The sequence below is a fragment of the Colius striatus genome, chromosome 23, assembly GCF_028858725.1.
Source record: "Colius striatus isolate bColStr4 chromosome 23, bColStr4.1.hap1, whole genome shotgun sequence".
Taxonomy (NCBI): domain Eukaryota; kingdom Metazoa; phylum Chordata; class Aves; order Coliiformes; family Coliidae; genus Colius; species Colius striatus.
Window position 1 is genome coordinate 5,312,656 of NC_084781.1, and position 243,793 is coordinate 5,556,448.

The 243,793-nt window shown below is 45.3% G+C and overlaps 13 protein-coding genes and 1 long non-coding RNA gene across 20 annotated transcripts; 8 read left to right on the top strand and 6 right to left on the bottom strand.

Annotated features, from left to right (window-relative positions):
- Positions 1 to 9,225: 9,225 nt before the first annotated feature.
- SIK2 (salt inducible kinase 2) lies at positions 9,226 to 45,895 on the bottom strand. Of its 2 annotated transcripts, XM_062014162.1 has the most exons (15): positions 45,690 to 45,895; positions 39,450 to 39,566; positions 36,463 to 36,526; positions 32,296 to 32,457; positions 23,219 to 23,343; positions 21,104 to 21,227; positions 20,339 to 20,559; positions 20,062 to 20,214; positions 17,540 to 17,704; positions 16,589 to 16,817; positions 15,569 to 15,853; positions 15,247 to 15,410; positions 14,075 to 14,191; positions 13,314 to 13,405; positions 9,226 to 12,832 (listed from the first exon to the last, which is right to left on the bottom strand). In XM_062014162.1, the coding sequence occupies exons 1-15, from the start codon at positions 45,837 to 45,839 to the stop codon at positions 12,253 to 12,255; spliced, it is 2,748 nt and encodes a 915-aa protein (XP_061870146.1). In that variant the 5' UTR covers positions 45,840 to 45,895; the 3' UTR covers positions 9,226 to 12,252. The 2 variants fall into 2 exon arrangements, with proteins under 2 accessions (XP_061870146.1, XP_061870148.1); XM_062014164.1 differs by lacking the exons at positions 36,463 to 36,526; positions 39,450 to 39,566; positions 45,690 to 45,895 and adding an exon at positions 34,866 to 34,935.
- A 1,828-nt stretch (positions 45,896 to 47,723) lies between these two features.
- On the bottom strand, positions 47,724 to 54,075 carry LAYN (layilin). 2 transcript variants are annotated; one of them, XM_062014032.1, is made up of 7 exons: positions 53,964 to 54,075; positions 51,765 to 52,062; positions 50,904 to 51,061; positions 50,534 to 50,572; positions 50,101 to 50,184; positions 49,309 to 49,411; positions 47,724 to 48,604 (listed from the first exon to the last, which is right to left on the bottom strand). In XM_062014032.1, exons 1-7 carry the CDS (start codon positions 54,028 to 54,030, stop codon positions 48,247 to 48,249), a joined length of 1,107 nt encoding a protein of 368 aa, XP_061870016.1. In that variant the 5' UTR covers positions 54,031 to 54,075; the 3' UTR covers positions 47,724 to 48,246. The 2 variants fall into 2 exon arrangements, with proteins under 2 accessions (XP_061870016.1, XP_061870017.1); XM_062014033.1 differs by lacking the exon at positions 53,964 to 54,075 and adding an exon at positions 53,195 to 53,442.
- Positions 54,076 to 63,780: 9,705 nt separating this feature from the next.
- BTG4 (BTG anti-proliferation factor 4) lies at positions 63,781 to 65,355 on the top strand. Its single transcript, XM_010200148.2, has 4 exons — positions 63,781 to 63,953; positions 64,510 to 64,647; positions 64,824 to 65,019; positions 65,179 to 65,355. Exons 1-4 carry the CDS (start codon positions 63,781 to 63,783, stop codon positions 65,353 to 65,355), a joined length of 684 nt encoding a protein of 227 aa, XP_010198450.2.
- Positions 65,356 to 94,052: 28,697 nt separating this feature from the next.
- On the bottom strand, positions 94,053 to 95,837 carry LOC133627610 (uncharacterized). Its single transcript, XR_009820312.1, has 3 exons — positions 95,779 to 95,837; positions 94,589 to 94,700; positions 94,053 to 94,287 (listed from the first exon to the last, which is right to left on the bottom strand). It is a non-coding gene; the product is annotated as an uncharacterized LOC133627610 (long non-coding RNA).
- A 33,076-nt stretch (positions 95,838 to 128,913) lies between these two features.
- On the top strand, positions 128,914 to 141,050 carry POU2AF1 (POU class 2 homeobox associating factor 1). Its single transcript, XM_062014203.1, has 5 exons — positions 128,914 to 128,979; positions 138,776 to 138,903; positions 139,599 to 139,641; positions 139,732 to 140,003; positions 140,704 to 141,050. Exons 1-5 carry the CDS (start codon positions 128,964 to 128,966, stop codon positions 141,013 to 141,015), a joined length of 771 nt encoding a protein of 256 aa, XP_061870187.1. The 5' UTR covers positions 128,914 to 128,963; the 3' UTR covers positions 141,016 to 141,050.
- A 2,578-nt stretch (positions 141,051 to 143,628) lies between these two features.
- On the top strand, positions 143,629 to 151,193 carry LOC104556019 (NF-kappa-B inhibitor delta). Its single transcript, XM_010199691.2, has 7 exons — positions 143,629 to 143,706; positions 144,315 to 144,461; positions 145,915 to 145,966; positions 146,366 to 146,532; positions 146,863 to 146,979; positions 150,284 to 150,448; positions 150,853 to 151,193. Exons 1-7 carry the CDS (start codon positions 143,629 to 143,631, stop codon positions 150,922 to 150,924), a joined length of 798 nt encoding a protein of 265 aa, XP_010197993.2. The 3' UTR covers positions 150,925 to 151,193.
- A 3,219-nt stretch (positions 151,194 to 154,412) lies between these two features.
- On the bottom strand, positions 154,413 to 164,425 carry POU2AF3 (POU class 2 homeobox associating factor 3). Its single transcript, XM_062013912.1, has 6 exons — positions 164,293 to 164,425; positions 161,412 to 161,484; positions 159,310 to 159,427; positions 157,015 to 157,072; positions 155,259 to 155,485; positions 154,413 to 154,751 (listed from the first exon to the last, which is right to left on the bottom strand). Exons 1-6 carry the CDS (start codon positions 164,423 to 164,425, stop codon positions 154,413 to 154,415), a joined length of 948 nt encoding a protein of 315 aa, XP_061869896.1.
- Positions 164,426 to 164,602: 177 nt separating this feature from the next.
- Positions 164,603 to 172,010, bottom strand: POU2AF2 (POU class 2 homeobox associating factor 2). The gene is made up of 5 exons (XM_062014261.1): positions 171,928 to 172,010; positions 169,784 to 169,893; positions 166,303 to 166,345; positions 165,257 to 165,559; positions 164,603 to 164,677 (listed from the first exon to the last, which is right to left on the bottom strand). The coding sequence occupies exons 1-5, from the start codon at positions 171,935 to 171,937 to the stop codon at positions 164,649 to 164,651; spliced, it is 495 nt and encodes a 164-aa protein (XP_061870245.1). The 5' UTR covers positions 171,938 to 172,010; the 3' UTR covers positions 164,603 to 164,648.
- Positions 172,011 to 174,641: 2,631 nt separating this feature from the next.
- Positions 174,642 to 180,513, top strand: HINFP (histone H4 transcription factor). Of its 4 annotated transcripts, XR_009820316.1 has the most exons (11): positions 174,642 to 175,012; positions 175,236 to 175,462; positions 175,654 to 175,765; positions 176,207 to 176,359; positions 176,563 to 176,640; positions 176,736 to 176,856; positions 176,972 to 177,110; positions 177,413 to 177,537; positions 178,171 to 178,682; positions 179,944 to 180,109; positions 180,234 to 180,418. XR_009820316.1 is itself a non-coding variant. In XM_062013982.1 (10 exons), exons 1-9 carry the CDS (start codon positions 174,850 to 174,852, stop codon positions 178,679 to 178,681), a joined length of 1,629 nt encoding a protein of 542 aa, XP_061869966.1. In that variant the 5' UTR covers positions 174,642 to 174,849; the 3' UTR covers position 178,682; positions 180,426 to 180,513. The 4 variants fall into 4 exon arrangements, 3 of the variants coding, with proteins under 3 accessions (XP_061869966.1, XP_061869968.1, XP_061869967.1); XM_062013982.1 differs by lacking the exons at positions 179,944 to 180,109; positions 180,234 to 180,418 and adding an exon at positions 180,426 to 180,513; XM_062013984.1 differs by lacking the exon at positions 179,944 to 180,109.
- Positions 180,514 to 181,570: 1,057 nt separating this feature from the next.
- Positions 181,571 to 193,785, top strand: ABCG4 (ATP binding cassette subfamily G member 4). The gene is made up of 15 exons (XM_062013981.1): positions 181,571 to 181,654; positions 184,501 to 184,738; positions 186,923 to 187,040; positions 187,123 to 187,255; positions 187,498 to 187,548; positions 187,704 to 187,849; positions 188,118 to 188,241; positions 188,493 to 188,607; positions 188,863 to 189,002; positions 189,312 to 189,410; positions 189,569 to 189,737; positions 190,286 to 190,386; positions 190,582 to 190,740; positions 190,907 to 191,025; positions 191,135 to 193,785. Exons 2-15 carry the CDS (start codon positions 184,510 to 184,512, stop codon positions 191,358 to 191,360), a joined length of 1,929 nt encoding a protein of 642 aa, XP_061869965.1. The 5' UTR covers positions 181,571 to 181,654; positions 184,501 to 184,509; the 3' UTR covers positions 191,361 to 193,785.
- Positions 193,786 to 195,071: 1,286 nt separating this feature from the next.
- On the top strand, positions 195,072 to 201,610 carry NLRX1 (NLR family member X1). Of its 2 annotated transcripts, none has more exons than XM_062014257.1 (9): positions 195,072 to 195,222; positions 195,974 to 196,101; positions 196,298 to 196,358; positions 196,744 to 196,841; positions 197,049 to 197,665; positions 198,146 to 199,560; positions 200,372 to 200,458; positions 200,563 to 200,814; positions 200,970 to 201,610. In XM_062014257.1, the coding sequence occupies exons 1-9, from the start codon at positions 195,161 to 195,163 to the stop codon at positions 201,286 to 201,288; spliced, it is 3,039 nt and encodes a 1,012-aa protein (XP_061870241.1). In that variant the 5' UTR covers positions 195,072 to 195,160; the 3' UTR covers positions 201,289 to 201,610. The 2 variants fall into 2 exon arrangements, with proteins under 2 accessions (XP_061870241.1, XP_010205670.2); XM_010207368.2 differs by lacking the exon at positions 195,072 to 195,222 and adding an exon at positions 195,613 to 195,823.
- A 458-nt stretch (positions 201,611 to 202,068) lies between these two features.
- Positions 202,069 to 205,961, top strand: NHERF4 (NHERF family PDZ scaffold protein 4). Its single transcript, XM_062014198.1, has 10 exons — positions 202,069 to 202,084; positions 202,737 to 202,764; positions 203,068 to 203,132; positions 203,327 to 203,538; positions 203,686 to 203,872; positions 203,949 to 204,085; positions 204,166 to 204,370; positions 204,531 to 204,727; positions 204,895 to 205,065; positions 205,319 to 205,961. Exons 1-10 carry the CDS (start codon positions 202,069 to 202,071, stop codon positions 205,361 to 205,363), a joined length of 1,263 nt encoding a protein of 420 aa, XP_061870182.1. The 3' UTR covers positions 205,364 to 205,961.
- Positions 205,962 to 206,168: 207 nt separating this feature from the next.
- On the bottom strand, positions 206,169 to 210,405 carry DRC12 (dynein regulatory complex subunit 12 homolog). The gene is given in 5 exon segments (XM_062013913.1): positions 206,169 to 206,297; positions 206,374 to 206,504; positions 206,855 to 206,947; positions 207,503 to 207,596; positions 210,265 to 210,405. Coding segments are annotated over 5 exon segments (588 nt in total).
- Positions 210,406 to 210,787: 382 nt separating this feature from the next.
- On the top strand, positions 210,788 to 242,909 carry CBL (Cbl proto-oncogene). Its single transcript, XM_062013987.1, has 16 exons — positions 210,788 to 211,036; positions 217,226 to 217,473; positions 225,306 to 225,452; positions 226,763 to 226,919; positions 228,417 to 228,538; positions 229,372 to 229,509; positions 230,277 to 230,364; positions 230,886 to 231,017; positions 231,842 to 232,042; positions 233,512 to 233,643; positions 233,930 to 234,307; positions 235,245 to 235,339; positions 235,838 to 235,993; positions 236,470 to 236,573; positions 237,052 to 237,234; positions 238,431 to 242,909. Exons 1-16 carry the CDS (start codon positions 210,890 to 210,892, stop codon positions 238,709 to 238,711), a joined length of 2,709 nt encoding a protein of 902 aa, XP_061869971.1. The 5' UTR covers positions 210,788 to 210,889; the 3' UTR covers positions 238,712 to 242,909.
- Positions 242,910 to 243,793: the final 884 nt, after the last annotated feature.

The window sequence follows — 243,793 nt, forward strand, 5'->3', positions numbered from 1 at the left end:
AGCTATCTCGTAACGAGTTTCCTTCAGCCGCTTCTGCAGGTTCCCAGGAGAGGGCGTCATGCTCCACGAGAACTGAGGAGAGGTCTTCAAGGCTGCCTGCTGGGCTCTAAGTCTTGAGGATGGGGTTAGGGAATTAGGCTGTTTGCTACAGGTGAGACCTTCGGTTTCAGGACTGCAGCGCTGCAGCAGTGTGGTAAGGCTGACTTTGCTGGGATGCTACTGGGAAGGGAGGAGGATGCCTGTGTGTTTTTAAGAGGGGCAAATGATAAATAGAACTCCCTGCCCCTGTGCTCTTAGGGCTCGTTCCCAGTCTCCAGCACCTTTGTGTTGTGGCCTGAGGAAACACCATGGAAGGGTGCAAGATGCTTGTGGAGGGACTGAGCTGGCAGCTGGGCCCTGGTGCTCTGTGGATACAGGACCTGGAGTGCCTTTCCTATCCAGAGGGGCGGGCTTGCCATTGCACCCTCCTCTCTGCTTCAGTGGGGATGTGATGCTGACTGTCGCTCTCCCTCTCTGCAACCACATTGCTGTTGCTATGATAGAACTAGAGTTTTAGTTTAATTGGTTCAAGTGGTTTTGTGGCAGTGAGACTTGAGTGAAGAGGAAGCAGCAGGCCCTCTGTGGGGCTTTGCAATAGTGCTCATAGCTGGAGAGGGAGAACATCCCTCTCTTTTCATCCCTGAGGTGGCAAGTGCTTTAGCTTTCCAGAATATGTTCTTGGTCCTCATTGTGTCAGTAGCTTCTGTGAAGTCCTTTGCTTGTGATGGCCTGTGAGGCCCTCAGTTTGCAATACAGGTAGCTTGTGTGTTTATATGTGTGTCTGTGTCCAGCATCCCACCAGACTCAGGTCTCCTGATCTATTGCAGGAATGCAACTCTGGCCTTAGTCAGTCAAAGTAGGTAAGCACTGTGCTGCCTGTTGTGTGAAGCAGTCTGAACCCAGCCAGCACCTCTCCTGAAGCTAGAGGACTGCAGACTTTTCACTTGAGGCCACCCCACCATGCTGAGAGATTCCCTTCTTTAGGGACTGCTAATGGTCCCTTCCCTGCTGTGCACAAGAAATGAGAAACTGAACTAAGGCCTTCTGGCAAAGCAAGTCCCCTCCCATTCTTAAAACTACCCAGAAAACTTCCCTGCCTAATTGGTATTATTTCTGGATCTCATTTTCTCTAGGGAGTTGACAATTACTGAGAGATAATCCATGTCTGTAAGGAAAACTAATGATTAATTGCTTCCTTTCAATTAGGTTCCCTGTCCTCTATCTTGCAGAATTTGCTAGCAAATACATTGTCTTCATGGCAGTCCAAAATACATAGTTATCCTCATGTGGGAGCTGGTTCAGAATCCAAGGCTGTGCTTGCCTTTCCCAGCAATAGCAGGCCTGGAGATAGGAGTTGATGTGAAGGGACAGATGCAATCCTCATTCCCTTTTTCTTGGCCTCAGACAGGTGAGGGGTAATTCAGGCAGGGAAAAGGGTGGTATGATTTCTACATTCTGTGAGAATGTGAAGAACAAGGCAGAACTGCTAGTTGTAGGACCTTTTTCTTTTGATGATGTAAAAACCCCCAGGAATTTTGGCCACAGTATATATTCCATGGTATTCAGACAGGGAGGTAGTTACTCCTAAACACACAGAAAGAGAAGATTACCAGGTGCTCAGCAACAGGTTAATGGGGCTGTCCCTTGAATGGCTCTTAGGGTCTAACATGTGTGGTGCATTAATAATTTATAGGCATTGCAGTGTGTGTATGTTTGAGCTTTCATTGTGAGAATGGCTGTGATGTCTGTGAGAGTCAGATGACTCTAGAACTGTGTTGCAACCTCAGATTGCCTCTTTTTACTTTGGCTGTCTGGCAGCCACCACGTCAGGCACTCTAATTACACAAGTAAAGGACTGTGCATGAGGAGGACTGTGAATTTTAGCTTTACTTCTATTATTGGTGAGCTCCCAGATGTATTTTTGTGGACTTTGCACCTAACAGTGGGGTGATGAAAATTGTTGATGTGCTTTTGTGCCTGGTCTTCGTGCCCTAAATAGCTTTGGCCAGTTCTCCATCAGCTGACTGAAATGCTGATGGTGCATGGACAGAAAATACTGTGAAGGAAAGCTGGTGCAGGAAAAAGCTGAGTTGTTAAACCTCTGGAAAGGACTCTTTAACAAAAGAGGACAGACCAGTGTCCAACATCTCCCCAAGAGGAGCTGGGTTTAAGTTTCCTGCTCTGCTGCATCACTTGCTGTTTCTGACAATCTGTTCTAGCTCCATGGCTGTTCTCCTCTGCTGGGACAGGGAGGTGTGCAGAGAACTCAGTCCTGCTTAACCTTAGTGTCATGTGAATGCCTTGTATGTCTTCACTTACTCTTTAGAGGCTGCAGACAGGCTCTGGGATTTCTTTGTTCATGAACAGTGCCATTGTGCATATCAGTCCCCACTTCTAGAAATATTTGATAAGAAACTTCCCTGTAGTGTTCTGTAAGCCCAGTGCACTTGCTGACTTGTTAGGGCTCCTCCTCTGTGCCAGACCTGCCCTCACCAAAAAGGAGGATGAGCTGGCTTTTCCCAGTTAACCAGTCAATATTTATTCTTCCAGGCAAGCTGTTAAAATGCTATTGCTCTCTTGTTTTGGTATTTGTCTCTCCTGTCTTGCTGGAATATTGCCCCAAAGTCTCCCACACTGGCAGCTCTTGTTTGTGTAGCAGTGACATGTGGGCGTTCATAAAAGACAAGGTTGTGGGAGCCTTCCCGTGACTGCCAGGTCGTGTTTTCATTTTCTCTTCTGAGTGAGGAGTGTGTTTCAGCCCATCTGCTCCAAGAAAGGCTGGAGTTTGGTAAGAGAAAGCCACAGGATCATTTATTCAATATCAAGATGAACCTGCAGTCAGTAAGTTAAGTACCACTGGGGGAAGATGGACTGTATTTAGGTGGTTGCTGTGGCGATGGAAGCAGGGCTGCAGGAAAGATTCCCAGCTGCTCTAGAATGCTGCTCCCTGCTTTCTTTGGGTTGCTGGGTCCCCATATGAGGCTCTAGTTTCCTCCATGTTTTCCTGTTGCTGACTGTCTCTGAAAGTTGGTGTCTCTGGCCTTTTTGGGAGGAGACAATCCTAGATGCTGCAAACAATTTCCTAGATGGAAATGTATTTAAGGAAGATGCACGTATTTGCCTCTGTGCCAGCATCAATTATTTGTGGTTGACAGACACTTCCTGAAGGGACAGGAGCTGCAGGAAAACTGAGCTCCTGTGCCATTTTAGTGAGGACACCCCTGTAATGTGTTTTTTGCACAGCACCTGGCAGAGCAGAGGCTTTGGTGGAGCAAAGAAATGTTAAGCTGCTCCCTGCCCATGAGAAGAGCAGGCAGAGCCCTTCCTTTCCAGAGCTGGAAAACCTGCTTTATGTGGCTTAGCCTTTTGGATTGCTCTTCCCTGCTCGAACTGGTGCTTTGTTCCTGTTTCTATTTTTTAAGGAACAGTCTTTCAGGCATAACTATATTGACTCCAACAGCTCTCCTGCAGTCAAGTCGATGCTTTCAGACCACTGCAGAGAAGAACGGTTTGTACAGCAAGCTCAAGGTATCTCCTGTACGCTGATGAAAAGTTTGAGTTGCAGGATAATTTGCAAGTGAGCCGCTCAGCACTGGGTACTGCAGCTTTCCAGAAATCCCCAGAAATCCTTCCTTCAGCTAGCAGCAGTTCATCTCTGCTGAGAACTGGAAAGTTCATCCCCCAAGTCCTCAGCTGCAGGCCTACAAACCTGCATCATCGATTCAGAGCCAGTACAGCAAAGCATGTGGGCCCTGCATTCACCCTGCTTTGTGAATAAATGGGGAGATTGGTGAACCTTCTTCAGGGAAACTCTCAGAAACATGCAGCTAAACAAGATTAAAGTGCTGTGCAGCAGTGGGGAATATGTGCCTGTCTGCTAAATTTGCCCACAGTCTCACTCGTCGGGTATTTTTATATGACCTTGGGAATACCCTTGCTGCCTGGAGCTAAGCTCGTCACTAATGACTAAGGCCTTATCCTCACAGGCTGCTTAGAAAAGTCATATTGTTCCCAGTTATATTTTTAAAACCACTCAGAGCTGGTGTTGAGGCTTTGGATATTTTCTTTTGTTCTAAAATCAGGAGTGTTACTCTTTGTTTAAAATTAAAAAATGACATTGCTTTACTGAGTAAAGTCCTTTGGAACTGCAGACTTTGGGGTACTCTCTCCAGAATCCCCTCTGACAGAAAAATCCCTCCCAGCAACCTTTCAGCCTTACCTGCCTTGTGGCTGACACCCCTTTAAAAAAACAGGGAGAAGGGCACTAATGAAAACAAAACACAGCAGCTGATCCTGGCTCCACACAGCCTAGGTGTTTGAACACACCTTAGGCAGGAGGAGATGAGGTTCTACACAGCTGCCCCTACTCTTAGGAAGTTTTGGCCATTTTTTTTAATGTGTAGGTACAGCCTGAACTGATGTGCTGGTCCATTAACCCCTCACATGCCATCTTCACCCCAGGAAAAAGAAAAATGCCATGTTTCTAGAGAGCTAGAGAAGCATATCAGAGTCTCTGCCCTGAGAGGCTTCTAATGTTTCCTAGGAGGTGGTTCCTGGAAAGCTACAGTCAGATACCAATAGTGGCTGCTCTCTGTTCAGGGAAAATAGAATGCCTTTGTTTATGTAGCTGACTTGATTGGGTTGCTGTGGAAAAGTGGCTACTAAATACAGGTCCTTCTGATTACCACACTGACTGTGTAGCTGTCTCCCTTTGTGGCTTTGTAAGTGAATATCTCTGAGCTGCTCAATGACTACAGGAGGTCTCTTGGCCTATAAAGTAGGTTTCCCCCATCCCCCAGTGACCTAGCAAGGAACAATGGAGGCCACCCAGTACAAAGAGTGCTGTAATAAAGCTGCCAGAAGTTGGTTGTGGCTTTCCCTTCTGAGTTTTTTCCAGGCTTATTTTTAGGCAGTTTACAATTAATTCTTTTGGAAAAAGAAACCCCTAAAATTGCCATTGTGGCTTCTAAGAACTGTTGATTTAAAAATCAGCTCTTTTAAAGACTGGTATCCTGGGATTAATGCCTCAGGGAAAGAGAAAAGTCTGGCTATGTCATGCCAGGGCTCTAGGCAACGTGTTCAAAATGAAATGCATGGATATTTCTTGCATTTTTATACTTTTTACTCAGCTTCCCCTTTAGAGTCAAGGGTAATCCACGTATGAGCTGCTTATGGACCTTGTCTTTGCTGTTGCTTTATGTTTATCTTGATCAAATCACATCATCTGAGCAGGTCAGAAAGGAATTATCAGAGCTTCTTGGAGCTCAGGATGTGCTTGCTTGGGGAGCAGCCTGTCTTCACAGGCTCTTTGAAGCAGGTTATGTGAGCTTTCCTGATGATGATTTTGGAAAGCCTTCCCCAGAATTCTTGTAACTGCTGCTGAAATGAAGTGAAGGGCACTCAGAGTGTTTGCTTTCCAAGTCCATCTTGCTCTATGCAGTATTACCTGCATCAGTTAATTGTCGTTCATCAATATTTAGGCTAAATTGTTCTGGACAACTGAAAAACATTGGATTTTTTTTAGACTGGCAGAATTCTTTCTTCAAATATATGATTAAATAAACATGAACAAAATCAGGTGAAGTGCTTGGGGCCTCAAGAGTGTCTTTGGAGATAGTGCTTCAGGTTAAACCAGAAAGGCTAAAGGTTAAAGCTCTGTGGTTCCAGGAGGAGGTCAGGGCCTTGCTTATTTAACTGGATACATCAGTGATATGTGGCAACTGGAAGTATTAAGGGGGAAAAATAGCCTTTTGGTTGCATGATACCTTAGTTGGGTTTTGCTTGCTCTCGCTCTTGTTAGAGGCTTCCTGAGGAATATGTGTTTTGACTTTTTTCAAAGACAATGCTGTAAACATAGAGGGTTAATTTCTGTCCTGTTCAGCTTCACAGCAGCCTCAACACTTGTGCATGTATGGAGTGCCTCTCTGGGAACCTGCCTTTATGCTGAGTGGGAACCAGCTGATGCTGGGTGAGGACTCCAAGGGTAGAGCTGTTGGGTTTTTTGGGGTTTGTGTTGGGGGTTTTGTATCTTTTTTACCTTACTGCATGAAGAGGAGTTGGTGGATCCCTTGACAGAGGAAATTTGGCAGCTATTTCTATTTCCAGCAGCAGCTCTGCAAATCCTCTTTGACTTGATGCTGCTCCAGCCGTCTTCCTAAGGGAGAGCTCAGTACACAAAAAGGGTTAAATCACTTCAGAACCTTCCTTGGCTTTCTGTGCTAAATTACCTAAAAGTTTTGACAAGCAGGATGGCCTAGACAGATGTGTTGACATGGCAACCGCTCCAAGGAAAGCTTGTCAAGAAAGGAGAGCAGCTGGCCTCCAGTCACGACAAGGTACAGCAAGCAGCCACTGCCCTGGCTGTGCCCCCAGATCTTGCTGTTGGTGCCTTGATTAGAGTGAATAATTCATAAGTCTCTCTATCTGCCTTTAATGCAGCTGCAGTGACGTGAGCAGTGCTAACAAGACTCAACCACTAATTTGCTGCATTAATAATGTCTTCCTGCTTTTGCTCATAGCAAGTCTGTGCAGGGAAGGCGGTTAAAGCCAGGCTTTCTGTGTGGAGGTTGTTCCTCTCGGAGCTTACAGTCTGCAGGGCTGGGAACTTGGGGTGGAAGTGCATGCCTAAACTGTTGACAGGCAGGACCACTGGCTTTAGCTCTTTTTCTGCCTGCTCTGAAGCCAGCAGCACTGGCTTGCTGAAGAAAGTGTGACCTGGTGGCTAGGGTGTGGGCTGGGGTTTGGGAAATGCTGCGTGCTCCCTTTCCAGCTTTGGCACTGTTTTTCTAGGTAGAGGTGAGGGGGGTTCTGCTTTTGTAGGTATTTAGTTGCTTGTCTGCAATATCTGCCATTATTCTACCTACCATTTTCTGGGTGCTGTGGTCTCAGGCAGAGCAGACTCTGTGGGCTGGCTTGTTGAAGGAGAGGACCCCAGGTTTTGCAGAGCCATGAAAAGGAGCTCTGATGTCTTTGTGAACACGTAAACTCCTGTTTTCCCACACCAGCAGTGAAGTGGCCTCATGGAGTGACTGAGATGTAAGCAGTTACTTGCAAACAGAACAGCCTATATGAAGCAGGGAAAGGTTGCCTTTGCTGTCTTCTGAGAGGTTTTGGCTTCTGTGTATCATGTTAACTGTCCTTGGTATATGAACTGTGCAGTGGTGCTGCACAACTGAGCTTTCAAAGAGAGAACCCCGAGAAGCTCAATGTATTCATTTTGTGGGGCAGTGGTGGTCCTGACCAGTATGTACCTGATCTCATGTAGCATTTGCTATTCAAGAAGACACGTAGCCTTCCCAGACTGCTTTGCAGCACAGTGAGTTCAGCAGCAGGCTGTGTGGAAAGGGTAATGCATACCCAGGTGACTTCAGTGCACGGTATTATTTACCCTATTGACGTCAGCAGCTGTATGTTCTCAGCTTGCCTCCACTATAGCAGCCTGCAGGAGACGAGCTGCAGAGAGCTTATGAACTCTGTAAATGTGCCTAACCTTTCCAGAACTCAGCATACAATTCTCAGCTAAGTAAATGTCTGTTTCTGAGTATTTTGGGGAAAAAAACCTCCTATTAGCTTTCCCTGTGCAACTCATTTTGCTCCTGTTCTGCAAACCAATGCCACATGGATTCTTACCTAAACACTGTAGCCTTTATTTGCTGATAAATCAGTTCATGTGCCAAACTCAGATGCAGTTTTAAAGCCGCACTCAGGTTGTAAATGCCTCATCAGTGAAAGAGATGTGTATGCATTCTGCTTCCACCCCATACATAAACTGTTCTGATAGTCAGCTGTTACCTCGTGTGTATTGTGTTCCCCTGACAGCCTTGCTGCTGATCCATCTGCTGGGGGCTTAAATGAGCAGTGGCAGCCAGATAACACTGAAAAGGAAAGCTCAGCTGGCCTGAGGCCCAGCAGAGAAACGCTGTGCTCTGTAACACTGTGAGGGCTCTGACCTAGTCTGTAAGTCAGAACTTATCCCAGTGAGGGGGAGGGCTTTCTCCTGTCTCCAATGGGATAAGGAGGACTTAGTTTTTGCAGACTCTGTCTGTATAGGAAAACGTCTTTGCTTTTTTCCCCTGGCCTTTACGTAGCCTGGTTGTGGTGCTGTTGGGGAAGGAGTGACTCACGGTCCCCCTCTGTGCAGCTTGAGTCATCTTGTGATCTCTGGCTGATATCTCTGGTTAAGCAGGGCATGCAAGCAGATATGGTGCTTCAGCCTTCTCCCTGGGAATCAGCAGAGGAGCGCAGGGTATGTGGGAAAGCGGCCATCAGAGGTGTGTTGGATGCTCTGAGTGTGGTGTGGAGTTAAGGCACAGCATTACTAGTATTTTGTCTGGGTGCGTAGTCTGAAGTCTTCTTGGCACTTCTGATTCATGGGAACGTGGAAGATGATCAGGCAGTTGGTCAGTAATGTTACAAGCCAAGCTACTAATTCTGTTGCAAAGTGTTTTGTGTCCCCATGCGTCACCCCAACGGCTCAGCTGCAGCTGTTCAGGGGCTGCTGTAGCTGAGGTTGCTGTGCCCATGCAATAGGGACAGCACTTTGGGTGCAGGAGGATACATGAATCTGCTGCATGCTACAGAAATTTTTGCTTGACCTCTCTGAGCATCACACTTTTTATTGGAAGGGTTTCCTCAATCGCCCTGAGCATACCTAGGGTGTTGCTAGTGATGCTGAGAAAAGAGCTATTGAGTCTTTTTCACCTTTTGTGTCATGTAACTCTTGTTGCAGTCCTAGGGCTCTGTAATGTTTTCTCTGTTGTCTTTTAGTCTCTTATGCCCCCTCTGTGAATAGTAGTGTTTTGCCTTTCCACCATCTTTTCCTGAGTTGCCCCCTTTCTGCCTAAATTGCCAGAGAACAGAGATGGTGCCCTTTCAGTTTTCACCCTCAGCAAGGCAGCGATGTAATGCTTCCACCAAGAGGGTAAGACAAATTTGAGACTCTTGGGCTAAGTTACATTATGCCTACTGCACCTCAGATCACAGTAAAACGTTTTAAGGAAAGTAATTAATTCATTAACATATGTCAAAATGAGAGGAAGCAAAATCCAGTCTAGAAAATCCAGCCTTTGCAGAAGACATTCCATTTCTTTTTTTGTCATTGGTGCCTCAGAGAGAAAATAACCTCAATGTGATAGAGAGAGGCTGCTAAGAACACAAGAGTGACAGGGGCTGCTTGAGTTCCCTAGATATTTAAAAGTGAAATGCACATATTTATTTTGTATTAATACACTGTCATTGCTTTACAGAGTCCAGCATATCAGTTGCATGTAAATACTACAGATGAAGTTGCCCAACTGGAGCTCACAAAACTAGTGCATTTATCCCAAAGCAGAGACTAAACCCTTTAACTTCTTAAAAAAATACATTAAAGAACGTACCACACACACACATATTGCACTTTTCTCCATGTGAAATTTTTACCCCATGTACATCACACCAAAGTCTCTTCAAAGGAGTCTGTCATACAAGATAATAAAGCTACTCATTACTCTAACAGTAGTGTACACAGTTCTCTTGTTAGACGTAACACAGTTGAAGGAAAAAGACGCTTCCAAGTAGTACGAAGTGGTGCCCAATGGATATTCGGCCACATTAGAAGGCACGAGGAGCCTTTTATACTAATTGGCTTAAAGGAAATAACATGAAATGTTAAATAGGCTTTTGGTTGAGGGGAAGAGTCAGTTTAAACTGCACTAAGAAACACCGTAGCTTCCCCTTTACCAGCACTGCAAAGCTCAAAGGAGCTTACAGTAGTTGGCACATCCTGATGAATGAATTGTGGAACTCAGGAGCAGAATTATTCCTGGCTTTGAGTCCTAAAGTGTACAGTAACCTGGAGTTGGCTGGGGAAGGAAGTGGTTACAGTTATGGCAGTAGCCCAGCTCCTAGAGCAGAACGGGGTTGGTCTCCATAGGTGCTGTGTGTCCCGTCAGCAGTTTTTCACTGCATAGTTCCTCGAGCGCTTAGTCTGATAATAAAGTTTCATGTGTTTATTATGCTGTGGGGTAGGGAAGAAGGAATGAAAGGATGGAACTCTTCTTTGCCTCTTTTCCTTTTCTGCAGGGCTGAAATGCCTGGCCTGTTACGCTGCAGTATTTGTCAAGCTGTTTCCCTGGCCTTGTTTGACAGTGAAGGTGTCGGGGGTTTCTGTGTTCCACAGCTGTTTACTGTGTCAGATGTGTTTTCCTTTTGAAGGGAAACCACACACTAGAAACGTTTTCCATCTCAGCTATTTAAAGTAGAGCTTTCTAGCCCTCTTTATCTTGCATCCCCTAAGTAGTTTGTGGATGTGCTCCCCATTCTCTAAGCTCCCCTTAGCTGATGCCTTGAGAAATCGCTGTGAGATCAGAGGTAGAAGCTGAGCAGTTAGGGACTGAGTCTAGCTGCACAACTGGACCGTAATCAGAGCAGGCTACAGAGCAACAACCAGGAGTTGCCTCTCTAATTGTAGCATACAGGAAGCAAGGTGTATTCTGTCACTTGTTAAAGCCTTCCCTTCTTCATAGAGGAATGCAGTGGCAGAAGTCCTACTTTTCCACATTTAAATATGGTCTTATTGCTGTAAATGTTGGCTTTTTCCACCTTTCTACACCCTCATTGTTTTTAGTATCAAAGACCTCAGCTCACCCAAGTTTCCAGCAAACAGTGGTGTTTTTCTACATATGCAATCAGCACAGTTTCTCTGCCATTCCTTGTGCTTTAATTAAGATGTGATTGTGCTTAATGTTTCCTCAGAAGACAGCTGAACTGTCTAGCTGGGAGCCTCATTTGTCTGTCATCCTGTAATGTCCCACAGTACTTCAAGGCTAGAGCCAAAACCCAAACTAGAGATCTAAACTTCTGCAGATTCCTAAGCAATCCTCCTATGACTTGCATTTGGTGACCAAAAGGTCTGGAGATGCAACTGCTTGTTGAGTTTGGTGTTTCTTGAAATGGTTGATACATCAACAGCTCGTGATGCTAAGTATTGCTGTAATACTTCCAATGTTATATACACACAGGTAATCAAAACACTAAGAAAGTTCAACATTATATTCCACATGGTGGAACGTGTGCTCTGAAGGGACTTTGGCTATAGCAAAGATATAAATGGGGTATTGTCTACTTTCTTCAGAAAAAAGCATATAGGCTGATAAAGAACTGAAAAAGGCACAGCACTATCACTTCACAGGGGTTGTTTTAAGCTCATTGTTTTTATCCTTAAGTTCTAAACCCTAAATAAGTGTCCAAATATACAAAGCTCAATAAACCACCAGCAACACATACTGAAAGTTCAAAACATGGTTTGTTTGCTTTTTCGAATGCCATGGAAGGACAGATGGACCCTACCCAGTGATCGGATCCACACAGGCCTGCCTGCAAAAGGGGGTGATTTCAAAAGCCACCCAGGTGGACTTTTTTTCTGTTTAAATGCTGATCTTTATTTTTCTCATGGTGCTTCTCACCTCTGTATCTCTGTTAGCTAATCCTTTATCCTTTAGTATTCTCTACAAACCACGGTGGTGCTCTGTGTCACTTCCAGGTATCTTTTGACAAAGTCAAGACATCACTTAGAGATCCAGAAGTTTCCCTTAGTGGACGATTAAGAGTTCCTTGGCAGGTTTGGGAAATACTGTTTACTTGCTAGCAGGAGGAAGTGAAGGCTGCCTGAGATGCCTGGTGATCTCAGAGGTTTACCCTAGAGTAGTTCCAGATCAGTAGCTTAACCAGCAATTGGATGCCAAAGTGCAACTTTCCTTTAATTCTACCTTACGCTACTGTTTCAAGGGTACTCGAGGCGCCGTCAGCGCAGACCAAAATCTACCCTGAATTTCAATGAAAACTATTGCTTTTATTGCCAATGAGTATGATGCAATGTGCACTTAAACTTGTTTCTCCCAGTGAACGCTAGAGGAATGCTGACAAACTCCCTGATTTATTTTTTCAGAAGGGGCTACTTCCTTCCTCTAAAATTCACTCTTTTTGCCGCCTCCTACGCAAACTAGTTCTTTGTGGGATGAAACTGCACTATCCATTCTCTAGCCCCTGCCACCAGCAAGAGGAGCCAGTAACCAAACATTTCTTGCCACCTCCTCCTTTTTTTTTCTGGTCAGGTGGATTTTTAGTGCCCCTGTTAATTCAAGGGCTGAAAAATGACCATGAAGTTTGGGGTGGGAATAAAAACCAAAAATTCACATGCTTCTCTTCCACTCTCAGCTTAGTCACCCCATGGTATTAATTCACCAGGACATAGCCACTGTGCTGGGGATCTACAGTCTCCATCATTTCACAATCAAAGAGTCCAGGCAATTCCGAGAGGGTTAATGCATCATAGTTTGACTGGGACTCGTGAGATGCTGAGCTGCTCTGGCTGTCAGGCAATGCTACACTGCTCTGTTGTGCTGGGTCCATGGAATACTGGCACTGGTCTGGATAGTCTGGCTCAGAAGAGGTGACAACAGGCAATTCAGAAGTCTGATATGAGTATTGTAAGGACTTGGCTGGCTGCTGCACCTGAACTGGTGATGACAAGCGCGATGAGCTGGTGATCTGGGAGGATGGCAACGTATCCAGCTGTACCTTCTGATATTGACCGAGGAAGGGGTCGTATTGCATTTGTTCTGAGGAAGGCTCCATCAGAGGGCTCAGAGGCTGCTGCAAGCCGAACTGGGTTGCTTGCTGCTGCTGCTCCTCCTCCTGGCATGAAAGTGGCAGTTGACTTGACCTTGGGTATGAGCTCTCAGCTATTTGCATCTGGTTAAAATAGGCCTGCAGCTGGGACTGCTTCTGGAGAAAGAGTCTCTTCTGATGCAGCCTGAATCAAGGACATAAACAGCAATTATTTTCTGAAGCATTAAGGTGCTAGTGTGAACCCTGCATGCTACTCACTCAGACAGTTCCAGCAGGTAGTGAAGTACAGAATTGGAAAATTCCCAGGTCATCTTGTTTATTACATTTTACAGCAGGTTAGGATCTTCGCCTTTTGGCAAATATGCAGAGGCTCCTCTTGCAGGTAACCTGTAAAGGCTGCTCCTTTTGGTAACCTTTTTAATTGCCTAGAGATTTGGCCTGTCCAATGAAGTTAACACTGGATTGTTTAATTGTTTTTTTTTCTGCAAATAAGATGCAGTGTATTTGTATTTGAAGCCATTCACTGAGATGTGGAACTCGGGAGCTGAAGACTTGAGTATCCTTGGCTACTAATGGAAATGAACAGTCTCCTTCCTCCCTTATTCTTTTGTTATTCCTGAAAGTAAGAATGAATAACTTCTCTGCATAGTTTGAAAGTTTCTTACCTGTGCTCCTGTAACTGCTGTTCCAGACTCCGGGGCAATTCTTTGCAGTATAGCTGGCAAGTATTCTGAGCTTTTGATAGTAGAGTGGGTTTCTCCAAGAAAAAACAAGATGGTTTAAATGGCATTTGATTTAGTGCATTAGTCCAGAAAGCAAGTCAAAGACTGTCTACCCTTATGACAGTGTAATTGCTCTGTTCCACTTTCAGGAGCTGTCAATAGAGGTACTATCTATAAGCACAGCCACTATCATCTGTTGATTTCTAACCTGTAAACAAAGAATATCTTTGTGTGACAGGTTATACTGTGCAGTTCCACAGAGAGATTTCTTCAAGGGAAAGAGAAGGTGCAACCTGGAAACATTTTTACAAATAAACTTAATGCTACATGCAAATGGCTTTTAACAAATTTAGAGGTGGAGAGGCAGGGCACAGAGAAGCACTAAGCCCCAGGGGTCAGCTCCTCAGATGCTGATGCACAACCCTTCTGTGGTGCGACATGGCTAATAGGTATTTACTGGCAGTTACTTCAAATTGCTTTAATAACACTATATAGTAACAGTAGGAAACCAGTAGTGATATGGTAGACATTTTGCATAATTAGGGTCAGCATCTGACAAAGGATGAACACTGCACAGTCTCAAATTCAGCTGTTCTCTGCTAATTTAGCCTCTGACTGATTTTCCTAAGTAAGAAGATCTAAAAGGCCAGTCTTCTGTGTAGCAGCTGTAGCTGGTTTAAAGCAGTGGAGGGGAGGTGTAGTACCTGGAGCCTATGTTGTAAGTACTGTGTTTCTAAGCTCTGCCGTCTGGATAATAACGGAGGATGTGCACCATTAGGGAAAGCAGATGCAGCTTCTTGCTGCTGGTGAGATGCTTCCTCCTGCAGAGAGAAGAGGAACAAGTTTTATCCTCACAAAAGGCTCTTCTGCCTCCACCCCTTCTTCAGGGATTTCCCCTGACAGGTTTCATCCTTGCCCTATGGACTGGTCTCTGACACCTCCCTCCTTCACTGCATGTTGAAGAGCCTAAGTGATAGTTCAAAGCTCTTATCTGTGCTGCAAAATCACAAAGGCCTAGATCTGTAACCAAAACAGTATTACATATAATATATTTTCTGACTTGCCTTCTGAAATAGCAAAAGGTACAGGGTTAGAAAACCCTCCACACTCTGACAGTACTTTTGTGCAGCTCTTGTTTCCCAGCTTCAAAAAAGGAGGAGAAAAGCTTTCAATAGTGGTAAGGAGGATAGACAAGGAGTAGGCACCTCTAGCAAGCTGGAGGGTGCTGACATGTTAGGGGAGTGAATCATTGTCATGAGAATATCATGAGCACTGTAACATGTTTATATCAAATGAGGAGAATCCTCGTGAAAACATTACAGCTTTGTGGCTGTTGGAACTGAAGTTTTCCAGTAACAGCTGGAGCTTCAATAGCAGGCTTCATCTAGAACATTAGATGCTTATGGTGCCTCTGTACTTAACTGTTTTATTCCTGGGGTTTAACAGAAATGCATTATTCTTGTTTGCTGTGACCTGTTTAATGGGAAAGAAGTAACTCGGAAGCTGGTACACTGTATTGCTCTAGGCAAAACAGGCTAACATCACTTAGTTTTGGTACTTAGAATTATACTAGACTAGCTCCAACAGGGAAAGATGTTATTGAGCTCTGTTAAATCTAAAACATCCTTCAGATTAAAAACAGTAATCAAATGTTTGCTTCCTAAAGCTAACAAGGCTATTTCACTGACAGCAGGATGGAGAAGAAGGGTGAAAAGGCAAGTCTGCAAATGCCCATTCTGTAGTTTGCAGAGGACAGAAAGAAGAAGGTATCTTTATCTGTGAGTTATTCTCAGATCTCCAGAACACTTTATCCTTTCATTATCTGTCTCAAAGCCTTACCACTGGACAGATGGAGCTTGATTTCTGGTTGAAGTACCTGGGGAGGACTATTAATGAGGTCCTGCAACTGGGTGGCAGTTGATGCCAGAGAAGGTTCTTCTTCTGGTCCCATCTGTTCATACAGCAACTGGACTTTGTTCAGCTCCAGGATTCCTTTGGTTCGTGCCAGGTTCTGGAGGTGCTGTCTGAATGCTACAATTCCTGGAGAACATTTGAGCAAAACCCTGGTCAGAAAATCTGTTAATTTGTATCTAGTTAGCACAGTACATGTAAAATAAGCTGAGTAGTAAGAGTCTGTGTATGGAGTACCTTTACTACCGTGTCTAGCTGCAGTGTGTCATGACAATGGTTACAATTACCTTGTGTGAGGGAGGTGTCAGAAGCTCTGCGCCCCTCTCGGAAACTGACAGGAGAGCGGTTGTGGGTCTCTCGCTTCTGGGAGGTGAGTGCCTGCATGGCTGGATTGGCAGGTCTCAGACCTATGAAAGGTGGGGTCATTCTGGCTGTTTGTTGGCTGGTTAGCACCATTTCTTTCAAGGAAGGGGTGTCCTCCAGGAATTTAATATCTCTGTGAATGGATCCCATGTCATACTCTGATTCAATACTGCCCAGAGATGAGTTTTCATCCAATGAATACACTTTTCCTGTGACAAAAACCAAAAGCCAGAATGAAAGTGCATCAGTAATTTTGCAAAGCAAAGGAAGTGCCACGGGCTTAAGCTATTCCTGCCAACACTGAGAGTCTTGGAGGAAATGAAACAAAACAAACCAATCAAGTTCCATAAAGTAGTTATTTAACACTTGCAGTACTAGAATGGGGATTTGCTGCTGGTTTTTACTTTCTCGTGGCACTAAGATGCTACAGAGATGATGTTCACTGGCTTGTCTGGAGAGTGTCGAGTGGTTTGTTTTGTTGTTTGTTTCTTTCCCCCGTGGATATTCCTGACAAGACTGTAGCTTGAGCTGAAAGGCTTGGTCATCTTGCAAGTTTTGGGACACCTGAGAATCCAGAGGTTTTGCTTCCCCACTGTTGTCTGCCTGTGTATCTTCAGGAGAAATGATTTGGGGATATTTTGTAACGTGAAAAAGAACAAGCAGACTTGACAGGCTTTACCAGTTGCTACTGGGGTTGTATGATGACTGTAGCCAGCTGTATATTTGCTGCTTTGGTTTCATACTGCCTGTATAGCAGGTTTTGGGGTGCTTTGTTATGGTCTTTTTTTCGCTTTGGCCTTTATAGCAAATATTAAGTAACAAACCCAAAAAACTCTGTCTTGTGCTTGTCAGTCCTAAGACCTCGTGGTTTTCATCCTGGGCTTAATAGATTGAGTGCTGAAAGCAGGATACAAGCTTTGTAATGTCTGTGCTAACGTTTGTACCTGTGCCTGGCATCATCACCAGCTGGTTGGTAACTTCTGCCAGGGTGTGACGTCGCTTCCCACAGCGAGCTGCTCGAAGGGCTGCAAATGCCTGTGCAGGGTCATCTTCTGATTCTCCTTCTGTCTCTATTCCTTCATCAATAGAAGTTTCCATCATGCTGGTAGGCAATGATTGGCACCCTTTCCTAATCACCACAGGAGGCACGGGATCGAGCAGGCAGCCATTTACCTAAATGGCACAAGGAAAGGATGGACAACTTTCACTTATGTGCACAGAGCATCACCCCAAAGTGCAAGAAGTCTCTGCCTGTAATGTAGGAATGTCAGCAAAGCACACAAGAGGCAGATTAGTGATCAATAAAAGATACAGCTGTTGAAAGTTAGGTACAAGAGATCAGTAGAAAAAGAATCTGTAATACACTCAGAGAATACTTAAATTTAGGGGAACAGGCTCAATGTGTTGTCCAGCTAGTACGAGAAACACACAAATCAAGAGTTTAGATACTAAAAGTTTCTGTGTTTGACTTGCTGTCTATCTTGAGAAGTTACCCAAGAATGAGAACTCGCCAGAGTTTTGGACACAGCATATGCTTAAGAGTAAGTGCCTGGGAGCAGGTTGGGACACTGGGTCTTTGAGGAAAAGGCTACTGAAAGCAGAGAGAAGCAGCAGGGTTCTCTAGTTCAGCTACCTGCAAGCATGAAGACACAGGAGGCATACTAAGGTCAATGAAGGGTCATTGGTTTGGATTAGCAAGTGCTCTGGCCCTGACTCCACAGTTCTTTGTGCTAGGATGACGAACTCTACCTTGTCAGTAGGAACTGATCTTCAATTAATAGTGAAGAGCTACAGGTATGGCTAGCTGTGCTTTCACTGGGCACTCATCTAAAAGGCAACAATCCTTTTTAGCCTAATGATTTTCAACAAAACAGTAGGGTGACATTAAGCTGTACCTTTGGAGTCTCAACTCTTTCTTCCTCCATAAATGCCGTCTCTCCCTGGCAGCTGGATGGAGGGAATGAAAAGGCTTCTGTTCCTGAAGCTGAAGTAAGACCTGGAGACTGCAACAGCCTTGCACTTTGTGAATGCAAGTTAACTGAGGGTACCACAGCTTGTGCCTAAAAAAGATTTTAACAGCTCTAAAACTGGAACGATTTTAGGTAGAAAACAACGTGTAATGTCACAACCCAACACATCTAGATCTTAGACTTCAAAAAAAGCAACACATCCCCCAAAACAGACAAACATGAAACCTCAAATATCATTAAGCTTACTACTTCTTGAAGCCAAGCACTTAGCAGGAGTAGCGACAATGTTTGAGACCTTCCAACTTCTGACATGCTAGAATTCCTTCAGTAAATAATCCCTTAATATTACCAAGAGGCATAGGGCTAGTTTCAGGGACTTTTCCAACATGCACTGATGCCTGTAGGCAAAAGCATGAGAAAGAATAGCACAAGCTGGATCTGAAAGAAGATATTTTAACAGAGGGAGGACTGTTGAAGGGAGAAGTGTGCCTCAGGGAAGGCAAGCAAGGCGCAATTAGGGAAACCATGCTCTTCACTGTTCCTTAACCTTAAGTTCCTGAAGTGCAGTATCCACATAAAAGGAAACAAGCAGCCTCATACAGGAGCCTGTGGTGCCACCATGTGTGAAAACAAATTATCTTGTTACCCAGGATAACTGCAAGATTGCTTGTAGTCCTAAGGAAAAAGTGGTAATGTGCCTATAAAGTACAGAAATCTAGTACAATAAGGAACTGCCTCCTAGAAGGATTTTTCTTCCTCCCTGTTCATCTGTTTCCACCTGTTTTCAATAACTCTTTTGCTTAATAATCTGCTTTTGAATACTGTGTCTTTATCATTACAACTATCTAAGAAAATAGATGGCTTTAATCTGTCAGCAACGTTGTTCCTGGACCTGTGTTTTCATAGCTGAAGAGATTTATCTTTCATTTTGACAGATTCCAAAGCCAAATCACATCTTGCTGCCTCAAGGAAAAAGAGAGCAGCACAGTTATGATTTCTTCTGGAAGTGGAGTCTGGGCTTCTACATAGCAGCAATACAGCATCTAGGAGGCTGTGAACTTGGGAGAATATTTACTTGAGAGCACAATAAATCCGAGTCATCTTAGGCCAAGTCTTTCATGTTTCCAGTTAGGCACTCATAGAAATCAAAAGCTGTACAATGTCTGTGTATCTTAATGAAACAAAAGAACACATTAAAACCCCCTGAGAATTATTGGAATAAGACACGATAAACTGTACATGACCTTTCATTCTGAAGGAAATGACTAGGGAAGAAACAGACTGAATAGCCTTAGAGCCTGTGCTGAATCAGTCAGTATAATTAGAGAGGATACTAAGTGGCCAGCCTTCCGCAGTGGAAGGGCTGGCACCAGATGTAAGGAGCACCCAGAATTGCTCTTGATAAAATACACGTGACATCCTTAAGACTTAAATCAATTAGTCAGTCGTCACATTGGCTCTGTGCACATAGAGGCTTTGCAGCTGTGCTGCGGTCTCCCATGAAATTGGACTCCTGCTGGGTCACAGAAGGGAAAAATGGTGCAAAGCTTAAAAGAAATGACATTATTTAGGAACAAGTCTCTGAGTCCTGAGCCATTAAGAGTCTCACGACGATATTTTTATCAGGTACTTAAGATATCACAGGGAACCAGCATCTTAATGTAAGAGGTTGAGAGTAGTATTTTCTTTTGGGTACCTCTTTATTATTCCTTGCCATGCTTCATTTTCTGGGAGACAGAATGCATATCTAGGGAACAGCAGGGGAGAAAGTAGTTTTGTTTTCAACGAGTCCCTTTAGAGTGCCTGTGTCTGTACACTAAGTAGAGCCTGCATGCTTTTACCCTCATGCTAGCACAGCTCTCCATAAATTCAACAGCTCGTTTGTCAATCACATTAAAGATACTCCAAGTGTTGCACAGTCTCCAGAAATGGCATTTCTCTAACATTTTAACCCTTGACTTCCCAGCAAAAAAGTCTGAAATTCTCAAAAGTGGAAGTGTGCCAATTAGAAGCACAAGCACAGTGCTTTCCCTTTAACTGGGAAATAAACTGGGAGTTAAAAGCTAAATCACAGATACCCATTGAAGCCAAAACCATTGTTTGCATTTTGGGCTTCAGAATGCAGTCAACTTCCCTTTCTCATTTACAACTTATCCAGTCCCCTCCAAACTTCCCTTTTCTCTTTTTTTTTCACCCTTTTTCTCTGGGGGTGGGGAGAAAGCAGCAGGAGCAGTTGTAGGAGGCATGCCAGACAACTGATTTGTCATCATACACTTCTGACTGGAGGCAAATCCAAAACTGTCTTTCCAAAATGATACTGCAAGTCTACATACTACAGCAATCAGAAAACATCACTGGATTCTAAGTGAATCTGTGTAAAAACACCATTTTGAAAGAGAAGGTCTTGCAGAGCCTTAAGCTCACCTCTTAAAGGAATGAAAACCTACCTTGGCTACTGCCTGCTCAGCGATGGTGCTTGGCCGCCGCTGGCGAGCATCAAGTCTCTGTTCCACGGGGAAGCTACTCCGATGTGATTTGAGTCTTTCCACTAACAAGTAATAGATAGCAGCAAAGTGGTTATAGCTCTTGTTCTGCAGAGACTGAAAAGGAAAAGCACAGAAGTGCCAAATATTCATTATCTTTTATGTTCTAGAAGACCAGGAAGAAGAAAAAGTTGCCACCTGGGGTGGAGGGCGGGGGGAAGATATTTTGAGTTTCTTTTACCTCAACAGTTTTCTGTTGGTCTATTCCAAGGCTGTGCATTAGCCGTAAGACCTGCTCATTATACTCTCCAATGGAAGGCTCATTCTCCTCTCCTGGTGGATAAAGAATGGGTCTCTGTGCAGGAACTTCTATAAGCATCCACTTGTGCTCCTTAATCTGAGCAATAGTTAACCGTTTGGATGGGTCTAGGACCAACATTCTCCTAATCAGATGTTCACATTCTGTTGGGAAAAAAAGTGATTACCAATCTGGTACGTGGAGCTCGCATCAGCATCTCACATCTCACATCAGCATCAGCCACAAAATGTGCACTTTTTTGCTTTTATTTAGCAGATACTGTCAAAACCAGAAGACACCCAGTCTGTGACTTAAACTTGACAGTGATATTGCTCTCAGCATATTTCTACAATAGGATGAAAGTTAACTGCTACAGAGATGTCCCCCTCTCTCCCCCAGTGCATCCCCATATTTCTGTTCAGAGTAGGATGGCAGACCCTTCAGCTTCCATTTCCACACTCTCCCTGCCCGTGGGCACAGCCACACTGTCATCTCCACACACAGTGCTGGGATATCTGCATTGGTGAGCCTAGCAGCATCCTGACTGCCAAAGTGTACAGCTTAGCTAAACCTTTTTTGTATTTCTTCACAAAATAAGTACTCTGTCCAGTGTGCAGACACATCACCCTTTGCTATGTTACAACAGAGATCATTCTAGAAGCTACCCAAGGTTTACCCTACTGAAAGCCTAAGAGGACACACTGTTACCTTCTGACATAAAGTAAGGGATCCTGAACCTTCCTTCAAGAACTCGTTGCCTCAGTATGGGGAGCGTTGGTCCATCAAAAGGCAATGCTCCACAGACCAAAACATAAAGCACTACACCCATGCTCTGTAAGAAAGAGAACACTCATTTCATTTTTCAAGCTCCAAGCAAAGCCTCTGAGGTTGCCTAGCCAAATCCTGTCTCACAGAAAAATCAAACTCGTGCTCTGCAAACACAGGAACTTTATGCAAAAAGGAGTTAGACTTGTGAAGATTCCCTAAACATTAAAAACACTCAGCTAACCCAAAATGGCTAGGCTTGCAGTACCTTGTGCTGATAAGCAGGTAAGCTGAAGTGTAATGGGTTAGAGACTCTGGCTGCTAGCAGGAAGCTCCACACAGATGACTGAATGATACCTGAAAAGTGAGTCCCAGCTTCAGGTGAGAATTAGAAATACTTTATCAATCTCAATGTTGTTCAAACAAAAAACAAGCCTCAGACAGCAGCTGCTCAGAATAAGAAACTGTAACCTTTTGTATTTACCAATCTGCAAAGACCTGGATAAGAGACATACTAGTAACTTCAGTTACAGTCAGCTTCAGGGGAACACCAGCTAATAATTCTGCACTGCTCTGTGCAGTGCTGAGCATGAGGGAGTATTTAATAGAAGCAAGAGGAGACAATCTGGGCACGAGCTCCTCTGCAACTGCTAGACTAATTTTTGGAAGTATGGAAGCTAACTGGCACTGCAAGTGGAAACTGTCTTGCAGTATATGCCAAAAAAAACCCAGCACCACGCTAGATGAAATAACTACAGCAGAACTGAACTTCCAGCCACTCCGTTGGTGCAGAGAGCCACAGCTCTGTTCAAAAAGCAGATATTCAACATTCACTTGAAACCTTTGTAAGTGTGCAGAGATTTTAAAATTAAATATATATTACAGTAAGTCCCTTCCTTCCTCAACCTGCCAAAAACTGAACTGCCCAGAGCTGCGTTCCTCCTGCACGCTTAGCGCTTCCAGCAAACCTGTTAGGTGACTGGATGTTGCAAAGAGAAAACAGAAACCTTAACTCATCTCAGAAGATAAGTGAAGATGATGATGATTTTAGCTTAAATACAAACACACATGTGCTTCTCTTTGTAGACAGGCAGGCAGATTCTGGTAACGACTGAGGATCTTATATATTTAAAGAATGTTTGCCAAAGTTCAGAGACTCACTTCTGACGTTCAACTAGGGTCTGTTTGAAACAGTTTTTATTTGGTAATGCAAGTAGATTAATTTAAATAAGATTAGCAGCTGAAAGGTGGCTTTCCATGAACTGCCCTGTTTGTGTAACAGGCTCTGACCAAAATGTCAGCGCTCGTGTTGTTATGCTACATGCAATATTATCACTGCAAACCTGATGCCAGACCAGAGACTGCCAAATTGTACTGTCTCTGGTTTCTTTAGGATATGACTCCACCACTGTAAGTACTAGAATACTAAAAGAAACAAACAATCCCAAACAAAACCAAATTAGGAATGAGAAGCAGCCTCTGACAGCACACGGAGGGTGCACAGAACCTCTTCAGTTCATTTTAGTCTCTGCTGCGTAAGAATGTGGGTTGCACTCTCTACTCTCTTCCATTAGAGTAGCTCGTGTGAACCCATACAGATTCAAAAACGTGCAACTGCTTGCAGAGTAAGTGCCTGTGGCACAAATGGGCTTGAATCCAGCTCACAGACCAAAGCAGTTGTCATCTCTCCTGTGTTTCAGTGGCTCAGAATCTCTTTAACCTCATCAAGACCTTACACCCTTACAAGCTCAGTTCCCACTTAAGACAGACCATACTAAATGCACTGAAAAACACCAAGTTCATGCATTCAGTCAGGACTTGGAGGAGCTACAGTTTTTTCCCCTAAGGGGCTAACATACACCTGAAGTATACATCTAATAGCCACCTGAATAGGTAACTTCAATTCCATGCAATGTTGAGGCATTTTATGACACTCGGGGAAGTAAAGTCAAAGAGGAACAACTTGTCTGCAGCTTATGAAAAATCAAAGATGATTCCTTTGTTTCAGCTTCCTGAAATTGTACTTGAATCTCATTTAATAAAAAAGAATAACAATACCCAGATATCCAGCTGGGGTCCCTCGTACTGCTGTCCTTCAAAGACTTCTGGGGCTGCATACGGTGGGCTTCCACACCACGTTGTCAGAGGCTCACCGCTGCTATAGAAATTGCCAAATCCAAAATCTGTTGAGAAATTAAGGGGAAAGTCACTCCAAACTCAAGTTCAATGACAAGAATAATTACATGCAGGGACGATGCATGAAAACACAACTTCTTTTATCAGCAGACCCACTGAAAATATTTCTTGGGAAGCTGAATGTCCCATGCTGCTATTTGCATGACAACTACTTAGTTACTAAAACACTCTGCAAAACTTCACAACCTGTAGGAGTTTTGAGTAAACTTCTACCAGTTTGCTAAACCCAAGTTTATAAACACCCAGCACTGAAGTTCAACAAACTGACAATCATGCATACATAGGAGCTTATTTACTTGCCAAGAGCTATTTGAGATTCGGTACTGGATCTGAGATTTCCTGAGTTTTCTTTAGGTGCTCTTGAGCCTTGAATACACAACAAATTTTGACAGCAGCGTTTATATTGAGGAAGCTGGCTTAACCATTGAACTGAAACTGATTATTTTCAAAGTACAGGATTTCAGCAGGCTGTAGCACTCTTGCCTTTCACTCTTACCAGTGTCTTTGGAGCTCTTCACAGTGCAGATCCTCCGGTTCTCTGTTACATCCTGTCACCACTTTCGCTCCCTTTACTTCCTACATCATCTGCTTTAGCATTCTTTACTCTTCCTGACAGGATCCCAATAGTCCCTCCTACATTCACTGCAGATACCAATTCTGAATATGCTCCTCCCGTGACACACCTCAGATGCAAGGGTCTTAATTCATCAGGATTTTACTAAAAGCCACTGGAGCACAGTGTTTGGACACACCTGGTAAAACCAGGAATCAAAATATTTGCTCCACTGAAGTTTAGTAGAATTTTCTTGTGGAATTCAATGAAGTCAGCATTTCTCCCTTTTGCTCTGTTCTGCTTAGCTCTCTATTGCACTCACGTACAGACCACCCTGTATGTTCTCTGTGACAACAAATGCTGTTAATACTAAAGAACAAAGAGGTTCTCGAGGAGAAAAACCTGATAACAGGGACAATTATTCTTTGGATTTGAGGCTTTCTGGCAAACTGGCTTCAATTCATTAATTGGTCAGCTGTATCTCTGAAGGAAACAGTGGAGCACTGGCAAGTGACATGCAAAGATTGTCAAGCACAGCAACATTGCTTTATGTTCATCACTGGTCTAGCCCTGTGTGAACAATGATTTAACTGATCCCTGCCACTTTTTCCACACTGGAACAAACTATGCTGTAGAAGGTTACAGGAGGTGTCTTGTTGTTCAAGTGGTAATACTTTTACCCTTGCAACTAATCAGGCTCCTACAGCATTAGCTGCAGGCTGGTGTGACTCGAGGAATCCTGTGAAAGTCAACAGTGTTGATAAAGAGTAATCAGGGTACTGAGTTAGTACTATCAAGCCCTGAATACCTCAGAGGTATGTTAATGCTATGCAGCGCTGATCAGCAGATACGAAACTGATAAAACACTGGGGTTAGCAGACACAGTACAAGCACTACTGGCACCACTTCATTTACTTCTATTTGCATAGCTTATGTTACTCAGAGGAAAGAGCCTGGCTCTCTTGTCCTACCTCATGAGCTATGAAACCATGACAGAACCCTCGGAACCAAACAGAGAGATATTAACGAAAACTTGCCAGGCTTAGTTGAAGTTAAACTAGGGTTGCTTTAGGGAAGCAGTAGGGAAGTTGAATCAGACTACTTACACTGAGCTTAACAGCAAAGGTATTTGGTTGCTTTCCTAACAAAAGGACATAATTGCTCCAGTAGTTCTTTTAATAGAACTCTTCCTGCAACATATATCAAAAAGGAACATAGGCAGAAGCAGCAGTTTTGGCGACACCAGAACTGAAGAAGAGGCTTTTAGAGCATTTTTTTTTCCTTCTATCTTCCAAGATTGTCCTTTGCATGTAATAAGGTACAGAATCATAAAATAGTTTGGGTTGGAGCTAGCTGCAAACTACCCATCCCCATTATCTGCATTCACACAAAGCAGGAACAGATACATACACCTCACATCCTTGCAGTTTTACCTTTTTGCCTTCCTCCTCAAAATGCTTTTGTTCTGAATGAGAAAATCTCTGTTCTAGGAAAGCTGGTTCTGTCACTAGATAGCCTTGTCATCCTCCTTTCAAGACTAGGACTACAGGGCTTATCTGACATCAAATCTGCTCAAGTCATCCTAGTGACAAGTAAGGAGCTGCAACCCATGGCTTCAGTTTGGAAGAAACAATTCATGAGAGTCTACTGAAGAAAGATAATGACCAGAGCCCTTGGACTTAAGCAAGCTGCTTGGTAAAGGGGCTCTGTGGCATAAATAACTTCAAAACTGTTGCATTTCATTATTTATCTTAATAGGTTCGATTTAGAGTCATCTTCTCGGTCAGCACAGCAGCACTTAGTGGACTGATGACTTAAACAAAAATCTGACTAGAAAATGGAGGACTTTAAAAATGACAAAGTCTAGTTCAAATACGAATGACTGAGTTTGCTGGAAGCAGTGAGTGCTTAAATCAGATCTGCAGTCACTCCAGCACCTGAGAGATTTATATATCTGTGTGGCGAATGCTAATGATGAGCTGTCGTTTTTATGACGACATGTGCTCATCTATTTTTGCACTGTTAACAATCAGACTGGAAACTTAAGAGACAAATATTTAAGCTTCATTCTGCCCTTTTAATCAAATGTCTCCAAATGAACATTGTATTGCAGATAATCAGCATACTTTGTTACAAAAAAAACCTTATTCTACCGTAAATATCTGGTCCAGATAGAACCTTCAAGAGCTTAAATCCCCAACATTAGTCCAAGGTCACTGTATTAGTCAGAAAAATCAGATACCTAACCTCACATCAATGAACTTTGTGACTTGTCCATAATCAAAGAAGAGCTCCACTGCCTATCAGTAAGAAGGCTACAGTGCCAGAAAGGCTATTTGAAGGTCAGGCTACACGCGAGATCCGTACCAGCGTCACGCTCTGCAAGCACTCAGAATGCTCGGCGGTTGCATGAACAGTTATGCAATGGCATCCTGGCAGGTCACCATCCTCTGGAGGTGCAAATGGCCAAGGTCAGCTCCAATTCCAAAATCCACAGAGGAAACACTAAATATCCAGTGTTCATGCTATCCTGCCTTTGACATCCTCCGTTTCTGAAACAGCTGCAACTTCAGCTGTAATAAGAGAGGGGGGAAACAACACCTTCTACCAAAAAAGCCTCCCAGCCAGCTGTGTGACACTTGCCTTCTTGCTATCACAGCTAGATTTTTGTTGTGATTTTTTGATTTATTAATTCTCTTTGAGGAGACTTTTCTTCACAGATAATTGGCTTGGCAACCTTGACAATACTTCAGGAGGCACGAAGCAATTTCTTCTCTCAGAGGCATTTTGCCAGCTGTGTAGGTGTCATTGAATCTGATCTCTCCCTTCACTTATCTTGAATTTGTCAGATTTTCAACGTTCCTCTCAGTGCTGCAGACAAATATCAATCTTGATCTCTGCACCCTCATAAATCCTCCTGTCAGATTCACAAGCACATGTACATATATGTGTAAGCACAGCTATAGAAAGCATGACCTGCTTGGAAATACATAACATTTCAATTCCTTGGAAAATGAAACTCTTTTCCTATACAGACTGGATTTCTAGTTAGCTATGTGGTCAATGTGAACACATGGGAGCCACTTCAAAAAAGAAACATGAAGAAATCTGAACAGCAAAAGAAGGAACACAGTCTTTTAAGTATGACTGACCATAAGAGATAAGAGAAGCTTCAGGTTTATGTCACAATTAAGATTTTGTGGGCCTTTTTGCTACTATTTTCACATGCTTACTTTTGTAACACGTAAGAGCTTTGTTTATGGTTACCAAGATTTGCTCAAGAGCAAGGACATCTTAGAACTGAATGTCATGATCCTTGCAAGGCTGTTACCTTTGCTCCCTATTTGAGCAATGGAATTACAGAGCTGTCAAGACAGTGCTTGACTGAGCGAAACAGAAGCAATTGACTTGCATCTGATGGTCTTGTGACAGCACACACAACTAAGTTTTATTAAGCAAATCCATGAATGAAAGATCTATAAATTGATACTAGGAGGAGTAGCCAAGGATGCAGTCTGTATAAGCACTAAGACAACAATTCAGGCTGCCAGGGTTTGAGGGTAGGGCTGAGCACAATGGGAACAGGCTACAGAAAACAGCTGGCCTGGTATACTCTCCCTGTCACTGCTAGATGGATCTGACCTAGTACAGAATTCCCCATGAGTCTGTGTGCTTTGTCTATGAGATATGTCTTATAAACCTGGAAAACTGTTCCTTCACTCTGTCATTGATCTGCAGTTGTAAAACTTGATTTTGTTTCCCTTTTGCACAGGTGAGAAAAAACAGTTTCTTCTGTTATGAATTTCTGCTGAAAAAAAGAGCATGCATTGACAATCCAATGCACAATAAGAGCCAGAGATATAATAATTCACACTTGTTCATAGGACTTAAAACCAGTCTTGTGTATTTCATCAATCTGCTCTTATCTTTAGAAATACAATTATATCCTATTGTTGGGCAAAGACTTACCTGTGCAGGGAGATCAGCATTACTTGTTAGGGTACATAAATTGTTATGATCTCCTCTTTTTGTTGCCATTATGTCTTCAAATTATGTCTTCAAATTATGTTAAACTATTTCTTAAGAATTCCAGAATTAATAGCCTCCATGAAAACCATTTCAAACAAAAAGTTCAGGATGTAGATAGGATACAGGATGCTTCCTCAGCTTTTAATTATTGCACTGTCAGTTTAGTTGTCCCACTTTTTGGAGTGTTAGAATGGCCAGGATTCAATTAAGGACAAAACAAACACTAGACTCTCCTTCTCTCTCTCTTCCACCTTGCTTCTACTTTGCAATTGCTGACCTACCATAATCATTCTAGATCAAAGGTAATCATTTTTAACCCAGGAACACAGTTAAAGATTTCTTATACCAGAGAAACAAATTTTAACAAAATTACCAATGTTTAAGGGAAAAATGTGCCAGACCTCAAAAAAAAACTACCCATATGCCAGCCACAGACTTCTAAATGGACTGAAATTGGACTCATTACCAGAGGACTGAGATTACATAATGGAGTGATCTTCCTAACTTCTGCTTGAATCTGCACGTTAAAATCCCCACCATCGTTCGCAGCGTTGTGTTCGGTTGAATAAACTTTGTGTTTGTGCAATCTGCAAATATTGGCTCTCAACATTTGTGGTATTTTGTTTCTCAATCTCATTACCCCCTTTAGAATAATCTTGTATTTAGAAGGTATAATTTTTTTGAACATGCATCATTTAAATGGAATCTGTTTTCCTTTTAAAAATGGAAACAGAGTAAGATTTCAGACTCGTGTGCAATTTGAGCAATGGAAGCTCTCTGCCAGAGCCACTGCAACTTCTGCTGTGCATCTAGCAATGTGAGGTAGTCTCTAATTTAATCCTTTAGAAGGGATACTAGCTTCAGAGCTATAATTAATCCATTTTCCTAAAATCACCAACAGAATTCAACCTGCCTGGCTTCATAGAGCCATACGGACCTTTTGTTATAATAGTAATATGAGCAAAGGAGAAAATCAATAGAGGTGCTGATAAAGGAAAGGTATGAGTGAGTTAGAAACAAACCTGACCCACTTCATGAACTGAATGCTGATCAGCTAGTTCTGACGTCAATGCATATTTTACTGTCCACCAGCAAGACAAACCAGCACTACAACCTACTTCAAAATAACAGTCTCTCCTACCTGATCTGGTTCAAGCACAGTAGCTTTACCAGCAAGATGGTATGTTTTCTGCAGACATCTATAAGGCATCTTAATCTGGCAGTTTTGTGGGGCTGGAAGTATACAGAGAGAAGCTGGATTTCATTTTCACAAATGCACAGATGTTTCACTGTACAGACAATGCACATGTTTTATTTGATGCCAAATCAAATGGATCAGTGATCAGTGACTGGCATCTGGTCTCCATGATCCTTTCAAAAACCACTGGAAGAAAGTGTTTACAGGGATCTGCACAGCACCAGATGAGCTCCAAAAAAAGAGAAGTCACAGATAAGCACAAATCACTGCAAAGTTTGTAGCAGTGATAACTTTCCTCCAGCTACTTTATCACCAAAACTAGACATGGGGATTACTATCAATCTGATATATCTTAATAAAGATACATGAAAGAATCAGACTAAATGAATTACTGCCAGCTATGTGATCAATTACATACAGACATGTAAGTAGAACACAAGAGCAGCTAAAAGGAGGAAAGAAACGGCAGCAGTTGATGGAATCTAGGAACTACTGTTTATTAATGATTTTATTTGAGTCCCTGGAAAACCTATGCATTGAAACCTCCTGTGACAGAACAATTCCTGTGTCTAACCTGTCTTTGGTTAATGGGTCTCCTGAGATGCCTTTGAAGTAATATTTTTGTGAGCCTGTGTCATGCTTGCAGTGTTCAGGGAGGCAGGGAACTTCCATCCCTGTAGTGCTAAGGACATCCACAAAAGTAATACCTCTGAATACAGCCCTACTCCAGCACAGTTGAGGTCTGAAAAACTATGCCAGGCTGAATGTGACAAGCAGCAACACTCAGGTGGAGGAAGATAAATTAGAAAGGATAGAGTATGGTGGTGAAAATGGGGAGAAGACTGGCAGATCAGATGGCAAGGAAAGAAAGTGTAGATGAACAACAGCGCAAATGTTCCCTTATACTTAGTTCAGTTCCTCATACTAGGTGGGCTCCATGTGACTTGCAGCCCTTCAACACAGTATTTACTGAAGCCATACATTGTATTGGTACATACAACTGTAAGTCAGCCATAAATCTCCAGGTGCTATGATTGTCAGCAGCAGCCAGAAGTAAATGCAAGTTTGAAATCAGAAATGAGAAAAGCAGAAGTACTTTACAAATGGTAGTGCTGATGAACCTGCTAGATTAAAGCTCAACAAAGTACCAAAACCCCTTTACTGTCAAATTCACAGCCTTATTACCAACAATTGTGAGCAACCAGTGCACGCAGACCTGTTCTAAGAATTTTCAGTCATCACCACCAAGTCAATCTCAGTGCTACTATTGAGCCACTTCATTATAAAATCCAGGCATCACCTCCACCCTGAGCTGCTGCTTCAGGTGTCAAATGCCCTAAAGAAGAACTTACACCAGAACTGCATCTTCCTGCTTCAACAGCTGTAAAACCCTTTTGCTTCACCTGATATCAGCTTCTAATACTTTTACAGTTTAAGATTAATACAAAAGCCCACAATGGGGTATAGAGAAAAGTAAAACAAAACCATAAACAGCTTCATATCAAATTAAGTGCAAAAAAAGGCTATTGCCAAGACTCTGCTATTCATTTATAGAAAGCATTAAATAACAATTTCTACAGCTTTTATGAACCTGTGGTAAAATTCCCACTCTGAGATGCTAAAGAGACATTAAATACAGAGAACATGCCAAAAAGCAGATTAATTGCTTCCCTCTCTTGCTTCAGAGAATCTGTTTTCCACACTCTTCCTTCTGCCAAAAAACCCCGCCTAACACTCAGATTTGGTTACAAACAAGCCTAATTCTCTATGAAAATCATGACTCTGGAACTCATATAGCTGTTTTTTCTTCTTCCACAATTCTAGTTTATCCCTTACTTAGTCTTTCTTTAAACTCTTCAAACACGTGAAAACAATGCTAGAGGTGGAACGGTGGTGGTAAAGGAATGAAGAAGTGAATGTTTTAAAAGTACAGACAAAAATCAAAGGCCAATACAAAAGCAACAAAGCTACTCATTATTACATTCATGGATAAGAAATCCTTCTTAATCCATTGTAAAAGCCCATTTTGTAGTCAAAGATGACCTGTGTTGATTTTGGCTTTGTTTGTTAGAGGATTTTTCTTTTGGAGAGCAATGACTGGGTTCCTTTTCTCCAAGTTTAAAGAGGATGAAATTTTTCACAAGAAATAGTTTTCATCTCAAATGTGAGAGCTCATTTTAAAAGCCTGTGTATATTTACTGCTCTGATAATGATGACTTGAAAGGATTTAAAAGATTTTTCCTGAGGATGAAGTTAACACACAGAATTAATTGCCTCATCTTCCCTATGTTTGCTGTAGCATTGCAGAGAAATGGGTGAATCTTTGCAACACATATGCTAAGCAGTTAAATGGGTGTTCAATTTTTCTTTAAAATCTTTAAGGACACTGCAGATTTATGCTTACAGAAAGCATTAGAGATCAAGACACCTTTCTATCCATTTCAGAAATGCCAGAGAGGAAATTCAAGAGTAAAATAATCCAGCAGTGATCAACAATTCAGAAATATTTTATGACTTTCCCTCTCTGTTTGACTTGCTATCTACTCACACTTCCTTATCAGAACTATCAACCTTACTCCTATACAAACCAGCTTCTTACTGCAGTTAGCCTTCCTTTCCTGCACCCAAATTATTGCTGGCTGAAGTTCAACAGTCCCCAAATCAGGATGTTACCTAACCTTCCTATTTCAAAAGTCGGTATGGAAGGACTGGTGGAATTGCAATGAGTTGACAAATGCCAAAATTATATCCATTGCTAGCAACATCTGCTGTGACTAAATTTATAATTAAAATGAAATCATGCATGCAAAAAAGAAAAAAGTCAATAAGCTTCCATTTTGAGGTTTTCTAATGTTGAAAGAAGTTATTTGATTAACTCTGTTTTAACCTGAACATCTGGCTGCGTTATGGGCATGTCATGACACCCACAACAAATGACTGCAACTATAAAATTAAGTCTTTTTTTTTCCCTGAAAGTATAATGCAGCTAAAGTAAGAATTATTTTCACTACATGTACTGTGATATCTACAATGCATGTATTACCACTCTGATTTTCTGTACCTGAAGCACAGCACGGTATCTTGGCCAGCAGCAACTGAATCGTGAGAATGGCCTTCGTAAAAAGAAAGGTCACTGAATATCATCTATGTTTTGAGTACCTGCGATTTTGATGTTCATGTTGTTGTCAAGCAGAAGATTTTCAGCCTTCAGGTCACGGTGAACAATCTTTCGACCATGGCAATACTCCACTGCTGACAGGATCTGCCAGAATTTGCGCCTGGCCTCAGACTCACTCAGACGGCCATGGCTAGCGAGGTAATCTGTTAAAATAAAGGAGGTTTAAATGGGTTAGACAGCAAGTAACAACCCTGAAACTAAATGACTTCTCTGAAATAGTTACCACTAAGAAACTCAAAATTATTTGAGCCAATCCCAGTTTACAGCCCATTATTCTTGCACTCTCCCTTCCAAAAAGATGGAAAACAGCGTAAGGAAAAGCTGCTGTGTAATGACACTCTACCCTTTCTTCCTTCTTTTATAGTCACCTGACTATTGTTACATAGATTTTTGTATAACACAACTACTGTAGAATGGGGAATACTTGGAATAACTGGCTTCACCATCATAAGGTTCTCTGAAGATCTAGTCTCTTAGCAGTTTGCACAAGCCTCACACCACGTTCTCCCTCTGAAGCCTGAACACAGTATGTGTGGTGGCTAAAAGTGTTTTTTCTCTGGAGATAAAACAAGTACCCGTAAGGTACTCATCCTGACCTCTCTCTTCTCCATTGCATCACAGGCAGAAAGAACATTTTGTTTTTGTATTTGATTATGTTGTAAAAACTAACATTAACCCTGAAACAAATGATAGCTCTGAAACCGAAGACTTCATTTATCCTCAGGAACAAAAACAAGTGAAGCGGCAGCTGCGTGAGTCTTGACAGAAACAGCTTGTATAGCCAGTTCTATTCTTTCTCTTAGGAGGCAGAAAATCAAAGAATCAACTGTTAGGATGGCTTCAGAATTGCCTTCAATATCCTACAAAGAATGCAGCTAATGGCTAAGGTGCGACAAATACCTATAGGCTACATATAAGCAAGGTCTGTGCATGTATGTACACACGTTGCCATCTCCAACCCCTTGCTGCATCACAACTAGTACTTAAGTTAAACAGGAGTGGCCACCAGCTTCTCCCAACTTGAATGTATTGAGAGAGTCTCATGAACAGGAATCATCGTTTACAGAGCAGCTGAAGCAAACATTTCTATCTGAATTCAGTCAGCAGGTTAAAACAGCTGCTTCTGCGAGTTGAAAAGTGAACTCGATGTAATGGAGGTTTGGGGCCTACTTTTGTTTATTTGTAAGAATATCTGACAAAATCCATAAGGAAAATGATTAATGCAATTAATCTTCTAAGCTAGTTATGTAATCTCAGTGTCCCAAAAGGGATCATCTTGCCCCACAGAATGCCAAAACACAATACCTGGCTTTGTTAGGTCGTGGGTTTCTTTAAAAAATAAAGATATTGTTTAGGGGCTTAATGGGCACATCCTTTCAAAAACATCATTTTTTTTAAAGCTAAGCACTTCAGATCTGATCATTGGAACCTGTAGATCTGAAAATTCTCCTCTGAGCTTCTAACCTACCAAAGTCTTAATACACTTCTGTATGGTTTAACTTGGCAAAGCACAAGAACAAACAAAAGCCTGGCAGTAAGGGGAGATCATAATATTTGCAAGCTAAATATCATTCAGTCACAAAGTGACTGACAAATCATATGATATCAAGGTGAAGTCAGATATCAAAGACACAAACTAAATTACACTCAAGGCAAGCCAGCTCTTTAAGCTGTTAATCCATCATTTGTTAGCAATGCAGCAAACCAGTTAATGATTCCAAGCTGTCATTTGTTTTCATGGCTCTGGCCTGACAGGACTTAAAGATTCTGAACCACCTTGGCTTTAGTATTCCACCAAGTCTAGTAGTCTGCACAGAATAGGTCATTTGTTCTGAAGCACAACAATTTCTTTCCTAGAGAAGCAGAACTTACCACAGTGTATTTGAATAGGTGATGATAAGTGCAAGGATACTGTTTGTGCATTAACTCGCTTGCAAATAGGAAAGGCTGGGATACAGGCAGCGTGCCAGCCCCTGGGTTACAGCAATCACTTTAGGGCAGCTGAAACTTGCTAGAGAAATTCTGGTATAATAACTAGAATCTGGCCAGTGTTTGAATACATGTTTCTATACCTCTGGAGCTAAGAACCACAACTCTTTAGTTTTACTGCAGATACCCAAAGCAAATCACCCTGCTGTACCTTGCAAAGATTGAAATAGCAGAGCTACCTATGCTCTCATAAACATACCCTTTGACAAAGCTTACCCTCATGTCATACCCTCTGGCTACATGTTTCTATGGTAGGCTTTTCATTTCTCTATAATAAACTAGAAACCAGGGGCCATTTTGGTTTCAGGTAGCTCCACAGCAGGACTTTTATCACAAGGCAGCTTCATGTCCAGCCTTTTCAATAGTCCAAAGTACATTAGTTTACTGGACAATAGAAAGATTAAGATGATATTTACTTCAAAATGTATGACTCAAGAGACATTGTCTGGCAAACCCGGTGGTTAGTACTTCTCATTTAAAATATGGTCCTTCATTTTGGTGGACAATTGTACATGTGTTATATTTGATATGTTAAAGCTCTGTTAAAGAGGCGCTTACATACCAAAGTGAGTACAGGGAAGGATAATGAAGATGATTAAGGGACTGGAGCGCTTGTCCTACAAGGGGAGGCTGAGTGTGCTGCGGGTGTTCAGCCTGGGGAAGACAAGGACTAGTTATGAAGGGAATCTTGTTCTCAGTAAAATTTGGTTTGAGGACAGAAGAACACTATTTTGGCTTCCCTAATGGATAGAACAAAATCCAGTACGGAACTTAGATCACTTTGGCTAAAGCGTGCATCAGTTACTACTTGTTTTGAAGAGAAACACTCAGCAAGACATCAATAAAACTGTAATAGCACTGTTACTTTTTCATTTGCACAGCCACAGCACAATTTGCATGACTAGTTACTGTACATATTTCATGTAGGAGTGTTTTCATATCTAGCTGCTATTTTGTGTGGGAAATGTTGTTTCCGAATATTTACTCATCTCTTTGCTAGCTCAGTGCTTTGCTATTCCAAAAATCAGATTTACTCTGAGATCTACTTCTCAGAGATGTTTGACTCTGCGCGTGTGGAAGATGAGACACACACCAGGCTGCCTGGGCTGATCTATTTCCCCATGCAAACACTGAGCACACACTGTGAATGTACAAGAGCCTCTTGCAAAAACAAGCTCAAGTCCCAAGACACCCTTTGGGGACAAGAGACAAACAGGACTGACTAAAGGAGCTTATTTTGCATATCTGTGCATTATTATCATTCCACAAAAGTAGCTGTTGTAAATGGGGTGGTGGATGCCCTGGCTGACATCTGTCAAGAGTAAGAAAGAAACACTGTTTCCATTGTGATCACTCTTCAAAGTAAAGCAGAGAGTAGGAGTATTAATTAGCACAATAATATAACCTGACAGTGTCTTCTTATTTCCTGTAGGTTGTCTAAAAGGAAGCAAAGTCCTCCCAATCTACTGTCCAATTGCAAAACAGACTGAAGGTTGTAACACACACCTCAATGATCAGGAAAGCCAACTGAGACACAAGATGATAGACTGAGTAAGAAAATGCAGTTAAACTGTTCTTCTCAGGCACCACGTCTGGCAGTTGAAAAGCTTGTCTCTTAACTATTACTTAGTCTTTCTCTCCTTCCCTTTTCTTGCATGAAGTGAAAAACAAAGAAAGTACCAGAAAAGTACATGAATAGGTGCAGTCACCTTGTTGTGTCAAATGCTGTAGTGGAGCTCTAGACAAAGTTGTGCTATTATCATTTGTTTGATAGTTTCATGCTAAAACCCAGTGTGAGACCACAAGAGGAAACTGAAGAACAAGATGAAAATAACAGCTCCTGAACTTCAGCCCAAAGCAGCACATAGTTACTATTGTTAAGCTAGATGTAAATCACACAAGCTGGTTGAAGCTATGAAGACTGAAGAATGTTAGTACAAGGGTGCTAAAGGAACACCAGTAATTGTGAACTCTGTCCCTCCTACTAGTGTACACTGTAAGTTTTCACTACAGTTATTAGTTCTAAAATAAGAAACAGCAACAGTTATGACACATTTCTTGACAAAAAGGGAAAGTGGACCCTTGTGTGTGATAATGCAGTTGACAAACTTCAGAGGTTAACATTAAAATGAAGAATGTGAAAATGTTATCTTGCTTACCAAAGATTTCTCCATTTTTGGCAAATTCTGTCACAAGGTACAACATGCTTTTGGTCTCCATTACCTGTTGGTGGAGAAATCACACATGAGACTGTTTGCAGGAAGAGCAAAAAGCAAACACACACCTAACAGATACCTAGTTTCATTTTTCTCTTCTGGTAAAGACTTGAAGTCTTTGCCTTACACGTACAGTTATCACAATCTTTCATTTTGTTTTACCTCAACAATTTCAGGGGGAGCATGTGTGTGCTAAATATAAGGATTATTTAATAATAATTTTCCTTTAATCAACTGGCCTAAAGTAATTCCTTTGCTCCACTTTTCTAACATGCTGATGGCTGGGGCTTGGGAGAGCAGACTGGGGACAATACTGACCTCTGTTACCAACAGTTCTCTAGTTCTAGAAAGAAAGAAGATCCCATAGATGAGAATCAGTCTCAAAACCTTGCAAAATCCAGGTAAAAGCACCACCTCACAGGACCCCATTGTACATTTGGACAGCAGAGCTACAGAACTATCACATCCTCAATATATCCTCTGGTGTAGGGAGGGGAGAAAACCTACCAAGCTTTAAGCATCTTCTACTTTCTCTTCTGGTAAGTTCCAACCTTCCTATTACTAGAGGCTACTTAGTTCAAAAACGTGGGAGGCTGGAAGGGATAGAAACAGATTAACAGGAAACAAAAGACAGTGAGGGAAAGACTTCAGAACTTTTCCATGTTCATGGCCTTGAACAGGAAGATTTCACCCAACAATTAAAAATTCTTTAGTTCTATAAGTCAGGGAAAGGCAGCTCAGTTATCTTGTAGTTTTCTTTCTGATGGTCTACTCAGTTGCTTAAACATCTCCTCAGGAAAGCACTGTACTAAAAGCATAGTCAAGAAATATCCTGCAAGTGAAAAATTCTCCACTTCAACATAACAATGTCATTTAGGACTTCCCTTCAGTACAATGCAACAACCTCAATAATCACAGTAAAAATAGTTAGTTCAGGCTGAGCTGTCTGTGGACAAAAATAATCTTGAGTTTGATTTTTGCATTGTATTTATGTGCAAGCTGAAAGTACTAGAAAAATGCTCACAAATAAACTCCTGTTAGAGGAATGCTTTCAAAAAGGCAAATCCTGGAAGATATAGTCATAAAATCAGCAGAATTACCAAAAAAACTGACAAGCAGACAGAACAAGATGCCAGTTCTTCAGGCTCTCCTGTACCCTTGTTTAATTCTGCAACAGCTGAGCATATTGTGACTGAAATGTCTGTATCTGGAAGGCAAAACAGTTTGGGGAAAAAAACTGTTTTAAACCAACATTTGGAGACAGGAAGCTGCAACAGCCTGTGGATTACATATATAGGGAACCATTCTTCATCAAGCCAAGATTGCCAGCTTCATTACCTAACTTTGACAAACCTCATGACACGAGATGATTCAAAAAGCTCGCAACGTGGACACAGTGTAGTGATGTGCACCTTATACAAGAGAACTAGTGAGACAACTTGATTGAAGGCTATTTTAAACACAATCTCACCTATCTGCCAAATGCATTCTAACAAGCTAATACCTTAGCAGTAAAGCACTAGGTACAATTATCCTCCTCTTCAAGTGATCTTGCTGATGTCCGGACATAATTTAACTGTTCTCAGACTCTCCTCAACCATTTTTGTGTTTCATTATTCACTCAGAAGGAACTGTTGATAGCTATTATTCAAGATAGTTAGGAATTTAACTCCCTATGGTCCGTTTCTACTCAGGGAATTGATATTTTGTAGAAGTGCCAGTCTCTTTCCCATAAGATGAAATGAAAGCTGAACGAGTGTAAACCAAGATCTTCGTCTTTATTCTTTAGAACAACCACACCATCACAGGTCCAAATCTTTGTGCTCACATTATCTCAAATTCTGAGTTTGGTTTTGCCACACATGATCTTTGTTTGCTTGTTGAGCTAGGTTTATTTGAAACATACAAGACAGTATCTCAGAAGCACCAAACAGAATACTACGAAACAGATTCCAAAGGGAATATCCTCAGAAAAGCCTTAAAAGCAAGAGTTAACTGAAGGAGAAATGCCAACAGACTCAGACATTTTACCATATGTTAGCAGGAACAGAAAATGAAACAGAAGAGAAACAATATAAAACAAACCTGTATTTTACTCCACAAACTATGCAGAGAGTCATAAGTCAAAACCTGCAAAACTTTTCACTGTGTTGTCCAAGTGCAGGTTTATCTCTTGTGTAAATACACATCATTGTACCATAATTATTCATCCTTTATGTTATGAAGTGATGCCTTCCATTCCACAACACACATCATTCACTTTAGGATAAATATAAAATTGGTCATATCCACAGTAGAAAGAACTAGTTATTCATCTCCCGGTAACTGTACTTCAAGATGAAATGTTTGGAAAGCTCTTGCTTGGTGTGTGCATTTACATCACAGACACGTCTCCAGAATCTGGGTTTACATATCTTCATGTCTTATCATCTTTAGATAAGAAAAATAAGGCTGCAAACACTCCTCAATATGCATCCTGAGCCAAGACTCCAGTAAAGAAAACCACTCTATTGACGCAGATCCCCTCAGCTAGTACTCACTGTAGATAAATTATGCTGAGTATGCCTACCCTGCTCTGACTTACATAGTACCTTGTCTACTAACAGACAACAAAGTCTCATCACAGGCTATTTCCAACTCAGCTCTCCACTAAGTTAAAATTTCCAGCCTTCTCCAGATTTCAGGTACACTTGAGTATCTAACATGGCCAAACTAACTGGTACCACAGAATGGAAAAAGCCCACAACTATGTAACTATGTACTTTCAAAAAAGTTAAGCACTTATCCAAAGCAAATCAATTCCAGAAAAGCTGATTTTGACACAGACTGGTGGTTTGCCACAAGTCACTGATGTAGAGAAAATTCTTCATACAGGAGCAAAAAAAAAAGGAGGAGGAGAAGGGGAAAGAAAAAGATACTACTAACCATACCTGGTAGAGCTTTATAATGTGTGGGTGATCAAGCATTTTCATTATCTGCACTTCTCGGTAGATCTTCTCCAGATTCACAGCATCCAGCTGAGATTTGTCGATGATTTTTATTGCCACCTGCAGACAAATAGCAAAAGCAGGATTTAAACTCCCTAATGTCCTCATTGGTCATCCTTGTAATAAAGGGAATAATCCAGCTCTAAACATGTGGATGACCTGCTTCTGCTCCTATTTGTTACCCCCTTATCCTACTCCTATTCCTTCCAGCTACAAGTCATTTGCTGTCTTATATTTGGTATATGTATAGAACTTGATAATAAAGGCCTGGGGCTTCACACATGCATGGAGTACAGGAAAGACAAAAAAAGAATAGTAACATGCGTGGGCCTGAGCTATCCAAATGCACACTTCCCACTTGGTCTTGCCAGATTTGCACTCCCTTTGACTATTCCCTACTGCAATTGCTCATTCTCTCAGCAGCTCCCCTTTGGCTCACTTCTAAAGACAGAACAGCGAGCTGCTTCCTTATTTGGTCTGATTATATGCCATGTGGCAGCAGAGGATGCAAACAATCATTCATGAAGCTTAAGAAAAACACCACACAAACTCCCTACCTTTAAGTCTCCCTGGCTTAAGAGCACATCTAATAAAATGACTTCTGATTATTGTTTTGGATTTTTTTTGCAGGCACAATTTATTACGATGAAATCACTTCACTACAAAGTTAGTGTCAAAGTCACCAAACAACAAAAACCAGACACAATTCTCATACATAATTTATGAACTCACTGGTCCTTCCTCAGTTTTAGAGATTAAATGATTCCATTTCTACTTTAATTTCCAACCACAATCAGTGCCTACTGTAGTTTTATGTTTCCCAAGGTTCATAACAACATGCACCTATATAATAGTGTCAGGTAGTAAAAAAGTCATTTTATATAAAATAAAAATATGAAGGTGACATTTTTACATGCTTAAAGTACTTAAAGAGATCTTATTTCCTGAGCAACCACCAGGAAAATTTAATTAGAAGAAAGAAACATTTAGAAAAAGAATAACAACAACAAAAGAAGAGTGGGTCATACACATCTAGGAAGCACGGCTACAAATCCTGCTGTAACCTTCACTGCACTTGCTGGCCAAGAACAGTGGCTCATGTTCCAATGTTTCCTGCTTTCTTCTTAAACTCTCTCATTCAGTTGACAGCTATGTATTCATGAAAGAGTGTGTTGTGTAGCCACGTTAGTTTGGTGTTTAGTATATCTGAAATAATTCAGAGCACAGCTCTCCACTAATTGTCTTATTTGAGATGCAAACTAATGAATCCACCACATGACATCCAGCCATATTTTGTCTTACAATGTGGAGTTATTTGGGATTATTAAGCAGTTGTTTTTGAAAACAGAGTAAAAGTGTGTGCCTGCTTGAAAGAAAACATTTTGCTCTTTGCAATCCTTGTACAGCTCTCAATGTGTGTATTATATGTGTGCACACAGTGACAGGCTTCTATAGGAGAAGCAGCATAGTAGCAGCTGGCACCCCTGCTTCTACACTCAAATGCAGATTAGATATCTCAGTCTATTCTGAACCTTCAGTTTTCATGCATCTTGTCAGGACCATAGTTTTTGAGAAAAACTACTTGAAAATACTTAAAATCCAGGAACTTCTTCACAACAATGCACGATGAAGTAGTGCATTGAACAGCAGCAGCTCACTTTTGTCCACAATCTCAGCTGTGTCATGGTGACAGGAGAAAAAAAAGGAAGTCATTCTTAGAGGTGGAGAAGCTGCTTCAAGATGGAACTGTTGCCTATCTGAAAAGTATGTTTTGTTCCCAAACATACAGCTTGCTAACAACTGCTAGCATATTGCAGATATCTTGGAACATCACTTTAAGACACTGCAGAGACTGACCGCACACAGAAACGAATCCTCATTTCTCTAGCATGGTCAATCCTTGCCAAAGCACAGGCAAGGTAACCCTAGTTTGGCACATGCAAAATTAAGGACACTTACCCAAGTTTTGTGAGTCTAGTTTTAATGATTTTTTTATTTTAAAATCATATTTAGCACTTCTTCTAAGGAAAATAAGACACAACAAGCCAAACATACCTCCATCGAACAACAACATATAGGATTAGCACATACAAAACAAGGGAATCCTCTGCTGTCATCAGGTTGGGATTCTTAAAGACCTATACTCCAAACTATCTTTGCAACTTGAATGGTTTCTTTTCATTTAAAAACATTAAGAATAGCACACATTTCCTTCCTTCCTTCTTTTACAAAAAGCCTAGAGAACTGGAGTTTGCTCAATCCTCATCCGACATCTGGGAATTGAAACTGTCAAGCACTGAAGGCAAAATACTTGTCAATAGAGATGAAAGTTGTTCTTCAGCTAGTCCAGCTTTCAATTTTCACTGGTTTTATGTTATTCATTTAATTCTCCAACTAGTCTTTCCAAAAAACCCGCAAAACTCCAAGAACCTCAACCCCAGAACAGCTCACAACACAGCCTATCAATTTAATATGCAGAAACAGATTTCTCCATGGAAGTGCAAGCTTTAAGGCTTCATGTTGACTACAGGACTTCAGATTTGTTAACCCAGGAAGTCCTAGAAGTGAATTAAAATTAAACACATAATGGGAGCAACTCCAGCTTGCAACAGCATAGTGTTTGGGTATCACAGACTTATAAAAGCAGCAGATTTTCTGATACATAACCTGTAGCAGTGATATCTGTGAGCTCTGATACTCTGCCTCCAGATATGCATGTGTTCCTTCTCTCCCCCCTGCAATGGATCTGGGGAGTCCACAACTGGAAATAAGCACCCTGAGTCTTACTTTTGGCAATAGCGTCATTTTCCACTAACCTGAGCTGCTGCCATATAGCACAGGGAGCTGCTGGCTCCACTTCTATCATTCCCTTTTACCCTTGATCAAGCACTGGCATCTAAACTAGTGTCACATCCTGAATCAGGAGCTGGTAATTTTCAGACAGAAGTGCAAACCACCTGTAACATACCAGACAGCTAAAAGCCTCAGAACCTAAGGATGTACTAGTCAGAAGGGTTTCGTTTGCACCGGAGGAGTGATGGCTACTATTCTTTTGTAGATGACTAATCCTTAGGGGGTATTAGTTACAGAGTGCTGGGGGTGGGTGAAGAACACGACTCTTTCACAGCCTATTCACATAGGCTAGCCTTCATCCTTAGACAGCATCACTTTTTTCCCCCCCAAGTAACATCTTTATCTATTCCGAGATCTTTTCACTGCTGTTTATTATTTCTTACGTCACCATGTTCTGCTAAAGCAAATATCCATCTTCTTTACGCTTCCAATTATTTCCGTTTTCTTTTCTTAGTCTCCTCCTTCAGAGGAAACATTTTGCTTATTTGTGCATGCCTCAGTAACAAAAGTTACCCTGGGATCACAGGACTTCTCGGCAACAGGATAAATTAGTATGTCAGGAAAGCATGTGTCATGAACTTCAATGGCAACAAACACACAAACAAGCAAAGCAAAGGTCACACTCAGCCATGCAGCCCCCTCTGGGGCACTCTGTATGGACTGTCATTGAAGAGGGTCAAGCACTACCTGCATATTGATTGCCCCATTTTTCTTAACTTTCACAATTCTTTCTGACTATTTAGTCAGACTATTTATGCAGTTTCAGCTGTTGCATTACTACAGGGTTCAAGTTATGATTTCTGAGTTTGTTTGCACACACCATCTCCTGTCCTGTTTTATGTGTATCGTCTGCTTCGTATCTGCTTTATTTTCACTTACACTTTGCTAACAGTTTATGGCAACTACATTTACTACTATCAGTGTATTAAATATTAATTTGAACTGAAAAGTAGTTTTCCATACAAAGGTTGGATTCTGTACACAATCCATAAGCACTAACCTTTCAAGGTTAGATCCTACCTTTATTTACTTTTCAATTTGACAGTTATTGGCTTGTCAGAGTTAGCTAAAAACAAACAAATAAGCATTTTTAAAGTCAAAGCCACATAACATCATTGCAATTTACCAATGCTAGAAAAATCTCAACAACAAACAGGACCCAAATTTAAAGGGTTCAAATAGGGAGATTCAGGAGAAACTCAAACAAGCAAATATTCCTTTTTAAAAGAGCCTTCTGAGCAAGTCTCAACATCAACACAGTGCAGAGCTTCCCAGAGCACAGACCTGATGGTACACAGGTACAGCCTCTCCACAACCTAATAAGCTGAATATTGTTCAATGGGAAGTTTAATAAAGGCACACATGAATGTGAGAAGTTTGCAGCTAAAGGAATTTAATCGGTGCTTTAGAAGTAGTTTGAATTGAAGAGCCTTCCATCTGGAAACATTAATAAGCAGGACTTCTACTTTACACACATAGAGAACTAACGCTAAATCAAGTGAGGTGGTCCAAACTTCAAGTGCTTATTTGAAGCAGTATTTGGCTAGAAAGAATTTCCCCTGACATCACTTGAAGTAATCTTAACAGGGTTCCCCTTCCTCAAAGACCACATAAATACTTCCAGCATCTAACTCATCCATTAAGTTCCAGATGAACATTCTTTTACTGCAGAAAGTCAAGGTAGCAATACTGAGAAACGAAAGACCTTGACACAAGTCTCCAACACAGACAAATCTGCTGCAAAAGTCGTGCAGATGATAAAAAGGCTTCAGACTGGACACAAGGCCCCTCAGAAAGTGAAAAATGGTTAAAAAATAATATCAAGACTGTACTACAACACGCTGGAGTGCAGCAATTTCATGGGACACAGATGGAAAAAGGATACCAGAACTGGGGAGCTAACACTAACATGGCAGTGTCTTTGCTTGGCTCCTCAGTAACGGGGAGAAAGGATTTAAGAATAATTAACAGTTTATTATGAAACTTGAGGAATAAGGCAACAAGCAACGTTTCTTTTGCTGCTTGGGATGTAAAGCTCATCCATCACTGCATGGTCAGAACAATGCCAGCAACTGAAGCCCAAACTAAGGGTTTCTGTAAGGAATTCCCATGAGGGACAGTTTGATGACACAAGACCACAGAAACTGAGTAACTGCAGGTTTTTTTCTTTTTTTTTTCCCCCCTTGTACTTTGGACAATATTTTATTTACTTTTGCCTGGTACAGAGCAGCACAGTAAGCTCTTCTTCAGTAAACAATGAAAGCAAGCACAGCAGAGCCTCGCAGAAAGCTTACCTCTAGGTGTAGCGACTAGAACTACCTAAGAAAACACAAGAGCAAGCTGATCTTTCAAAGACTCTCATCAGAGACCTGTTTTTAAAGAGTGAACACGACCACATTTTATCCATACAGACTTACAAACATTTTTGTTTCATGGAAAGTGTTAAGGTATTAACAATCTACAGGCTAATAACCACCGGGTAACACACACTGGGGGGGCGGTTAAACAAAGACATTAAAAATAGGTGAATTTGCTTAACTGGAAGGATGATGTATTGTAGAATTTGGGACACATATACACACACACAAGTTCCCTTGCTGAAACAGATAACTGAGGTAGGACTGTTCATCTGCAAGCATTGGCCAGGTCAGGAAACCGTGAAATACTCAGGATATGAAGAGAGGTACAACACAAGGTTTTAACCTTAACTACACTAAGTCAACAGCTGCCCGCCGGCTGCACCCTCCCAGCCCGAGCATCCTTACTAGGACAGCCACGGGGCACCTCACTACAGCCCAACTAGGAGGCATTATCGCTGCCCTTCGACGGAGGATGAAAGTGAGAAACAAACAAGATCGGCGGCCAAGGGTCGTGCTCCAATGCCTGCTCGCAGCCGACCCCTTCAAGCGAATACTCCAACGTTTCCCTACAGGAGGGGGCTCCAGCGGCGGAAGGGACAAAAGGAGCAATCACCCTGCAAGGGTGCTGCCGCCTGCCCCCGCCGAAGTCCCCAGGCCACCCCCAGCAAAACCCCAGCTCCCGCGCAGCCCAGCCGCTCGCCCCGCTCTCACAACGCGGAACGGAGCCCCGCAACGCGCCCCGCAGCCCGCTGCCCTCAGACCCCGCCGCTGCAGCCTCTCAGAGCTCCACAGCCGCCGCCATCCGCCCTGCGCCCGCCTCCAAAGCCCGGCCGCTGCCGCTCCCGCGGACACCCGAGCCCCGCCGCCCACCGCCCCGGCCGGGCGAGGCCCAGCGGCCGCGGGAGGGGCCCGGCGGCGGCTCTGGGCTAGGCCGGGGGGACGATCGCGGGCCCCTGTCGCCGCGCCTCACCTCGCTGCGCGTGATGCGGTGCCGCGCCAGCTTGACCACGGCGAAGTTGCCTTTGCCCAGCGTGCCCTCGATGTCGTAGAAGCCGACGCGGACGGGCCCGAGCCCGCGGGGCAGCAGCGGGGGGGGCCGCCGGGGCTCGGCCATTACCATGCTGGGCGCGGGGGGCGGCGGCGGCGGCTCCGGCGCGATCGGCGGCGGCGGCTCAGGTCTCGTCTGCGGCGCCCTGGAGCCGCGCCGCGCCGCCCCCTCGGCCCTCCTCCACCAACCGCGCGTCACCGACCGCGTCAGCCCGGGCGGGGCCTCGCCATGGCAACGGCAGCCACCGCGGCGGGGCGGCCGCCCGGGCTTCCCTCGCTCCTTCCCGCCCGCCCCACCGGCCCCGGCGGCGGCTCCGCGTGGAGCCCGCGGCTGCTCTGCCCCACACCCTGCGGCAGGGGAACGCTGCCCCATCGGCCTCTCGGCTTGGGTAGCTGGGAGAGAGATGGTGAGGCCACCGGGAGCTTCTGCTTAGCGGGATGAGGAGCCCTGGACTGGGGTCTCCGTGGCCCCAAGGGTGCAGTAAGACCTTGGGCTGCTGCACATGGGTTACAGATTAGGGGTGCTCTGCCACAGTTTCCTAACAGAAGTGCCTCCTTCCTGGCAGCAAGCAGCAAACCAAGTTACTCCAGATGAGAAAGTACATCAGCGTCCCCAAATCCTCCTCAGCAGGACGATTGTTCTATTCTAGTTTTGATCCTACAGGTTGTTCATTCTGTTCCCTACACACCTGGAAACAGAATGTGCCTACAAAAAGCAAAAAGAAGAGCGCAAGAAACAAACCTCTCTCTTGCTTTCCCTTTGTGTTCACGTCTCGTGTATAAAGCTGCCTCATGCTTGTGGAAAGTTGGTTAAATTTATTACGTGCCAGAAAGCAATTGAAGACCTCTGAAAAGTTAACAACTGTCCTTTGCTGCACTTGCTGTTCATGAGATTCCTCTAAGGAATGACATTTTGAGATGATGCTGCTGCTATGGGTAATAACTGCGCCATTACCGTTCTATTTATCCCCTGAAGAAGTTCTGCTAATGACTAACTGATGAGTTAGTCAGACATCCACCCTTTAAAATGACTGATAGGTGCATGAGCAAGCTTACCATTATCCTACTTGAATAGAAAATGGCATGATCATGAGATGCCACTTGTGAAGTTTCACTCCTGTTTTACCCTATAGGATCCTTCACTTTTTCTCAGAAGCCTGAAACACCGACCAAATAAGAATCAGGATGTGTTACAGCTTGGTGTGTTCAGAGGAACTTGTTCTACATTGTGCAAAATATTCCCTGATGTTTATTCTCAATCACTTTATAATAAATACATTTTTTAGTAATAAAATATTTATTTGTTTGCTGCCTATTTTCATGTCAAATCTCACCAGAACCTGGTGCAGTTGGATCTTATGTTTGCAATGGAAAACCTCTGCAGCAACCGCCTTGTGTTGTACACCGGAATGGCATTTTTGGCTCGAAAGTTCAGGTTACAAAAACATTGCTTAATAACCCTGCTAGAGGACCTGCGGCCACAGAAAGCATTTCTTTGTACAGCAGCCTTTAACGGCTATTGATGGCTTTTGCTGTGGCTCAAGGAAAGCAATTCAAGAGCTTCTCACAAGTTGGCACACAGGAGCGCCTCAGGCCGTTTGCAACGAGCGGCTGGCGACACAAACTGTGGCGCACATGTGCCCTCGTGTGGTCACACACAGTACTGCAGCTGTCAACGCTCCACCAAACCGAGATGGCGAAGGAAAGCAATGATAAAATCACCTTGCCTTCTAATAACTTCCAGAGGTGCTAAGCTGACATGCAGCTGACTGTGCCTGAGCAGCTCAAAAGACCAGGGCACACAGTTGCCAAAATATAGCTTTACAAGTTTATGCACCTAAGCTCCAACATCTGCCTTTTTTTTCCCCCCTTGTTTCCTTTTTTCATTGCCTAAAAGATATTTTAGTGCCTGCCAAAATAAAATACAAGAAAAAAAAGGAATTAAAGCATAGAAAAGTCAAAAACCACACAATTTCTTGATAAAAGAACACTAATTATTGCATTGGAAACCCCAGACATTGCAGTTGCCCAGCAATGACCACTCTCCTCTACCAGGGTTTTGCTTTTCAGGAGCAATCGTTGCTAACTGGGTGTCATTTTCAAACCAGGTAGAAGTTTTTTTTGTTTTGTTTGGGTTTTTTTACTTTTTTCAAGGCTCCATCTTGCACCACTGTCTGGTGGAGGAACCAAGTGGGATTGGCAAACACTGTGATGCTGCAGACATACAGGACAGAGCCACTGTGAACATCAGCCTCACCTACAACATTTAGAAAGTGAGAGAAGCAGTTGTGGGAACTTAACAAAGTATTTTCATGTTTGCAACAGATAGATTCTTTAAAAAGAAAATTATACAGGGACAATGCAAAACCAGGATCAACATCACATGTACTATTATTTTCAAAAGTGCATAGGGAAGGCAAGTAAACTTGTACTGATAGCCACTTTGTCATCCCTATTGCAAGGCTTTTTTGTCCAATTCCTTAATATCCATAAATCTCATTCTCCACCCAAGCTGATTCCTTGCTCGTCCCTACACGATCTCCACACAGCTCATAGATATCATTGGTCACAAAACCACTTTCAGTACTGGCCAGTGTCACAAAGCCACTCGTTGATGTATTCATGGCTGCATCATCATAATCCCTGGAAAGGCTGTCAAGCGCTTTATCTTCCTGTGCACGGAAGGAATAATTCTTAGAGTCAGGCCTGGTTCCAGCCAGATCTGCTTCTGATTGCTTTTTGATTACTTTGTAAATATCCAGATTTGGACTGTTCCTCCTGGGGTTAGCCAGCCACATGTCCTCCTCCTTTGGGCTTGCATCTATTTGCTCTCGTCTCCTTAGGGATGGAGGAAAGAGGATAAGTCATAATGTGCTTTTTTTCAGAGGCAAACACAAAACAATGTCATGTCACTCTCACAGTAATTTAACCATGACCCTTGAGGAAAGCTGACACTAAACCTGGACTTGTGATTGTATTTGTTGCTGCTTGGCATTCCAAGTGTGTGGCAGCAGGCTGCATATCTGAGGTAGTCCCATGGCAGGACCTGCTGAGGTACCCCTTGTACCCTGCTGCCACCTCAGATGCTGAGGCAGCAAAACTCAACACTCAACACTGACACTCTCAAAACCACAGCCAGCATCCCCACCAGAGGTATGATGCACACAGAGAAAGCAAGGGGAGGAAATGGGTTATTGTCAGTTGTTCCAAACATATATCCTTTTATTTCTATTACTGTTTTTCACTTTTGAAGGGGTAATTCAAATCTTTAGTAAGAAAACTTAAGTGCTAACCCTTTAAAATCATCATCTGGTTTTACACTGTTCCCTAACTACTGTATGTCTGTGAACATAATAAAATGTAATAATGTGATTTACTTAAAATTTCAGTTCACAAGTAACTGAGCCTGGAGCACCTATGCCACTTGTTAAATATTTATTTGTGTGAAAGCAGTCCTTTCCAGAGCATATTACAGAATTCTGTAAAATGATTGCCAGGACAAGATATCACAGGCTCACTAATTACCCAAAAATGTCACTTACCTCTTCACAAAGAGCCAAAACCAGAAGATGGCTGTAATGACCATCAGGAGAAGCAGCACAGGGATGCTGGGAATAAGGATGTAGGCAAGACTCTGAAGAGGTTCTAGGGATAAAAATGAGATTCTGGCTTTTATTCACTTCCAGTTGCATTTACATTCACAGAACTTCATAGAAAAACTTAATGGCTGCAAAAAGTAGCACCATCACACCTCAGTGGGCTTCTAGTCCTGTTCATAATCTGGCAGCATCTACTTCTTCTCAAAGAGAGCAAGTGTAACAGAGACTGAACATCTAGTTCAGTAGCTTGGAGTAAAATAAACTCAAATCCTCAAGATGAGGACCAACAAGCCTCCCTTTCTCGCTGTAAGAAGACAGTAGTAGTGCAAGTTAATGCTGTCTTTTAAAAGCTTAGGAACCTTCATCCAAAAGGTTTCACAGAGAAAAGTGTCTTTTATGATGAGTGAATTTGTAGAAGTCAGTGTGGTGAGAAGAAAGGGTTTTTCATAGTTAATAATAGACATGAAAAAAACATTGGCAATTTAAACACTCAAAAGGGATTCGATAAATTTTGCACAGCTTTAGCACATTCTGGGAGCCAAAACAACCAGTTGACTTTTGTACTGGAAAAGATCTGAAGGATTTTTTTCTTCTTCTGATGCAGTTGTCTAAATTCAGCCTTGTACATTCAGGGTCAAACACATCAAACTGAAGTGCTGACTGCTTGCAGCCATGTGTGAGAAAGGTGGGCCTGCACAGTTAGAGAACAGGCCAGCTGCTGAATGCACAACATACCTTTGGTTTCTACAATTGTTATATTAGCACTTTTCTTATGGCGTTCTTCTGGGAATCCTGGGCTCAAGGGTGCTGTTGCAACATCTGAAAAGAAGTGGCTTAATTAATATTGCAGATGTTATTTGAAAGAGTTTGAGAATCATAAGTGAGGGCAAGAAGAGATGGAAGAGTTTGACAGCTGCAAAGATGTGTAAGGTGGACAGATACTCTTTTGCTTAGATTCTGCAGCATGACCAGTGGTACAGGACACTGCAACAACAGCAAGACTGTGTTCCTGCAGAATGAACTATAAAACAGCACAAGGAAAGTGCAAACTGCAGGGAAGCTTCTTGCTCAGTCTGTGAATGTCCTTGACAATCAATGTAACACAGGGCATTTCTACTGAAAGCTAGCCTAGTGTGAAAAAAGCCCCAAACAAATACCTGTAACTTACCTTCTTGAGAATTCTCTGTTGGAGCACTTGTTGGCTTCTCTGAAAGAAAAAAAAGGTATGCATGATTTCCTCATTTACTTGAAGGAGACCAAGTGTACTGAAGAGTCTAATAAAATCAGCACCCTTCTTTAGTGTTCTCTCTTCCTCAGGCCCCATTTTTGATATTACAAATACTTAATAAAAATCCTTTGAGAGTTCATATAAGTCACATGGCAACTAGCTACAGATATTAGATAGAGATTTTTTTCCTTGAGACTTCCATAAATTTAAAGATATCTGTCTCCCACCAGAACTTTTGAGTAAGACAGAACAGGAGACTCTTGGAGACTGGGGAAAGGTTGATTTTTAAAGCTACAGAACAACTCATTACCCAGAGAATATTTGCAAATGAAGTTATTTTTCATGTTGCATCTGTCATCGTTCCATTGAAACATGTAAGGACCTCCAACACCTGGTGGGGCAGATGGCTGGTGGTACATCACAACACAGATTTCACTCCCACAGGATGGCTCATCATCATACCAGTTCCTAAGAAAATACAACAAACATGTCAAGTAAGAGCTTGAGATCACTTTCCCTGGTACTGCAGAAACTCAGATGGGAACACAGCATACAGGGGATCACAGAGGGCAGAAACAAACAGGTTTACACCTCAGCACACCCCACCCTCACCTCCTGCTTCCCCTGTGTGAAAATAGGAATAACAACAATATGATTATGTACAGTGTCTCTTCCCTTTTTGTAAATCTTACTTTCCAGAGAAGAAAACTCACTGAGCCAGGTGTTGAGCAAATATTAGGGAGGGACAGGTTGAGTACTTCAGTGCCTGAAACTCCTCTGCAAGACTGAGTAAAAGCTCAGGAGAACTTTGACTTCTCTACACAGTTTTAGACATTTTAGTATTGTTTTTGGACATGTCTAACCAGGGGTTTTTAAGACCAGACTGCTCATTCTCCCACCTCCTTTAGCATTCAAAAAAAAACCAATCTAGCCTAGAAAATCTAGGTGTCTTATATGGAACAACAAAGAGAGATCAGGGTCTCTACAGGGTAGTTTGTCTACCCCTTGCATCTGGATGGCATGAATAGTTCTCTTCAGTGACCACAGAAGGAGCATAGGTGACAGCTGGGACAAAACTGCTCAGTTCCTTTTAAAGAACTCCTTCTGATTGTTAAAGGCAGGTGACAGTCCCTGACCAGTTTGCTTCCCGGTCTCACTCACGGATACCTACCGGAACTTGGATGAGCTGCCATCTGACCAAGAGTAGAGGTTCTGACACTCTGTACCATTGTCCACCTCCTCCTTTTTCCTCCTAAGCCCTATCCAAAAATCTCCATCAGAAGCTAAGAGACTCTCAATAAATTTTTCCATCAGTCTTTGCTCTGCTTCTGTTTCAATACTGACTAGATGTCCACCATCAGCTCTGCAGGCAAGATGTGCTTCTTCATAGCTGATCCTGCGTGAAGCATCATGAAAATAAACTATTTTGTAGCATGGTTTCTGCGTTCCACCCCGGCAAACTGTCTGCCCTGCAGAAACAGGAAAAAACTTGTTTCAGGAACTGTGCCTGTTAGTACCAAGTATGAATGCTAACACTTTCATTTGGTCAAGTTTTGCACTATGCAAAAGTTTCTATGAAAAACATGACACAAGGAAAAAGTCTCTTGTATTGTCATCCTGGAAAATGGCATCTCCAACCTTTTCTTACTGCATGGAACAGTTTAGGTTGAGCTATGCAACACTGTTCTTTCATGTCTTGCACTTCTCAGCTCATGAATTTTCTGTGATTTGAAGACCCTAAGAGTTCCTTTACAAAGAAGCAGTGCTGTGCCAGAGAGCAAGCTGACGTTCAGTCTCTTAACAAGAATTCCCTTACAAGGGTTCAAGGAGGCTTTTAAAAATGATTATGATTTTTAAAGAGTATAAATGTCTAAAATTAGAGATGCTCTTACACAAGCAGAGATAAGAATAATTTATCTTGTGGTGCACATGTAATAGTTTCGTGGAGTATGTGCTGCAGCGTGTCAAGATGTGTTCAGAGTCCAATTGTAAGCATTGCTCTGCACTGAAACAGTTCCTGACTACTCAGGAAGTAAACAATGTCTGTTTTTCAGACTGTCACAAGCCAAGGACTTTCTCATGCATGAAACAGCAGGGCTTATTTTGATTCCAAGGAAAGTAAAGATCTAAGTGAAAAGATACATAAACTAAAATAATGCAGTTGTAAGTTTCTCAGCAGAAGAGTTGCAATATTTAGGTTGTGCAAACAAATAGTTTTGCTTTTACTCAGTAAATATTTCTTTTCAATCTGCTTTCAATCACAATCTGAATCACATGTAAAAATAGAGAAGAAAAGCATTTAGCAAAAGTTGTAATATATTCAGAACAAATGAGATGTGAGTATAGGTCAGGATAAACCTCTCCATGGGATAGATGTCAGCTTTCTTACAGGTTCCTGCATGGCCGCTTCTGTGAGTTGGAATTTAAAGCTCTTTCATACTGGAATTTTTGAACAGCTAAGTACTCAGAGTGTGTTAACAATTTACACAGAAATTAAAACCAGCTGTACTGCAAAAGCAGTATTTAAAAGTACATCTCCAGGCATAGCCTATGCTTTTCTCAGCAACATAACACTCATGCAAAAAGGCAAAAAGCCCTTACCTCTCCTGAGGGATATGTCCACTGCTATTGTGAAGATATAAGAAAAACACAGATGGCACATTGTTATTAAAAGCTTGCAGCAACTGTCTAGAAATAGTCACAAACTGCACTCATTCGTTTCTGATACTCAACCACAGTGTTCAGGCTCTTTGCTGAATACGCCTACTGGCTACTCTATGCCCTAAAACCAGACTAGACTATGTAGTTTGGGTACTGCCTCCAAAAAGAATCGCTGGTCCAACCTTGAGGTCACATATATTTTTCTGTTCTATGAAAGGCATCTAAATAGGCGACATTCCATTGCACAAAACCAGGAGGACAAGAAACTTTGTAGAGGAAGGCAACCTAGCGCTGGCTGGAAACTCAGCCAGGCTGCTATTTACCATCGAGGGGCGGATGACAAGAGCAGTTCTGTTAGCCAGGGCAGCATTCAGCACTAGAACCAAGACAGAAATGCAGCAGAGAGAGTAGAAGCTTTCGTCATGAGAGGAGAATGAAACCGGACTATCGGCGTACCCCTTCACGACCAGAAAGGCAGAGACGCTTCCAGGCAGGCGGAGCCGAGCTCCCGCTGTGCAGGCAGAGGGCAGAAATGCCCGCACAGGGCAGCGCACACGCCGTCCCGTCCGCGCCTTCCCCGCGCAGCCAAGCCCTCCAGCGCAGGCGAGGAGCAGCCGGAGCGCAGACCAGCCTCGGGCCAGCGGACGACCCTTCACGGGGCCGCGAGTGCGCTCCCCGGCCCTCCCCGGGACCCTGCCCGCAGCCTTACCGCTGAGCAGCCGCGTCCCCGCAGCGCAGCCCAGCGCGGCGGCCACCAGCGCCGCGGCCGCCAGCATCGCCTCCGGCAGCCTCGGGGTGCGCCGGTCGCCGGCTGCCTGCGCCGTCTCGCCCCATCGAGTGGCCCCTGGCCCGGCCGCGGCGAGGGGAGGGCGAGCGGGGAGGAGCCGGCGCCGCCTCCCGCCGCGGGCTCCGGGCCAGCGGGCAGAGCCCGGCACAGCGTCCTATGCGGCGGGGAGGCGGCGGCGAGCAAAGACGGGACCCGCCTCCCTCTGTGAGCATCTCTCCTCCGGAGGCAGCTGCCTCTCCCGCTGCGGGTACGAGCGAAGCCTACAACCCTCCTGCTGCCCCGTTCTCAGCTATCCCCTGTGCCACACTTCAAACGCTCAGCACTTCTGCGTGTTTTCTCAGCGCTCCAGCTTTGCAGCATCCCTGTCCCACAAGGCGTGAGTACACGAGACATCTCCATCCATCCCAACGTATGAGGGATAGAGCCACATCTACAGTCCCTGAAACTAAAGGCTGGTTTTCCCCATAGGGATGTGCAGCTGCTCTCAGAAACGTCTTCAGGGCTGAAAACAAAACACGGGAACTTTGTTTCCGAAGTTAGTCAATGCTGAGCCTGCTTCCTGGTGGTGTGCAGCTGCTTCTGGGAACGCTATCTCTCCAGCTAACATTTGAGCAATAAAGCCAGAACATCTTTCCCCTCAAGATAGGGCCCAACTGTGTAGACTGAGGGGGAAAAAACCCACAAAACAAAACTTATTTTAACTATTTTCTTTACTGCACTGCATCAGTTTTCATCTTCAGTTTATGTGGGCAAGAAATCTGCTCCTTCTAAAAAGACAGAAACATGTTAATTATTACTACTTTGTTCTAAATTTCCTGTTCATACTGGAACCAAAGACTACACTGTCAGCATTGAAGAGTTTTGTTTCAGGCCTAACTTTAGTGCATAGAATTTAGACAAAGCAGACATATTTGGTTAAGCATATTAATAAACTTTGAGAAGAGATAGTACTTAATATGAACCATTTAAAAAGCTTAAATAAGGAGGAAGAAGGCTTTTATGTCTAAAATGAAGACGTCATTTCTGAAAGTATTGTTTGAAATCTTGTTTCGCAAGTTGGTCCTCAAACCACTGCCCTTATCAGCTTTAACATTTCAGTTCCACCCTCTACTGTTGAGTAATGAAATTGTATTAATTAGGAAATATAGTTCTTCAGAAAAGCAGATGTTTAATCTTAGATGAGGTAAAAACTCATCTATCTCTGCTTTGTATCTGGTGAATTACAAGCGAAGGGAAGAAGTGCATTAATACAATACAGACATCTTACTCTTGAGTTTTCTTATCCTGATAAATATCCATCTGGACCAAGCAGAACCCTTATAAATCAGTAAATCTAGAGTTCATTAATGATAATAATAAACCCCCCTAAATGGACTTCTTCCTTTTACTGCTCAAATTGAGTTTATGAGAGGGAGGAAAGCATGTGAAATCTGCAGCTAGTCTGGTAACTTTGTTATAAACCAAGCTTTAGTGTTTTAGTGGAAAAAAAACCCTAGAGAACAATGAAAAAAAATGAAAGCAGTGGATCCACTGTGGATACAACATTCACTTCCCAGATCTACACAACAAAGCTTCTAGGTTTTGCTCTCCCAGGGGATATGCTGCAGGAACGGGATGTCTGAATCAGGTCTGAAATCTGCATTTAGCAGTACGTGACACCTGTGAGTGATAATAATGTGAACACTGTTATATTCAGTTTTCATTTTCTTAGACTTATGTGAGGCTTATAGCATGTTCTTTAGCAGGAAAAAGTAATTTACTCATTGAAATTAATCAGCCAGCTCTAATTCTGCCAAATGCCCAAAGCTGCAGAGCTTTGCTATCATGGATGGTTACTGAATTTTTAAAAATGAACAGAAGATTCAGGGAACTGTTGCTAGCTTCAGCCAGAATTCAGAAGGAAAGCTAATTGATGATAATGAATGAGATGCATTTTGGAATTATTAATTGGAGAAGGAGGACTGCTGACTTGCATGAAAGTCTTGCAGACCTCAGCACCTTTCTGCATCTCTTGCAGATAGCTCTCATCTGGGCTGCTTCCCAAACCCAGGCTAGAGGCTTTTCAGTAAAAATGTGCAATGTTTTATTACAATGAGAAAAAAAAGAGCATAACTACAGAGTCAGGCTGAAATTGTTACTACAAGATTGAATACTATTTGTCTTAGCTTATGTTACTTGTGTGAACTGCATTCATGGTGTATATATATGGAACACTGATTACTTAGATTAAAAGAGACCTCATCAGAAGTTTATCTCAGTGTCTCAATAGCAAGCATGACTGTTGTCTGCATCTTCTTTTCTTGGCAAAGTGGTAGGAGAGACTCTAAATACTTGCTCTTATCCCACTGTTTTGCAGGAGATGAGCCTCAGTGATCTGGATACCGTGTCACTCGCTTTGTTTATTTTTCTGCCCAACTTAATGCTTGAGAGAGAATGAAATGTAATGAAAATGTGGAGCTGTCTCAGATAGGACAAATCAGCAGATGTGCCTGGGGAGCCTGGACCCAGCTTAGGGTACACACTGCTTGTCACAGTAAACATGGAAGACCAAAAGGCTGACCACATTGTGCATCTTATGCAGTCAGAGGTTAGTCTGTCTGCCTTCCTTTGTCAAAACTCTCATGCATCTGATTTCCACTGAGATATCTTCCAAACCTTTTTACCTGGCTGTGTGGCTAGTGATTGTTACTTTTGGCAATCAGCTAACTACACTGCCTAGTAACTAGGCTGATGTAAGAGACGGTTCCCTTTCAACACCTTCTTTGATGAAGACTGGAGTTTTGTTAAAAAGTCCTCTTAGAGTAGGTTCTAGCACTATTGTTTTCTCCATTATTTTCTGAAGGGAAATGGTCAAAGTAAAAAACATTTATAGCATACTCTGAGTTTGACATTTAACCATTGCTCAAAATCCCCTTCATTTAATAGCTTCTTGAATAAGACATGAAAGCTAAATGAAAATTACTTTCCCAATACCTATCAGATAAAGGTACAAGCAAATCAATCTTGGTGCATAAAGAATTAAGTATATAGTAAGTATAATAAGTGGCTAAACAATTTAAACACAACAGACAGCATTCTTGCTCCAGGAAAGTTCCTGAGGATTTTGGCACCAACTTCAAGGGATACGAGATTTTACTTGCTATTGCCAACATATACCATTCATTTCTGTGGGATAGCTAAAAATATGGAAATAAAGCTGTAAATGAATCATTTTTTCAGTAAGGATAAGGATGTCACAAGGAAGCTTTGCAGTAGTTTTCTGTACTGAGGTAACAGGGAATCCTGTGCCTTGTTTTGATGGCAGTGAAGTTAGTGATTGTGAAGCAATGTATACAATCAGCTAACTACACTGCCTACAAACCAAGCACTAGTCTTGTGCCTGAGTAATGGCATTCAATCCTAGGAAGAAAGGAAAGTGCTTACAAAAATGATATCAACATACTCTGTCTTCTCAAACGCTCTTAGAGCAACCAGCAAAGTTGGTCATGTTACCCTTAGTGCTGTTCTACTGAATACTGATTCTTTAGATCACAAATTCTTTGCTCTGAATAGTTAAAAACTGGAGTGAGTGCATCACAAAGATCGTTTCAGTTAATTTTACTAGCTTTCACCCATAAATGTCTTACTGTTAAAATGCACAAAAAGAATCCTGGACTTACCCTCAGGAAGCTTACCTTGCAACAATTCTCAAACAAACTGCATTTAGAATAAAATGTTTCAAAAGATTTAATGAACAGGGAAAAAGGCTTCGCTTCTTCACTCTTCATTTCCTTCCCTTTCCATGGCTAGCTCAGTAACCTATTCGCTGAGCACTCAGCAGTCCTTCACTGGTAGATGTGCCTCTGGGGATGGCTCTTTAGGTGGTCCCTGGGTGCCTCATCTCTTCCCCTGGGACTCCTGGTTTGGAGTGTCCCCAGTCTGGGCCGTGGGTCAGCCCCATGCCTGTAGCCTTTGTGTACACTCTGTTGTCATGGTCACTCAGCTGGGGCTCGGGCATGGAGACCAGACTATTGCTTTGAAATGTGCAGATGGCTCCTGTCATAGGAAGCTTTGTTGCAAAAGAGGTTTCTATGGGCAAAGTCAATACAAAGCACGCATGGTGTTTCTATCCTGCTCCTGTGGACAAATGGCTACAGGTTGGGTCACAGATTCCAAAGGTGGTCCAGGTGTGTCACAGGTAGCAGTTCAGGCACACCTCTCTAGGAAGATGCCCCTGAAAAGACAAACAGCTCCTGGCACTAAACTGCAGTGAGAGGCACATGCTACACATTTCACCCAATGGTGACCACAACACTCTTTCTTGGGGACCTAGCCAGCCATTTCTGTGTGCTTGCTCTTGACCTGTTCAGCTCACTGCAGTCCTCTCACTCCCTTGCATTTCAGATCTTCTTTCTACTTTCTTCCTCACAGTCAGCACTAATGCAGCCCCATCCTGCTGCCACTGAAGTTGGAGTGAGGGGCAGAAAGCAGATAGATAAGTCTGGATTGGTACAATGCTGACTGTCCCACCTTAGGCTGTCCTTTCCTCCATGCTAGTCACACCAGCAACCAAGACAGAGCAAGAGAAAAGACATTTTGTGCTCTCCATCACCCCCAGTGAGAGGAGAAACTACAAGGGAAAGAGAACATGCTCCTTGCTATGTTAACAACAGTGGCAAGATGTGATTCTTGGCTGGTGATTTGTTTTGTCACACCATTGCAGTTTGCCTGCTTACCTGCACAATTATGGATGTCCTCATAGAGCTTGTTTCAAAGACCGTTTACATTGGGCAGTGCTTTCTTTAGGCAGGAGTCTTCTCCTGATCGGTGCAATTAGCATGGTCATGCTGTCATGTGCTTTGTAATTGTGCTTTGCATAATTAAATGCAATACCCATGGTAAAACCACTAACCAGAAAAATTATCTGCAAGCATCTATCAGTTTTTTACAGAACACACACTGAGTGATCAAGTGGAAATAAAAACCTTAATCAGAACACAGCTTATTTCCAAAATACCTTTCTTAAGTTTAATCAAACCCAGAAAGTGTCAAATTTATGAGCAATCAACATATTTAACTTTTAGTTGTGGCTTTGATTGAAATCAGTTCCTGATCTGTTTCATTCAAAAATGATCCTTTGCATAGAGACTGTGTGATTGAAATAAAAGTGTAAGTTTGTAATATCCAGTTATGAGGTTTCTTCTGTGCTCAGACGTAACGGTGAAGTCAGTTGAACTGGTGCTGTGTATGTGCAGCACTGCTATTGTTTGTACTTAGCTGTTACCTCATACTTCTGAAGTGATCAGGCCAGAATACAGCCTGACAAAGCAAATGCAAAGTGCTTTTCTCTGAGAAGGTTGTCACCTAGAACGTTTTCCCACATGGAAATAGCTCAGGCTTACTGATTTTTGTATCAACAGTTACAAACTTCAGCTTCTTACCTGGACAAACTCTCTCTTGAAAAAATGATCCACCATCCACAAAAATCAAATAGCTTGTAGAAGAACGATTGCTACTAGCAGATGCACTTTGCTCTGTTAGTTCCATGTACTCAATCCTTCAAAGCAAGAAAACTGTACAAATTCTGCGAGGGTGGCTCTTGCCAGTAGGGTGTTTAGAGAAACAGTGTTTGCTCTTGGTTTGGCCTGCAGTTACTAGAGAAACTGTGTCCGACTCTTTCCCTTTGTCCTTCATGCCTAGGCTTGCCTGGTGACCCAGGAGACCCATAATTTAATCTGGCTAAGAATGCTTGTGCTGAGTTAGGGGCCTGATCTGAATCCCACTGAAGTCTTTGAAGAGATTGCCATTGATTGCAGCGAGATCTGGGTTGTCCCATGAATGTCCAGGCACTGTAATGCAGTGTTTTTAGTTGTTTGGGTTTTCTCTCTTCTTAATAAGAATTTTAAACCAACAGCACCATTTGACAAAAGGTATAAATCATAGAATGGTGGGGTTGGAAGGGACCTTTAGAGATCATCTAGCCCACCCCTCCTGCAGAAGCAGGGTCACCTAGATCAGGTAGCAAATGTTTACTCATTTTTCTCATGCATCATATCAGTCATTGGCTATTCATCATGTTCTCTGCAAAATGTGCTGGGATGTTAACAGTTTCTGTTTGCATGCAACTGTGAATGAGCAAGAGCATAATTTGTTCACTGTTACTTAAGGGATGTCACATGGGGATGGATTGTTTACATTTTGGTTTTGATGTTTTGGTCCTTACCTGTTTATTATCCAGACACAGTACCCAGAGATACATTTTCTTCAAGTCAGTGACAATTGACAACATTGTGAAGGATTTGAGTTCAGTGAATGTACTTAAGAGACAGCTTTTCTCATCACTCAAATGGGGAGCCAGAAATACCCTCTGCTATTCTGCTTTCTGTGCCATTAACAGTAATACTTCGGAACTCTTGCATGGTATTACAAATATCAAGTTTAAAATTCTGTATCAACAATAACCTTAATAATTAGAGGCAGTTGGATGAATTGCCAAGAACCTTGCTTTAATTTTCCTGCATTTGATGTTGTAGATGTGTGCAGTTTGGCCTGGGTTTTGCCTCTTAACATCCAAGAAATAGCACCTTGTTGCGTGACTGATTGCCCTGCTGTACTCTGGTTTCTCAGGTGAAGTTTGTTTACTGTTGCCTTGCAGTTTATATGTTAACTATGGGAACAAATAGCTCAACAAAAGAAGGTGTTGTAGAGATTCAGACTTCTCTTTGATTGTCCTTTGTGGAATCTGGTCACTTCATTCTTTTGTCAGAGAATTTCCTAACTGGAGGGCCTGCCTGGACAAGTTGAGGAAAGTAGGAAGGCAGAAGTTAGTTCAAATTCCAACAACTGATGTGTCCTACTGATTCAAACCAGGCTGGCATTTACTGATGAAAAGACAGTAACTGGATAATTCCTGAGACTGAACTGTATCATGGTCAGATATTACATGAAAGTTGTGATCAAATCATGGACCTCAGGGAAGGAGATGAACTCCCTATGATACCTGCTGCTGTTTTGCCATGGGAATGTTATTTTTGCCTTGATAGGTCAAGAATAAAAGGAAAAATAAGGTTTAGAGGAAGAAGTCATATTTTTATTAGATTATAATATGATATTGTGAAAAAATTACATGAAGGTAAAGAAACCAGACTAAAAGGCAACTTCCTAACATCTGCAAGACAACATTGTCTCTGGAGGAGTCACCATCTGTATGGCTGTGATTGTGAATGAAACCCTGAGTAGACTAAACTGTAATAGAGAAGAGCTTAAAAAATGATAATTATGTGTCTATTTTAGGTGGCAAATCTTGCTCCCATTTGATATTTTCCTGGACATTGGTTTTGTCAGCAGAGTTATTTTCTTAGAAGTAAAGACACTAGAAAAGGAGTTGGTTCATAACATTTCCCTCATACTTTACATCAGTGTATTCACTCTTCAAATGAGAAACAAAGCCCCATTTTTCATAATGCTCACTTCTTACACAGCTCAGCTGAAATCTGGAATCTAAGTGATTAAAAGTTTCAAATTGAGAACTTTTTTTTGTTGCTGTTGTTCTTTTGTCATCTGACCACACAATGGCTGTTTAAGAGCAAGTTAACATTGCTGTGCCTGAAAACATGGTCTTTGCTGTTTACAAGGGAAAATGTTTAGGTTCAAAAACGACCCATCAGTTCTGCGACATTTTTAAAACAAGTTTCATCTCTAGAATGAAATTCAGGCCTCTGGCATGAAAGTCCAGTTTGTCTGTTGAAGAATGCTTGTCTGTGGCCCAGAGCTAATTTTGGTGTGCTGGATGCAGACAGCCAGCACTGAGCAAAAAATCTTCACAGGCTGAAGAGAAAGAGGCTAACCAACTGCTAACAAATGTCTGGAAATTCTTCCTGGCAAGGCATAACAGTGGTTTCCTCTTGTCCTACATCATTCTCCAACAAGCGTGGAACAGGCTACCGTTGCCCTCTTATGCTATATGGGAAAGGGAAGGAATGACTCATAGCTCATGTATGGAACCAAATCCTCATGTGTCATCACAAGCAGCCAAGTACAGTGCAGAGCACTGGGTAAGGACACTCTTGTGGAGAAAACACTGGTGTACTACACTCCTGGCACTGCTCAATGCTTATTCTGAAGATTCATTATCTCAGTCTATCTCAGACTTTGATTTCTCTTTCATTTGAGTAGTTATTGAAAGGTCTCTGTTTGTCAAGGAAGAATTTTGATGGGTAAGAAAAAGAGAAGGCTCTTTTTTTGGTAATTTATTACTCCTTACTCAAAGCCAGAGTTTCTACTAAATGTCTTAGTACGATTTTGGGGGGTTTTTTAACCATGCAGAATGAAAGTGTAAAGAGACTGACTGTGTAAATGGAGGAGAATGTAAATCCAGAAACAGCCAGACATTTATGGTTTAAGGTACACTTCTGCAAAGATATCCACCTCTGCAAATTTGTGCCTTCATGCTTTATTTTTGTCATCCTCTGTCTTGTACCACAACCTCTTCGTGAGACTGAAATGTAAGCACTTGAATTGCTTGGCTCTAACATCTACAGTCACTTTAAGTGCCAGGTTAATACTCAGCTCTTTTTACCTTAATTTATTCTTTTGTTTTGACAGTTCCTGATTCCTGACACTGGAGGCACAACTCCCTGAGACAGCAAAATTAAAAATGAACACATCAACTATTCTCTGAATGTGCCCCAGCTAAGTGTTAAACAATGCAGCACTCAGATTGGAGAAACAACTCAGGTATTAACTCTTTAACAGTTAGAGACATTCACACTCTGTATGAAATACCTCAAAAATGAAATAAATCTGTAATGAGAAGGTTGAAATGGATGATGATGGAAACTCATGTTATGATGAGTACAGAGTCATCCAACTTTCAAAACAGAGAACACCAAACGTGAGAACTTCACAAGGAGACTAACTGTGTTGTATAAAGTCTGCTAGAATCAGTCAAGTTGAATTTGAACTATTCATTGATAAGCCTGGTTCTATTTTTCTCATGGTGAATATTTCACTTGAACATTTCACAGATGTTTAGAACACAGATTGATGGACATAACAGAATACAATCCTGAGTCAAAGATACCCTAAAAGAAGGGGCTGAAACTGGAATAAAACCAAGTAGATTGGAAATAGCTTTGAAGCCAGCATGCTTGTTACTGTAATGGGGAACACCTGAATGTTGTTAACACTCCTCAGAGCCACATGGGTTTCTGCTCTATATAAACCCTAAGCAAGCTATGCTAGAGGAAGAGTGAAGGGGATTTTGGGTGATGGGGTTTTCACTGCCTTTGTAAGTGATAGAGGTTCTTGTAGTTCTTAGTCTCTCTTGGTTGCTCTTTGAAGCAGTCTATAAAGTACATCTCAGGTATTTTCAACAACTGCAGTCTGCAAAGGTAATGTTTGTAGCCTTCATTTTGTACAAAAGAGTTATGTAACTGTAAGAGCTGCTGATTGATGTCTGTAGTGTGTTAGTGATGTGTAATAAGGAGTGTTATCTTTTAAATGTTTTTCTTCTTAAATATTCTCTTAACTGGCTGTGAGTTCCTTCTAGCAACACATCAAATTGATTTCACTACTCAAAATTTACTGGACTGGCAATTGTGTTTATCTAGGTTCTGTCTGTCATGGCTTGTGCAGGGTTTGTAATATCTGTCCTTGGAGCTTGATAGTACCTTAATGTTATTGATTCTCAGTAATGTAGTGTCTCATCTCTACTGATTATTGCCCAACAGCTAAAGCACCCTGTGCTCTTCAACTTAAAATGAAAGAGGAAATTGCTGCTGCAGTCTTCTTCATCACAAGGCTAGTGAAGAGGGAAGACAAGTTGAGCAAGCGTAAAATAGAGAAATTTGCAGCTAAGCTGACAACAATACTGTTTGAAAAGTATAAGAATCACTGGTACTTGGACAATCCATCCAGAGGACAAGCCTTCAGGTAGCAGGCTACTTTGTAGAAGGGGAGGGCGAAAGGGAGCCTTTGCATGATACTCAAGATGCAATGAATACCTTTTCACTGTCTGGAGCCCTTCAACTGGAAGTGGCACAAAACTGAAAGAACCACTTGTCTCTCTCTTCAAATTCAGGAACAAAGTGTTATTAACTAGTAAAGAGATACCTATTTTGAAAGCAGTGTCACAGTTTGTGCATGTGTATGGCTAGAGAGTTAAGGTGGAAATTGAAGGACAATGTGTGTGATGTCTTGAGCAGCCCTCTGACTTCTTGAATGAAGAATTCAAGTCATCTTTAACTTGTGGAATTCTTGTAATGGCTTAATTCTCTTAATTACTGATAACATGAGTTGTTGCATTATGGGTTTAAAAAATCAGTCTTGTTTGGTGTTATAAATCAGCTTGTCAGGCTAATTTGCTGGTTAGGATTATGAGTGAGAACTTACGAGAGAGTAAATAGTGAGCTGAAGTGTACTTCTGTAAGAGCAGATCTTGTAAAGTTGTAGAGAAATCTTAACCCACCTGCATTTTATCCTTACCTAGGTGTATAAGGATAAACAAACATCAAGCAAGAGATCCACTGCTGGAGCAAGCTTGTGTGGAGAGTAATGTGGACTTCAATAACCTTGGCTTGCCAAAGGAAATGACACTGTGGGTTGATCCATTTGAGGTGTGTTGCAGGTGAGTTGAAACCGTGGCTTCCATGTTAAGTGTCTTGTATCAACTTTATCAACTCCAAGCCCACTGCTAGAGTCTTAGCATCTGAGACTGTACCTCCTTCCTAGTATAGGATGGCTACTAACACATGCCCATAGTGCTAGTGCAGAGCTGCATGATACAAATACAGTCACTTTCAGATATGGTGAAAAGAACCGACCCTTCACAATTGCGCACTTTGAAGGAGAGGAGAACCCAGAGCTTCCTCAGCAGATCAGCTATGCTGTTGACAGGGCAGCACTAGACTATCATTCGGGCATCTCTTCAGATGAGGAGAGCTTCCATAAAGAGCCAAAAGCTATCCCTACTGTCAGCAATCCTAACAGTGTCTACCAGGTAAGGATGTGGTGATTTTATGTGGTTTTCAGTAAGAACCAGCTTCTGCCCTCTAGGTTCCTTCATGAAGGAATGTAATAGCCTTAACAACTGATGACTGGCCTAATCTTCTCTTTTACCCAAGCACTCCTTATCATGGTCTTATTTCTTGCTGTTTAGTTAAGTGACTACTGCAAGGCACCCATACAGCCCTGGTCTCAGTATCTTCATAGGAAGACCTTTATGATTGATGGCTCTTCCTATGCCCAGCACAAGGGTTATAAAGCCTACCGGCCAGCTGCCGCTTTCACAGGACTGCGTGTTGATAGATACCACTGGATCAATACCAAGCGCTAGAGCTGTGCCTGCATGTGTTCTAGGCTGTTGAAACACTGAGCTGTGGTATGAGATGAAGACTGGCACTGCTAAGATCCTTAAAAATTGAAAGCACTGACTATTTCCTCTCTTACTTTGTTTATCTGAAACTTTGGATTTTATTGTATACATTTTAATGTTTTATTGATATTAATATAAGATGGAAAATTAATGTGAGACTCCACTTGTAAGTTAAAAAGGAAATATATATATCAATAAATCTACTCCTATTTTTTTTAAAAGCTGTCTAATCTGCTGTCAATGCCCTGAAGGGGAGTTAAACTTCTCAGAGAAAACACAAGGAAGAAGACAAATATTCTCTGAATGATAATCTGCTTCCTTCGGGCAAAGGCAGCAAGAGTAGCTGTGTTCTGAGGAAAGCACCTCCATGTCACAAGCAGCAGCATCTCTTTGCTTCCCCATGAGTGAAGCTTGGATAGATGCAGCTGTGCAAGACTTCCTTGTAGGCTTTTTCTTGCTGACTCTGGCTTACATCTCAGAAGAACACTATCAGGGCCAGGAGAGGAGCCTAATAGAGGATGATGTAGCTTTCCACAGCTCTCACCTAACACAGCACCTTCTAGAATGATGCAGCTGTTAACTCTAAGGATGTTGAGCTGACAGTACTATGGCTTGCAGGAAATCTTTTCTCTTAGCTTGAAACAACTTGAGCCAAGCTGTCTTCTCCCTAGTCCAGAATTCCAGACAGAGGGAGACTACTCTTTCAGGTTACAGAAGTGATGTCAAGAGCTTCTTTCCTGCTGGTTAAGCTGAAAGTGATAAACTAGCTTTTCAAAACTTCATGGCTCATGTAAAGACATTTCCTTGTCACTTATTGCATCCTTTCTAGTTGCAGTCCAACTATTATTACATAGTAAGTGATGATGAAAAAACCCTTGCAAATAAGCAGCCCTGAAGGGAAAGCATTTTGTCCTGTAACAGCAAACAACCCTAACCCCAAGAAAGAATAAAAATGATAGTACAGTTTTTAGCTGAAGTCTCACAGTAGGTGGGAGAAACTAACAGTTGTTGTGTCAAGCCCTAAGTGCTCAATAAACTGTGTTCTAGCTTACTTATCAAACATGATATGGAGGGGGGAAAAACATCAAAAAGAGGTCAAGGGCTCTAATCAAGTATTCTCAGTTGGGTATCAGTCATGCTTCATGATGAGTTGGTCTATATTTCTTCAGAACAAGCCTGCACCAGTCACATTTACTTTTGCACAACAACTTGATGATAAAATTGGTATTAATAAGGCTTGGTAGATCACTCATGCAAAAAGTGAAAATCCTAATAGAGAGAATTTCCCCTGTAGAAGACCTTATTGTTTAAAGTCTGGGGTTTGTGTGTGACTGTTGTGCTGTGTGGGGGCATTTATTAAACTGAGTAAATAAGAGGAGAGGTTTCTTCATTCCTGTGAGTCAGAAGCAGCGTTTCCAACTAATTGTATAGGGCTGATCCTTTCTGAATGTGAAGTGGGCAGAACAAGTGATGCTATTGAAGCTGAAGCAGTTTCCTGACTTGCTTCAGTCTTTAATGTCTCTGAATGAGCAGCAGATGCTTTCAAAGTGTTCCTTGATGAGTAACCTGTAGAAGAAACATGAGAGACTCTATTTACTCCTGAATTTTTAGAGTTTAGGTGTAGTCAAACCCTACTACACGTGTCTTAGACTTCTTTTTTTTTCCTTAACCCTACTGTATTCAGTAGAAGTCAGTTAAACTAACAGTGTTCCTGGCTGTAGGGAAACTAAATGACCTTTCAAGAAGTCATTTATCAGTCTCTTCTAGTTCTATGTCCACAAAAGAGTGTTTTCTATTTTTTTTTAACAAAAAAGTGTGTTTTATCAAAAGTTCACTGAGAATTGTCTTGATCTGGATATAAGAATTCTGAAAGTCTGTTCATGTTGCTTCTTGAGAAGGGAAACCTGTTTTATACCACTGCTTCCTTTTCAACTGCAAATCAACTTCAACAGCAGATACACTTTAACTCAACAGAATCTTCTTGCTTGTGATTCAGACAGTCACTTCCATTGTAGAATTTGTCTCAAGAATAATTGTGTAGATGGAAACAAACCCTAAGGACATACCAATCAATTAATGTTTTGCTGCAGACTGATAACCTAGGAGGTGCCTGCAGTTGATATAGGAACTCCCCAGAGTATTAATTTGGAGGAAAAGAGATGGAAAATGCACATCTTTCTACTCTGGTTCATTTAATTTTTGTTACTATCTCCAATCCTACTTTACTAGAGTGAAAATAAAACTGATGATTTCCTCCATCTTCTTGAACTGAAAATAAAATGATAATCCTACTCTTAATTATGCTGGAAATAGTCAAGTTGCACAAGCTAAAATATTGTTACTGAAATGAAAATCAATACTGCCTCAAAAAAAAGCCCAAAAGCTTTTTAATTCTGTGTGTCTCAATTATTTTAATGCAGTCTCACTGTATAAATAGCCACTAATAAGTTCTAAAGTGCTGATGAATCTGCAGGCTTTCCAATTCAGCTAAAATCACCAATGTTTTCAAAAGGAATCAGAGGTGACAGAGAAATGGAAAAAGCAGTAGCTGTATTGCAAAACTATTACTTAATTCCTGATGCACTCAAGTACCTGACAGCAATACATGCTCAAAACCAAATCCCCCCATCTCCATTATACATATTTCCTCTGACAGTAAGCATGCTGCATTGGTGTTTATCCACTGTATATTTCCAGCAGCCTCCTGAGTGAGTTAGATCTGATAGTAATGAAGACATCCAGTATGAAAAGATCTTTGAAACATCAATGATTCACACTGCAGCTGTACAGATAGTTGCCCTAGCAGAGATTGTGGCTCTTCAGAATGAAGAAGGAAATGCATTTTTTTTGCAAGTGGTACTTTTGCTGGGACATCATCAGAGGAACTTCCTTAGAAATTCCACCATGCTTTTTGTTTCTAGGCTTTCAGAGAAGCATACTTCACAATAACTGTATGTTTCACACACTAAAACTTCTTCATCAGTTGAACAGCCTCTGTTTTTCCATCTCCATTTGCTCATAGGTGGCAGGCAGACCTATGCATCAGTAAAATCCTGGTCACAATGGCATTTACAATTTTAATATTCTCAAGAGGGGAAGTAAAAGCTTTGCTGTTGATTTCTAGGTTTATACTGTGTTTTTTCTGTTATCAAATTGAGGTTAGATTTTTCCATTCTGCAGGAGCTGCAAGACTAAAAAAGCTAAATTAATTCAGGTGCATAAACTATGCATTTTCACATTTACAAACATTAATTTCACAGGTAAACCAGCTCAATGCTGATACACAGAAAATGCAAGAAATCGAGTTCTGTGCAGCCCTTTTCTCAGTCTTCCCTTTGAGTTTTAACCACCTTTCAGCTTCTAACATATTAGTTTAATGAAGTCGCAGTTGTGGGAGTATTGTAAGTGTAGAGAAAGACATTAATTGTTTTGCAAAGTATATATTAACCTTTGTGAGGCCTGGCAGGAGAAATTTTGAGCCTTACAAATTATTTCAGGGCTGATCCCACTTTGCAGCAAGTTTACACAAATGATAAAGGGTTTGCTCATTAAGTCTCAGGAAATCTTGAATTCTTACAAAGTGAAATGGAAATCTGTTCTCAGCTTCCAGATGGGAGAAGCTCTTTGATGATTTTCAAAGTTGAAAGATCCAAACAACATGTTGTTTAAGGCTAGAATAAAATATGATAACTGATAGAACCTTTATCTTCTCTCTTACCTGATGTCTCATGTGATGTACTACTTTTGCTATTTTTTTCCATCATCTGAACTAAACACTTGAGTAGGATCAGGGTTTTTTGGATGACCTTGTAAGTACCATGTGAGGTCCCACTAATGCCATAAAATCTGGTTGTCTGATAGTTTTCAAAGCACTGTTGTGACCCAGAGAAAAGCACCTGAAACAGCACAAAGCAGACAAAGACCATTTCATGTCTGTCAAAAATAAAACTGGAAAAAAAGTGTATACATTCTTTACCTTCTCATGAAAAATTGTGTTCTAATGATCCTATCTCATTTGGACTAACAAGCTTGAAATTAGATAATAGTGATGGTCTCATGGACAGAGAGTGGTGAACTTTAAAGGAAGGACTCTGAAGAAAGGGGAAGAGGCTTAGGGAAGTGCAATCATCTTTTTATTGTAAGTGATCCAAAATGGAATGTGGAAACCAATTGATGCAAAGAGTAGGGATCAGGTACTGAGACCATGGAATGAATGGAAAGTGTAGGGTCTGCAGTTCTTGAGAAGCTTTGAAATTTGGAAGGTCCCTTTAAGAGAGTGAGACTTGTGGTTCTTTGCACTCAAGCAGTTTTGAAAATCATTTTGCATCCAGAAAAAAATTCACAATAGTTGTGGGATGCCTAATGTCTTGCTTCTTCCCTAGGAAGTGCAGAACCTCAGGTGTCTGTCTGTTTAAAATCTCCCTCCAAAAAGACAAATTGGCAGCTTTGCAGTTGGACTGGATAATTGTTGAAGTTCCCTTCCATGTGAACTACACTATGCTATCGTAGCCTTTTTTCTAACTCTGTGGTTGAAAAACTGCATTTCAAAGTCAAATCTGATTGAATTTGAAAGTCTTTGGTATGTACATTATGAAACAACATTTTCAGTTTTCATTTCAGTGTTTTGTTATTTTATAGGGCTCTGATTTCCTGTAGCAGTGTTCTTGGATGGATATTCCCAGAACATGGCAGCTGCTCTTGCTTTTCTTAGATGTTAATGAACTTGATTGTGTTTTAGTTGCCTTAAGGTGAAGTCAGTACCTTTGCCTGCTGTGTTTGGATATTTGACAAGTCTCTCAAGTATTCCAGTTTGGTGTATGCAGTCTCCACACTAGCTTGATGTTTGAGTATACACTCCTGAGACTCGGAGGCTAGGGCATGTATGACCTAGAAGAAATGAAACAAAATATGAACTTGCTTCAAGTGAATTGCAAATCCTAACTTTTGTTTGTGACCTCACCTTTCTGAGTTTCAGATTTGTTACTGTCTCAGTACTTGAGATGTGGCTCCTTTGCTTTTCTCTCTCTAGCAGCTGCATGTATGTTCGTTCTTCTTCTAGTTGCATCTTTTTAATGAACTCCATCAGCTTCTCCAGTGCCTTTCTGACCTCTGACAGAATGTGTATTTCCTGTTCTTTTTCATCTCCATCAGCTATAAACAGCAAGTAATAGCAGTAGCACCCATGTGATAATCTACTGGAAATTCACATAAAAATGCTCAAGTAATATGCCTTCTCAGTGTGCTGCACAGCATCACATTCTTGATCTTACAGAATAGCCCTATTTTCAGATCCTACCTATGTATTGTCCCGCTTCAAGAGGCCGTAAGTAGTTTGTAAGGCTGAAGCTAACTTGTCAGAGGGAGCAAACATAACAGAAAATTATGTATAGCCCTGTCTCCCTCTGTTCTGTTTGGAGCTGCCCTTTTGTACCTTTGAATAGCAAGGACAACTCGGTGGCCAGCTGGCTACTAAAATATTTTGAGGTTCGTCTCTCAGCTTCGTGCAGGGAGGATCCCTTCAGAAAACGACACATTTCCTCAATGTCTTTCACTTTTTCCTTGTATTTTATCTGTAAGAAATGGAAGAGGAGAGAGAGTTTTCAATAATGTTGCACACTTGTGAGAGAGTGACCTGTTGTGATACTGTTTGATAGATGAGAGCAAGAAGTTGGCTAATCTGGTTATTGCTTTTGCCTCGCCTTTTAATTATTCTGCTTGTGTAGAAAGTAACTGCAAACCTGCTGTTGCTGATACCACTATGAGTTGTGCTGTCCTTGCCACCTGTAGACACATGCTGAATCTGAACAGTTTGTTATTCTGTTGGGACATCTGACACTGTTCTCTTCTGCTGGGAAAGGTTATGCATCTCCATTTACATTTGTGGTTTACACCATACTGGGTAGGGAAGTGACTTGGGTCCAGAACACCACTCTACTGGGTGTAGCACTGGTGATATTTGGATTTGATACCTGTAACCAAGATTTCCTTAAGGAAATTCTGAAGAATTTTCTTAAAGCCAGCTGCAAAAAGAATGCACCATACCTTCTGTGCCTTTCCTTCTTTTGCAGCATCAAGGACATGAAGAAATAGAGAGTTCAGCTCTTTAAGAAGGTCTTCTTCCTGATTTCTTCTGCAATACCAGTATTTATGTCTTGCATTTATTTCCTTTTCCAGAAAGTCCAGCTGTAAAGCAATGACAGACATAATAGTTCAGGTTTGCAGGAAGCTGAAAGAAAATGATAAACTTAATTGAAGCTAGTGATGAAATCTCCATCCAATGTTTTTCACAGGATATACTCAGTTTTGCTGCCACAGGGGATGCATGCTTTGCAGTCCTAAATCTGTGCATGTTATAATTCATGGCCAAATGCAAAATGAATTTTGGAGTAGAGGAAGGATACGAGATAGAAGGTACAAAGATCAGCAGAAGAACATACAAATAGAAGAGAGAGAAACGGCAGGTGATGAAAAGAGGAGAGGTAAGTAAAATGTCATACATATATTCCAGTGTATCTTGTACCATAAGAAAATACTACTTGAGGGGCATAAAAAGAAGGGGAATTTCCTCTCAGTAAAGGAAAAGCACCAGCAAAGTATTTCCCACAGATATCAAAACCTGTAAGTAAAGATAGTTTGCTGGAGTTATTATTACCAGATCTGGATCTGTAGCTCTTCTTGGCAAAGCTCCAAGAGACTGAACAGTAGGAATTACATTGTGAGTCCAGGAATTGATTTGAGCACCTATAACAGGCCCAATTTCACCTGTAATTGGACTTATGGTTCTGGTACCAATGGTGATGGGAACAAGGCCTGTGGATAAAGAAAACCTGAGTTTAGTGCTTAGAATTTAGCACATCGATTCCAGCTTTTATGAACATTCTGAATGAAATAGACACTCACTCTGAAAATAACACATCCTTATATTTTTGTTGTTTACATCATCCAATGCAATTTCATTCTCTACCTTTTCCATTTCTGTCTTCCATGGTTCCTGCAAGTGGAGAAGGCTGCCTAGTATTCCAGTCACAGTCTATTCCCAAAATTGGCACCATCAAACTGGACCCACCAGGATCTGGGATTTTCATTCCAAACACTGCAGGGATCCACATCTCTGTGCCAGGATATTTGATTATGCCTAGTTTATTCAAAAAAAGATGAAAAACACGTGCCATTAAATAGTCTTGTGATGAAAAGAGCTGCTTTCACTTTCAGACGCTTAAAATGCTGTTGTTTCTTCTGCAGCTTCCAAATAATAGCTGCCTGAGTTCTAGAGTAGCTACTTTGACAAAAAAACTTCCTAGAAGTTTGAAGCACTGATGTCTTGGCCAAACCCTGTGGTGGAAATACGTGCATTGCTGTAGCTTTCAGTGTATTGCCACGTGTTTACTCCATAACACAGACTGGTTGTTTTATACCTACCGAGTTTACCACCGTTACTCTTGAGACTTGAAGCTATTTCCTGCTTTTTCTCCAGGGTTTGCAAGCAATGTATTGCATGATAAAACCTAGTGGTGAAAGACTTCTTCATATCTTCTACTGAAGCCTTTAGCTCTGCTAACCTGTCTGCTGCTAGACAGATATCTTCCAAAATTGATGCCTTAAACTGATTTAGAGCATTCACCACATCGGTTTGTGATATCAGCCATTCAGCTTCCAACACTGCTTGGTAACTTCCACTGTGGGGGAGCACCTTATCTTGCTGGAGATGAACTCCATGTACCCGGGCAAATTTCCCACTCAGAGGTTCAGTGAAGGAATCTCCAAGAAGCATTAGGTTTCCAGAAGGACCTGCTAGCCCACCTAGAGGTACAACTTCTCCTGTAGTCAGGGAAGAGGAAATGAGAGTCAAAGCATTACCTGGCAACTCATTATTACAGTCCAGTCCTTCTCATTCAGAAAGAAGCACAATGATCATTTACTTTGATGGAAGCATGATGGGACCCTTGAGGGAGGAATTTGAGGTTGTTTAAAAAAGTAATTTGGCTCATGAACTCTTCTCAAAGAAGTCTCCTAGTTTCCACTTTAGAACAAGATTAAAGCCTCCACATCTTTTTTTTGGGGAGGATCTAGTTTACCTCCTACTGTGAGTCATGAAGGATATGGACATTGAAAATAGGATATAAAGCATTGAAAATGCTTTTTAAAAATCTAGAATTTCAACCTGCCAAGTCCCTGAATAATTTATTTCATCCAACTTGTAATATTTTAACAGGGCAATTAGACTAAGAGTGAAATCAACTTCAGTAGCTTGTGTCAGAGTTAACGAACGATGACCTCAGATGCCTCTCACAGTTTCACTTGATAGCTTTATTGACCCTTAAAACCAGAGCTTTTAAAATAAAACTATAGAAAAATGGAGGTTTAGTGCCTGTAAAAGCTAAGGTGCACAACTGTTCCACAGTTAGGCAAAGGTGTGAGGCGAACATAAAGACTTTTTAGGCTCATTCTGGTCTGTGCCTCAAGTCAATTAGGGGCAGGTTAAATGAATGGTGTGTACCGTACTTACTGTATAATGAAGAATCATTCTGAACACTGAATCATTCACCTACCAGTGTTGCTATCCAGTCCAACTCCGAGTATTGGAACAATTTTGCCTCCCTCTGGCTCAGTCATAGGACCCCCAATCTCCAAAGGAGTCAACATGCCAGTAAGGGGGTTGAGGTATGTTCCACCAACAGTCAGCTTTTGCCCAGTGTGAGGATGGATCGTAACCCCCAGCACTGGAACTTCTATTTCTGTCACTGGATCTAGCATGAGTCCTCCCATACCAAATATTTTTTCAGGACACAGGACTGGAAGTTTTGTCTTCACAGGTAGACCAGTGTTGGGACAAACTGGGTAAGGGATGTAAGGAAATATGGGTACCTCAGGCTTATGACGCTTACCTATGTGTAGAAGCAGAAGAAATTTAACATGGTTATGTGAACTAATGCTGATAGCAAGGAAGTATTAAAGTTCAGAAGGAAGACTATGGAGCTTTCAGAGGATGCTGATAGGGAAAAAAATTTTTGCTTTCTCCATTCCCTTAAAGTTGCAAGATTCTTATCACACAATGGTTTTTATAGTTTAATGAACTATAAGGGACTCAAATCTGTCAGAAATGAGGAATACCTCATTACAAGCCTTGTAACAGCTAATACATCTTATCCACAGCAAGTCTTACATCTATCTGAAGAACAGTATCTTCTAATGCCATATTAATGAAAAGCTTTGTCAGACTTTCTTCAGATTTTGTAAGGCAAAAAGTATGTGCAGACATAACAAGTTGGGGGGTATTTTTGTATGTGTTTTTTTAAGGTTGTGGGTTTGTTTGTTTCACTCTGTTTTAGCCAGTACCCCCACTACAACTGTACTCCACAAAAAGGTGTCAATTGGTTATTGTATTGTGGCACTTACCTGAGGCAGAATCAACAGTGCAGACCAGCCTAGAGCTGATGGGATCATAACCAACATTGCCACCTATGGGAAGTACCTTTCCAGTCTGGGGATGAAGAAAATGACTGCTAGGTACCGGCCCAGGGCATTGACTGGTCAGCATCATGGTGCAATGGGGGTAGGGGGTTAACAATCCAGAGACAGGGTCCACACAGACAACATCAGGTGCCTGGGAAGTGCCATTTGAGTCTGAAAGTTTACAATAGACAGGGAGGGGGGAGAAAAAACAGCCTGTAAGCATTGCAGAGGTGGGGGGGTGGAGTTGTGTGCAAGGGCAGAGACGGGGTGTCAATAGAGAAACTGATTGATGGGTAAACCTTTCTTCTGATAAGCTTTTACAGAAGGTGTTTCTAGGGAAAAGTCTATAGTACCTGGCAATTAGATTATGCATGATATTCACTATACCCAGTCTACATGACTTTCATAACAGTGAAGAGACTGATGTTTCATGGATGTTGTTTCAGGGTTTTAGATTTCAATGTCTCAGCCTGCAACATTCCTTGTCCTTTTAAAACTTCTGTTCCTTTTAGAAGGGTGAAAGAAAGAGGTGTCCTGCTGGTATCAGAATGCCTTTTACATTTTGTCATACCAAAACATGTGACAATATTGGAAAGCTGACAAGCACACAGGAACAAATTCATGGAACTTATTAGACTTGCCTTACAGGATAGTTCCTTTCCCTCTCTGTTGCTAGGGCATACTTAGTAGTACTCAGTCAAAGATTGTGATTAACACAAATCTGACATTTCAATTGAATTTCTAGAGGTTGTAGTTACCCACTAGGTCCTGCTTGGTAAGTGTCCTGCTTTTAGCTTTGTTCAGAAGGTGTGCTCCCATTCCTTCACCCAGCACTCCCCAAGCTTTGAGGCGGTGACTCTCCTTTACTATTATGCTTGACATCTTGCTGCTTGCAGTCTCTAGCTGGGCTAAGAAGCTAGAATTGAAGAGATAAAGGTATGACTACTGGATACCTGAAGATAAGGTCAAACAATTTAAAGGGAGTAGTAAAGGAAGAATTTTGATGGACACACAAACAGTGTCTGCACTTTGGCAGCTGGAGAACTTGATTAGTATTTGTTCTGGCTAATGCAGTAAAAAAAACACTTTCCCCTTTCTCTGTTTTATCACTGATTACACCATCTTGATTCTTCTGATAAGACATATCAGGGCATGGATGGCACACTGATGAGAACTGGTGTGATATCCCAGAGCCAAATCAGTTTGTAGCACAAGGACGGACCCTCAAAATATTCTTGTCTGTGAGATAATGATGGGAGTCTCTTCACAATTTATGTCTCTTAGATTTTCTAAGCTTGCTTTACAGAAGTGTGAAAATTGTGTTCTGCATCAGCTCATCTGGATCAAGAATCAGTTTTCAGCTTCCAGATAGATGTATTGTCAGCCATAAGGCAACCCAATCGCTTCCCACAAATGGTTCCTAGCGAGGAAAAGCAAAGTGCAGCATAACTTGGCAGTATGTTACCTTGCAAGCTCTGGCTGAGACAGCATTGTTTGCTTTCCTTCACAAGCCACCTTATTTGTCAGCATCTCTGCCAGTCTCAGGATCTGTCGCAAGGCAGAATTGAAAGCGACGTGATGCTCTTCCTGACATTTCAGATCATGCTGCAATAAGTGCATCTGTTTCGTCACAATTTCCTCGTATTCAGCAGCCAACTGTTTCCTTAGCTGCATCTCTTCTTCTGCCTAGGTGAGAGAGAAGACTCAAACAGCCTTTTTTTAAATGTTGGTGTGTTTTGTCTAACTGTAAACAGAGATTGCAACTTTTCTGCCCTTTATCAAAATGGCAAAGATTAGAAATTTAAAATACTTTTGATGAGTTCATTTAAATTTGAGCAAACATATGCTGACAACTTTAACATGTGCAATTGCAATTATCTAGCACCTCAGTGACCAGCACATAGCAAGCTAAGAATTTAGGACATCCTTTTAGCAAGTGATGTAAGTCCTTAAGGAAGAATTAGCTTTTGCAACTGTGCAGTATGTGCACTTCTCTAAGTGTAACAATGAGCATATTTCAGTTTTCCAGACATGAAATTGTTTCATTCTTAGAATTTCTGTAACAATGTAAACAAGTACAGTTCTGATGTGGGGAAAAAAGAAGTTGCAATACATGCTCAAGCAGAGGAATTTATGGTGTTTTCAAAGCTCAAATCTCTGCTACCAAAGCAGAGGAGAGCTCCCAGGGAAGAGATGGGATGTATGGCTGTATCAGATCAAGAAAAGAAAAAACATTAGTGCTATTTCAGAGAGACATTTCTGTGTTAGCACAAAGCAACAGCAGCAACTTTAAATGCTTTTAAGACCTAGTAAAGTTTGCTGTTCACATATATTACAATGTAAGCAGTTTTGCAGCCTATGAAAAATGAAGTGTCTACCGTTCCAAAAGTGAGATTTTACATGCCCATGCCTAAAATTATGAAAAGATAATACTGAGAATTTAATTTCTTGTTCTGTATTGTTGAATTGAGCTCTACCTGCTGTTTTGCTTTCAAGTAAGCTTCTGTCACTGCACTGTCATAAACCTCCATCTCTCCTGGGGTGCTCAGTGTCTCTATCCAAAGGTGTTTTAGTGAAGATATTTCACTGGTAAGCTTGTGATACATAGTTTTCACCTGAGGTTCCCCAGTAAAAAAACAAAAAACAAAACAAGAACAGAAAATAAAAGAAAATATTCAGTTAGGACTGTAAGAGGTAATTTGGAGATGGTGAAGTCTCTCTTCAAAACAGACGCCTTTTTATGCAGTTGAAACACATGCTGGTGTCTGAGCTTTTGACAAGACACATGAATGCCAGTTTGTGTCAGATTAGGGTAGGATGATTTCTTCCCACTACTCATTTGTTAACCGCATGCTGTAACGCCAGCTCCCTCTGCTGTCCTTCAAACCACAACTGAGGTTAGCTGAGTCCTGCCGGCAGATTCATTATGAGGACTATGAAATGCTATCCCATTGTTTTAAGACGACAGATTAATATAAAACTCAAATAGCAGAAGGCAACTCCATCTCTGTTCTACTGTATATTAGTTTACTGATGTTTATTTGTCCTCAATTTAATCTGCAGCTCTCAAGCATTTGACTAGGAAATCCTTTTTTTGTTTTGTTTCATAGATGAAAAATTGAAGCTGAAAGATGAAGTTGCTTTCCCAAAGTGATAATAGTTGAGTGCAGAACCATATGAAAACTAAAATGTTCTGCCTTAAGGTGACTACTCTTCCCACTGTATTATGGGGTAAAAAATAACCACTTAAGAATATGGGTATGTATTTGTATTTCATGTTCTAAAAAGACAAAAGTTTAAATAAATCACGTACCTAACAGCCAAAGGCTAAAGAAACTGTTAACAGATAAAATTACACACTTTAGGCTCTTTATACATAAATATGAGTAGCCTCAAAATAGAGTTTACCTCTTCTTTGAATTGGCCCAGTTTGGTTGTGACAGACAGCGACTGTCTCAGCAAAATTTCAAAGAAAATATCGGTATTAAATGACTCAAGGTCTATCTGTTCTTCGGGCTTCCAAACATCATCCCTTTTCGGGAAGCATGCTGAAATATGGATATTATTTATTAGTATTTTTTTCAGTTGAGACTGTTGAACTTGGCAGCCATTGCATGCCACTAAACAAGGGATTCTTACTCCACTTTATACAAGTAGCCAGGCAGCCACAATGTTGTTTAGCCTTTTTGTTATCTGATCTGTTCCATCACTGATGCAAGAGTCATCATGCATGTTACCTTTGTTCTGCAGTGAGGGGTGACATTTTTTAATGGAAAAGACCGTTGATACATTGGAGGAATAAGAGTCCAGATTGTACTTCAGCTGCTGTCTTCGATATGGAGGGCAGGTAATGCCTTTCTGTGACCAGCTAAGTTCCTGACAAAGAAGCTGTAAAACACAAGAAAATTAAACAACTGAATTCCTTTTCCTATTTTAACATATTCCATTAATGTTATTCACATATTATCCACTCAACATGCAGGATGGATCATTGAGTCTGTTTTCTAATTACATCATTAAAGTAATCTGTTCTAAACCAGAAGAATTAGGTATCTCAGCAGATAAGGCTGAAACCAAGGAGAGGGAAGTACAGTTATCTGTTGTTTGCATCTGCTGGATGAATAAATTACGTTTTATATCATTATCTCAGTATCCTGGTTGCAGAAAAAGCCTGTTCATTTCAGAACATGCTAGAAACATAAAGGAATGGCTGTTTAGAGGATTAAGAGCCTGAAGGACCATTTTGGCTTTAAACTGTGAAACAGCACATCTGATCTCAGTTATATTGTGGTCACTGGGACTGTTGCCTGAATAAGGGGTGCAAAACTGAAGGTCACATGAATGACCATTGAAGAATTGTGTTAATGACTGACAGTTCTTCATAACAGCTTTCCAGGACTTAGCTTCTTTGTTTTGAGGCAGATGTTAAAGAAAAAATAATTATCATCTCATTGATGACCTCACTCCTTCCTAAAAAGATGTGAGTTGTGAAGAGCTTTCTTATGGTTTGATGATATTAATCATAACATAGGAATGGAAGCCACCTATACTGCAGTGTCTCTAAGAGACCTGTGTAATAGGTAAATATACTGGGGCTTTGGTGGTGCTGGAGCAATTCACAGGGATGAATTTTACCCCATATATAAATCATCATGCTGAGTTTATTCCAATTTTCAACATTATAGATGATGCTTAAGGGATAGCTTGTGAGTTCAATGGGCAAAATCTTTTATTATCCTCTAAGAAAAATATTGTGTGACTGTTACTTACTGTCAGTACCACAGAGGTGATAAGCAATACAAGAAGTCCTGCAATTACTCCAGTAATTGCTGTCCAGTCAGGTTTCAGTAGGAGATCTTGTTTTTTTGCAATGCCCACCTGTACAGCATATCTGGGTGTTGTGGGGAAGAATGGCCCCTCTTCATAACACTGTCCTCCAGGCGGCATAACCCTGATATACTTAGTGAAGTGAGAATAAATAGAAAGGCCAGTCACTTGTCATTGCATCTCATTTACATATGCATGCATATTTAAATATAAAGTGTTATTTTGTCTCACTGAGCCAAAGCTTTGCAGCAGTTGCACCATTTTGCACTCATATATGCAGCACAGATGTATGCAAACTCACATACTTGGTGCTGTACTCACTTGTACAGTACGATTCACAAAACTGAAACGATGCTTACTATTATTTGAAACCTTTCCTGTGTTTCCAGACATTGATATGAAACATGAAAGGCTTTGCTAGGAGGGACACTGTAAATGCAAAAGTAGGGTTTCTTGATACAAACCATTTTTTTATGCCGATTGCTACTCAGCTGGAGCACATAGGCTCCAGGGTACTGGAACTGGAAAAGGAAGAAGAGGAATTTTTGGGAGGCTTCTCTTACTTCCTCTCTGAGGCTTCGGATGTCTCCCCAGTCAAATTCAGTGTTGGTATTGAACAGATTGTTTCTAAAGAGCAAAAGTACACAAGTTAGCATAAGTCTGTGGGAAGCCAAGTTGCAAAGAGTGTGAGCACAGGTCAGAAACTGCATCAGCAAAACATCAGGAACAGTATGTCTGTATGTATTTCATTGTGCTTATTTTAATGTTATTTTCTTAATGACTAACATTGTTTCCTATTGTCCCACAATGTCTTACCTGTCAAAAAGACATTGAAGTATGTTTAATAATGAGATTTCTACTCCTCCTACTGATGTTTTCTCTTAATTTAATGTAGACAATAGTGAAAACTTCAGCTTTGTTCTTTGTAGCTTATAGGAATGTGCATTAACTAAGTTTTTCTACATTCAGCATTTGTACTTACACATCATAAACTGGGTAATGCTCCTTGGAGACAATGAACATGATGATAACGTTAACATTAATGCACGTGGTAGGATTTAAGATGCCAGTAAATATGATTTTTGATGTGGAGTTTAAAGACCTCAGGCTTTGTTCCTGGAAAGACCTGTTTTCTTCATGGTCAGTTTTAACTGTAAAAGCACAGATCTTGTTAGATTTGGATCAATACTGGTCATTTTCTGTATACAGAACAACTACAGGATATAGCATTTCCTTTTCATATCTATGACTAGGCTTTATACAGGCAAATCTGGTTTCCAGAGTAAGGTTTGCTGTCAAGACAGCATGCAAACACGCCACTGGCATTTTCTTGATGTTGTGTAATTGTGCACCACATTTTCTTGTCTTTTTGCAAAAACTCTGCTGAGGTACCTCTGCTAAAAAAGCAGCATTTCCTACAAAACTGGCAGCCTTCATAAGGGGTCTGTCCCTGGATGTTTATCATATCTGGCTTGCCTACAGATCTGAAGATCTCTCCACAGGCATTAAAGAAAGACTCCCTGTTCTCCAAGAGGAATGCAGGCAGAAGGATTAACAAGGAAGTGATTTGATATGCCAGAACCTAAGAAGAGGGTGGTGTAGATCAGAACCTAAGAATGGAGCTAAACTGGTACAGGTCCACTAAGCTAAAGGAGAGATGTGTGAGGAAATGACAGAGCTCATCTCTAGTAATTGCTCTGGTGTCTCTCCTCCCTGCACACTGTGGGCTTGGTGGTGTGCTAGGCTGTGTGCACACACAGCACGTCACTTGCTCCCTGAGGGAAAGGCCAGCTCTGGTGGGAAGCAGTCTGTGGACCGGTGGATTCGAGCTGTGGCTGCAGAGAAGGTAAAGCTTTTTGTTTGATTTCCTAATACTTAGAGTGAACAGCTGCTCCAGAAATTTTAAGACTGTGAGATCTGTTTGATTTAACTATTGTTATTTCCTGGGGATGATTGATATGACAAAACACAATGAAAGCTTAGAGAAGCTGTATTAAATCCATGCTTTGGAGCTCTAGGAGAACTTACCTGGAGCTGTTGCTGAAGAAGGTCTGTGTTTGAGATGCGATGAAGCCTCATTTAACATGATGAAGTTGTGAATTAGTTCTGGGTCAGGATTATACACACCTAAAAATCCTTTCCCTGAAGTAGTATAAAAAGCATCAGTCATTTCTGGTTTTCTGTATGTTGGACTTTGCTTTTCCTTCTAGTTTATAGAGTATCTGTTCATCAAGTAAGACTTACAAAGTCTTACTCGAGGCCTTTGGGGTTTGCTTGGTGTTGCAACGCCTGTTCCTTAAGTAGCAATTGATTTAACCTGGCTGAAGTCAATGAAACTGCAAAGCTATTATGGGCAAATGTTTCCATCCTATTGTTATTACTAAATGTTCATGTGATTGTGTGAATAGTGCTTTTGGCCTATGGCTTGGTTCTGGAATTGGGGGAAAAAAAATGTTTAGCTGTCTCTAATTCTACTTGGTAAATCACATTAAAATCTGAGAGAAAAATCTGTACAGATAAAGGACCTGATAAGGAAGAGATATGTGCCAGCTCTGTTTATTATAATTTAAGAGATAGGAGAAAATGTCTGTATATCTGTCCTTTCTTGTAATATTGTAAATGTACAGATTTCAGAGGAGTGTTCTGGGATTGAGTGGAATTAATTTTGTATGGAGTGAGGAATTGGCACTGCTGCATGCTATCAGGATATAAGCATCAAGATCTCTTATTGTGTTATATCATGGAAAGGTCTGTTGTGTATAAAAACCAGTTAATACCCAGATAATACTATAGTTATTCTTTCCCTTACCACTCATTTTCACGATGAATGTTGGGTGGATGTGTTTGCTTTGTTCTGAAGTGCATACGTCTTTTAAAGAGAAGTATGGTCGTAGTAGAACTGCTCTTAATTCTTCTAAGAAAACAGCAGTCTGATAGAAGAAGAGTTCAGATTTTTTTTACATGAGTTTGTTATACAGTTGCTATGTAAGACCAGGCACAAAAGTACACTGTGCATATAACAGAATAGTGTCAGGAGGGGTTTTTGGTTGCTTTCTATAATTTTATAAGAAAAAACAAACAAGAATGTTCTTGGTCAAAAGGTTACTAAAAGTCTAGCAAAAACAGATAGACTGTGAAAATAACTGTAGCTTTTACCTTGCTGCCATTTCTGTGAGTGATAAAAAGCTGAGCATTTCTCTCTGTACAAGCAACCTGCAGAGTATCTCTTTGTTGTCTTCTACACTGAAAATTACACACACTTTCCAGACTGTCAGTTTGACAAAGGCAGAGGCCAAGAACCTTGTCATAGCCTTGATAGTCTCTGGGGACAGTACAAACCTGCAGGAGGAAAACAAGTAGCAGCATGAGTAATATCCAGGTGTTTCTTAAGTGAGGAAGGAAATCTGGGCTTCCTATTTCAGGTTGAAGAAGAGGCAAAGCATCCTGTGACAACACTAATAACACTTAGTTGCCATGCTGTCTGTGCCTTCTGAAGAAAGAGCTTGGGAGTTTGCTTTAAGGACAGGTTTTGCAAGGTCTTTGGGTTTAATTAATGCTAAAATTGAAATACCTTCTCTGAGCAATAATGAACCCATCCTTTCTTGGTCAAACACCGTCCTTCTTGATTTCGGGATGCTGAATCTCGACAAATGTCATATGCTTGTCTGACACAGTGTCTTCCATCACCTAAGGACCTCCTGTAACCTGGGGGACAGGTGCAGTGAGCATCACGGGGCTGGAAAAAAACCCAGGTATTTGTTTAGGAACCTGCAATCTCATGCAGATACTGTTCTGTACCTTGCTACATTACGCATTACACCTTATCTGACCAAGGTCAGATGTCCATCCACATCCAGTTTTACCTTACAGTAAAGGAGAAGGATTGATGTAGCCCTGAGGAAACTCAGAACATAGGTAGGTCTGGTGTCCCCATCCCTCTCCCTGTGGTTCTGTGTAATTGGAAATGAGGTGTAAGACTGATGCTTGTCAATACTAAAGAGAGAGGGACTGAATAAGACAGTGCAGGTGAGGTAAAGACAATGAGGAACAACGCATGAAGCAGTGCTAATGTGTGTCAGAACTGAACAGCATTTGCAGGACTGCTCCTGTACCTGAAACACCTGTCCTTTCCCAAGGCAGATGCATTTCTCTTGCCCTTCTGCAGGCTGCACTGCTTCTGAGCCACATGGAAGACATGCTCTTTGGCCAGGCATGGGATTAAAGAAGTCCACTGGACACATCAAGCAGTCATGCAGTGTCAGTGCTGCTCCTTCTGAGCGAAAAGTTCCTGGTGGACACGGAACTGGTGTCGTGCTTCCATCTGGGCAGAAAAAGCCTTTGAACAACATAGAAATTGTCAATATTTCATGCATAAACCCAGCTATACTTTGTAGATAGATGAGTCTTTCCAGTTTAAAAATTGTAGCTTAATTATATCACACCATCAGTTAAATGAATCCTGCTTCAATACAAATATTCCCCCATTTCAATATTGTTTTGCTATGTAGTATAGAAAGGAAGGCTTCTGATATGCAAATCTTATTAGAGTAAAATTGAATGCTCTATACTTGTTGTTTAAGCTTTTCAGCAAGCCAAATGGTTTATCTAAGAGCTCCTGTAGCATTCAGCAAAAGTCAAGTCTGACTGGGTTTTTATAGAGTAGTACATGACTGAGAAGCATTCTAAAGAATCTGCTAATCTCTGATAAATTGTCTATAAATACCTGCTGGACACATTGGTGAATTCTGTTCTTTTCTTTTGCAGTAAATTCCACTCTGGCATTCCTCATCACTTGAAAGTTGTAGGTCCCCATTGTCACAAGGCAACCTTGAAAAAATAGAGAAAATAAAGAGGAAAAGGGCCATTTATCTGTCACACTGAGTAGCTTGAATTGCCAAATGTAGTAGGTAGCAGACACTCATAAGGAGAGCTTTCCTTTTGGCTGATGAATATTTAATAGTTAGTGAAAGTTAAAACATGCTAATGTATGGGTGTGAAATATTCATGGGGGTTATTTGAGCCTATTGTATTCACTCACAGGTCATATCACAGAAATTGTACTCTGTCCAACCTAAAACATTCACATATGAAAAGTGATTGTTGCAGCACTTCAAAGGGATTTATGACTATAGACAATTTGCTGCTGCCCTTTGGAATCTGAAGTTTTCAGGGTCCTTACAGCAGCTGTGATTTTCCAGTCTATGGATCCTCATTTCCCATAAGCTAGCATCAGTTGGCATGGGATATGCTGGGTTTTGCTGCATGGTTTATGATGAGCATAAACAAACTAACAAACTGTTAAGCAATTGGTGTCTTTTCGGTGTTTTCTGTAGGAAATGTAGTTATTGGTGGCGGCTTTGCACTCTTGGTTGGCAATATCCGTGTCAGATCCTAGAATGAAGTTGGGGGACTCGCTTGCGAATGCTCTCCCCTTCTTTCCGTCTTTGTAAGGAGGTTTAAAACCGACAAAGCCAGCAAGCAGTGATCCAGCAAGCCAGGCTTCTGCGCTGCCAGGCGAGCGGGTTCTCTCGGCAGAGGGCAGCCTGGGGCCGGGCAGCGAATGCCGCTCGCCAGCGCCCGGCTTGTGCCAGCGCCCGGCTTGTGCCAGAGCCCGGCTTGTGCCAGCGCTCGGCAAGCGCCAGGAGGCGAACTGCGGTGGTCCCGTCCTCGCTTTGGCGTGAAATGCCTTGTGCCCTTCTCGATGTGCGCAAGGAAGTGATAAACCTCTCTATGTCACATAAAAAACAGAGTGTCCAAGTGTAATGAGATGCAGGTAAAGTGAGTTCGTGTTCAACACTGGTTGGTGTTTGTGGCCAACTTCTGAAACCTTTGCCCTTGTAATTAAAGGACTACCCCAGCCCCTTACCTGCATGTGTCATGAAGGAGGTATCATAAATCCAGCAGAGACTTCGATTTTCTTGTGAAGTATACAATCAAATATTCAAGAGCATTTCTGGATGACATTTCACACTGCTTTCCTCTATTCACACCTTCTGTGTTTAAGATCTTTAATATATCATCTAGTTCAAAGAGCTGTAGTTGGATGAACTTTTCTAGGGACACAATAAATGAGTAGTTTCCCAATATATTTTGAATGGCAGTCATTATTCCACCAGTTAGTCAGCCTAGGAAATAAATAGGAAGCAAGAGAGGGGTGTTCAGAGAGAGGAGATATTTATTGGTTTTCAAAAGTGAGGACTGCATAACTGGCAAATTTTAGGCAAATCTCTGATTTTGCAGTGAAAGCTTAGTTAGTAAACTTTAAAAAAACCCCAAACATAAATGGTTGGAGTCCCCAGCTAAAGGTTGTGCTTTATAGGGAAATGTGCAATAGACTATCCACTGAAACAGTCTGATTCTTAAAGTAGGATTTACTTAGATCTCAGTTGCCTGAACTTTAAATTACAGTCCAAAACTTTCCCACTCTAGTGACTGCCTAATGCTGGAATTGTCTAAACTCACACTGTTTGAGTTTGCATTCCCCAAGCCTAGAGATCTCTGTCTCTGAGCATGCCTGGAATTGCCCCCACTGGAGAAATCCTGTGCATAGGTACTGTCTAAAACAGATCGGAATGCAGGAACTAGCTGTGATTCTGCCTATTCTCCTGTCCCCTGCAGGGCTTTGCTTTGGTGCATAGTCTCAGAACACACCTAGTAAGTTCTGATAATTAAGGGCAACCGTTTTTGTTCTTCTTTGTAGTTTGGGGTTTTTTTCTATAATCACAAATAAAGCCAGAGCCATCTGCCAGCCAACATCCATAGAGCTGGAACACTCAGAAGTGAACTTTCAATTCCTTTCTTTCCCAGAGGTTTCAATCGACGTGTGTTAACCCATAAGCTAATGCCTTGCTCCTAGTCAGTATCTGTAAGCAGAGAGATGAGATCAAATGGTAGATCATAGAGATGAATGCCTAATCCAGTTGCTCTGTTCAGCTGGAGCTGTGCAGCTGCTGGTGCCACAGGCTGGAGAAAGCAGTGAGTAGTTCTATGGCTGTGTTCAGCTCCTTCCCTCCAGCAGTGCATCTGTATTTCAGCCAGCTGCTGCAAGGCTCTGGATTCCACTTCAAGTTTAGAAGTTCTGCTGCTGGATTTTCTTTTTCATTTTTTTTTCCCAGGGAAGATTAGCTTAGGCAGGCCTCTCCCAATCCTGGATCTGATATACTTCAGCCTTTGGCAGTGCAAATGCTTAGCACTGTGGAAATGACCTCAGAGGCTCCCTGAGGCATTAGCTTTACAGGTAGAGAATGCGAGAGGAAGTGAATAGCTTTTCATCGTATAGGAAGTATTCTATAGTCATGTATCTGACTACTATTTGCTACCCAAACCAGTGTCCAGTGGTGATAGATCTAGCATAAAGAAAGAGTTTGAGATAGCCTTTTCCCAGTTCTTATGTTAGCTCTTGCTCACTGCTTTGCGCAGATACACGACTTCCCTTTTCCACAGAACTGGTGCGCAACGTTGTCTGTGTCAAACGGTCATTTTCCTGGCAGTTATTGGAGTTCAATATCCCCATAAAACATGTCATGACTGTAATCAAGACCAAGAATTAGTGCCTGAGTCGGTGACCCTTTAGTCATTACCTGTCTCAACTTGTCAGTCCAGCTAAAGGACAGAAAAAAGAGGGGGAGGTTAAGTACAAGCAGCTCTCGTTTCTCTGTTTAATTTTTAAAGATGGAAAAATTATCAGGCTATTGAATAAATAGTCTCTAAGAGCACTATATTATTGAACACAGAAATTGGAGATTTCACACCTTCTCAAATAGCTCCTGAAGAGAACAAAGCAGTCTCTTGCTGTTCTTCTCTGGTATGGAGCTTGTAAATCCTCCCTGATACACATGCAGTTTTTTAACTCATGTAATTATTTTGATTAGGAGTGTAGGTTTTTCTTCCCCTCACTGAACTTAATCACTGGCCTTTTCAGTCAGTTTCATGTTACAAAACTCACATTATCATTACCTATTTTTCTTACTGGCCACTAGGGTTTGAGAATTAGCTGTTATTTTACTTACATGATATCTGACTAGGTAAATACAATGTGTTTGTAAGGCTCATCATTAGTAAAAGCAGACAAACAAAATTTTGGTCCTATTTCTCTGTAAAATTAAACAAACATTTCTAAACAAAGGGAAGGCTCTGTCCACGTAGCCACAGGTGGTGTATGTTCTTCTGCAAATATTTGATCAACCTACTTCATAGTTATACTATGTCTTTATTTTTTCCACATAAACTTTATTCTCCACATAATGTTTACAGTAGCCTTTGACCCTTCTAAAGAAGCCCAATTACCTTTAGATAATACTTGGTTTACAGTTCCCTGGGTTTTCTGAAGAGAAGCTTATGCAAATGCTGAAATAGCTTTAAAGACTTCCAGGGAAAGGCTGGGCTGTGACATTTGGCTAGAAACCAAGGCAATTTTTATGTTTTTTGGTGACACTACCCATAAGTGACCCTCAGCAGACTAATTACTCTAAAAACATGCCACTTACCTTGAACCCTCCCAGCTCACTCCAGAGTGAGAACATTACCACAGACTTGGAGTACTCATTGTGCTCCCTTTGAGTTTCACAGTTGGTTGAACTGAGAGCAGAGGGTGAAATTAATTTGATGCCCCCAATCTGAGAAAAAAATCAGCCTTTCAACTAGTTCCTGCAGACCTGTTTCCTGTTTAAATAAGTAGTTGCTGCAACATATTTATTTCCCTGTGCTTGTGTTTTCTTTGGTTCATGTTTGCTTTTATTTTTCATTGCGATTTTTTTGTTTGGTGGGTGTGGTTTTTTTGGTCTGCAATGGGCTTAATCCCTGCAAGAGAGGGTGGAATCTTTCTCCACATAAAATACAAGTGTGTGACAGCATAAGCTGGAGCTTTGAAGGTTGTTTGTCATCTTCAGAAAAACAAACACCACTCACTAAATCAAGGCTGTGTAAGCGATACAACATGTGGAAGATTTTATTTCCCAATTTACTTTTCATTATTCTCCACTCTTTACTGCTGCTCTAGGTTTCTTTTCTCTTTGGGGAATCAAATAACCAGAAGGCTTGCTGTGCTGGAAAAGAGAAGACTGGTTCTTCTGACATAATCCTGAAAAGCCACCTAAATCATACTGAAAATTTACACAAATGAGGATATCCACAAATGAGGAAAATCCAAAGAGAGCTTGGATTTTTTCAAGTCCTAGGGACAATGCAGAGGCTGGAAGTTGCAAGGGCTTGCTTTGCTTTGACTTTGTAGTTGCATTTTTACAATAGCAGTGTTTTATAGCAAAGTGGATTAAAACCTTGGAGGATATAAATTAGCATCTCTGTATCTGAGCTTTGCTTCTGGGAAAGGAGGTAATGTGGGGAATATAGTAAGGCATGGCTTTCACTTCCACAGGGAATCAAAACCCAAAGTTTTATGTGATCTGTAAGAAAATGTGTCTGAGGTTTTTGTTTTACAATATACAATTGTTTAGTTGGAAATAGCCCGTTGTGAACATAAAAAACCAAAAATTCAGTATTAAAATTACCTCTATTACATTCATAAATGTCATCAAGGTAGACTTTAATACATTCTTCTCCTTAGCACACACTCTGGCTATGAACTAGAACTGCTGGGTTCTGCAGAAGCTTATCTTTTTGATATATCAGAAAAAGGGATTGCCTTTGTGAGTAATAATTCCAGTGAAATCGAAAGGTCATGTTATCTAGGAGTCAAAGCATGCACACCTGGAAGCATTAGAAAATGCAATCAGAAACTGTTGAAGTGCTTCAAATTCTAGCAGATTTCTGTGCACTGGTATTTCCTAGAGCCTTTACAGCAGGCAGGTATTCCTTGATTCATTGAAATCTGATTTCATCACAGGCTAAGTGGAGTTGTAGATGTGCTTTTTAGTTCTGCTCTCTAATGAAGCTTTATGGAAGGAGCAGAAAGAGATGCATTAGAGCCTGGTGAAGAAAACAAAGACTGAAGTTTTCAGAGGGCTGTGCTTTGTGGGCTCTGAAGTGTTTTGTTAAGTCCCAGGGTTCGTTAGGATGGAAATCTTTTTTGGCTGTTGTGTAGACCTTTGCAGATAGGTTATTGTGTGTTTCTGTGCCTCTAGAGACCCATTAGCTGTGAATAGCCTTCTAGAAGTAAATGTGAAGGATTCAACAACTGGTTACTCATCAGTAGCAAACAGATCCAGAGAGTTTTATTTAAAACAAAGGAAAACCAAACCAATCTTAATATTTCAAATCCACTGCTAGATTTTTGTATTGATTTATGCTGCACCCTTCTCTTTAAATCTGAAATGTGTAAATACACATTCTCTGTTTCATAGTAACCCTCTGGTTACTGTTAGGATTTCTGCATGTGCTTATCACACCACACACATTTCAGTGTTTGTGTTCAGAGATGTTATGTTTGAACCAATGAAACTTCTGTAAACTTATTTGACTACTGATGGTAGAGATAACAAATAGAGATCATTAAGCTCTAGGAGCTACCCAGACGGGCTTCTCATGGGCATAGCAGTGAAATATGGCCAAGCATGGAGCAGAGTGCCTGGAGCCTTCCTGATATCAACTGGTTAACATCATCTTGGGATTTTACTCCTGAGAAGTGATGTTTTATCCACTGGAGCCTAAACACTTGCTGGTAAGCCAAGTGAACCCCAAAACCTGCACCACTGAAGTAAAGATGAAGTGGCTTCAAAGCAGGTGACCAAAAATGTATCTTGGAAACCTAGGGAAGTAGAAATAAGCATTATTTCCTGGGCCTTGCTGAAAGCTCAGAAAGAACCCCCTTCCCTTCACCATCTTTCTTCAGGAAAAACAATTCCTGATAACCTCAGTGTAAACTCCTTCCTCTGCCTAGAAACAACGTGGAATGATGGATGGGGGAGGGTGAAGGGGAAGAGAAGCCAGGAAAATGATGGTGCTTCAGGGCACTGATGCTATGTGACCTCATGTATGTAAGTAACCAGGGCAAGTAAGGATGCCTGAAACTCCAGTCCACCTGGACTGACTTGAGACAAGAGAGGCTTCTTTAGGGCTGATCCTGCAACCTAAGAATGCAAAGCTGCATAGCATGTGAAACTCACAGGCAAACAGAATGATACAGTGTGCAGCAACACTGAACTGCAGCTCCTGGCTTAGCTGCATATGTGGCCAGGGTGATCTGGGGCACAGGGATTGACACAGCTTGAGAGCTCTACTATCCAGGATGACCAGGAACCAATGTCCTGTCCGCTCTCCTTTCCTTGCCTCTCTCCACTCTGATCCCTCTCATTTTTTCAGTTAGTGAGACTTCTTTCTGTAAGTTCATTTCGTCTGTCCTGCCTAGCACAGCTGCAGAAACATGTCTTGTTTGAAATGGAATAATTTGGTTTCCAAGGTTCTCTGGCCACAATGAAAGCAGGAAAAAAAACTTGATGGGTGAGACTGTTCTAAAAGAATCTGAATTGGCCAAGAGCTCAGCCTCTCCCTCTTGCTTGGCTCAGAAACTTGGCTCCTCCAGCTCTGCTTGCAGTTCAGCCTGGTTGTCATCACGGGGAGATGGGGAGTTGTGGGAAACAGGACGTAGAGCGCTGTAGAGGAAACGTCAGTGTTTCTTCTTGAATGGCAGCTCTTCTTCAGTGTCCCCCTGACTCCTGTTCCTCATCTGAAAGATTACATTCTTTTTCCTTGTGTGTTAGAAGGATTTTTATTTAAATTTATTTAAATCCCATGGATGTGTTTTACTTACAATCATGACATTCTTCTCTGATATTGTGTGTTAGTGGGCAACAGTTCAAATGCTTCTCAGCTAAGGTTTTGGGGATCTGGGAATCGATAGCTCATTTAAGCAAAATCCATCAGCTTTAGAGAGCCTTTGCAGCAATAAGTGTGGGTATGCAGCAAAACATGATTTCAAGGGTATATTTTTGAGGATAAAAACGAAACAGGAGGTACGTTTTCAGCTGTGGTCAGATCTGATGTGGTACCAGTCTAGGGTGACAGGATCAGAAAGCAACTGAATCCCTCCAGATCAGGATACACTTCTGCAAAAAAGAACTTGGGTCCTGTTGTACCATTTGGCATAAGTAGTGGGAAAGGAGAATGATGGAGCGTTTCTGCCATCACTAGCTTCTGAAAGCAGCTCCTGGGGAAGATGTTTGCTTAAGACACCTTCCAGAGTCAGTGGTCTGTAACAGGGTCCTTGCTGCCTGCAGAATTTTATGCCACTGAAAATCTGGGTCAGAATATCTCTGCTCCCATAGTTGTGTTTATTGAACACCTAGAAGAGCTTCTATGTGTCTGCCATGCAGTTTCTTGTCAATCCATACACTGTCTTCCCTAATCTGTTAATATTTTATAGTACCACTTGTCACCTCTGCAACTTATTTTGTGTCAGTTTCAGAGGTACAGATGACCTGGTAGGCAGAAACACTTGTTCTTTGTTTTTTTCACAGCATTTTCTAATAGACAAAAAACCCAAAGCCAACAAGAAGAAACTCTTCTGTACTTGCCATCTTTTAGAGTCTGATTTATTTGCTTTTCTTCATGGCAGTCAGTTCTGTTGTGAGAGTAGTATGACTACATCAGTACAAAAAAAATTAATAAGTTACATTAAGTAATATATTTATTGACAGGAAGGAACAATGAAACAATGTAAAGCATGCCTAGCAATGAATGCATAACTGTTGTAGAATATACTTTACAAGCTAGTTCAGTTTGGAGTATATTGAATAAATGATACATACTAATAGCTTAAGGTTCCTTTCCTTTCACCTGAAAGGTTTCTGTGTAACTAAAAGAACTTGATTAGCATTGTATACTGGTAGGATAGTTTTCTAGACTGTTAAGATTTCTTGTAAGCAAATTAATGTTTTCTTCACTGAGTGTTTATTGATGCACTTCTCTGTTTGTTCACCATACTGCTTCATTCCTGCTTCTGTACATGATGCAGAATTTCTTGGTCAGTTTTCACTGAAAATCAGTCTTCCATGTCAATGGGTGTTGTATCTGATCCTTGAATCACGTGACTAGAAGCTGGGTGACCTAGAAGATGCTCATTAATTCTCTTTAAATGAACAAAAAGTTCTGTGAGCATAGATGTGAGTTAAATTGCAAACGTGGAGGAAGAATGAGTGGTGGTGAGGAGACAGAGAAAAATCATCAGAGAACAAAATATTTGTATTTCCAAGTAAAACCTGGGATAAAAAGGAGTAAAGATTTCACATGACTGAAACACGAGAGGGAGATGGATGAATATTCCATAGTATTATACAATACAGCATCTCATTCTGACTAAATACAGAAGAGTGATATTTAGCCATTCAGGACATAAGAAATAGCAGATATGACCCAAATCCCAGTGGAATTCACTAAAACACTGTTATTTTTCAGTGAAAAAATCACGTTGTGCAGTACAGCTCTTGGAGCTTAACAATGAAGAATACCCAGTAAGAGGAAAGTAATCATTTTTTACAAGAAAACATAATGAGTACATTAAAAAAATATTCCCCAAATATGTTGAGTACTTAACACTAGATCCTGCAATGGTTACATGTGAAAAACCTCACATTTACTTCACCAGGAGATGATGCATACATGAGCTGGATCAGTCATTTTGTAGTTTGTGTAAATGTAGATTGCTTCGTATGTAGCAAACAGGGAAGTTTCATAGAAACCAGCTAATTCACAATCAGACATTGAAATCAAATGATACCAGGTCTGGGAAGAGATTTCTTCTTTTTTTTTAAACAGTAATTCTCTAATTTATAGGAATGCTACTGATATCTGGCAGCACAGAATAATTTAAGCTCATTGTTATCCTTGTAACTTGTACAATTGCTTAGTGTAAAAAATTATTTGTAAAGTGCTGTTATGCACTTAAATTTTAGGAGAGTATATTATGCTGTTAGATTTCCCAGAGTGAAAGGACGTGATTCAAAGCACTTTTTGTTCTAGACTTCACCTACAATGCATTATTGATGGCAAACTCTGATTGCATAGATAAAGAGCTCTTATTTTCTCTTTTCAATGCTGTTACTGAGCATATGTTTTCTTTTGGACAGATTTTTTTTCTCAATGGAACTGCCTTAATTTATGACAACTCCAGCTTTCAATAAATTCAGAGCCAGATTGCACAAAGTATTAAATATAGCACATCAGATTTTGAGTTCTCATAGTTCATGTTGAAGCTGCCTGAGATTTTCAGCACAGATGGACATTAAGTTGGACTATGGACACTGATTGTACAGTGCTGCTCTCAACATTAGTCTCTGTATGGTTAAAATTGAAGGGTTTTTCTTTTTTTCTTAAGCTAGACACCTGCATTAAAAAATTCTCAAGGCTTCAGAATGTAGAGCACCTACAACCCAAATGGATTTCAAAAGAGAAGTGTCAATGCTCAGCTCTGAGAAAATTAAGACCTAATCATGTACCGGAGCATCTAAGAGTGAATACCTAATGCTTTTGAAACTTGGCTTGAGGGCTTTCCCCATTTGTTAGTTTGCTCCTTAATTCTTGGTACTGAGAAGATATTTTCAATGGTCAGTTCAAACTATAATACAGTTGAAGACTGTTGCTGGCTGTTCTCTGTCTATTCTTCAGCAACAGTTGCAGCACATGGACAATGAGATGCAGATAATGAGCCTTATCAGCATTTCCCTGGAAGGCAATAAAGCAACAAATATTCAGCTCAGTTTACATGCTAAGTGTTTCTTCTAATGCCACATATTTATTGTTCTGTTTTCTACTTGGTTTTGGATGAGTAAGGAATGTTGCAAGCAAAAGAGATTCTGTGCAGAACTCTGGAGTTAATCTGAAATCTAAATCATCAGGCAACTTTCCTGTCAGGATTAAGTGTTACACAGCAATGTAGGGAAGAGAGTGGAGCTAGCTGCTACATTACAGCTGGGGAATTGCAAAGACCTTGACTAAGTGAAATCAACTTCCTATCACAAAATACCTTTTAGAATGGTGTCAAAGAGACCTGATGATGACGTAGAAAAAAGTTCAGAAAAGTTATCTGCTGGTGAGGGACTGGGCATTCTTCTCAGAGCATCCAGCAAACTGTAACCCTGTAGAGATGAAGAAACCAAACCAGTGAATTTCCAGTATTAAGTAATGCAGGTTTTACATAAAGAACTTGTACTGATTTTGGCATGGCAAGACCAGATTATTCCCCTGGCCATAAGCCTGGAGAGGGTGACACATTTAACAGTTCAGGCAGTAATGAGATGAATTTAAACAATATTTTTCTACTGTGTGTGATCTCCTCCAGAGCATAACTGTTAAGAAGTTCCTAAATGACTTAAAATGTGTCTTCAGGTCTGTATTTCTAATTGAAATTTTATCATGTTATCAATTTATCATATGATTGGAACTCATATCTGATGGAGTCAACAAAAACCCTGGAAAAGGTAAAAGGGCTGTAACTTTTAGGCACTGAGTATTTGCTTGATCTTGACAAGAATACTGGAATTGATAACAGATACTCCATTATTTCAGTAGAGCAGAATTTTACCCAAGAAACTTAATCCTCTGTTAAGCAGCTTCTGCTTTTCAGTGTTTGGTGCTGCACCAAAACTACAGCAATAAATGTTGATACTGACTGGATAATTTGATTGTCTTTTATGCCAGTCATGCAGGTTTGGAGTAGTTTTGGTGTCAAATACATATGGTAAGGGACAGAGAAAAAGAGCTCTTTCTCTTCTAAGAAGCTCCTGAACATCCCTGAGTAGAGTGACAATACTTTGGGTTGTAGCATTGTTTTATCAGCAAAAGAAGAATTGCCCTGGTGTTGCTTCTGTGATACCTCTGTCTGCTGTGCTGTGCTGTAAAATGTGGGAAATGAAGGCAGTATTGCTAGGAGGACTGGGGACAGTGTGGCAGCATGCTGTCAGCATCTGCATGCAACTTTACTCCAAATTCTAGCAAGTACAGCAGGCCCTAAAGCAGAGATGGGACCAAATGTGGTAAAAGCTTGTCTGGTGCTTTTTTTTTCCCCTGAAAAGGGGATTTTCTGCCCTATGCAAGATGAGGTAAAGCTGGGAGCAAAATCTGCTGTGTTTACAAGATGGTACAGCTTATGTTGCTGCATTTAGTTTCTCCAGTATGAATGCTGGAACCTGTGTAAAAGTGGCTTTAGATAGTTACCTCTTGAAGGATGTTCTGCCCGTTAGGTTTGTGAGCCTGAAGCAAGCTCATGAGTTCTGTGTTCTCCTCTATTTTTAAATAGGTAGTGGCAGTTTGACATGAATTTAGTACCTGCAAACAACAGCAAGACCCATGATTGGAAAAGCAGAAGAAAACCTGATGTCATAGTCAACAGCCTGATGCTGGTCCTCACCTGCAATTCAGGCTTTCCTCCCATTTGTAGCAGGCAGTTAATTCCCTCGAGGATTTGATCTCTGCGCAGCCTGAGAAACCTTCCCATGTCAGTATTGATGTCAGTTCTGTGAGATTCTGCTACTAAGACAGTGTGGGCAAGAGCAGCACAGTGTAGTGGTGTTAAACCTGAAAGGAAAAAAAAGATCATGGAAATGTCAAAGAAATCAACTGCTCCAACAGCCCAGAAAAGGTTTGTAGCCTGAAAGTTTGGGCGACTACGCTAAATGGGGGTGGTTAAGCTTTTGCTCTTACCGTAATGGTCAGTCAGGTTCACTTCCACACACACGCCGTTGCTTTTGCAATTCTTCAAAACCTGACATGAAGAAGATTGAGAAGTCCTGGTTTTTGTCAGTGCCAAAATACTTCTCAAGTTCCATCTTTCTTTAACCACACCAGCCCAAAGCTAATGCTCAAGTTTCTAAAGCCCGTGTCTGTTTTAAACAAAAGAACATGCCTTTCGTTGTCTTTGCTCTACCTTTGTTTGTATCTTTGTACAATATAAATGACCAGCTTACCTCCAAAACTCTCAAATATCCATTCTCTGCACACAGATGGAGCGGAGTTTTCCCCAAACTGTCCTGCTCATTAACATTAGCTCCTAGGGATATCAGGTCACTCACCATCAGATGCTGGTTCTTTTCTGCGGCAAGATGTAGTGCAGTCTAAGAAGAGAACGATGGGGGAAACTCACAGTGATGGGCAAAAGTAGTTATAAATCAACATTACCTGTTACAGAGGTTTGCAAGTGATAGGAAATGACCCTATTCTTGACAAGTTAGCATCCTACCCTTTTCTCTGCATCCTTCTCATTGATCTTATTTAGGGATGCGAATCTCTGTGCAAGTGCGTAAGTCAGAGCTCTTCTTCCCTGAGCAACAGCTTTGTGCAACAGCCTGCAATAGAACAGTTTTAAACAATTAGATAAAGCAGTGGGTTAAATACCCAAAAGTAACAATAAGAATGTATTTTAGAGCATGAAATACTAAAGTTTGCAAGCAGTGAAATGTTGGGATATTTAATTGCTTATTTTGACTCTACATTACGTTGCTTATTTTGTCAGCTGGGATTTCTTGGTCCTCCCTTCTTGCTATTATTGTCATTCCTCTCCTTTCAGGAGCTATTCCACAATCCCTTTTTTGCTAATGATGTTTCCTCCTCCTTTTTTAAAGTGTCCTTGAGTACAGGGAAAGGAGTGGAAGATACATAAAAATAAAAAGAAGGGAAACCCTCCTCTTGCATTTAAGAAGCATTTCCAAGCTATAATTCAATCCTGTGGAGGGGGAGAGCTTAATTTCTTCTGTATATTCATCCTCCCTGAACTACTCAAATTACTACAAATGTTCCTCCTGGATTTCATCTTAAAAAGGTTTCTTTTTCTTAAATTTGAGCATGTCTTTCCTTCTGGAGGAAAAAATTCGTGCCATCCATGCATTTATTTATGTCTTTTCCCATTGCCTTGTAACATGATAAGCTTGAAGATGTCTGGGGAACTCTGATACTTATTGCTTTTTCTATTCTTTTATTTTGTTTTGTTCTTTTCTTTCTTTGGCAGGGGATGTTGACACAGTAATTAATATTGTCCACCCTTCAGCATTCAGCAGAGCTCTAGGTTAGCTTCTTTAGTGTTTAGCGCTGTCTTTGTATGTTCTTGTGAGCATGTAATCTGATGTTTAAATACTTCACAGACGTAAGTGGGCTGCTGGGAGTTTTGCATGTGACTTTTATATTAACAAGGTAGGAGAAATGTCTTAATTTCATAACTGTGATTAATGTCATTCAGGTGTGAAAGGCTTTTCTGTATTTAAAAAAACTGTATCCAGGAAATCTGGTAGCTTGTGGGTTTTTATAACTTGGTTACTGTTACATTATTGCCAAAAAGTGAAGTCTAATTTTATTACTGCACTGGAAATAATAGTTATGAATGGAACATGGTACTTTATGGAAGAGGACAGTGCTGTGTTTAGTTTTCCCTGTGTATATTACTCTAAATTGGGTACAGCATTGTCCATTTGAACAGGAATTATCTTTCCCACCAAGACTAGGACAGTTTGTCACATCATGCTTTCTGTCAATCTGATTTGATACCAGCTTCACCAAACCAGCTGAACTGTATAAAACCTAGTATGATATTTCAACTATTTTTTTAATAAATGATTATTTTCTGTATAAACATGACATTGTAGGGGAAATGGAATCCATAAAACCTTTGCTTTCATTTCATTTCTAACAAAACAGCCACTCCCAGTTCTTTGTAACTTTGTGCTCTAGATTATCAGCATATGTATGTTTTGGTGTTATCCTCCCACCCATTTTTATTACCAGCTAATACAAATAATTATCCTGAGTGTGTCTGCAGTATGGAAAACATTTCTTTTACATATCTCTTTTATGTTTTCAGTGGTAATTTCTTTTGCTCAATTTCAATTCTCTTGTGTATACCTAAATGTACAACTCACTCTTTAGTATTATTATCGCTCTGAATTTGTCCTAATGTCAGCTGCAGTTTGGCAATACTAGTGTGAAATATGGAATCATTCTGTTCTTGCTATCTGCCTAAAATTGTATGTACTGGGGCAAGTTTGAGTTTCCAATTGAGCAAGGAAGCTTTTTGGTCTGCCCTAAACTAGCAGTTGAGATTAGAGCCAAGCCCGAGGAAACAGAAATCAGTGTATTTCAATAGAAAAATTGGAGACCTGTTGCCATTTTCATCAGGTGCCAGCAGTTTGTCCACTGGGATATTTCTCAGTAAACTTTCTTCCCTATGTAGCTGGAACTGGAAGAAAGAGATGGCAGAGAGATCCTGCTGTGTGAAAAACATTGGCGTTGACTTTGAATGTCCCTCAGTGTCTGAAGAACCTGTGTCAGCTTCCAGAAGCATCTCTGAACAGCCTCCTGATGGGTTAAAGTGTGGAGATGTGCTCTGTGAAGAATGCCTTGGGAAATCTTTCTGGGTACTTACACAAGCATCCCGTACCCACCAGCTACTCTCTTTCTCACTTGTCCTTGAGAATATTCCTGGCGAGTTGGACTCTTGCACGTTTCTCTGGTCGTCACAAAAAGAAGTCTCTACCTCTCCCCGTGGAACTGAATTGAAGTCTTTAAAACAGCAGTATGAATGCAACTTGGTTAAGCCATGCCATCTTTCCTGCAGGCCACCAGCTGCCTGCTTGCTTCCTCCAGTTTCCCATCGAGAGGCTTGCAGATCCGTGGAGAAGCCCTGCCGAAAGCCATCTGGCACGGAATGCAGAGACTCCTTCTTCACCTGGCTTTTGTTCAAATCTTCCTGCAGCACCTCCACCAGGATATCAAGGTCCTCTAAGCCTTTTAGTGTTTGCCCAATGCTGTGCCTGCTCTGAAACAGCAACAAAAACGGGGAGGGCAGAAGATGGGGGAGGAAAATCAGACATGAAGTATCCTGTTCTCACTCAGTGATATAATATGAAATATGCCCGAGGAGCCTGGCAGCACAAAGTTGAAGGTATTATGCATACCTGTCTAAGCTGTTTCTCTGTATAAGGGTGAACCCTTCTCTTTTCTGTTGGAGAGAAAGGAAGAAATGAGATATTTTGAGTTGGAGAAGGTGTGTGAGACATACAGAAGATATTCTCATCAGAAATATTGTCTCAGCACATTACACGGTGGCGATGCACAGCTGGTCTGCTCCTGTAATTTAAGGGGAGCTAGGAACCAGAATGGGTCACTGGCCAGAGAGGAGTGGTCCAGCTCTTTGAGTACCTAACAGTGATGATCCTACTAGAAAAGGAGGCTCTGTTATCAAGAGAGGAGTTTCCTAACCTGTTTTTCCTGAGGATCCTTTGGTTACCATCTTCATTAATGAGGCTTCCTGAGGAGACAAAACCACTCAACTCAATTTGAGATGCTTGCACATAAGAGAAGATGAAACAGCGGCAGATACTGTAACACGAACAGAGTAAATCGTGTCTTGCACTATGGACTTGCTCAGCAGAGCCTGATGAGGAATAAATTTCCATTAAGGGGTAATTCAGGGCAGCCTTGTAAAGATCTTTACAACAGACCAGGTATCTTGGAGTCTACCAACTTCTTGGACTGCTTTTGCAGTATTTTCAGTAAGCTGGGTTGCAAGAGCAAAATTGTTACTGGTTTTGGGGCCATCTGTGGCTTGATTGCATGACATGTAGTATCTGAGGCATGAATGGGTTCTTGCTGTCACTGTCTTAAAAATGTTCTTAGCAGAGGCCTTCAGCCTGTTGGAAATTTGATATATTCTCCACTTTGAGTGAAAGCATTCATGTGGTGAATGGAAGTGGCATCAACTGTAGGTGTAACCTCCAGAGCACTGGCAGAGCGGAATTGTGATGGGAGTGCACCAGGGTGTTACACCTCTGAGAGCAACCTTTGTAAACCCAGACAGAGTCCTCACCTTGCTGTGAGCTGGCTCCAGGCCTTTGGAAAGACGAATTTTTCTCAGTAATTCCCGTACTGGCATCTTCACTCTCACACCCATGTAGCGTTTCTGAGGGGGATCAGAGCTCAGTCCAGCATCTGGAAAAGTCATAACGTGATGCTTAAAGCAATGTAATTCTCTGAGCTATTGTAGAATAGTGGGAGGATGAGGTGACCCTGAGAGGTAGCCTGTGAGTCTCGTGTTTGTCATCAGTTGTGGGAAATCTCCACATCACTCTACGTGTCCCTGGAGCTTGAGCCTGCTTCCTGCTTAACAGTTACTTTAATGCATTGTTTCTCAGGCTACAACACACGATGGAACCTCACAAAGGGAGTTATTTTCTTAAGAAAGGAAACAAAAAGCCAAACTCCAAAGCTGGCTGTGGGATCTTCAGTCTGAGGGCATAAGCAGAGAGCTGAGTTAACCTGAAATTTACAGGGACAAGTTTCAGTTTTGAGTGAAGCTTCTCTTTAACTGTTTGCATTAGGCTTTCTTGCATCTTGTACTTGAATCCCCAAACTTGAAAGACTTGCCTGGATTAAGGAGCTTAAATGCATTGCTTTTGAAGTACTTATTTAACAGTGTCATGTCATCCATTCCATGTGCTATTTGCTCTCACCCCTTGAGAACGGTCTTCATACAGAATGCACTTAAGAACAGCTACTGTCATTACAAAATAATAGCTGTATTGCATTAGTTCTGGAACTTCCCAACTGGTTAGGATATAAAATACACTCCATAGAAAACCACTGTTCCAAAAAAACCCCCAAACAACTATGTACCAGTATTCCTCCATGACCAAAATATGTGAGTGTACTCTGTAGCAGCTGCTGGAGTCTGGCTGCCTCAGTCCTGGAGAGGAGAACTGGAGGAGCTCAACAGATGGGAATGGCACATCTCCCCAAACTTGGGGTGTCTCAGAGCAGGCAATATTGGCATGGAAACCAGCCACACAAGGTGTAGTCTGTAGCTGTGTGATACTGTTTCTCTTTCCTGCTCCAGGCACAGAGAGACTGACACTCCTTCATCAAGAGTGTGTTGAATCCCAAGTAGCAAATGTGCATTTTGAATATCTAGCAAATTGTTGTTCTGTGCTCAGATTTCTGACATTTCTCACTGAATACCTAAAACTACTGGATGTCTTGAGGTCCCTTCCAACCCTTAAGATTCTGTGATTCTGTGTGTTTCCTTTTTTAGGCTGGTGTTTTGATGGTGCATTATTTACTCTTTGCAGTTTAAAGGCTTCTCTAAAAGGCTTTTCTTTAAAAAAAGCCCCCAAACACAAAAAAAACTTCTCACCAAAATTGCCAAGATATTATTATCTCTCAAGCTATTTCACATTAAAAATGCTATATGATGGATCAGATTGCACACCCAGATGTAACCTTGAAATTGCAGAACTTGGCAACAAGCAATAATTCACTAAACACACTTTCATACAACTTTGCAATGTTAATAACTCAGAAGTTCGTGTCTGTTACCTTGCTGTTGGATTCAGATCCCAATGTGCAATTCAGAATGTAAATGTCTGGCAAAACGCTATAGATAAACAGAAATGATGGAACATCCTTTACAAAACAGAGTCATTTCTGACTTCAGCAGGAGCCCACATCAAAATAAAAACAAGACATGAGTAGGAGAGCGTGCTGAACCTTTTCAATATCATTGCCACAGAAGCTCAATAAGTGCTGCTGTTAGTACAGCTTGCTGCTAGCACCAAAGGAGTTGCAAGTCAGTGCAATTTATCTCTTTGCAAAAGAAGCATAACAGTGTTGCATGAAACCAAAAATGTGAATAAAGGTTTGCCCTTACCCGTGGGAGCAGACATCTCTTGAAGTTTACACAGAGGAGCGCAGATCCTGGGACTTGCAGCATTCAGTTCAGTTAATCCGGAGTCTGGCAATGATGGGCTCTGTTGAAAATAGCTTTTAGGACTGGCAGTTTCTCCAGGCAGTGGAGATCCCTGGCCTGAGTGGTAGCCACAGATTTCATTTTCACCAATGTTTTGATTGACCAGTAGTTCAGGACTCATGCAGACTGTTTGTAACATTACTACTGTATGAGCAGAAAACAACCAAAAAGAAGGCAACAGGGAACACTTTGGTTGTGTAAAAAAAACCAAACCAAAAGCAACAGTCCAGTTTCACATTGAGAAGATGGTAATTATATTTAATTCTCCAATAGAATTGGCCACTATGAGCTGAGTCCAGCTTCCCTCTTCTCTTTTTTAGCAGCAAGTTATAGCAGTTGCAGAGTAAAACCAGCCTTGGAATCCCAGCAGTCACTGGAAACAGCTTTGGAGAGTTTCTTGGCTGCACTTCTCCCTTGCTCTTTATATTCAGGTATGGCTTGAAGGACGTCAGCATGGGAAGGCCCCACCCTCTTTCCTAACAATCTACAGCAGCTTATGAAGAAATTAGTTTTCCCAAGAAGAGATTGAGTATAAGCTGAAAAATATTTTTCCTTCCATACAAACCAAAAATAATTAAACTCTGGACTTAGTTGACAGGTTGTGCAAATAAGCAACTGATCCTGAAGTAAATGTTTTGTCAATTCTTTTCTAGCTTGGCATTTTTTCCAGGGTTGTGTAAGAGGACTTATTGCCCACAGCTTTCATGAAGAAAAGCTAAATAATCTTCCTTTAAACACAAAATTTCAACTGAGGAAAGACATCTCCTGCAATCTGCTTAGCTATCAGTCTGTGAGAGAGAAGTGCTATGTGCAAGGGTAACACGATTTCTATTTGCACGAGTGTTTTGTTTGGGTTTTTTTAGCGAGGAAGGATTCTCACATGTTGTGACAGATGCAACTATTAACTCAATGGGATTAAGAATATATTTGAGTGCTTTCCTTATAGGAGGCCCATTTCCTTGTCATAAAGAAACTTCAGTACCAGATTTTTACTCCATTCTCATGTCCTTGGGAAATATGTTTCATGGCATGATCCTACTTGTGGGCTGTGCCAATTCAGCTCAACAAGCAGATATTTCTCTCAAGTACCTAGTTTGCAAAAAGATGATGGTTCTTATCAAATGCAGCAGCTTCTTTAGCTGTGTCTTCAAAAGCATTCCAACCTTCAAGCAGAATCACCTTATGCAGCAGTTTGAGCAGAAAGCAGCCAGACGTTCTGGAGCAAGTTAAAAGAAGTTGTGTTTTTGTTTAAACTGGGTAATGACTCCTTTCTATAGCCCTGCACAATCCTTTGTCTCCCACTTTCTCTGTTGAAAAAATTATTTAGGTATTGATCAAAGCCAGGAGATTTGATGCTTGTAGAATAAGCATAGAATCAGGAACCAATCTGCATTGCAGTAGTGCTGGGAAGGCTATTACCTGGCTCCTTGCCCCATAGATCTTACTATCTAATATCGTTACTGCATTTGGATCTGAAAAGCATGAATGTGTAGGGGAGAGGCATGGCTGATGCATCTACATCTTTGCATGGCTGCTCATGATTTCAACTGACAAGGGCAAGGCTGTGAAATCCACAGGACTCTGTAGGTCATGTTCAGGTAGCCAGACAATATTCCACTTTCTTCCTTAGTAGATTGTTACTGATTCGCTTAAGAGAAGCGATTTGTTAAAGGATATTCAGAAGTTAAGTGTTATTTACCTTTCTGACATTGAAACAGACACAAAGAGTGTATGTTGTACACTGAGAATGTATTCTGCTCTTGTTTGGTATAGATTTTCCTCTGTTTCTCCTTCGGGATTGTTGTATGCATCTAGGATAAGCCAGCTCCTGGGTCCAGTTCCTTGGCGACATGAAATGTGTTACTCTTCAAATGGTACTGTTCAAATCAGTAGGGTAAGACATCATTTAAGGAACTACTCCACACTTGTACAGGTGGGAGAATTTGGCCTGCTGCAAACAGGAAATTTCTGTGGGTGAATCAGTGCATTTATTGGGCAGTAAATCACATCTGAGATTTCTCATCTTTCTATCCTTTTCTGTACTCCAATCCATGTGTTGAATAGTTTTTTACTGCCTGTTTATAATGTGCTATTACTTTCACAGTGAAAGCAGGACTCAAGCCAGGTTTTGTGATACAAAAGGACCAAAATGCAACCTTGTAACCTTGAGAAGATAAGCAGATTTCCAGAACTAGTGAAAACCCCTTGGAATGTAGCTAAGACAAGAAACAGTCTCCAAGGCTTTGTACTTGTTTATCTGGGAATCGAGTCATTCTCCTGCTTCCAACTTCAATAGGCACCTGATATATTAAGGTAATACACTGTTACTCTAATTTAAAATAGCTCTTATGTGCCTTATTCAATAAACAAGCACCATGGAAATGAGTTGTCCATTTATACCTCCATCTGTGGCTTTCCAATGGCAATTTTGACCTCCTAATAATGCTACATCATGTCCTCCTCTATGCATTGTGGCAAGGCAAGTTTCAGTATGCACAACAAGCAGAGAGTTTGCAAATATGGCTTTCTAGTATCTGTAGATACTGCTTCAATTAATACCTCTTAATTCCCACAGCTATCAACGGAACTATTTAGCTTATTACACAGTGAAACCTGGGCTGGCAAAAGTATTTTGTACCCAGGGACATAGAATATTCTCGTTATCTTCCACACTTTTAGTAATTGTTGCTATTTTAACCTACCCTGTACTATCTGTTCTAAAAAAGTGAGACTAAGTATTGAAGATGTAAGAAATGAGGACGTAAGTATGACTGCTTGGGTAAAGGTCTTCAGTGGCAGTCATCTGGGGAAGGAGAAGAAGTCAAACCCCAGTTTGGGTCATAAGCAAAGCTGTCTGAGCCTTCAGGAAAGGCTTTTGCACTCCTATCTTCTGCTCATGCTCCCCTGGAGGAAAATTGTGTTGGGCTTTGGTTGTTTTCCTTTTTAGGTATACTGGTGTAATTATACTGATCTATGCTGATTACTGGTGTAATATTTTCAATAAGAATGACCATCACCATCTGAAAGTTCCTGGTGGATAACTGTAACCAAAGCAATTCCTTTCCAACTGATTTGTGATGGGCAGCTCTGCAAATTTCTCTCCATGTAAACTTCAAGGTTATGCTGCCAGTGGATAGAGCTCCTTTTATATCTTTGGATGTAGGATGAATGCTCTCTAGCTTCCTTCATCCCTTGTTGATACATGTTTCTTCAGTGCACACACCCACTTAACGGCATTTGTTGGGTTAGATGTTATTCTGTCCTTCCCTTTAGATGCTGCTGTTTTGCTAGCTTGGCTATTAAATCCTTTGTTGCAAAAGTTTTCTTTATTAATGTTGCCTTTCACATATGTAGGGTTCAGTAGATGGTGGGCTTAATTTGCACTAACATAGGAAGAAAGAATAAGACTTTTCTCTGCACGTGTTTTCAATGTCTAATTGGAAGAGAAAATATCAAGTGAATCACTATAATTATCTTTGCAGATGGATGTTTTACTGTGTAAATAGGTCTTGAACTAGTTGGATGACTAGTAATTAATTCCAAATGCAATTGCTGAATAATGATGTGGTATAAAATTCAGAAGTAGTGCAGGAGATGTGTGAATTCTTCCTTCTGAGTATCTCCTGGCAAGCAGCGGTCTGTTGCAGAGGTTCCATTGGCATGCCTTCACTGGGAGCTTAAGTTATGCTGTACTCCAGATGTGCATGCTTCTGACAGTTTTGCAACCATGCTGGCAGTGAAATGGAGTTGTGACATTGCTATCAAGTTTGTCTCACACTTTCATAGTAAATGGGAGTATCATATTACTCTGCTGAGACAGGCCATCGTGCCTGGGATGTCTGCTGACAGTGCTCTGTCTGTGATGCTTCAGAAATAAACTAATGGCAGATATCAGTGCTGAGCAAGGGAATCTGAGACACTCTTAGTTACCTTGTTGACTGTGAAATATGAACTCTACTCACCTCTTGCTTTACAAAACTGTGTTGCAAAACAAAATGAGGTTTTTTCTGACCAATTGCAGTAATTCAGAGCTTTTTGGAATGCCTGTGCTAGTACCTGATGTCCCCCTCTCCTATGGCTTTGAAATGTTTACATTTGTTAGGTGAAATCCAATGTATTTTTGCTTAGCAGTGATTAGTTTCTTTCAGTAACTATTTATGATAGAAACAGAACATAGGACGTGAACAATGTCAGTTTTCCTATGTTATGCCTTCTGAAGGTGTTCTGCCTTTCCTTGGATATGCTGTATGATGTTCCCTCATCTATGCCCTCATAATAACAATCTTTCCTGAGAAGGGAGGGTATCAGAAGGATTCCTGTTTATTCCTTGGTTTGCACAGATAGCTGTTTCCCCACCTGCTTCATGCAGCAATGTATCTGAGAGCTGAAGGCATCAGAGCTTGTGAAATGGTCTGAAGTCTGCAAAACAAACTTTGCTGTAGAAGGTGAAATTACCCAGAGTGGGCTGCAGACAGTATGGAAGTGTAATTGCTATCATTGTCACTTTTTTGCATGGTTTTATTGTACATTTCCAAGAATTGTCTGCTACTGACTCATCTTTAATGATGCTCCATGGTTACTTCTAGATGTTTTCCTTGGATTCAGAGCTCCTTAGTGATGACAGAGATGGCATGTTCAGACTATTTTTACCTGTAACTGTGACGAAGTTTCTTTCACGTCAGACTGCTGGTTTGACTCAGTCTCTCATAGATATGATCCAAGAAATTTTCCATACTCTTTGCACCTCTTCAGATCATGGAAAGTAAAGCTGGTTCTGTGTGGTGTTAGTTTCTGATTCTGTCTATTGATGGTATTCAGTTCTCTTCTAAACTTGAAGTCAGACTCTAAGTCAGAGCTTGAAGAATTACAGGATATATCAAGGGTGAAGAGACTGTTTTGATCTGCTTATGTTCAATGCCTTGAGGCATCTGGAGATGGGATTTGGCTTCCTCTTAATACATCTTTGAGAAGTATCAGTCTCCACTCAAAAGTGTGTATGCTTGCTTTTCAGTGTATTTCTGGAAAAGATAGTAAAGGAGAGACAGGCTGAGCTACTATAGAGAAAGGGGTGTGCTGATATTCCTACTCTGAACTGTACTGTTAACCTACAACTGACACATCTGAGCTGTTCTATGAAGCAACAGTGACCTCCCATGGGCAGAGATGAGCTCTCGATGGTATATGTTTCTGTTTCATTGACTTCATCACCTAATCCCAAACTACATGCATGAATTCTCAGGTTTTCAAGGAACCAGTGAGGCATGGCATTAACCTTGTTTCTTCATCAGTTTTCTGGCATAGATTGTCACCAGCCTATACCCATCACAAACATCCAGAAGAGCTGGAGGTGAAAGTTTAAACTTAAGGGCCTGCTATCCATGTAAAGACAAAAGGGAAAAAACCTTGTAATCTGGGAAATTGCTTTGGGTGCTTCTCACTTGGACCATATTTCATTATGAAAAGTTTTATTCAGACAGTCCTTGGAAAGAAGTTGCAAGAACAATTTTCCAGCTGTTTTGTCTTTTTTTATGTGGGTTTTCAGGTTTTTTTTTACTCTTCTGTTTTCTTTGCCAAAGCAAACCTTTAGGAGCTGTGGAGAATGGATTCACACTCAGAAGCCTGGTTTCAAAGATGGCTTGTCTGTGCTTTCTCAGCTGAAAAGCACTAGCAGATGCTGGTCTGTTAACAGAATATTATTGTTTTCCCAGAGGGTCTAAAATGGGGGCTAGAGAACAAAATGCATCATAGTCTGCTGTTACATGTAGCTGGTGAAGTAAAACATGCTTGTGATCAACAGTAAGTCTGTTGCTGAGCTCTGTAGAGGAGTGATTCAATTTGCATGCTGTTGGAGTGGGCTGATGGAAGTTAGCAAAAATTGGTCTGCATTTGCAGGCACGAGCAGTTTCACAGCCTCATGTCTTAAAGACTGGTTAGATTTACTGTGGTTTTGATGTGTGAGGATTAACCTGGTGTATTGTGGGCCAGGGAATCAGATCATAGTACCCTTCTATTTCCTCTCTATTTTCTTGAGCTGTCTGCATTCTTTCCAAATGAATGAGTCATCATGACTGTAGGTGGGGAAGAGCATTTCCTTATGCTTGAAGAGGTAGGGATGTCTCCAACAATAAAACTGACCTTCCTCCTCCACGACTGTTTGCTGTTACTGTTGGAAATTGCAGCATCAGGCTTTTCATACATGCCTTGTTTCCTCAGTGTTGTTTGGAAATCTGAATATTAAGTGGGCCAAGCAAAACAATTTTTAGAATCTAGGGAAGGGAACAAAGGATTTAAAGATATTTCATTTTACCTCAGTCCCTTGGTCATGTACTTCTTACATTTTGATAGGAGTGTACAGAGTTACAGCTACTGAGACCAGGGCTCTCACATGCTTGTTCTTGGTATTAATTTTAATACCTTCATCGAGCACTGAAGCCTTCAGCAAAAATCCATCCATATACACCTCCATTTGTGTGTACATCAAGTAGCTCTAATGTCAGTTTTAATGCTATATTTGCCAACTGGCCATGCTCTGAAATCCACAGGTACTTCATCAATCAACCTTCAGATTGAGGAGTAACAGCGTCTAACCGTAGCTATGGGGTACTAGTGTGAGGTGATGTGGAAGCAGGGCTCAGCACTTTCTGTTCCTTGTTACATGCAGATTTAGGCTGTTTCTTAAAAATTCTGATTATTAAAAATTCTGTGGAGTTCTTTTTGTTGAAGGAGATTTGAACAGAAAGCACTGGAGATATGCAAGTACTTAGCTCTGACTTTTGAAGGAATATTTTAAAGGGGTTTTTTAGCTGAAAGTGGATTTAAGAACCTATTTTTTAAAATCCACCAAAATCAATAAAGCATTTACACCTCACCCAATGAGCTCTGTGGCTTCAACATTCTTGGTGCCACTAGTGAAGCAACAGTAAGTTGGTCTCAATGGAAACTGTTCCACTTGATCTATTTGTATTTAATGTGGCATTTTCCTTTTAATTTGCGACTATTAGAATCCAAAACCGAGCCAAGAAAGCAATAAAAAATCATGGTCCCGGTATCCCAAGTTCTGTCACTAGATGGTACTGTGACTTAGACCGTGGGAAACCCTCCCCAGCAAACAGACATCAGATACAGACATCAGCAAGGAGCAGCATAAAGGGGACTATAGAACGGGTTTGAAACCTCATGTTGAAACAAACCTGATGTATAAAGATCTCTCTGTGTTCCCCAATGTTGTATTTAAATGTCCATTGGTAAGGAATACGGCAGAAATAGCATTTTCATGGCTTTGCCCTCCCTGCAAAATTGGTGACTGAAAATGGACACATTCTTGTGTTGGTTTCTGAACTGGCTGAGGGTTCCACTGTGAACTGTAACTAGAATTCGGGCTGAAAGAGGCAGCATGCTCTCAGAAATGCAGCTGCTCTGAGGTACTGGATGAAATTGGATGAAATTATTACTCTAAAAGGATTCAAAGAAGCTACCATATAAATGTGGGTGTTGTAGAACAAAGGAGTATATGGTACAGATTCTCTTTTGTGAACTATGGCTTGATTCATGTCCCTGGGCATCTTCTTGTTTCAGACAAGTTGGGTATCCCACAGTGCAGCTCTTCTGAGAGTGCTGTGCCACACCTGCTGATGTTTTGGGTACCCCAAGTCTTCTCAGCATGCAGAAGACACACATGATAAGTCAGATTAAGTATCTTTTTAATGTCTTGCTATAAATACCACAGCCATTCCTCCTTTTTTCTACCTCTCAAAGCTTCTGAATCTCAAAAGTGAACTGTGCTGCTTTCCAGGATTTGTGCCTTTGAAAATGCCCCTTTTTTGTCTTCCTGCAGCTTTATGGGGATTTTTACTGGGTGTGAGTTTAATTTAGACCTGTACATCCACACCAAAACAAAGCTTGAGTTAAACAGGGTCCTTTTGCTGGCTCTGCAGAGGACAGGCTCAATTTAAAGTTGCAGAGTTAGGGTTAATATTTTGTGCCCATAAGCTGGCACCACAAAGACATATACTTTTGGAGACTGAGTACTCCAGCAGCCTTCTCTAGTTACAGTTATTTTTCCTTTTATGCTTTCCTTTTTTTCAAGGCTCATTTATCTGGTTACTTACTGAAATACAATGACATGGCTGGCAGCCAGTCAAAACACTTGCTTTCTCCAACTCTTTCACAATATTGTCTCTCTCACCTTTTAAGTCCTGCTCCTGATAAACACAGGCACATGGGATCTACTGTTCTTCTGTTGGGAGAGTGTTGCTACTAGAACAGTTTTGCTTGCTTGTGTTGAGAAGTGAGTTACTCCACCACATGAATAAAGGTGGGGAAATTGAGCTCCAACCCCCTACATTTTTAGATTAATACAGTTCTTTGATTTGCTGATCCTTTGTCTTCACTCATGACTGAGATGGCTATAAAATGCTTAATAGTCTGTTTTCTTTCTTCTCCTGCTTAATCTCGGACGTGATGCTGATCTACTGGAGAACCTCACTTAAGGTTGCTCTCTGCCATGTTTTATCTTGTAGTTGTCTTTGGTCTGGCTTTTCTGGCAGGGATACAGTAAAGCACTTAAGTGAGGAGGTTAAGTGCTACCCTGACATTAACCATAAATGAGTGCTGTTTGAATTGGGGCCCTTGCACTTCTTTGTTTATGGCAGTTCCAAGAAGTTCCTTGGTGCACCTGTTTTGTCATCAAACCAGGCATGTCTACAAATGTATCAGGTTTGCTCTTCAAAAGCGTCTGATGCCTGAGTAACTGAGTACATCTGGCCTGACACAGACTCAGCTCTGGCAAGCACAATGGAAGTTTGATGATTCTGCACTGCATCACTTACAGGACAGTAATCAATGAGGGGGGAAAACACTGAAATTGTACAGGTAGCTATGAGACTTTTGGGTATATAATACACTGCACCAATCAAAACTCTTTCCGTAGCTACGTGAATACCATGTGTGAGAGGGTGACATGGGGACACTTAATCCTGCAGGTGATTCCTGTTTGTGGGATATCAGAGGATTTGTTTTCAAAAGCATCTCTGTATAAAGAGTAGGAGTTGTTTCATGTCCTGCTTATATTCCTTGTAGAAGGTATGGAACACAACTTCTAACAGTAGACTTTGAGGCAAACACTGTGTTAGCACACAACTCTTCTCTTTTAATCTATTTTAGTCCCTTGATGTTGAATTTCTACTGCCTTTGAAAGGAATTCCAATATTCACTGAAGATATTCACTGTAAATTTTATGCTTCCCCAATCAAACCCCAAGAGAACCTCTCATCTCAAACAAAACAAAACAAACCCAACCCCAAAACATTCCACACAAGCAGTGCTCCTTAATACCTGTATATCTGCATGTCAGAGAGTCTGGAGAGAAGCAGCCTATTAGTCATTCAGCAAGCCAGAGCAGCTGAATGAGGCAGGAATTAAGATGGACCAATTTGCAAATGCTCTCCTATTAACTGCAAGTTAGCTACATAAAAATTTGTTTATTTAGGGTTAATCATTACAGCAATAAGTAAGTAAGGATAAGAAAATAAAAGTCTTAAATCCATTTTTCCCTTCTGAACAAATACATTGAAAGTCACAAACAACAATGGTTTGTAATCTTGGGTCAAATTTCAGAGCCTTTTTCCCATACAGTGAGATTATACATCGCTCCCCGTGGCCGTCATCCAAGTTCTTTCAGCATAAGGGAAATGACTCCCACTGAGGTCAGTGAATGCAGCCCTACCATGGCTATAATAAGGAAAAAGGGATTTCATACAAACCTAAAAATGCTACTTACTCTATATGTGGTTGGGCATGGTCCTGCCTAGATGACATAACAAGGAAAGAGCCACTGCACCTGGAGATTTGCACTATAGGTGGGTCGGGTGGGGGAAAGAACAGGCAAGTGTCCTCAGTCTTGCTGCTGCAGAGATGGGGAGGGTTGGGGTGTCACTTTGCACTCTGACAGTTATTTGAAATGTGATGCAGGATCTTTACTGCTTAATTTAAACCTGTTAAGATCTGTGAGATTGCATCACATTGATGCTGATTGTGTATGCAAATGTATCCGGCTTTTCTGATACACACCGAGAAACTGGATCTTGAGCAAGCGTATAATACTGGGTCTTTACAGCCAACAGCAGGGAAGATCAGGGAGGCTGGAGCTGTTGTCATTGTTTGTATTATTATGACACCTTTGCTGAAACTAGAGTAAAAATACTGTTGTCTCTCAGCCTTGGACTAAAACAGTCACTATGCAAATGGCAGAACAATTTTGATTTTAAAAAACCCAACGAAAACAACAACAAAAAGCATTTCCCAGAGAAATGGTGGGCAGGAATTGAATCACATTCTGCCTGGCCTGAGAGGAGGTAGCAAGCAAAAGCCCTCTAATCAAGTTCATGATATCTAAAGTTAACACCATAAAGATTGATCCAGACATTACCATGCCAATCTCTGGACAAAAACACACTGAATAAGAACAGAACCCTGGAACACAAGTCTGTAAAATTTCTGAGATTAGGGAACAACCTTGTTTGTTCAATGTTGTGTATAGTATTGCTTTTTGGTCTTCTTTAATAATTGTGACATCTGGTATTTATCTAAAAACAAGGAAGTACACTTTATTAATCAACAAGGCTAAAAAATGTGTTTAGCAGCATTCAATTCCTTTGTAGTAGAATAAACTAATCTCTAAGGGGTAGAATAAACTAATCTCTGTTTTGACATAGCTTTAATAACCAAGCCTTGGTGTCCTATTAAACTTAGGCACAAAGTTTAAGGAGAAATATTACAGTAAGATGGGAATGTATGAGGGAACTCAGACAAGCCAAAGACTGTATACTTACACAAAATGGTAAGGGAGGCATTAACCTCTGTTCAGAACTTTGGGAGAACTCTTGCTGATCTTTCTGGGATCTATTCTTGTGATAGCTGAGCATGTGCTTAAACAGTTTACTCAACTGAGATTTAAGCAGTAACAGTTCTGGATGTATTTAGAGAGTACTAATTAGCTACAGTACTTGGCATTGGGGAGAAAATGTGCTAAGCATTTGATGACCTTAAAGGTCTTTTCCAATCTAAACAGGGCTACAATTATTATTTCCCTCTCTTATTTAAGAACTACACTCCCTTGTTCTTGAAGGCAAGGAAAGCCTCAAGGTAGCCAGAAATGGTGACAGTAAGTGCAGTGTAAGAAAAACATAGTGTGCTGAATTTGCATGCAGTTTGTCAAGCATTTGGTAGCTCTGTTTCAAAGGTGGATGTGTTGCTTAAGCAGTTGTATACCTCTGAGCGACTGAATCCTTACAAGTATTGAATGGCTGCACAGCAACAACTTTACAACATCTGGCCCCAGTTGTTAAACAGGTAGAAATGTGCAGTGGCTGTCCAGAACAGCCAAATACAGCAACCCTGTGCTCACTCCTCCAGTCACCTGTGTTCAGACTTTCTCCCTAGAAAATGAAAACCTCTGTGCTGCAGATGTGAGCTCCCAGAGAAATTCTCCATTTCACACCACCAAGATGGCTTTTGCCATCTGCAATTGCTTGTGTCCAATAAGCTTTGTCAAATAAAACATGCCACACATTGCAGATGAGGAAAATGACATGTTATCCCATAGCCCTCCAATAACAGACCATGCAGAAATCTTCATTCTGTGAAACTGATGTCTCCTGGAAATCTAAGAGGAGAAATGCTAAACTTGCTACTCCTCAGTAGCTGTACTTTAGGGAAATATGTTTGTTGGTGATAGGGGAGATTTACTTAGGATTGTTCTTGCCATAGTTCATATAATTTGCTTGAGCCATGAATAAATAAATGATTGTAATGTCAGCTTTTGAGGATCAGACTCTCTGACCAAACCAGTCTAACCTGGCACTTGTTTGGATTGGTTTCTTGCCACGTGTGTCTTTTTTCTTGAGCAGTAGGTTCCCATGAAAGTGACAACACAATCCCCCTTGTTGTAAGTTAATATTTCATTAGCATAAATCATTTCATGTCTTGTGGAGTCTGACCTAATTTCTCCATGAGTAGAAACCTGCATCTGATCCTTTTTTGTCATTTGTATTGCTGGGTAAATTCCAGTACCACTTCCTTATGCTACAGCTACAGCTGCTGTAATTTCTGCTCTTAGAAGACTTCATTCTGTACTCCAAGCTCCAATCTCTGTCAGTAAATCCTTCTTTCACCTAAAGATTACACAGATACAGAAGAAATGGAAACATCAAACAGCTCCACTGTCAAATACTTAGGGGGTTTTAGAACCATACTAGTGCTCCCTTGAAAAACAGCTGACAGAAATGCCCACAAAAAAGCAGTCTTATCAGGAGGGTTAATGTGTCTCACTTCAGACCACAACCTGAGCAACTTTAAATTAGGGGAACTCCACTGATTCCAGCAAGGCTTTGCTAACTGAACCAATGCTCACAACATGAGTACTGTATTCCTACAATAAACTGCTTCACATCCAAAAAAACCCAACAGCTTGTCAAGGATCAGAGGTGAAAGATGACGTAGCTTTCTAGGATCTGTATCTGACTGGGGGTAAGTTTGTGTAGGGAAATGAAAGAATGCAAAAATAGAGGTGTTGCTTGGAATTTGCTCCTCTTTATCCAGGGTTAAGAGGCTAATGGAAGCACAAGTCACACAAAGAGACCTTGCTAAAAAACTAGAGAAAAGAAAAAAGAATTCAATATTTACCCAGTAAAAGAAACACCAATGGACAGATTAAATATGCAGGCTCTTTGTTATCATTCCAGTAATTCCAGAACAAAAAGTCAGAGCTGAAGGAGGAGCAAATATCTGATACAAGCTGTACACCTGTGCAAAGCAAGAAACTTCCCACCTGCAGAACAGTGACCTCCTGAAAACACTGCTTGCTTCTCGGTTCTTCTGCATCCTTGTCCACCTCAGGTGCATTTTTTTACCCTCTTTCCACTTGTATGTGCCACAGGAATTAAGGACAAGAACCAAGCTATGCAATCTGTCAGGGTAACCCCTTCCCTGAAATAAACTAAGACAAGATGGCTAAATTGATTTTGAGGGACCTAGACATATTCATACCCCTGTGATGTGAAGTGCCCCAACCCTGATAAAGTCATTCAGACGTGGTAACCACCCAAGCTATTGTCAGTGACCACCATCAAATTCATTGCAGGATTGAGTTTTAAAGTGGTGTAGAAACAAGACTCATGTTCCCAGTTCTGTATGTAACTTCTGGGTGGAAAATATCTTTCTCCCTTGAAAAAAAAGAATAAACTGAGTCCTAGCCTCATGGGGAATGATTGCTTCTAGATAAAGAGGGTTTCAGTTTGCATGCCTCAAGTCCTCTGTGTTGAGGAAGAATATCGAGGGCTGGCAGTAGTGTGCGTGGCAGCCTTTAAGAGGTAGATGTTTTTCTGCTAAAACTTAAGCTAAGAATGTTGGTTTCAGTGAGGCACTGGAGTAGCACTACAGCCTTCAGTAAGAGTGAGCTTCATCCAATACCTCTGTGGCTTTCTGTCCATACTGCTTCCCCTCAGGACAAATTGGTTTTGTCTCAGCAAGCTGAATGGCAGCTGATACAATCAGTAATACTCAGAGCAATAGTTCTGCAGGGCTGTAACTTTCATTGACTGCTATGTTTGTTCTTCCCAGAGAGAGAAGAGTTTAACAAAGACATGGACAATGCTGTATGTATTGCTCAATAGGATGACTTCTGCTCACATTTTACAGCCATGAAACTACACCTATATGATACCATCAAACTGCTTCATTCCAAAACCTGCTGCTCCTTAAAATGACACATCTCTTGCCTTCAGACACTAGTCTAAGTTTTTGGAAGCTTTGCATTCCTGGTGATGCTGCTAAGCCCAACTGTGCATTAGGGAAGTGGGGTTGCTGTTGTGTTGGTCAGTCGCTCCTGTGGGAGAAACCAGCTGGAGGAACACTGATGTCTGTGTAATGTTTTGGATGCTGCTGAAAACTCTCTCTGTTTGCACTCAGGAAGGGATGTGTATGTGCAGGACTTAAACTAATCCACCCTGCTAAGAAAGCTTGTGCTTGGTGGGAGGCCAATTGAGTCTCTATAGCTCTGACTGGCACAGGACCCAGGAAGGCTTATTTCTATCTGCCTGTGTAGACTCACCTAGGTGTGATCTGGGGAAATGGGTTTGTCTGCTGTCAGATTCTCAGCTCTGATATCAGCAATATGTGAAGTTGAAAAAAGGTCTTTGGTCCCCATGGTTCAATTTCATCTGCTTCAAAGTCAGCATCTGTAAGATAGATGTGTAAATCTTAGTCTAAGTTCCATTTACAGTCAAGGAACAAAGAGGCAACCTGGAAGCTTGTCCTTAACTCAGATGGGTTGCATGAATTACTTGTTGGAAGCTGTCTTTCTATGGACTAGAGATGGGATATGTGTTTTGCTTCACAGTCAGAGTGATGGGTGTGTTAATACTTCTCATCTCAAGATTTTTTCCTCTTTGTGAGCAACTGATGACAGTTGTTTCTATGTTCTGTGCCCAGGGCAGCATGGTTTGAGTCATCTGGCCTCTGCTACAAGAGAAATGATAGTGTTTTGTTAACACTTTCTGCTGGCCCCATGCCTTTTACTTTTTTTGAGCCTTTCTTTGCTATTTAAAAGCATAAACTCCTAAGACATGGCTTGGAATTTGTCTGTGTTCACTGGAATGGTTTCATGAGGGGACCCTGACCATTATCTGAGACAAAGTATGCAGTAAAAGTGGTCTTTTATGATAAAAATCTAAAGCAATGTGTTCTGCAGCTGTGAATTGCTGGAGAACCAGGTGTAGGGTAGGATTCCATGGGTGAGGAAGGGTCAGAAACTTCATGAAGGTCAGAAATGACTATTGAACAATTTCCCTGGGAGCTTTGTCACTGAACCTAAATGGGAAAGAGCTATCACAAATCTGTTCTAGAGACTAAGCTGAGTGTTTGTGCATTTGTGCCTAACTCATGTGACAGCTTTGATTCATGTTCCTCTGGAAACCTCGAAGTAGATGATATCCTCTTGCTTACTCAATGTGTTGTTCTGCTCTCTCATAACCTGTTCTTCATCTCATGTTTCTGTTACTTTTCCAATTTCCAGCTATATCTGACAGACAAGGAGGTGACCTTGTGCATAATGACAATTAGAAAGCATTAGAGGTAAAAAACCGCTATTTTGGGATGAAAAAAATCCCTCTTCTTAATCCTGAGCCCTGCATACTTGTGAGATGGAGTAGGTACATGGCAACTTATGTACAGATATGACATCCTTTTTTTTTTCCTTCCTTTTTTGATACAACCAGTCAAAAAGCTCATTCAGTTTCTGACTATTCAGTGATTTAATGACAGGGAACATTCCACTGTTGTGCTTAGAGCCTTTATGCCTCGGTTAAGGGGCTGATATATTCCTTTTGTTATGGTTGTTTTTACTCAATTGGGTGTTGACAAAGCTTGTGAGGGAAACTGAAAACAACATTTTTCCTTATATGAATGTATTTATCTTCTCAGATCAGTTAATTGGTGTGTTTGTTCCTTTGTTTCAAGCGTTTTATTTATATGTTACGAAGTTAGGAGAAACAAATCAGAATAATTGAGTCATATTTTCACAATACTGAGATGTTTGGCTGGGAAAGTCCAACGTAAAGTCACTATAGCAAGTTACAATTGGAACAGTGTGATCTGATTTGATTTGTTTTTCTGTGATGTTATCAGATAGAACAGAAAGCTTTATGCAAATTCTGAGGAGCCTTAAGCACCACCAGCATCATGCAGATATGTGTGCCCTACCCCTTGACCTTGTGCCTTCCAAAGGTTGGTTTCTGTTGCTGGCTCCCGATAAATTAATTCCTGGTAAAAATACACAAGGTTGCTTCTTCTGTCTGTCAAGCTCCAGTGAATGTTTCCCTTTTCCATGGCACAGGATTAACTGTGATAAACACACAACACCTTTGGGCTGGAGAGCCAAGTGCTCACCTTCCTACCTGTTTCTTTGCAAAGGGCAGCTGGAGGGGAGCTTGTGTGTGTGTTGGATGCGAGTGGGAATGCTGCTATAGTCCATCCACTCAGTTTTGCAGTGGATGAGGTTTTGCAGTGGATGAGAGCAGCAGTGCTGAGGTTGTGATTTTTGCCAAGGCTGGAGTGGAAGAAGGGCATAAAAATAGGTGATCTATAGCCAAGTTTTCAGGTTGGCATTGGCAACTTCCTCCTGAAAGCTATGAATTTATTCACCTGGCCATAGCATGCCTGCATTTGGCACACTTCTGTGTCATGTATTTGAACTCCAACAAACCTAGGCTTTGTGCTCTCACTACCTGAAATTGTAAAAGAATAAATGATTTTAGCATTGTTTGATGTGTAATCTAAACTGTGTGGAGTTCTGTGCAGTATGAAAATTCTGCCCTTCAGTCAACAGAAAAGCGACTCAGAATTCTTTCATTGGAAATCACCTGGCCTTGTCTAATCAGGAAAAAATACCACAACTGACTGTCTTAATCTTTGAGTTTAGGTCTCCCAAATGGTTATAATTGCAGCTGCAACTAGTGCTACTGCACGAGTGGACAGATCACACCATAGTCGGAAGAGGATTAATGAGAGAGAATCTTTATACCAGTTGATATCTAATGTTTTAGTTGGATGTTGGAAATTTTCAGTGACCCAGGTATATGAAGTTGCATACAGAAATGATTTCCACTTTTGATCATATTGCATTGTCATTTCTCCTCATATTCTTGCCATGCTGATATCCCTGATAAATCTGACACAATGCAGAGCATGGAAAGGCAGAAGCAGGGAAATGTGGCATTTTGTGTGTCTCATATGGGATCTTTTTAGGGGGAAAAAATTGAAGTAATTTAAACCAGGTTTGTTTCTCTTGGGTTTTTTGGTTTTGGGGTGTTTTTTTTTGCTTATTCAGCATTTCACATACTGATTATGCAAAGGGAAATCCCCAAATTCTTTCTGCAGAACTTGTGCAATGTATCCTGCTTTGGATTTATGTTGACTGGGGGAAAAGCTGTTCCTCTGAGCCCAGCTCAAATGCATCCCCATTCATTAATCATAAAATATCTTTGCATAGCCCTTTGTCAGGTGGGGATACACAGCAACATGTCACTGAATCCCTTGTGCAGCATCAATTACTGGCAAGTGTACAATAGCTATCAGAGGGGAAATGCAGCTCCCAGGATCCTTGTTATAAGTAGGTTTTGCCAAATGGACTTTGGCTAATATTTCCAAGCTAGTTGTATATTTTCCTGTTGCAGAGGGATCACACTTTGTAACATACTTTCTGGCTGTATATACCTCCATATGTTGATAAAATATTCTTTCATAAAATACAACTAAGTGCAAATGAGTGTGTAACTGTCATAGTCATAACACTTGAGGTGTCTGTATCTTGCATAAAGAGTGTAATCACTGAAGTTTGTCAGGTTTTTATCAGGCTGGAGCTGCTAACGTTGAATGTTCCTCTGTAGAAGCAAAGTAAAAGCTAGATTATGTTGTAGTAACTGTAGTGTCTTACTGAAGAGAGGCTGGGTTGGTTCAGTAACTGGTTGCAGGACTCATGTTACAGCAGAAGAGCACGAATTGAATGAATTCTGATAGCTGAGCCTCACATTACAGGTGAGGATTCCTGGCACCCGAGTTTCTGACGTGGTAAACTTTCAAAATTAGTCTTTCCCTAGCTCAAAATACCTTAGGAGTTGACATTGTGAAGAAAATAAACTGCAGAGTGGAAAATTATTGACATGTAAATAAAACAGAAACAAAGGAGGGGCTTAAACAGGAAAATAAGTGCCTTCATTGGTACTTGCACCAGAACCATCAAGTACAGGAACAGCTGGTTTCTGTACCTGCATTTAATACAGCAGGAGATCACCCAGTGAGAGTTCCAGTCACTGAAAGAAAAGAGCAAGGAGTTTTCACAGTCTAGCTGTACAAAAGGAAAGCCCCTAAATTTCCAGGGAACTGTCAGTGTTAATGAAATGCTTTCTGTGCATCTGGAGTGAAATAGATGAGAGGGATTACTTGAAATATATAGTATAGATGTTTAGGCAGCAGTCAAGACTTTTAAATGAGAATGTCTGGTTTGAGCATTCTTCTCAGATGCATTCTTTGGCTGCTGGTATTACTCACAAGAATTATGCTGATGAAACTTCTAAACATCTGCTATATTTTAAACCTCCATTTTTTTATTGGGGTTAAATAAAAGGTTTACAGACAGAGATTGATATCATAAAATTCACATCTGCAAACAGTGTTTCTGTTTTATAGCAATGTGCCATAAATCTGTCTAGAGATACAGCAGTTTAGCTGTCCTAGCCAAAAGTCAGAACAGAGCACCAAGTGTATTTGCTCAAGAGTGATGCTGCTCTTATACCCAGTTTGGCTATGCCTGTTGCTCTACAGTTTTCTTTTTAAAATGCTGATTCCAAAATTTTAAGATATAAAAAGCACAGGAATGAAGGAAAGCAAAGAGCTGGCCTCTGAATTATTTTTATGGGCTTGTTCTCCGATTTTACCAAGTCCCAGCAACAGGCCTTATTGTCCCTTACAGAAGTGTTGGCAGTGGCCTTGAGACAAACAGGACAACTGATTTTAATTAATGTTCTTTCTGTTACCAACCTAGTGTCAGAAGAACCCAGGAACTTGATTTGGAGCAGGCTTTTGGGTAATGTGATCTTTCTTCTGGGTTGCTATGTCATTCCTGACTGTAGCGAGTGTTAGAGAGCAGACTGGCTAAGGCTGAGCTGGAAGATCTGGCATCTGTGTATTTGCAGATCTCCTCTTTGCTTTGTCAGTCTGGTAACACAAGTGCCCAGCCCCGAACCCACTTGGATTTCCAGAGAGGTACCAGTAGGTGGCAGTTTCACCCAAAGAACACAGATGTGTTAAGGAGCAATTTTGTGTGTAATTACCGCCTTCAAAAGTGGATTTCGTTGGGCTTTACCTAAATGATAGCTTTTTCTTGTGCTTCGTTGCCCTTTTGGATGCTATTGATGACAGAGAACAACTTCCAATAAACGATTGGCATTGCTCTTTCTGGAGTCACTGGTGCAGTGCTGGCTGTGAGGGTTTAGGAGCTGTTTATCTTACGTAAGTGAGCCAGATGATTCAAAAGTTCATACACACCTCTGCATCCAAAGGCTGGCATATGTTTGAGTAACTTTCTGAGCGAAATGACTGCTGAAATTTTCCCAATGACTTGCAGAAACTGCACATCACATCTTACTAAACCCTGAGAGGTGCAACGTTCTTCTCAAAGTGCTTATTATTTAAACCAAAAAAAAAAAAGAGCAGTTTTGCTTCATGATGCAAAGCCCTTGTCTTACTAACTATACCAGGGCATAGAAATTTGTCACTCACACTTGCTGATGTGGCTTTTTTTCACTGCCAACCATTTAGTTTTTTGGTCAAAATGCATTTTTATATTGTCACAGTAACACCAAAAAAGAGTATATACATGCAAGTCAGCAGGGTGGTGTATAAAGCACTGAAAGGAGAATAAGGGTATGAGAATGAGTGAGTCTTTGGCACAACATCATCATTGCTTTTGGATGCTTCCATTGTCATTTGCCTGGATAGTGACACACATAACATCCTGGATGCTGAGTTCCAAGTTCCTAGAGTGAGTCATGAATAACATTCAGCTCTCTCAGCTGCCAGATAAATGTGCCTTCTCACCCCTATGAATATTTCCATCTTCAGAACTTTTCTACTTCTACATATGATGCATTTAAACTAATTAATTTAGTGTAATTGCTAGAGGGGACTAAAATATTAGTGAAACAAGGGTACACTTGGGACAAACTCCCTCCAGGATCCTTTTCTTACAGTGACTAGAAGCACTGTGTTTCAGAAGAAGGTAAAGGAACCCTGCAGAGGCAGCCTGCACATAGCAGAGGCTTGAACTAGTGGTCAGTGAGAACCCACAATCAGTTCCTGCAGACAGTTCAGCGTGAGGATGACGAGAGAGTTCCAGCAATCACTTCTAGAGATTTATTTGACTTTATAACAGACCCAGGTGGTGGCTGTTCCCTTGGCAGTGGGAAAGAAATTGGCATTCTGTCTTCTGTTCCTGCAAAGCACAGCCAACATTCAGAATTCCCCTTCCAGGACATGGCTTTCAGCTCTGCACACTTCTCTAGAGTGGGCAGTAATGCTTCCAGTTTACCAAGCTTTTAATTCTGCATTTTAGTCTAGATGGAGTTTTTTTCCATTCTCTCTTACCAGTTGTCCAATAGGCAAGGACCTTGGTAAGAGTTCTCCCTGAAAGCCCTCTGCTGCAACTTTGCAAACTCAAAGTCAGGTTTTCTCAGTGTAACCTGGCCAGGACCTGGGGCTGGTAAGGTGGGGGTGTAGGGGGTATGTGTGTGTGGGGGGGTATTTAGTTCCCTTTTCTACACCTGAATGTGAAATCAGTTTGAAAATCTTGTGCTCTCTCCTAAGCATGAGAGCCAAATGAACATTTAACAGGTCTTGTTTTCTAAATTGGGATCAATGACTTTAGGAGGGGGAACTGACATTCCCACTAAAGTCCCATTAGTAGCTCTGTGTGCAGCCTCCACAAACCTGTATCCTTGCAAACGATGATGAAAAAGGTGGTGCTTGACAGGACATTCCTCTCAACTTTTGCTATTTCACTCCATCCTCCAACTTCCTAATGGAGTCCTTTCCCCTAGACTAAGCAGAGATTTCATTGAATGAAGAGATGAGCTGAGATCTGCAGGTAGTCCTGCAGGCAGCAGAGAGAATTTTCTGACCTCCCATTCTGTTTGTGTCCTGGGAAAGCCAAAGTCCTGAGTTTTCAGAATCAGCTATACCCTCGAGGGGATTCCCCAGATGTTTGAAGGAGACCACGGAAAAGTAAATGCTAAATGAAGCAATGGGAACTTTTGTGTAGATTCACAGCTCTGTACAGTGATGTTGTTCTCTGTAGCTTTCTGCCCACTCCTCTGCAGCTGTACATGGTACATTTCAAGGTAAGACAGGCACGAGGATGCTGCCAAAGCTGCTGTGGCCTGTTTCTCTATGAAACTCCGGGGGCAAACGTGCTCAGAGAGCACTCTCAGCATGAATATTTTCCAGAAGGGACCAAGCACTGGTGACTTGACTTTCTTTGTGATACAATCAGGGTTCAAGCTTTTGCCTTGGCTCGTGTTCTAAATGAAGCATTCTGCCAGTGTGGTTTCTGGCACAAAATCTGATCTGACAGTGAAGTATCTAGCACCTGCTTAAGGCCCTTAGCTTGAAGAAATGCTGGTTGCTTTGCTTTTGTCAAGCCTGGGCCAATACTCTGCTGAGTTGGATAGCTGGCTTGGCTTTTTCAAGAGTTAATACTTCTGAGGGGGGTGTCTTCCACTGTCTGAATTCAGCCCATGCTATGTGAGCTCTAACTAAAATACCTTTCTAGGACTTGCCTTAGCATACATCCAATCAAAGCAGATATTCTCAGACAGTGAATTTCATCTGAAATTCGTGTCATCAGTGACGTGAATTTTGAATGAAACCCATCTCCAAAACCAGCAAATGTAGGTCGTGAGAAGTATCACTGAATTCAGGCTACACAAAGTCCTCCTTGTTCTTTAGTTTTGCTTCTGTGGGGAGAAAGAGATGGTATGAAAAAATGTGATTATAAGAACTCTTTAAGGAAATGCTTTGCTTTGTCACACTTAACAAAGAGGGACCACATTCTTTAGTGAAACCGTTTACTGGCTTCTAGGCTGAACCACTGCAAAAGAAAGCCCACTTGGGTCTGCAGTAAGAGCATGGAACAAACCTTTATGCTGTATCTCTTTTATCACTGATGAAACACCAAGCGTTCCTGCTGTCTCATATCAACAACTTCCAGAGCCAGTCATGCGATTTACATACGTAACATTCAATGATGTTCTTAATCCTGTTTTCTCTTTGTGAATCATTTGAGGTCTGCTTTTGATTTCTGCCAATTTCAGGTTTATTTTCAGGGTGGTTCTGTGTGTAATTTCTCAACCTATAGCTTGGACTGGTGGTTTTCACTGTGTTGATGCACACAAGCTGTGGAAGCCAGCGAGTCACCAGACCTGGTGTTACTGTAGGCGGGGAAGTTACGAAGATGCCCTGCTCCTTTCACCCCTGAACCCCATCTGCTTCATGTGACATGTGAAATGGGAGAGTCTGTGCAACTGCTCCCAGTGCCAGCTCGTGCAGGATCACTTGTCAGCGTTTCAGTCAGAGGCAACTTGCAAGAAGCACAGCCACAAGCTCTACTGAACTCATAACTGCAGGGTTGAGGGCTTCAGCATGCATTACATACACAGTAGTGTGCCTGTGTTCCCAGACTGCCTTTGTAAGCAAGGACAGCAGCCCAGGTTTGTGGCATCAGCACTGATCCTTGTCCTCTTGCTGGCTCAGACAAGGTTAATTCATGTCTCACTTCCAGCTCTAGAATGGACACAGTGCTATGAGCTATTTTTCCTGTTGCCTGACTCAGTACCGGAAACTTGAACTAATGGTGACTTCTGTTCATTCACAGACAAACACCTGAGTGTTGGAGGAGAACGGGTAGGCTGTAAACAGATTGGGCTGAACATGAATCGTGTGTGAGCAGCAGGAAGGGAGCAGCAAGGACAGGGTAGATTTGAGCATGTGTGTGTTACTGCTACCAGCAGCTTGCATATTTAGCTTCAAGAAGTGGTGCTTTTGGTTTGGATTTGGGTTTTGGAGAAGGGTAAACCTGAGAGCTCAGGAACAAGACCAGTTGATCTCCTAAAGAGAATAAAGTACAAAGAACTTCTGGAAAGGTCTGTTCTACAACTTGATGTGTGATAGAAAACACAAGTGCTTATTCATGGGAAATTCATCTCTAAGTGCAGACACAGTCTTGGTGTCAGAAATATGGTTGGCTTGTCTTTTTTTACTTCCTTTTTACTCTAGATGTCAGAACTCTCTTGAGGAAATAGCTTCACTTGGGCATCTGTGTGCAGGAGTTATGAAGGGCTTCATGCTCTCCTTTGCATCTTCTGTTAGACCTGATTGGCATGGGATGTTTCTTACTGTGAAAAAATATGGGCAGTAACCCTGAAGTGGATGTGAAATGCCTCAAGTTCAGATCCTCACTGCGAGGTCATGAGGCCTGTGGTGATTTATACTGCCCAAGGACTCTAGCACTCAGCATATATGAAAGCTGCACCATTTGTTCTGTATCAAAGCTGAGCTATGAATGAGAATTTGTTTCAAAGAGCAAAGTGAGAGGCTCATGTAAAAATTACTCCCCCCCAAAAAACCTCACCAAGTTTATTGTACCACCCTTGCTTCAACATTTCTTACAGTATTTCAAAAAGAAAGGTGATTCACTCCTCAGGAAGCACATAATTATGAGCAGTCTTGTAGACAAGGCTGTCCCCAAAAGTTTGGCTTCTGTTTCCAGCCCTACTACAGGTTTCTTACATGACCTTGGGCAAAGCACTGGAGCGGCATCAGTCTGTGTTGTGTAATGAGATGTCCACATGGCCTTGCCTTGCAGTGTCTGTCTCTTTAGAGGGGAAGTATTCCCAAGAACAGAACAAAACCACATGAACTACTCAGGACTATTGATTGATGTGGAGTTGCTGCACACTTCTCAGTGTGTAACTTGTAAAGCTGCTGGAATGGGCTGTCTCAGCAGGAGATGCCATCTTCTGTATCTGTACCAGATCCTTTCCTGAACCCATGTGAAATCAGAAAGGTGTCCTTTGGGTTTTTTTCTAGAGCATGTTCAGTGGGCATGAAGTAAATTCCAGCATGACACAGAGTCTTTGAGACTTATTACAGCTCTCATTAAAAGCCTCTCTTGTCCTGCCTGGTAAATCTCTATGAACAGGTTGTTATGATCTCCCTCTTGCTGTGACTCATGGAGTCCTAGTGACCTTCACATCAGCCCCAGCTTCTGATGAAAATGGGAAATGATCTTTCCTTTTTATTTTAATTCACCCTCCACCTTTTTGATTAAAGTGACACTTTTTCTTCAAACGTGCTTTAGAAGTTTGGACATGGGTGACTCATGTCTGGAGATGCCTGTTGTTCTTTTAGTTCTGCCAAAGGACTTCAATGGGGTGTCATGTACTGCTTCCAAGTTAGTTGATGTGATTTACATAAGCTTGCTGGAATTAATCCTAGCCTCATCCTCTATGTGCTTTGGTTCTGGATCATTTCTTGCCATGTTTTCACAAATAATGTCATGCTACAAAATAAAGGGATGGGTTATAGAATTTGTAATCTGAAATAGCAAATCTTTTCCAGTCAGCTGTCAGATCTTAGTGCCTCAAATGAGGCTTAACTTTTCATGTCCTGTATTCTCTCTCTTGATTTATTAGGAAAGAAGTATAAGAGCCTTTTCTAAGCCTTGTCTCTTAAACACTGTATGAGGTAGAGATCCATCTATTAATCTAGTTATTGGACTCTCAAAGGTAAATGTTTGGTTTTGCAGACCACAAAGTTTTCTGAAATATTAAACTATATTCATATATTATGTGGCCTACCTTCAGGTAAACATAAGGCTTGGTGTGTAGAATTCTTGCTGTGCTTCAACTACTCTGCAGAATGCAAATGTACACAGACTGTGCTCTCATAATTATAAATAAGATCTTGCTCCTGGCAGAAGCCTGCCGAAAAGCTTGGTTTAACATGCTGTTTTCCAGCAGCTCTGTGATGTCAGAATTCAGGTATTCCCAGAAGAAAACTGCAGCAGTATACAGTTCTAAACATCCTCTGACATTGTCTTATGAACTGACTCGAGCAAGAGCTCTGCCCAGCATTTCCTGAGATTACCTTGTGCTGTAAGCTTTAAGCAAATCTAGATACACCATTGGGCCCTGAATTCCAAAGAATATAACTTGTTAGGATGAGTTTTTCTGTTGCACTACAAGCATTTATCTTAATTCTACAAATTTAAGAGGTTTTTAAAATGAGGTTCCATTAGTTCAAGGGGAAATGTGGTACTGCTTTCATATTGGAGATACGTGGCTCTTCCTTCTTTAATGTAACTGAAATGCCCCTGAAGCCAGTTTCAATACTCTTCCTTACTTCATCTGGCTATATTAGGCCATGAGTAAGACTTACATTTTCATCTATGAAGTATTAGCTAACAGATTACTTGCTATTGACATGCACTTCAACAGCAAAGAGAATATTATAGTGTGTGGCTGATGATAAGAATTAATGCAGATATGCAAAACATGGCTAAACAATGCCTTAGGGCCTGAGAGCTGAGGAGGTGGGTGCTATTTTGTAGGGCAGCAATGTGGAGGTGCACATTCCTTAGTTCTTTGCACTCTGCTTGCTTTGGGGTTGCCTTTTTTGTGAGTTTTGGATTTTGGGTGGTTTTGGTGTTTTTTACAAGCCTTTGAACTGAAAGGAACACAATTAAGCATGAATCTTCATTTGATTAATCTTGGTTTTTCCATTAAATGCAACACGAAGAGTATGTTGCAAAATGTTTCACAAAATGGACCTACTCCCAAGAGGTGCTTGGCATCCCTAAAAGGATGGAATTCTTTTAATAAGACTTCTGGCCAAAGAACAGACCAGATTCTTCCTTCTTCTTTTTACATGAGGAGAAATTTGTGAGAGCAAGCTTTGAGGCCACGGCAGTTAAGGAATTAAAAACTGAACAAGAATATAGGAATTCCAAAATCCTAAACTCACTGTGCAGCCTTCAACAAACACTTCTCTGCAAATGAAGCTCCTAAGTCAGTGTTACTTGTGAAAATGCATCACCGTGGTCTGATTTTTAGAGGAAAGAACATTAAGAGCTTGAAGAGGTTACATTTGTGCAATTGTGTGAATGGGTAATGGTGCTGTTATTGATGCTAAGAATTTACTTGAACTCCAATGACAAGAATCTCTCGGCCTTCCTCTGGCTTTGCAAGCTCTTTTAGAAGAATCATCTCTTCTTTAGTAGGAAGTGGTGTATTTTGATAAAAGCAAAACAGAAAAAAAAAGGTTTCTTTTTTAAATGAAGGACGTCCTCGTTTAATGAGGCTTGAAGTGTTTACAGGTGTTTCCTCGTGAGTTCAAATTTAGTGGCCCCAGGGAGTTGAGATTCTCATAAGGCAGGAGCAAACATTCAAGTTTTGTATTTTAAAAGTGTTGCACATTTAAAGGGCCAGACAGACGTGGCATGTGAGCTGAAGTGTTTGGAACTAATAGTTAGGCCATTTGGAGCGGCAGAACGGTGTCTTACGTTAAACAAGATCATCTTCAGTGCCGCAGGAGGGCAAAATCTTACTAAAAGACTCGTGTTTTCTACTCTACAACATTTTGACCTAATTTTGGAGGGCCAAAAAGACCCGTGAGTGGCAGGTTCCAGGTTTGATTGTTTGTTCAAAGACATTTTGGTGGTAACGAGTGCCTTTTTGTGCATAATATCTTCCAGAGGTCACTGCTTTTGTAGGAACTGTTTAGCATCATGAAGAACAACATAGAACAAGGGAAAATATAGAAGTGGTTGTGGTTGGAGGATGTGATGACATCACAGGGTTCAGCGGGAACGTGGGGCTTTTAAAAAGCTGAAAGAAACATCCTGACAGTCAGTTATCACATCTCCGTACAGGAGTCAAACACACGTTAGCTATTAAAAAGCCAAGCCTTCTTCATCAAAGAGACAAAAAGACCCGTCCTGACTCAGAATATGCACTGGCAAAAATGTAAGTGAGCTCTGATTTGTTTTTCATGAGTGTGATAAAAGCTGAAGGTTGTAATGAATAAGTAAGCATTAGCATAGCATGGGAGGCAGTGCTTGCAAGAGATGCATGGCTCAAGAGAGGGAAATGATAAGGCATGATGCTAATTTTCCAGCAGGGATATGAAGACAGGGCGGCATTGCCGCTTCGCTGGCATTGATCACTATGAATCAAGTGGAAGACTATGATTCATAAAAACAAAAACAGGATGCAGGTATTATATCAAAGGTTACGGTGGTTACATACCAGAAAATTTTCCCTTTTAAAAGTGAAACCTGTGAGAAATCTTATTTCTGTGCCTTTTTTTGATATGTACTTTTTTTTCAACTAATAAAAAAGATAAGGAACAAAGCAGGTGAGGGCAATACGGTTATGACTCTACAGGAAATCAGTTTTCTTGTTTTCAAGATAATTCCACCCCTCTTGGCCCACCTTTACTGAATAGTTTACTGATCATAATGCAGGTAGGTATCTGCTTGTTGCCAGTTTTCACTCTCACTGTATGGATCTGTAGCTGATGCTCACTTTTGCGACTCCGCTGCCATCCTTTGCATTTCACCACGCTGCTTCATCAGCCTCAAATAATTCCTAAAGGGAAGGAGCTAATTCCTTAAATATTTTCCAGTGACTTCTCTGCTATGGAACTAACATTATAGATATATTTTTTAATGTAATAGCTTGTAGATTATTCAGAGTTTGGTTTAATATGTGTATGCCTTTCTGAGCTTATTGGCAGTTAATTCTATTTTGCACATTTCTCCTGCTTCTTTTTTTCTGTTTGAAGACTTTGGAAGCTCAAATGTATATTTGTGAAATTATGTCGTAGAAGGTAGTAACATCCTGTAGCAAGAATCTCTCACTGCTTGTTCAGTTGTGTTCCAAGTTGTCTGAAAAGTACTAAGCAGCAAAAGTGAGAGCACAATGGCAACACACCTTGTTTCCCTCTTCATCTTGCGCTTCAGAATCAGCAGGTATACGATGCAGAGTGTACTGGAAGATGATTAGATTAAAATCTTTAATCTTCCATCTCAGAAATCCATTGATGGTTTATTTGTGTGGGTTTTTTTCTCTGCAGTGACAAAGCAATACCAATAACCTGATGTTTTAGGTAGGACAGAACTGGTAACTGTTTTTTTTAATTTGTGCTTTTTCTTTGACACAGGTAGTGCTTTCAAAGGTAAGTGGGAATGACAAGTCTGCATGAGAAGAGATCAAAATGTATATCTTTGATGTGAACCATTCCCTGTTGATAGTTTCTAGACAAAACAACTTCTGGCCAATACCTACCTGTCCTTCTTTTCCCCCTGAGCTTTTCATGACTTTAATTTCCTGTTATCACACTGCTTCCTGGCAGTTTTTAAAGCCTACATGAGATGTAGCAATTACCTTGATTTGACTTGTGCTTCTGAGGGAGTCCTTTTCACACTAGTCAGCTGAAGCAGCTGCTGGAATGGACAGACTTCTCTCTGACTCGTGGGCTGGTGCTAGAGCAGCCTGGTGTTATGTTCACTAAGATACAGAAGAAACTGAGGGCAACATTCTGGAAGTGGCTGCTTGGCTGAGCCTGTACTTACTGCTGGCTTTTGCTGCCTTTGTTTGCTGTGTCATTACATGGGTAGAGTTCCTTTTTCTGACACGGAACTGTTATTAACCCCACTTCTTTTCTGTGCCATTATGGTACTGAATTATGTGCTTTGGCCTTGAAGGTAGACAGGAAGAGTATTCTGGTGACTGGGATGCAAGCAGCTTGGGTGCAAATGCCTGCTCTACTGGAAACCCCCTGTGCAACTATGGGTAGTTGCTCAGATCAGTACAAGTATTCAGGTGCCAGGTCCCAAAGGAACTTGGGACTAACAAAGGAACTAACTTCAGGGAGTTAGGCTTCTCCATGCCTTTCCATCTGTTGTCTCTGGTGCACCCATATTTCCCATTAGTGTGACCAGCTGTGGCCTCAAGTTTCCTGCACCCTTTGGTTCAAACCACCTGTGACCACATGGATGTCCTGGTGACCACGTGGCAGCCACTGGCTTTCTCTAAAGGATAAATTGATGCAGAGGCAGTATGGCTGGCCAGGGAACTTGGTGTGTGCTGTCATGGCCCTGGGCTAATATGAGAGCATAAAAGCCCTGCTCTGCTCCCTGCTTAGGAAATAGGAAGAGTTTTGGCCAAAGGGCATCCTGGATAGATAGGCAGTAAGACTGTGGGGACCTTCTGAGGCATGGGTGAAGCTTTACCCCAAGTATGGGACAAAGCAGATCATAGAAACAGATGGCTCCAATCCTGGCAAGAGCAGTTGTTTTGTTTTGCATACCTGTGGTACTGTGCTCCCAGGCATTCCTGCCTTGCTGGTACAGAGCTGGTTCCCTGGTCAGAGCTGCATTTGCAATTCCAGAGAAGCTCAGTGTCAGCTTGAAAGTAAAAAAGCAAGAGGCAGAATTTTCTGTCTATACCTGTGTGAAAGAAGACTACATAGAAGTCCTGGCAACCTCTTCCATCAGGATGCCTTGACCTGGATTAAAATTGGGTTTTAGTAAAATAAGAGGTTCCAGAAGGAATGGTGTAATTTCCATACATTTTCCTCAGCTAGAAAAACCCACAACAACAACCACTAAAGAACAATAAAACTCTTGCAAACTGAAAGCCCAAGAGTGATACAAGAACTCATTTAAATAGGTGTGACCTCACCAGAGGGCATTTCACATGACCGCCTTCCACAGGGCAGTTTCCCACTCCTTCAGGGGAACACCTGTAGAAGGTTTTGCAGGAGCAGAAGGAAAAGCAACGGGCCTTGCCTTCAGCTGCTATGGTCAGAGGCTCTTGTCCTCCAGGGAGTCTCGCACGGCTGGCCCTGTGTGCTGGAAATCGCTCCCTAGGGTCACGGCACAGTGCTCTTCTTTGCAGGAGTGGGGCCCAGAGCTTCCGCTCAGCAAAACCCCAGAGTGTCTCACCCTGAAATCGTCCCCTCCCACGGCAGGAGCGAAGTGACTGGCTGGGGCTTCCCAGCTTTTGGCAGGATTCTGCTGAATGGAAGCAGGGCTGCTCTGCAGCCTGGCAACCCTTCAGGGCTGGCAGGTTTCTAATGGGCAGAAGCAGAGTTTCCTCCTGCGTGTCTGTCTGTGGATGGCTGCCTCACGTTGTATTTTGAACACAAATGACCATGCCTTTTGTGTGAATGGTTTCTGTTATGAGAAGGTGCTCGAGCAGGTTGAAATTCTGCAAGAGCTTCACATTTAGGTGATGTGTTTGGCTAGGTCAGAATGCTTTGGACACTCAACTCCTGCTGCAGTCCATAAGGCAAACATTCAGTCTTGCCAACTGCTTGGATTCCCGTGCAGCTGAGATATGCACCTTTGAAAACCTCTTCCCAAATGCTTTTTAAGTGCATAATGCCTTTTCTGTCCTTAACAGATGTGAAGCTCTATACAGCCTTTCTGAAAGTATCAGATAAGGAGACTGAGAGGTGAAACTGCAATATGCTGCACCTTCTGAGTTTTCATTTTGGTAAAACCCCACTGGGAAAAATGGATAGTATGAAAGTTGAGCCCATCCATGCTTTACAAAGCAGGTGTCAGGCTCTATGAATGACCACATAAGCAATTAAATGGAAAGCTTGCATTACTAAAATGGAAAGAGAATCATGGGCTGGGAGGAATTGGGACGTGCGAATGAGACTTATGGTTGACACTTTCTGTCTACCTCAGCTTCCTCTTTGTAGCAGGGGTTCTCTTGTTCTGAAGCAGATAATTTCAAGTAGCCCTCACTGCTACATGGCCAATGTGTCCAACTCTTATTGGGCACTTGGAAGCTCTAGTTTTTTTATGGTTAGAATAATTAAAGCAGCAGGGATTACTAGCCAGCCTTTCGTGTTGTTTCCCAAGTGTCTTCAGATGTTCCCTTGATTGGTTTTTTTTCCACCTGGATCGAAACAAAAAGTTAACATTTTGTTTGCCAATCTGCAACACATTCCTTATGTTGGAGCAGAATTTAGGTTCTTCACAGTGCTCTCCTGACTTCCACTCCTTCAGATCACCCAGAGGGATCTGCTAGAATCAAAGGCTAATTTGATTCTTGGCATCATCCAACTGCAGATAGACGTCTGAAAAGAAAGATACTGGGCATCGTTCTGAAATAAACTCCTGTCAACTAATATGTTTCACTAACTGGTAGCTACAGTGCTATGTAAGAGAGCAGAAAGAGACCTAGTCAAATGCTGTGCTGAGTTGTTGGTAAGCAGGTGAAATATTCAGTCTGTTGATTTAATTATGCTCAGAATCCTCCTGAGTTCATTTCCTTATGCTGAGCAACGAACCGTCACTGCTCTTTTGCTCGTGCTCTGAGTTCTGCTGTTTATTGTAGAGCAGATTCTCCTGCCCAGATGTTTGCTTAGTTCTTTGTGGTAACTAAATCTTTTTTGAAATACACACCCATGGCGTGACAAACAGTGTAGACAATAATCCACTCCAGTTCAGTGTTCCTTGGCAGACTTGTCTACAAAAATAATGGTCATTTTGGGATGTGTCAGATGCACAAAAAGAGCTGTGTGTTCAGTCCTTCCAATGAGCATTGACATGCAAACCTGGGGCCTTGAGACATATCACTTCATATGGAAAGGCTATGGACAAGATAATGAAGCAACCAATAGCCAAATGGAATGCAGATAAACATTTTCTGCATTGTTTTATGATGTATTTGGCGAGGCTGTACACCTGATTTTGTGTCTGGGCACATTCTCGATGTCAGACAGAGAATTATTCAGGTCTGTGTTAGTTTAGATCAGGTAGCGGGGACCTGGTACTTAACCAGCCACTCAAGTCCATTACCACCAACACAACCTACTAAAATGGATCTTGGTAAAAAAACCCTGGTTTTTGTTTCCAAGGGCATGAGCTCCAGATGGGTCACTTCAGAGTGTTTCATTTTTGACTAATCAGTCGCATCAGTTCAAAAAGGGACACACTCAGGAGGATGCTGACAGCTAAGGATGAGGTTGAAATGAAGAACCTTTTTCCCTGTCATGTTACTAACTGGGATCTTGAACAGTTAAATGAATGCCAGTGCTTTGTTTTTCTGCCCTGGACTAACCACAAAGCAGAGATAAAGGAAGATCACTGTTTTTCACTCTTGCATATAGAGAGAAACTGTAATTAGCCAGCAAATAAGGACAGGGCTCATCATCTCCAGTCATGACCAGGGAACCCTTATTCTGCAAGGCACTTTAAGCCTCCCAGCTGGATGGCTGTCCTTGAGGGAGCACAGAGACCTGAACAAATGTTACATTATATACTGCCTTCCATAAATTGGTGCTGATGGTGTGATTAGTATCAAAGCATCCAAGTGCTAGCCATTGCCATGAGAATTGCTGCAGCTGGATTACCTTTCCAGCACCACCTAAACACCCCTGTGGGGACTGACAGTCAGATGAAAGGAATAATGGCTGGTTTTTCTTCTGATTGTACAGATTTATAAAGTTCTGAGTTTTCAAGGGGAATCTAACTACCCAAGTACTGCAGGTCTTCCCTTGCAGGATTTCTAAAACCATTGAGAATTGCTTTTGACAGTTCTATTAAAGCACTTGTCCTTGGGGAGATTAATAACTTCAGAGATCTACCAGTTAGATCATCCTTCTCTTAACTTTGTCCAGGGATCCTGGCAGAGCTAAGAATTGGACTTAGATCTCCTTGTCTTTCCTTGCTGATCCTCTACTAGGAATTAAATAATTGTCACACAAACCTGGCTGTTAAGAGCTACATCTTAACAAAGTGCTTTTCACAGTCATCATCTATTGTGGAACATTATCAAAATCACAAAACCAGCCATTTCAGTTCTGGTGTCAGCTCTGATCACTTAATTCATTTCCAAAGCAGCAGCAGACCCAGGTAATAGAACTAGCTTTAATACTTTAACAGTATTTTTATTGAGGGTTCTGTATCTAATGTCAAAGCCAAATGCAGACAGGGATGATGAAATACTTAATCTCTTGCTGAATGGGCATTGAGGTCTTATTGTAAAAAGGTTTTGATTAGAGTCTTAAGCATCCAAGTAATGTATGCAGAGCTAAGCCACTTTTTTCTTTTATTAGCTAAAGTTCACTGTATATGAGAGAAATGTCAGCAACTGCCAAATGTAATTTGCTCTTCAGCATTCAAGCCAGAAATTCACTAGTTGGTTAATTGAAATCATTTTTTTCTTGTAAGGGTTGCTCTTTGCTTTTTGGTGTTACTGCAAATAAGAAAAAAAGTTCTCTAATTGTGTTTCTTTCCCATTTATTGTTATACTGGAAGTGAAAGAGGAAAAGAGAAAAATATTTACACTGTTAACGCTGATCAATTGATAAACTTATCACATGTCAGTGTGTGAGCAAAGAAACGGTAAATCTCCTGAAACAGTGACCAGTGTGTCATTTGCTGGTGTAGGCAGACGTGCAAACTCTTAAAGAGCAGCAGTATATTTCAAACTAAAAGTGAGCCTGATGGGAAATTGTTCTGGCTTGTTTGAAGGGACGAAGATTTAAACTGATTTGCAGTTCATGTGTGTGTGAAGGCCAGCGGTGCTAATATGAAGTTTAGTGATCTGAAACTCGTCACACTTCAATACTTGCAGTCTTCCAACAGCTGTTTTGTCATTATCTTCCCTCCAATTTCAGCAATAGTTAAATAAAAATGTAGAGGAAGATGTGTTTTGAAGCTGCTTGGTGTAATTGTTGGGCAATGTTGGTATGCTTTCCCTGTCCTTTTATTCAGAGCAGCATTCCATGGGTGTTATTGAGTATCTTTAAAAAATATTGTATCTACATGTAGATACTGTACTGACAAAAATCTGGGGATGACAAATACCATGCAGAAAAATGGGGTGCTGTTGACTGTTGCACTGGATGCTGTGGACATTGCTCAGTTGGGCTCTCCAAAGCATAAACTGGAGGCCAAGATTCCTAGGATTACCACCCAATATATTAGCGTGCTCAGCATTTTGCTCACCTGGGTCAAAGGGTGTCATGAAGCATGTTCCTGGAGCTCTTGTCAGCCCAAGAGCAGGTTTTGGAGCTGCTCTCTGAAAGCAAACTGTAAGATCCATATTGGCTGTGCCTGCTACTTTCTTAGACTCATACCCAGAAGGAAAAACTATATTGTTTTCCTAGGTGCAAACTAGTTGGTGGAGGGATAGCCAGTGTAGAAATGAGTGTATTGGCCTTAACAGTAATACTGATGAAGTTGTCAAATCTTCATCCAGAGTCCACTGAACCTGGTAACCTTCAGCCTTGTCTGTGCAGTCTGGACACACTCAGGCAGAGTTGCAGAGTGGTCAGGAATCAAACATCATTATGGGCTTCCTTCTATTGTCATGTGTTACTTGGAGCTAGTGGGACTGCTGCATTTGGTACCTTTTCATTAGCTCTTGTGTTACCCAGCCACTTAGAAAGATTACTCAAAGGTCTTCAAGGTTTGTGCTCGACTTGTGTTGACATTCAACAAATAGAGTAAGCGATAACATTGATACACAGAGCCTAAGCCTACACATACACACGATGGGGTTTATGGCAGCCTAGCAAATGCATTGCAGTGAGATAAAATACAGTTACACATAGAAACTATTGCAGAGCTTCTTACTGGTTGGCTTAGATTCCTTCTCTTCTTTCTTGTCTTTGGATGCTTCATACTGCTTTAACTTCAGAGAACAGTTGCCAATCAAGGTCCAGCACCTACAAAGGAACTCTGTGGTCCTTGCGTTGCATGAGACAAGCTAGAATTAGGTGGGCACTGGAGCACAGGAGCTGCTGTTCCTTTTATTCATTTCAATGGAATTTGGGCACATGGACCTCGGTGCATTTGCAGCTCAGGACTTAAAATCATAATTGAAACTTGGTCCAAAGCAGACTTTATAATACTTTATTAATACAAAAGTGGTATAAGGAGTCAGAGACTACTAAATCCAAGGACTTCCTTTGCAAAGGTATTTTGTAATACCTTCTTTTTCAATGATGATATTTCTTTTACTTTACTGAAGCCACAAGTAATTTTGCTGCAGTTCATCTGCAATGCTCAGACCTGGTACACACTTGAGCAGTGGAAAAGCAGCTGTGCTAGCATTATTTTTATTTCTGGAGGTCAGCTTGGGGGAACCGAAATACGTTCTGCAGACTTTGGGTGGTTTTTTTCTTTTTTCTTCTCTTTTTTTTTCTTTTTTGGTTACTCTGCTTACCCCGGAAACTCTGCAGAGGTATATTTGTCAGCTTTTACAGTAAATTTCTTCTTTCCCATCCCCCAAACCTGGAGCTAGAAACTGCCATGCTTCCCCACCCTAATTCTGCAAGGAGGCTGCTCTTTGAGATCAATGTGATGACTCAGGGATAGTACCCAAGAGGTACAGTTCTGCCTGTCATGCAATCTATAGCTTGTGTCTGCTTTGGTGGAGTTGATGTTTTCAAGTAGCACAAAGAGCAGCAAGGATGTCTGACTGAAGATCTTTTCAATAAAGTACAAATAAATAATTTCCAAATGTAAATACCTCTCTTATAAGACTAAGAAAGCACCTTTGTAACACTCTATTTCATCTAGTGTTCAGCTCCTTTTCAGAGTTCCCAGCACAGCTCACACCACAGCAATTTTTAGTACTGTCTATTTAGCACTGTTTGTGTTCAGTTAAAATAATACCAATTCAATTTAAAAAGCAAAACATGCCCTCTATTAAAAGCCCCTATGGATGATTTTTGGAGAATTGAAATGGTCTTATTTCTCTTTGTTAGCTGCATTTCCAAAGCCACAAGATTTGTGCAAATGCAAGTAACCTGATTCAAAGTCTCACAAAGAATGTCCAGAGAAAGCAAAAGTAGATCAGGCAAGGGCTGAAAAGTTGTCTTTTCTTCAGCTGCTATTTTAAAGCAAAGCATTTTCCCAACACACAGAAAGGAAACAATGACAACAGTTCAACACCTAGTGCTCCTTGAGCCAAAATGGTACCATAATGGCCAGTCAAGATTAGACAGTATGCAGTGAGTCAGAAGGAGTTAATGGTAGAACAAAGATGAAGGGAAAGAAGTATTTCATTAAAAAAATCCAAAAATTAAACCAGATCTATTTATTCTGTAGAATGCTTTTTGAGATTGACTTGCAATGTCTGTATTTAGCCTCTGTTTTTCTCCCCCCGCCCAGAAAAGTGTAACAGAAACACCTCAGTGTGCATGTGATTGCATGCAACCAGGAGAGATGACCAGGAGTAAAACAGTTCCTCGTGTTCTGAGCCGTGGAGCACAGAGTGTAAATCTTATTAAATGCTTCCTGGCTGGAATAATATTTCAGGTTTCAGATTTGAGGGGAATATCCAACTGTACTTTACAAACCCAAAGGCCAGTGGTGATCTTTAGAAATGGAAATTTATCAATTAGCATATTTACAAATCCAAGTGCAGTCAAAAGGGGCAGGTAGCCACTACTGCTATCAGTGGCTTTATAAACACGGGGCCTCCCTAAACTTTCATCTCCTGTGGGCTTTTTCTGCTATCAGTTACCTCCAAAGACTTTGTGTAAAATATGTGTTGATAGTATGGGTTTATGATGAGCTGTGTTTCCTCTGCTTTCACTTGTTGCAAGGCTTTGTGATAAGCCTTTTAAGCTGGCCAAAAACTTTACTTTACAAAACGGATTGGGGTTTGTGGGTATGAGCTCTCAGGCGGCTGCCATGGACATTTGGGATCTGCACAAATGGCAGTAAAGGGAAAATAAATTCCCCTTGGTTGTTTTTTTTTCCCTTCTTCTTTTTTCCTTCAGCTTCTGCTCCAGAACAGCAGCCACAGCCTCGCCCCTATCAAGGTGTCCGTGTCAAAGAGCCAGTGAAGGAGCTATTGAAAAGGAAACGGGGGAACGTTCATAATGCCAGTGCAACGGCAGCTACAACGGTAGGAGAGAAAATAAACATAGGCAGAAAGTTCTTCCTCAGTTGCTAAATGATTGACCAATCCTGGCAGCAGCTGGCAATACTTGGGCAAGGAAAAACATCTTTGCATCTCTAAAGCGTTTTGAAGGCAATGCAGCCTCATGTTACCTGGAGGTACCATTGAATAGGTCTTCAGATGGAGTTTCTTTATGGTGCTGGGCACCTTCAGTCACCCATTGACTTAATGGAAGGGTGAAGGTGCATTAGATCCTTGTCAGGATCTAACTCCTAGGAATAGAAAGAAAGTGGCTTGGAATTTAAGCAGCTTGTTGAAGGGCACAAAGAGAGATCAGCCATAACCATCCTTGGCTATCTGCTTCTTAGTTTCAGCTTATCCTTCCAGGAGGAAGCAGACTGACTGGCTCCTCTCTGAAGAGGAATTCCCTCTGCAACACAAGATTTAAGCACTATTTAAGGTCCTCACAAGCCATGAAGGGACATTGGGCTGGGCCCACAAAGAAGGCTGGGGTTATGAGTACTGGCTGCCAGCCTCAGCTCTCCTCTCCCTTCTGTAGAGGCAGGTGGGAATATTCAGGCACTGATGTTGAAGTAGTAGCTGATAATAGCTAATATGCTCTGTTCCTCAATGCTCTTCAGAGGGCACTGAATTTAGTGCTTACAGTCTTAATCCCTGGGTGTTTTTCTTTTCTCTTCTAGGTTGTTTTGCCCCATCAGCCACTTCCTTCCTATTCACCAATGGGTAATGTTTCCCTGACTTTTTAAATGTTTGTTAGCCCTACTGCAGGGAAGGCTCTGATGAACTGGGCTTTAATCCTCTCCTGTTTTTCAGGCCAGCCTTGCATTGATATAGATGCTGCTGCGTCTGCATTGCCTGTCACAGATGAAGGAGCACTCTGTTCTGGCTGGATCTCCCAGCCTTCTCCCACATCCTTACAGCCTTTAACTCAGTGGACCACTTATCCTGACTACGTGTCCCATGAAGCAGTCAGCTGTCCATACACAGCAGATATGTATGTTCAGCCTATGTGTCCCAGTTACACACTGGTTGGACCTTCATCTGTTCTGACTTACACTTCTCAACCTCTGATCACCAATTTTGCAGTAAGTCAAAATACTTAGGTACAAATGACAGCAAATTCCCCATTTCTAGCAAGAGCCACGGGAGACGTGTGTGTGTTTGCATCCTTGCCACGTGTTTTTGATTTGTTCTTCTTTAGGGAAGGACAGAGAATTTTGTTTGGCTAGAAGTCAAGCAGCTTATTTTAATGTTTCCATTGCTACATCTGACACACTGAAGCAGCAAAGGCTCATCCCTGCATCTTTTAGTGTTCTCTAGGGAGAAAGGGCTATCATTTCAAATGTGGCTCTTCTCTGGCTGCCAGGGGCTGGTCAGGATGGACCTTCACAGAGGGCAGAATAAGCTGCTTTCAGCCTTGTGGCAGCAAGGTTGTGCCCATGCAGTCAATTCACAAGAGAGACCAGGACTGCAAGAAGGCAGTTTTTAGCACAGGGTGTAGCTGTCTCAGGGGCCTACAGCAAGGGTGGGAGTGGGAACAGAAAGCTAGAGGGAACTTGACATGGGTGCAAGCTGCTGGCAGCAAGCACCTGGGACACCCACAGTCACCAGTCTCATGGGAGCCAGCGTGGGAAAACTGTCACACTCAGTATAACACTTTACTCAGAGAGACAGGAAAAGGGATGTTAGAAGTGAGACTGAGAATCCTTAATCTATTCTGTGTCCTTCCCCTGCTCCCCCTGGCCACTTGTTTTATTTTCATTTATTTCTCTTCTATTTCAACAGCCTCGAAGCACCACCCCTGCCGTCGTGCCTCAGCTCGAGGTGACAGATCAGCAGCCACCTCTCACGTACTTCCCATGGGCACAGCCCCTCTCTGCACTGCCAGCCCCTACTTTACAGTACCAGCCATCTTCTTCCACGCTCTCGGGGCCTCAGTTTGTGCCCTTGCCCATCTCCATCCCCGAACCAGCCCCTCAGGAGCTGGAGGATGCCCGTCGAGTCATCGGCACGCTGCCCATTGAGAAGCTGCTCTTAGAAGATGAAGATAATGATACGTATGTTTTAAACCATGCTCTCTCTGTTGAAGGGCTTTAAGTTGCACGTCTGGGGCCTGATTCTCACCTACTCAGTACTCCACCTGGCACTACCATGAGTTTTGAGTACAGAGGGAAAGCAGGCTGGGGGTGGGATGGAAACTGTATTTGTGATTCTGTTGTCCACCTCGAGCACACCGAGACTTGTCTGTTGTGTGTAACTTGCTTCGTCCTGGGGCCCAGCACAAAATTTCTCTGCTGTTACAGTTCCAGATATCTCTCCCAAGCAGCCTTTTGATACTGCATAGTTCTTGTGCTCAGCATCAGCACGAGGCAACTTTCATTCTCAGATAGTGTAGCCATGGCCAACTGTAGCATTTGGTGAGGTGTAACTCAGTAAGACTGCTTTTCAGAGCTCAGCCTTGTTTGCTTGTCTTTGCCCTGTCCATGGAGGAACCTCTACCTGATCCAAGCCACTAGAAAACGTGGTTTTTTGGTGGCCTAAAATGACATTTTTTTCAAAACTGAACTGCTCCTTTGGAAAACAGGGACATGTAGTGGTTCTGTTCTGCTGGTGCAGGTAGGTGCATTAGTCTGGAGACAAATAGCCAATAAAGCTGAACTAAATGCCAGTGCATTCAGTCCATTTACAGAGCAACTCAAAGTAGCCTAGATGAAATGTTTGAGTTCACACAGAGGTGTAACTTGAAGGTCTCACCTTGTCTGCCATTGGAAGACAGCCATGTAGGCATGGATTGGTTTGGAGTCATGCTCTTTCAGCTGCAGAATGTTTTTGGTTTCTTATTGCTATGGAAAGTTTCTCTGTGCTGTGGTCTCTCAGGCCTATAGGTATATGCATTTTCCTTTAGCTTTCTGATTTTCTTTCCTGGAGAATGAGTAGCTTTACTTTTTCCTTCGATGCAAATGTAAATATTGTTGTTGATGTTCAGGAGTGCTGTGCCACAGGCAAATATGTTTGTAGGAGATACATTCCCTTCTAACTCAATTTATTGTTTTCTTAATAAACAAGAGACTCTTGAGTGGTGAACACAATTTCTCTGGGTTTTTCTGCTTTCTAAAGCCCAGGCTCCTTAAATGATTTTATTATTTGCAAGACTAACTGCAAAATAATTTATTATACTGTTTCTTACCTGGTGCCCAGTTGCCACCCAGGCAATATTTCAAGTGACCGTACAGTTCATGACTGAATGAAGTGTGCAAGCTCAGGGTGAGAGTCTTGAGGACTTTCAAAGCATATTGTGTTATTTAATATTGACTGTTCTGGAAGGCATGAGCAATAGATCATAAAGTGTTTTGAAAACAGCAGTAGCTCAGGTGCATTGAAATTAGTGGCTTATATTTGCAGAAAAACCCAGCAAAGAAATTAATTAGAAGGAGCTTAGTTCACCACTGCTTACTCCAGTTTTAGAAGAACAAAGGTATTAAGTAGGCAAAACTGGGATAACGCAGTTGTGAATCAAGCCTGTGGTTGCTAAGATTGCTTTTCAATTTCTTTCACTCCAATGTATGTAAATTGTGTGTGTGAATATAAAACAATGATGAACTGTTTCAGAATTTCTTTCTGGGTTGTTCTGATTAGAAAAAGATAAAATCTTTTTCAATAAAGATCTACAGTAACTTTCACATGCCTAGAGTGTTTTCTTTCCTGTCCAGAATGGTGACCCAGCATTGGTTTAGTCATCAATCAATTCAATAATGTATGTATAGGCTAGAACAACAGACTGGTTGTTAGGCTTTCTGCTAATTTTGCATGTTAAGGCAAACTAAAGAGGAACTCTACAACCCAAATATAACCCAGAGGACTCAAGCAGTCTTTACTCTCAGAAGCACTCCTTCAGTTCAGGTGTTAGTTCAACCACTACTATCCTCTACTGGCATTCTTGGGGATATGTGAGTGTATAGCCACAACCAATGCTGAGCTCAACTGAAAGTCAAGACTAGCCATAAAGTTGCATTTCTAGTTGCTGACATTGCAGGGTGTGGCTTTGGGGTACCAAATTACCCGAGGAAAGAAACAACTGCCTACCACCTTCTGACTAAAAAGGATCAAATGTTGCTGTCTGGAGTGAAAAAAACCCAAGGGCTCGTACAGCTACCTGTAGGGTGATCTTCTCTTGTGCATAAGGAAAGGAGAATTGGAAAGCTACCTGTGCATGCTTGGTGCTGTTGCAAATAGAGACAGGCAGCCAAAGTGAAGCAGTGAAGTGTTTTCCCTGACACTAAGGGCTGTGTCACCAGCAAGCCCACAACTGCTATGGGTTATGACAACTCTGTCCTATGCAAATGGTGAGGACTCAGTCCCTCCCACTGGGAGTTTTGATAAAGTAGAGCTTAAGAGGCTGTTTACAAATACGCTGATTAGAGGAGGCTGTTTGTTACCTTGGGTGGTGAGAGGTCACCAACACCTGCAAGCCTGTCTCCCCGAGGGATGATGCACACATAGGGTACGGTGCCCTTTCCATGGAAGTGGCCAGTTTCAAGGTCAAGCCTTTTGGGGCTTGTGGCATAGTTTAGTGGAACACTGAGCTTAAAATCCCCAAAGTGGCTATGCTACCCCATAAAACTGTTTGCTCTCAGGGCCGTTCATGGTCAAGCAGTGATCAGTGTCTTTATTTACTGTCTTAGAATTCTACATATTTATGCAGCTAAAGGTATGAGAGCGTTTACACTGGCAGCTGCAGAGCGCATGAAATTGCTGCGAAGACTAGATGCCAAGGAACACAGAGGAAAGGTAATATGGACCACTTTCTCCTGCAAAGAAAGGTGTTTGGGATGGGCATGGGCTTTAGGGTGACTGAGAGCAAGTGATGCCTAGAAAAACCCATGTCTGTGTTACTGCAAAGGAAGCCTTGGGCACTGATACACCTTGTTTAAGTGACTCTGTCAGGATCCTAAAATCAGGTGGGATGAGAATAAGCTTTTTCTCTTTTCAGCCTATGGTTCATACAGCACTCTAAGACAACACTGATCCAGGCAAATATATTTATATTGCCAGTGGTCTCTGAGGCTGTAGGATTTATGAGTAACAGATTTATGCTAGGAGTGCTGGAGCTGACATGAACAGTCTCAAAGATGCTGGACTTGGGTTGTCATACAAATTATGGCTGAAGAGCACTTGAGGGCATTCAGCAGGGCCTGGGAAACTCCCCCCATTTTGTGATGCCATGGGTCCTAATTTATGGGATTCAAAATCTGTTTGTGAGCAGTCTTTGGTTTATGTGCCACAGCCCTTGGTATTCTGGATACTATTCAGCCCAGACTGCTTTTCCCTGTTCCTTGTTTTATGATAGCATCAGTCTCTAAACTCTCATATTTTATCTGCTGTGCTGCTATTTTCAGACTCCTCTGCTGGTGGCTGTCACTGCCAGGCAACCAGCTATTGTGTATGATTTGATCCAGACAGGAGCAGATGTCAATGCTGTAGACAACAAAGGGCAGTCAGCTTTACATCTTGCTGCAACATATGGTTATGCTCAAGTTCTTCAGGTAGGAAAAGCTTTTATGGCTTTAATTGCTAGCAATATAAACCTGAAAAGCCTCTCAATATTGATGTCTTTAAATATCTATCTCAGAGGGCAAGATGTCAGTAAGCAATAAAAAGTGACCAAAGAGCAAATTAGCACGTTAGAAAAGGCACTGTAGGAATTCTTTGGAGGGATTGTATGGCAGAGAGAAGCATTCTGGAACGTGCCTCTTAAATGCTTAGTTATTGGCTATAAAATCAGAAGTAGTAAAATGTGCCTTCCTTGATTCCTGTCAGGACTGAGTATAGGCAGCTTCAATGCACTGTGCCAAGTTTACCTGAGGACAGTGCTGAGTTTACCTGTGCTAGTGGCAGTGCCAGAGGGAGCCTGGCACCCTGGCAGTCCATCTCCAGTATTCACTAGCTCTGCCTTGCACACGCCCTGGGTGAAGTCACCAGCGGACAGTTAATGTGTAACATTGAGAGTTCTCTGGAAAACAGGTGTTCCATTCAGTCAGGAAAAGTGGGTTAGATCAGATGGTTCCAACAAAGCCTCCTGGAGTACCTGATGGTGGTTTGAGGTTTGGTTTTTGTGTGGGGAGTTTTGTTTTCCCTTGACATAAAGAGTCAGTGCACTCAGGCTTGCTTCTCTGTGCAGTCAAAGCCATGAAGTGCTTTCAAGTTTGTTTCTCTCTTTATTCCAGTTGTGTTTTTTTTCTAATGGATTAAACACCTAATCTCTAATCATCAGGCAGCTCAGAACTACTTGTCAATATTTGATCTGTATATATTATCATTGTTATTATATTATTGCTATGAAAAGAGTGCCCAGGTCCTAACCATTCTGGGTAACCTCTCATCAGAAGGATTCTGTCTTGATCCTTGTCTGACCTGGCATGGTTCTGGATGAGTCACTGTACTGCCAAAACTCTGAGCCAAGACTATTGCTTTATTCTCAGAGAAAAAAAACCCATGTGTTTCCTGTAATAATATGGGCAAGGAGCTACTTGGCAGCATCACATCAAATCTTTCATTTCCTGAAGTTAAAGAGTTAAAATTTTCACTTTCTGCTAAATCCAGGCAATGCTTATCTCCAGATCACTATTTTCTAGGCTCTGCACCCTTGCTTACCAAGAGTAACTAAGTAAGAACTGCTGTTACTGGTGCCTTTGCTTAATCCACAATGAAAGTGAGGAGGTTAACACTCTTGAACTGGGGGCACTGACTTTATTTTGTTGTTCTGAACTGAAGAATCTGATAGGATACCATACTTAGTTTAGGGAACTAGGGAACACAATCATCTTGTGTAACTCTGAATGTCCCTGTCAGGCCATAGATTCACAGCACTGAAATATGATGTCAAATAAGGGCTTAGTTTGTAGTTAAATTATAGTTATCTGTCTGTTTTGAAGTTTTGTTACTGGCTTGGGTGGTATTCTGCTGCACTGAAACTTTCCATTTCTTTGTTGTTTCTAGGTTATACTGTCACTAGGTTTCCCTCTTGACTTAGAAATGAAGGATTTTGAAGGTAAAACCCTTTGTGCAGGTATTTTATAGTGGTAATTAAAATATGTCAGAACACCATACTGGCTGTTTCACTGATGGATCCTCATGGGTGGTGTGCTCAGAGGTCAGAGTGGCCTTAGAAACCGCCTGGGGGAGAGTTGTTGCGGTGTGCTTAAATGCTGCAGAAATCAGAAGTGCTGAGGATTTGGTGGTGATTCAGTGCACAGTTGGAACTGAGCACCTGCTGGAATACACCACAAAGTGCCCATACAGCCAGTATGGAACCCTTGAAACCAGAAACGTGCTCGTGCCTCGGCAGTGCACGTGCAGGGATGCACACGCTCTCCCTGCCAGTCCTCCCTTCCTCGCTGTGCATGGGTGTTTTTGTTGCTACTGCCGCTATCTCCCTCCTGTTTTCCAGGCCATACACCACTCCACTGTGCTGTTCTGGCCCACAACGCCCTGCTGCGGGAGCAGGGTTGCCAGACATGGACAGAGGAGCAGCAGAAAGACCTTCAGCACCAGAGCAAAGAGCTGGAATCCTGTATCCAGCTCCTGGTGCAGACGGGAGCCTCCATCTACAGCCGGGTAAGAGACGGGCTCGGTTATCCATAGGCTGCTTGTGTGAGACCTCTCCCCTGCCCTGCCTGTGCTATGCTCAAACTGTACAACTGGAGAAGGAATGAACTGCTGACACAAGGACTAAGCCTCTTCCCTTTTCAAGTGACTGTAGGTTGTTGCTGCCTTTTGGAGTTACCTTCTTGCAGCCTGAGGTAACCACTGGGCAGTGAGGGGGTGCTGGAGGGAACGCTCCACGCTTGCTGCAGCCCTGCCCTGGACTTTTCTCCACTGAGTTTATACCTTCAGATTTTCTGCAGAACATTTCTGATTTTGTTTGGCTTTTCTCTTTTTCAATAGGATGTGAAAAGCAACAAAACTGTTCTGCATTATACAGTCCAGGATGGGAACATCTCACTGCTCAGATACTTCCTGGAGCTGAATGCTTTCAAGTCCAAGGACTTTGTCAATAACAAGGTGAGTCAGGCCATGCATGGACAGGGTTTGTGTGCACATCCATAGGTAGAGGAGGTTTTGAGAGCAGAGCAAGAGCTGTGCTGTGGTGGGAGGCTGCATGCAGGCCTTGGGACATCTGTGGGGTCCTGCAGAAACCAGTTATTCTCTTCCCACACACTTTTTTTTCTGGAGGGAAAGAGGAACGGTTTGTGTACCTGAACTTTTCTTTCTCTTCTTTAACCTGAACCTGCATTTTCCAGTCAATGGACATTTATCCTGGAAAGCAGTGTCTGAGGTGTGTTGTGAAACACAGGCCCCTCTCCCAGCAGACAGAAACTGAGAGAATGAGAGCAAAAGAACCAGGGAAGAGGAAGGACATGGGAAGCGGTTACTTGAGGGGGAACATGAACTTTATTACATTAGGCTGAAGACTGAGAAAAGAGATCTACAGTGATGCAATGGTTTGCTGTTGGCAGCAGTGTAACGCTGAAAAACAGCTCTTTAGGGCAACCATGTAGCAAGTAATCTCTCCTTTCAAATATGCTGTCCATAGGAAGCGTGAATCTAGGAGTAAGGGAGATGATGACTCTGCTTTCAGTGTTGTCTGTAAGTCTTCTGTCTCTGTGACTGGTTGTTGTGGCGGCTGCGTGCAAGTTTGAGCCTGAGGAATCAAACTAGACCCAGGGCCCACCAAGCCCTAACAGCTGCCAGGAGCAGTGACAGAAGACAGACATGAGCTACATGCAGTGAACCAGTGGCTGAGAGTGCCAGGCAGGTGGAACACGAGGAAAAACAGCTCTTTGAAGTGAGGCACACCTTGCTGAACAGATGGGAGCCGAGGCACTGTGGCAAGTCGACCACCTCTGGCTCTGGGGTGTCCAGAAGCTGCTTTAGGCACTCTATCCAACCCTGCTTACTCATCTGAAGTTTTGCTAACGTTGGCTCCTTAGCATGGGATTTTTGGAGGCACAACCATTCCTAGGTTGAATAAAGCAAGATAGAAACTGTCCCAGTACTGCAAGATAGTGTCACCCATCCCCTCACTGCCCCATACTTCACCTCTGAGCAGATACCAAGCGGTGACACTATCTTGCAGCTGGATCAGCTTCACCAATCCTCCCAAGCAAAAAATCTCGACATTCCCGTGCCTTAGCTGAGACATCACTCTGCACCATCAGCCAGAACCTTGGATCTCGACCATCTGCCCTCTCTCAGCAGTGCTATGTGGGTGATTCTGGTTGCTTGTGCAAAAGGGTACTCTTGAGCAGAAAAGGAGAGAAGGAGGGGAGGACAAGGCTAGGGCTCCCTGTTTTGAGAGAGTCAATGCATTAGCTTTTTATTTCAACAGTTTCAGTCTCTTCACCTTGCTTGTACTCCCTAAACCATCCACATGCTTGTGTCCATCAGAAAAGAACTGGTTTTTTTCTGTCAATGCAGCTGCTCACTTGGGAAGCAAATACTGGTGAGCTTCAGTTTTATTTCTCCTCTGCAGATTTCTGTTGGACTGGAGGAAACATACTTTCCTTTGTGTATGTGGGTAAAACACTGGGTTTGTTTTTCTGTGCAGAGAAGGACCTTACACTGCATTTTCACTACATTCTTTCTATATCTTTTAAGACCCATTTGGCAGGTGCTATCTTGCCTGTGAGGCTCTGATGTTGTCTCTTGATCACAATCCTGTGAGAGCACCCTACTGTGATAGGATCACTTGGAGCCTTCAGTGTTGTTGGTGAGCTGTTTGGAACAGTGAGAAATATGATGGCAATGTTGTCTGATACTCATCCTGGCTTTTTAACTCCTCCAAGTATGAAGAAAACAAGAAAACAGGGATGCTGGAGTCCATGGCTTGGCTTTCCTGGCTTACCCACAGCTTGCTGTGGTTGTCTCATTCCAAATACATATCCTTTTCACAAGGAGAAAAGTACTAAGGCCTTTGAGGTGTTTTTCATTTGAAGGATTCCTAGAGCCCACATACTGGTGCATAAGGTCTCTTCAAATCAATGGGAGGCTTCAAGATCAGGCATTGTCAGATTGCCATGTCTTCTTAAGCATCATGACTGGATTTGAAAGCTATCAAATGCTCCTGCCACAAAGATGCAGCAGATAGAGATGTTTCCATTTAAAGAAGTCCTGTAAAGAACTTGTAACTGTACCTTGACTCCATGGGATGATAAAATTGACAAGGATCTGTTTGTTCAGGGCTCATGAAAAAATGCCTGTCCCAGAACAGCTGTAAGGCTTTTGTGTTTTGTTTTGTGTTTCAGTGTCCCTGATGTCTCAGTGGTAAATAGGACCTGAAAACTGTGTGTATTCCTTTTAATGCCTGGAATAGTAACACACGTTGCAATTTGTGTCCAGCCATTGTGAGTTCAGGACAAACGTATGATCGTTTCCGAGAGAAAAAATACACAACTGCCTGAATGAGACTTCTTGCAGACTAAAAATACCTTGCCTCATGCATTTGCTTATTAGGTTTTTTTCATTTAAAACCGTTACCAGTCATACCTGACTAGGCAGGGGCACAGATTTCTACACGGTCTGGTGATACCAGGGCTTCTCTGCCACAAATTGCAGCACGCTCCGTCCCACGCTCCCGCCGTAGCTTCACAACACAATTTGTCCGTTGTGTCTGTGCAAACCCTGTCCCTGAAAAAGCTGAAGTTGGTATGTGCTGAAATAGGCTCTTGATCTCAGGATTCTACTTATGATGACACCGTGAAAATAAAGCCAAGCACCACCTTTAGCACTCTGCAGAGGAACCAGGAGAAGGTTTGAAGCCCAGTGGGATTTCTTTCTCCTGCTGCAGAGCCAAGCTACCTGCACCTCTGTTTGGTCCATGATACACAAAGTCCTTGTGTAGCCCATGTGTGATGAGTAACATGGCATAATGTGTGTTGTGAGGTGAAATAGTTCCTATGGTTTCTTCTGCATAAACACAGATGTTACATGGCATCTGTCCATCTCTCAAATAACTCATCTGATCTCTGCTTATGTGAGGGTACAAATTAGCAGGGGGTTGCAGAGTGGTTAGGAATGTTGCTGATACAAGACAATTTGTTATCTGTACCCAAAGCATCAAAGCCCCCCAATCTGTAGTGCTTTATCAGAGAGAAAGATCTGAATCCATAAATCTCCTTTCTCACACACGTGTGAGAAACAGAGCAGAGACACTCCCTCACCTCTCGGTAAGTAATCGGCTTCTTCAGCCCAGCAGGCTTCTTCAGCTCTCATTTCACAGGTCTCTGTTTCTGGGGCGATTTTGAGTAGGTGGCACAGCTTATCAGGAAGTTTCTCTTCCTTTCTCCTTTTTCTTCCACTGCATTAGGCTCATGGCAACACTGCTTTGCATATGGCAGCGGCGTTGCCTCGTGACAAGAACCAGAAAGAAATTGTCCAGTTGCTCCTTGACCACGGGGCAGACCCAAGCATCCGAAACCTAGACAATGATCAGCCAATCCACATGGCTCCCTCTGGAAAAGCTGGAGATCAAGTATGTGATTGCTACTGCTTCCTAACACGTCTGTGCATACTACAACTCGCTGTCCATACCGGGGGAACAAAGAGAACAGGTTGCATGACTTGTATCTGAGGTTACAGTGGTGTAGACTTGGGGCTTCCTCCCTAATCAAGGAGCACAAACCAGCCATTAGCCTCCAAATACGTTTGGGGAGGTACCAATGTGTAGTTCTTGTAGTTCAATGGCAAATCTCAAGAGATGATGGGCTTTCATCCCTACAGGTATGAAAAGGCTCTTGTAACTCATTGTAGTCTCTGCCATGTTTATATATGTGTATTTAGCTAGATGTATACATACAAGTCTGTGTGTGTATGTATTGGAGTGTCTGCATGCACGGTTTCAGATGATGCATTATGAACTTCTACATTTTTTGGCAGGTTAGGCATATGCTGAAGAAAGGGAGAGTTGCATCTGCATTCGTTTCCTGCCACCGAAATGCCAGATCCTAGGTTGCTTGACATTCCTGGAATGGCTTTCAACTTGCTGATTGCACATCACCTCTTAAAAAAACTGTGAGGATTGTTAACCAACACACCCCTACTCCTAGAGTCTTTAAACCAGCCTTTGTGATGTGCAATTACCTCCATTATCCCTGCTAGCCTGAGAATGCAGGAACCTGAAGAGAAAAGACTGGATGGAAGAGATCAAGTCAGCCTGAGTCATCATCTATGGCTGTACTTCACCTGAGTGAATGGACAGCCAAACTCAAGAGCTCCAAGTGAGGGTTCCTGCAAGCTGCTGCTACTCCATTTCTCTGCACTTTGTGGAAGAAAGCTGAAGAAGCTGTCCATTGCCACAGTCCTCCCAGCCCAAGAAAGGAAAATAGATGCTTGTAAAAGCAAGTACATGGGGCAGGTTCTCAGCAGGGCAGGTTCATGTGGTTCCTGAGAGCTTCTCAGTTAGAAGGTTTCTCCAATTGGTTTGACCCAATCCAGATCTCCATCTCTGACAGCAAAGAATAGCTCTGGAAGCATCTCAGACTGGGAAGCTGAGCCCTCACCTAAGCTAATCATGTGGAGCAGACAGAGGCTTCCTTTGGGTCTTCAACAGCTTTGGACAGGGTAGAAAACCTTTGGGCCTGTGTGCAGCAGGGTCAGAGTGCAATGTGGGAAGCTCTCTCCCATTCCCATTCTTCTCTTCTAAAGGGGCATTTTAATTGATTCTTCTTTCTGTGAAATGATTTGTAAGTTGCTGTGCAATCAACTGGGAGCAGTGTCTCTGACAGGTCAGTGGGATTGAAGGCAGATGCCTGAAGGGAGTGAAAGCCATGTTTTGACAACTCTTGCACAGAGGGTGTCTCCTCTTCAGTACACATTCTGAGTTACACTTTGCTGATTTCTCAATGTTGCACAGGTTACTTTTTTCTAACAAGACTGAACAATAAGACGAAGGGCAAATGTCTTAAATCACTGCAGTAACTTCCTTGATCACCCACTGAATAATTCAATGGGATGAGGTTTGTCTAAAGGACTCGTCACTCTCACAGATCTGGACTGTTTAAACAACTGTTAGCAGACTTGAACAAAAGCTCTTAAGAAATGCAGTGATCTTGACTTTCTCAACCCTTCTCTGCTGTTCTGCTGTTGCTTCTCACTACTATTGTATCTACAAACCTGCCAACATCTGCTGATGGAAAAAAACCCAAGCATGTATTTGCATGTGTTTGCATAAATTTGCATGTATCTGGGCATAGGCCAGCAAAAGCATGTGCTTTCTTACTTTGAAGGGATAACAAGCCCTGAAGTGAGTGCTGACCATATTGGTGAGTTAGTACTATGTGTCAAGACAAAATGGTCAATAAAATACCTGTTTCTTGAACTTCCTAACAACGAAACTGTAACACTGTGACCAGTGTGTAATCAGTGTGACACGTGGCATGTGGTGGACAAGGGAAAGTGTAAAAAGCTATTTGCCCTCTGGAAATGTCTGTGAGATGACAGAGTTCTGTTTACAACAAGTGAAAAAAAATACATGAGCTGTTTTCTAGGGCAGCTTCCCTCTCCATTGTTTCAGCTGGCTGGGGAGGGATGGATGTGCTTCAAACAAAGCACAAGCCTGGCAGCCAACGTTACTCAGAGTTGATAGAGATCTGCAAAGGGAAGAACTCAGGAAGGATTCGTTTTCTCTATGGGCAGTGTTCAGCTTCCCAAAGCTCATGCATTAGAGCCCTGCTCTGAGTGCAGCCACGTTCAACAAGATGTCTGTATTGTCTTTGGACTAGATCCACAAGACAGTTGGAGCTTGCTGCTTCTCCATACGTGTAAAGCATCTTGCTCTTTCTCTGTCAAGCCAGCCAGTTCCCATCCTGTGTATCAAGAAAATTGCTTTTATGGCTCAAAGGTGGCCTCAGTGGTAAGTCACCTGTGCTGGGGTGAGTTTCATTGGTTTGAACAGTACCTTAGTTCATAGTTAACCTCTCAATTTTTTACAACCGTTTCAGGGAAAATGTACCTTTCCTAACCTTAGCAGTACTGGCAGTGTGTGATACCTCTTTATTTGTTCAGTTTATCTCTTCCTACCTGTGGCTTTGGATAAGTTGCTAATAACAAAGGCTTGTTATCACCAAACAAATGCTCTAAAGTGGCACCATTGAAAAGTCGCCAGTTGGTTGGCAAGGAAAACATTTTGATCAAGTACTTTGTGCAACTGGAAAGAACCGGAAAATAAGAACCTTTTATTTTCTCCAGAGCTGCAGGTTACTCCTGCAGTTATTCATTGCTTTTGTAAGAATGGGGTGATGCTCACTTTTGTATAAACAGGTGTTTTATATAGACTGGCAGGGACTGGGGAAATGCCAGCATTTCAGGAGTGCTGTGCCAGCTCTGTTGGAGATATGACTCAAGCTACTGTCTTGTATCCTCACTCTTCCTCTTTGTTGCTGGGCAGGTTGTTAACTCCAATGTATAAGTTTTCTGTGACCAAATGTGTTTATCACTTGAGTCAACTCTGAGGATAATCAGGTAACAACAGGAGAGAAGGGAGGATATTGTTGTGAAAGTATTTTAAAGCAAGTTTTGGAGAAAAAACACCAAAGCAAGCTGCTACCTTACATAATAGAACGGAACTGGATGTTGGAAAGGTACCAGGTATAGCAATGTCTGTGTAATCTCCTCGTCTAGAACAGGAAAAATGAAATGTCCTGTCCAGAGACCTGTCCTGGACATCGAAATAAAGCCATTTTTAGCTCATATAGAACTTCAAGGGAAGCCTCTTGCATCCTCAGCCATATGGGTAATTTCAGCTCTGGGCAGAGGAAAGCTTTTCCCTTAACTGTGGATTTGCCTGGAGGAGAACATGCAGCTAGTTAACTTATGGAGTTGTCCTCACAGGTTAGTTTTTTGTTGTTGTTTCTGTTGGATTTAATATGAAGAGATGCTTCTTTCTTTCTAGTCACAGTGCTCAGCTGAGAAACTGATGTCTTGGCAGTCTGTCTCACCAAATGCTATTAAAAGGAGGTGAGAGACAGTCTAGGAAGGTCTGGGTTTATGCAAGAAACAAGGAATCCTCAAGTGTGATAACTTTCCCATTATCTACTTAGAAAAAACCATAATTTAGGATCTTGGATCATTAGCAGAAGAGAAGAGTAGTGGCATTTAGCACATGAGGAATGAACAGGCTTCAGCATGTGCACCAGATGATTTATTTGTATCAAAAAGAGATGGCTTAATGACAGGTTTGGTGAGGCAGCTTAGGATTTTTTTACATAACAAGAAGAAAAACAAAGAGAAAAAACCCAACCAACCAACAAACCAGCAGAGCCACAACAAAACACCTCTGACCATACAAGACAGGAGGACTAATGTAGTGACAGTGGCACGTAGAAGAATGTGTGAGTAGTGAAGAACAAACTTGACTGTGCTAGGCAGCACAACTTTGCATAGTTCATGGGCAATTAATCTGATTTGGGTACAGTGGATGTGTAAAACCACAGTCCCCATTAGCTATAGCAGATGTCACAGTTCCTATCCCTTCTGAAGAAGTCATCAGCCATGGCCATGGGTGGTAGGTAGTCCATGCAGTCCGTGCTGGGGCAGGGGAAGCGCTGTGCGCCCCTGTTGTCCACATGCTGGGAACCACAGGCTGTGCAGCAGCAGGCAGAGGCAGGGTATGGGGAGGGGGTATGGTAGGACCATTCCTCCTCAGGGTAGCTGTAGCTCTTGGTGTCCAGAGCAGAGGGTGGGCTGTGGGTCAGCGGGGTGAAAGGAGATAGCTGAGGAGGAGAGCAGCTATAATTTAATGGGCTGGACAGATCAGCTGACCCAGGGGATCCAGCAGCCTGGAGTTGGAGAGGATAAAAAACCAAACAGGATGTTTCAGGGTGTTGTTCAGGGAATTGCAGACAGAAGACAAAATTCCACACTTTCCCACACTTGCCTTTCTCAGGAGAGGCTGACTGCCCCAGGAGTAGTTTTGGCCCTTGGAGGCTTAAAGCCAAGAGGCAGTTCTGTGACAGTAGTGTTAACAGGGAGCTTCTCTGCAAGTCAGACAACCACTAGCAGGGACTGAGCTATATTTGCATACATCTACAGGATCTGCAGAAGGGACATTCCCTACTCTTTGGCCTCTCTCTAGGTTTATCTGGGATTCCCTTTTCACTGCTCCCGAGGAGAAACCATGCAGAAGCCCACACGAGCATCCTGCATTGCTGTGGCAGTTATTCATGCCTCTAAAAGCAGCCACATTTCCAAGTCAGCTTGCTTTTCTTCTGCCCCAGGACACAACTCCCTTCCTCATCTTTTCTCTGAGTGCACCTGCAGCTCCTCCCCTGGGACACAAAGCTTACCAGGCTCTGATTTAAGCAGAGTGAGACTGGCTGGAAGGCGTCTGAGGTGTAGTGTGAGGACGTCTGGAAAGCACTGAAGGCTGGGTCTAAGGATGCATCTGTCTGAAGACAGGAATCTACCAGCTGCTCCAAATAGCTAGAGCTTTCTTCACAGGAGAGACAATTGGAAAACTGCCATGATGGACAATAGTTGGGAACAGAAGAGGTGGGTTCTGCATCAAAAGGTGCTAGGAGAGAAGGCAAACAGACAGTAGCAGATTACTCAGTATCTGTCTTCACAAAGGGCAGGTGTTACCCCAGATCAGGGTTCAGAACTTTCATATGTTCAGAACTCCTGTGGATTTAGACAAAGAAGAAGGTCCTTCAAATTCTGGCTGAATTTTCTAGGGAAGCAGACACCAGGAGGAAGATGCTTAAAAGCATACAAATAACTTGGGGAACTTTAGTTCCCTTGGAAAGCTCCACAATTCTTTAATAACACTGGAAACTCCTCTGGTTCCAGCCTTTTTGGACAGGATTCCAGCTGGAGTTTCAGACTGGCCTCCCCTCAGATGTTAACCGTTTACAAACCCAGACACTTGCCATGCTTCACAGGTTGGAAATGGCTTGTGCCTTTGCCTAGCCCAGTCTTCAGCTGCAGGGTAGCTACACTTGAAGGAAGAGGGGATAAGAGAAGAATAATTGTCTCATTTGTCTTCCAAACAGTCAGACAGGAGACAAACTGCTAAGCAGACAAAATGGAGCAATTCAGCAGTAACATGGCACTGCATCCACAAAGTGTTACTGGCCAAGGTATGAGTTCTTAAAAAGCTGCAGAGTGAGACTCTCACTGTATTGCAGCATGCTTGCTGGGGGTCTGAAAGCTCACAGCAGATCTGACGTCTCACAGTTATTTCATGCTGTATTTCAATACACTTAAAAGCAAAGTCCTGCCCACATGGAGTGGCACAGGTCTGAAGGCAGTGGAACACATGGGTAGAGTCAGTTGTAATTGTTTGCAGGTTCAAGGTGGCAGTGTTTAGCTGGACATGGGGAGGAAATGAGAAGCACACAAAACACATAAACAGGTGGGGATTTTCCAGCCTGAAAAAGCTTTGTGTGTCTCACATTTCTGTAATGACAAAAGCAAATTGATTCCCAAATGTTGATGATTTAATAAGTTCCTTGTCCATATAATGTATATATTCACACTTGCCTAACCTTTCAGGTCTCTGCTTTGGCTGTGGCATAATTGAAGGATCTGTTAGCCCAACGTGGGTTTCCCCCTGCTCCTTTTTGCTCTCCTCAGATATTCACATACAGGAGGAAGAAACTTCTTGTGTCCCTGAAACCCTGATGTTCCTCTCACTCCTATGGATGCTGCCAGGGGAGTGAGAACTGCCAACTCTGCTGGGGCTTAGCCAAGTGCTCCAGGGCAACCTGACCCTCTAGCTCCAATGGCACACACAGGCTGCAGCCTGGAGAAGGTGATGCCAGCAGTGCTGTTCCCCGGGAGATGAGCATCCCTTCCTGAAGAGGATCTCACTCCTTGCCTTGGGGAAAAGAAACTGCCCAAAGGACAGCATGTGAGCATGCTCCTGAAGAGGGTAATATGCATCCTCATCTGCATTTCATGGGCTCCTTTCAGGTGCTGATTGGCTGCATTCCTAGTTATCTGGTAGTGTCTGCCTCAACAAACGGCTGGAAAGACTCAGGACCGTGGGAAAAGTTAGGAAGGGGGCGGGGGAAGGGGCATGTGGATGAGCTTTGTACCAACCTGGATGAGGAGGAGACACAGACTCTGAAAACTGGATGCTGCTGCTGCCCCAAGAAACCTGACCAGAGAGAAGGGAAGAAATGGAATTGCGGATACTGTAACACAGGGAGCGTTCTTCTGCACACTGAGGTAAGTCAAGATGTCACTTCAATCTAGTTATGTAAACCTTATTTACCTCACAGCTGTGCTGTGAGATTGAAAGCTTCCCTAACACTGACAGGACAAGATTAACAAGCATAGTATGACTTTTCCCTGAGCCTCTACAAGCACTGGGGGAACACAACATCAACCTGGTGTAAAGCCCTTGATACAGCACCCTGCTAGTGTGCTCTTCCTACTGCATTGTTGTTGCTGATTCAGCAGAGATGTGGCTGCCTTTGAAATGAATGTGTCCATTTCTAGGACCATGAATTCCACAGTGGAAATATCCCAAATGATTTGTAGAGATAAATACGAGTGAGAACAAGTAATTAACCAAATTGTAGCGATAGTTCATGACACATGACTAACAGCATGACTAATAAGACAACAGCAGCTATCCCCATGGCTGGGTCCCTGTGCTTGGGGTCGGTGCTGACACTGCTCCCCTCCTAACACAGCTATGTGCTCTATGAAGAAGAGACAGTCTCATTTCTAGGGACCTGACCTACTGGCTGGGAGAACTCTACCCCAAAATCAACGGGAGGTTTGGTGGTTGTTATTTGGGAAGGGGATTTTACTCTGAAAATTCAAATACTGGGCTTTTTTTTTTTTTCAGTTTTAATTCATACAGACTCCCACTTTATTTCCTTTGTTCAAAATGTTCTTGAGTTAGCAGCTTATTTCCCTAGCAACAACTTCCCAGCAATCCTTGTGTGTTTAATTCATTAAATGGTGGTTATTCGGAGCTGAAAGCTCCTCTCTTCCCTTCCGCTGCAGATGTGCAACAGGGCAGACAGAGCCATGCCACCAGCAGAAGTTCTCAGGTTCAGCTTTTCTCAGTGCACAGAGGCCCCTCACCCTGCCTGCCCTAACAGCTGGGACCATGCCCAGACAACATGTACCTTCTGCAGATCCTACAGGTAGCCTCCTGCACTGCCACTTCTCATTTTCTCCTGTGTGGGAAAACAAGTGCCGTGTAAACTTGCTGTGGGAAGTGAAAACCAGTTCCCTGCAGCCCTGTGCTGCCTGGCTGCAATGAAGAGGCTGCTGCTGTTGGGGCTGGAGGGGAGGAGTGACCCAGCAGTTCCAAAACTCAGCAGTTGCATGCACTGTTCACCCAGGCCTCTCTGCCTCTGTCTTGCAGGCTGACTGGCTTTTTGTGCAATCAGCTGCAGCAAGTCCAGGAGGTGGGAGAAGAAATCTGAATGCCATCCAAAACTGTAGTGTCATGAACCAGGAAAAGGTAATGAGTTACCAACCTCTTTATGCAAATCCCTAGAGTGGCTGGAGCTAGAGGACTCCTACAAAGACTGAAAGAGTGAGAGTGTACATGTGTGTGTACATCCACACAGATCTCTGTGCCCTCCCTCAGGAGGGATGGTGCTAGGAGCTGCCCAGCTGGTACTGAAAAGCGTTGGCAACCTAAATTCAATCAAGCACACTTGAATAATACACTAAGGAGCCAGAATGGAGCCCTGCTTAATGGGTCTTTGCCCATGCCTTATTCTCTTCCTTTCTGCAAGCCAAAATCTGGGGCTGTTGCTCAGTCCCAAACCTTCTGCACTGCCTGGGTTGCTGCTGGAGGCACCATGCCTCTGGTGCCTTTATTTCCTCACTGAGCTGACTGAACAAAAGGAAAGACTGCAACAGCTTCCAGAGTGGCTGAGACTTGTGGAAAAGGGGGAAGCTGGGAGAGCTTAAGTGTGACTAAGCTTTGCACTGGTTGCTTCTCAAAGTTTCACAGGTTCGGTCGAAGGCATGCCTCAGGCATATGCTTCTCCTCATGCTGGAAAGCAGTTTGGTCCATGCTTCAGCCCAGCCAAGCCATGTTTGAAACAGAGGACTGTGACCAGAGGCCTGCCTTGCTCATCCTGCATGATGATACTGGAGTAGCTGTGATAACTGTCCATGTGGGCCCTCCATCCCACAGTGAGTTACTTCTCTGGAGCACCAGTCCTGCTTTCTCCCGGGACTAACGGCTCAGACTGTTTAGATCACTGCTGCAGTTAACCTGTCTGAATGTTGCTCTCCCCCATCCTCACCAGCCTGCTACATTCAGATTTTGGAGTCTCCTTGTCCCAGAGATTACAGTCTTGGCAAAAAGAAAGATTCAGAGAGAAAAGACAAGGCAGACACCAAAGGATTCTTACTTACTGCTGCGCTGGTTGCTGCTTGCCGTGCTCTTCTCTGCTGCAGTAACTCCTTAACTGTAATCTTTACTCTAACACCTTGATACACCTTGGGCTTTCCTGCAAGAATTTGTGGAAAAACACTTTACAAGATGGGACACTTTCAGAGATACTGCAAGTCCAGCATGTTTTTTGGCATGGAGTCTGCTTAGAGTCAACATGATTAACTGGTTACTGTTAAGTCACTAATAACCACAGTTTATAGCCTTCCAACACCTGCCATTCAAGCTTGTGACAAGCAGGCATTTATGAAGAAGTTGGTGTTGATTACATTCAGTAATCATACCTGTTTTATTCTTTTCTATCTCCTTCCTGCACCTTGCCCCTTTCCCCCTAAGTGTCCCAACACCAAGCTCCATCTGGTGCTACTGTTGAATTTGTTTCAATTCCTAGCACATTTGCCACTCTTAAGACCTGAAAATGAATGTGGGAAGCACTTCATCTGGCAGATAAAGACCAGGAATAAAACAATGGGAACATGTGGGCAGCTATTTAGAGGACTAAACAGAACACAAATAAAATGACTGCTTTCATGAGTCACTTCTTGCAAAGCCCAGATTATCTATTCTTTTTCATTCTGTACAGCTCTCATTTATTGCAAACAAGTACTCAGGATGTCTTCAATCCAGCCAAAGTGAATCAACAATCATCAGTCATTACCTGATGAGGGATTTTCAGTCCAGGAAGTGATAAAGAATTTACCTGTTCTGAAACATCATTTGCTGTATTTGTGGTAAAATACTTAAAGCCCCTGGTAGTTCTGCTTCTGTCCTAACTGTCTGCTGTTATTTCCATCCAGTAGCAGGCCCTACAAACACTAGTGGCCTCTCATCCTGCAGTCAGCTGTTTCCCAGTGGAGGCAGGTGGCTGCAGGTTTCCAATCCTATTGCTGCTGTGTGCAGCAAGGAGACTGTGCTGGACACAGGGGTTGCACCCACACATCCAAGAAATCATAGAGAAATCCCACACTATGGGCACTGTCCTCTCCTGTTGTAACCTCTCCCCACTGCTGATGGCTGTACAGCATCTTCACCCCTGTGTCTGCCCCCACGCAGCCCTCCTGCTGCCCCTTGGCAGCTGGGCAGCAGACATGCTGCAACAGGCACACCGGTGCCTCTGGAAGGTGGCAGGCTGAGCCAGGCCTGCCTGGAGGGGAGTTTGCTGAGCTGTGCAGCTGGGGATTATTCATCTCCTTTTTTATGCGTTCTTTCTGCTCAGCTAACTCAAGATGGAGAAAACAAGGGCAGGGAAGGGTTGAATTTAACGAGATCACCCTGTCACCAGGCCTCCCTATGGTCAGGGAGAGACCTGAGCTAGTAAGTTTGGGTTGATGTTGCATCCAGCCTCTCGGCTCTGATCCGCAGGGGCAGCGGGACAGGTTAGGGGCTGCATGGTACGCAATTTGGGCTACATGGTAAGCAATTTGGGCTACATGGTAAGCAATTTACAGACAAACTAGCAGGTGAGGTACGGGCATGTCTACATCCCAGGGGCTGTCTGTCTGTCAGTCTTCAGCCCCGGCTCCCACGGCAGAGCGCTGCGCCCCTCGCACCCCGCGCCCGCCCCGCGCAGCGCCGACAGCGAGCGGCCACCACGGCCAGCTCTGCTCTGGATGGCAGGCGCAGGGCGACGAGGAGCCAAGCAGCAGGGTGCGGAGGGTGAGCCGGGGGCCAGGCGGCGTGGCGAGGACGGGCTGCGTGCGGAAGGTGCCAGGCTGAAGGAGCCGCCTCCGCCGCCCCGCTGCGGGCGTTGGAGCCCGGCGCCTCCCTCGGGGATGGCCGCCGGAGGAGCAGCGGCAGCGGGCGCCGGCGGCTCGTTGTGGCCGCGGCTCGCCAGGCCGGTCCTGCCCCCCGCGCCCCGCTGCGCCCCGCTGCGCCCCGGCCCCGCGCCGGCCGGCTCCGGGCGCGCAGAAGCCCTTCCTCCCCTCCTTCCTCCTCCCCGCCCTCCCCGCTTCCTCCTCGACGGGGAGGCGAGGTTGCCTCGCTCGCCAAGTGACCCCGGCGAACCCCGAAGCGGCCCCGAAATGGGGTGTCGGGGACGGGACCGGGGGGGCTCGACGGGGCTTACCAGACATCCTGCGTGGGAGCGGGCAGCGCCTCGCCGGGCGCCCGGTGCAGCCGCAGCGCTGGCCCCGGGGCAGCTGAAGGGGGCAAGAGGAGAGAGGCTTAAAATGGGGGGGGGCGAAGGGACCTGCTTGCCCGGTGGCAATGCCAGGTGGATCCTGACAATATTATTGTTTTATCCCTACAGGTATAAGTTTGAGTTTTTCTCTCCTAATGCCAAGTATTTAAAACCTCTAGAAACCAATGATTTGACAATCAATGATTGCGCGATACTTTCAATTTGAATATTCAAAGGCTCCACAAAATGGGCTATCTTTTTGTGAAACTGAGCACATCCCCATCTAGCAAAGGGTCTGAGGGAATATGATTCAGAGGGCCCACCCTCCCCACTCTTTGCTTTTAGGACATTTGCGGGGTTTTATCCATCTTGCCCCAAACAAAGCTGATGCCTCAAATCCAGCTCAGTGTTTTCCCCTCAGACATGCAGGCTGGGCTCCAGCCCTCTCATATTTCATTTGCTACCTGCAGAGAGGACTCTGAAAGGGACCAAGGTGGGTTTTGCACATTTTTTCACATTTTAAGGCTAAATATGAAGTTTTTGGGGCCAAAATGGCAGTGGACAGGCATGGCGTAGCAGAGACTCTGCCTTGGGCACCCAGATAACTGAAACTACCTGAACCTCGCTTCTTTCACAGCACTCCCTTCCCTCAGACCAGATGCTGGGCTTATATTGGAGTTTATTTTCCCCTAATTCAGACTATTTGCTCCTGCTGCACAAATTGGCCCCTCTCTTCTGACATGCAACAGCCCCGGCCTGCCACGTGTGCTGCAGGTGATGGGGTCTCAGTGTGTGGTAGGACGACAGGGATTTTGGATAACCCTTAATCACTCACTATTCAATCCTGACGTAGGTGGATTTTTTAGGTTACCTTTGCAGGATTTCCCTGCAATCTGTGACGTGCCCTGGGAATAGCTGGCTGAGGCAGAAAGCAGGCCAGGCTGTTAATAATCTACTAGCAGCTCAGTCTGGCCATTGTTGCAGCTGAATCTTTAAGTAGAAAAAACCCACTCGATTTCTGTGGGGAGTGGTCGCAGTGGCAGTGCCATTCCTTGTGCTGAAATGTGCCTCTGCAGCTCCTGGTAGGTCAGGAGGGATGCTTCTGGCTCTGCAGGGATGCTTCTCCCACTGAAGCGTTGAAGGTTGGTGGGTAGAGCCCAGTGAGGCTGTGGGACAGCCTGCTCTCCTGGGAGCTGGGGAAATGTTTCCCTCTGTACCCAGAGAGCACAGAGCAGAGCTGGCAGGCTGCTCAGCTCCAGTCCTGACCAAGCTGTCTGCCTGAAGGAAACATGAAGCACCCGCAGCCAGGGTCTTCCTTCACATCCTGGGTTTTGTAGCCTGTCCAGGCTCACAGAAAGCCTGCCTTGGTTAAGAGCTGGGTGTCAGAGTGAGTCAAATACTTCCAAGACAGCTCAAAAAACTGTCCCTGCTTCTCCCTCAGAGCCTGACAGGAACAGAGCCAGACTGACCCTGGTGAACACATCCATGTGAGGCCCTTGAAGAAGGTACAGCTGAGAGAGCTGCTGGTGACTGCTTTACTGCTTGGCAGCAGCACCCATAGACAGCAGTTCAGCCTGGCAGTGCTGTGAGTTGTGGAACAAGAGCACTTGTCCCACTCGTTGATGCCAGCACATACCCTGGGTTTGTGGGTGCCTGAACAGCCAGGGAGATGTTGTCTGCCAGGTATGGGCTGAACAAGGGACCTGTACAGATGCTGCATGTGTGCAGAGGTGCAGGGCCATTCTTGGAGTAGAGGGGTGCTAGGTGGCATGCCTGTAAAAGGAAAGGCTTTGGGTAGAAGACTGGCCTGACCTGCTTGGCAGCACTCTGCAGCCTTGTTTAGTGGGGTCTCATATTGATGCTTGTGTTTAGGGACAGCACTATGTCCCCACTCCACGTTCCCCTCACAGAGAGGCGACTGCAGGCATGAAGCGATGCTCTGGGCACGATCCTGTCACCTCCCTGCCATTTATGATCCCTGGAGAGTGCTGAGAAGTCTCCAAACACTCCATCAGCCCCAGGATTTGTGGAGAAAACATAAGAAAAACGCATCTCATCACTACACACCCTCAGACCCTGGAAAGCTCTTGTTTTTTGCCAGCGAGACTTTTGTCGCTGCTTCTTGTGGGTGCCAGGGGACGAGATGAGGCAAAGCCGGCAGGCTCCGCCGGGCGTGAGCGCAGCTTGGCTGCGCTTGTCAGGGCCAGCCGGGGCGAGTTTGTGTGTGCAGAGCTACCTCTAGTGGCCACGGGCCCCAGCTTGCCCCTGGGAATGCAAATCGGCCCTGTCCGGGCAGCAAGCCCCATGGTGAGCGCCCCTTGGCAAGGGGGTGGGAGCAGCTCTGTGTTTTCTTCAGGGCAAGAGGGAAACTGGGGAGGATGCTCTGTGCATGGCAGGTGGGAGGGATGCTATGGATTCCCCGTGTGCAGATCGGCAAGCGACAGATAGTCCCTGTCTTGCTCCCCAGCCTTCTCACATCTCTTCAGACCAACCTATTTTCTCAGCATCTGAAAAGAAGCACCTGAGATCCTTGTTTGTAGGAAAGGCCAGTGGAGTGCAGATATTTTTCAGGCTCTGTATTTAACTTGTAGCACAGTGGGACTGTGAGCAATGACTTTCATAAGGCACCAGTAGCTACCACTATAAGCTAAATATGATATACCCAAGTGACTGTACTTCTAAACAGAGTATAAAGCACTGCATGTTCTTAGCATCATCTGCTTGAAAGACCAGCTTTAGCAAAAGCATACAAGTAATTCATTTGCTTCAGTAACGGTCCATTTTTCTTTTCCTCCAGCTTGTATCTCTCATCAAGAAGTTCTCCGGCCTTCATGAATCCCCCAGACGGGACTTGCATCCTCTTTTGCCCAGGCACCGTTATCGTGAAGGGCCAACATCTCTGAGGGCTGCTCTGGCAAGAGGTGGCTTGTTCTGGAGGTAAGCTCGTTTGCCACAGTCATGAACGGTGAGAAGGAGTAGGGTGAGGTGGCAGCATAGCTGGGGGAATAGTGGACATCTTCCAGAGGGTGCAGAGGGTAGGGCTGAGCTCCAGGGATGGCTGAAGTCCAACCTGAGCTTCGGTAAGGGGAAATGCTTCCAGACTCAAGTGAGGAGAGACAGCTGATGCTGGCAGGTAGTGCTTGCAGGGGTTCTGAGCAGGCACCATCCGACTGGCTGAGGCTCTCAGGTGAGGTCTGCTCCCAGGACTCTCTCTACAGAGAAGAGGGGAGATAAGGCATGAAAGACCCTTAAGAATAAAAGCTTATCCTTGAGGTAACGACCAAGCCAAGCTATCCCCACAGCTGGGAACACTCACAAGTGTTTCTGTTGTTCTGAAGCACTGTTTGGCATTTAAACTATTGTGTTGTCAACAGCAGGCAAGGCCTGGAATAGGGTCTCAATGGGACTGACCAGCCCTGACCCTGAAGGGCCCAGGAGTTCTGGTGTGGGAGTGTAAATGGAGCTGGGTCCTGGGAACTGGCAGGGAAAGGGATATCCAACAGCCTGGAGCCACAAAAGGATGCTTCTAGAAACTGAAGTGGATTAATGGAATAGTTGTTTTGGGGAAGTGGGGAGTGTTGTTGATTTAGGAGCTGGTCTCCAGCAGGAAGAGAGGACAATGAGGTGGATGGGATCAAAGAGAACAAAGACCCAAATGTTCCCCCTCAGCCCTGCCCCATCTGCTGTGGTTGCCTCCTCTAACAGCCACATCCTTCCTGCACAAGCCCCCCTGACTTATCCCCAGCTTTACATGAGAGGTTTCATTGCACAACTGAGAACTGTAGACTCACTCACTAGTAGGTAGTGTGCTGTGTCATTAGGGAAGGATGGCAGGAGGGGGGCCACAGAAGAAGAGTTGAAGAAGGAGCTGGTACCAGCTGTGAGGGGAGTAGCACGGTAATCCCCATATTGATCGGTGAGATATGGGTCCAGAAGTGCTGGATAGCCCTGAGGGGCAGAGGAATCACACAGGAAGGACTTGGATCCTAGAGAGGACGAGCAGGCATCACTGACAAACTGCTTTGTGTTGTGGAAATCCAACTCAGGTGTGAAGGATCTCCTGATGCTGTAGTAACCAGCTGTGGTAGGTGAGCCTGTGGTGGGCACAAAGAAGGGTTGTGCTAAAGCAAAATGGAAACAATAGCACCTGGAGAGCCACAGATCTGTGGGCATATCTGCAGGTGCAAAGCAGAGCCCTTTTCCCTCCAGCATCACCCAGGGCACGTGACAATCCTGCATGGAAATAAGTGTGTGAGCCCAACTGCTTTTAGCACCTTGAAGGGCCTTCATTCAGCTGATGACCTCCACCTGCAGCAAACCAAATGTCTTTTGGGAAGCTTTAAATATAAGGTCAGGAGGCTGGAAGTTAAGCTTTGCTAGGCTTTGCTTCTTCCTTGCTCTCTGATAACCCTTTGGGACTAGGATGGGAGTACAGCTGCAAAAGCACCTGTCTCTGCTCCAGCTTCGCTCCTGTTTTCCTGTCCCAGAGCTCAAGGGGTAAAACAGCTTAGCTTCTTGTTTTGTACTTTCAGCTCTAGGGAGAACCAGATAATGCAGAGGAAAGAGGTTCTGTGTGGCATCCCTATCACAACAGGTAGGAACTGTTTAAGTTACCTCTTTTTTCTCCTCTTTGGGAGTCTCCCACAATATTAGAGGGGCTTTTTGCTTCACTATTGCTGTTCCTGTTTTGACTCTTTCAATTTCTTTCCTCCTGAGCTGTCTTTGAGAGGTAGCCCTGCTCCAATGCTCCTTTGTCTCTTCCCTGCCAAAGGGCAGGAAGGGAGCAACGTCAGCTGTCCAACCTGCATGGAAAGGATTTATCCATGGAGAACCTCACCTGGCATTTGGACAAAGGGCGACTGAGGAGTGCTGGCGCTGCCCTGTGAAAGACAAAGATGTGTTAATAAAAGACTTTTCAAAGCAAGGCAGCTCTCTAAGCACGTGGTTTGGGAAGGTGTTAGCATAATTCAGATGTGCTGTTTGGTACTGTTGGCATGAAGAGCTTAACTACAAGATTTCAGGCCTGAGGCCTCTGAGGTATTAGCAGATATAGGCTAAGAAGAGATTTCGATGGTCTTGTGTAGCCCTGATAACAGCAGAAGTATCAAGATAACTGATTTATTTCTCATGTACTGTGGGGCCCCTTACTACAGGCATAATGCTGAGCTGTTATTTTGGTGATGGCACAAAACAGGTCTCAATAAGCTGATACCTAAGCCCTTCACTGGTTGAAACAGGCATTTTCTGTCCTGCCTGTGTTCTAGCCTAGCTCTCCTGTGCTGTGTCACCCTGCCACAGAGCCCCTTTAATTGTCTGCTCCTAGCAGAACAAGCAGGCTCTGTGTAGAAGGCTGTTGTTTCTGGCTCCTATTTGGGTGCCATATTGGTATGGAACCATACTGGAATATTAGTAATAATGATTCCTTTTTTCTGCCCCTAGGTAAAGGAGAGTTAATCCTGAGTGACCTGGGTAATTCCCCACAAAACACTCTGCCAAAGGCATCTGCTTCTCTGGAGCAGAGCTCATGTGTTGTGGTTGCATTGAGTTCTGTCTCTGGACCTCCAAACCCATAGAGCAGAAACACAGTGCCTGTGGCTGTGCTTGCTTCAGCTGTGCTGTCCCCCAGGCCAGTCATGGTGGCACACTGTTTTCAGTTTGCATACTTCAAACAGGAGGTTCCTGGCATAGCAAACAACCAAATTTAGAGGTTTAGATTTGAATTAAATTTGCCACTGCTGGGACTTCCTTTTACTGCTAAGGGAGGTTTGCAGCTGCTCCTTACTCTGTCATGAAAATGAGCTTTGAAGCCCATCTAGGCACACAGGCTGCAGGAGTGACAGGAGGTGTCCCTTTGGCTTGCAGGCAGATGGCCTATGCAACAGCCCATCTTTGGCCTTTGTCATAGCAGGTACCCCCATACTTGCAGAGACCTACATTTCATTTGCCTCCTGGCTCTTTGTCAGGTGATGGATGGCTTGGCTTAATTGAAGCCCATTAGTTCATTTCCTCCCTGCATTACTTCCTTTCAGTGCTGTGGGACTCTGGGGTAGCTGGATCTTCTGCAGCACATCAGTGTGTCTGTTTAGCATCGTTTGAGCCCACAGTATATTCAGCTGTTGATAAGCTTGGTCTCAGCCTGCCTTGCACATGACTGGGCAGAGATACTGGCTGGGGGTGCTCCAGAGAGCTGTGTGGCTTTACTTGGTAACTCACCAGTGTTGTTCAACTATGAGGCTGCCTTGGGGGCCTGCAAGGGGGAAATAACAGTGCCCTTTGACAGTATTTGGCTTCAGTGTATCTCCCCTCTGGGCCTAATCTGTAGTTCAGCAGCTGAAGTAATAGAAGTTAATAAAAGCAAAGCTTAGTCTGGGCAGGACACCTCACTGTTTTTCTGACCAGGCTGCTGAATGATCTGTCCCTGGCCCCTGAGTGCTGCTGTAGTGCTTCATGCATGTACCTACTGGTTTCCATACCACATAAAAGAGGTCAATCCTTTTATCATGCAGAGGGTACCTGATGGCTCCTGTCTATACAGGTGATGAGCTAAAGGCAAAAAGTCAGACCCTCCCTAAGGCCCAGGACCAAGCTTTTTCTACCCTGCACTTGGTGGGAGCTCAGAAGCCCAAATTGCGTGGCTTCCATCACAGAGCACACAGGCTTCCCATCATTTGATGTGTGTAAGGTCTGAGTGTCCTGAAATTGTCGCTGTTCTGCTGCCTCAGTGAACAGCTGAGCAGCTCACCTCTGATGAGCCATGATCTTTCCTTAGCACAGCAGGTCTCCTCCACAGACCTCCCCTTGCACAGCAAAGCCTCACTGGTTTTGGAGCAAAGATCATGTTCAAAAAAAAGATGCAGCTAAATTTTACTCCATCATAAATACACAATGGGGTGTTCAGCTATCTGCTGTTTGCATTGATTCTGGATTATATTATGCCAGCTAAACAGAGCTGTGCTTACAGCTGTTCTTTTCATGGTACCTTCAAGCAAATACGGATGTTTACTCTGCACAATAATTTTTCGTCTCGTAGGGAATTAGCAACAAGGCTGATTTTTGCATTACATAGACACACAACTGCTAAGCTTTGGAATACAAAGCAAAGGGCAATAAAGCAAGCAGCAAGTGGTTTACAGTTCCTAGGGCTTTTGATTGCAGCCGTTGAAGCTGCCGCCTCCAGAAAGGGAGCAGGTAAAGCATGATAGTCATCAACCAGGATCTGTTTTCTGGGTGAATGCAAACACAGGAGTTGCTTCCTGCTGCTCTTCAAAACAGCCTGCCTGTTGGAAGCATGTGTTTCCCAGTGACTGTCCATGGCTCAGGGGTCTGCTGCATTAGGGGAAGGCTGTGAAGCTATCTATGGCTAGACCTTGCTTTGCTTTGTAGTGCTCATGCTGGTTTTCTGCCCATTTTGTTACACAATTAAAATACCTGAAAGTAACAGCAAGACAAATGCTTGCAGGTCCATTTGAGGTCTCTTTGTTTTGCTAACAGCAAAAAGCCTAATGCACATGGACTGGAGGAGAAAAAAAAACCACATCAAAATTCCTAATATGTGTCTTCTCCTGCCAGTAATTTGGGTCATGAACATAATTTCAGGGGCTTGACTGCATCTCCTCATTTGTCAGTGGCCCCATTGCTCCCAGTCAGCCTGGAAGTGAGGTGCTGCTGCTTGGTAGAGGTGAGTTCTGAGAGCACGTGGTTTACTGTGCCACTGGATGCCACGTGCTGGCACCTACAATATCGCATCCCCTGCTGAGGACAGCATTGCTTCTGTGGCTAGTAATTGAGGAAAAACCCCAATATAGAGTACTATAATTTCACTTTGACTTCCTGTTGCCATAGAACCCCTTTAAGAAGAAACCATCTTTTACAAACTAATGTTTCGCCTCTTTCCAGCCCGTAACATCGCTGCATCTCCCCTGGCACTCTGCTGTGCCAGAAAGGAGCTGGAATGAGCCCAACACCTAAGGAAGAACATCTATTTTTGTGGTGCTGTGTTGTTCAAGCACAGCTAGTGAAAAAGGAAACTGACTTGGAAAGGTGTAATGCAGGCTGTGAAAGGAATGAGGAATTTAGCATCACTGATTTGCTTGAAAGCAGCAACGAGAGAGGATGATGTAAAAAAATCAAGGAGCCATCTGTGATCTTTTGGGGCAAACACTGTTGCAAATGCCTTTGCTATTTTCGGTTGATATTGACAGTGTCCAAACTCAACATATAAATGCTCTTCAAACCACAGGATTTCATGCCATGGCTTTTCTGGTTAAAAAGCAAAAGAAAACAAAAGAAAAAGGTGAGGTGGCTGGGAAGTGACTTACACTGAAGCGGGAGCCACCGCTCTGCCTGGACCGTTTTTCAGCAAGAAGGTCTTTGACTGTGTGTTTCACTCTCACTCCTTGATAGACTCGTTTGCCAAGGTCTGTGGGGACTGAGGGAATGAGGCAAGCATTAGAGGAGTTCAGTGAAAGCATAAAGCAACTAGAAAAAGATTGTTATGGAAGAAGTGTTCATTAGCTCTGCACACAAAGTTAGGAAGGAAGCATGTGACTGCTATTATGAATACAAAAGCATCCTTTAGGAGCCCAGCAGTGAAGGCTGCTCACTTGTCAAGAACAGACTGAGGTATCCTGCCCTGTATTCCAGTGTTGTGTGCCATGTGGTTTCTGTGCATCTCCCTTTGTGCCAGATATGGCTGGCTGATAGGTTTTAGACTTTTTTTATTTCCCCAAGGAGAGCTCAGGGGAATCTTACATTTCCCCTCTGGGTCAGCAGAGTTAAATCTAACTTTATAGCACCTATCTCTGTCAGCAGAGATGCTATGGCTACACCTTTGTCCTCTCTGGAGTTGCTGGCTCTGGATGGTTGGAGAAGCTCCTCTGAATTCTGATGTGAATCACAGTGTAGATCTCAGAAAAGGAAAGGAGCTGACTGCTCAGTCTGCTTTGTACCCTCGGTGAATGCAGACAGGACCCTGGGAACTCTGCATCTGTCTTGATAACCTTGATGAAACAACAGAGAGCTACAATATCCCAGCCTTGTCACCCAGAAGGACTGTCTCCATTTTCTTGACCTGCCTGGAATACAGTACAAGCTATCCATAGGGTCAGTGAGGGTCTGGTATGAGGCATGTCCTCTGCCTGGATAAAGCCTTGCAAGATCTGCCTTGTGTACAGACATTTTGGTGCAAGTGAAGGCAGAGCTATACAAGGTAAAATACCAGGGGCAGCTCTTTTATGCTGACTAGCTGTGCCTGAACAGAGAGCTTGCACCTGTAATGCCAGGGAGGAGAGTTCATGTGTGCTTTTGTTGAGATCTTCTGGAGAGGAATTTAATTTTGAAACTAATCCCTTAGAACACACAGATGTGTTCTCCCAAAAGGACACAAACAGCCATTCCACAGCTGACTTGTTTGCTCTCTCAAATTATGATTTATCATCTTGCCCTTCTGCTTTTCAGGATGCACCATTTGGCTTCATTTATCACTTTCTTTCATGTGGCTCTGTGTCCCCAAGTGCACATACACTTGGAGTGATTAGAAAGGGAAAAGCAGAGGATTTAAACAACACAGAGTCACAGTGCTGGCTTGGAGTTACTCCAAATGTTCTCTGTTGTACCATAGAAATTGTAATCCTTGGGCGACTGCAACTTGGTTTTGCTGTTTGAGCGTTACCCAGAGAGACTTCAGCCAAGATGGGGCACAAGGCAAACACATCCTGTGGTCAAAAGGCTATGGGCAAAATAGAGGTGAATGTGTGTGCATTCCAACTAGACAAGCCAGAAATGGATATCAACTCTTGCAGCTGAGAAGAATGTGTATGCTGAGGCTAGCTGGATTCCATGGCCCAAGGAAGAGATGCTCACACCTTTACTGTGGTCTAAAGACATTAGAAAAACACTTTCATGCCTCCTTACTCTCACACGAGTGCTGTGCTACTGAAGTTCCTTCACTCATAGACTCACAGTTATTCCTCTGCTCAAGTTATTCTAAGTAAGCAATGTAACAGCTCTCTCCTCTGACCTTGTTTTTGACTCAGCAGTCCAGCCACACATAACTAAACCTGTTGCTGTTAGTGAGTTATTCAGGAGGCGCTGATGCTGAGCTATTAAAACTCCAGATAACTCTGCTTTTGGAAGCACTGGGAAAGGGAATGCTAACTGAGGCCTGGGTTTACATAATTTTCAGGCAAATTGAATCATATTTCACATCACTTTAACTGCCTTTTGGGAAAAAAACTATTGTATAATGAAGGAATATCAATTCAGTCTAGAGAAGGCAGAATGTGTTAACAGACACTGTTAAATTCTTGGGACACTAAAGATGCCACACGTTGATTTTAGACAATTCTTCATTCTGATTTCTTTTTCAATAGGAGCCCAGTAGATGGCACAGTATGTTCTTTGCCTGGTACTTCCATGAAGATGCATCTTTATGCCTGTGAAAAGTCAAGGTCCCGAAACTCACCTGTTTCCATTGTTGTCACTGCTGCTAAGTCTCAGCTCTCAGATTCTGTAGGACTGTGGAGAAGGGCTGTCTGTTGTGAGCTTCCCAGATCAGGGTGAAGCCAATGCTCATACTCCACTGAAAAAGCTCCAGCTGAGCCTGATGGAAATATGTTTTCTACAATGTGGTGATGTCTCCATGATACCTTCCTTGGGATTTGCTTAAATGCAAATCCCTTGATATATGTTTCATGCCAATTTGCATGGTCAGCATAGACTATTCCCAAAGAGTCTCTTTCCTGTCTGAGCTGACGTTTCTTGGATGGAAACTGAGCTGAGGTTTACAGACAGAATAATCTTGAGTTAAATTGAAAGTCTTGCAGTGATGAGCCATGTCCTTACAAGGTGAGGAACCTACCTGGAAAAACAAGGCTTGGGAAAGAGCATCTTCTCTCATGAGAGATCCCAATGTGTCGTTGAAGATGCACACAGCAGGCTTTACTTGGGGAATGGTGCTGCCTCTCTAGGATCCCACAGGCTGGCTTGTGCATTACACAGAGCTGGAGCTTGGGACACTGTGAACCCAGGAGGCTTTGCATGGCATCTGCAAGCACCGCTGGGCAGAGGGGTAACAGCCAGGGACAGCATGCTCATGGGACCAGCAGGACAATTTTTGAGCAAATCCACATGTTCCTGGGGAGTTATCAAGTTAGGAGTGCCTTTTTTGGAGATCTGAGGTTAGTCTCCAGTGAGGTGCCAAGAAAGGACCTGTTCTTACACCACTGTGGGACCCAGATTAAAGGCATCTTTGGCAAGGCCAGCTACAGCCATTCCTGTGTTCCCAGTCTCCAAATGATAGCAAGTCTGCAGCATCTGAACTAAGAAGCAGAGTTAACCCTTTAAATTCTTCTTTAAGCACTGCAGCTTAATTCCTAGTTCCAAAACATATCCACATTTGCTGTAAGAGAGCCATTTTCTCCACAACAAAGCTAGCACAAGCTGTTAACCCTGTGAGCACAGGGTGTGGTGAGGCAGATGACCTGGGAAGCATTGTGTGTAGGAGCAGAGCAGGCTGGTGTGCAGCATTGCTGTGCTCATCTTGCATGAGCAGGGTAAGACTGCTGACGCCAACATGTTTCTCATAATTAAATATTTCTCCTCTTGTGGAGTCTGCTGCCAGCTTGCATGTCTATTAGGTAAGAGCCATCCTTCTTGGTAATTCCATGTGCTTTCTGCAGCACTGCTCTGGAGGGTAATTTGGCCTGTCATGTGAACTGCCTTCCTGGGGAAGGCTATTGGGTTTTAATGCGTAATTATTCTTTTCCTTCTGAAGGAAAATAAAATACAAGGAGCCACTGCTGGCAAAGGCTGCATCTGAGGCAAGAAGGGAGGGCAGAGCTGAAATAACAAGCTGAATAATTCCAGGTATTCTTAACTTGCAGAATGACTCGGGTATTCTGCCCGCTCAGACACGGAGCTCAGGACCAAGAGGACGTCGCTCTTGGAGGACTGCTGCATACAGAGGCTTTCACCATGTATATATACCCTCTTATGTAAGACAAGTCTTGTTTTGTTGAGTCCTTTCCTGGGCACGCTCCCCTGGTACCCACAGGTGTCTCGGATTTGGCTGACAGGTAGTAGAATGGGCAGGAAGCACCAGGTGGGTCAGGGGAGTGTTGGGCAGATGTGAAGTTGGAACAGAAGAGGGTTGCCTTTGCTTTGTCAGCAATAAGCTTAGTTTGCCACCTGGTTACTGGAAGGCTTCCCAGATTCTTTTTGTCTTCTGCTCTGAGTATGTGTGTACTTTGTTTAGGATAAATCCTAGCCCCATTCACGCTGATAGCTTTGCACTGTCCAGCGAGTCCAGGTGTTTTCTGTACTGATTACCAAATAAATCTATTGAAAGCAGCAGATCCGGCAGGAAACAAATGAACAGATACAAAATAAAACCTCAGCAGCCCTCTTTTAGATGAGATTCATCTCTTTCCCGACCTTTTCGTCTGGAAAAGACTCGGATTTGCTATGTAACTTAGTGAGTTTGGGCACATACTTTCCATTCATGTCAGGAGGGAAGGCAGAAGCAATTGTTTATTGTCAAGGTGTGCTTGGGGTACGTTTTATACAATCCCATTTGGTTTTAGTACGGCATTTACCCGTGCCAAAGCAAACTCTGAGAATTGGCTGCACTTCATTCCCAAAGCCTGGAACGGCATGTAACAGTCAATGGGTGTTTGTTTAACTCAAACTGCCGTTTCCATCGGTCTTATTACTGAGTAAAGAGGGCCGGCTGCATTATCAAAGAGGGGTGGGGGCTGGAAAGGACCTGGAGGGACCATCTGCAGCCGGAGCCGCGCCGGCACAGCCGGGAGCTTCGCTGAGGGCGGCGGAGGCCGCGGCCGCGGCTGCAGCAACGCCAGTGCCGCTCCTCGCCGCTGACCGCCGCGCAAAGTCCCGTGCCGAGTCCGCTGACACCAGCAGCAGTCCGTGCTCCCGGGCTGTCCCCAGGCTCCCGGCGAGTTCCTGCCGCCGTGTGCTGTCGGGACCCCGCCGCCGAGGCCGACCCCAACGCGCCCGGGAACCTCGGCTACCCGGCGCCGCTTCCCGGCGGGCCCGCTCGGCCGCTGCGCGCTCGCCGCCGGCTGCTGCGCGGCGATTGGTGGGCGGCTGGGCCGGCGGCGGCTGCTATTGGGCGGGCGGCCACGGTCCGGCGCGTTGCGGCGCCCCGCGGCGGGCGGAGCCGGGCCGGGCCGGGCCGGGCCGTGTCGCTCCCTGCCCGGGGTTCCGCGGCGCCGCCGCCCCCGCTCGCCGCCGAGGCCAGCCGGGCGAGGCCGGGGCAGCGGGTGCCCGCCGGGGCCTGCTGGGCAAGGCCGGTGGCAGCAGGTGCCCGCCTCAGGGAGGGGAGCCCTCGGCGCCGTCGCCCCGCTGTTGACGGGCGGCCCCGGCCATGCCGCCCGCCAAGGCCGGCGGCAAGGGGGCCTTGGTGCTGCAGTGCGAGTGGGAGCAGTGCACCTACGTGGCCTCCAAGATGGAGGAGTTTTGCGAGCACGTGTCCCAGCACCTGCAGCAGCATCTCCCCGAGGAGCACCGGGACGAGGTGGACCCTCTCGGTAAGCAGCTAGCAGCCTCGGCTTTGCGGCTCCTGAGCCTCCTTCTTCTCTCAGAGAATTCCCTCCAGCGGGGAGCAGCGCTGGCTGTTGCAGGACTGGGAATCTCATGGGGGGGAGGGAGAAATAAAAGCAGTGGTGTTTCCCCATCTGCCGGAACCTGAGCTTTACCTGGAGAATTTTTGCGAGGCCTTTATGGGCTGTGTATCTGCTGTTTGTGTTGCAGAGGAGTACACGTGTTTGTGGCAGGAATGCGGTTTCTGTTCACCAGAGAGCTCAGCTGACCTCATTCGCCATGTCTATTTCCACTGCTACCACACCAAGCTGAAGCAGTGGGGGTTGCAGGCCCTGCAGAGCCAGTCAGACCTGAGCCATTGCCAGCTGGACTTCCAGAGCCGCAACATCATCCCCGAGACCCCAGATAACTTCCTGTGTCTGTGGGAGTACTGCGAGGTGAGAGCAGGTTTGGCTTTGCTCTGTGTCGTCAGCGACGTGGCAGCCAAGAGGAGGAATGTTGCTTGTCCTGCAGCATGACTGCATGCTGCCTGTTGACTCAGTACCTGTGTGAAACTCAGCTCTGCTCGTGTGAGGCCAGCTCGTGCTGATCCCTCCCCCCTGTTCTGTCTGCCCTTGCTCCCTGACAGAGATCATTTGACAATCCCGAGTGGTTCTATCGGCACGTGGAGGATCACAGCTTCTGTTTGGAGTACAAGGCACCAGGGAAGGAGAACCACGTGGTCCACTGTGGCTGGAAAGGTTAGTGGCTGCATGCAGGGCATCTCTGGAGAGCTTTGCAGAGGGCTGAGTTGCAGATGTTGTACAGGAGAACTCTGCACTCCTTGGCAGGGTTTCAGAGAGCCTCCTGAACTCTGGAAATACATGTGCATGGTCCTAACAGCAAAATATTCCTGTAACATTGCTGCAGTTGAGTACTTAGTACTGAACATCTCTGTTTAGTCAGTACCCAGTACCATGGCGGGGACCATGGTAGTCATAGGCCAGTATTCTCTTCCTGCTGCCACCCTGCTGAGGGCTTTGCAGAGCTGACCTGACCCTCGCTAGTCCAAACAGAAGCAAAAAGCCCACATCAGGTCAGGGTGTGCCCACATCAGGTCAGGGTGTGCCCACATCAGGTCAGGGCGTGGGCCGTGGCCCCTGTGGGAAGGATCCTGACGGCGTCACGTCATTTCCACTCAGACTGTGACGGCAGCTTCAAGGGCCGCTGCAAGCTGCGGGAGCACCTGCGCAGCCACACGCAGGAGAAGGTGGTGGCCTGCCCGACCTGTGGAGGGATGTTTGCCAACAACACCAAGTTCTTTGACCACATCCGCCGCCAGACCGCCCTGGACCGTAAGCGCCTGCGGGCAGGGAGGTGCCCTGGGCCGGCGCTCTGGGCCTTCTGCTTTCCAGAGCTGCCTGTGCCCTGCAAGCAAAGGGCTCGGACGTGCTTGGGGACAACCTGGCTTCTCACTTGTTGCTCTTTGTCCTGTTCTCTCTGCTTTGATCTCTTTTGTCACCACCCCTTCCCTTTCTTCCTGGCCCCAATGCTGCAGAGCAGAGGTTTCAGTGTTCTCACTGCTCCAAGAGGTTTGCCACGGAGAGGCTGCTCCGCGACCACATGAGGAACCACGGTGAGTGAAGGCTCCTTCTCTCCCAGCCGAGGCTCTGAAGAGCGTGTGCTCTCCCCTGCTTTGTGGCAATGCTTTCCAGCTGTTCTTTCCCACAGTGAACCACTACAAGTGCCCTCTGTGTGACATGACCTGCCCCCTGCCCTCCTCCCTGCGCAATCACATTCGTTTTCGGCACAGTGAGGAGCGGCCGTTCAAGTGTGACTACTGTGACTACAGGTGAGGACCAGGACTTTCCCTCTCTCCAGACTGGTGATGGAGGAGTGTCCAGAGGGGTATGTGTGTGTGTGTGCTATGCAAGTGTTTAGCTTTATCTCTTGTTGTTTCCTTTTAGCTGCAAGAATCTGATTGACCTGAGGAAGCACCTAGACACGCACAGCAAAGAGCCAGCCTATCGCTGCGAGTTTGAGGCTTGCAGCTTCACTGCACGCTCCGTCTGCTCCATCAAACTGCACTACCGGAAAGTCCATGAGGTGGGAAGGGAGCAGAGGGCTCTTCTGCTGTGTACTCTCTCCCAGTGAGGCTGAGAACTGCTAAGTGCCAACATGCTCTACAGAAGCATGAGGAAAAAAAAGCTAAAGTCCTGTGGAGCGCCCCAGGCTGCCCGGTGCTGTAGGAATGCGAGGCCGGGTCGCTTTCCTCTTCTCACTGCTGCAATGATAACGGCATGTCAGTCTTCTCAGGGAACCTGATTCCTTCTGCCATGCTCGTGCTTGGGTACCAGGCCCTGTGCTCAGGCTCATGGGGTATTCACATCCCTCTCTTTGCCCTTCAGGGTGACTCAGAGCCCCGGTACAAGTGCCATGTCTGTGACAAGTGCTTCACACGTGGAAACAACCTCACTGTCCACCTCAGGAAGAAACACCAGTTCAAATGGCCTTCGGGGCATCCTCGCTTCAGGTACTGCCCATCCTCAGCTTCCCACTGCCTCCCTTGTAGGGTAAAGAGACAACTGGCACTGCATGCTGTACTTGCTGGAACAGAGACCTGGCAGTGCCTGGGCTCTGACACTTGGCTGGGCTGGGAGCCACTGGGCAGCGGGTATTCAGTGGGATCTGGCACAGCAACAGAGCTATGCTGGGTGGCAGCTCCAGAGATAAGGGGCAAGGGCAGCAATGGTGCCACCACAGCTGCATCTGGGGGGATACTTCTGAGCTTGGCAAGGGCCAGGACCAGATACCCTACTCTAGAGAAAGCTGCTGCAGACCAGTCTCTTGCCAGATGCCTCTGCCACATCCATTCTAGGAAACTCCGAAGGGTTTCCAGAGCCTAAAAGCTGGGAGTGGGAGAGGATGGACTTCAAATGCTCCTGATGAAACACACTGGTAGAAGGAGATGGGCTTGGGACACGATAGAGGCCTGGCAGAAAGCTCAGAAGCCGCCATGTGGATGTGTTTCTAGGGGTGGGGGCTGAAGGATTTTTATCCTACATGTCTGATACCACCTGTGTAGCACTGGGCATTGGAACCTAGAATATAGTGCCCCTGTCTCTTGGGAAGGGCTACAGCCTGGGCTCCGCCTGTCTCTGCTCAGGTACAAGGAACATGAGGATGGCTACATGAGGCTGCAGCTGGTGCGTTACGAGAGCGTGGAGCTGACAGAGCAGCTGCTGAAGGACAGAGAGAAGCGTGGGGAGGCGCTGGAGGGCTCAGCCGAGTGCGTGGTGCTGTCTGAGGGGGAGGGCCACCTGCGGGGCATCATTCTAGAGGCCCCAGCAGAGGCACCACCGGCAGAGAGCAGCGTTGCTGAGCTGCAGGTGGCCCCACTACCCCCAGCCCCTTGTCCTGCGGCCCCCCAAGGTGCCTTCCCGGGAGCAGCGCTGCCAGCACAGCCGGAACCCAGCGCCCCGGCGAGCCCCATCGTGCGGGTGGTGAACCGCACCAACGAGCACGGGGAGAGTGAGACTGTGTATTACATCCTGACCAGCACATCTCCTGAGGAGCCCGTGGCAGCAGCAGCCACTGGGCTGCCTATGGAGTTGGAGGAGAACGTCATGGACCGGCTGCAGAAGACGGCTGAGGAGCTGGGCATCCAGATTGTGTGAGGTGCTCACCCGCTCCTCTGCAGGAGGAAAACTTGGGCCTCCAGGGGCTGTGCCAGTGGGGGAGGTTGGGAAGTGCTTGGGGGAGATGACAGCTTGCCTTCACCTCCCTGCTGCTGGTGAGCTCACCTGCTGCCCCAGCCTCACTGGCTGCCATTGTGGTCAGTGTGGGGAGAGGGCAAGGACGGGGTTTCTCCGTTGTGAGTCAAGCAGTCTGAGCTGGAAAGAGCTGCCTCTCCTCCTTTTGGGGATTAGGGACTGACAAGCCTCCATCACCCTTCCAGGAGGTTTGGCCTTCCCCTCTTGGTCACACACTGGTGATGTGGTCCCTGGTGCTGTGCAGTTTCAGCCATTGCTGTGCCAGGTCCTCAGCTGGGACCTTCTCGGGCAGTGCCATGCGCTCAGCAACCCCATGGTTGAAGCATCTTGGCTGAGGAGGTGTGTGGCCCTTAGCAGGGCTGTCCTCCCCATGCATATGTTGTTCTCCAAGGGATGGTGTGCTGGTTCTGCCTTCAGCAGCACTTTTCTGCACACTGTCTTTCCCAGGTGGTGGTGGTGGTGGTTGTGCCACTGCTGCTGATCTCTGGGAGGAGAAGGCAGGAGGTGCAGGCCTTTGCAGGCTGCTGCTGCTCTGCAGCACTGAAGGATCAGGAGCTTTTTGCTGCTTTTGCCTTTCTCTGGGTTGCCTCCCCACATTGGGGTTTGAGCTCCTCTCTGGGCAAAGTGTACTTTGGCAAGACAAATAAAAGACTGCCAGGCCAGCCAGTGTCTGGTTCAGCCCCGTCCCTGACAGCTGCGGTGAGGGGACGAGACTGAGTTGCCCAGAGCCTGCAGTGTGAGAGATGGGCCCTGTAGAGCTGCCAGGACCCACTGACATGTTCTTCCTGCTGCTGTTTGGTGCAGCTAGCGACTGGCTTCTTGCAGGATGGGGGATTGGTTTTTGCTGCCTCCTTTGGGGCATGAATATCAGCTGCCTGGCCCTTGCTCTCTGGGACCTGGCAGAGTGGGTGGAGGATGCCCTCGAGAGAAGGGTCTTCTGCCAGCTTTGCATTCACAGCACTTCCAACCTGGGGCTCTGCTGCCAGAGATGTGCCTGTGTGTTGCCACGGCCTCTGGTGCTCCTGTGCACAAGGCGAGGCAGCTGTGCCTGGGAAGGCTTGGCCCTTTAAACACTGGGGACAGGCGAGTAATCTGCCAGAGATTATCTGCTGGGGAGAGGATTGGCATTAAAGGGAATGTCTCCTCCCTTCCCCCATGTCCTACAGCATCCTGGTCTTGTGTGCATGGAGACCAAGTTCACTTTGTCCTGGGAGAGCAGAGAGGTGGGCCTGTGATCTGAGGGGCAGGGGAGGAGGGCAGTGTGAAGTATGGGACTGGGCCTTCTCTCCCTCGCTGTGCTGACCATGCTGGTCTCCTGTGAAAACCCAGAAGGTAATGGTGTTTGGGGCAGGGAGGGGGCTTACAGGGTGTCCCAGAGCTGCTGGCACCTGGCTGGGCTCATCTTCCTCAGCAGAGAGTAAGACTTTTGTTACATCCCTGTGCCAAACTTTGGCAGGAGCTGGCTTGCAGAAAAGCTGGAGGCTGCTGGTGGATGCACTCGAAACAGCAGAGTCCAGAGTGGGCTGAGACGAGCCTATGCTGGGCTTGTACCACTTCCCTGTGGGTCTCTGAGGGCTGGGAGCTGGTGGGAAGGATGATCCTCAGCCCCCAGCTGAGCCTTGATCTGCCTTGCTCCCTGTGGCACCAGGAGACCTGGACACTTACTGGTCTGGTACAGCACCCATCTGCTTGGGGAGCTGCAAGGGCAAGCACAAGGAGCTGAAGAGGAGCCAGTGTGGGAATGGCAGCTGCTGCTGGCTGGGCTACAAGTCCTTCTGCAGAGGTACAGCCCAAATGGGGAGATGGGAGGGAAGCCTGGGGGTGACTGCAGGGCTTGGCACAGCCAGCCTGGAGAGGACGGGTTTTGTGCCACATACCTGGGGTCTCTCCAGCAGCCCAGTCCTCGGGGCACAATGCCACTGAGGCACCTGCAGATCCTACCCAGCACCCACAGCTGCCCAGGGTGCTAATCCCAGACCCCTCTTTGTCCCCAGTGAACTGTGGGCGACCCGAGGCAGATTTCAGCTCGGTGGTGCACGGCAATGACTGGTGGGTGGGCTCGGTGGTGCGCTACAGCTGCCGACCCGGCTTCCTGCTGCTGGGGGACGCGGCCAGCACCTGCCAGTCCGACGGCCGCTGGACCCCCAAGCCCTCCTGCCTCCGTGAGTGCTGTCACTCTGAGCCCCAGGGGGAGCAGGTGGGAGGGCTGCAGGCACATCTCTTGCTCCTTCTTTTCCCCCAGCCTGCTGTGGGAGGGCTGTAGGGCCAGTGGGCACCTTGTGACTGTACCTTCCCCCTGCTCTTGCAGGGATCTGCCTGCGAGGTCGGATCGAAATCAGTGAGAGGGACATTACTGGGAAGTGCTCTTTGTCTTGCAACAGCCAGGCCCACCTGGGAGCCTTCTTCAACCACGGCTGCATCAAGATCTCAGCCTGTGTCAGTAAGCACTTGGGCTGGGCCCGCTGGTTCCTGCGCTGCGACGTCTGTGAGTGTGATTGCCACGTGCCATGTGGTGAGTCCAGGTAGCAGCTCCTCACCTTTAGTAAGGGCCTGTTTTGTGGGTGGGGTTGCCACTGAGAGCTGGAAGGTACAAAACAGCTCAAAATCTGCTCTTGGTCTCCTTTCAGGTTCCTCTCTGTAGAGCTGGGCTGGCCAGGTCTGTGGCCAGTGGCCCCTTGCTGAAGGAGGTGTCCACCCCTGTTGTCCGTTTCCCTGTGTCTCCATCACTGCACTCCTTCCATAAGCTCTATCCATCCCAAGGCTGTCATCTGTGAAGAGAGATGTTCTGGACTCTGTCTCACAGGGCTGTCTTCTTTTCTGGTCTCATCCCTCAGCTCTCCAGCAGCAAGAGGTGCTCTGTGAGCAGCAGACAATAGGGTCTGTTTCCTGCAGCTGGGCTTGGGGACATTGTATATTGGCATCCCTTTGCTTCCTAGAGGAGGCTCATACCCCTTTTAAGAGGAATGTAGCCTGTGAGTCTGTTCATATTGTGGAAGTATCTGTCCCATCAGTGCTGCAGGTTGTAATTTCTTCCTGCCAGGTATTTCCAGAACATGGGCTGAGAAGTAAATCTGTCCTCTGTGCTTGCTGCAGCCATCAGGCAGAGCTGGAGTGTGGTCTCTGCCCACTATCCCAGTGCCACAGGCACAGTCCCCTGGCCAGGGCTGCACCACCTATTGCTCTGTGCAGAGCTTTGCTCCATGGCTACCTCCTTGTGCCCTCCTGCTGCCCACCCTATGAACTGCACTGCTCTCCAGTCTCCTCTGCCTGGATCCTTGTCCACCAAGGAACCAAATGATTACCCTATGTTCTGTCCCAGCCCAAGGCTGGCTGTGGGAGGGGAAAGCTTTCTTTGGCTCAACAGATGGTTTTTTAATTAATACTCTCGTTAGTGCCACTCATTTCCATATGTCTTTCATGTTTAAGTGCTGTGGTGGGTGAGAGGTGTGAGTAACAGCGAAGATGGAGCCAGGCGTGGTGCTGCAGGAGGTGGAGGTGCAGGGGGATGGCAGGTCCCACAGGATGAGCCATAGAGGGGAACGTGTCCCCTGAGTAAAGCCCTGGGCATGGGTTGAGGGTTGAGGCCCTTTGCAACCGTCTCTGGCTCTTGGTGCCTGCTGTGAGCTTCCCAGGCAGTGCTCTGCCTCGCAGCCCCAGTGTCACCCTTGTGCCCCCATTGGGGTGGCTGCATGGTGGTGGGGGCCCTGCCTCAGGTTAGTGCAGAGTTGAAGGGGGGCAGAAACAGACTCGAGGGTGTTGGGCTTACGGGGGCTTGGGCTGAGGTAGCCACGGAGAGGTTTTGGGCTGGGATGACAATGGAGCTGTGGTAGGCTCTGCCTCATACGTGAACAGGAGGAGGCAATAGGAAGGGTTGTGCATACCGGTCTGGCAAAGCTCAGGCGGGGATGCTCAGGGCTTTCTGGCTTGCGGGGAGAGGAAATAGGGCCGGTCCCTTTAAGAGGATTTTTCGCTGCCCGGCAGCGCTGCCTGCCTGGGCGATCCATCCCGGCGCCCCGACCGGCGGCAGCAGCAGCAGCGACAAAGGTGCGGAGAGGGGCACGGCCAGCAGCCGGGCTCAGGGGGCCGCTAGCCACAGCTGCGCTGCGGGCGGAGACCCCCCGGTGCCGTCGCGCCCAGCCCGCGGAGGGATGGAGAACGGAGCCTGGGTGGCTCCCGGCGCGGGCAGCGCCCAGCCCGGCTCCCGGCGCTGAGCCCCGCCGCGGGCATCGCCCCTTTGTCTGCGGAGGAGCGAGAGGCGGCGGCTGCTGCGGCGGAGGCTCGGCCGGTGCCAGCGCGGAGAGGAGAGGCTGCCAGGTGAGGCTGCGGGGAGCGAAGGGCCCGCGGGCAGCCCCCTCCCCGGGACAGCCCGGGGGGCTGCGGGCGACAGAGCCAGAGGAGCGGGGATGAAGGAAGGGCATCCTCGGCAAAGCCGCCTTCCCTGCCACTCGCCTCGGAGCCGGGCTAAGCCGCGGAGAGCGGCTTGAGGGTGTTAGCGCTCCGTGCAGCGCCCCGCCGGAGGAGTCAAGGTGAGCCCGAGGGCGCCTGGTGCCCGCTGCCCCCCGTCCCCGCTGCCTCGGGGGTCTGGCGCCCGGGGGCTGCGATCACCGGGGTTTGCGGGCCCGGGTGGAGCCGCTGTGCCAAACCTGTCCCAGACAAGGCGGCTGCCGGGAGCTGGGGGGGGTCTGAGTGCAGCCCTCCTTCACACCTTATCTTCCCTGGGGCTGGCTTTTTTCCAGCCCTAAAAGGGATCTGTCTGCAACGGGGAGAGGGCTGGGGAAATCTCGGCGCAGGTCCTCGCGAGGCCGGCTTCCCCGTTCAGGGGATGGAGCGTGTGCATTGCAGCTCTGGCGAGGAGCTGCCTGCAGCCTGCGCCTCAGCAAAATGTAGGTTAGCAAAGCATCAGGACCCCAGCCTCCGAGGTGAAATGGGTGCTGGGCCCAGCATGCTCAGGCTCCTTTTTGCTTCCAGGCTTTGGTGCCACTGTGGGACCTGGGGTTACTGTGCTCCCTGCTCTGCTTGGCTCAACATCTCCCTTAGCACCGCAGAGAGTCCTGAAGCCAAGCAGAGATGTGAGGAGCCTGGCCGTGCTGCAGCCAGTTGTGGGGAGCAGTGCAGGCAGAAGAATGTTTGGGCAGATGTGCATGTATTAGCACCACTAAATGGCCCTAGTTAAATACTGGCTTGCTCCATGGTGCTGTGCCAGTAATAGCCCAGAAGAGGAAAAGAGCCAAAGGAGGCAAAGAAGGACTGGCGGTAGCAGGACCTCATACCCATGCACCCTGAGCCCTGGTCAGGCCAGGCAAGGGTAGTTCCTCGAGAGCCCTTAGGACATCCAGGCAGCTGTGTGTCCCCTGTTGAGGGCAGAGCATCAGCTCTCCCACCTCTCATCCTGCACCTCCCATGATGGACAGGAGGGGAGCAGGGAGCCCAGCAGCAGCGGGCCAAGGGAGCTGAACAGCCTGCCAGGTCTGCTGCCAGAGCTGGACCCAACCACACGAGGTACATGAATTATTGAGCATGGAGCTGATCAGCTGCTCCTTGCTGCAAGCCCCTCAGCGTGGGCTTGGCTGCCTTGGCCACATCCATCCTTCCATCCAGCTGTGAATGCCAGACTGTAGCTAGGCAGAGTGTCACAGGGTGGAGGGGAGACAGTGAGGCCTGAGACCAGCAGCAAAGAGTGTGAGAGGGGCTGCTGTGAGTGGATCCCTGTGTGTTTCCCACAGAGCAGCAGGATGGCGGAGAAGGGCATGGATCCCGCGTGTGTCTCCATTGCCCTGGAGGACACGGTGTGCCACACCAGCCCCCCAGATGCCCCGCTCCTCACTACTCACTTGAAGAAGGTGGAGAACCACATCACAGAGGCCCAGAGGTTTTCCCATCTCCCCAAGCGCTCGGCTGTCAACATTGAGTTCATTGACTTGTCCTACTCGGTGCGCGAAGGCTCGTGGTGGAGGAAGAGAGGTAGGAGCTGCCAGCTGGGGCAGGGCAGGGCAGGGGGCCTGCAAGGCTGGTGCATCTCTCTCGCTTTCTGAATGCCTTGATCTCACCCCAGTCCCCAGCATCCACCTCTGTGCCACATTCATTGTTTCTCTGCGGATTCCTGCTTCAGGCAGCCTCGGTCCCTATGAGCACAGAGTGCCTCAGCTCTCTGCCTGCCGTGGGGACTGCACCCAGGGAGCCTCAGCGGGACGTGCTGGAGCTGCTGGCCCCTGCAGCAGCAGGGCTGGGGGGACAGGCTGGGATGGGCTGGGTGGTCTGACCACCAGTGCTGTCTCAGCCATGATGTGGCTGGCAGTCTTTGCTGGATGCCATGTCCTAAAGAAGCCTCTGACCAGGGCTGCATGGGGGAGATGGGGCAGATTTTCTGGCTCAGGGGCAGCCAGGATGGATGAGTTTCCTCAGTGCTGTTGTTTAGGGGATGATGGCTGTGAGACATGCTGACAGCAGGAGACCCCAAGGGGTGCCCCAGCTCAGTGCCTGGCAAGTAGAATGTGTGTGGTTTGCAGGGGAATTCCTCTCCACTGGCTCCCTGTGCAGCTGAAGCCATGGTCCCTTTTCCCATGTGTGACTCTGGCCCAGAGCTCAGGGAGGAGAGAGGGGAGGCAGATGGCGGCTGGTGGGTGGTAGTCTGCTTTAGCTCTCTCAGTTAATGGGATGCCAATCAGGCAGCCCCTTGAGGTGGAGCAGGAGCTGATCTGCAGAAGCTGACGGCAGGCAGATGAGCAGGGGCTGGTAAGCAGATCGCGGGCACAGGACTGCTCAGCAGATTCTCTGGCCAGTCAGGAGCACCACATGAGACCTCTGACTCTGTCCCCAGCCTGTTCTCTCTGCAGCTAGGGAAACTGAGGCACGGAAAGACGGTGGGACCAGCCCAAACATCCCCCAGGATGAGATCTGCCTGTTTGGGGTGCTGAGTAAGCATCCCAGGAGGAGACAGGGCACAGAGCAAGGTGTGCTGTAGCATTCAGGAGTTCTGGGGATCGTCTGCTTGACAGTGTGCTAGTGCCCTGCACGGGAGAGGGAGAGCTCAGGCATCTGGACTGGACAGGGACGTGCCAAGGGGTGCTGGGATGCCGGGGTGGCAGGGGGAGGGACCTTTCTCTTCTCCCCCAGCCAGGCAGAGGCGGGGGAAGCTGTCTGGGAGCTCGCAGTGCCTTTGGCTAGAACCCCCAGAATGCAGCCGGGTGCCCGCTGTGCTGAAGCAGGAGGTTACTGGCAGTCAATGAACGCGAGTAACCGCTGCGCAAGCTGCAGTGGCGCCGACGTGAGCGGCATGCGCGGTGCGGGGCCGTGCGCGGTGCGGGGCGGTGCGCGGTGCGGGGCGGTGCGCGGCTGTGCGCGGGGGCCGGTGCAGCGCTGCTCGGGGCACGCTGAGCCCACTGCCCAGCAGCAGCAGCAGCAGCAGCAGCAGCTGTGGCCCTGAGGTTTGCCCCAGTCTGTGTGCCGCGGGTGGATGCATTGCCCTCAGCCCCCGTGGGGAGGTGACATTGCCATCAGGGAGATGCTCGGACTTGGTGTATGGTTCAGTGTGGTCCTAGCCACATTGCCCCCATTGCCAGGGCTGCGTTTTGGAGGCAGCTCCTGAGAGCCTGAGGCTGTGCCTGTCCCTTACTTCCAACTCATCATGTTCCTTCTGCCAGAAAATGCTAATCAGACACATTTAAAGCAGAGATAATTCCAGGTCTGATTAGCAGTGGCTGCTGCTGGATGTCATGGTGTGAATGCCAATGATGGGGGCTTGCAGAGTCGACCTGCTCCATGTTACCCCACATCTCACTGCCTCTCTCCACTGGCCCTGGGATTGGGACCTGACAACATACCTGAGGCAAATGTCACAGCCTGGTAATCTTCTTTAGCAGCTATGTGCACTGACCTGAGGATTTCCTTGGTCTTTGCTGTGATCCAGGGCATGTGCCTCTTCAGTGCTGGAAGTTAGTGGGGTCAGCCAAGGAACAGGGTCAGGGATCATGTTGGAAATGACAGCTGCTGTGGCTGCAGCATTGGGGATGCTGGTGGAGATGGTCTCCAAGCACATGCAGTCCCTGGCATGACACATGGAGGTCCTGAGGTCCCCCAGTTGCTGGGATGGCATGCTGTAGTACTGCTGCTCTGGGAAGCTGGACTCATGTTGCTCTCCCCCTCCAGGGTACAAGACTCTCCTCAAATGCCTGTCAGGGAAGTTCTGCCAGCGGGAGCTCATTGGGATCATGGGGCCCTCAGGTGCTGGGAAGTCCACATTAATGAACATCCTGGCGGGATACAGGTGAGGCTGGGGGAGTGCAGGGAGCTGTGTGGTGCAGGGCTGGGACCCTGTGCTCCATGCCCCCATGCCTCTTATCCCACAGGGAGACGGGCATGAAGGGCCAGATCCTGGTCAATGGCCGTCCACGGGACCTGCGCACCTTCCGCAAGATGTCCTGCTACATCATGCAGGATGACATGCTCCTGCCACACCTTACTGTGCTGGAGGCCATGATGGTGAGCAGCCTGACAGGGCTCTGTGGGGCATCCGTGGGCTGTGTCCTCGGGCACTCAGCCCACACTAACATGAGCCACTTCCAAGGGCTCTGGGATACGAGAGCAAAATCCTACTGTTCTTGCTCCCTGCACCCTGAGACACTGTTCCCAGTCCTCAGCTGGGCAGGGACAGGGCCACAGCACAGCCAGTTCCATTTCCTACATCTGACAGTCCTGTTTCCTTGCCCATCCTCTCCCTGCAGGTCTCTGCTAACTTGAAGCTGAGTGAGAAGCAGGAGGTGAAGAAGGAGCTGGTAAGTGCAGAGGAAAGTGGGTCCAAGACACAGGGACAGTAGGGAAGGGAGGGCCCTGAGGGGATGCTGAGAAGCTTCCAGTGATGGAGGTCTGAAAGGAGGTGGCAGGGATGGGGTGAGGGTCCATGGGAGCCCACAATGAGGCTGTCTTGCAGGTGAATGAGATCCTGACAGCCCTGGGGCTGCTGGAGTGTTCCTACACACGCACCATGTCGCTGTCGGGGGGGCAGCGCAAGCGGCTGGCCATCGCCCTGGAGCTGGTGAACAACCCACCGGTCATGTTCTTCGATGAGCCCACGAGGTGAGGGGCCAAGGCTTCCCTGGCCAGGGGACAGCAGGGGGGCCAGCACCCTCTGAAGCACAGCTGGGCTGTGGGACCTGAGGGGACACATAACTGTGCCCTCCTGGGCTCCAAGAGGACTGCAGCTTCTCCAGTGACCTGAGAGGAGGGTGCCCACAAGGTGGGATGCAAGTGGGGGCATTTTTAGGGTGTGCATTTCCCCTTCTCAATTATCCTCTCTTCTCTCTACTGTCTCTTTTCTTCTCCACCCCATCCTGTGTGGCCACAGCGGTCTGGACAGTGCCTCCTGCTTCCAGGTGGTCTCCCTGATGCGGTCCCTGGCTCAGGGTGGGCGCACCATCATCTGCACCATCCACCAGCCCAGCGCCAAGCTCTTTGAGATGTTCGACAAGGTTTGGGCTGGGCTAGGACAACAGATTCTTCAGGGGGACAGGGTGCTTCTGACCCCAGGAGCTGGGAGAGAGGCCATGGGGGAGGAGTGGGCTGCCAACGTTTGACGTTGGGCTTGTGTGGCACAGAGCCGTGATGGATGGGGTCTGGCAAGGGTGCCCTGTGTCACCCTATGGCAGGGAGGTGGGTAGGAGCAGGTGACAGTGCCCCTGGCTGCTCTGTACCCCCCATAGCCTGTGTTTTTTTCTTGCAGCTGTACATCCTGAGCCAGGGCCAGTGCATCTTCAAAGGCATTGTGACCAATCTCATCCCCTACCTGAAGGGTCTTGGCCTCCACTGTCCCACCTACCACAACCCTGCTGACTTCAGTGAGTGTTGTGCTGCAGCCGGGGCCGTTGAGGGGAGCAGAGGGTGGCAAGGTGCCCAAGCCCTAGGGGCTGCCCATCATTGCCCCAGATTGCCAAGGCAGCAGGGCTGCCCATGCCCTTCCCTTTAGGTAGCATCTAGGCAGTGCTGCTATGTGGTGCAGCATTGCAGGGTATGGGACGTTATCCAGGCAGGCTGAGCAAAGTGATGGCAGGGGCCAACTCAGCAGCTCTCAGGGGTCCTGTCCTCTTCCACAGTTATTGAGGTGGCCTCAGGAGAGTATGGGGACCTCAACCCTGTCCTGTTCCGTGCCGTCCAGAATGGCATGTGCACCATGGCTGAGAAGAAGAGCAGCCCTGACAAGACAGATCCATCATGCCCAGCACACTGCGTGACGGTGAGTGGGGATGAGAGGAGCCTCCTGCAGTGATGGAGAGTGGCAGGTAATGCAGTGCCCACCCAGGGACACCTCAGGTTCCCTTCCCCTCGATGCATGGGTATCCTGTGATGCCCAGAGCCCCTTGGACATGGTGGGAAGCATGGTGGTATTCAGCCAGCCTCCACTTGTCTTGAGCCAGTGCTCAGTGCTTGCAGCTGGCAGTGCCTGTTCTCACCAGGGCTGCTCACAAGGGGCACTTGGCAGTATTTGGGTGCTGTCCTAGTAGTGAATTTGACCTGTATCCCTGACTTGCCCATGCTCTTGCAGGATGTGGACCACATCGAGAGCCACACGTTTGCCACCAGCACTTCAACTCAGTTCTGTATCCTCTTCAAGAGAACTTTTATCTGCATCCTAAGGGACACGGTGAGAGCAGGGGAGGCTGTGCCAGGGCTGGGGGAACAGGGGGCAGGCAGGGACAGCAGTTGGCTGGGGACTGGAGTAGGGCTCACCCTTCTGTGACCCCTGGGATACTCATAGGATGTGGCCCTGCCTTGCTGAGCCCCGGTGCCCTCTGCTCACAGGTGCTGACCCACCTGCGGTTCATGTCCCACATCTGCATCGGGGTGCTGATCGGGCTGCTCTACCTGCACATTGGCAACGACGCAGGCAAAGTCTTCAACAACACCGGCTTTCTCTTCTTCTCCATGCTTTTCCTCATGTTTGCTGCTCTGATGCCCACCATCCTCACCTGTAAGGAGCTCCTTTCCCCCAGCACCCACTGGCTGCTCCCAGCCCTCGGGGCATGGCGGGTGCTCCAGCTGTGTGGGACTGTGGCGTCTGAGTGGTGTGTGCTGGAGCCAGATGAATTGGACAAAAGCAAGAAAATAAGAGAGGAGAGGGAAGAAAAACCCCAATCAGACAAAGAAGCAGAGGAAATCTGTCTGGATGTATCCCAGTGTTGCCCTTTGTTTAATGTTTGGCTGTGTGTGTTTGCTGTCTCAAAGCAGGATGCTGAATTGGGGGGTTTTTCTGAGAGAATGTCTGTAAAGCTGCGTTTTTAGCTGCTTCACCTCTCTTTCACTTCCTCACAAAGTTTGTCCAAAATCCCCCAGGCGAGCTGACTTTGCAGAAAGTTCCCATGTCAGTCACTGAGGACAGCCCATGGCACAGGCAGGAGGCTGCCTGGTGCTCTGTGCTGGGCCAGCATCACATCTGCCTGTGCCAGGGGGGGTGGCAGTGGGTGCTGGAGCAGCCCAGGCTAGGGCTCTGCTGGCTGATAACTCCTTGTCTCTGTGCAGTCCCCCAGGAGATGTCTGTATTCCTGAGAGAGCACCTAAACTACTGGTACAGCCTGAAAGCCTATTATCTGGCAAAGACCATGGCAGATGTGCCCTTCCAGGTGAGTTTTTGGCTGATCTGAAGCATGGCACCAACACTGGATGTGCCTTCTTTGGAACAGCCAGTTGCTTGGCTACCTCAACACCCCAGACTGGCTGCTGAGGTGTCCCTGCAGCCCTCCACACCCCAGGAGGCTCTGTGGGGTGAGGATAGCCATGGGGCCAGCAGAGCAGTGTCTCTACTTGCCCCTCTCCAGGTGATCTGCCCCATCGCATACTGCAGCATCGTGTACTGGATGACAGGGCAGCCACCTGAAGCCACACGCTTCCTCCTCTTCTCTGCACTAGCCACCGCCACGGCCCTGGTAGCCCAGTCCCTTGGACTTCTCATTGGAGCTGCTTCCACTTCCTTACAGGTCAGATGGGGTCCAGGCTTTACCCTCCTCCTTGGAGGCTGGAGGAGAATTGCAGGGGTGCTATGACAGAGAGAGGTGGAGGGAAGTGCTGCCCAAAGGCAAGAGTGAATGCGACAAGCAGCGTGCCTGGACAGGGCCATGACACTCAGCAGCCTCTGCTCTCCAGGTGGCCACATTTGTGGGACCCGTCACTGCCATCCCCGTCCTGCTCTTCTCGGGCTTCTTTGTCAGCTTCAAGACCATCCCCACCTACCTGCAGTGGAGCTCCTACGTCTCCTATGTCAGGTGGGACCCTGTGCTCTGGCCAGAAGCTCCTGCCGTGGGCTTCCACGTGCTGGCAAGAGAAGTGGGATGCCTGTCCATGCAGTGACACTCCCGGTGTGCTCTGCCCTAGGTACGGCTTCGAGGGAGTCATTCTCACCATCTATGCCATGGAGCGTGAGGACCTGGAGTGCCTCGAGGAATTCTGCCCTTTCCAAAAACCCATCAAGATCCTGCAGGAGCTGGATGTGGAGGAGGCCAAGCTCTACCTGGACTTTCTCATCCTGGGCATCTTCTTCATCATCCTGCGGCTGCTGGCTTACCTGGTCCTCAGGTACAAAGTCAAATCCGAGAGATAAAGGGGCTGTGGGGCCCAGTGCCCTTACTGGGCCTGGCCTGCTGCGAGAGATGTTCTGCAGGAGGACACAGTGCTCCCAGCGGGTCACGGACCACGGCGGAGGCGGCGCTGGATGCCAGCCAGGCCTGGCTCAGTCGAGAAGGGTTTTGAGACAGCTCGAAACTGTTTTAACCTCTCCACACACTCTTCATTGCAAAAGTTTCGTACAGCCCTGGCATGTGCCATCCCTCTCCCCCAGGACTACCACCCCTGCCAGCCCTGCCCGGCACTGCCCTTCTTCTCCAAGCACAGTGGGACACAGCCCTGCCATGGCGACAGCCCCTCAGGCAGGAGGGGAGCAGAGCCCCGGGGCTGCCTGAGCTCAGGGCTGCAGCTGGGACAAGAGCCCTGCAGGGTGAGGATTGGGATGAGAACTCTGCAGCTTGAGGACTAGCAGTGCAGCTCCCAGCCCCGTGGCTCAGCCTGCCAGCAGCACATGTGTCAATGCAAAGAAGAGCCCAAAGATGCAATTGGCCAAGTTGCACAAGGCTTTAGTGTTTCCTGTTGCAGCAGCCACAGAAATTGCTGCATCCCCTTTTTATTTCTGCACAAATCCTCTGTCCTTTCTCTTTATTTTAATTTCTTTCTTTTTTTATGAACCTCACTGCTTCCCAGTCTGCATGGAGGGGAGAGGGAGCCAGCAGGCACAGAAGGACTTGGGGCTCTGTCTTAGACTCCTACTCAAATGCCATCCTCAGGGATGGGATCTTCAAACTTGGGGCTGTGGCAGCAAGTGTGAGAACGGGACAGTATTCTCAGACCTCAGGGAGTTTCACGTTCAGTCCCTGTTGTCTTTAGGGTCTGAGCCAAGAGGGTAAAATTGGCCAACGTGGAGAGAAGTGACTGGTCACTTCAAGTACTGCATGAAGTGGGGAGGATTTAGGTTCCCACACCTGCCGGTGCCAGGCAGCTGGAAAGGAAGGCCAGGCTCATCCATGCCGTCACTGGAGCCTCTAGTGCAGCAGAAGAGCTGCCTCTGAGCTCTTCCCTTGCACCATCTTGCTCCTCACTCCTCTTCCTCCCAGCACTACTGTGGCTGTCTCAGCAGAACAGGGAACCCACTGCTTTTTAGTGAGCACAGGCACGGGGAAGGTGGCTGTGCCCCATCCTGGCATGCTGGGCCCTGGTCCAAGTGCAGTCTATGAGCTGCTGCTGCTGGCACTCTGAGCAGCCAGGGATGGCAGGGCAAATGCCAGATCTCAGCAAAATCCTCAAGACTGTTCTTTGCTTTTGCTGGCTCATGTTTGGACTGCTGCACACAGCTGGGCTGGGCTGTGGCAGGCCATGGCAGGCATGTGGCAGCAGTGGCGCTGGGCACTGTGCAAGGTCAGGTTTCCCCTGCCTGGACAGCATCGGTGCAAGGACATTGTACCCATGGGGCTCTCCTGCAGAGTGGCTGGAAGCAGGACATGCCCTGACACCCTTTCCATGCTGAGCATTGGGGTTTTCCCCAGGGGCTCTTGTCTGACTTACTGCTGTTTGTCACAAAATTCCCCTCTGCTCCTGGCTCTTCCCTGCCTGCCAGCCCTGAGCCATGCCCTGCATGGACCCATGCCACGCTGGGGGGCTGTAGGCTCCTGAGCACGCTGCTGCGAGCTGCAGCCACAGGGGCACAGTCCAGTGGGGAACAGTCCCTGTGTCTGCTCTGTCCTTAGCTGGATGGGTGGGCAGGGAGCCAGGGGCAGGATGGAGCTGCAAGCTGTCACCCTTCTCCATCTCACTGCCTGTGAGACTTGACAGGACTGATGCCCCACTTGTGTCCTGCTCTTGGGCTGAGGCAGCGTGTGCTGCTGGGCTGAGGGTGCTCCCCCAGGGAGGCTGCCAGGGCCAGTGGTTCCTAGAGGTGGCTGCTTGGGCCATCCTCTAGGATGGGGTGGCTGGCAGCACCAGTGAGCGAGCGAGGAGCAGCCTCATGCTGGACTGGCATGCAGCAGCAAGGATGTGCTTTAGCAGACCAGGGCAGTGAGGCCGTGGGTGCTTCTGGCTGCAGGAATCCCACCAAGGAATGCGTCTGGATAATCATGAGGAGTGTGATGGAGGAGAGCAGGCTTCTTCCCCCACACCTTCTCTCCCCTCCTGCCCTCTGCCTTCCCTTGTAGCGCACTTTGAATGGATGAGGATGTGGTTCAGGCTCCTCCATGGGAGCACTGGTTGAATCCCAACGGATCTGAAACAGCTTCAGCCCCTTAGCCTGGTTCCTTCAGCCCTCAGGAAGGGTTGTTTTGGGTAATGCCCATCCCTCATGCGTGCTGTGATTGCAGGCAGGGGTCTGGTCTCTCACCTCCATGCATGTCCAGTCCACCTTTGTCACGTGCACAGGAAGAGCAAATGCATCAGCACCCAGCTGGTGCTTGGGTTTGCTGGAAGGGAGACTGGGCTAGAGGAGGGAGGGGATGGGGCTTCTCCCAGGGTTTCACCCCTTTCTCAAATCAGGCAATAAACCAGTGTTTCCTTCTCGCTGTCCATGGACACCACTTGTCCTGTCCCTGTGCTGCAGGAGCTCCCGGTGGCACGGGCAGCCTGGGATCTCTGTGTGCGTCCCGTGGTTCCTCCGCTGTGCCCATGTGCAGCAGAGTTTGTATAGGGGGATGCAGCTATTGGAACCCATGTTTCCACATTACCAGAGGTGAGCTGCTCTTTTGTGGGGGGCTGTTTGCCAAAACAAGAGGGAAGTAACAGCTCAAAGGTGGAGGGAGTCTGCTCACTTGGCCATACCTCTGCTGTGGTAGCCGCATGTGGGTGGCATTTGTCATGGTCCTTCTGCCTTGCTGGGAGGGAGCTGCGAAGCTGGGCCAGGACATCACTGCCCACAGCTGCAGCCTGGCAGGAACTGGGCAGGGTGGAGGTGAGCCCCTGATCTCCAGGAGAAGCATGGGGCTGCTGGAAGGTTTCACCTGGCTCTCCGGGCTGTGCCGCTCATGCAGGTAAGTGCCCCCCAGAGACAGAGTGCCCGAGTCTCAGCTTGTTGCTGGTACTTGCCAGTGTCCAGAGGGCCCCGGGGAGCTGTTGAGTAGATGTAGGTGTTGCAGCTTATTTCAGTCTTTCAGAGATGTCAGCTGTACTTGTTGGATTTCACACATCAATAAAACTTATATTTATAGTGTACTGCTTGGATGCTCAACCCCCAAGTGGCCAGAGGGGATGCAAGGGAAGATGTGTGTCTGGGTACAGCACTGGGCACCCCTTCATCAGGGTGTGGAGGGAGGAGCTGGGGGGAGCGTGCAGGCAGGTGGCTGCACACATTCCCGGGATGCACACGGAGTGTGTGCAAAGGTGTGGAGGGAAGCGTGTGGCTGGGGTGGGAAAGTGGTGAGGGGGCGTTGGGTAGTGGTGGGAGGGGAGAGGGGATGTTAGACAGACTGCCAAACCCAGGAGGTGCTTCTTTCCCTGGGGGCCTGCTGGTACTGCTCCCTGCACCACGCTCAGCGTTAGGAGGGTTTCACTCCAGAGCAGGACCAGTCCTTGCACGCTTCTGTCACACAGCCGGGGAAGCAGAGCTGCTGGACGTGGCCAGAGGAACAGCAGCACTCCTGCTAAGAGCCTGGGCCCTCCTGTGCCGTGTGTGTCCCTGGGTCTGGGGACAGAGGTGCCTTTCCTCGCTGCTGTGCCTGTTGGTGGCCCTGACGCGGGCTGAGCGCGAGGCAGGATGGGACAGGACGGCGTTTCAGGAAGTTGCAGCTGCAAAACAGCCACCTCCGGAGAGGAGCCTCTTCCCAGGGCAGGGATGGAAAGAGGCAGCTGACCGGCACCAGGCTCTGCTCCATGGGCACGGGGGGCCCAGCAGCACCGGCACAGCGGCAGCCCCGCACGGAGTCCTGCTGGAGGTAACCCCACTGCTTTCCCTGCGGCCGTCGCTCTTGCTCGCCTGGCCCAGCGCCAGCCTCACCGTCACCCCAGGCACACGTCCCTGCACGCCAGAGCCTTGCCCCCCTCAGGATGGGAAGCAGGGAAGGGGGAGGCTGTGGTAACCAGAGAACAATGGCATGGGCCAGAGCTCCCTGGGGGGTGCTGCAGCCAGTGCTCGGCTTGACAGCATACTTGGGGGGGCTGAGGGGATGGGCAGGGGATGCATTGGGGGTTGCCTGCTGCAAAGCCAGGATACCCAGCTCCAAGGTCAGTTCCACTGTGCCTCTGTTTCTCTATCTGTGTAAAACGAGGAGGGACTGCAAAAAGCTGGCTGTGGGAGGTGTGAGCAAGCTGTTGCCCTGCTTGTCCTCTCCTAGGGGTGGCCAAGGGTGGAGAGGTCCCTTTCTATCTGGGGGTTTGCTTATGCCCTCGCCTCCAACGCTGTGCCTCGGTTTGTTGGGCTGTCAGGGGCTGTCAGTGCAAGCTGTGCTCTCAGAGACTCAGGCTGCTGAACTGGGGTGGGAGCCTGAGTCAGCACCAGCACAGCCGGTTCTGCCGGACTGGACCGTATCAGAGCAGGTAAGGCTGGGCAGGGACCTGCTGCACCATGTTGCTGGGGAGCAGAGCTGCCTGGGCACCCTGAGCTGCTCAGCCTCTCATCCACTTCTGGTGAGGTTACTTTGCCTGGAAAAAAATCCCTTTGTGCTGGGCTGTCCCCTTTCTTTTCAGGCAAAGGATGTCAAGGGCCATGCAATGCCAGAGCTGCCTGCCCTGGAGCAGCTGGATGCAGCTATCCCGATCCCTGAGGGGATGCAAGGGAACCCGCAGTGTGTGTCTGTGTGCTGCTTCAGTGCCAGGTGAGCTGGCCTCTGTGCCTGTGGGACTGTGACTCTGAATCTGTCCTATCTGATGGACGTCCCTCCCCAGCTGCAGTGTGGCCTGTGCAGCCTGTGGGTCACTCCAGCAAGACTGAAGCCAGTGAGCTCTGTGCTGTCACCTCTGCTGGTTTGGAGAAGGCTGGCCCTGACCATATCTGTTCTTCTTTCCCCTCAGGTGCTGGAGGCAGATACTTCCTCAGGAAGAGCCTTCGCTCAAGCAGCATCTCTCTCCCCAGGTACAGTGCCACACAGCTGGTCCTTGACCCATTCTGTCCTGGCTGTCTGAGCTGTAGCTGCCTTGGGACCATCAGTGCTCTGTGGGCAGAGATGCTGCTTCACCTTCACCTAGAAAGCAATCCAGACTCAGTTCCCTGCCTGCTCTGAATTCAGCTCAAATTCTCTGCCTTGCCATGGGTTTGCTGAGGATGCACAGCACATGGCACAGTGGCCTGCCCTTAGTTCCCAGCGGTGCCCTTGCCAACCCTGTGCATTGTCTTGACATGAGGGAAGGAAGGGGTCAGCACTTCACTCTGCATTCGTGATTTTCCTACCCTGCTCCAGGCAGGGCTTAGAACTGCTGGCTCCTGTCCTCCTCGTGACAGACACTCCCTTCTCTCACAGGGGCTGTGCTGGCTACCAGAGAGGGTCCCAGGAGCACTCTGTCCAGCCCAGCTCCTCTCGCCACAGTCTGTCCCAGCTGAGGAATGTGGCTTCTTCTGGTAAGCTTGCAGCCCTGCACTGGAGAGAATAGAGGGTCCTACACAGCAGATTGGAAGCTGCTGGCCTGGGCAGTGTGAGGATTAGCAAAAACTGGGTTCTGTCCTCCTCTCAGCAGTCACCTCACTGCCGTGTCTTGGGGCAGGCTATTTCCTCAGTCCCTTGCCAGTGAGAAGCCCTTGCCTTGTTAAGCACCTTCCTCTTCCCAGATGCCATCAAGAAACACCAGAAGACTCTGTCTGCATGGTTCAGCCACCAGCCCAACGAAGAGAGGCAGTTTGGCCCTTCCTTCTCGCTGGATGCTGTCCATGTGGACCCGGTGATCCGGGAGAGCTCCCTGGAGCAGATCCTGAAGCCCTCGCCTGACCTAACCATCCAGAACCAGCTCCAGCAGCCCTGCAGGCAGGTTATCAACCTCCAGAACCTTTTTGACGTGGATGCCTGTGGGAGGCAGGTGAAAAATGTGGTGCTGTATGGCACCGTGGGCACAGGGAAGAGCACTCTCATCAAGAAGATGGTGATGGACTGGTGCCACGGTCGCCTGCCCCGCTTTGAGCTGGTCATCCCTTTCTCCTGTGAGGACCTGTCCCACAGTCATGCCCCCATCTCCCTGCGGCGCCTCATCACCAAGAAGTACCAGCACCTGCGGGATGTGCTGCCGACGCTGGGCGCTTCCAGCCTCAAAGTGCTTTTCATCCTTAACGGCCTGGAGCGCCTCAACTTGGACTTCCGTCTGGCTGGCACAGAGCTGTGCTGTGACCCCAACGAGCCTGTGCCTCCCTCTGCCATCGTGGTCAATCTGCTGCGAAAATACCTCCTGCCAGAGGTCAGTGTCACCCTCCAGCTCCTCCAGCTGGAGAAAGGCTGGGAGTGAGCCTAGAGGAATTGCAGGCATGGCCATTGCACCAATTGCTTGTAGTCCAGCTTGGTTGTGAGCAGACAGACAGCCTCCCTTCCTGGAGGGACTCAACAAGGTGGCTTCATGTCACTGCTGGTTTGTCTTTGTGGGATCCTTGGGGAGGCTTAGTAAGGCAAAGTAGGCAGTCTGCTGGGCTGCAGTCTGCTGGGCTGCAGTCTTCTAGACTCAATATATATCTAGCAGGGAATGGGAAAAGATCTTCTGTGCCCTGTGCTTGGGCCAGATTTGAACCAGCACCCTTTGGGCAGCAGCTTCTTGAACGCCAGGCCCTGGGTGGTGTGATCCTTGTGCATTTATATGTGGGTTATGCATCTGGGACCCCGATCTGGTCTTAGATCGATGCCACAGAGCGAGCACCTCCAAACTCAGCCAGCCCTCTGCTTTCAGGCCAGCATCATCGTCACCACACGCCCATCGGCAGTGCGCCGGATCCCTGGCAAGTACGTGGGGCGCTACGCCGAGGTCTGTGGCTTCTCTGACACCAACCTGCAGAAGCTTTACTTCCAGATGCGTCTGAGCCAGCCCGGCTGCGGTGGAGAGCACAGCGTGGGTGGCAGCTCAGGCGAACAGGAAAACTTGGTGGAGATGTTATCAAGAAACTTGGAGCGTCACAACCAAATAGCCGCTGCCTGCTTCCTGCCTTCTTACTGCTGGCTGGTGTGTACCACTCTGCACTTCCTCTACTTCACCAGGACGGTGCCTCCCAGCCAGACCCTGACTGGCATCTACACCAGCTTCCTGAGGCTCAACTTCAGCGGAGAGGTGCTGGACAGCACTGACCCCACCAGCATCTCCATGATGAAGTATGTGGCCAAGACAGTGGGCAAGCTGGCCTATGAAGGAGTGATGTCCCGCAAGACCTGCTTCTCAGAGAACGACCTGCAGCAGTGCTTTGAAGTGGAGATGAAGACTGAAAGTGAGCTCAACCTCCTGGAGGTCTTCCGCAGTGATGTCTTCCGCTTCTTCCTCACTCCGTGTGTGCAGCCTGGTAAAGAGCACACCTTTGTCTTCACCATCCCTGCTATGCAGGAGTACCTGGCAGCTCTGTATGTGGTGCTGGGTGAGAAGAAGACCTTGGCACAGAGAGTGGGGAAGGAGCTGTCAGAGGTCATTGGGAAGGTGAGTGAAGAGGTCGCTGTGGTTCTGAGTATCATCTCCAAGGTGCTGCCCTTGCGCTTCCTGCCAGTGCTCTTCAACCTGCTCAAAATCTTCCCTCGCTACTTCTCTCGGCTGAGCAGCAAGGACCAGGATGCTATTGCCCACACCATGGCAGAAGAGCTGTTCAAAGAGGAAGACTACTACAATGATGATGTCCTGGACCAGATCAATTCCAGCATCCTGGGTGTAGAGGGCCCCATGCGCCACCCTGATGAAGCCCCTGATGATGAGGTGTTTGAGCTCTTCCCCATCTTCATGGGGGGTATCCTGTCCCGCCGTAACCGTGCCATCCTTGAGCAGCTGGGCTGCTCCATCAAGAACCTGGCAGCCTTTGAGATCGCCAAGGCCATGGAGAAGACGGTTATCAGAAAGAGCCGCAAAGGGCTGCCCCCCTCTGAGCTGATGGACTACCTCTTCTTCCTGCACGAGTTCCAGAACGAGCGCTTCACAGCTGAGGCCGTCCGCTCCCTCCGGACTGTCAACCTCTCTTCTGTCAAGATGACTCCTCTCAAGTGCTCTGTCCTGGCATCTGTCGTAGGCACCACGTGCCATGAGGTGGAGGAGCTGAACCTGACCTCCTGCAACCTTGACACGAGCAGCTTGAGGATCCTCTTCCCTGTCCTGCTTCGGTGCAAAGTTCTCCAGTGAGTACCACCTTCTTCTGCCCTTGGGCAGTGCTTGAAAATCGAGCTCTCCCTCACCTCTGTCCATCACAGGGATACCCTGAGAGTTCATGCATGGCAAAGGTAGAGAAAGGCATGCATGCCCCTGTTTATCCTCGGTGCAGACCTACGGGACTACAGCTTCCAACGTGCCACACTGCCACCTTGCCAGGGCACTGCCTGCTGGGATTTGCAGTCCAATACACCCTCCCGCAAGGCTCAGGGCAGCTCTCTGCATCTGGTACCACTGGCCGAGGGCTCTGCCATGCCTCACCCCCCGAAGCCACCCAGCATCCCCTGTAGCCAGCTCTGCTCCTCCTAACTCTGTGCGGGCGACAGGCAGCCGCAGGGTGGGAGTGCGGGCTGCGCAAAGGCGCCGCTCCCGGTCCCGCTGCGGGACTGCAGCCTCCCTCTTGCCCGGGAGGTGGCGAGCTGTGCTCGGCAGAGATGGCCTCGTGTCTGCAGCGGGGCTTTGCCGCACTTCCTTGCTTGCAGACAATCCGGAGGACTTGGTGGGGTCCTCCTGATCGCTCCTCGGACTTTCACCCACCCTCTGCGGCCCCTGCACCTCCCTCCCCTCGCTCAGTCCTGCTGGCACTGGCTGATGCTTCCCAAGCTCTGATGCGGCTCTGCTGTGCTCGCTCTTGGAGAGAAAGCCTTGCGTGGCCTTGTCTGGGGAGCCCAGGGAGGATGGTGATGGGCAGGGCCAGGGAAAATAGACAGAGCAGGGTTGCCAGCCCAGCAGGGAACAGCCGTTTTGGTCCTACCACTCCCACATCTTGCTCTGCCTCAGTCTGCAGCTCAACAGCCTGGGCTCTGACGCCTGCAAGGAAATCCGCAACCTGCTCCTGCATGACAAGTGCGTGGTGAGCCACCTGCGGTGAGTATCGCTTCTATCCTGGCATGAGACTGCCTCTGCTGCCCACCAAGTGCCCAGCCCCCCCTGCCCAGCCTCAGCATTGCCCTGAGCTCCTGTGTCCACAGGCTGGCAAATAACCCCGTGGGCGAGCAGGGGGCTCAATACCTAGCCGAGGCACTGGCAGGCAACCGCTCGCTGACCTATTTGTCCCTGCTGCACACGGCTCTGGGGGACCGGGGCGCCGGCATCATCGCTCAGCACCTGGCTGAGAACCAGCACCTGCAGGAGCTCAACCTGGGCTACAACTCCCTGACGGACACGGCTGCTCTGCAAGTGGTGGAGGTGGCCAAGAAGCACATGACACTGGACAAAGTGCAGTGAGTTCACTCTGCCCCATCTCTTCCCTCTTGCAGGCGATGCCTCTGATCTCGTGTCCCTCCTCAAAGCAGTGAGCAGTAAGCCCCCCCTCTGCCTCTGTATCCCACCCTCTGTCCCTCACTTGTCTTCCCACTCCTTTTCTCTCAACCTGCAGTCTGTACTTCAACGACATCAGTGAGGATGGCAAGAGGGCACTCGACAGTCTGCGCATGGACCGGGATGGTGTCAGAGCACTGGTCTTCCTTACAGCAGGCACCGATGTCTCTGACTACTGGTCCCACATCCTGAACGTGGTGCAGAAGAACCTTCCTTTCTGGGACCGTGAGAGGGTTCGGCAGCACCTCGCCCTTCTCCTGCAGGACCTGGAGAGCAGCCGCAGACAGACTGCCAACCCTTGGAGGAAAGCCAAGTTCCTTCGAGTTGAGAGTGAGGTCAAGAAGATGCTGGGGGAACTGCAGCATGGAAGCCTCTAACATGCTGCCCCTCCACCTGGCTGGGGAGGAAGCACTGGGCTGTGGCCCAACAGCACGTCCCGCGTGCCCGTATCCCCATGGAGGTGCTCGGTGGTGGAGTGCTACCAAGGCTGCCAAAGGTGCTGGGGGTGTGGGGCTCAGCCCTCATCTGCAGGCAAGGATGAAGTGGGGGAGAACTGTGCAGATACCAGGTCAGGAGCAAATGGAACTTATTTTTCTGGACTTGTAGAGACCCAGCTTCCCCTGGCCACTGCTGGCCCAGCCAGCAAGTGGCAGAGGGGCAGGACTCAGGGTTGCTTGGGAAACCTTTGGTAGCATTAAAGTGCAGCACTTTGTTTCCACTGAAGCACGCTTAGTGCCCAGACTCGGTCTCTTCTCTGGGTCCTTCCTGGGGAAGCAATGCAGAGGGGCGGGTGCAGCCATCCCTCCGACAGTTGGAGTGGGGTTCTGGCCCTTCCTCATCTCACAGGGCTGGGATGGGGCAGCCCACCTCTGCTCCAGCCCATGCTGAACCAGTTGGTCTTCTCCACTGTGGGCTGCCCTTGGAGGCAGCTGGAAAGTTGGGACGCTGGGATCCATTCCCAAGCTGGGCATCCCAGGGTGCTGCTCCCTGCTGTCAGCACTGCTGGGCGAGGGCTGTCGGTGCCCTGGGACTGGCAGGGCAGGGGAGACATACGGGCTGTTTAACTATTAAACCTGGGGCGTCTTGCAAGAGGCGGGGACAGTGGCTTCCCTGCCACTTCACCCTGTACCTTGCTCCCTCTCGGATTCTCTGCAGTCATGAAGCAAACAAAAGGTATGTGCTGGGGCAGTGGGGTTTCATCCTGCAGAGCCCATTCTGACATGCACGCCTCCAGACCCTGCTTCTGCACAGAGCAAGGCAATGTCATAGCCCAGGCAGGAAAGGAGCTGGAGACATCCTGGGAAATGCAGATGAACATTGTGGGGCTGTTGGCAAGAAGCAATCTCCTCTCCTTGGGTTTGGGGGTCCTTGTGCTGGAAGAGATGAGGAAGAGGCATATGGGGAGGTACCCAGGGGAAGACTTCTGTCTCCATCCCCTGGCTCCAGCCAGCTCTCTGAGGCTCTGCTGACCCTTCTCATCCCGCACTCAGAAGCCCTGTAACCCCCCAGGACTAACTTCCACCCGCATACCACCACCTGTCCCTACTTGGCGCCTCTTGCTGGAGTACCCTTGGTGCATTATACCCAAGCAGTAGATATCCTGCTGCTTTGAAATGCAGGTGACAGGGCCAAGGGATGAGCTGTGCCTGGGCACAGGCTGTAGCCGGAGGGCATACAGGTTGGGGGGGCTGTGTGGACTCAGCAGACCCACCTCACCTGGCGTGGCAAGCTCAGCCTGTGAATGAACAAGCCCTGAATGCTTTAGAGCTTGGAGTCTGCTCACAGCCTGCTGTCTCCTGCACTGACCTCTCCTCTTCCTCTGCAGGACTCGAGGGTGAGAAGAAATCCATCATGTAAGTGCTGAGCTCCCCCTTGCCAGGGGCTTGTGGGGCTGACAGCCCCACAACTGAGCTGTGCTGAGCACATCCTCAGCTGAGGTAATGTGGGTCACAGCTGCTGATCCCGGCTGCCTGCCCCAGGAAGGTCTTCTGTCCAGTCCCCTCCTGGCTTTCCCCAAGGAAGAAAAGGCAGTGGAGCTGTGTCCCCAGCTGGCCCTTTCTGAGAGGAATAGGGCTGCCCACAGCAGGGCTGGGGAGGGTGGGAGGAAGGCTATGCTGCTGCACTAATGTGGCTTCTCCTGCCCTTCATTGTTTCAGAAAATTTGAATTTAACCCCAAAGATGGAATCGACAACCCTGCCTTGTCACTGAGTGAGGACACAGGTAAACATCATCAGCCCAGGGCATCCTTGTGTCAGCATGTGGTTCTGGCAGCTGTGCATCACTAGAGTCCTGGGCACATTCTTGCCAGGGAGCTGTAAGGCAGCAGGGATGGGGAGATCCCAGCCTGGGATGGGCTAGATAATCCGTTTTAAGATCCCTGCAGGGACCTGCTCATGGGTTGTGCCCCACCACAGATGGCGAGGCCGTGGGGGAGCCCCGCTTCTACCTCCTGAGCAAGGACAGTACGGAGACCTTTGGCTTCTGCCTGCATGAGGAGCTGGGCTGCCAGGGCCACATCATCCAGCAGGTCGAGCTGGGAGGGCTGGCACAGCGCAGGGGGCTGCAGGATGGGGACCGGCTCCTCCAGGTCAATGGCCATTTTGTGGACCACATGGACCACCACAGGGTAAGCTGGAACACCCCAGGGCTGTGGGAACATTCAGGTCCTCCCAAGCCTAGAGTGCAAGAGCCCATTGCCCCCCCAGGGCTCTGATCTCACAGGCTGTGGTTGGAGGGATGCTTTGTCCAGGGCTCACAGCATAGGTGCTTCCAGGTGGTGCAGAAGATCAAGGCCAGTGGAAACCAGGTCCTGCTGGCCGTGCTGGATGGTGACTCCTACGAAGCAGCCAAAGCCCTGGGCAGGGACCTGTCCCAGCTGCTGCCACCCGACGTCCGCCCGCGCCTCTGCCACATCACGCGGGACAAAAGCGGTTTTGGCTTCAGCGTGTCGGGTCCAGAAGGTAAGGTGGGCAGCGGGGTGCCGCCCCGACACCGCAGCGTCCCGCTTGCCTCGGCTGACCCCTTCTCCTCCTGCAGGCGTCAAGGGCACCTTCCAGCTCTCAGTGCAGCAGGATGGGCCAGCAGAGAGAGCCGGGGTGCCGCCAGGCTGCTGGCTCCTGGAGCTGAACGGGGCCAGCGTACGGAACTACTCGCACACGCAGCTGGCCAGGAAGGTGTGTGCTCCTGGCACCGGCGCTGCGGGTGCGGGACTGGGGCTGGCAACGTCTCTGAGTGCCCTGTGTTTGGCATCCAGCTTAAGCAGAGCGGCAGCAAGGTGACTCTGCTGGTGGCATCCAGTGCCGCAGAGGAGTTCTACCGCCTGCGGGGCCTGCGGGCCGTGGCTGCCCTGGCGGACACCTCCTGGCTGCCCTTCAAGGTGCGGGAGCTGCACATGGTGAAGGGGCCGGCTGGCTACGGGTTTCTGCTCAAGGAGGATGACTGCAAGTCAGGGGCCACAGGTGAGGGGAGCAGTCTGTACCTGAGCAAGATGTGTCTGAGGCTCAGGAGTAGTTGCAAGCCCTCTACCCACCTGCACCTAGTGGTCAGCAGTGCCGCTTCCCTTCTGGCTGAATGCCTCCGTGATCAGATCCCCTTCCTCCCCCTGTCCCGCTGTGACAGGACAGTTCTTGTGGGAAGTGGATGCAGGACTGCCAGCCGAGCAGGCAGGGATGAAGGAAGGGGACCGTGTCTTGGCCGTGAATGGTGAGAGCATCGAGGGTCTGGACCACCAGCAGACGGTGCTGAGGATCCGTGCCCGTGATGACCAAGTGACGCTGCTGGTCATTGACCCTGCTGCTGATGAGTTCTACCAGTCGGTAGGTTTTGGGGACTCAGCCTGTGTGGGGGGCCCTGGGTACTGTGAGGATGGATGATGGGGATGCAAGTCTTTCCCCCAGCCCTGCAGAGTGAGGTCCTCCCCAGGCAAACTGCCTTGCTGTGAGGCGTCAGGAGCTGTACAGCTCTCCCCCTTCTGCTCTTCCAGATCGGGCTGTCCCCTCTGCTGTTCCTTGAGGACAGTGACCTTGCCTCAGGCTCCCGCTCACCCTCCCTGCCCTCACCCAGTGGCTCTCCTGGACTCTGTCACGTTGAGGTGGGACCAAAGGGACCTGGCTCCTGGCTGATGGCTGCTGCCAACAGTATAGAGATCACACAGGTAATATCTCTTGCCAGGCCCTTGCGGCAGGGCTGCTCACAGCCTGGCACTGCTCTGAGTCCTGACACTCTCCTGTCCTGACTCTCCTAATATTTCTCTGGCAACTGTGAGGCTGGCAGGAAAGGGCTGCCTGGTCCTCTGGACACAAGAGCCAGACAGAAAGATCCCTCCAACCTGTGCGTGGGGCAAGGGTGGAGTGTGGTGGGGTGGGTGGATGTGTGATGCCCACAATGTCCCCACTGTGTCCCTGCAGAGCCTGTGTCAGGAAAAGCAGAAGAGGCTGTACCAGACATTCTAGTAGCCCAAGAGCACCTTGCCTAAGCCACGCAGCCCCACACAGGTCGTCGCCCCAGGCCATCTCCTGCCTGTCGGTGCCCCTCATCTGGCTCCCTGGGCAGCACAGTGCTGCTCAGCACAGCCATTGCACACGTGGCTGCTCTGTGTCCGTGCCTGCAATGGGGCTCACAGCATCACACCTCCCAGAGACTCATCTCCACTGAACAAGGCTAGCCCCAGGATTTTATTAACCATGGTGGTGGCTTCTTGTAACCTGCAGGCGGACCTGTGCCTTTGCCCAGGTGCCTCCAGGGGTGTCTAGAGACATGGCACTGAAGACCTTGCACAGTTCCAGCCTCTGGGAACTCCCAGGAGAGCCAAGACTATGCTATGACCTAGGGGACTGGAGAGCCTGGTGTTTGGCTCAACCCAGGGCTGGCCTTTGAGCTGCCACGTGAAGGGGAAAGGGAGAAGAAGAGGCCAGTGGGGTACTGGAGGCACCTCCACCTCTCAGTCCCATGTACTTGCATGGACATGTCTCTTGTGCTCCTCCTGTCATCCTCCTTGTGAACCTGTGAGAGCTGTTTCTGCCTCCATCACAGCACTGTTCCTGTGTCACTCATCTGAGGTGTGATTAAAGGACAAGTCCACTCTGCTGTTCATGTGGATAATATTATGGAGAGAATTGTGACTCAGCAGCACATCCTGAGGCCAAACAGGATCCATCTTCTCCTACCCAGCCTGGGGCAGCCAGGGGGGTGGACAGTGGATGTGGGGAGCTCTCCAGGAGATAAGGGCTGAGATCCTGTCCTGTCCTGGGAGCCCCATTATATCTCCAGGGGGTTGAGGCCAAACTCTTGCAGGCACTCCTTGTGCTCCATGGCAATGGTCTTGCCTACCTCTTCCCAGTGCTAGCTGGCCTCTGCCATCTTGGCCAGCACAAGATCCAGGTTACCCTGGTGGGAGAAAGGATGGTGAGGAGAGGAGACCGTCCCGCCCAGGGAAGCCACCCACGGCCACAGCTCCACTCACATGGAGGATCTTCTCATACTCCCTCTCCATGGCATAGAGCTTGTCCTGCAGCTGGGCAATGGCCCTGTCCCTCTCTGCAAGTGCCTGGGTGGCAATTTGCTGGGTCTGCTTACCCTCCTGGAGCCTGGTGGCTGTGCAGTGTGGGAACAAAGGCAGGGGACGCTGAGTACCTGGGCACAGGAGCCTGGCACTGCATTATTAGTGCATGGCAGAGTGAGGGCACAGCCCCAGCCCAATCCTCCTCGTGTCTGAGGTGGCAGAGGGCTTTGGGACAGGGGTGGGATCGCAGCATCCCCTCTGCAGTCAGCAGCTCCCAAGATTGGGCATGTGCCAAGTCAGGCTTTGCCTTCAGCAGCTGCCACGCTCACAGCACAGGGTCAGTGACTACCAGCTCCCCTTGTCCTCCCCCAAAATCCACTTTGTTGCCCTGGAGCAAACCTTTGCCCACTGCCAGTGCGGGCCAGGCACGCTGGGGCCATACCGAGCTGCTCCTGCAGGTATTTCACCCTCGCTGCCAGGCGCTGGCTGTGGGCTGCTGTCTGCTGCTGCAGCACCTTGTATTGCTGGCTCATTTCTGGATGCCAGGGAGAAGAGAAGGGAACAAATACGGTGAGTATAGGAGGGAGGCAGTCCCTGTGTTTAGCTCCCAGGCCTTGGAAGTAGGCAGGGACTCCAGTGGGGCCGGACCTGGGGTGTTCCCTGGCAAGGGGAGGTTGGGGGGGTGGTGCAGGAGGGAACTCAGGAGGGAAAGTTTTACCTCTCTGTTGAGCGTGGGAGAGTGAAAACAAGCACGGAGTTTTGCATGTGGCAACGACCGCAAACCTCTGGTTGAGGTTTTGCCTCTGCTAAAATCATCCCCTTCTTGAGCACTAACGGAAACGGCAGGGCAATGGCTTTTGCAGGCAGGGAAGTCTCTGCCTCTGTGCTGAGTACAGGCACCTGGAGTGACATGAGCCCATGTCCAGAGCTTTTGCATGCTGACAGAGAGCAGGGCTATAGCCAGCAACGAGCTGGCATGGGGCTGATTGGTCATGCCTGAAGAAGAGGTGGGGTAAGCTTGGCTTGCTTCCTCCAGCAGCACCAAGGTCCTTGCATCTGTCCCACTGCTCCCTCCCTCCTCTGCCCTCACCTTCATGAATGTCCTCCTTGTCATTCTGTGCCTGCTCCAGCACCTTCTCCAGGTCCCATAGCCTCTGCTTGGGCTCTTCATTGTCAGCTTTTGTCTGCCAGGGAACTGTGAGCTAGAGATGCACAGGGCTGGCAGCCTCCACCGCTGCTTTCCTGTACTTCTCTTCAGCTTGTCTTTCTGCAGCCAGAGGGAAGAAGAAGGGACAGAGTCAGGAGCAGCTCTTCAAAGGGGCTTAGCCTAGGGGAAGCCTGCCTTGGGATGTTTGCCTCAGGAAACCTTGGCTGAGACACCCCTCTGGCTCAAAAACCGGCACTAGGTCAGTATTTGTGCAGACACTCATCAGACATCGTCAAGGTCTAACTGGTTTTACTTGAAGTGGCTGCCCTGGAGAAATGCATACTCATTTGGGACCAAGGGATGGGATTTTGCAGTGAAGATGAGGCAGTGGCCATGGTACATAAAGGCTTGGGGACCCCTCACAAAACGCTATGTCTTCCAGCCTGGTGCATGCTTGCACTTTCAGAGGCAAGTAGGAGAGACTAGGGCCTCTCAGAGCCACTCTCCCTGACCTTCCCCCGGAATCATGCTGGGCTGCAGGTTGCAGTCAAATGCAGACCCTTTGGGATGGCCTCCTGTATGCCATCAGATGTGACTATGCTGCTGCCCTGGTGCAGAGTGAACAGGGCTGGGGGAGACAGGCTGTGCAATGTTGTGATCCTTCATCCTGGTGCTCCCAGCTCCCCATGGTCTCTGCCCTCTCTGGGGCTAGGAAGCAGCAGGGGAGAGACAGGAGAGGAACTTTCTGGATGACTGGAGTGAGACAGGACCCCTGACTCATCTGCTACGTTTCTCTTCTGCTGCTGCTTTGTTCCTTTCTTCCCTTTCCCTTTTGCTCTTCAGAGGCATCATCCTGCAAAGTGATACCAGTGCTTCTCAGCAATGGGTGATCACATATTGGACTCCTGGGGGAGAAAGGGGAGGCATCTTCCTCTCCTCCTGCTCTGGCTCTCCCCTCTGGCACCTCCTCCTGCTCAGCCCTGTGAGCTTTGCCTTGGGACTGCAGGTGGATTACGAGAGGAAGGGAAGGAGAGGGTTTTAAACTGCTGCTTCTGCTCAGGATGCAGCTAACCCCAAATACCTGGGAGTGAGGAGTGGATTCCGGGGTGCACAGCAGTTCAGCAGGACACGGAGCCTGCTGTGTGGGTAGAGCAGCAGGAGCCAAGCTGGCACTGGGAGCTAGTGTGTGGAGAGGCTGCCAGGGCAACCTGGGCATGCTGGGCAGGGACTGCAGTCCTGCTGGAGGACAACCTGGCAGGGCAGCAGACGGGAGCAGAAAGGGAACAGGCCCAAGCAACAGCCACCTTTGCTTGAAGTCTTACAGGTAAATACAGCCACGACTCGGAGCAAATCATGCCCAGAAAAGCAGATAGTTAGGAATGCAATTGCTCAAGCATGTTCCCTGATCTCTTTGGATTGGGGCCATGGTGATTTTTATATTTGGCTCCACGAACCTGGTGTAACCCTCCCCAGCCCTCTCCCCAGGTACTTGTGGTATCCCAGAGCTGGCCAGGGCACCCTCCCGTGGTCAATCCGGCTTGACTATTAGCCAGAATCCATTAGCATCTAATGGGAAAAGCCTCAGGAACACAGCCTCAATAAATGTTGACATATTTGAGGTCAATATAATTCTTAGGAAAATTTGCCCAGGTAATTAAAGCCAGACAAGGAGCTGCCTGTCCCAGAAATATTTACCAAAGGCAGTAAAATCAAGGCAGTTTCATAGCCAATCTATGCAAAGCTCCCTTGCCACACGTGTGCACACCGATACCCCGGTGGTTCCTGCTCCTGTGCGAGAATGCGGGTGTGGGTGCTGCAGGGGACACACAGAGGCGAGCTCTGTCCTGGGCTTTGTCTCCAGCATGGACCCCAGCTCTCCCGAGGCTGAGGTCATGCCATCCCACCTCCAGGCCTGAGCCCAGTGTCAGGGCACTCGTGGTCCCCAGGGTGAGGCTGGTGAAACTGCAGCATATGCTGTTGTGTGTTTCTTTCCTCCTTGAAGCCCAAGCTGTGACACTAACGTGCTGTACCAGCTGCAGCTGTCTTTTCTCCCTGAAGGAAGTGTTCTGCCTGGGAAAGGAGGCTGAAAAGATGATCTGAAGGCAGCAAGGAAATGGAACTTATTTTCGAGACTATGTTGGGGGTTTTTTTTGGAGATTTGGTGGTGTTAGCTTTGCCAAAGCTTGACCTGTTCCCTTGTCTTTTCTCTCCCTGTTCTGTCTGCCCTCACCCCCACTCCCTGGTCTGTGTGTGCTCCTGTCCCAGACCTGTTGGAGCTGGCTGCCAGTAACAGGGAGAGCAGCTCCAGTGGGCTTTTCCTTCCTCTGCCTTTGCAGAGGGAGATGCCTGAAAGCCAGAGACAGCAGCCAAGTGCTTTCCCACTGCAGCGCAGCGCCGTTCCCACTTCCACTCCCACAAAGGAGACGCTGGATCAGCTCCCTCCGGCTGGCTCCACTCCTGGACACGGCCCCAGCAGCAGCCCTTGTCCCTGCAGCACGGTGGCTGCGCCCTGCACCCCCATCCTCTGTCCGTGCAGAACCCGCGGAGGCGTTTGGGGTGCTGCCCGCTCCGGTTTCTGGTTTGCCGGGGCGAGTGAAGCCGTTCAGGGCGAGGACGGGCAGGCCAGAGGCAGCGCGGGCTCCGGGGCTGCTTCCCCGTTTTCGGGCTGCGCCCTTGGCCGTTCAGAGAAAAGGGAACCCCATTACTAGAAAGGAGAAGCGACGGTGTTTCGCAACGTCTGAGAGCGGAGCGGGGAAGCGAAGCGCGGGGCGGCTCCCGGCGCCCAGCCCGGCGGGGCCGCAGGCAGCGGGGCCGGGCGGTGCGCGCAGGGGCCTCGCCGTTCCCATGGAGACCGCGGCCCGCCCCGGCGCGTCGCGCGCCCCGCCTGCCCGCACCAAGCATGGCCGCCGCGCCGCCTCCCCAGCGCCGCCTGCCCCGGCGCCGCGCGCCTGCCCGGCCGCGGAGGGGCGGGGCCCGCGCAGGAGCCCGCCCGGTCGCCCCTCTGCCCTCGGGCGCGGGCACCCGCCAATCGGCGGCGGCTCCGCCCAGGCGGAGGGGGCGGCCCCGCCAATCGCCGCGCCGCGTGTCCGGGGCGGAGCGGCGCTAGAGCCGGGTGCCTCCGCCGCTGCCACCGCCACCGCCCGCGGCTGCCGCCGCCCGCCCTGCGCTGCCCTGCGCTGCCCTGCCCGGCCTGGCCCGGCCCGGCCCGGCCTGGCTCGGCCCGCAGGAGCGCCCTTACGCCCGGCTGCCCTGTGGGGCCGCGGCCCGGGGCTGGACGGGGGCGACGGGCCGGGCGCGCCCGCTGCCGCCCCCCGCCCCCGCGACGCCCTCATGTCGGCGCCGCTGAAGAAGGGCCCTGGGGGGCTGATCGGGCTCATGAAGGACGCCTTCCAGCCGCACCACCACCACCTCGGCCCGCACCAGCCCGGCGCCGTGGACAAGAAGATGGTGGAGAAGTGCTGGAAGCTCATGGATAAGGTGGGCCCGGCGGGGGCGTTGGGCCGCACTGGGCAGGCGAGGAAGGCTGCGAGGCGGCTCCGCGGGGTCGGGCCGGAGCGGAAGCGGGCGCCGCGGGCTGAGGCGGGGCTGGGGCCAAGGCCTTCGGGCTGAGGCTGGACGGGCAGGGCCGTTGAGAGTCGCTGAAATGAAGCGCTTGGAGGGGGGACAGTGAGCGACGCGGCTGTGCGGGATTGGGACAGGGCTGACATCAGGAGTTTGGGACGAACGGGTGGCTCCGGGGCGTAGGACAAGCCGGGAGCTGCAAGGTTTGCAAGGCTGTCAGGGGGAGACAGCTGTATGGCTCGGGGTGGGGCTGGAGTGAAGTCTTTTGAGGGAGGGTGAGAGCTGTGTGGCGCAGGCTACAGTGCGAAGCTTTGGGGTGGAGGATGTGAGAGCTGGTGGAGAAGCCAGAGGCAGGATGAGAGCAGGATGCAAAGATTGGGAGATGTGTAGAAAGAAGGGCAGCTCTGCGAGAGATGAGCTTCCTGTAGAGCTGTCAGGGGAAACAGGTTGGAGAAAGAGGGGGAGATTTGGGATGGAGAGTGCAAATCTGCTCAGTAGGGTCTGGAATTTGTGCTGTCATATTCTTACAGATATGGTAATGAGTGCTGGTGATGGTGAGGGGAAGAGGCTGGTCTGGCTAGGGCCTGGTGGGCAGCTGCAGGTACCTCCTGGTGGTATCATCAGAAGCGATTCTGTCACCATATATAGCTGCTCAAGGGAGGAATCTAGGATTTTCTTGCTTGAAGATGTGCCTTGGCCTGTGATAGAGCCTGGTATGTGGGTACTGGAAGGTGAGCCTGATCATCTCCTTTGTGGTAGTTGGTACTACTATTTTCTGAATGAACAGGGACATGTTACCAAGCTCAGGACAAAGCTTTTTCCTTAATTCTGGAAGCCTGGTAAGAACCATAAAAGTCTGTGTAAAATGCTCTGAAATAAATACATGTAGTTACCCAAAGATAAGGAGGAGGAAATGTGATGTTAAAGAAGAAAAGCCTGTGGTGTGGGAAGTGGAAAGGCCACCTTCCAGTCCCGCGCCTTTACGTGGGCATTGCACTCTGAGGTCGCTAAGAGTCTTCCCTTCCTCTGTCTTCTGAAATGTCAGGAAGTGGCTATTGCTGGTGGCAGGACACCAGACCTTTTGGCCTGATGGTGTGACAATTCATTTACTAGCCTGGCTAGGTGTATTAGTAAATCCATTGTTTTAAGAAATCCCAGTGAGCTGTTAGTGAATGTTGGTGTTATTTATAGAATGACCAAGTGAGTTGAGCATAAGCATCCAGAAATGGGCAAAGATAAAAATCTACTAACATATTTGCTGGGGTTTTGCTTGATCCTCTGATGTTATTACTCTTCAGAGAATCAAGGCTACGTGTGACATGTTGGAGTTTAAATTCCTCAGTCCATCTAGGTTCAGGGCCCTAAAGTAGTGCAGAGCAAAAGCATCACTGAAGTTGTCTGCAGACCTTGGGGAGCGTCAGCTTGCCACCTTCTCCCCCTCTGGGAGCAGAGCAAGCAGTGCTGATGGGCATACCTCCTCCAATTGCCTGGCAGCCTTATCCCTTTCCATTTTTCTTTTGCTTTTCTCTCCATTGTTTATGCATGTGGAGTCTGATTCTCCCGCAGTAAACGCTAAGGCAGGCAGAGTAGATGACTTTTTTAAAGGCATATGAAATTATGTTCATGCCAAGAAATCACTCTGTGTTGGCTGGCTCGACAACAGACATGGCTTGTAGCTGTGCCTCGCTGTGTTTGTGATGAGCTTTGATCACATTCTACAGAGAGACATAGGGATAAAGAAGAAAGTCTTTTGAGAAGTGCCAGTGGGTCTCGCAAACACTGAGAGCAGGTGTCAGTGCTGATGTGGGAAAGGTGGTGTGAGCATGGAAATGTGATCGTCTTAGAAATAAGTTTAACTCGCAGACACAATTTGTAAGGATGTACATCTTCGTTCTTGGACATGTGATGCAGATAGGAATGTGCACATGCATTTGACCTCAACCTGGGCTGTGCAAAGGAAAAGGCTGGCATGAGAAAACCCCGATTACCTTGGAATCTCGCCTTGCAGCAGGATGGTTTTTTGAGGGGATACTTTCATAGCTTCAGATTTGCATAGCCAGTCTGTGGCTGTGCACCCTCTTCGCCAAGCTACTGTTGTACTTGTCACTAATTAAAGCAACCTCTTTTAAATGTGCACTGACTTCACCGTTTTGCTCATGGGCAGCATCCAAAGGCTCTTGGGTGTAGGCTTAATTTTTTCAAGTGTTAAAAGAGTTAGTTGTTCGTTCTGATGTGGAGGCAAGATTTGGCTGTGAAAAGCGTTTCAGATTTCAGTTGGGCTGTAGTTGTACTTACACAGGCTTATGAGAACCCATCTGAATTAAAAAATCTTTTCAGTGTAGCAGCAAATTGCCAGGAAAACAGAGTGCTCATGAAGCTGGTGGTGAGAAGGGCTAAATGAATGGAAAGTATTGAAAATGGGTTGGTGTTCTGGGCTGAGTAAATGAAAGTCCAGCCACAAATGAAAGACCCCCAGAACTGTGTGGATGTTTGATAGGTAATGTGTTTACCTGTCAGAAATGTGTGCTCTATCTGTGTGTGTATAGCACATTCATGAACTGATTCGTTAGTCTGCATAATTAATTCGCTGGTGTTGTCGAAGCATCGCTGCATCTCTCTCTTCAGATGCGACTGAAATTTCCTATGCAAGTTGATTCTTGCCCAAATATTTTCCCTATGATGGTGTCCATAAGAGCCTGATGCATTCCGTTCTTTTGGATTCTTTTACTTGAGTTGTAATTTTCATCAGTCCTGACCATGCCTCCAACAGCAGCATGGGGTCACATACAGCATGGACGTTAAGCGGTGCCGTTCATCACTCTCTAGGAGGATGTTCACCTTCAGCTGAATTAGTAGCTGAATTTTGCTATGGAATAGAGGCTATAAGTGTCCTTGGAAGCTGAGCACGTTGTCAGACATCTATAAGCCCACAAGCTTGCGGTGACAGTAGCACAGTAAGCAACACAGCAGTTTCTTTGCGGTGTCTTGAACCTAGGGAAGTGTGCAGAGTGGTTCAGGTGGGAGGAACTGCTGTAAATTCACCGTGCTTGCTCATTTTACCACTGTCTAAAGCAAATAAAGCAACCTTTAGTCTAGAAGAATGTCGGATGTATTGGCTAGTGAAAACAATTAGTATTTTTTCTGCAAAAGGATGAGAGGATGAGTCAGTTCTTGCAAATGTGACCTGGGCAGCAGACAAGGCAGACCACTTGAGTTCATTGCGTTGGACGGTGTTTAAAAACTGGAAGGTGTGGTCACAAGCCGCTCACTAAACAGTGTATTGATGCCATTCAGTTTCAAAAGCTGATACAGAGAAATGCTGTAGTAGGTCACCATTGTAAGAAGAGGGGCCAAATACAAATTCAGTGGGAGATAAGTTTGTGTAGGTTTTCTTTGGCCTCTTGCTTCTACTAGCGCATTCCCAATCCAACTATGTAACCTGACTGCAGTATTTGAAAAAGCTCACGGTTCTTGCTGTATTTCTCAGTTTATCCATACGTTGTGCTTGTGACAGCACTATGTATGTAGCATCACTGCTTTCCAAGACTAGTTACCCAGTCCATTTCTTTGTGCAAGTCTAATGAACTAGTGCTGAGGATCATTATTTTAAATCCAGAATCATCCAAGACAAGCTGCAGGATCTTGAGGGGAAAGACTATGTTCCAGGCCTAGAAAATCTAGATGAAATTTCTTTTCTTCAAGTGAGTAGATAACAGATTCTTTCTTCAAAACTGAAGGGAGAAACTGTAACTTCCTTATCTTCTCCTCTTAAGTTTGGAAAATGAAAATTGGTGGAGTTAGGCTTCTTCACAGGCCAACCTCATGGGATTTTCTTATTAAGCTCAAAGTGCTTTATTGGTGTTTCTAAAAAGCAGCAAAAAAAAAAGTCTTCATAAAAGGCTCCTTCCTGAGAGAACAAAGCATAAGCCAGGCAAACTTGGATGAGTTTGTTGGTAGTTTGAAAACACGAATGGCTTGTGTTTGTTGCCATCACACCTCATAGAAAATACTTGCTGCTTTCTGCTCAATGTCCTTCCACTTTGCTGGTCCCCGTGGAAGGCATAGGGTAGCTCGCTGAGGGGAAGCTGTTCCCAGGGCTGGCAGCATTCCTTTTGACATGGTCACTGTGCTGCAAGTGCACATGTAGAGAAACAAGCAAAATGCAACTGGTTATGCTGCTGCTGTGTTACAAAAAGACCAAGTTTGTTCAAAAGACAGCAGTTCCTAGTTACACAGCGTTGCTTAAATGCTTATCTTAGCTATTTTTGGTCTCCTCGGTAAATAAAGAAGCTCATTTGAGAATAAAATCACAGCAGTTTTGGCCTTTCTGTTAACTGTTTCAAGTGTCTTTGCAAGCCACTTGGGGAAATATTTTCTAGAGGCTGAGTGGTTTGTGGAACTTGCTTCTGCTGTTGGGAGATTTCTCTAATTGATACTAAAGTTTGTTAAACTGCTGAAACGCTGTGGATCTGCTGCTTCTATAGCTGGATATTTTGAAAGGGTAACAGCCAAACTGTTTTCTGTTACAGGTGACTGAGAGAAGTGCATAGTCTGACTTATATGCTTGCCTAATGTGTCTTCCTTGGAAGAACTGTGTTTTTATTAAGGTTTTAAACCCACCATACAGTAAACAATTTCTGTTGAAGATCTTGCTGTCCATAACACAATTCAGCTGTGTCTGAGGAGCATATTTAGAACCCACTCATGCTGCATAGCGAAACTACTTTTATTCAGGGGACAAATGTGTTGACTCGATTTGTTGATATGGTTCATTGTACAATGTTCACAGGCTCCAAAGAAGCAGCAGTTGGGGCACCAGAATCAATTGGATAAGTCAATTTTCTGACCATCCATCTCCTTTTCCAGACCCTGCAATCTGTGGCAGCCTCTTCAAAATGGAGGGAAAATTTTGATAGTTGCTTTCCATGTATTCTTGCAGAGGCTTTTTGGTGCATGTTATTATTTTAATAGCAGTCTGATTTTTCTGTTTTAATTTTTATACACTGAGTGCCTTTCTCTTCACTGGAATTGACTCTTTCTCAGTCAGATCTTATTAGAGAGACTACAGTAAGCCAGGTATAACTGGTGATGTCTCTTAACAAGATTGCTTTTTGCATATACCCTGCATGGCAAAGATAAATGCTAGAGCACTGTTTTGAAATAAATGGCTTTGTTTCCCATCAGCATTTAAGTGTTTAAGGGAAGTAGGCATTTAAGTACACATGGTAGGGAACTAGTCAATTCCTCTTGAAGGTTTCACAAGATTTTTTTGGAAATACTGTACTGCAAAAGGTTGGCATTAAGCAGTCAGGGAACGTTCATTCTAGTGAGGAACTTTAGGAAGCTATGTTTTGTGCCAGACTTCCTCTCAAGTTTGATGTGTCACAGAAGACAGAATTTGTTAGCCAGCAAGACAGCAGTAAGATTCTGCTAGCTGCTGGTTCTTGGCTTGTAAACTTGTTCTGAAACTGGCCTCGCACCTCTAGAGTTTCAGCCCTGTTTATAATGAAGTGAACAACTAATTTTTCAGATTGCTGCTCTCCCTGTCATTCTCTCAGTCTAGACAATGGGAAACTTTAGCTTTAGTGGATGGTGAAGTGGCTTCTTCTATCCTCCCCTGTGGCATAAATTTATAATTGCTAGCTTTTGGCACATAGGTGCTCTGTTCCTGTGTGTTAAAAAACTGTATTAAGGTCAGCTTGCATCCTGATTTGCTTGTGTATAGGTGTAACGGTTGTGTTGCTTACGAGTCTGAAATGTGTCAGGAACTATTAGATGCTTGTGTGGGAAGTTACATCCTTGATATTTACAGTCTCTGTATTGAGTCTTCTTGAACTTTGTTTTTGGAAATGCACTTGGGATAAAATGCAGCCTCACGAAATATAATCATACATGTGTTGTGAGTTTTGTCCGTTTACATGCCGTTCAGTCTTCAAACTCAATTCTGTTAACAGTGTCCCAGCACCCTGTCTGGACTTGAGCAGCAAGTGTGGTTTGTTGTGAGTGAAGGTTTTGGTGTATTGTAGCACTGAATTTCATTTAAGTGACTGATCTCTGCTTGCTAACTTCAAGTTTTTAAAATACTGTTTTCTTCATTACCTGTAGGTAGTGCGTCTGTGTCAGAACCCAAAACTGGCACTGAAGAACAGCCCACCCTATATCCTAGATCTGCTACCTGACACCTACCAGCATCTACGAACCATCTTGTCACGCTACGAGGGGAAAATGGAGACCCTGGGAGAAAACGAGTATTTCCGTGTGTTCATGGAGAACTTGATGAAGAAAACCAAGCAGACCATCAGCCTTTTCAAGGAAGGGAAAGAGCGGATGTACGAGGAGAACTCTCAGCCTAGGTAATGGGGAGAAATGCTTTCAAATGCTTACACATTTGCTTCACTGAACAGGAGCTTGAACAAATGTCTGCCAGTTGTTATGTTGTCTGTATGTGAAAACAGACTTTGAAGAGATTTAAGTCCAAGTATAGAGTTTTAAGTAAACTATACTTGAGTATATTGAAATCTGAGAGCAGAGTAAGTGTTTGCAGCCCATATAGCCTTAGTTGATGTGTAGTTTAGGTATGTTAGGTTAATCCAAAAGTCTGCTGTGGACAGATTTTGCACTCCTTTGCATTCTCACATTCTCACATGCCTTGTGAGAGAGGATGATAGGGTCCAGAATTAAGCAAAGTGAAGTAATTGCAGAGAGTTAATAGTCCTAGTCAGTTTGTAGTCAAACTGATTGATAAAAGGGGGCAGGGGAAATCTGAATCGATAGTTATGGACTTCAGAAGCAGGGTTCCAGCAGAGGCTTGCTTTCTCACAGTGCTGATGGGAACCTTTGGGGAATTGCTAATTGAACTGCTTATGAATAAACAGCTTATCAGGGAAGCAACTGTGGTGAGACTTGTAAACATAACCATAAAAGCAGAATCACATCCCAACTAAGCTCATTACATCTTCCTTTGCTTTTCACTCAGCCCAGGAAGCAGCAGTTACTGTTTTGTCAGACAGGGAGAACACCAGATAGCCTTTTCCTGGTGCTGGTAGTGAACGTGGTAACTTTCTCAGTTCTCTAATTTGAAGAAGAGAAAGAGATTGGAGGAGTCAGGGCATATGATTTGTGTAACAGTTCAATAGAGATCTGCACAGAGAATGGCACTGTTGGTTCAGCTGGGGATTCTGTTCAGTGCTGCACTTCCAGCACCAGGCTTTTGGAACCTGTTCACTTTAAGTCCTATTTGTTTCATCTGAAACTTAGTTTTAATTTTTACTATAAATACACCTTTAGTTTTAAAATGTGTATAATGGCTTACAGTGAATAAACTCAGGTTTTCTCATCATGTGAAGAGCTGAAGAAAAATATTAGCTTTTTTTCTTTTGTAATAATTAATGAATTCAAGTATTCAAAGCGTGGGAGAAGCTTTCTGGAAGGTTGTTAGCAGCCTGAAAAGCAAACAAATATAACCTGAATCTGGTAGTCACTGGAAACGTACTCATGGCACTGTGTGTATATATTAAGAAAGTCTGGTTTGATCTCATGCAAGCTTGTGGGTAAGATTAGTCTGCAGTGCTTTCAAACATGCCTTTAAAAATCTAATCCAATGTACTGAATAATCATTTTGTCTTCTCTGACTGTTTTTATCCTGTTGCTCCTGAAGCTTCTTTCTTCCCATTTTCCAGATTCAGCATTCATTTTATTTCCTGTTGTGTATGCTTTTATTTTCCTCCCCCAAATGTCTCTTGATGTAGAGCAAAGGCATTATTTTGACATTTGCATAGTTAATGTGAAAACTGTGCAGGTGTTTGTTACTAGCAAACAGACCAGTAATTAGAAATGACTGAAGTCTCTTAGATTGTAGGGTCAGATTTGTCGTGATAACTTGAGCAGCAACCTTCTTTTTTTTTGTAGTTTATAAATTGCTCTTTGTGTGCCTCCTCTGAAACCTTTTAGAGATTGTGTTCATCCAAGGTGGACTAAGGCAGAGTTGGAGCACAGCTGTGGGGAGCACCATGTCTTGTAACTGCTTGTGCTGCTTTGAGAGTTCGTAGTAGCTCCAAGATGTGTGTCATCGAGCACCGAGTGATTTGGTAGAGTTTTGTGTATGTGTGTAATGTCAGCTGTGTGGGAGTATAGTATGAGTGCTGTTTGGTGTGTGCTCTAAGGCAGGCAGTTTAAAATCCAGCAGTACAAAGTAAGATTGCAGTCACATGTTGGTCATTTTAAAGTGTGTTTGTGAAGAGAACAGCACCTTGATGTGTTCTCTGGCTTTCAAGCTGTATAGTAAAGGAGCAGGGGATGTGTGAACGGGGCCAGAAAAGGCTTGTATGAACACCTGCTGTGTTTACGGATGTGGGTGAATGTTTGTTCCTTCAGTTTTAAACTAGCTGCAGTCATGGAGCTGGTAAAAGCAAATGCAGCTTTCATGTGTCATACCTTAACCGTCAGTGTGCTGAAAGCATCCTCCTGTTGTGGCAAACACCACAGTTAGCATTAAGTCCAATGCTACAACATTCAATGGCTGCATTTTTTCCTCTCTTGGGACTGTAATGGCTGTTTTGTCTCTGTAACTGTGGGTTTAACATATAGCCCTTTGGATAAAGTTGTTACTCTCTTGTGTAAACTCATACTGCAACTTTTGCAAAGAGAACTCATTTTATTAGGAGAACTTTAAAGATGCCATTGAAATTCTAGCTTAGCTTGCTTCCATAGCTATTTAAAAATTAATGCTGTTAAGGATACTTTAAAGCTAAGTGTGTGCTTCCTGACTAGTAAGTACATGCAGTAACTTCTAGTTACTGTTTAAAGATGAGTTTTAGCAAGTAGATCAGATTCAACTTGGTGACTTCTGAGTAGGTGTGGGTGTTTTAGTAGAGATGCTATATTGTTCCTCTGAGCTTTGACAACTTCTTGTGGGTTGTTCTTACTAATAGGTAGGTTGGTCTGTGAAAACACGTTATATATTTGGAGATCTGGTAAAATAAAGTGGTAACATCTGATAGATATTAGGGTGGTATGGTATTTCAAAAGCTAATCTTGACGGATATTTTGTGATATGCTTGCAATAAGGTGAAAGTAAATCATTCAGTACTTACCTGTTACTCATGCTTCAGTAATTAGCAGGTATTCTTGTGGCTATACCCATTTCAAAAGCTGCTGGGTTACTGTTCTTAAGAGATCTACAGTGCTTTCTAATGCAAAAGGCATTTTAAGACTTGAGGTTTTAAAAACAAACCAAAAAAACCCACTCAGAGGTGAAGTTTATAGCCTATGTAGCTGAAAAGGTGGACTAAGAAATCCTGCAAAGGATACTCAGCAGGTCTGTGTGCCAAGGAGAAAGGTACACCTGTTTAGCACTGAGTAGCTTACTGTGCTGCTTACAGTGGTAGGTATGTGACTTCTCTGACCCTGTAAATATTGTGGATTTCTTGAGTTAACTTTTTACCTAGTGATAACAAAAACTGGTTAAACATACCTATTTCTTTCCTGCAATGTAATGGTTCCACTGATTGAGAGTGCCATTAATGCTAATGCCACAACTGCTCTGAACATGCTGAACTTGCCTAAGCTCTTGATTACAGTTCAATTCAGAGCTTCAGTGGTTATAATAGAATATTTTTTTGTTTCTATTTTGCTTCTCCAGACCTCTTTCGTGCACGGAGGAGCTGTCACGCGTCAGCTGTCCCCAATACTAAATTACTTATTGCAGCAGCTTTTTTTGCAGTTGTGTAAACAGATTGTACTTCACATGTCAGGATAGAAAAATAGCTTGCTGATCAGCAGATGGGGATAGGAATTGCTTTGTTACTTGGGAAAGGATGAATTAAACTGAAGAGTCTGTTGTTCCACCAATAAATCAAATTTACTGATAACATTAAAATGTTCTTTTACGAGGAAAAATTCAAAAAACCGATCTTCTAAATAAAATCAGATCACTGGAAGTTCCACAGTAGAGTACAGTTATGTAAAATGGTGGGTGGGGGTTAGGCAAAAGGCTGAAGTAATCACTCAGGACGTGGACTGGATGTTTAAAAAATAGCACAAGTTATTGTACATGTTCAGCTTGCATACTTTGGAAAACAAACTGTTAACTGGGATTAAAAACCTAACACATCTGTAGAGGAGAAAAATGGGATTAAGCAGGGAATGTCAAAACTTTTCCATATAACATGGGATTGCATAAAAGGACTGGGGAGCTAGTCCATATTTAACTGCCGTCTTTCTGACAATAGCCTTACAGATGCTGGCTCAGCAGGATTTCATATTCTTCTCAAGCTCCAAAGTAAAGATTTACTAATTTACACAGGAAAAAACTACCAACATTTAATGTCTGCTGGAAATGACCATGCATATCTCTAAAGGGGAAGGAAATGCAATAAGAATGACGGTGGGGGAAGTTGGATTTTTAGAGAGGAAAAGTTGGAAAACACTTGTACGAAGCAATGAACCAGAAAAGCACCCTTGGGGGGGGAGGGTAGTGCTCTAATCTCGTATTTTAGAGTACTTGCATACACTCTTGTCTGATGAAAAAGAGATAGTGTAAAATGTGGAACTGAAATGGGGCATGGTGTGTGTGAGTCTTCTTTCTGTCACTTCCTTCTAATGCATCTAAGACTTTTTTTTTTTTAACAAAACCGACTAGTGTGAAGTCTACATCTGCATTTAAATTAGAACATCTTAAAGAAAAGAACAAGCTCCCGAGCTGCCCACAAGAAAGATTTCCTTGCCAAGCTCCAGCATATGAACACTAACTAACTGCTTATTACCCGAGAAAAAAATCATTATCATTTAAATGTTGTTGGAGAGAGGAATGTGAATTATTTCTTCCTAATTTGGCTTTAATTGCTAGTTTAGATGAATAGTTGTGGAACTTAAGTAACACGTTGCATAATTGACATAGGCTTGCATTTATTGTAGTTTTCTTTCTGTCAGGAATTGGGCTGCTGTCTTGAAAATCGATTTATTTACAAGTGTAGGCTTTCAGGTTATTGCATAATAAGGATTTTTATTCTTCTTTGGTCTCGGAGCCTATAAAATTGTAGAGCTTTATGGAAGGCAACCTCTGTGGGCTTTCTGTTGTGGATGGAAGTGCAAGAGTGCTATTGAGTTTGCAGTAATTATCATTTGAAATGTGCATAGAATTCTCTATGCTGGCAAAAACCTGTTACTGCTACTTGGCAACCATATCTCGTTCCTTGGGTGCTTGGCTTGTGCCATGCTTTGGCTTTCTGTTGATCTGAAGAAGTCTGCAGTCGTGGCCCTTTCAAACGATTGTATGTTGATGCATGAGAGCTTTTTCTAAACTATAAGGTAGTGTTGCAAAAGCCCTGGAGCCAAGCCTCGTATTAACAAGAGGTGATAAGCAATGTTGTGTGTGTGTGTGCTGATGTTGTAATATTCTGCAGTACACCCAATTAATTTGCTGATTCTAAGTGTCTGGTTTGCTGTTACTCTGCTCTATTAGTTGTCCTGTGGAAACAGAGCAGTGGCCCAGCCTGACTTTGTGAGGTGACTTCTGCAGAGCCAGTAATAGTTAAATGGAATTTCATTCACTTCCTGTGTTGCAAGTTTTGTTGAGAGTAGTTCCGCTGTTTCTATTTTTAAAACCTATTACTGTGTGTAGAGGACTCTGAAACTGTCTCAGTTATTAAAAAAAGTCTTGGGATCACCTCAAGCATTTCCCCTTTCTGCTTACATACACAGGCTGGAGTTTTATGTTAATATGAAGAGCAGAAAACCTGATGGTGTAATGACTGGGTATAAGATAAAGTTTTGCTTTCTAGAACTAGGCACAGCCACCTATCTGCTGAAATTGGGTCTAACTGCTTGTCTGGTGCATAGTTTGTAACATCTGAAAAGCATCTGTTATATGGTAACCTCACATCATTGTGGTTTGTGAAAGGTGCGTTTTACTTGTTATAGACTCGTTAAAAGAACTGGGGTTTTTTAAGCTCTTAAATCTCTAAAATATCAATTTGTAACACGTAGTTACAAGATAAAATGTTTGTCTGTTTGCAGGACTCAAGAGCCATGGTTTGGGTTTTTTTTCTTCAGTACTGGAGCTTGCAGCCACCAATTTGTAATTCTTTTGCCAAATAAATGTATAATTCCTGAAGAAAAGAAGCAGTGTGCTAGAGTTGTCCTGGTGTTAGCTCTGCAGGTCTGTGAGGATAGAAGCAAATAGAAACTGTGTCATCTGTTCTAGGAGCTTTTAGTCAATGAAATCTGGGGTGTTAGACACTCCCAAATACTCTGTAGTCTTTCCCTTGGTGCACTGAGATTTCATTTCTTCTTCTGAGCTGCATTTCTGAGTCATGCCCCTTTAAATAGCAAAGTTGACACAGAGAGCCTTCTCTTAGGTTTTGAAGAGGATGGTTTTACAGTAACTGAAGTCCTCTGAATTCTTTTTACTATCTTGAATCTTCATTGTTGACATGTAACTTCAGCCAGTTTGGCACCGATTTCATGAAATACATCATTTTCTCAAATGTGTGTTGAAATGAGTTTGGTCAAGTCATGTTCAGCTTAACTTTGTTTTAAGGCCAAAGTGAAGATGTGGCTGTGTTTCTTCACAGGAAGCTAAGACAGTCTTTGTTAAACACAACCTGTTCTTAGGGAATCTGAACATTATTTGTGAAAACTCAGTGTTGACAAGTGCAACTGAAGTCAGTGGGAGTGCAAATAGGAAAATCCCTTTGAAATTTCAAGCATATATAAGAAATATGCACGATAACTTCAAAGCAGTGAAGTGGCTTTTAGTTGGTTGTCTTGTGTTACAGCTCTTAATTCCTCTGCATGGTGGAGAGCGTGCTTGTAACAGTTTGAACTTAACAGACGTGGTAGTATGAGTGTGTCAAATTATGGCATGTGATGAGCACAACATTGTGACTAAATCATCCAGTGGAGCAGTCTCTTTGCTATGTGAGGAAAAATTATACCATGTCAGTTGGTTAGATGTGAAGTAGTTGAGAAATATTGGAAGAAAATGAAAAATTCTATCTGGCAGTGGCAGAAGTGGTTGTACTCCATTAACACTGCCTTGAGATAAGAAAGGCATTATAGTCATGAAGCACATTAGGTGCTCTGTGACTTTGTAACTTGAATTAATTTAACTGATCATATCGATGTGGCTGGAAGGGGCAATGCTCTGATTAAAACTATCCTCTGCTGTTCATGGTTTTGCAAGACTGAGCCTACAAGCTGGGAAAAGGCTTTTGTCCAGCAAACAGGAAACTGGAAGAGAAAAATCTGCTATAGGTCTGGGGGAGGCAACAGCACCAGAAAACCCAACTGGGGCCTGGCCCATGGAAGGGCTGCAGTGAAGAACTGTGGCGCAAATGGAAGTGCATGCTCGACCTTCCACTTCCTCTAAGATGCGTGGAGCAAAAACAGTCATGAAGCAGGAAGGAAGTAGCACAACCACAGCGGAGGGGGCACAGAGAAGGGAGGACAAAGGAACATGCCTGTTCAGCCTGCACAGCCGCCTTGGCCCTTGGGAAGCCAGCTGGCTAATAACCACAGGGCAACTGAAGAAGCTGTCATGCTTCATGGGGGTTTTTGTCCCCCAAAATGATAGCTGAGACCTGCATCTTTAGGGCTCTGTCACTGTCAAGGTTGTGCAAGTTTATAGACAAATGTAATTGCCATTTTGGAAAAAACCCTGCAGGCGTTTTGACCTTCCCTGAGGAGCTGAGCCTGTTACTATCATTACACATTCTCTGAGCAAATCTGCTGGATCGGGACCCTCTGGAGACTTGGTAGTTGCAGTAGTTTTATGTGCTCTCACAAGACTTTTCAGACCCAAAAGCAAAAGAGTCTGGTGAAGCTTTGGCTCTGGTTATGCTGTTACTCAGTAGGTATGGTGTGAATATTGGGTTTGGAAATTTTCTGTGAATGTATTTCCTTGGGGGAGTTGCCTCAGAAATAACCTACCCACCTCAAAGAGGTTATGCAAAGTTAGTCATGGTGGAAAAAACATCTTGGCAAACACAGATCTTGCAGATAAGTACAGTGTAGCGGATGTGTTCTGAATGCTGGGTAAATACTTGAAGCGTGGTCCCAAGTAAGAGGAGTTTTCTAGGCTAGGATACTCCTTGAATTGCAATAGGTACCATTGTTGTTTTCTTCAGAGTGCTAAACCATTTCTGTCTTTTCTAAAAGAAACGTTTCCTTTTGTGATCCTCTGTAGGCGTAACCTGACAAAATTATCCCTGATATTCAGCCATATGCTGGCAGAACTCAAAGGTATTTTCCCAAGCGGCCTTTTCCAGGGAGACACATTCCGGATCACCAAGGCAGATGCTGCAGAATTTTGGAGAAAGGCTTTTGGTGAAAAGTAAGTTTCTAACTGTGCTTAAAAATAGAGCTACAGGAACAAATTGCACAGAGCACTGTTTATTTATATGTTTTTTAATTCTGTTTTGTGGTTCAGAAAAAAAGGCCTTTGTCAGGTTAAAATGATGATGAGCGAGACCTACGATCATCTGGTTCGCTCTCTGGGATCAGATACAGGATTGTTCCCACATTTTATTTCCCAGTTCTCTGTTCTGTCTTGTTTCAAATGTGAAAAGTTATAGGCCTTTCCCCACTTTCCCTAGGTGTATCATCAGTTTCCCTCAACTATTTAGCTGAAATTTTCTTCTCCTTAATTTGTAAGTGAGCTCCATGAGCTATGCAGAATTCTCTGCCTGCTCCTTCCAAAGGTTACCGTCTCACCAATTTTAGTTGGCCTTTAGCTAAGCCATTATATTCTTTTAATCTTCTTGCCAGTTAGTCTGCCCAATCACTTAGTCACCTATTTTCTGTCTTCTATGAACTTTCACCAGTTTGCACAACGACTTTAAGGTAGAATGAAGGAGACGGGGAAGTGCAATCTGTATTTGGGTGCAAACGGTTGAAATGTCAGTTGTGATTTTTGTACCTAATGAAACGCTGACTAAAGGAACTGTACAACAACATTAGAGCATTAAAGCTAATGGGAACTGGGTACTGCTTTCAAACTAAGGTACATGACAGAGTTTAGTCAATAGCTGTCAAGACAAAAAGCAGTACTATCTTTACTCACGAATAACACAGATGTCTGAAGCTGGGCATGTTCTTTCTATGTTTCTGTTCCTCATGGGTTTTTTTTAAAAGAAAAATATTCCCTTAAACAGGAGCCTCTGAGTTGGCTTCTGATTACCTTACTTCTCTAGTTAATCCCACGTTAGAAAACTGTTTGCAGCTTGCTTTTTGTTTCTTCAGCTATCCAGACCTCTACTAAAGGACTTACTGTTAACTCCTTCTCCACCAGCTGCAGTATTGTGAGATTCTTGTCAAGTGGTAGTGCTGTATACAGCCCAGGGTACCTGCAGGCATTGATGTGATAGCACTGCAGAGCAAGGGAACAGAAATTGCAAAGCTGGGCTTCAGATTCCAAAATTTTGCATATGCTGAGAAAATTATCTAAAGTTTATCTGCCTGCTAAATTCCTGCAGTACCAAGACATCCTCTGCTTGCATAACAGGAGTATGTCTCTTGTGGCTGACTTTTATTTTCCTCTCTTCCATGATCATGAGGTACATACTGACCAAAAAACATGTAAGGTATGTACGTGGCGGTGCTCTTCAGACACAGCACATTTACAGATGTCTTGCTTTTCACCAGGACTATTGTTCCTTGGAAGACCTTCCGTCAGGCGTTGCATGAAGTGCATCCAATCAGTTCAGGGCTGGAGGCCATGGCTCTGAAGTCAACGATTGACTTGACGTGCAATGACTACATTTCAGTATTCGAATTTGATATCTTCACACGACTTTTTCAGGTAAGAGTTGAGGAACGTGAATCATTTGAAATGTGTCTCAGCACTTCAGGATAGACTCTTTTCCCAGAACAAACTATATTTTACACACTAAAATTGCATTATTTGTGCTGTAAGGGATTTGATCATCTTGCTTTTCATCCCCTGAACAGCTCTAGTAATACTTAGGACCCTATATTGCAGTAAAAGTGTGCGACACTTCTGTCCATAGGGAAAAAAATAGCTGCCTAAATATACACTGCGACTGTAAGGCACATCAGTATCCTCCCAGGATTGAGTTTTTCCTTTCAAAGATCACATTTAGACTGACATTCTGACACAACTTCTGTAAGCCAGGAAATGTGAGACTTACTTTATCAGTCCTTGTCCTTTTCTTTTGTGTCAAGTTTATTTTCTGTGGGGACTGTTCAGGATGGAAGTGTGGGCTTCCTAGCTTTTGAACCAACACGACCAGGATGTTGTGGACGTGTCTGTGTTCTGTGCTTGACAAATATCTATGCTACTGAAGTGATATCAATGGTAGGTAAAATTCTAACCCAAAATCCTTAATAGTGCTGGAGTCAACAACACAGCTTCCAGTTGGTGCAATTGGATATTTACGAGAACAAGCACTTACTTCTTTGGCTCTAACTGCCTTTTTCCCTGTGATAGGGTGGGTTGCAATTAAGATACGTCTAGATGAAGAATTCCCACTTTCAGTGTTGCAGTGTAGCTGATGTCATTCAGTCCTTTTTCAAACTCTAGTACATAAAGAGCAAGCAAGTTAAGAGTTGCTGCAATTACCAAGAGGGACAAAGTTCTTAGGGAGAGCTAATATGTTATTTTAGACACATTGAGAAATTTGGAAGAGTTGGATGAGATTTAGGCACCCAAGCCTTTCTCCAGATTGAGAACTTTCAAACTTACAACTTTTTGTGCATCATTTTAAGGAATATTTCACACACCTGTGCTGGATCATTTATTCGAATCTTAGACCAGCCAGTAATCCATGCCACACCCAAGCCAGGGTAGGTGGTTAAGGAATAATCACAAGTATCATACACACAGTGAAACTGAGACAGAGAGGGAAGGTCACTTCCCTGAGGCTGCATAGGTAGTCAGTGTTAGAGATCAGACTAGTCATGGTTTCTGGTCCTGTGCATAATCTTCTTAAACTCCAGTCTTTATCCTCATCTTGGGAATGAGTCATTTTCTCTGCAGAGGCAGCGCAAGTCAGTAGCTATTCTCGATCTGTCATTTTGTGACCTCAGTGACTTCTCCCTTGGCATTTATCTAAGGAGTTTTGATTAAAGTCTGTCTTGGGCAATGTTTTTATCACCACCAAGAGAGAAACTCAAAAACTCCGTGAGAACGTAGCTTTTGGTTCCTCTGCTGGACTTACCGTACGATAAGAAACCTGCTTCCTTAGCCGAAGAACTGATGCCTTTCATTAAGGAATATAGGATATGTTGATAGCCCTTCGAAGTGCACGGTTAATATAGTTCTTTGTTGTTTCCATAGCCATGGTCCTCTTTGCTCAGGAACTGGAATAGCCTAGCGGTGACTCATCCCGGTTATATGGCATTCCTAACGTATGACGAGGTGAAAGCCCGGCTTCAGAAATTCATTCACAAACCTGGCAGGTTAGTGCTTGGCAGCGGTGGCTCTTGTCATCATTTCTGCTAACTTTGCTGATTACTGTAATGGCTGAAGAAATGGGCTTGCTTTTGTCTTGGTCTCCCTTCCTCAGGAACTTAAACTGTGAAAAACCCCAGCTTACCCTGTGTCTGGAGATTATCCTCCTGCTCACTCCTAGACTTGTCACAACAGCTTCCTTGGACACGAGCAGAAGGCAGAGGCAGGCACTGCCAGCGTGGACCTAAGTGGTGGGCGGGTTAGGACCATAAGTAAAGGAGGGTGTCTGTAGGTCCCGTAACTTTCTGGTGTAGATGCGTAAAACCAGGAGAGCCAAGTGGGTTGCAGTCCCCAGCGGTGGTGTATCCATTGGAAGCTGGCTTCAGGCAGCCAAGGCACCTGCCCTGTCTGAAAGCATCACAGTAGAGTAGGCTGCAAGGTGATGCTGCAGGCTGGGCAGACTCAGAGGCTGGGAGGAAACATGTTCCGACTGTGAACCTCTGCAACTTTGGGCTACCTGATGTCCTGGGTAGAATTTGGAACTTAAAGTTATTAAACCAGATTATTTTAATGATGCTAACTTTTCTTGGTGTGGATTCTGGGTTTAATTTCTCCTAGTGGCTAGCGCTTGGATGTAAGTAACCTTAGTGTAAGGTTGCAAGGTTCTCCTTTGATCTGCCTGAGGATAAACTGAGGAAAGCCTCGTATAAATCATCAGGTTATTCCTACTGGTTTTTATTTACTGACTTGTGATAGTCAAAGACTGCCTACTTGACTTTTAATCTTTCTTGTCTCTTCCAGTCTAAACTGAAGTTTATTTTCCTTTGTGTGTTTTTTTCAGTTATATTTTCCGGTTGAGTTGTACACGACTCGGTCAGTGGGCCATTGGCTATGTCACTGCAGACGGGAACATTCTTCAGACAATCCCTCACAACAAGCCTCTTTTTCAAGCACTGATTGATGGCTTCAGGGAAGGCTTGTAAGTAACTTTATCAGAATTAAGCTTTTTGCCTTTTTTTGCCTGCAAGTTTGTTGTATAAATCTTAATCTTGTGGTGAGGTCTTGAAGTCAGTTTTCGTCACACATTAACTACTTCACAGGAGAAGCAGTGTTGCAGAGGTCAGGCAATCACTGATGACATGGCTGAATGCCTTTTGGATGTCTCTCAGCTCTTCTTATTTATTCAGACCTTGATTCAGCAAAACAATTGGATCGTGTGAATAGTCCCATTGTTGTCAGTGGAATAATTCATGTGCTTAACTGTTTTGGCACCCAAGAATACTCAGATGGCTGTCTTTTGCCCTGGAGAGCTGTACTGTCCTTTGCAATAGCAGACCTGAGTGTGTGTCAGTGTTTCCTTTGTCATAGATTCACTTCCAGTTAGGACCTTCATTTGAGCCACCACAACTGAGATCAAGGCCTCAGTTTTCTTACTCAGGCTGTGACAATTTCACTAAAGGATGATTTAAGATGAGTACTCAGGGACCATAACATCTATATCAAAATAAAACAAGGAAAACGAGCTTCTTTTAATTCCTAAGAATGGCATGTTTGGGTTTTGTCCAATAGTAAAATTCTGTCAAAACTGCTTTAGAGTTCAGAATACCTTGAATTCCCAGCCCTTGCCTCTCATTCTTATTCTTTCTTTACTCCACCATTCCCACAAGAAACTGTGTGTGTATGTATGCACATGTGTATATGCACACAGAAAGAGAAAGATCTCTTTTTTTCCCCAACTGCTTACAGTTATTTATTTCCCGATGGCCGGAATCAGAATCCTGACTTGACTGGCTTGTGTGAGCCCACACCTCAGGACCACATTAAAGTTACACAGGTGAGCAAAATACTCTGTTCCATCAGAACTTGCTTGCTTCCAAATTTCTAGCCTCCTTAGCTGTCTATACAATTCTGTCATACTAAGTATCCCCAAGAGTTGTTTGTAAGGCTGATATGTTGTATTTTGCAGGAGTTACAGGAATCTTTGGAGTGGTAGGGGTGGGCAGAGAGATTCCAGAGATTAGGTCATGCTTTATGCAGGGCTACTGGTTTTTTTTTTGAGTGTTCTGCCAAATTTGATCCCATCCAGCTCATCTTGAGTCCTGCTCTCTAGGCTGTTCTTTGGAAACTTAAATGCAATTCTGAGAACTTGAGATACACTTTTTTGCAGAGCTAGACAGATGTATCTAGCACATAAAACTATAGGTAAGTCTTTGCAGGCTTCTGTTTTCCTTTGCACTGTGTTCTGGTGTTTGGAATTCTGTTTCTTTCCTGCAAATCTTGTGTTGGGTTTCTTGTAGCTGTGACTAACCACACTTGATCTTTGCCATCAACCATATCTGTCTGTCTTTCCCCAAGGAACAATATGAATTGTATTGCGAGATGGGCTCCACGTTTCAGCTGTGTAAAATATGTGCTGAAAACGACAAGGATGTGAAGATCGAACCATGTGGCCATCTGATGTGCACATCCTGTCTCACTGCGTGGCAGGTGAGGCATCGCCCCTTGTTAAATCTCTGAGTGAAGCTCGTTGCTCTTTTACAGGAGTGATATTTTCTCTTCTCAAAACTGTTCAGTTTCCTTCAGGTGTGGAGATAAGAAAGCATGACTGAGAACACAAGCTCATAGGTCAGTAATATCACAGACAGAAGCTGGTTAGTTGCCTGATCTCTTAATCTAGGAATGGGCAAGAAGTACAAGGATTTGCTAAAAGGTTACTTTTGTACTTGAGAGAGAAAATACTTTGTGGCAGTTTGTCTTCCTGTTGTCCTCTCAGTTGAAAGGTACCTGCCAAAAAGCAGGTTTAAACTTCCTGGTATATTAACTCTGTGTTTAATTTCTGCACTGTAGGATCATAGAGTTGGAAAAGACCTTTAAGATCACTGAGTCCAACCACTAACCTCACACTGCCAAGCCCATCACTAAACTGAACCATATCCCTCAGCACCTCATTTCTGGGTCTTTTAAGTATCTCCAGGGATGGTGACTCCTCCACCTCACTGGGCAGCCTCTGCCAATGCTTAACAACCCTCTCAGTTAAAAAGTTTGTCCTCATCTCCAATCCAAACCTCCCCTGGTGCAACTTGAAGCCGTTTCCTCTTGTCCTATCCCTTGTTATTTGGCAGAAAAGACCAACCCCCACCTCACTTCAGCTTTCTGTCAGGGAACTGTAGAGAGTTATCATGTCTCCCCTCAGCCTCCAGACCCTTCCCCAGCTCCTCATGGACTGCCTGACCTTCTTCCAAAGGTCGTAAATTCTCTTTCCTCCTGCTGGAAAAGTGGCTGCTGTAATGGGTCTCTCCTCTTCCCTGAAGGAATCAGAAGGCCAGGGCTGTCCTTTTTGCCGCTGTGAAATCAAAGGCACGGAGCCAATTGTAGTAGACCCCTTTGACCCCCGAGGAGGAGGAGGGCTACGGCAAGGAGCAGAAGGAACTCCCTCGCCCAGCTACGATGACGATGACGACGACAGAGCTGATGATTCCCTGTTCATGATGAAAGAACTCGCTGGTACCAAAGTAAGGTCACCAGGCTGCGTGCTCGTAGATGTGACAATATGCACAAAGCCTGCATGGTCTCCACCAGTTTTCTGCAGCCTTAGCCACTTCTGCATGTGAGGGTTGTCAGACTTTACAGCAGGAAAGATTGTACTCAGGATGGAAAATGGGCGTTTAGGTTCAGTCGTGTCAGGTCAGTTCATACTCAGTTCTATTCAGTCATGGTGATCCCACTTTGAAACGTGTGGTCTTTCATGTCTTTCAAAGAATCCTTAAAAGGGTGACGAGGCTGGCTTGACCTGTTGGAACATAAGGTCTGGTTTTATACCAGTTATCTGCATGCTTAGCAATGCTGCTTTTGATTTATTAGCTATAGTTCACCCACGTCAGCAAAAATTCTTCCATTTTCCTCAGTGATGAATACAACCAACCAGATGGAGGTTTTCCAAGGTCCTGATGACTAACTGGGTAGAGGGCAGGCTGTTTTGCTGAGGAAGTCAGTTTGACTCATCTTTTTATATGGTGTCTGATAAGTTCGTATAATAAAGGTGTGATAACTGACTCTGCTGTTTGTGCTCCTTCCTTCCAGGAGATGTGTACAAGACAGGCAATCTTCATGGTTCCCTGCATGGGTTTTTTCTAAAAGCTTCTTGCTGCTCTTGCACATCTGCACTTAGTGTTGTTTTACTGCTTAGGGAAGTGAGTTTGAATTCAGCTAATTTTGAATAGTTAAATTCACTAAAACAAGCTGCATTTCCTGGTCAGAAAGAAACCTCTACGCTGGTTTACCTGTGGTCGTACTTCTCTTTAGCTTCCACCCCATGAAGCAGTGTAGTAAACAGTAAACAGTATTCCTGGAGGTAGTTTTCGTCTACTCAGCTTGGGGAAGCAATTTCCTCAGCGTGACATCCTGTCATGGTTGGCAGTAGGCTAGTAGTCTGTGTTGACACGAGTGAGTTTGAACTTGTGTAAAGCTTTTCAAAGTTAGGGAACACTGGTCAAGCTTGTGAAATCACATGCATGAGGTAAAAAACCGGGCACCGTTCCCATTTCTTAGGTGGAAAAACAGCTTTCCACGGGCAAAAATGGTGAGTGGAGGTTTTGGTGCACGCTAGTGACTGCTGCAACAGTCATGACGCTGTAGCCAAGGTAGCTTGCTCAGTGGTGCCTGCAGTGGCAAACAGGTTTTGCAGCCAATTGTGCCCTCTTGTGTCGAGAATAAGAGAGGTTTGCTGCGGGGCCCAGCGGGCAGATTTGCTATGCCGGCTGTGGTGCCCTTGTCTGCCAGAGCTAAGCCCAAGGCTTGCTGTAGGCTAAACGCTGTTGAGCTGAGGAATTGCCTCCATTGGTTGGTGTATGTCGTTAATACAGTAATTTGTTACCAGCAGTGACGGTGAAGCTGGTACAGGTCACAGCATGAGAGCCTCTAGAAAACAGGAGTTCTGGTGTATTTTGTCTTTTGCTGATTGTCCCATTCTTTCCTTTTGCAGGTCGAGCGTCCTCCTTCTCCCTTCTCAGTAGCTCCACAGGCCACCCTTCCTCCAGTGCCACCTCGACTGGATCTTCTGCAGCAGAGAGTGTCCAATCCACCTGGGGCTTCCAGTCCTGGAACCACTTCAAAGGTCAAACAGTCAGTTTTCTTCAAGAACACTACTCTGGGGTGTTTAGTGCCTATCTGTAGCTGCACACAGTTACTGTGTTACCTCTTCAGACCTGTAGAGGAGGCGTCCCGGAGAGTTGAGTTGTGGAGATGTGGACAGTTGTCTCCACATCCTTTGAGATAGTTTCTTGTAAAAAGAGCTAAAACAAAACCCAAACCTCACCCTCTGCCACCCTCCTCCCTCTTTATTTTGTGCTGTGGCCAGACTACCTTTGTTAAGCAGTATTTTCCATTCTTCTGCCTCCTAGGCTGCACCTGGCACTCTTCACAAGGACAAACCTCTGCCGATCCCACCCACGCTCAGAGACCTGCCGCCGCCGCCACCGCCAGACCGGCCGCATTCTGTGGGGAGCGACGGTCGGCCTCAGAGGCGGCCCCTGCCCTGCACTCCAGGAGACTGTCCTTCCAGGGACAAGGCACCCCTGCCGCCCTCCAGCCGGCAGGCAGAGCTGTGGCCCTCCAGGCCCATGCCCAAAGCCCCATCTGTAGCTCTCAGCACTGGCGACCCTTGGGCTGGGAGAGAACTGTCGAACAGACACTCCCTTCCCTTTTCCCTGCCCTCTCAGATGGACTCCAGGGCCGACAGCCATCGACTTGGGAGCACGCTCAGCCTGGACAATCCAGGGGTGAGTAGGCCTGTTGGAGGTGAAGGTAATCAGTGAGGAATTGTCTTCCAAGGTGCTGCCTTCTTACAGTTGGCATCTGAATAGGGCGATCTTGTGCCAAGGGAGAGATGGAAAGGTATTAGCAAGTACCCAGCAAAGATGATAATGAGAGGACTTGTTAGGGAGGTGTTTTTGTGCAAGGAGCAGGCTGAAATCTCAGTTTGAGCAGTCACGAGACACAATTTCACAATCACCTTTCAGTTTTGAGAAGCTGAGAATGTTTTATATTGGGAGCTGATATGCTGAAAAAGTGTAAGCTGCTCTTCTCAGTTTTCAGTCCTGTAAAAACTACACGTGGAAGCTATGACGAGATTAACTCAGTGAAATCTGAGTTAAATTTGAATCTGTCACTATTGCCAATGTTGTGATGTGTAACTTAGTACAACATATTGTTCTCTAAAAGAAATCCCAGTCAGTTCTGCCTCTTTGATTCAGTTCCTCTAATCTTTCCTTTTAAAATCTCCAGCTTTCTGTAATTGAGAACAACAACATTTTTAGCCAGGTGGTCTAAGAAAATGAAACTTCCGTGGTTCTGTCTCCATGTTTGCTTGTCCATATCCTTTTCCTCTTGTCCCCCATTTTGGCCTGTTTCAGTTGAATTTGCCAAGGCCATTGATGTCTCAAAAGATAGGAAGTTCCTGCAGTTTTTGAGTAAACAGGAAGTTTGCTACAGGAGAAAAACCTTGTTTGTGCATTCGCTGAGGAAAAACTGTCACAGAACTACCGGATTTCTAAGGTGTCAATAAATGCTTTGCAATAAATGAAGACACTTCATTTGCCCAATGATGTACTGAGTGACTGGCTGACAGCTTTGCAGCTACACTGGTGTATATGTGGTGTATATGTGTATATGTGGTGTTTCTGATTCCTGGTTTGGATGTGTTTTTTTTCCTTTCAGAGCTTGAACAGTGGTCCACCAACAACCTCAGAGTGCGAACACCCCAAAATTAAACCCTCCTCGTCTGCCAATGCGATCTACTCCTTAGCTGCCAGGTGTGTGGCTTCTAGTAAAAGCACTCTCTCATAACCTACAGTGGTAATTGTAGGGCTCTCTCCGTGCTGGTACCAGGGACAGGATTTGACACAATTCTGTCAGCCTCCGTGACTCTGACAGATTCAAAATACACGTGAGAAAGCAGATAAAAGGAGCATTCCAGAGCCCTGTGGAGAGTGGTGGCAGTTACCCTTAGCAGTGTCAGTAGGAATCAGCTCTTTTATGCCATTAGCTCTTTTCTGAATCCACTTCTGAGCTGATCTTTATGTGAAGCGGGTGATGTATAATGTGTGTGATATCATCAGATTGATTCTGTGTGATGACCCTTGCAGCTGGGCCGCTGAGAATCCCCCAAGCCAGGCTGTTTCTTTAGACAGTCTTGCTGTGAGATGACCGCTTCTTACTTCCTCTGTGGAATTTGAGGGTAACTTGGATATGAATTAGATTTGGCATAAATGTTTTTTCTGATGTTTAGATCTTGCTTCTTCTGCCTGCAGACCACTGCCTGTACCAAAACTGCCTCCTGGGGAACAGTCAGAGAGTGATGAAGACACTGAATACATGTCACCGTCCTCGCTGCCTGTGGTGCCTCCAGGTCCTGCTGTACAAAAACCAGAGATCAAAACACCTTTGGAAATGATTCAGAGTTTACGGTGAGATTCTGCTGGTGTGCATCGTGCTTCCTCCTCACAGCTCTGGGAAAGCACATTTGTTTACTAGGGTGGAGATTTTGCTTGCAGGATTTGCTGAATTCCCCCAGTGATATTCACCAGATGTAGCCTCACGTAGCAAAGTGTCACTTAAATGTGACTGCTGCTCTCTTGCAGAATCCTCACACAGTCTGGCAGGAGTCAGATAACCACTCCTCCCTCTTTCTGCCAGTGACCTTTTGAGAGCAGCAGCAGCAACTGAAACTCAAAATTCTATTAAAAGCTTGTGTCCTGGTGGTTTCCATTAAACTCTTTCAAGGTGAAATGCTGTATTGCAATGGACGTTGCTGGAACCACTATTCTTGCACAGAAGTGTGACCCTCTCACTTTGAAGCAGCGATCTCAGTCACAGACCAGGTGGTGGTGGTGGTGGTTGGCCACTGTCAGCTGTCTGAAGGGACATGTGCTCTCTCCCTCAGAGTGTTGGACTGCGACCAGCAGACGGATGGCTGTATGTATGAAGCAATGTACAACATTCACTCCCAAGCAGCATCCTCTGTCTTTGAGACCATCAGCACTTCTGGTGAGTGCGTGGGCATGCTAGAAAAACTACTGAGAACCTGGGGTGCAGTGAACTGGTCCTGGTCCCTGTTGGATCAGCATTTTAGGCTGAGTTAAATGTTACTTGCTTTCTCTGTTAAAACAGTGAGGACATGTGTGGAAACACCAGGGTGTGTGTAGTGCAGGCTGTGTGAGGGGGGTCGTTGGGAAGCCTGCTTGGAATGCACTGTGAAAATACTCAGCAGTTGTTAAAAAATGTCCTGGTTTGAAGATTTTTTTTGTTTTGTGTTCTGGGCAGCTCTTGACAGCCCAGATCTATCACAAGTATTTTTAATGTAATGCTACCTTCTGGAAAGAGCTTCCATTGAATGTGGGGTTTTGGCAGCAAAACCTTGGTTCTGTGTCCTGCCAGTGTTTGTGGACTATAGGGAAACGGAGTCTGCCTTGAGAGATGGAGGCTCTGTTCAGTCCCAGAGCTCAGAATGTGTCTCTTATTCTAGATGAAGGGGATGTGGCAGCAGCCACTGCCAGCAACGGCCCTGAAGAGTCAGAGAATGAAGAAGACGGCTACGATATCCCCAAGCCGCCCCTGCCGGTTGCCATTGCTCGTCGCACACTGTCTGATATCTCCAACGCCACCTCTGCCTTCAGCCGAATGTCTCTGGAAAATGACCCTGTAACAGGTTAGAGCACTCTCCTACTTCTCACTCCCTACTGACCTGGCATGCGTGTCTGAAACTTCTGTCACTTGCTCCAGGTTGTGTATGTAAGCTGCACAATGCAGTTTACAAGGTAGAATGACACTAGTTCTTAGGTGATCAGTTTGCCTTGGTACATTCACTGTGGAATGTACTGCCTTGCTCACTGACCTGGCAAATCACATTTAAGTCACAGCTGGGAAAACCTTTCCACAGCTTAAGCCACTGTTTCCTGCAGGGCTTGGTGTACCTTTATACCCAGGCCTGCAAGAGAAATTCAGAAGGTCCCTGCATCCTGGGGCTCCAAGTGAAGGTGTCAGAGCTAGCCTGGTGCAGCCTGCTGAGCTCAGTGTCACTGTTGTCACCAGCAGATGGCCCACTGTTTGGTGCTGTCAGTGCCTGAGAGCAGGAACCTAGAGGCTCAGCAAGGCCAGCTGTTTGTCCCCCATCTTATCCTTCTGACTGCAAGGCATAAAAAAACTAAAGCTTCATCTCTCCAAGAGCCTTTCTGGATAATGCTTGACTTGTTCCCTACAACTACCCAGCAGCTCTAAAGAAAGCTCTGAAACTCTCCCTGTTGGGCAAAGCTTTCAGCATGTCTGAACACCCTGACAGTTTGCCAGAGGAGTGAGTGTCTTGTTCTTTCTGGAGGTAAATGGGAGGCAGAGCCTCCAGTACCCAGGACCACTTGCCCCAGTGAGTCTTCTGTTCACCTGCTTCACCACTTCCCCTGTTCTGAGCTTGCCCTTCTACACAGAGAATTTACTAGTGCAGGGAGTTCAGCATCTGGACAGATACCTTGGAGTTTACTGTCTGGTTCCACAAGGAAATGGGATGTTTGGTAACATTGCATATTCTCCGTGTCATTTGTTCCCAGCAGGTCTCTACTACTTATTCTGAGGCTGATATCTGAGCTCTGCTCACATGCACGTATACATCCCTAGTCAGCTTTTTCTGTTCATGTGGCCTTACCTTAATAAATGAGCCTGCTGTGGCCTCTTAACTAAAAGAGTCTCCATGGGTGTTTTTGCCTGTGAGAGGACAGGCTGCCTGGAAAAAGCCGCGTGGCTTGCTGTGGCATGTTTCTCAAGTGCCATTTATCAGTCTAGCGGCGTTCCCACTTGGTTCCAAGCAAGAATCACATGCCCTTTCGGAAGTGACACAATTGTTTCCCCTTCCAGGTTTTTCAGATGGCTCCCAAGTTCCAGAAAGGCCGCCGAAGCCGCTGCCACGGAGAATAAACTCTGAGCGGAAAGCAGGGAACTGCCAGGCAGGTGGGGCCAGCAGTGGGCCCAGCACATCCCTGCAGCTCTCCAGCGAGATCGAGAACCTCATGAGCCAAGGCTACTCATATCAGGACATTCAGAAAGCACTGGTCATTGCACATAACAATATTGAAATGGCCAAGAATATTCTGCGGGAGTTTGTGTCCATCTCCTCCCCTGCGCACGTGGCCACATAGCACATTGCCTCCACACCTTCGGCTTGTGTGGACCAACTGCCTGGGCAGCCGTGGCTCAGCTACGCACCAAAGGGGACGGGGTTCCTTTAGAGACTTCGTGCTGAGGTCAGTCCTGCCTCTCGAGAGAATCGGTTGTGTCAGGTTTTTTTGTGGTTCCAGATTTCAAACCAGTGGGATGAAATGGAGCAGAATGGTGTTTTATACAGTGTATGTCTTGGAGTCCTTTTACCCCTACCTCTTGTTTGAGAGAACAGATTTATTCCCAGGGCGTCGGTAGAGAAAGGTCTCACGACAAGGGATCCCCGAGCTGATGCCCTGGAGGCTGGGGGGAGAGTGCTTTGTGCTGTGAATTCTAAGTGAGTGCTCTGAGAAACAAAGTCTCGAGGTCAGTGTGGTGTGTCCTGTGGTTCATGGTACTAGATTTGGATCCGTTTGCTGCTGTGTGTCTGGCTCAGGCTTTTTAGAGCAACTTGGAGGTCACTTTCTGCTGGGAATAAATAGGAAACCTTGGAAGAATCTTTGGATTGCTTCCTGTTTGCCATGGTGTTTCCCTCTTTCCTGTAATAGCATTGGTTAAGTTTCAAGTCCTCCCTTTTTGCCCAGAGGCAGTGGGACTAGCTTCTGTCAGGAGTTTAGAGCTCCACGGTGCTGGGAGCTGGATTTCTCTCCTCCATGTCCTCCGTGGGCAGCACTGGCAGCGCCGGACTCCAGGCAGCCAGACAGACAAACTGAAAGTTTGGCGTGTTTTTGAGGGGTGGGGGAGAGGGGGAAGAATTTGAGCTGGAGCAAAGAACTGGCTGCTGCTTCTCCTTTTATAGCCTTGAGCATTTTTATGCTTCAATGCTCGGACTCGGCTGTGGCCCTACCGGGATCGAGCAGCCGTTGCTGAACACTCCCCTGTGCTCTTTCTCTGGGAAGGTTACACCTGGTAAATATGGTGTTTTATTTATCTCAATTGCATGGTGGCTGTTGCAGTCTAGTGGCCTTCGCACACATTCCATCCTCTCCTTGGGAGAGCTTTCCTAAGAGCCAGCTGTCTTTGTGCCAGGCTGTTTTGTGGAATCAGTAGATGCAGCTGATATAGTTGTTGGTATCTTACTTGCTTTGCAGTAAAAGAGACGCAGCAGTTCTCTGCATGACTATCAAAACAAAATTGACTTGCATACTCAGCTACTTAAACTCTGTGGATGCGTTCTGCTGGGCGAGAAGTTTATGGTTCCTTGCGAGAGGATTTCAGTCGAGCAGGAGGACGCAGGTCCTGGCCTGACAGATGGACAAGTGCTCTGTGTACAGTTGGAGGCTGTTAGCCCTTGGCTAGCACTGCTTGCACCTCTGGGCAGTGGCAGTCACTAAGAAAAGGGTTGGCATTAGCTGCCAAATAGTTCTTGTTGGAGTGGTTATGGCGGATGCAGTTTAGCCTTTTAAAGAATCTAAATAGCTGGGCCCAGATCTGAAAGAAGCAGAGAGGACTTAACAAGCAATGGGAACTAAGCATGAAAGGTTTGTTTTGTGTAGGATGTAGGTCTCTCTCTAGAGCTACAGCTTTTATACTACAGTTGATGCAGTGGGATCCAGGCAGTTGAGAAGCATGAACTGTCTCTCTTTACTCCTCTCCTTTCTGTAGTAAAGCAAATGTTTTCTGAAGCCATAAGGGGAGCTCCTGCAACACTTACAGACTGTCACCACTGTTGCTTTTTTGAGGCCAGGGCTGTAACTTGCAAATGCAGCATGCTGATGAGCTTGATGTCAGTGGACACAGTGTTCTGCAGGAGACAGAGCAGGGGCTGGCCTCGGGGAAGGTGCTGTGTTGCAGACAAGGTGACATCAGTGCACTGAGGGAAGAAGAGCTGTTCTTTTTCCTCTTTAGGTGTGTGCACCAGCCAATGCTCCCGTCTACCAGTCCTGCTGGTTCTGTGTGAGGTGCTCTGCCAGTTATGTCTGGCAGCTTCAGTCATTGTGGTTGGGCAGCTTCTTGAGAGCAAACCCAGTGCTGCTGCTTCCGAGGCAGCTCTACTTGTTCTCCCAGTAGATCTGAGCTCATGAGCCTGAGCAGCTATTTCCTGGCTTTATCTTGGGAAAAAAAGGTGGCCACCCTTTTCTGAGGGAGCTCTGTGGTCTTAGTTGCCTGCTTTTTGTTTTCTCCCCATTGCTGCTGCTTGCTCTGGGTTTTTATGTGTCTGACTTGCCCTGTAAACTCGGTGCAAGTGTGTTCCAACGTGGCGTGTGACTCTTGCCACTGCCAAGTCCAGAGAGCTAGAAGGCCTTAACGCTTGTCTCGCACGACCTGTGTGATCAGAGTAGTGATGCCCTGTTGTGTACCAGCCTTTCATTACAGGCTTATTGTAATGTTAATTGAATCATGCCTAGCAGAGCTGTTGCAGGTCTGTCTTTGGGGGTTATGTGCCAAGAGATGTCCCTATGGGTATTGTTCCAGGTGTTAGAGATTAGAGAGCGATTGTTGTGGCATGTATCACTAATTTTTCTGCATGTGTCCTTTTCTGTGCACTGTTTGTGTCAAACCAATTTAAGAAACGTTAAGTCTTGGCTTTTCTTCCTTAGCCACGTAGGCATTTACTAGTACCACTGAGGCGTGGTGGAGTCCTGACCGTGTCTTACGGCTCTGCTCTGTGAAGTCCACCCAGACACTCAGCAGTGTACTTTTCTTGTTGTTCTTTCACAAGAGTAAGCCTGAAATTGATTTATCTTTTTTTTTTCCCTTCACCACCTTGATCTTTATTCTGAAGTTAACTATATGACGCTACTTTAACAAGGAAAAAAACAAACCCCAGATGTCTAGTGCCTTTCTTAAGGGAGTGCTGAATCGCTAGGCTGTAGCTGAGTATCCACCCCTTGGGGGAAAATGAGGAGCTGTAAAGATGTCTTTGAGCATGAAAATGGTAAGAAAGATGGGCAATTGTCACTTCAACACTGCTGCTGTGGTTTGTAGCATTTCAACCCCGGAGCTTCCCTGCTTTACCTGTTACTAACAGCGACTTGTCTGGAGTGATGCTGTACTAAGCTTGGTGTGAAGACAGTAAAACGGTAGGACAAAGATTGGCCTTGTTTATAACAAAATATGAGTTCTGCTCATAAAAAATACTGGTGTTTCTTAACCCACCACCCCCCCTGCTCCCCACCATCAAGCCTGGCCACAAAGCCAGCAGAGCCCACGTGTACAGGAGGAGCGGGGCGCCCAGCACGTGAGAGCAGCGTGTATCCGCACAGAGAGCTGCGGGCAGCAGGCGAGAGACATCTGCTCCGGCTGGCTTGGAGCGTGCCCTGCCCTCTGGGCTGAGGGGAACGGATCTAGAGCAGATCCTGAACCTTTCCCATGGATGAGGGGGAACAGGTGCAGAATGGATCCAGAAAGTTCCCCACGGCTGAAGGTAAGGCCAAAGCTGGGCTGTGGCAGCGCGTGTCCTGCCACCGCCCATGTCTGTCTGTCTCTGCAGGGACAGCAGTTTGGGGCACAGGGAGTCTCTGCCAGCCCCCCTGCTTTGCCTCAGCAGAGCTTCAGCGCGTGCCCTTGGCTGAGCCTTTACCCTGGGGGAGCTAGATGGGCTCGGGCTACGGCACCTTGCTTCCTGCGCTAGACTGATCCCATTACTGTAGCTAAGCCCAAGGCAGGGTCAGTACTGTAAACGGTTTTGTTTTCAGTTGAGCAAGAAAAAATGCAACTCCCAGAGCACTTTCTTATGGGTGCCACTTCTTTAAAAATTAGTGAGGACTAAGGACACTTGTTTTTAAAGATCCTACTAGAAAACCTTTTCTGAAATTCCCAGTGGGCAAGAGCAGTTGCTCTTCCTGCCGAATGACAACCACCAATTTGTATGATGTCAGTGTTAAAGATGTGGAGATTTTCACAAGATATTTTTTAAAAGTATAATAGTGTCATTAATATAAAAATATAATAGCAGTATTTAATCCTTTCAGATCTGTAAAGAATAAAGGAAAACAGAAGGTAAATATTCTTACAGAGAGTAGCTGAGCTTTAAGGTTCACTTGGTTTAAAGTCCTCATTTTGTTTGCAGATGCATTGTTAATGTTTAGAGGTTATACTAATGTTATTTATTAATTGTTTTCATTCTCGTATGCTGCCCACTAAGAGCTTCTTTGTTTGGGATTTCATTCACCTGTGTCAGTAAAAACAAAACAAAACAAAGTTTTATTTTTCAATAAAATTTCCTTTGTTGTAGCACATGGTCTGTGTCGTGCTGGTTCTGTGAGTCCTGCAGAAAGAAGATCCTGCTCCAGGCAGGCCCCGTGTTCAAAGTGCCCAGGGGGCTTGTTACATTCCTGCAGCTCTCGCAGGCTGCGACTGACTGTGCAGCTGCTGCACCACAAGGATAGGTGTCCCACCTTGTCTGTTGCAAAGAGCCACATGAATCTCTCCCTCCTCGGTCAGCACTTCTGCAGAGCTGGAAGGAAAGCAAGGCAACAGCAAAAATCCTGATGGCACACTCAGAAATGTTACAGTGCCAGAGAAAGGCCTGAAACGCACCCAGCGACGTGCATCAAGCAGCCAGTTACCACAGGGCTGGGTTACTCACCTACGGAAGAAGTGTGCAAGCAGCTCTCTGTTCCTCACTACCCCAGCCTTCCTCCCACAGTGAGGGAAGTTGAAATAAATGCCATCAAATTCTGGCTTTTCTGGTACAAAGTAGTCCTTCAGCTTGGCGCAGTCCACAGAAAACATAACTTCAGCTCCTTCAAAAGTAAACGGAAAACAAGACTCTGACACTTATCACGACAGAAAATGCACAGAAAGGAGCAGCTCAAGTCCTCTGGCCCGGCTGGAGCAGCCGAGAGCAGCGGCTGACAGGCGCCGTCCCACTGCTGTGCGCCAGAGGAGCAGACAGCCCAGGCTGCCTCTGCTCTCCCGCAGACCTCTGCTAACCGGCTGCTTGCTGCAGCGCTGCTTCGGTCTGATGAGGTTCTGATTTAACCTCTCGGACGCTCCAGTTGCTCGTGGCAAAAGTGATCTTCCGAGGAGCTCGGCGTGGTGAAGGGCTACACAGTGACGGGCCGGCTCCTCGAAGCAGCCGAGGCGTGCGGCTCGAGTGCCGTCCCTCGGCCGTTACC

Excerpts from the sequence above, each read along its gene's own strand:
- CBL (XM_062013987.1), top strand. The coding sequence starts at position 210,890 with ATGTCGGCGCCGCTGAAGAAGGGCCCTGGGGGGCTGATCGGGCTCATG. Across the intron at positions 225,453-226,762 it reads AGAAAGGCTTTTGGTGAAAA|GACTATTGTTCCTTGGAAGA; the intron begins GTAAGTTTCTAA and ends GCTTTTCACCAG. Across the intron at positions 231,018-231,841 it reads CCTGTCTCACTGCGTGGCAG|GAATCAGAAGGCCAGGGCTG; the intron begins GTGAGGCATCGC and ends TCTTCCCTGAAG.
- NLRX1 (XM_062014257.1), top strand. The coding sequence starts at position 195,161 with ATGGGCACGGGGGGCCCAGCAGCACCGGCACAGCGGCAGCCCCGCACG. Across the intron at positions 197,666-198,145 it reads GAAAATACCTCCTGCCAGAG|GCCAGCATCATCGTCACCAC; the intron begins GTCAGTGTCACC and ends CTCTGCTTTCAG. Across the intron at positions 200,815-200,969 it reads ATGACACTGGACAAAGTGCA|TCTGTACTTCAACGACATCA; the intron begins GTGAGTTCACTC and ends CTCAACCTGCAG.
- NHERF4 (XM_062014198.1), top strand. Across the intron at positions 203,133-203,326 it reads GTCACTGAGTGAGGACACAG|ATGGCGAGGCCGTGGGGGAG; the intron begins GTAAACATCATC and ends GCCCCACCACAG. Across the intron at positions 204,728-204,894 it reads CTGATGAGTTCTACCAGTCG|ATCGGGCTGTCCCCTCTGCT; the intron begins GTAGGTTTTGGG and ends CTGCTCTTCCAG.
- ABCG4 (XM_062013981.1), top strand. The coding sequence starts at position 184,510 with ATGGCGGAGAAGGGCATGGATCCCGCGTGTGTCTCCATTGCCCTGGAG. Across the intron at positions 184,739-186,922 it reads CTCGTGGTGGAGGAAGAGAG|GGTACAAGACTCTCCTCAAA; the intron begins GTAGGAGCTGCC and ends CTCCCCCTCCAG. Across the intron at positions 188,608-188,862 it reads CCACAACCCTGCTGACTTCA|TTATTGAGGTGGCCTCAGGA; the intron begins GTGAGTGTTGTG and ends CCTCTTCCACAG.
- POU2AF3 (XM_062013912.1), bottom strand. The coding sequence starts at position 164,425 with ATGACTGTGGCAAACGAGCTTACCTCCAGAACAAGCCACCTCTTGCCA. Across the intron at positions 157,073-159,309 it reads AAGCAGCAACCAGCGCAGCA|GTTTCTTGGGGCAGCAGCAG; the intron begins GTAAGTAAGAAT and ends CTCTCTGGTCAG. Across the intron at positions 155,486-157,014 it reads TGTGTCTCCTCCTCATCCAG|CACCTTTTGATGCAGAACCC; the intron begins GTTGGTACAAAG and ends CTTCTCTCCTAG.
- SIK2 (XM_062014162.1), bottom strand. The coding sequence starts at position 45,839 with ATGGTAATGGCCGAGCCCCGGCGGCCCCCCCCGCTGCTGCCCCGCGGG. Across the intron at positions 36,527-39,449 it reads ACATTATAAAGCTCTACCAG|GTAATGGAGACCAAAAGCAT; the intron begins GTATGGTTAGTA and ends CTCCACCAACAG. Across the intron at positions 14,192-15,246 it reads TCATTAATAGTCCTCCCCAG|GAGGAAGCATCTCACCAGCA; the intron begins GTACTTCAACCA and ends TTCTCTCTGCAG.
- HINFP (XM_062013982.1), top strand. The coding sequence starts at position 174,850 with ATGCCGCCCGCCAAGGCCGGCGGCAAGGGGGCCTTGGTGCTGCAGTGC. Across the intron at positions 175,463-175,653 it reads GTCTGTGGGAGTACTGCGAG|AGATCATTTGACAATCCCGA; the intron begins GTGAGAGCAGGT and ends GCTCCCTGACAG. Across the intron at positions 176,857-176,971 it reads TGTGACTACTGTGACTACAG|CTGCAAGAATCTGATTGACC; the intron begins GTGAGGACCAGG and ends GTTTCCTTTTAG.
- POU2AF2 (XM_062014261.1), bottom strand. Across the intron at positions 165,560-166,302 it reads GCCCTTTGTCCAAATGCCAG|GCTCACCTACCACAGCTGGT; the intron begins GTGAGGTTCTCC and ends TGCCCACCACAG. Across the intron at positions 164,678-165,256 it reads AGCACACTACCTACTAGTGA|AGAGAGTCCTGGGAGCAGAC; the intron begins GTGAGTCTACAG and ends TCTTCTCTGTAG.
- BTG4 (XM_010200148.2), top strand. The coding sequence starts at position 63,781 with ATGAAAGAGGAAATTGCTGCTGCAGTCTTCTTCATCACAAGGCTAGTG. Across the intron at positions 63,954-64,509 it reads TCCAGAGGACAAGCCTTCAG|GTGTATAAGGATAAACAAAC; the intron begins GTAGCAGGCTAC and ends ATCCTTACCTAG. Across the intron at positions 65,020-65,178 it reads ATCCTAACAGTGTCTACCAG|TTAAGTGACTACTGCAAGGC; the intron begins GTAAGGATGTGG and ends CTTGCTGTTTAG.
- LOC104556019 (XM_010199691.2), top strand. The coding sequence starts at position 143,629 with ATGAGAGCGTTTACACTGGCAGCTGCAGAGCGCATGAAATTGCTGCGA. Across the intron at positions 144,462-145,914 it reads GTTATGCTCAAGTTCTTCAG|GTTATACTGTCACTAGGTTT; the intron begins GTAGGAAAAGCT and ends TGTTGTTTCTAG. Across the intron at positions 145,967-146,365 it reads AGAAATGAAGGATTTTGAAG|GCCATACACCACTCCACTGT; the intron begins GTAAAACCCTTT and ends CCTGTTTTCCAG.
- LAYN (XM_062014032.1), bottom strand. The coding sequence starts at position 54,030 with ATGCTGGCGGCCGCGGCGCTGGTGGCCGCCGCGCTGGGCTGCGCTGCG. Across the intron at positions 50,185-50,533 it reads AACAGAGAATTCTCAAGAAG|ATGTTGCAACAGCACCCTTG; the intron begins GTAAGTTACAGG and ends ACTTCTTTTCAG. Across the intron at positions 48,605-49,308 it reads TTTTGGCTCTTTGTGAAGAG|GAGACGAGAGCAAATAGATG; the intron begins GTAAGTGACATT and ends TCCATCCCTAAG.
- POU2AF1 (XM_062014203.1), top strand. Across the intron at positions 139,642-139,731 it reads TCCTTCCTATTCACCAATGG|GCCAGCCTTGCATTGATATA; the intron begins GTAATGTTTCCC and ends CCTGTTTTTCAG. Across the intron at positions 140,004-140,703 it reads CTCTGATCACCAATTTTGCA|CCTCGAAGCACCACCCCTGC; the intron begins GTAAGTCAAAAT and ends CTATTTCAACAG.